General features: G+C 37.5%; 22 protein-coding genes and 3 long non-coding RNA genes across 35 annotated transcripts; 12 read left to right on the top strand and 13 right to left on the bottom strand.

Annotated features, from left to right (window-relative positions):
- The first annotated feature begins 6438 nt into the window (after window positions 1-6438).
- Window positions 6439-24948, top strand: LOC131440291 (4-hydroxybutyrate coenzyme A transferase). Its single transcript, XM_058611424.1, has 4 exons — window positions 6439-6970; window positions 23039-23836; window positions 23898-24164; window positions 24224-24948. The coding sequence occupies exons 1-4, from the start codon at window positions 6802-6804 to the stop codon at window positions 24409-24411; spliced, it is 1422 nt and encodes a 473-aa protein (XP_058467407.1). The 5' UTR covers window positions 6439-6801; the 3' UTR covers window positions 24412-24948.
- A 5647-nt stretch (window positions 24949-30595) lies between these two features.
- Window positions 30596-32862, bottom strand: LOC131440290 (nucleoplasmin-like protein). The gene is made up of 2 exons (XM_058611422.1): window positions 32729-32862; window positions 30596-31810 (listed from the first exon to the last, which is right to left on the bottom strand). The coding sequence occupies exons 1-2, from the start codon at window positions 32748-32750 to the stop codon at window positions 31308-31310; spliced, it is 525 nt and encodes a 174-aa protein (XP_058467405.1). The 5' UTR covers window positions 32751-32862; the 3' UTR covers window positions 30596-31307.
- A 14512-nt stretch (window positions 32863-47374) lies between these two features.
- Window positions 47375-49906, bottom strand: LOC131440289 (uncharacterized). 2 transcript variants are annotated; one of them, XM_058611420.1, is made up of 6 exons: window positions 49557-49906; window positions 49365-49496; window positions 48967-49227; window positions 48550-48885; window positions 48337-48499; window positions 47375-48062 (listed from the first exon to the last, which is right to left on the bottom strand). In XM_058611420.1, the coding sequence occupies exons 1-6, from the start codon at window positions 49869-49871 to the stop codon at window positions 47590-47592; spliced, it is 1680 nt and encodes a 559-aa protein (XP_058467403.1). In that variant the 5' UTR covers window positions 49872-49906; the 3' UTR covers window positions 47375-47589. The 2 variants fall into 2 exon arrangements, with proteins under 2 accessions (XP_058467403.1, XP_058467404.1); XM_058611421.1 differs by lacking the exon at window positions 49557-49906 and having other exon boundaries at window positions 49365-49515.
- Window positions 49907-50219: 313 nt separating this feature from the next.
- LOC131440287 (serine-rich adhesin for platelets) lies at window positions 50220-76155 on the bottom strand. Of its 4 annotated transcripts, none has more exons than XM_058611416.1 (7): window positions 75675-76155; window positions 61452-61741; window positions 61190-61385; window positions 52684-56257; window positions 52412-52529; window positions 52202-52347; window positions 50220-51981 (listed from the first exon to the last, which is right to left on the bottom strand). In XM_058611416.1, exons 2-7 carry the CDS (start codon window positions 61559-61561, stop codon window positions 51809-51811), a joined length of 4317 nt encoding a protein of 1438 aa, XP_058467399.1. In that variant the 5' UTR covers window positions 61562-61741; window positions 75675-76155; the 3' UTR covers window positions 50220-51808. The 4 variants fall into 4 exon arrangements, with proteins under 4 accessions (XP_058467399.1, XP_058467400.1, XP_058467401.1 ...); XM_058611417.1 differs by having other exon boundaries at window positions 75730-76155; XM_058611418.1 differs by lacking the exon at window positions 75675-76155 and adding an exon at window positions 75423-75644.
- A 4118-nt stretch (window positions 76156-80273) lies between these two features.
- On the bottom strand, window positions 80274-81423 carry LOC131437248 (pre-mRNA-splicing factor SPF27). Its single transcript, XM_058606515.1, has 2 exons — window positions 81283-81423; window positions 80274-80875 (listed from the first exon to the last, which is right to left on the bottom strand). Exons 1-2 carry the CDS (start codon window positions 81355-81357, stop codon window positions 80300-80302), a joined length of 651 nt encoding a protein of 216 aa, XP_058462498.1. The 5' UTR covers window positions 81358-81423; the 3' UTR covers window positions 80274-80299.
- Window positions 81424-81526: 103 nt separating this feature from the next.
- LOC131440286 (large ribosomal subunit protein uL4) lies at window positions 81527-83907 on the top strand. Its single transcript, XM_058611415.1, has 3 exons — window positions 81527-81656; window positions 81948-82374; window positions 82911-83907. Exons 1-3 carry the CDS (start codon window positions 81654-81656, stop codon window positions 83774-83776), a joined length of 1296 nt encoding a protein of 431 aa, XP_058467398.1. The 5' UTR covers window positions 81527-81653; the 3' UTR covers window positions 83777-83907.
- A 9369-nt stretch (window positions 83908-93276) lies between these two features.
- LOC131440285 (uncharacterized) lies at window positions 93277-95743 on the bottom strand. Its single transcript, XM_058611414.1, has 3 exons — window positions 95476-95743; window positions 94532-94757; window positions 93277-94463 (listed from the first exon to the last, which is right to left on the bottom strand). The coding sequence occupies exons 1-3, from the start codon at window positions 95495-95497 to the stop codon at window positions 94214-94216; spliced, it is 498 nt and encodes a 165-aa protein (XP_058467397.1). The 5' UTR covers window positions 95498-95743; the 3' UTR covers window positions 93277-94213.
- A 1326-nt stretch (window positions 95744-97069) lies between these two features.
- On the bottom strand, window positions 97070-101194 carry LOC131426054 (uncharacterized). The gene has a single exon (XM_058588477.1). It carries the CDS (start codon window positions 101192-101194, stop codon window positions 97070-97072), a length of 4125 nt encoding a protein of 1374 aa, XP_058444460.1.
- Window positions 101195-103391: 2197 nt separating this feature from the next.
- LOC131440283 (protein tramtrack, alpha isoform-like) lies at window positions 103392-133003 on the bottom strand. Of its 4 annotated transcripts, XM_058611413.1 has the most exons (8): window positions 132532-133002; window positions 131925-132120; window positions 114228-114636; window positions 113913-114164; window positions 113791-113859; window positions 113078-113179; window positions 112072-112687; window positions 103392-104424 (listed from the first exon to the last, which is right to left on the bottom strand). In XM_058611413.1, exons 2-8 carry the CDS (start codon window positions 132000-132002, stop codon window positions 104250-104252), a joined length of 1701 nt encoding a protein of 566 aa, XP_058467396.1. In that variant the 5' UTR covers window positions 132003-132120; window positions 132532-133002; the 3' UTR covers window positions 103392-104249. The 4 variants fall into 4 exon arrangements, with proteins under 4 accessions (XP_058467396.1, XP_058467392.1, XP_058467395.1 ...); XM_058611409.1 differs by having other exon boundaries at window positions 112072-113179; window positions 132532-133003; XM_058611412.1 differs by having other exon boundaries at window positions 112072-113179; window positions 132805-133003.
- Window positions 133004-139525: 6522 nt separating this feature from the next.
- LOC131440282 (crossover junction endonuclease EME1) lies at window positions 139526-140784 on the top strand. Its single transcript, XM_058611408.1, has 2 exons — window positions 139526-139784; window positions 139877-140784. The coding sequence occupies exons 1-2, from the start codon at window positions 139683-139685 to the stop codon at window positions 140720-140722; spliced, it is 948 nt and encodes a 315-aa protein (XP_058467391.1). The 5' UTR covers window positions 139526-139682; the 3' UTR covers window positions 140723-140784.
- Window positions 140756-144013, bottom strand: LOC131440281 (exosome component 10). The gene is made up of 5 exons (XM_058611407.1): window positions 143781-144013; window positions 142741-143721; window positions 141897-142685; window positions 141741-141836; window positions 140756-141675 (listed from the first exon to the last, which is right to left on the bottom strand). Exons 1-5 carry the CDS (start codon window positions 143889-143891, stop codon window positions 140848-140850), a joined length of 2805 nt encoding a protein of 934 aa, XP_058467390.1. The 5' UTR covers window positions 143892-144013; the 3' UTR covers window positions 140756-140847.
- Window positions 144014-148615: 4602 nt separating this feature from the next.
- Window positions 148616-150311, top strand: LOC131426047 (uncharacterized protein K02A2.6-like). Its single transcript, XM_058588464.1, has 4 exons — window positions 148616-148930; window positions 149099-149894; window positions 149940-150256; window positions 150306-150311. Exons 1-4 carry the CDS (start codon window positions 148616-148618, stop codon window positions 150309-150311), a joined length of 1434 nt encoding a protein of 477 aa, XP_058444447.1.
- Window positions 150312-150369: 58 nt separating this feature from the next.
- LOC131426040 (uncharacterized protein K02A2.6-like) lies at window positions 150370-152754 on the top strand. Its single transcript, XM_058588449.1, has one exon. It carries the CDS (start codon window positions 150370-150372, stop codon window positions 152752-152754), a length of 2385 nt encoding a protein of 794 aa, XP_058444432.1.
- Window positions 152755-155055: 2301 nt separating this feature from the next.
- LOC131440279 (thioredoxin domain-containing protein) lies at window positions 155056-160658 on the bottom strand. Its single transcript, XM_058611406.1, has 5 exons — window positions 160365-160658; window positions 155884-156208; window positions 155661-155822; window positions 155481-155606; window positions 155056-155421 (listed from the first exon to the last, which is right to left on the bottom strand). The coding sequence occupies exons 1-5, from the start codon at window positions 160501-160503 to the stop codon at window positions 155208-155210; spliced, it is 966 nt and encodes a 321-aa protein (XP_058467389.1). The 5' UTR covers window positions 160504-160658; the 3' UTR covers window positions 155056-155207.
- An 84-nt stretch (window positions 160659-160742) lies between these two features.
- Window positions 160743-162267, top strand: LOC131440278 (mitochondrial import inner membrane translocase subunit Tim17-A). The gene is made up of 3 exons (XM_058611405.1): window positions 160743-160873; window positions 161165-161349; window positions 161404-162267. Exons 2-3 carry the CDS (start codon window positions 161206-161208, stop codon window positions 161803-161805), a joined length of 546 nt encoding a protein of 181 aa, XP_058467388.1. The 5' UTR covers window positions 160743-160873; window positions 161165-161205; the 3' UTR covers window positions 161806-162267.
- A 3828-nt stretch (window positions 162268-166095) lies between these two features.
- On the top strand, window positions 166096-167414 carry LOC131440277 (uncharacterized). Its single transcript, XR_009231368.1, has 3 exons — window positions 166096-166318; window positions 166371-166467; window positions 166531-167414. It is a non-coding gene; the product is annotated as an uncharacterized LOC131440277 (long non-coding RNA).
- Window positions 167415-173591: 6177 nt separating this feature from the next.
- Window positions 173592-175167, top strand: LOC131437208 (uncharacterized). The gene is made up of 3 exons (XR_009230737.1): window positions 173592-174151; window positions 174204-174301; window positions 174365-175167. It is a non-coding gene; the product is annotated as an uncharacterized LOC131437208 (long non-coding RNA).
- Window positions 175168-176454: 1287 nt separating this feature from the next.
- LOC131440276 (MICOS complex subunit Mic60) lies at window positions 176455-182188 on the top strand. Of its 2 annotated transcripts, XM_058611403.1 has the most exons (7): window positions 176455-176673; window positions 177085-177218; window positions 177279-177478; window positions 177530-178464; window positions 178827-179055; window positions 180973-180993; window positions 181097-182188. In XM_058611403.1, exons 1-7 carry the CDS (start codon window positions 176629-176631, stop codon window positions 181720-181722), a joined length of 2190 nt encoding a protein of 729 aa, XP_058467386.1. In that variant the 5' UTR covers window positions 176455-176628; the 3' UTR covers window positions 181723-182188. The 2 variants fall into 2 exon arrangements, with proteins under 2 accessions (XP_058467386.1, XP_058467387.1); XM_058611404.1 differs by lacking the exon at window positions 180973-180993.
- A 10909-nt stretch (window positions 182189-193097) lies between these two features.
- On the top strand, window positions 193098-194816 carry LOC131440275 (3-hydroxyisobutyryl-CoA hydrolase, mitochondrial). The gene is made up of 2 exons (XM_058611402.1): window positions 193098-193528; window positions 193589-194816. The coding sequence occupies exons 1-2, from the start codon at window positions 193526-193528 to the stop codon at window positions 194705-194707; spliced, it is 1122 nt and encodes a 373-aa protein (XP_058467385.1). The 5' UTR covers window positions 193098-193525; the 3' UTR covers window positions 194708-194816.
- A 201-nt stretch (window positions 194817-195017) lies between these two features.
- LOC131440274 (U4/U6 small nuclear ribonucleoprotein Prp4) lies at window positions 195018-196741 on the bottom strand. The gene has a single exon (XM_058611401.1). It carries the CDS (start codon window positions 196580-196582, stop codon window positions 195062-195064), a length of 1521 nt encoding a protein of 506 aa, XP_058467384.1. The 5' UTR covers window positions 196583-196741; the 3' UTR covers window positions 195018-195061.
- Window positions 196742-202168: 5427 nt separating this feature from the next.
- LOC131440273 (golgin-45) lies at window positions 202169-203833 on the top strand. Of its 2 annotated transcripts, none has more exons than XM_058611398.1 (3): window positions 202169-202214; window positions 202279-202339; window positions 202414-203833. In XM_058611398.1, exons 2-3 carry the CDS (start codon window positions 202330-202332, stop codon window positions 203661-203663), a joined length of 1260 nt encoding a protein of 419 aa, XP_058467381.1. In that variant the 5' UTR covers window positions 202169-202214; window positions 202279-202329; the 3' UTR covers window positions 203664-203833. The 2 variants fall into 2 exon arrangements, with proteins under 2 accessions (XP_058467381.1, XP_058467383.1); XM_058611400.1 differs by having other exon boundaries at window positions 202169-202339; window positions 202414-202743; window positions 202816-203833.
- A 7632-nt stretch (window positions 203834-211465) lies between these two features.
- On the bottom strand, window positions 211466-214202 carry LOC131440272 (GTP-binding protein SAR1). The gene is made up of 6 exons (XM_058611397.1): window positions 213984-214202; window positions 212946-213076; window positions 212757-212876; window positions 212626-212691; window positions 212321-212556; window positions 211466-212238 (listed from the first exon to the last, which is right to left on the bottom strand). The coding sequence occupies exons 2-6, from the start codon at window positions 212986-212988 to the stop codon at window positions 212122-212124; spliced, it is 582 nt and encodes a 193-aa protein (XP_058467380.1). The 5' UTR covers window positions 212989-213076; window positions 213984-214202; the 3' UTR covers window positions 211466-212121.
- A 1613-nt stretch (window positions 214203-215815) lies between these two features.
- On the bottom strand, window positions 215816-224510 carry LOC131440271 (uncharacterized). The gene is made up of 3 exons (XR_009231367.1): window positions 224009-224510; window positions 223538-223816; window positions 215816-216501 (listed from the first exon to the last, which is right to left on the bottom strand). It is a non-coding gene; the product is annotated as an uncharacterized LOC131440271 (long non-coding RNA).
- Window positions 224511-228243: 3733 nt separating this feature from the next.
- Window positions 228244-236043, bottom strand: LOC131440270 (farnesol dehydrogenase). Its single transcript, XM_058611396.1, has 4 exons — window positions 235675-236043; window positions 235347-235609; window positions 235143-235280; window positions 228244-228369 (listed from the first exon to the last, which is right to left on the bottom strand). Exons 1-4 carry the CDS (start codon window positions 235970-235972, stop codon window positions 228310-228312), a joined length of 759 nt encoding a protein of 252 aa, XP_058467379.1. The 5' UTR covers window positions 235973-236043; the 3' UTR covers window positions 228244-228309.
- Window positions 236044-253418: 17375 nt separating this feature from the next.
- LOC131440268 (carcinine transporter-like) lies at window positions 253419-260972 on the top strand. 2 transcript variants are annotated; one of them, XM_058611395.1, is made up of 4 exons: window positions 253419-253729; window positions 253782-254051; window positions 254112-254390; window positions 259701-260972. In XM_058611395.1, exons 2-4 carry the CDS (start codon window positions 253813-253815, stop codon window positions 260887-260889), a joined length of 1707 nt encoding a protein of 568 aa, XP_058467378.1. In that variant the 5' UTR covers window positions 253419-253729; window positions 253782-253812; the 3' UTR covers window positions 260890-260972. The 2 variants fall into 2 exon arrangements, with proteins under 2 accessions (XP_058467378.1, XP_058467377.1); XM_058611394.1 differs by having other exon boundaries at window positions 253420-253729; window positions 253790-254051.
- The last annotated feature ends 27386 nt before the right edge of the window (window positions 260973-288358 follow it).

Genomic DNA, 288358 nt, shown 5'->3' with positions numbered 1-288358 from the left:
GCTTTGTTTTTTATTTATTAAATTATCAGCTTTGTTTTTTATTTATTAAATTGATTTATTAAATTTTCTCTTCGTAGACCAAACATCCAAACCAACCCATCTAATCTTGTCCAACACTTCAATTCCTTCTTCAAATCCATATCATTTATGGAAATCGTCTCTGTTTTCGGAGCTTGCTCTCCACAATCACCCACAATTTTTCTATTGAGCAAAGTCCTGGCGGGTTTGACAGATTCGTCTTCTTCGCCACAAAAATTACAATCTCCGATTATGCTTAATGGAACGATGCCAAATCCGGCCAACACAGAGTCACCTTCGTGGTACCAGCGGAAGGGCTGCCGGTGCTTCTGGAGGCATTCTTCTTTAGATATTTGGCCGTTGATGGTACCGATCGTTGTCGATTTCTTCTTTTAGTGTAACTTGCCTCTCCAGACAGCGGGTTTACTTAATAGCGGCTTCAATGTTCTCTCGTCGAACATTACGATGCATTTTGGTTGCACCAAGAACTCGTGGTACAACTTGGTACAACGGACGCGGGATTTGGCCGTCGTATTATGTTTATCGGTTCGATGAGGCACTTTCCTTACCTTGCAGACATGAAGTTCGGCGCGCCTCTTTGTCTGCGGGGTGAAATAATTGGCCTTCTTCACCACGTCCGGAATCGAAAGCTTCGGATTGCGCTTGAAGTAATCCCTCACCTTCCTTGGGTTCCTAGGGTGGCATTTTTCTTTAGGTTTTCGCTGGCTGCACTCGCCGCTACATTTCAATTTATATTTTTTTGGGGTACAATTATTTTCACAGATACCAAAGTAACGAATATATTTTATCATTGTGAGTGCCATCGATAAGTATGACATTAGACTTTTTTGAAATTATAATAATATAGTATCTGTATGCATGTGTTTTTGTATAATAAATAGTTGTACACAACATAAAAAGATCATAGAAATTATAGAGATATTTACTCTGCGGAAAAAATACATAGAACAAACCTTAAAAAAGGCACACATCACTATTTTGAACTTTGCTGAAGAAAATCACGTTCTAAGTGAATAACTGTCAATTTTTTTCGTTGAATTCAATATGCAAAGTTGTCAATAACTCATCTCATAACATATGGATATAATCAGAGTCAAAGTTCGTTTGTAGCTATTCTTCCGTCAACATTCGTTTCAAGCGATCTAGTTGAACAAGATGCAGTAGTCCTTTGAAAGCAGTTCGTTGTAGACACCATTCTGTAATCACCATATGCATATGCATACATCAGCTTATCACCTACTAAATATTTGCTTTGACATCGATCAGACATACGAAAATGTTTTTTTTTCAGTGCAATGATTCTACAAGCAACCAAAAGTTCCACAATTACTTAAAACACCCACTTTCTTGCTGCTTAAAAGTACACGCGGAACTTTTGAGAACTTGAATGTACAGAACAAGTTCCTCGTGAACTTTCTATAGCTGCTTAAGAAAACACGTGGTAATTTTTGACAGTTCGAAGTACAGAACAAGTTCGCGTGCACCAGTCGGTGTTGAACAGTCGTTCGCACCGCACGCATATAGCTCTTGGCTCCTGGAAAATTATTCTGGCTACCTAGAGTTTCATTGATTCAGGGCTTCAGTCTTTTTCAAGGCTACCTGAATCACTAACAGTCTTTTTAAAGACTAACAATTAGTCAGCCAAGGCTATACAAAGAGTGAGTAAGTGATACAAAGAGTGATATTAGAGTGATTAAGAAATTAATCAGCCTTTTTAAAGGCTAGCTATTCAAAGAACTATTATTCAAAATTCAAAATTCCATTCATTTCAAAAATGCCTGCGTCCAATCGGAAAGGCAACAAGCCTAAGGCTAAAAATAATTCAATACGGAATAAATCACAATCCGTTATTCAACATTTTTCCAATAACATTCACGATCTTATAGAATCTGAATGTAAAAATAAAAGACAACGGACGGATTTCCCTTCCGTTGATCCTATGCCGTCTAACAATATTTACGAGATTCTTCCAGAATACGATTGTAGCGACATAGAAGAAAATTCTTCAAAAATTCCCAAAATGGACGCTTGTCGTTCTGGGAAGAAACAACAATCTATGCCACCAGTGACGGTGATGATTTCCGACTTCAAAGCATTCCGTACTGAGCTTTCTACTTTTCTCCCGGAAGTAAAAGTCTCATTTCAAATCGGACGAAGAGGAGAATGTCGAGTCTTGGTTGATGGATTGGAAGATTACGAACGACTTATTCGATATTTATCCGAGAAACTTCATAAATTTTATTCATATGATTTAAAATCAGACAGACCCTTCAAGGCTGTCTTGAAAGGCTTATCAAATGATCAAAGTATTGATGAAATTAAAAATGAAATCAAAGAATTGCTTGGTTTTGCCCCTTCCCAAGTAATACTTTTAAAAAAAAAAGCGAATGGTACTTCTAATCCACGCTCTGGAATTTCCCATGAACTTTACCTAATACACTTCAATCGAAGTGATGTAAACAATTTGAAAACTTTAGAAAAAGTACGTTTCATTTCCCACATTAAAATTCATTGGGAACATTATAAACGGCATAATCGTATTGCAAACTTAACGCAATGTCGTCGATGCCAAGGCTTCGGTCATGGAACCAAAAATTGTCATATGGATATACGGTGTTTGAATTGTGGTAAATCGCATTCGAAAGACGTTTGTCCAATGAATGAAACCACTGATAAATTTTCATGTTCAAATTGCAATGGAAATCATAAATCCAATTATTTGAAATGTCCTGTCAGGGAAAAAATTTTAAACGCTCGTTCGCTTAGACAACAAGTCAAATCAACGACCTTAAATTTACAGAACATACCTGAAAATCAAAAAACCGTTGCAAATGCCACGCCTAATTCTTCTAAGGCACCTATTTCTTCGAATTTAAAACAAAAAAACAGGTACGCCTGCCAATTCGTCTTCTAACGAAAACAATTTATTGACAGGTAGATCGACCTCGTCATCATCTTCTTCTAATGTCAGTTATGCTGGTATTTTAGGTAGAAATCTACCACCTATTTCTTCTAATGTAAATAATTCTAACGAAAACAATTTATTAATAGGTAGACCGGCCAAATCATCTTCTTCTAACGGCAGTCTACCTACAAATATTCCTTCAAAGCCATTCGCTTCTTTAAATGAAGTCGATTTAGGCGATATAACTGAAAATAAAATGATCTACCTACAAGATCAACTTTTTCAAATGATCATCCAAATGAATTTGACTTCATCACTTTTTGAAGCATTTCAAATCGGATGGCAATTCGCAAATAATATTATAATGAATTTAAAATTTAACAGTGATGTTAAATAATTATTTGAATATTTTAAATTGGAATGCTCGATCTTTGAAATCGAGTGAAGATGAATTTTATAATTTTCTCAAAGTTCACAAAATCCATATTGCCATTGTGACAGAAACTTTTCTTAAACCAAATGTCAAATTGAAAAGTAATCCACATTATGTGGTTCATCGATTTGACAGGTTTACTGGAATGGGTGGTGGAGTTGCCATTTTTGTCCAACGGCAAATTAAACATCGAATTTTACCTTCTTTCAATACTAAAGTTATTGAAAGCTTGGGAATCGAAGTTGAAACCATTCATGGAATTTATTTCATCGCTGGAGCATATTTGCCATTCCAATGCACCGGCGAACAATTAAATTTCTTTAAAGGCGATTTGCAAAAACTCACAATATATCGACCGAAATTTTTCGTAATAGGGGACTTAAATGCTAAGCATGTCCAGTGAAATTGTAGGCAAAATAACAGTAATGGTAAAATACTTCATAATCAACTCTCAGCTGGTTACTTCACAGTTCTTCATCCCAGTAATCCTACTTGTTTCTCTTCCGTGAAAAACCCGTCTACAATTGATCTGGTTCTAACGGATCAAAGTCACATTTGTAGTGAACCGATTACACATGCTGACTTTGACTCAGATCATCTTCCTGTAACATTCAGACTTTCCAACGAAGCTATAATTAATCCAATTAGTTCTATATTCAACTATCATAGAGCTAATTGGTTGGATTACAGATCTCACATTGAAAATCATGTGGATCATGAAACTATTTTAGAAAATTCTGCGGACATCGACACAGCAATTGATAATTTGAATCATTACATTATCGAAGCTAGAAATCTTTCAGTTCCCAAAGCTCCAACTAAATTAAATTCTCCTATCATCGATGACAATCTTCAACTGCTCATTCGGTTGAAGAATGTTCGTCGACGACAATATCAACGTTCTCGTGATCCTGCTATGAAAAACATAGTTAAGGATTTACAAAAAGAAATTAAACATAGATTTACTCTTTTGCGAAATGAAAATTTCGCTAACGAAGTTGAACAAATTAAACCATATTCTAAACCTTTCTGGAAACTTTCTAAGGTTCTTAAGAAACCTCAGAAACCAATTCCTGCTCTCAAGGAAGGAAATCAAATTCTTCTTACAAATGGCGAAAAAGCTCAAAAACTTGCTCAGCAGTTCGAGAGTGTCCACAATTTTAATTTGAACGTTGTGAGTCCTATTGAAAATGAAGTCTCACTGAAATATGAGCATATTTCAACCCAAGTGTTATCACAAGATGACATTATTGAGACGAATTTTGACGAAATTAAATCAATTATTAGGAAACTCAAAAACATGAAGGCTCCTGGTAATGATGGAATTTTTAATATTCATTAGCTTACTTCCCAAAAAGATGGAAAAACGCCAAAGTAATTCCTATTCTGAAACCTGATAAAAATCCAGCAGAAACATCAAGTTATCGACCAATTAGCTTACTTTCTTCTATCAGTGAACTTTTTGAAAAAATTATCTTGTTGAGAATGATGACTCATATAAATGAGAATTCAATTTTTTCACCAGAGCAGTTTGGATTTCGTCATGAACATTCAACTACTCATCAACTTGTCAGAGTAACGAACATGATAAAAGCAAATAAATCTTCTGGGTTATCCACTGGAGTTGCTCTTCTAGACATAGAAAAAGCATTCGACAGTGTTTGGCACAAAGGTTTAATAGCAAAAATGTCTGATTTCCAGTTTCCTATTTATTTGATCAAAATGATTCAAAATTATTTAACTGATCGTACTCTTCAGGTTAGCTATCAGAATTGTAAATCTGAATTGCTACCCGTACGAGCCGGTGTTCCGCAGGGTTCGAGTGTAGCTCCAATCTTGTATAATATTTTCACTTCTGATCTTCCAAATCTACCCGTTGGTTGTCAGAAATCGTTATTCTGTGACGACACAAGTCTGTTAGCCACAGGTAGAAATCTAAGAGTGATCTGCAGTCGCCTACAAAGAAGTTTAAATATTTTCAGTGATTATCTGTCAAAATGGAAAATTAAACCAAATGCAGCAAAAACGCAATTAATTATCTTTCCTCATAAGCCAAGAGCTTCTTTTCTTAAACCAAACAATAATCACATTCTCAAATTGAATGGCTTGGAATTGACATGGTCTGATCAAGCTAAATACTTAGGTTTAACGTATGACAAAAAACTCACTTTCAAGGATCACATTGAAGGAATCCAGGCAAAGTGTATAAATATATTAAATGTTTAGTGTGAACTTTTTCGGTGCATAGAAGCTGAACGATGTATTCTAGAAGCAGCTTAAAAGTTCGTTCGGTTGCCACGGGCGAACTTTCAAGTGTGGATAATCAGTCCCTGTTATACGAACTTTTAGTTAGTTGGGTGGTTTACCCAAAGATTTGTACATTTAGCTTAGATACATTTTCCTTAGTTGAATACATTTACTTTAGTTAGAAACACTGCGAGATTTGGGCAGCACACATATGAAAGCAAACCGTGTTTGGAATATATTTTCTTAAACCATGAGTAACTAATTTCTAGCTGAAAGACGAATTTTTTACCGAATTCTCTAATAAAAACCAAATCATTTCAAAATAAAACCAGATTTTGAAGTTGATCACAAAATTTAATAAAATCCGATCTATCGAACAGACCGTGTAGTTGAAAGCACAGATTACTCATCGTTTTCATAAAACGCACATAAACAAATGTGTGGCGCAAAATGTGAAAGCTCGGAAAGCTCATTTGTTTTCATTCAATGAAGCTCCAGTATAATACGCACACAAATGTATCATGTTAAATCACAAGATATTTGTTGCCATCATCCATCATGTATTTACAATACCTATTACTGCTGTTCGTTTGTCAAATAAAAGTTTCGCGGGTGTTATGATTGGAACTAAAAAACTATACCAAAAGCATTTAATTGTAGTTATCTTTAACCGAAAGTTTTCCATTTCACTGATTCTTTGGATTTTTGAATATCACAGATTTCAAAAGAAGTTCATTGAAACACACTAAATTAAGTTGGCAACACTTATGATTTGTAGTCTGACAGCAAATTACTCTCGCGCTCTTTCTGCTGTTTCGCAGTTGTTTGCGGTACTTGGAGCAGTGGTGTGCTTTTTTGGCACTTTTCGTGGCACATATTATTTCTCTGGTTGCATGTATGCGTAGCTTGTGGTGTGGCCTAAAATTTCCTCCGACCAGTCGTGTTTGTTGCGGTAGTGGTATTTATTGTGGAGACGGAATTATTTGTGCTGAGCACAGGGGCAGTTCACTTCCTGCAGACGTTCCAGTAACAATAAATAAGCTTCTCTGTCAATTGAATTTAATTCAATTCAACCACTTTCGTATTCCCACAAGAAAGTGTCCTCGTGTTCTGTGATAAAAAAGGAATATCGTGATCTGATTGCGGAAGAAGCTGATTTTGCGTAAAATAAGAAATAATGAGTACACTGGCGCTTCGATTTGCTCCCCGGTTCGGGAAATCTGCTGCTATCGTGGCTAGTTCCCAGGCAAACAGTTACTATACTTATTCCAACCAAATATCCCAGCCACTGGATCGAAAGCCGACCTACACTACTGCCGAGGAAGCGGTCAAAGTCATCAAGTCAGGTTAGTAATAAACTAGGAACTGACAACTGGATGTCCCTGAGAGTGCGAGGAATTTGACGTCAGGGTTTACCACCGCGTACAGTAAAATCGTTACGCAATCCTTTTTTCATTCCCGTGCCTATTTTTTATTATCTAGAACCAGACTGTAGGCTCGCTCCAAGTCTATATAGCAAATAAATAAGGTCAATTCCCTTGCTTGCTGATTGCATTCGTGGGCAGTCACGAACCTTTGGAATGGACTTTTCCACTTATCAGTCGAGTTCAATAGTTCATTTGTCGATGCTCTACATTTATTTGGATAGGAATCATGTGAGTACCACGACTTTCATATCACTCGCAACAGTTTCATGTGATGCACCATAAATTGTGGTCCGGCATGAATCTTAAAATAGATCGAGAGCGATATGCGTAAGTTTCGAACCAAGTGTCGAAATGGCGCATCAGGTTCGTGAACTTGATTTCCGGAATAAGTTCAGAGTTACCTTGACCTTGACGAGTAACATGGATATGAGTGTTGATAGAAATCCTACCAAATATAAACCGCGTTATGACAGCGTTCTGTTTAATTAACATGATGTTATACAGTCACACACATGGTTACTGATAATGAAAAGGCTCTAAACTGACGTCCGATAAGAATAACCAGTATGTTTAGTTCAAGTACCTATCATATGTTTACGCATAACAAAAATATGGTACATAATCCAATATGTTCATAATGAGGGAACGCTAAGCGTCAATTACAGCTGATATTATTGGAAACTAGGAATTCCATGCTGTATGCCGTCTTCGTGTTTCATTTTCTTTTCTTAGTTTTACAAGTATTCGTTATCGTTGTGTTTCGAAGTCCACATCGATAATTCAAAATAAACTTCAATACATCACATTACTATAGGGAGAATTCTTATCTCATTTCGAATGCTACTGAATCATTTAGAAGGTTGTTTCTTCTATGTCATCGCGGCAGGTGAATGATGCTATTCACTGCTTTAATGTGTGCATTCTCCTGTTCGTTCCATAGTTACGTAATCCATTTGGTTAGATAACCGATTTTAATTAATTGTTATTAGCACAATAAAGCAATATAGGCTAGTATAATTTGTCAAATGGAATGTGTTTTCTGTTATCGGTTCAAAAACGTTTAATTTTTAATTTTACATTTTTACAGAGAAAATAACCGTCTAGACTGAATCCAATGTCACCGAAAATGTTGTGAAAAATAGCTATTTTTAACAACTTTTCCAAAAAAAGACACTGTTCTTGATATATTTTAAACCAGTTTGTTAAGAAAGAAGTAAACAGTACATTGGAACAATTCTCCCGCATTGACGTTAATAGCTTTAGAAATGTAATGTCAATTAGACTAAGCAATTATGACGATGACATGTAAATTGTCATAATTGGCGGATTGTACTTTTCGCCATCCACGTTTCATTAGGATTAATTTGCATTTATCTAAAGCGTCTATTCTAAGACTGAACCGACGGGCGCTATTACTTCTATTGAAAATGACCAATGGATAATTCAGAACAAACTCTTAGCACATTATTCGCGACCAGAAACTCACGTTAATATCGTTATTGTACTATTAATTAGTAGTACTTAATATTATTGAATCTATGAAGTGGATTTCATTTGCTTAGACAATATGCTCATTATCAATAGCATGTCTGTTATCACTCATGAATAGAGAATGATAAGAAAAATGACACCATGCTTACACGGCCACATGAAATGTAATGACGGCCGATTATCTAAATCTGTGATGATCAACAATAGCTGTATACAAACGTATGGATGTCCCATATGCCTACGCTATGCTTTACAATCGACGAGAAAATTGAATGTAGCAATTTAAGGCAGAATCAGTAGACATGATTTTTTTCATCCCGTCAGTCGGAGAGCAGAGTGTCGTATATCAATCGATTCAGCTCGACGAACTGAGCAAACGACTTCTCTAGGTGTGTGTCTGAAATAAAGAGATAGATCGTGAACGTAACCAAGGATAACCAATTACATAACCGCTGAACCACATGGCTTTTTCAAAGGTCGTTCTACTTCAGCAACTACGTAAAACCATAAATCAAATAAACATAGATTTCAAATAAACATAGATAGTTGAGCAACCCGTGACACCAAAAGCACCGTCTGGTGGAGAATGGGTGCGTAAATGCCCCTAAAATGCATGCAAAAAGTTGCCTGCGCATTTAACACAACCACAGTAGCAAATGGAAAAAAGTACACCCGTTTGTCACTAGAGGTTAGTGTCATTGTACAGTGAGAAATCTATGTTTATTTGATTTATGGTAAAACCCTATACACCGACTTCAGCAAAGTTTTATATAGAATTGACTACCATTTCTGGAATTTAAAAAAATCATGAAAAATATATCAAATAAAACATCGTAGAATTTAAATCCGTTGAAAAAATTGTCGACCAGCAATGAATTCAAAACCAGTTTTCATACGCGCCGGGTGTTTCGAAGCGCGCATTTGTCAACACTCTTGAAATTTTCCAATGCAAATTTGTCAAATTTTCCATTGCAATGTTTCTCCCGATTTTTAAAAGTCCAGAATGTTGAGAAGAATAAATTGTTTTCAAAAATTGTGTAGACAAAAAAATGTAAAAAAAGTTATTTTAATACAATGTACAATTCATTGTATTATATAGGATCTGTGAAAGTTTAATTCAATTATGTTAAAAAATAGTCTTTGTTGAAAATTTGACACAAAATTTTATTTACATCAACTTTCAGAAAAAAGAAATTTCAACGTGTTTTTTCAGAAAGTCAACGTATTTTTTTTCAAAACTGTATAAAATGTTCAAAACGACGTAACATTGAGAGAATCTCTTTGTTTACTTTTTGTTATATTTCTATTAGAGTGACTATAATCAGAGTGGCGACAGCTGTTCGTTTGGAATGACAGCTCCCAGTTCCAAACGAGCAAACGACCTGTCAATTCAATGTAAAGCTAATGGAATGTTTTGAATTGTTGCCAAAATTACGGATGAGATGTCGTCACTCTGGTTATAGGCACTCTAATTTCTATGACATCGTCCACCGCGTATACAGAGATGTCATACTCGACACCAACGTTGCCAGGTTGCCAGATTTGTCTGGCAAATGGCAGATTTTTCTCGCTTCGCCAGACACTCAAACTAATCAGATTTTTTGCCAGATTTTCCAAATTTTTCTAGATTTTGTCAGATCTCGCTAGATCTTTGTGGTTTTGGCCTTTATATGATAGGTGAAGAGACCTTTTTTGCTCACTGAAAATGAAGCCCGGCAATACATTTCCTTATATATAGTAGACCCAGACAAATCCAGATGAGTTTTGACAGATTTTTGAAAAAATAACCTGGAAACTCTGCTCGACACTGTGTACCTCGTTGTTAACTGAAGCGAATGCAATTGGCACATTGTCGCAAAGCTGATTTACCGGTAGCGAAATCAACATTACACTGGTTTCTGTTTAAAAAAATGTTGATCCGAAAAAACCTAACCTTACCCAATTTCACACATTTCTGAAGATTTTCCATGTTTAATCGTAGTTCACACTAAAAAAAGTAGTAGTAATCACTTTGAAATCGGTTTTCTTCTACTCCGAGTGTACTTTTATTGCTGATATCTTTTTGTACTATTGAATAAACGATAAAAAAAGTTGCCAATCACTACTGCCGATATAAAAATTCCCGAAAGAATCCTCCTTTTCTTGGTTTCATTTTTTATTGACAGGTGTCGCTACCGGTAAATCAGCTTTGCGACAATGTGCCAATTGCATCTCTTTCACATTTAAACATAATGTACGCAGAGTTACACGACTTGCTGAATTGAATCTCATTAACATTATGAACTTCTAGATGCATTCGTTCTTTAAGTAACTTTGCAGTGTTTGGAATCAATACACATTGAATTTGGTCTTGTAGGATAAGTTTCACTCTTTTGTGAATTTTAATTTGTACGATCTTGGATGTCTGTTCTCTGTGCCTGTATCCAGAGTTGCCAGGTTATTTTTTCAAAAATCTGTCAAAACTCAAAAATTTATCTGGATTTGTCTGGGTCTACTAGGGTAACAGAGGTATTTTGGCCACTTCATATATTTTGGCCCACCTAACAAACTTTATCGATTTTATCGGATTTAATTGATGTGAAGTAACCCATGGTACATACATTTGAAGGTAAACACATTAAATTACCTATTGCGGAAGGGTTTTTCAAAGATATTACAACATTTGGTGGATATTTATTCGAAGTGGGCCAAAATAAAATCAACCCTAAAGTGGGCCAAAATACCTCTGTTACCCTATATACAAGGAAATTTTTGCCGGGCTTCATTTTCAGTGAGCAAAAAAAAGGTCTCCCCACCTATCGTATAGAGGCCAAAACCGTAAAGATCTAGTAAGATCTGACTAAATCTAGGAAAAAATTAAAAGTCTGGGAAAATTTGGAAAATCTGGCAAAAGATCTGGTTAGTTTGAGTGTCTGGCGAAACGAGGAAAATCTGGCATTTGCCAGACAAATCTGGCATTTGCCAGACAAATCTGGCAACCTGGCAACGCTGCCTGTATCATTCCAGGACGGATTTCGCATAGTGACAAAAAAACCATAACTTAGTTGCAGAGTCGTGGTATCTGATAAATGGTAGGGTAACAGAGGTATTTTGGCCACTTCATATATTTTGGCCCACCTAACAAACTTTATCGATTTCATCGGATTTTATCGATGTTAAGTAACTCATTTTACATCAATTTGAAGCTAATCACATTAAATTACCTATTGCGGAAGGGGTTTTTAAAGATATTACAATATTTGGTGGATATTTTTATAAAGTGGGCCAAAATAAAATCAATCCTGAAGTGGGCCAAAATACCTCTGTTACCCTAGCAACCACTTTCACAGACTTTCTTTCTCGAACACATCTTTGCTAGTGCCGGTAGAAACGAAACTTTTAGATTTTCAACTACAACTACTTATGGTTTACCAAATCAAATTCTTCTTCGGGAATTAGAACACCTTCTTCGTCCGGAATTACTGGTTTTTGCCGAGAAACTGTTAAAAAAACTTCGAGTATGTATGTTTCGTCATTTCTTTGTGGTACAAGAAAAATTTTGCGAAAAAAACGACTATTTCAGTAGAATTTTGCTCGTCATCATGGACACATGTTTTCACTTCTAGGACCGAAAATGCAAAGTGATGAGGGTTGAAAATTTCAAATCGTCATCAGAAGTAACGAATCCTAAAACAGAAAAATCTTCTCCACTTATTTCAAAACTGTTTCAATTTCAAGATCTCGTTAGTTGGTTGTTTAATACTAACTTGGTTTTACCTGTTTCCGGTTTTCGGTTTTGGAAGAAGCGGCCAAAATTCCCTTTCTTAACGTTTACTGTCATGCAAATTCTGTCACACATGTCTAAAACCTTCTAAATGTACATTTCAGCTGTTTTTTCAAAGGACAAAAGTAAACAAATCGAGTTTCTCTCTCCTACCAATAAATGCTTCGAAATCCTACAATTTTGCCTAAAAATTCGGATTCTTCAAAAATCTCAATCGTAGTAATACAAAAAAACTATAAAGGGCAAAACTGTCATTCCATTTGATTAGGTAAATTTCGCCCTCCGTGTTCCACGCCAACAAACAGGGCGATACTTCAATTGCTAGTAAGGAAGGGCGAAGCTATTTTTTGTTTCTTTATTTAAGATAGTTTTCGAACCTTTTACTACTGGAAATAGTAAATGAGACAATAAAATTACCCGCAGATTTGTCTTAGTCGCGAAAACCAGCCAATTTCACAAAAAAATGCACAAAGGCGTACCTTCGAATTCACACAGGAAGCATAAAATTAAACAAATCGAAAAAGAGCGAAACTCGTTATGTTCATTTATTCAGTGGACATAGAAGGAAGGTGGTAAAATTTGCATGCCTTTTGAAAATAAACTAACAATTCATCGACTAATCATAAATTGAATTGAGAATATACTATAATTTCTAAATACGATTTGAAACGTCAAAACATTCATCGTTGTTTTTTTTCCCATTTGTTGTCTATGTTAGATTCGCCTTTCTTTGAAAAACAGCTGATTTATAGAGCAGAGCAATCCACAAGATTGTGACGAAAAACATCTTCTAAATTTGAAGGTCATATTAGTTTTTTTTATTTGAAAGATATTTTAATCAGGCCTATTTGCGTACAAGCTGTCTCCTTGTCCGGTTTATGACATGGCTTACCGTAGTGAACAGCTTTTTGGCAATATTGACATGTGGCGATCTGATTGTCATAGGTAACAAGTGTGTTCGCCCGCTCACGACAGCTTCAGTTGAAAATTGAAAACTTTTCACCATCACAGGAAATTGGGTTGCTGTGATTCGCAAATATTCTGGCAACTAAGGTGGTGACGTTTTCCAGTGACAACGAGATCGCGCCAAATTCACTACAAAAGAGCGCGCAAAAGAGATGACGCCAAGAGTGACGCCGATGAGAAGGCAGAGTGAGTCTAGATATCGCAGAGTGCAGACCTATTTATATCCGCGTGTGAATTAAATTAAAATTAATGTAAAGTTCAAAAAATAAATGAATTAAGGATTGGACTTAAGTGTACATCAATCTTGAGAAAATTTCAGATTGCCTTTCAGGGCAAGAGTGGCCTTTCAGGGCAAACAATATACATAGCCTTTCAGGGCAACCGCAGAATATCAGTAGGGTTGAGCTTGAGACCCTACATTTGGTCCTTCGAACCGGATAGTGCCGGTTAAATTCGGAACTTTCGGAATCGCGAGTGTAAAACAAAAAAGAACTAACAAAAAAGTGTAGTGTAAAAACTCGTATGAAAAAACAAAATGGCGCTCGTGCGCACACCGCTAGTGCAGGTGCTAGAAGACTGCAAAAAGAATAAAGAAGAAGATGAACACCTTCAAACAGAAATAGACAGTGATGATGAAGATGCTGAAAGCAATCCACTAAGTTTGCTAATTTACAAGCGAGGACAAGTGAAGGCGAAATTGACCCGCGTTCGCAGCTCCCTCCGTGAAGATAGGAGTCAGTTGACGCTACCACGACTGCAAGTGATGGAACGGAATCTGCTCACGTATTATGACGAGTATTCAAGGTATCACAACGAGATTTTGGACTACGTCGACAGAAGAGGTAGGAAAGCTCATGAAATTAAATACCAGGAGTTTGAAGATCTCTATACCGAGACGTTAGTTAGTATACAAACTTTGAAGACTATCCCTACAGCCCCTGACTCAATTCCTTTGCTTAATCGTGGGTCAGAGAGAGTCATTATCCAGCAGCAGTCTCTAAAAGCGCCCCTCCCAGTCTTTGACGGACGTTATGAAAACTGGCCCAAGTTCAAGTCCATGTTTACTGACCTCATGAAGCACTCCAATGATTCTGATGCTATAAAATTGTATCATTTGGAGAAGTCGCTTGTAGGGTCAGCAGCAGGGGTAATCGACATCAAGACGATCAATGATAACAACTACCAACGAGCGTGGAGGTTACTCGAAGATCGGTTCGAGAACAAGCGGAGTATTATCGATACTCACATTCGTGGGCTCTTCAAGCTGAAGAAAATGAATAAAGAGTCCCACATTCAACTACGTGACTTAATAGAAGAGTGCTGTCGTCATGTTGACAATCTAGATTTCATGGAGCAAAAGGTAGAGGGAATTTCAGAGCTAATGATTGTCAATCTGTTGTCTGATGCATTGGATACTGGGACGAAAAAACAATGGGAGGCTACATTGGAGTATGGTGAGCTCCCTACGTACAAGGGAACAGTCGAGTTTCTGAAAAAGCGATGTCAGATTCTCGAACGGTGTGTTTCGTCCGAAACAGCAGGATTATCGCAACAAAAAAGCGTCAAACAGTCAAGCAATAGCAAGGGTTCTTTCGATAAGAACTTGGCAAAGGTACATGCGGCCGCCACGCAACCAGAAACAGAAGGATATTCGTGTCATCTGTGCAACAAAACACATCCGACATTTAGATGTGAAGAGTTTCGTGCTTTAACAATAGACGAACGCTTAGCAAAGGTAAAGGAGTTGAGGGTCTGCTTCAACTGCCTTCGCAAGGGCCATCGGCTAACAGAATGCAAATCAAAGAAGAGCTGCATGATCTGCAAATCAAGACACAATACATTGCTTCATCCTGATGATAAAGCAAATCAAAATCTGACGGGAAGCCTATCGCACCCAGAAGTTTCTTTGGATAGAAAAGCAAAGGAGATGCAGTCATCAAAAGAAACTACTGCAACAGGTAGTTCCAACCCGAAAGAATCCACTGTGTGCTCCTCCAGCATACCACAGAGTGCGAGTCAAGTCCTGTTGATGACTTCAGTAGTGCTTGTGGTCGATAAACATCAAAGGGTACATCCATGTCGAGCATTCATCGATCCCGGATCGATGTCACACATGGTGTCACAGCGAATGGCAAAGTTATTAGATCTTCCAACGAAGCCTAGCTTTGTCACAGTAAGCGGAATCAATGGACAAAGGTCTACAGCAAACAAGCGAATGACCGTTGAATTCAAGTCAAGAGTGTCTGAATTCCATACAAAAATCAACTGTCTAGTGCTCCCGAAAGTGACAAGTCCGCTTCCATTAACCAACATTAACATATCATCCTGGGGAATACCACCGAATTTCGAGCTTGCGGATCCAGAATTTCATCGTACGAACGAAGTTGATCTACTAATTGGTTGCGGAATGTTTTGGCAGCTTCTTCTACCAGGAATGTTGAAGCTTGCAGACGAGTTACCAGAGCTTCACAACTCGAAGCTTGGGTGGATCGTGACCGGTGAATATCTCGAAAGGGATAAATATTCGGAAACAGCAGTAGTGCATTCTAATGCAGCAGTTGTATCATCTCTTGATGCTTTAGTTAGACGTTTTTGGGAGATAGAAGAGATTACTGGCGAGTCCTCTGCCACTAAAGCAGAGCAGTTTTGTGAGGATCATTTCCAGATGACCCACCGACGAGATGTCAACGGACGGTACGTAGTTTCACTCCCATTCAAGGAAAATATAAATGAGTTGGGGAATTCGAGAGGTATGGCGATCAAACGATTTTTTATGTTAGAGAAACGGCTAAATAGATGTCAAGACCTACGCAAGCAATATGTTGAGTTTATGGAGGAATATCAGAGACTGGGACACTGCAAAGAGATTGACGAGTCAAAATATTCAAATGATTTGCAGACATACTACCTGCCACATCATGCAGTTTTGAGACCAAACAGCTCAAGCACCAAACTAAGGGTAGTTTTCGACGCTTCCGCAAAATCATCATCTGGAAATTCTCTTAACGATGTTCTGCAAGTCGGTGCAGTGGTGCAGAGTGATCTGTTTAGTATCATATTAAGGTTTCGTAGTCATCAGTTTGTTTTTACAGCCGACATCATCAAGATGCATCGGCAGGTTCGAGTACGCGACGAAGACACCAGATATCAACGAGTGTTTTGGAGGAGTAGTCCAACGGAGCCACTGAAAACTTTGGAACTGACGACGGTAACGTACGGTACCGCATCAGCCCCATACTTAGCAACAAGAGCATTGAAGCAGTTAGCCATCGATGAACGAGATCGATATCCAGATGCAGCAGATATTGTGGAAAACGACTTCTACGTGGATGACGTCTTGTCAGGAGCCGACACCAAGGCAGAAGTTATCTGTAAGCAAATGCAGTTGAAGGAGCTTTTGAGTAGTGGAGGTTTTTCCATCCACAAATGGTCATCGAATTCGTTAGAAGTCATTGAGAATGTTCCTGAAAATGAGAGAGAGAAATTAATAGAAATCGAGAGTATCAGTGCCAATGATATCATCAAAACACTAGGACTTTTATGGAACCCTACGTCTGATGAATTTTTATTTACTGTACCCACATCAGATTCGATTAATCCAGAAATATTGACAAAAAGGTATGTTCTATCTCAGATTGCTAGGTTGTTCGATCCATTGGGTCTGTTATCGCCAGTCATAGTGATAGCAAAGTTACTTATGCAAAAGATGTGGGCTATCAAACTTGGTTGGGATGACCAACTGCCGGAGCCGTTGATTAATGCTTGGATTATATTTAGAGACTCGTTATCTGATATTCCTAAGATGCGAATTCCTCGATACACCATGCTCCCAAATTCGTCTCTTGTTGAATTGCATGGATTTGCAGACGCGTCAGAATTAGCATATGGAGCGTGTGTGTACTTGAGGTGTATCCAGTTTGGTAAGAACGTAAGTAATCATCTATTATGCAGTAAATCCAAGGTTGCGCCGCTTCGAGCTTTAACGATCCCCAAAAAGGAATTATGTGCAGCTTTATTGTTAACACGTCTTATCGTGAAGGTACTTCAAGCTTTGAAGTTTAATTTCGGGAAGGTTAAGTTGTGGAGTGATAGCCAAATTACATTAGCGTGGATTCAAAAACCGCCCAGTCTACTTCCAGTCTTTGTGAGTAACCGTGTAGTCGAGATAAATGAATCTTGTAGTCAGTGGAATGCTACCTGGAGCTACGTGCATACTTCAAATAATCCAGCAGATATAGTTTCCAGAGGACAACTTCCTGGTGCATTACAGGTGAACGATAAGTGGTGGCACGGTCCAGCTTTCTTAAAAAAATGTGATTATGAACCAGATCAAGCAGACCCGTTAACCGACGCTGAGATTCCAGAACTTCGAATAGTCTCAACTGCAGCTGCAGTACCAGCCGTGATTGAGATGCTTCCAGTATTCACTAAATTCAGTTCATTCCGCAAGTTACAACGCGTAATGGGATATGTTCTTCGATTCATCCACAATGCTAGACTGAAGAACAAGGCCGATCGATTGGGAAATCTTGACATCAGTGTTGCAGAGATGAGAGCTTCAATGGACACCATCGTACGTGTTATCCAACAGCGTGAGTTCGCAGATGAAATTTATAAAATTCGATCGGGACAACCGTGTAAAACAATCGCAAACGTAAATCCTATCTACGTGAATGGACTGCTGAGAGTAGGTGGCAGAATTCAAAATTCATTGCTACCGTATCCCGCAAAACATCAGTTGCTCTTACCAGGGAAAAATAAAGTCGTAAAACTATTGCTGCGAGCAATCCATGAGGAGAATCTTCATATTGGACCTTCAGGTTTAATAGCAGCTTTCTTACAGCGTTATTGGATCTCCAGTCTACGTTCCATTGCACGACATATCGTCAGGAGTTGCATGCGGTGCTTCCGAGCCAAACCTCGAGGAGTTGAACAATTGATGGAAAACCTTCCCGCGAATCGTGTCATACCAGCTGCTCCATTTATTCGAACTGGAGTCGATTTTGCAGGACCCGTATATGTGAAGCATGGAATCCGTAAACCAGTGTTAGTTAAGGCTTACATATCGGTCTTCATTTGTATGATGACCAAGGCCATTCATTTGGAGTTGGTATCTGATTTGTCAGCATCAGCATTCATTGCAGCACTGCAGAGATTTGTAAGCCGCCGAGGTGTTCCCGAGCAAATATCTTCTGACAAAGGTTTGAACTTTGTAGGGGCCAACAACGAGCTTCATGAATTGTTCAAGCTTTTTAGAGATCAGCAAACCAAAGGGCTCATCAACGGATTTTGTTAGCCACGAGAAATCGAATGGAAATTTATTCCGCCTCACGCGCCAAACTTCGGAGGCCTTTGGGAATCCAATGTGAAGTGTGTGAAGTCGCATCTGAAAAAAACATTAAGAACAACGTCTTTGAATTTCGAAGAATTTGCCACAGTATTGGCTCAAATTGAAGCGATACTCAATTCTCGCCCACTATTTGGTCAATCCAGCGATCCGAGTGATCCTCCAGTGATTACTCCGGGACACTTCCTCATCACACGTGAATTAACCGCTATACCAGAACCAACATACGAAGACGTCAAGATCAATCGATTGACACGATGGAATTCAATCACTTCAACAGCATTTCTGGAGAAGATGGTCTTCAGAGTATTTGCATCAGCTGCAAGTGCGACAAAAATGGAAATACAACCAGCCGAATCTACGTGAAGGAATGATGGTCATCTTAAGAGAAGATAACCAGCCAACGCAATCTTGGCCGATCGGAAGGATAGTGAAAACTTACCCAGGAAGAGAAGGAAAGGTTAGAGTGATGGACATTCAGACTTCAAAAGGACTTTTCCGTCGTCCCATCTCCAAGGTTTGTCCGCTTCCGATTGAGGACAACGCAGAGGAATCAACGGATCTTCAAAATCGTGAGAATGAAGAAACCTCTTCCGGCGGGGAGAATGTTCGCCCGCTCACGACAGCTTCAGTTGAAAATTGAAAACTTTTCACCATCACAGGAAATTGGGTTGCTGTGATTCGCAAATATTCTGGCAACTAAGGTGGTGACGTTTTCCAGTGACAACGAGATCGCGCCAAATTCACTACAAAAGAGCGCGCAAAAGAGATGACGCCAAGAGTGACGCCGATGAGAAGGCAGAGTGAGTCTAGATATCGCAGAGTGCAGACCTATTTATATCCGCGTGTGAATTAAATTAAAATTAATGTAAAGTTCAAAAAATAAATGAATTAAGGATTGGACTTAAGTGTACATCAATCTTGAGAAAATTTCAGATTGCCTTTCAGGGCAAGAGTGGCCTTTCAGGGCAAACAATATACATAGCCTTTCAGGGCAACCGCATAATATCAGTAGGGTTGAGCTTGAGACCCTACAAAGTGATTTGCACGGTATTCTTGTATCCTGACCGAATGTCACATAAGAAGGTATAGGCCTGCTCAAGCGCATGCGTAACAAACGTACGCCATTTAGAATACCGGGGAAAAAATTCTTCCACTTTTCTTTTTCGATAGAGAGAATCTCTCCGTATTGGGACATAGTTCCATATATACCGGAATGTTGTACTTGATATTTTCATGCTCCACATAGTGCACATTATTATTGTCTTTAGCGAATTGAATTGCATCCAACTCTTTATAAAACTGAATATAAACAACATTATTGGTCTTATTGCATTGAAGTAAAAGCACACGTTTAATGTCAAGATGCATTTGCTCCTTAAGCAAACCTTCAAGTTCTCGTATCGAAGGTCGAATTTTGCACTGTCTGAAGTCAACAATAATTGTATTCTTTCGTACCGACGGTAGCTTTTGTTCGTTTGGTTCACTCATTTTCGAGGTCTATTGTTCACTACACAATACTGTACTTGGTTTCTGCTGTCCCCAACGTAAGCGATTTTGTTTTATCGACTGACTTGGATGAGATGTAAACCCGAACTGTCATATTAGTTGATGATCGTACCAATATCTATGCACGCCAATACTTGCCTTTCTGTTTTAAGGTGGTTCTGCAAAAGTGTACAAGTTCCGAAAAACATGATCTTTCTGACCCATTTAGCCTCCTTTGATACATTCGTGCCCCTTGGAAGAACTCGCGCTGACTTCAATCATAAATTAAATAAACCTAGATTTCACACTAAAAGCAGACACTAGCAGCGCTTCTAGTGAGAAACGTACTTTTTTCCATTAGCTACTGAGGTTGTGTTAAATGCGCAGGCAACTTTATATGTACATGCATTTTAGCAGTTCATAAAATCACTATCCACATTTTTTTCTGTTTCTGATTTCGGGAGGGGCCTGGCTTTGGCCTTGGCAACGACGACATTGCGTTAAATTTGCAATACGATTATGCCGTTTATAATGTTCCCAATGAATTTTAATGTGGGAAATGAAACGTACTTTTTCTAAAGTTTTCAAATTGTTTACATCACTTCGATTGAAGTGTATTAAGTAAAGTTCATGGGAAATTCCAGAGCGTGGTTTAGAAGTACCATTCGCTCTTTTTTTCATAAGTATCACTTGGGAAGGGGCAAAACCAAGCAATTCTTTCAGTTCATTTTTAATTTCATCAATACTTTGATCATTTGATAAACCTTTCAAGACAGCCTTGAAGGGTCTGTCTGATTTTATATCATATGAATAAAATTTATGAAGTTTCTCGGACAAATATCGAACAAGACGTTCGTAATCTTCCAATCCATCAACCAAGACTCGACATTCTCCTCTTCGTCCGATTTGAAATGAGACTTTTACTTCCAGGAGAGAGGTAGAAAGCTCAGTACGGAATGCTTTGAAGTAGGAAATCATCACCGTCACTGGTGGCATAGATTGATGTTTCTTCCCAGAACGACAAGCGTCCATTTTGGGAATTTTTGAAGAATTTTCTTCTATGTCGCTACAATCGGATTCAGGAAGAATCTCGTAAATATTGTTAGACGGCATAGAATCAACGGAAGGGAAATCCGTCCGTTGTCTTTTATTTTTACATTCAGATTCTATAAGATCGTGAATGTTATTAGAAAAATGTTGAGTAACGGATTGTGATTTATTCCGTATTGAATTATTTTTAGCCTTAGGCTTGTTGCCTTTCCGGTTGGACGCATGCATTTTTGAAATGAATGAAATTTTAAATTAAATTAACTAGGCTAAATTAGTCTTCGATTAGACTTCTAGCTAGCCTTAAAAAAGGCTGAATAATTTCTTAGTCACTCTAATATCACTCTTTGTATCACTTAGTCACTCTAATATCACTCTTTGTATAGCCTTGAGAAAGGCTGACTAATTGTTAGTCTTTAAAAAGACTGTTAGTGATTCAGGTAGCATTGAAAAAGACTGAAGCCTTGAATCAATGAAACTCTAAGTAGCCAGAAAAAATTTCCAGGAGCCAAGAGCTATACGCGTGCGGTGCGAACGACTGTTCAACACCGACTTGATCGTTAAAAAGTTAATTTGTTGTAAACCGGAGGCAATCATAGTTTCCACTAATAAATGTTCATGATCTGAAGACGCGTTGTTCGGCAGTAGACACCCAACTTCCTCATTCCAAGCTCCAGCGTAACAACGATAAATTATAGTCGCCTAAGACTACAACCCTATCACGGTCTCCAAATTTATTGTAAAGTTCATTCACACAAAAGACATCAGTATTCGGCGGTAAATAAATAGCACAAATGACAGAAGCAGTGCTCTCGCATGTTACACGGACTGCTATCTTCTGCTCAAGACGGTCAGCTCCTTGAACATACACTGTGCTACTCTCAATGCCCTTTTTTCTTCCAATCGAAACGCCGCCACCACGCAGGTACTGGCTAGTCAAATTATTACGATCACATCGATAAATATTGTACTGGTCGGTGAGCTCTGTATCAAGTATATTAGTTTTGTTAGAGCGAAAAAGTTGAAGCTGATATCAAAGCAAGAATCAAGCTCCGAATGGAATTTAGAATTTTTTATCCGTTATACCAAGCCTTGTATAAAAAGACCTTCTTAGGATTCGTAGTGTGAGCAGAATCGTAGCACCAGCGATGCAATGAATATTGTACACTATGAATCGGCTGCGAAGTCTGTTGATACAGAAGGTCAAAATCCTCAAGAAAAATGTAATACCAAAGCATTGCTTTGAGATCAGAAGGGAGTAGTATACTACGAGCTTCTTGAAACAGACCAAACAGTTAATACCGTCCGATACCATTAATAAATTATCAATTTGAGCAACGAATTGATCGAAAACTAGAATGAGCGCATCGAAGACACGAAAAAATCATTCTGCTGTATGACAACGTTTCTGCACATTGAGCCAAAGTGGTCTATGGAATAATTTCTTCGCTTGGTTGAGAACTCCTAGCATACCCGCCATATTCACCAGACCTAGCCCATTCAGATTATCATTTCTTTTCATCAATGGGACAGACACTGACTGAGCAATATTTTCAAAGTTCCGAGGATGTACGAAAAAAGCTCGATGAGTGGAAATCAATGAAAGGCGAATCTTTCTTCTGGGATGGTATCCATCAAATGCACAAAAGACGGACAAAATGTGTTAAAAGCGAAAGCCAATACTTTGAAGAACACATGGTTTACTATCATTCTTGAATACTCGATTATTATTGACAAAAAAGCCAACCTTTTAAACTTGTGCACCTGGTATTTCTATAATCTTATATCTATAATAATAATAATAATAAATATCAATTTAAAAGTTCTATTAAAAGGGAAGCCTAATTTTTCCTATTATTCTGTTACATTTTTGGTTTTTTCACAGGAAGTACTGTCTTTGCCTCGGGTGCGGCTGCCACTCCGATACACCTGCTCAATGCGATGACAAATCATGGCAAGGAGAACAATCTGCGTGACATCACCGTGGTGCATATGCACACCGAAGGTCCGGCATCCTACTGTGCTCCCGAATGCAAGGACATTTTCCGTTCCAAGTCCACCTTCATGGGTGGAAACGTACGAGCGGCTGTTGCAGAAGGCCGTGGTGATGCCATTCCGATCTTCTTGCACGAAATTCCCATCCTGTTCCGCCGCAAGTTGATCCAACCCGATGTGGCAATTGTTTCAGTTTCGCCTCCAGATGAGCATGGCTATGCCACTCTAGGAACTAGCGTCGATTGTGTGCGGGCGGCACTAGAGAACTCCAAGGTCATAATTGCTCAGGTGAACAAACAAATGCCCCGAACGTTCGGAGATTCGATCATCCACGAGTCGCATTTTGATTTCGCAGTCAACGTGGATATTCCGTTGCCGGAGCATGGAGGCAAAGGTATTTCCGAAGTTGAAAACAAGATCGGCCATTTGATTGCGGAAAATCTAGTCGAGGACGGTGCCACTCTACAAATGGGCATCGGTAACATTCCGGATGCGGTCTTGAATGCGCTGCACAACCACAAGGACCTTGGCATCCATTCTGAAATGTTCGCCGGAGGCGTAGTGGATCTAGTCAATAAGGGTTGCGTCACAAACGACAAAAAAACCTACCACCGAGGACGAATCGTTGGTTCCTTCTTGATCGGCACTAAGAAGTTGTACGATTTCGTCAATAATAATCCATTCATTGGTAAGTGTAGAAGTTAGTTGTAACAGTATGAGCGAACCGTAGTTGATTTTTCACTTTTCAGAAATGTTGGAAATTAACTACGTTAACAACGTGGGCATAATCGCCCGCAATCCAAAGATGACTGCCATAAATTCCGCAATAGAAGTAGATATAACTGGTCAGGTGTGCGCTGATTCGATTGGTACACGAATGTACTCTGGATTCGGCGGACAGGTCGATTTCATTCGCGGCGCTGCTGAAGGTTTCGATGGCAAGGGTAAACCCATTATTGCGTTACCATCGATCACCAATAAAGGACAAAGCAAGATTGTACCCACACTAAAATTGGGTAAGTTCATTGTAGGACCATCTTTGGAATATGATTAAGATGATTGGTTTATTTTCCAGGGGCTGGTGTTGTAACTTCCCGAGCTCACGTTCATTACATCGTCACCGAGCACGGAATCGCAAATCTATTCGGCAAAACTTTGCGCCAGCGAGCCTACGAGTTGATCCATGTTGCCCATCCCGATCATCGTGAGGCTCTGGAGAAAGCTGCATTTGAACGGTTGAAGACAATGCCGACGCCAAACTAAAGAACAATCAAACAGTACTCTACTCTGATTGAACATTTTATTTAACAGAACATTGTTTTATAGGTTTTATGTCGTATTCCACAAGCGCGCATAGCTTGTTATCCTATTCGAAATTTTGTTTATCCCATTCAGACCAGTAGGCTGGTAGAAAACGAAAGGTTAGCAAAACACATTTCGGCTTTGGTTTCATATATGTTTACGTTTGGTTGCAAAGTAAATCTCTCAATGTTAAACCCGTGGCCCACGTCCTGCATTACGACCGACCAGCCTTATTCGAGCCGGATCGCCTTGTAACTTGGATCATTAACTAAACATAAAAGCGCCACAGTAATTGTTCGTAACGTACTAAAATGTAACTTCATTACACAAACAAGAGATTGCGAGAATTACAAACCATCTATCTCCAAATGTGCATTGCGTATTTTTATAAGCTCAGAACTAGAACTAAGTAGTAAGTGCATGATTATCAACAATGTATGCAACGTCTTGAAAGTTAAAATTTCGTGCAAAATAAACTATTGTTAATAAGATCTACAATGAATCATATCGATTGATGCACAAGTAGAAAATCCATTTTACCAAACATACTCATTTTTTTGGCTTTATGAAATTTCATACGAAAGAAAATACATTCTTTTCATCATGACCCCATGAACTATATAGATTTCCATTGGTCCAATTCTCACAGTGATTGCATTCGTTGAATTTTTCATTCGAAAAAAAAACTCAGCTATGCAAATAGTTAATTTAGGCTTCAGTTTATTTAATTCTGAAAACATTTTGAAGTTCACTACAAGGTGAAATGTAAATCGTGCAGAATCTGACACGTGGGGAACATTAGGTGAACGATGAACACGTTTTATTCCACTAACCGCTCAGAAACGTTTTATTCCACTAACCGCTCAAGCCCCAAATCTTTGACCCTGTGAAGTATGTGGAGGATTCATGGTTAATTAAAAATCATCATTACGAAATAGAACCAAATAGTAAAGTTCCTAAGCGCGAAACAAAAAAACGGACAATTTATTTAAAATTAGGAATCTTCAATAAAATTTATTACGTATATTGTCAACGAACTAACTCTCCACTCGCCGCGCTTAACGTTCCAGAATCTAATAATTTTTTAAGTCTCATTCATATTGACGAGGATTCGATTCGGACGGCAATCGCTTGCATGAAGTCGCCTACCTCCTCTGGCCCTGACGGCATACCGGCAGTTATATTGGAAAATTGCTCGACTGGTGTAATTGCTCCCCTTTGTCGACTATTTCGGATGTCACTCTCTAAAGAAGTGTTTTCCAACTTATAAAAATCTTCTTTTATGTTCCCAGTGTATAAGAAAGGTGACAAAAAAGACGTGAACAATTATCGTGGCATCACATCGCTTAGTGCAGTTCCTAAACTGTTTGAAAAGGTTATTCTGGCAACGATTTTCAACCACTGCAAGCAATATATTGTTGACACTCAACATGGTTTTATGTCTAAGCGTCCCACAACCACCAACCTATTGTCATTCAAAAGGTTTACAAACAGACGCTATTTAAACCGATCTCTCTTCTGCCTTTGATATAATAAAACACAATATAACAATTGCTAAATTGGAAAGACTTGGATTCGGCTCTAACATCCTTCGATGGCTGCAGTCATATCTTATAGATCGTCGTTTAGCAGTGAAAATCGGCGATCACGTTTCCAATGAGTTTATCGCTTCGTTCGGAATTCCGCAGGGTAACCATCTCGGGACTTTAATATTTTTACTGTATTTCAACGACGTCAACTTTACTCTAGAGGGCCCTCGTCTATCGTATGCCGATCACGTTAAGATCTACTATTACATTCGAAGCCCAGTAGATGCAGATTTTCTTCAACGACAGTTGTTGAGCTTCGCTTTGGTGTAAAGTAAACCGTATGAAATTGAATCCTGACAAATGCTCGACCATCACGTTCTCGAAGAAGAAAGAGCCATTTCATTTTGATTACTTTCTGGAAGGATCCCCGATAGTCAGAACGACGTGTGTTAAAGACCTTGGTGTTTTTCTCGATGAGCAACTGACATTCAAGCAACACATCAGCTATATCGTTTCTAAAGCTTCTCGCAACCTAGGATTTGTAATGAGGATGGCTAAACATTTTACAGACGTGCACTGTTTAAAATCTTCGTTTTGCTTGCTTGTTCGTTCATCCCTGGAGTACTGTTCTGTCGTTTGGAACCCTCACTACATGAACGGAGCTCATAGAATCGAATCGATACAACGCAGATTCATTCGCTTCGCTCTACGGCGCTTACCGTGGAACAATCCTCAGCAACTACCAAGCTACGAGAATCGCGGGTTATTAATCGGTCTCGATACACTACAAGTTCGTCGAGATGTTGCACGTGCTTTATTGATAGCAGATGTTCTGACCGATAGGGTTGACTGCCCTGCTTTGCTCCACGAAATTAATATCAACGTCCTACCCCGGGCTCTTTGCAACAGTGCATTTCTTCGACTTCCTTTACGACGAACTAACTACGGTGCTAACAATGCTATTATTGGCTTGAAGTGATCATTCAACCGCGTTTCATCAGGATTTGACTTCAATCTATCACGCAGTAGGATACTTGAAATTTGTTTATATATTACTAGAAATTATCATTAGGACCATATTATGTCTGTTGATTTCCTTATAGTTTCCTTATATTACATTTTGGTGGGAAAAGGGTTCCAATCAGCTTTTTACAGCCCTGTCCAAAATGTATTGCCCTCCCCGTTAATTTGTATCAGGCCGAATTAGCGCATGCGCGCCATATAAACGCCTCTTTCAATATGAGGAAATTTTATTATTACCCAACAGTTTTTATTATTTATTTATGTTGGTTTTCTTACCTTTGGTCATAGTTTGCATTCTGTTTTACCTTAATTCTAGTGTTCTATTCAGCTGTGATTCGTAAGTGTTTTTGTTGTCATTTTTCACTCCGTACTTTTGCTGGCATGTTATGTTGTTTCCAATATTCTTTTCTAATTCTTTCAGCTTTTTCGTATTTCTTGTTCCTCATCCAGTCATTCGTTTCCAAAAAAAAAAAAAAAAAATTAGTGTTTCTTTGATCTTTGTAGAGCAGCTCATCATGGTTTGACGGATAAGAACTGAGGACATGCGTTTTTATTTAAATGATATTACCACTTGGGTTTTGTTAGTATTGCTACAGCATGTTCACATTTCGTTATCTTCGGTTGATCCTTGACAGCATTACCGCTCAGACACTTTTGAACATCTGGTGTACACTGACTCACAATCGAAATGCATCACAACCAATTTGATACAACGCACCCGAGGGAACGGTATAATGTATATTGTACACACAAAAAACACATACATACAAACAGGCACACACGCATACACACATGCATACATACCTACATGTATTCCACAAGCATCACAACATTGAGTTACTATTTCTATTCTAATAGATTCTAACTAAAATTTGTGTGCCTTTAGTCATCTCAATAGTAGAGTCACCATGTTATTTTACCGATTACTCGACTTTCAATAAGTTTATTGTGATAAAATCGAATTCGAAATCTTTACCTCGTCTGTAAGAAGCAATGGCGCATAAAAGTAGTTCGGAAATGGTTCAATACTGCTATTTTAACGAAGCAAAATGCTCCAAATTTCATGTTACTCTTGAAATTAATCTATCAAACAGAGATAACAGATCTCACTCTAACTAGTGGTTCTCGTATATGAAATGACTAATGGATTTGAGATGAATGGGGGTACCGTTACCCAATTTCTATCTCTTCTAATGGTCGATCGTTAGTCCTGAGCTGAAACGGTGGCCTTTATTACCATTCTTGCATGCTTACACTTACATGCTTACTCTTACACCACAGACTAACAGACAGGACACTCAAATTAGATTCTTCAATCATTTTAACTGTCATTTCGAATATTCCTTTATTTGGGACAGTACTCACATGTGTCATGATGGCGCCACGTTACCCTATCAAAAACATCCTGTCTGTCATCTAGACTGTGTTTATTTTTTTCATTTACCAACAGAGTTGCCATTTATACAGAATTACCTGTAATGTATTGATATGTATTTGCATTTGTATGCGAATTTCATGCAGGATACAGATTTAATACATATTGCCAAAACTATATACAAAATTGTGCCTACCTCTCATCCTTCAACGCAATACAAAATCGAACCCGTTTAGTGGCAATATTTACTTGCTTCTGATCTGCCGCCACTTAATTTCGGGTGAAAATTACCAACACAATAAAAAATAGTCTAGATGAACAATGTTGAGAAAAATAAATGGTTACCTTCCAACATCGCTAAAAAGTTTAATATATAATTAACGTAATATAATAATTTACTGTGACGATTCATTTCCAAATATTACGATGAAATCAGGCATCCCTGCAAGCAGCTGATCGGTGTTGACAAACGAGGGGGAACCAACTAGTAAATTAACTTTTACATAACACAAGGGGTGTACCGATAGTAAATAGTTCGCGCAGTACAATATAGGTGGAACTAGTGCATCACGAAAAATTATTTTTATAAGAATTTACTCATACTGTCATGTCTGTTAGTCTGTGCTTACACTTCACTCACACATCATCCCACCCATCAGGTCCCAAACGATACATCCTCACAATATAAACTGGATGAACATTTTTTGACAGCTATCAGTGGTTTTCTCATTGGTTCGGTCATTATTATTAGTTCATTCTATTCTACAATATTCTATTTCATTCCACAGTATTCCATGGTACACAAACCACCAATAAACGTCAAAGATGGACTCGATTTACCGTTCATTTATTGTCATCGCGTGAAACCCAATTGGGATACGACTACTCCACTTAATTCTCACTTCTCACTGGTAATAAGGGCCGGTAGTATGAAAATAAAACATAAAAAAGAGCTCAGTTAAGCCCTACCGGCCTCTCCAACCCCGGATGTTGGAGCGTAATGCAATCAACATCTTATTCAAGTCGTTCCATATGTTATTCATTTAATTCAATTATGAAACTAAAAGCTGTAACGCATATCTTTATCAAATTGTAACGCTAATTGATTGTATGTGATGATGTTTGCAATACCGTCAAGCCCACCAACCAATAGGAGGGACCATATTATGTCTGTTGATTATACCTAAATAAATAAATAAATAAACGAAAGTTACTATTTTTATAAAAATAAAACATAGTTTTTTTCTCTTGGAATGGTATATGAAAATCAAATCTGGCCGACATAGGGATGTCTGTGAAGTGCTTTGGCTATTCATATTACAATCCTCAAGCAGCGAGGTGCCTTCGCAATAACGTTGTTTGCATAATTATGTTTAAACATGAATTGCTTATCGAGAAAGACTCCCCAGAAACGGAATGATTGAACACTTCCGGGTTCAATTTTATTCCATTGATTTCCAACCATTCTGAGTTCTCCAGTTGTCGTTGAAGAGAGGCAGCATCCTTACAGTTGCGTATTTTATTATACATATTTTAGAAAATCGGCAAACGATACTCGTGGACCTCCTAGACAAAAATTGAAATCATTTAAGTAAAGTAGGAAAATTAAAGGACCCAGATGACTTCCTTTTGGAGTTCCAGAAGAGGCGAGAAAGTCTTCAGAGACATAATTGTAGACGATGTCCAGATGAAATTTAAACAAAATGAGTTTCGATTATGTATCATTCAAACGTTAATGTCAATTCCAACTAATTCGAGTTAAGGCCTCTTGACATCTAATCGATCAGGTTATGTGCCGGTTCAGTTCATGGACGCCAATACTGGGACGAACATTCACAGTATTTTCACGAATGTGGAAAAAGATTGGCATTCGTGAACGGAATTGTGTCGGCTATGCTTTCGAAATTAGGCTTTAGTATGAAAAATTCGAATTTTGCTTACAAAAGTACCACTCAATCGAATTACAGAACGTAAATTTTTACATTCGATCGAAATACACTGAGGTTTTTTACGCGGGATACCTACTGCGAAACTTGGGAAATCCGCGTAAATAAAATTATGTAACTGGAAATTCGCGTTGAAAAACCGCGTAGAAAGGATCCGCATAAAAAGGCCTGTGTATTCCGATTCGATCGAAGTACAGGATAGGGGCGATAGTACCGTCTCTTTTTTACGTGAAGCGTTCAAGTTTTCGGTTAGCAATACAAACTCACTTAAGTTAATTTTTATTCTTTATTTCTTCACATTTTGTTGTACCTCCTTATCGCTCCGTTACCGCCCTGAGTTGATTTCCTTTTGTAACTTTTCGTCGCAACCTGACTTGCTTAACTGTGCCAAATGTCAGCCAGCCGTAGATTTAGGAATTAGATTTCGGAAAACCATCTAAACAAATATTGAGCAAAACAAAACCGATTTGTTCATTTTCAGTTTAGAAAAAAAAAGTTAATGCTACGTCAAGGCTGTAAATTGTTCTTGAGTTTTATTCCGTTCTGGCATAGTAAACTTATGTTAATGGCTCCTAATTTTTATAAGACTGTCGTTTGGGTAAAGACAAACTTACCCAAACACAGGCAGGCATGAATCGAAAACTATACAAAAGTAATACACAGAGCAGTGTGCGGGCGTCGTGAGTTATCTTACAATCTACAGTTTTACTTTTATGTTATGCATTTTAGTTTCAATCGAAGGAATTGGTTCCTTCATTCCTTCTGTATGACTCTCGGATGGAAAAGGAACGATAGAATATATACTTGAGTGTCTGTGTTATCACATTAACTCGTTTACAATCGTTACTGGTTGCATGTGTTGCTTTAGATGTGTATTTTGTTTATGTGTACTTAAAAAGGAGAGATGCTCGAGGAAAATACAGGAACGAATATAACTCACATACTGCGAATCTTATTCTGTTAGTATCCCAAGGAAGAACCAGTTTATTTCTTTTTGCTATTTTTGGCGCTATTGCTCCCAGCGGGAGCAGCGTTTGGTTTACCCTTGGAATTGTTCGTCAACTTTTGCTTCTTTTTCTGTGGGCCACCTTCCTCATCGTCATCTTCATCATCTTCCTCTTCTTCTGGTACCTCCTCTTCCATTTCTTCCATATCTTCAAACTCTTCAACTAGCGAACCGAGCAGATGCTGTCCGTGGATGTGCACCGGTCCTTTGCCTTCGATCAACGTGAACGTGACAGGTGAATCGGAGAACTCCAAATCCAACCGACACTGTCGTGATTCACCAACCTTCAGCACAGCGATTGGAGTACGCAGCGTGTCCCGGATAGTCATGGTCTCAACCTGTACCACGTTGAACTCGTCAGCTGCTGCCTCGTGGCCGAGAATGCATTGCTTGATGATTAGTTTATGTGTCCTTGGATAACCGTCTGCTTTGTTGTCCGGATCCCAGGTCACCGTCTTGCTGCCCTCTTTCAAGGTAGCTCCTGAAAAAAAAATAAATCTCATTAGTTCCATTCAAAATAAGAGCCATCACAATTTGCATTTATTAAATATCGTTCTCCTAACCAAACTAAGATGTCTAACCATGCAAATGACGAGGCAAATATAATAACGCATTAACCTAGAAATGCACATGTAAAACTGTTTTTATAAAACAAATAATGATAATTGCAAACATATAAACAAATCAACAATGTGAACAGCCGAAACAAAAATTTATGGTTTTAAACATTTACTGCAATCCTTCGCGCTTTTTCCATTAGTAGGTATTTGAAATTCAGATTATAAACAATTTATGCCCCGTTTACACTTCTGCTGGTTGCCAGCATGCTGGTGTCAGTGTACTGCCCTCTTAGGAAAAAAACGTTCAACGGTGGTCCTTCGTTGGTCTAATACTTTGGATCATTGGACCACAGTTGAACGTTTTTTCCTAAGAGGGCAGTACACTGACACCAGCATGCTGGCAGCCAGCAGAAGTGTAAACGGGGCATTAGGGTTTCCCACGCTTGATGCCCTAACATGATTCACAGTTTGCTCAATACAACTATACGATGTTGAAGAGGGTGAGTAGAGGCCGGACCGGCAAAAAAAATGCATAGCGCCAACTCAAAAAAGAACACTCCGACAAGTCGGATGACAGATACCGATCGAACGCAAATTCTTTTTAAAATATGAAATTTCATGCGGTAAAGGAAATTTAGTACTAATAATCGTGTTTAATAAACGTAAAATTGTTTGAGACAGGCATCAGTTTGCTATTCGGCAGCCATTCTAGCCCATTATGAAATGGCAGCGGGAGACGCCGACTTGCAACGTTCCGTTTATCAGTAATATCTCTCGATTTACACCTCACACAGCGATTTCAACTATCGGAAAATTAATAGAAAGTTCTTTTCACTTACCATAGAAGTATTCATCGGCCATTTTCGCGCTTTTCCGGGACAAAAGATGATTTTTCGCAGCAGGCACTTTTACACCACGTTAAGACTAGCAAGAGAATGAACGTACTCGTACATCCGTTTTCTGACTCTTTCTGTCAAACAATGAGGGTGAAAGAGTACAAGCCGCTACGGCGGCTGGAAAACGTCCGCTGTCGTTAATGATGAAAGGAGCTGCCAGACAGTTTTTTTGTGATGAATATTTAGTCCAGAATAGTTACTGCTAATTTCTTTTTGTTGAAGTGTGCAAATTTAATGAAAAACCTTTGAACTACATGTATTTGGAATAATTCTCGATTGATTTTTCATTAGCACGTATAAGCAAGTGACATTTTTTCTTTAATCACTCTCTCTTTTGATTATTGTGATGTGATTAAAAAGATTTTTTTTATTTCACTACTCTGTTTGAAATTTGGGAGTTTCGGGAATCAATTCATGCAAAGAGTTGAGTGATAAACGTGGAAACCGCTTGGTAATTAATAGAAGAGAAAGCAAACAAAGAGAAACTGTCACTTGCTTATACGCCCTAATGAAAAATCAACCGAGAATTGTGAAAGTTTAGCTGAAATGTGCAATATTGTTTCGGTAAAATGTAGTATTCAACATTTTGTGATTGATTATAGACTTTAGTCATAGTGATATAGGAATAATGCGCTTTCAACATTTCTGCTTCAAACTACGATGAAGAAAACTATAAAATAATTACGTCGTTTATCTGAAAATAGTTTTGTTTTCCTTGTTTCAGGAATCTATATCTAAATAAATAATGCGAAAGCATAAAAATTGAACAAAATTAAGGCAGACATCGCTAAACGTTGAACACGATTTGGATCAAATTGAGCCAGACTTTTCGTTTGTGTTTTACTATTTTTCAAGTAAAATTTCATACGTGTATGTTATTCTCTAATTTGAAATATATGAAGGATATCACAAATATCAGGGAATAGTTAACATACATTCAAAATATGCTCCAATTAAAATTTTACATTCCTTTCAATGTTCCAAACTAGGAAAAGTATGAACAGTATGACAATTTCCAGAGTTACTTTACTTTAAGCTGGACTTATACAAATAATTTCTACTATAAATACGAATCTTGCAACAAGAAATGCTTAAATCTTGATACCAAATTGAGTACAAAAAGTAGATGTGTAATGAGCAATAAAAGATTTGGACTAAGGATTCAGAAAAATAACATAAGCTTCAAGCATTTGATATCAAAGCACAGATATGTAGGCTCACCTATGAGCACTGTCTAAAGTTCAGTATGGAGAACACTTGCTAATGCACCAACGTGTTTTACACTTTTTAAAATCGTGTAAAAAGGATTCTAATAGTGGTAATTGAAAACCTTCTGTAATAGCAAAGACATCTATCTCGATTCTGGAATCCGACGGATTTGTGATTCGAACGAATCTACACTTTCGTTCGAGTTTGAATTTTGCATTATTTGTTCCGTTCGACTAGTATCGATCGATTCTCGTTCGGGAACACTTGAAATTTCGAACACTAACCATCAAAGCTGTCAACACTACTTACACGTTCTATATTATTTATATTATTCATTTCTTAGTAAACGAAACCGTCACACTTGTATACACAAATTAGAACAATTCTAAACCGAACAAAAGTAATACGTATGCAAGTCGATCGAGTAATGTTCCAAAATTGAACAACTCGAACGAATGATATTCGAGTTCATACGCAACTCGATCGGAATGCAGAATGGAAATTGCACATTCGATCGGAATATTTCGAATCGATCGACGTACAGAACAGCGGTCATCATATTAACAAGATATCCAGCTTTCACATTTCACGAACAAATAGTGGCAACATTTTTTTTGTGCTAGCAGGGCGCCCTCAGACGAGTACGCATCGAATGTCGTACATAGAAGTAGGAGAGATAAATGTAAAATTCATGCGCGCCAAAATAGCACACAGATAAAAATATTTTGTGAATTTACAAGGCACAATTATGTATATAGTTTTGGCAATATGTATTAAATCTGTATCCTGCATGAAATTCGCATGGAGGTATACAAATCAATACAGTACAGGTAATTCTGTATGAATGGCGACTCGGTTGGTAAATGAAAAAAATAAACACAGTCAAGATGACAGACAGGATGTATTTGATAGGGTAACGTGGCGCCATCATGACATATGCGAGTACTGTCCCAACTAAAGGAATATTCGAAATGACCGTTTATATGGTTAAAAAATCTAATTTGAGTGTCCTGTCTGTTAGTCTGTGATTTTATAATGATATCGTATGGTTTTTAACCACAAGGATATCATATGCGAATGATAAGACCGCCTTATGAAATCATGAAAAATTGTGGTAAAAAGCCTAATGAAATGCATATAAATTTTTTTAGGAACATTGTGCGAAATTTCTATGACAAGCCTAACTTCCACATATACTGTGGAATTTATAAGTTGCTCGTATGAAAACTATAATAGTGATAGATGAGATGTGAGGGTCATAAACATTATAATACTGGTATATTTTTCATATTAATCTTTTGATTTTTTATGCATAATAAGATTTGCCTTATGATTTTCACTACTCATAGAGTAATATTCCGTGACGAACATTAACATGGAAATAATAATTCAACTCGTAATACACTTTCCCTTACAGCCCAATAAACTGGCATCTAATACCTTCAATATAACGGGCGGCTGGAAATTCCAACGAAAAAAAATTAGCGATTCAGCGCTGTACACGACAATTAGGTGGCATCATAAAGCATCATTTATAGCGGCCGATCATTATAAGTGCCATTATTAAGAAGTAGTGTCATTTGTTAATGAGCTGTAAGGGAAGTTATTCTAAATTATCCATACAAATTTGGAATGTCATTACTTCAGTAGTCATTAAAAATTACATTGATAGTTCTCAAGCCAGGATCGCTTAAGATTCGGATCTCTATTGAGCAATTTGACTATTGGCATATTGTCGCAATACTGAAATGTAGAGGCGCTGCTTGTTTAGAGAATATACTTTCAGCAAGAGCTGTCAAATCGGTGGGATAATTTCTAATTACTCCACCTTTTCAACGATTTCTTATGAAAACGGGCAAATTCATTTGAAAAATCATAGTAGAAGTCGAAGAAAAAGTTTTTACTCTGAGGTGGTAATGATGATCTTAGTTCATTGTGCGAAATCTACCGTTTATTCAGAATAGAGCATTAAACTAGGTTTTTCAAATGCCTGGAAATAACAAATGAAGTATCCAAAATAAATAGTACTCGATCGCTATACATTCTAGTACACGAGAAATCAACATTACACTCCTTTCTGTTTAAAAAAATGTTGATCCGAAAAAACCTAACCTTACCCAATTTCACACATTTCTGAAGATTTTCCATGTTTAATCGTAGTTTACACTAAAAGAAGTAGTAGTAATCATTTTGAAATCGATTTTCTTCTACTATGAGTGTACTTTTATTGCTGATATCTATTTGTACTCTTCAATAAACGATAAAAATGTTGCAAATCACTGCTGCCGATATGAAAATTTCCTTTTCCTCCTTTTCTTGGTTCAATTTTTCATTGGCAGGTGTCGCTACCGGTAAATCAGCTTTGCGACAATGTGCCAATTGACAATCTAGCGCAAGACTAATTTTACCTGACGCGTCATCTAACTTTCATTATTTGAACCTTTCTTAGGAAGACGATTGTATTTTACCAAAGACATCATATTATGAAGATTTTAGCTCTCACATTTCACGAACAAATCGCAAGCAACATACTTCTTGTGAGCATGGCGCGCTCGATTCTCGTACATTCAAGTAGGTGATAGAAATATCAAATTGGTTCGCGCGAAAATAGCAGCGCAGCGCACCCGTACAATGCACATATGTTCAATTTTATGTCGTGCGACAGGCTACACAAGCTGCTAACCCAAGTAACAATTCGAATGCCTTATGGTTTTGATTATAATTTATTGGAGTTTTGTAATTGATTTATCAATCACTACCTGTTTTATGACAACTATAATAAGTGTCTCTTTTAACCAGTAATATCATAGTTTTCAAAGCTTCTATAAAACCCTTTACCTACACTAAAAATAAAATAAAAATAAAACAATTTGCACTAGAATAAAACCATGCAAACACTCTTAATATTGCTTAGGTTAAGTGTAATTTGCATTAAAAGAAATTTCATGGCCGCCATTATGATGCTCTATATACCCAAGTAACAATTCGAAAGCCTTATGGTTTTGATTATAATTCATTGGAGTTTTGTAATTGATTTATCAATCACTACCTGTTTTATGACAACTATAATAAGTGTCTCTTTTAACCAGTAATATCATAGTTTTCAAAGCTTCTATAAAACCCTTTACCTACACTAAAAATAAAATAAAAATAAAACAATTTGCACTAGAATAAAACCATGCAAACACTCTTAATATTGCTTAGGTTAAGTGTAATTTGCATTAAAAGAAATTTCATGGCCGCCATTATGATGCTCTATACCGTAGCATTTATTGACATCAAATAAACTTCGAAATGCAAAAACGAGGAAATATGTTGGACTTTCATGATTCATTTACAGATCGTATGCACAAGTTTTATCGCCACAGAATAGTTTTATACAAAAATGACGATGAATCACAAAAAATAATTTTCATAAATCATAGAGACTTTCGCAAAAACCGCATTTATTTCAAGGCGATTAGTTATAATTCTTATTTTTATCCTTACATTCACGATAAAAATAAAAGCGCATGAAGTTTTTACGTTCGGAAAAGGTCTCAAACTCGTAATTAAAATATATATTCTTACTGATTGCATTCAAAGTAGACATGACACACATAGTCAAGAAAAATATCATCAAAACGACAGTTTATTCATAGCGGAATTCATTCCATCCAAAGAAATTTAATGTTGATCGTAAAGCTGGTTTCAAAATTTTCTTGAATTTGGAGTTTTAAAGCAGGTTTATGCTGATTCTTCATTTTGATTTATAAACCTTATGAAGAATGGTCCACTTCGCAGGAACATGCTCTTATAGAGGTTTTCAGTAGGCTTTCATGGAGTTTAAAGTTTTATTGCAAGATTTATTATGTAGCATTGAAGACAGCTACAAGTATTTAATAATATTAAAAATGTTACTTGGGAGGGGAACTCATATACAGGTACTGTACATTTAAACATGTGAGAACATTTTTTTTCTTTTGTTTCGTATAATCTTTTTTGATGTTATGATATGTTGACTAATTTTGATCTGAAATTTGTTTCGGTTGGATTAAGGTAATTTTGAACGTTATAGAAATAAATCAAAAGATGGTAAAAAGCTATTTCTCTTCCTCATATCGCATATTTGATTTGGTTTGCGCATCTGTCGGACCCTTCAAGTGGCATTTCATAATGTAAACAACGAATAAAACCATTTGAAAATGATCTACATTACATTTTCTCACATGTTGAAATTGGAACTAAAAGTGTTCATTATTTCAAACAGAAGCTTTTTTTAATCTAAGGTTGGAAAGGCTATCACTACTGCCTCCTACTTGCCTATTCGTCGCAATCTTTCAAAACTAACTTTCAACTCTACCTATTACAGAAACTTTCCAACTACAACGATTGGAACCCTTCTCACACGATTGCCAAAACAAAAGTTAACTTGTGATTATAATCTACATCAAAACAAAAATTTTGCATGATGTGAATGCAGCACCCAAAACAGTGTCGATAATGGTGACATCTGCAGGTCAGACTGCTCTTTCAAAAATTAACCTATCCCAAGTAACATTTTTAATATTATTAAATACTTGTAGCTGTCTTCAATGCTACATAATAAATCTTGCAATAAAACTTTAAACTCCATGAAAGCCTACTGAAAACCTCTATAAGAGCATGTTCCTGCGAAGTGGACCATTCTTCATAAGGTTTATAAATCAAAATGAAGAATCAGCATAAACCTGCTTTAAAACTCCAAATTCAAGAAAATTTTGAAACCAGCTTTACGATCAACATTAAATTTCATTGGATGGAATGAATTCCGCTATGAATAAACTGTCGTTTTGATGATATTTTTCTTGACTATGTGTGTCATGTCTACTTTGAATGCAATCAGTAAGAATATATATTTTAATTACGAGTTTGAGACCTTTTCCGAACGTAAAAACTTCATGCGCTTTTATTTTTATCGTGAATGTAAGGATAAAAATAAGAATTATAACTAATCGCCTTGAAATAAATGCGGTTTTTGCGAAAGTCTCCATGATTTATGAAAATTATTTTTTGTGATTCATCGTCATTTTTGTATAAAACTATTCTGTGGCGATAAAACTTGTGCATACGATCTGTAAATGAATCATGAAAGTCCAACATATTTCCTCGTTTTTGCATTTCGAAGTTTATTTGATGTCAATAAATGCTACGGTATAGAGCATCATAATGGCGGCCATGAAATTTCTTTTAATGCAAATTACACTTAACCTAAGCAATATTAAGAGTGTTTGCATGGTTTTATTCTAGTGCAAATTGTTTTATTTTTATTTTATTTTTAGTGTAGGTAAAGGGTTTTATAGAACCTTTGAAAACTATGATATTACTGGTTAAAAGAGACACTTATTATAGTTGTCATAAAACAGGTAGTGATTGATAAATCAATTACAAAACTCCAATAAATTATAATCAAAACCATAAGGCATTCGAATTGTTACTTGGATAACAGTCTCTATGCGAGCCTGTATGTTTTCTGTGGATCAGAGATGCCATGCCTGCAGATTTGTCTGTAAATCAGCAGATTTGGGGTATAGTGCTGCGGACATTTTTTGTTGTGCAGACTTTTGAAATTCTCGCAGATTTTTGCAGACTTTTGAATATTGAGACTTTCGTCTATATTTACAGACTTTCCGCGAACTTTTGTTTTTTTTTTTGCTCACCAAGTCAGTTTTGCGTGTCATACTTTATAGAGAAATTGCTGCCAGCAAGACATACTTGCTGACTGCAGATTTTTTTCAGATTTACAGACCCTGTCTGCAGATATTTGAAATTTTTACCTGGCATCTCTGCTGTGGATTAATGTAATGTCGAAATGAAATATGAGAGCGCTACTCGTGTAGAGATGATACTTTTTAATTTCAATTTTTGACCTTTTCTCAATCTCATATTGCATACGAAGATATCGCTAAAGGTACTTGAATTTTCCGGCAGTATGCCAATGATCGGATAGATGCGTCTTGACAGTTCAGAACACGGATTCCAGTATTCCATTTGACGATATGCACGAGCAAAATTTTGACGTATTGCTATTCTTGCTTCGATGCAACAACCGCGAAGCAAATATCAAAATTAAACAGTGGACAGTAATTGAAACGCGATAAATTTAATTAAGACAAAAACTTCTAGGTCTCACATGTAAACTTCAAACAATGTTGCAAATATTCTTCGTGTAACTAATTCATTCATTGATCTTCACCTCGAATATGCTTCTGTTACTTACATTCTTCGCCGCTGGTATGCATCGTGCATTTTCGTTTTATACATTCGTTTAGCATTCGTTCATTTACTTTTCTCTTCTAATTGGTTCGAATAGCGTCACTGCGATTATTGCTGGTTTCCATTCTTCGCGAAGCATTCTAATAAATTCATCATATCTCGTGAGGATGGGAGAATGGGAGAGTGCTGGGATATGGTTCATCACATACACATAAGACTATGGTAATAATGCAGGGGAAAACGTCTTAATTTGCTTGTTTCAAAGACAGCACGAACGATCATCGCGAATTAGGTTTTGACGATGATCGCTGTATGAATATTAGTTCCATATTCGCGTTGAGTCATTCGGGGGTATGTTCAATGCGAATAACAACTGCAAGGAATAGATCTTCGTGCGAGCAACGAAGCAGTGTCGGCTTCGTTCGCACCCGAATATACGGACAAGTCCGAATGCCAGAACGATTATCGAACAAAAGCGAAGGGAACCGAACGATGATCATTGGCGTTCGTTGGCTTTTGATATTCGAGCAACATTGACTTTAAACGCAATAGTCGGAAGTTTGCACCATCTCACTCAATAACACACTAAAGAATTAATAGAATTTTCTCAGAAGAACGTCATTATTCCTGTTTGTTAATATGTGGAGATAATTGTTAATAAAAATATTCAACTATAAGTCCAAACAATAACGAAGTCAAAGTTATTCAATGTTTGCATTTGAGATATTGCAAGTAAGATTATTTACAAATCAAAATTACTTACGATTAGTGGTTTTTCGGATGATGTGAAGTTAGTAGGGAAACCAAAAGGTTGTATGAAAATGTCAGCTTTTTCATCTCACTCCTCTATAAAATTTTTAGAACAACTATTATGCATTTTGGAAAAATACAGTTTAGGCCACACATGCCTAAGCCATAAGCGGCCCTTACACGAATCATTAAAAATGTCATTACTAAAAAATAATATCATTTTAATGAACGTGTAATGGTGCACTAATGACGAGATTTCTAACAAATTTGAAATACATCATTACTTAGTCATCATTTAAAATGACATTCTTAATGCTCGTGTAAGGGCCGCTATACCACAAACGAATTTCCAGACATGACAGTCACGATCTTTTTTTGGCGCACATCTACGGTCCTCCGTGAAACTGGCACCAATGGTGATAAATTGGTTGCACTGCTGAGTTCCCATCAAACATCCATAATGCAAATGTCAAACCGTGAGAACCTTTCGATTCGGTAGCTCATTCGTATATACTGAGATTTTATCACAGACTAACAGACATGACAGTATGAGTAAATTCTTATAAAAATAATTTTTCGTTAAGCACTAGTTCCACCTATATTGTACTGCGCGAACTATTTACTATCGGTACACCCCTTGTGTTACGTAAAAGTTTTTTTACTAGTTGCTTTCCCCTCGTTTGTCAACACCGATCAGCTGCTTGCAGGGTTGCCTGATTTCATCGAAATATTTGAAAATGAATCGTCACAATAAATTTTTGGATTACGTTGATAATATATTTAACTTTTTTAGTGATGTTGGAAGGTAAACGTTTATTTTACTCAACGTTTTTCATCTAGACTATTTTTGATTGTGTTGGTAATTTTCACCCGAAATTAAGTGACGGCAGACCAGAAGCAAGTAAATATTGTAACAGAACGGGTTCGATTTTGTATTGCGTTGTAGGATGAGCAGTAGGCACAATTCTGTATATAGTTTTGGCAATATGTAATTAATCTGTATCCTGCATGAAATTCGCATGGCCGTATACAAATCAATACATTACCGGTAATTCTGTATGAATGGCAACTCTGTTGGTAAATGAAAAAAATAAACACAGTCTAGATGACAGACAGGATGTTTTTGATAGGGTAACGTGGCGCCATCATGACACATGTGAGTACTGTCCCAAATAAAGGAATATTCGAAATGACCGTTTATATGGTTAAAGAATCTAATTTGAGTGTCCTGTCTGTTAGTCTGTGATTTTATGGCACACTTGGTTGAAATGATAACAATGCAATTAACCTCGCGCACCACCAAGCGGTGAGTGCGGTCATTTCAGAAAGTACCGGGAACGAACCACATTTTTTAAAAATATTTATAAGCACGTACATGTCTTTATTATTTATCTTTGGCTATACTTTGCATGATAACACAATCAATGTATACACTGAGAAAAGAACCATAGTAACCGCAACCTGTTTTTCATTGTCATTTCAACTATACGCTAAAATAGTAGCAAAGAGCATGATATATGACTATTCACCATCTGTATTGTATAAATTACTAGACAACAAAGACTACGACTTGACTAAACTATTTGTATTTATGACTTTTCTGGCATGGTCATACTGACAATGATAGTCATCTCAAATATAAGAACAAATAGTTAAACTCACAATTTCTAGTAAGGTGGAATTGCTCTTGAGCCTTGATATATGAGAAGCGAAATAGTTATTGCTACCATGTGAATATGTTCACAGTATAATAATATTACCATAAATAGATACATGGTTTGATAGACGATTATGAAGTTTAAAAACACTATTCATGTAGTCCATATCAACAGAATTTATGTAGTAATCACCTTGTCGTGTATTTTTTGTTTTTTAACCGACTATGTATTTCATTTGTGCTGACTATACAAATTGTCAATAAACGAATGTTCTATGTTATTGTCACATAAAGTTAACATATAACAGAAAATTTCGTACTTGGGTAACACATCAGTGATTGATATGAAAAAAATATTTTATATGATGACTTTGTGTAATTTGGTAGGTCTTGCAGGTGAGTAAAGTTTGTAGCCTTACTAGTTTCCGTCATTGAAATTCAATTTTGCAACCATTTTTCCGGCAACGGCTACGTTTTCCAGTGAAATCAACGTCTCGTATACGATTTATTATTCATTATCGGTCGCTGTAGAAACAACATCCAACATATCGCAGGTGGGTAACGAGGTTTACATCTGGACTTGGCTATTAATTTCTTTCATGCTGCTCAGGAAAAAATCGACCGGACATCAGAGCCTTTGATCAACTGCTGCTACCAAACAATGCTCCTCAGTGTCTACGTTGCTATTCAACATTTCACTAGGCATGTCATCATTTAATATGATGTGAAAATAGAATAAAATTCCATGAAACTATTTTGTTGTTCTTGTTCTAGAATTCAAATTCATAAAAAATTTGAACATTAGCTCATGTTTTGCTGATCTTCAGCATTATTGAATCAACCACTGCCTTTAGTTTCGAAATAACTAGAAGTGAAATGTTAAAAATACCATGGCTCTGGTTATAGCGAAAACTACAATGTAAATAAAGATTCGGTCATGGTTAGCCTAACCACATCAATCGTATTAGTTATTCATACAATATACTGTTCAATATTACTATTCTAGAGCCGATACCATTTATAGTAAACGTGAACTTGACTATTGTTGAAATCATCTGATTTAATAGTCGGCTGAAAACCACTATACTCGCATGGTCAGGTTGGCCCTCTATATAGTAACTGTTACCATAATATTTTTCTTAACTGTTACTATATAGAGGGGGGTCATTTTTCTTACTGTTACCATAATATTTTTTTACATGTACGAAATTTTCTGCCAAATTGTATCTTTATGTGACAATAACAGTACACCCGTTCATTGACAATTTGTATAGTCAGCACAAATGTAATACATAGTAGGTTGAAAAACACTATACGATAATGTGCTTACTACATAAATTCTGTTGATATGGACTATATGAATAGTGTTTTCAAACTTCATAATCGCCTTTAAAACCATGTATCTATTTATGGTAACATTATTATGTTGTGAACATATTTACTAGTAGCAATAACTATTTCGCTTCTCATATATATCAAGGCTCGAGAGCAATTTCACCTTACTAGAAATTGTCATTTTAACTATTTGTTCTTATATTTGAGATGACTACCATTGTCAGGATGACCATGCCAGAAAAGTCATAAATACAAATAGTTTAGTCAAGTCGTAATCTTTGTTGTCTAGTAATTTATACAATACAAATGGTGAATATTATATATCGATATATAGTTATATATCATGATGGTTGACAAGTTTTAAGCGTATAGTTGAAATGACAATAAAAAACAGGTTACGGTTACTATGGTTCTTTTCTTAGTGTAGATTTAGTGTAATACCCAATAGCGGCCCTTACACGAGCATTAAAATGTCATTTTAAATGATGACTAACAAATGATGTAATTCAAATTTGTTAGAAATTTCGTCATTAGTGCACCACTACACGTTCATTAAAATGACATTTTTTTTTACTAATGACATTTTTAATGACTCGTGTAAGGGCCGCTAATGGAAAGCAGACTGGTAAAATAAAAATAGTGAATCAATGCAAAATCTGGCAACACCAGTTTTCAGACAGTTCATAATGGGCAGTAGAAAGAATGATACACGGACGCAAAAAAGCTATTGAAATCTATAAGAAACCCTTATGATATTTCGCTACAAGTTTTCCATATGGAAATCATAAGTCAAACTTATGATCTTCAGAGAAAAAAATTACATTGACCTACTTATGAATTTCATAAATCATACCTATGAAGTTCGTAAGGTAGACTTATGATTAATGTAGAAATGCAGATATGAATGTAATAAGTTGTTTATAAATTTCATAACCCCTACTTATGAAATTCATCGCTACTTTCTTATATTTTTCATGATGATTACTGCTGATTTCCATGGTGAATATGTATGAATATATATACATATATATATATATATATATATATATATATATATATATATATATATATATATATATATATATATATATATATATATATATATATATATATATATATATATATATAACAAAAAAATCTAAAAACTTCGATAACACATTGTTTATTTGTTTACAAAAAAGCACCTTCCTACTATAAAAAATCTTCATTTGGTCTAAATAGATAACGATCCCCTATTTCGTGGATAGCAAATGATGAACCGATAACTTCTACCATATCAATGACACACATTGTATCAAGTCTTTCTGTTGCTTCATATGCTAAAAAATTGTCGTCATACTCTCCTAATTCCCATTTGCTACATACTGCGTACACTTTGTCAACATTTTTAAGAAACTCTTCTATTTCGAGAAGTTTAAATGAGTCTGATTGTTTAAATGTAGTGATAAAATGACCTGTTTTGAATAGAGAACCTTTGAACATAAACGATTGTCTAAACAAAACCATGCTTTCTACTTCGAATGGGTATTCATGAAGAATTTTTGAATAGTAAGGTCGTGACATTAAAAAGCCAACTGTCCATTGTTGTTCATCAATTAAATTAAAAAAACTTTTATTATATAAATCGTGGCTGAATTGCAAACAAGATTTCATGCTTAACGTATATGCAATATTCAAGCGTGAAGACATAACATGAGCATATTCTTTATATCCTTGATGCTTAGCTTCATTCCTAAAACACATCATTTTATCAATTGGTCCACTTTTTGTTATTATATTAGGATAATGAACAAGAAAATGTTGCTTGGGCTTAAGAGTATCTTCGAACAGTATTTGATATAAATAGTGATGAGATTCTATCAGGTTTCTTAGTATTTTTAAGTCGTCGTTTGAAAATGTGTTTTGAAGAATCAAATCAACAGTTTTGATAAGGACTTTGCAAAATGTCCATACGGGATCGTCTCGTGGTACGTATGGTCCTACGATAAAAGTAAAATTTCTACAAAACGCTTTCATTTCTGACGCGGTCATTCTTCCTTTAATTACTCTTTTCTGTTTTTTTGTGTTATATGTCTCTTCAAAATCAGGTATGCGTCGCAAGCTTACATCTGTTGACATCTTTCCTATAAATTTTACTCTGGTGTTCAATATTGATCTGCTGAAAAATTTTTTTTCGTATATAAAATAATTAAGTGCGGAAAGTAAACCGTATTTGCAGATTCCATTACTGAATAAATCATGCATTCCATCAACACTGGGATTATCGATTACATGGAAAGATGTTAGCTGATTGAACGCGGAGTCTCCGACAATACCCGTTTCCGAATGATTTCCAACAGAAACATCCGCTTCATAATTCGCAATATTACGCAAAAAACTCTGATACTCTAAATTATCCTTTTGTAGATCTTTTCTATGTCTACAACAAAAGCGACAATAATAATTGGCGTTAAATCCACTTGACAACAGTAAAAATGTGTGAACTCCCAGGTTATCACCTTGGATTAAACATAAAATGAATCGGACTTTCACAAATTTGGAATTTAATTTAAATATTATTCCGTCTTCTTCTAGTTTTTTAAACGGAACCAGTAATTGTTCTACTAATTTGTTAACACCTGACATATTTATTGCAATTTTTCTTATAAAACCTGCAACTAATATGTTGCAAAGCTTAGATCTAAACGCGTCAGGAATAGTCGGAAAACTGTAGTAAATTCCACATACAGAATCTATTTTGCTATGAGAACTTTGAGCATCGTTGACTTCAAATTCATCAGCGTACAGCCAAATGGGTAAAATATAGTTATTTTCATTTTGTTCATATATTGCTTTTGTTCGCTTCCAAACTTTTGCGTTGACGAAATGGGAGATTTTATTGGATTTTTCCAGATGGTTAGTATGTTGAAGAGTCTCCTTGAGAACCTCAGCGGTTTCAAAAAATGATTTTACTTGAAAACCTATCGGGTTTAAAACCAAACACGAAGTTCTACCGCTCTCGTTACTTGAGACGTTTACCGAATTGTGTTCTAAAACGTAAATAGTTGGCTTTTCAAAAATACTCAATGTTTTCAAATGCGACAAAAATTTAAAATCAGTATCAATAAAGTGAAACGCGTTTTTAAATTGTGCTAGGTACTTATTCAATTCATATTGTGTATCTAGATGATCCATTTTAATGTTATCAAGCTTTTCCGCAAACAGTGCACAAATGTTTTTGGTAGCCTTCTGAATATCTCTCACGTCTTGTCTAGTAAAATTACTTTTTCTATGCATATCTAAAGTAAATCGCACAGCTGATTGTTGAATTGATATCAAATTTTTTTCAAGTGTAATGTCTTTATTAGTGACTGTCTCTAGCTTCAATAATTTGGGTAATACGTCGTTTTCAAATGATTCACTAGTTTCATTTTGCTGTTCTTGCACCACTGTATCAATGATTTCCGAACGAGATGTATGGTTCATAACGTGTCTTTTAAAATTAGGAAATTTCGTAAAAATTTGAATGCAATTAAGCAAAGGACATTTGAAATAGTTATTTTCAGGAAGTTTATGCACATTTTCAGTGTGCTTCAAATGTAAAACTAGCGAACAAGAATTATAATCGCAACCAGGTACGTTACACGGAATTGTTGTTGTTGTCATTTTTCAAGAAATCGGCTAATTTGATTACAGATAAATAGCTACCATGCGGTGGATCTAATCCATACACGAATTTCTCTATGAAATTCCAAACCAATTTGGAAAGGCTCGAGACCGGTAAACCTAGCACTATCTGTAGCTTCAATTGTACGTCAAGCCCACGCTTAATAGTAGGCAACTCATACTCGAGGTTTTTGTAAATAACGTAGCATTGCCCCGTAACGGTTTCCAAAGATTCACCTATTACTACCAATTTTGGAGAAGCAGGTAGCTTTAGATTCTCCAATATTTGCAGTGTATCATGGAGTTTTGTTCGGCCTGAATCTCTGCTATTAGCCAACAGGAAAGTATCCGATTGTGCAACCGATATTGTTGGTTTGAATCCCTTTGATGCCTTAACAGGAATAAGCACTGTACTCAAAGCATGGAGAAGATGAAGCAAACGTATGTCTGTAAAATATAAATGTGGAAGAATACTAGCATTACATAAATTGATGAATATACGAGAAAAAGTAATATATATATATATATATATATATATATATATATATATATATATATATATATATATATATATATATATATATATATATATATATATATATATATATATATATATATACAAATATATATATATATATATATATATATATATATATATATATATATATATATATATATATAAATATTTAACAACATTATATAATTCGTTACAGTTTCTTACCGGAAGAATAACTGGCATCTCTTAAACCTTGCAACAAGCGCTTTGACGATGGATCTTTTGCATTCTTATTCACATACTGTGCAACTGGCTCGAAAATAGTATCCCACTTTTTAAAACATTCACTTGGATCACCCAAACCAAGGTTTCGATAATCAATGTCCAACTAAAAGTAATCGTTTTATTTTTGTAATGATTGTCTTAGATTCTGTTTACCAATTGATATCCGAACTCTTCTTGCAATTGCGGGTATTCGTTGATCAGCTGCTGCACGCGATTAGATTGCTTCAAATATTGCTTCCTCGCTCTGAAACTAATTTCCCACAGTGTGAGTACGGTTGACCAAGGAGAAATGTTTTGGTTGAGCCACTGCACTGCGCTTTCCTCTTCCGTAGTCAACTCTAGAGACTTTGAATCATCTTCAATTATGGAAGCAATATGTGCAGCTTCTTTATTGGCTCTTTGACGTTCGGACTGCTTTATATAATTGATTCGGCTAAACAGCTTCCCACCTGGGTTCGATCGTCCTGCTTTCGGCAAGTAATAGGTTTCCTGGAATTAAAATGTTACTTGATATTTTCATAAATATTTCTTTTCAATTAATAATGAACATGATATTATCATCACGGGTACCTTTGACTCTTTAGGAAATACACAAATAATCACGTCGCTGAGATCATTAATTATTTCTGCTGTTGTTTTGCGTCCTAAGGATAAATGAAATTGTGCAACTGTGTTCACAACTAGTTTTTGGCCAGCATCGGAAAGCTTATGCGTTGTAGCGTGTTTTAATATTTGTTTGCCATAGTCGGTTTGTTCTAAAAGAACGCGCAGATGGGATGGTGACAAAAGGGTAAGCTTTTTTTTTGAGGTTCCGACTCTGTGCTCTATCTTCTGAAAGAATACATTAGAATGCTGTTTTTAGAAATGAACAGTAAAAGATTTAAATATCAGGAATAAGATTTCAAAACTGTGTGATTCTTTAGAAATCATAATACATTTCATAATAGAATTCATTGTATTCTAATTACCTCGATATCAGCATCAATACAATCAATGACCTCTACAGTTCCAAACGAAATATTTAAGTCGTGAGGAGACGAGTCCGGAGATTCCAATTTCTGGATGTTATTTTCCTCAACAAAAGCAATATATTCTAATTGCTGTGTCATGCATAGACAAAGTATTACTATCATTAAATAAAATAATGAATAAAGACTTACATTTCTTTTCCTCCAGTCCGCAATCCAATTCCAAACGATTTGTGGAAGAACGGAATATTTTGAAGCCAACGAATATATTTCTTTTTCTCTGCAGTCGATCAACTCTCTCAATTGTAATTTTGAATTTTTAAAAAGTAATTTGCACGCTTCAGATGGTGCGCTTTCCACAAAGTCTTGAAGCAAAATGTGCTCGTTTAAAACAACGGTGTCTTCGTTTTCCATTTTTACGACTTGACTGCTTTTATAAGGAATAATTATGATATTTTCACAAAGTAGACTGTTATAAATATCATAAGTTGTGTTTGAGGAATGCATATGTCATTGATATGAATTTCATAAGTCATGCTTATGAAGTTCATATGTGTGCTTACTGAATGCATAAGTCTTCAATGAAATCAAAATTGTGCTGGTTCATAAGTCACAACTTATGAAATTATTAAGTTTTTTTTCCTCGGTGTATATCCAAAAAAGTTTGGGAACCACTGGTGTAGATCGACATTCAACATTTTTTTCGGATAATCAAAAGTAGTCATTGTAATTGTTTGCATTGTAATTTATTTAACAAAAATATCAGTAATTATTCAACTAAAAAGCTCAGTAAATCGATGCACTTATCACACTAAACTTAAATTACAAAAATCCAAACAAAATATTTATTGAAAATATTACTACTATTCTGGGTTGACGAAAATTTTTAGTCTATCTTTTTTTTGTGTAAATTATTGTAACTTAAATTTTATAATTATTTAAATTGCACTATCTTTTATGTAGAAGTGCATATAATTTATATTGATTCAAAGCAAAAACTAATGTAAATGTTTTTAAGGTTTAAAAAATCACAGATTTTAATGTATTTTTGTATTTAATCAACACTACTCTACACCGGTCTATATTATACAAGGCAGTTGAAAGAATATCACCCTTATTCTGAATAACAACGTATCGTTTTTTCGATTGTATTTCATTCGTATTCCCAATAACGCTAGCGAAATCAAAGGTAGCTAAGATTCGACCGAACCATATTCGATCGAAAAACCAATACGTCGTTATCGAGAATAAGGGCGTTTATCATTTAAAACAAATCAGATTTGACGATAGCCATTTCATGTTCTAAATAGATTTTCAATGTTTCTGTTAACGATAAATCGAATTCCTAGAGAATGCCTTAGGCAACTACAATAGTCTCATGAATTTTATAAGTTTGATCCACTTAATCCGAGTTGAGCTGAAATTGAACCCATAGTGAAAATTTGCAACAATCCAACCAAATGATGCTTGAGTGGCAGCATATCATTCACACTGTGCATGGCTAACAGATTGCAACGCTTTATATAATGGTCGCTTACGACGGCAACCAGAACCTGAAATTTTGTATGGTTGTCTCAAAACAGCAACCGAATAGATCCGATTATTGTATCATCCATTTTAAACAAACATTCAATTAGTTTCAAATAAATTTTTACATTAGCTGGAAAACAACCATTTCTCCGTTTTAAAATTTATTAACATATCCTGTATTTGTGTTGTAATTGGAATTCCAATGCAAATATAAATAGGATCAACAAATTAACATCAACATATAACGCGTGAATATATCCGGTTTGAACGTCTGAGGCTGAAAACCAAAATGATTTAGAAAAAAATCAAAAATCCAATAAGCATTTTTTTGTGTTCTAAGACAATTTAATAAAAATGTACAAAATATGTTACACCGGTATTTTAACCGAAGCAAATTCCGATACACAATCCAAATTAATTGAATTGAGCAAAAACCCTACATTTTAGTATTACTGGAGTGATCTGGTTTTATCTTTTCAAAGCAGAATACGATTTATTTACATATTTCAATGTAACATACAATAACAACTTAACGACTCGAGAGAGACAGTGTGTTTGCTGTATGTAAAATAATAATGAAGTTCATGAAATTACAAAGCTATCGACAGTTTGTAAATGTAAAGTTTGCTTTCGAAAATTGCTGTAAACGTTAATAAAAAATGGCACATTTGATACAATCGAAATTATTTTTTAAAGATGCATTCTTATTACAGTTGTTTTGGTACCAGTATGGAAGTTTGAAAATTGTGGAAAATGAGCTCAACATAAACAAACTGAACTCCCATCGAATGAAATCAACCTAAGCTTTAAACTGATGTATAGGCGGCTACCTATAATCGCAGAAGAAAGATGGCAGAATCAGAAAAAAACGCAGAACTCGGTTTCAGCAGTGTAACGGAGCCCAACGTATACGGTCATTTCCGTGGTTTTTTCGCTATTATCTCTTTCTTCAACTTATTTAGCATATCCTCGAACGATTCACTTTCGTTCTTACGTGGTAGAACGTTGAGGGGATTTGGCGTCAAAACAAAAGATCCATCGGAGGCGAGGTACGGGACGGGTTCCAAATCATGCGAAAGATCGCCATCTACCATAAAGCGAATAGAAAAAAAATGAAACAAACATTAGTTGATTGTGGATTTCGGGAAATATTGCGAAACCTTTCAAGAGTAGCTTCTTAAGGACTTGATTCCGGAGAGGGACAGGTTTGTGAGAAATGTTTGCTTGATGTTTCCATGCTTGGTGATAAAAAATCGGTTAGGATCCAGTTCTACAAAGAACGGGATGTTTCAGAATTGCTTACTTACCTAAGTCTGCGTATTCTGTTCTGCAGAACGCTCGACGACCTCCAAAGTTAACATCATACCCACAAAGTTTGGGGTCTTTTCCACTGGCGTCGATAGCTTTGTAAGCATCCTGTGGTCTTTCAAATGTCACGAAACCATATTTGGCTCTACAGATGTAAATAACACTTAGTGTCGCTAATTTGATCAGTTTCTTTCAAATAACAGACTTACCCAGACTCTTTATAGTGAAGTGTTACTTGTTTAATTCGTCCAAAGTGCATGAACTTTTGTTTCAGATCATCCCGCTTCAACGAAGCTTCCAAACGACCCACATAAACGATTTTTCGTTCTGTAACGAACACATAAAATTTTAGTAAATGAGCCGATTTTTTGTACGCAATTCAAATGTTCGAGCTGAATATCCGTTCTCTTTAATATTGGGCAGTTACCCGAAGCTCCAACATAGTAAAATGTGATCACCTAAAACAAAATTGGATACTTACCTGGAGAGACAGCTGTCCTACGGATATCGTTGCGGAGCTGGACCCTTGCTCGGGAGGATGATCGTGACGAAGAAGAGCGCGATCTTATTGAACGGGATCTCGATCGAGAATAGGATGAAGAACTAGTATCAGAATGACTTGTAGAATCGCTGCGAGAAGAACGCCTTCTGCTGCTGTTCCTCCGCCCACGTCTTCCGCGAGAACGACTATTTCTATAGCGAACTCGTCGTTCTGAAGAAACACTGATTCGTCTGCGACGAGAGCTACTGGAGGTGCGACGATAGGATCTCGATCGTGAACGTGATCTCCGTCGATAGCTTCTGCACCGACTTCGACTTCGACTTCGTCTATACGACGACCGTTTGCTTCGACTTCGATACGAATCCGCAGATCTATTGCGGACTGTCGGTTCTATCGAGGAGCTTCGACTGTGCCGTTTTCTATACTGCCGACGGGAACGGTCGCGATTTGTATTCGATAACTGGCTACTATGACAACGTGGAGTTGAACCACAACTGGTACACGAAATTGATCTTTCTCTCTTTTTAATAGGAGATAATCTTTTAAGCTCCGGAAACCGATCCAGCGGTAGAGTTTGTACGGCTATTGCGTTAACTTCAGCACGTTGTCGATCCTTGCGTAAATGCATGATGATCTTGTCCTCGCCATGCTCAATTGTCCTATTTGTTTTCCTGGATTGCTTAATTTGTATCTCGTCGTAATCTGTCTGTTCGTATGAACCTCCAGCTTTCTCCGGTTTTCCCGGAGAATACGCAGTGGGTGGAGAAACGCCGATATTCGGCAATATTTGCTGACATGCTTCCCCACCAGCAACTAGCTGTTTGTCGGCATCTACGAATGACAAGTCATTTGTTTCACATGATTTCTTTTTAATCACGGTTTCATGAATGCTAGAAATCAGAGAATTGCTGGAAATAATAGCCGAAGCTGAAGATTGACACCGTTTAATTGTGTCCGTAATGTTAGAGAGTAGTTCGTTTTTGGCCATTTTCTTCTTAGGCAGGTCCGAGGAAGATATTTTGACAATCTCCCGCTTGGATTCCTTAGGATTGATAGATATCTCTGTATTACAACCCATTGAAACAATAACGATTTCTTCATAGTCTTCGTGCAGCTTCAATTCAGCTGCCTTGTTTTCTACCCTTTTATCGTAAGGTACAGGGTTTCCATGTTCATCGAATTTGATGGATGTTATTTCTGCAAGCGGAATCATGGTAGTTACAGTCTTTGGAATGATGTTTGCTTCAGTTGATTTGATGACCGCTTCCTTCTTGAGTTGCTGCATTCGAAGAGCCTTTAGCTTTGCTGCCGAAATCGGATCAAGTAGAGTTTTGCTAATAGTATGCTTTAAAAGGCTGGTTTCGTCTAACAGCAACGAAATCTTTCTTTCCTGCGTGTCCTGTGCCATCGGTAAATCTTCCTTACTAGACGTTACACAGTCGGTGATCAAGTCACTGCTGCTTTTTGATGCCGATATAGACTGCGTAGACTGATCTGTGGGAAGTTCACGCCTTTTTTTATATTCCTGAAGATTAAGTTTCCTTTTAATCTTGACGATAGATTCATTACTTGTGCTGCTGGTAACATCTACTGATTGCATTTCAGGCTTCGGAATCTCACTTAATGCTGTTGTCTCGAGAGTTGGCACTCCAGTGGGTTTATTTTGATTTATTTTCAGTAACGATACTTGCTTAAATGATTGTTGTTTCTGTGATAATGGTAAAATTGAGGCAGCTATAGGTTCGTTTTTTACATCTTTCACTGGAACATCCGTTAAAACGGGAATCGTAGTTGTAACTTCAGGGTTATGATTAATCCTGTCTTGTGTTGAACCATTATTCTTTATATTTTGACTACTTTTCATATCACAGTTGTTACCCGTATTTGAATGCTTATCCAAAACATTCTTCTGTTTTTTCCCGCTTTTCGAAAGTTTTTTCTTTTGTTTAAACTGTTGTTTTGTTGTTGGGAGCAGAAATGGAATTTCTATTGCCTTTCGCTGTGGTCCTAACGACGTAGCTGAGTTTATATTAGGTTTTCTCTTTGGGGAACAATAGTCATGATCAAGTTTAATGTTGGCAGCCGTACGAGGTTTCTCTTTTCTTTGCAGCTTTCCGTTTGTTTCGCATTGACTATTGCCTACTGCATGTTTCTGTTTTGAACGAGGTCTTGATAAATTATTTTTAGACATTAGTGAAAGCATTCTTTGTCGTGCCAATTGCGATCCAGCGCTTGGTAGTTTAGTTTTCCCGTTTGTTGCTTTGGAGCTTTCGCTAGTCTTAATGGGGGCGGATTGTAGTTTTATTTCATCCTTATCAAATTTTACAGGAGTAACCGGTACGATTGTTGTAGCCATTACCGGCGCCTTTTGACTTTGTACTGTTGTTTTGTGCGTAATTTTTACACTGTTACTATTAGGATTCCACGTCGGATCGGCTTTGGTGTCATCATCCTTTCGTTTGATTTTCGATGTCAATTGTTCGACACCGAACATTTTCCCGACAGCTTTACTGTCAGCTTCCGATTCCGATTCCTCCGTCTCAGAATCAGTATTCTCCACAATTCGGCGGGACTTGCTAGTGCAACTTCTGCGCGTTCCTCCAGAGTCGTATGTACTAGACACGGGAGAAATCATCAGTTCACGCAGCATCTGTATTTGCTTACCTCTAGATCTGGGTTGGCTTTTGATAGGTGAAAGTTTTGTCTCACTATTTTTTCTATTCACATTTGTTCCGTTTAGAGATGATTGTTTTGTGTCTGTTGGATCATCCTCCGTAATGTATGAAGTTAGGTCGAAATTATTCCTGGCTAAATCTTCTATCAGTTCATCGTCTGGCATGCATGCACGTACCGTCGTTTTCAACGGACTCAGTTCACTAACAATAGCTGACACATCGAGATCTTCAAAACTGAGACTGGTCGCATCATGTGCCCAGTTATTGCTATCAACAATCGCTACCGGAGACTGCGGCAGCGAGAACGATTTCCGATTAGTACTGTTTCTTCGCTTGGAGCGTTCAATTGCCATCATTTTACGCCTTTCCAACACTCGAGCAACGTTTCCTTTCTGCAGCGCATCTGCACTTTTATGTTCGATGGAAGCCTCGCCGGCCTCAGAACTGCAGGCTGGAGTAGTAGACTCAATATCAGTACTAGACATATGATCATTACTCTCAATGTCACTGCTACTACTATCACTGTCGCTACAACTGCTACTACTACTGGATCTAGTACTACCACTACTGCTAGAGCTACTATCAGAATCAGAACCATCCTCATTTGACGACTCGCAGTGAACATCTCGCGGCACATTCTCAATCATGTCGGTCTCTAAGCCTTTTATCACGTCGGTTTCCATATCCACTATCACGTTGTCATTCTCAATGACGGTTTCGCCTACTACCGACGATGACTGTTCCAATGTATGCTGTATAACGAATGAATCTGTCGTTGGAGTCGGCTCCGCAGTACATCGTATTTCTTCCTCCGAATCATAATCACAGTTTGGGTCGATGGAAATTACTTCAACAGCAGGTGACATCTCTACATCATCCTGGAAGAGTAGAATAAGTGTTCTGTTATACTACAGTAGTAAACGGTAATGCTTGTGTGTGGCCTAGTCTATACGTGTTGATGTTTATGTGCTAATTATTAAACTACATCTTATCAATGAGAAAAGAGGAATATACCACAGTATACGAAACCTACGGAGAGCATTTAAAACATGAGATACTACTCTGGAATATTGTTCAGCTGTTTGGAACCCTCACTACCTCAATGGCGTTAATAGAATCGAGTCGATTCAACGTAGATTCGTTCGATTCGATCTTCGCCGTTTACATTGGACCAATCCTCAACAACTACCGAGTTATGAAAGTCGCGGATTGCTAATCGGTCTAGACACACTGCAAGTAAGACGGAAGCTATCGCGTGCTTTAATGATAGCAGATGTTTTGAATGATAGGATCGACTGCCCCACATTGCTCCGTGAAGTCAACATCAATGTTCGTTCTGGAGCTCTCCGCAACAACGCTTTTCTTCGACTTCCTTTACGCCGCACTAACTACGGGATAAACGGTGCGATTATCGGCTTACAACGGCCATTCAATCGAGTGTCATCTGAGTTCGACTTCAATCTTTCACGGCATAAAACAAAGACCAAATTCTTACATAGTATTAGAATCAATCATTAGGACCACATCGTGTCTGTTGATTTTACAGTAAATAAATGAATAAACAATAAAAGATTTAAATCATAAAATGCCATATACCATGGAAACGCTAAAACCCAACATTTTTCAAACACGTTCTGTATATTTTTTCAAACGTTGAAAGATCAATTCAGACAGTATGTAATCCGATGGATCCACTACCTTTGATCTCATGCCGGTATGGTTGCCCTCGGCATCTTAGAGCTAAAGCAGTGTGCCTTTAAACTAATATAATTAAATTTAAAAAAAAATTGGTTGGTTGCTCAAATTAAGCCTTCCTACTGAACTAAGAATTTTTTCCACTCGGACTCGAACATACGACATCTGGCTTGTTAGATTTATCCATCGTAGTAGAAAAAATCCATAGAATGACATCATTTTGGTCAGCTGGGATTGGTGGATGAAAACATAAGTCGATTCTAACCAATTTTACCATTTCTGCGTCCCTTAGAAGTTTTTTTCAATTGTTCGTGAGGTCGAAAATGACACTCATTACTAAGCTACGGGAAACTCTAGCTACAATGTAACTGATGTGGTGCTTGAATGAATATTATTCATCAAAATGAACACCAAGATCATTAACGTTAGTCGATATTCCAATGAAGAATCCATCTAGAAAGTTTTCGACATGGAATGACGCCCTGCCCTTGGCTTTTCACGTATACGGTCGAGCACTTGTCGGGATTTACTATCAAACAGTTAACTTTACACCACTCTGCGAAGATTAACAGTTGACGCTGGAGAAAGGCTGCGTCTTTTAAGTTGCGGATGATGTGATAGATATTAACATAATCAGCAAACGATAAGCAAGGACATATTCAATATACAACAAGTCCAGAGATGCCAGGCAGGGGTCCACTAGGAGGTTGATAGTAGCTATTATCTTTCTCCGAACAGTACCAACCTAGATGCCGTGTGGAATTCGGCGGAAAAAAACAACCAGGAATAGATCCACTGGGTTCGTGCTTCCATGTCGTAAAAGGCAACAATTGCTGGAGTACCTTTTTCACTTCAGTTATTAGATTTTTTCAACGTTTCACATCTGATTACTCTATTTTACTAAATTATCTCTTCATTCAACTTCACTCAATTTATCAATTTCCGGCTAGCTTATGAGAGGTTTTATTTGGTATTTTTTCTTCTTCCATGTTATTGCTTGTCTTTCATGATTATAAATTGAATGATAAAAATCAACTATTACGAATATCCGTTAATATTACAATGTTAATAACAGAGATAACATAGATACTTTGATAGTCCCACGACAAAAGGGCCTAACTGCAAATGAGAGCCTCTCTCTGTTTACTTTCTCTTTTGATCATAACGAAGTCATTACTGAAATTGATCCAAAGTGTGGTTTTACCTTGAAAGTTAAGCGAGTAAGTAAGGTGTAAGGTGTCAAATATTAAATCAGTGCGGTAAATCGTGAAAGAAAAAGTAAACAAAGAGAAACTGTCATTTGCAGTTAGGCCCTTTTGTCGTGGGACTGTCGATTTGTTTGTGTGATAAATTTAATATTTTTTTTATTGGTAGCCGACTGCCCAGATCAACCAATATAACAAATTAACCATTTTTCGCGGTAAATAATAAAGTGGAAATAATAATCAATCAAGACGCGCGTGAATTTATAGAATATGTCACTGCATAGAATCAACTATTCTACCCTATTTACTCCTTATTTTTGTAGCAGGTAATTTCATTAAAAAAAATAGAGAAGTTTTTATTCTTTACGCGATAGTATTTCAAATTTTTCTTCAGTTTTCACGAATAAGAACTGTGAATCAAGACTTCCCGGGACTTTTTTGTGGGATGTTGTCGAAACGTTCACTTGGGAAGTCAGTGAGTTTAGTGGTGCATCCGAGCATCTTGAAACCGGAACATACTGAACATTTATACTAACAAATATCCTTCTCCCGTGACTCTGGTGGAGTGCGCAATAGTATATACGACCTCTAGTAACAACAAGTGTTGGACTAACATCCCTTCCCATTCCTTAGACGATCTACATCTAGCCGGCGCCGGTACTGACCAATGAATTCTGGGGTTAGAAGATGTACATTGAAGGATTATTTACCAGTCCCAGGTCGGATCAATTCCCTGCACAATTTCAGGTAATCTCGATCAGTAACGGAGTAGCAACCAGGGGTGGTCAGCTCAAGCTCAACAAGTCCAAGGATGCCAGACAGATGGAAAACCGAAAAAAACAATTTTGCTTCTAAGATACGAAAGAAAAAAAGAATCAGAATCAGAGGGATCAGAAAGGTGGTGTGGTGTATCTTGAGCTTCTAAAACCTAGTGAAACTGTTAGTATCGTTAGAGACAACAAATGATCAACTTGAACCATGAATTTATCGAAAAACGACCAAAATGAGCCAAAAGACACGGCAAAGTAATGTTGTTTACACGATAATGCATCTTCACACAAAATAAAATCAAAGCACATTTGTTTGGAAGTATTCACCAGACTTGTGCTCCCTTCCGACTATCGTTTGTTTTCATCAATGGACCACGCATTAGCTGAGCGAACACTTTAATTCTTACGAAAACAATGCCAGAAAGGTGGTCAAGATGTGTTGAAAGCAATAGTCAGTACTTTGAATATTTTTTTAAATCTCCATTCACCTTTCACTTCATACCGGTATACCTGGTAAAAACTATGGTACACTGAGGTGTTTTTTTTATGCGGTTTGTTTTATGCGACTTTTTTTAAGCGAATTTTCAGAGTTATGCGGTTTTTTATGCGAAGTTTCAGAGTTATGCGGTTTTTTATGCGAATTTTCAGAGTTATGCGGTTTCCCTTCTGCTGTTTTTTATGCGAAGTTTCAGAGTTATGCGTTTTTTTTATGCGAATTTTCAGAGTTATGCGGTTTTTTATGCGAATTTTCAGAGTTATGCGGTTTTTTTATGCGGTACGTAAACTCGCATAAAAGACTCCAGTGTAATTGCTTCACAGAACCTATTCAGTCCACCTAGTGGTGTAATGTAGCCTTTCTTATATTACTCATATTTTCATAAATAATACCAAGCGATTCTTCGCAAAACCTTCCATTGAATTTTGACTAAAAACAAGAAAATTTATTTATTCGTAAACTAGCATAACTTTATCAATTAGTTTTGTTATTAGTTTTGAGCCATATTTAGCAAAATATATCTGTTCTGTTTTTTTGCACCGTCGCTCTAAATGGCTGTTTGAAGTTCAAACACTACACATTGTACACTGTTCTGCACTGATGAGTCAAAGACGAAACGTAAAAATAATACACATTGTAGTTCAGGAAACCAGAAGTCGGATCCGGATAATATTCAATAGTCGTAAGATCTTCCATTGGAACCTTATGTGGTAACTCAATTTAATTGAACTGCTGAAGCACAGATGAGCCGAAGGCGAAACGTGCAGAAAAATGAATTGAGTTCCTTATTCTAAATCCATGTAACTTCTGGTTGACTTCACCATGAGACTAGAGCACGATGCATCATCAAAGAAAAAAATGATTATGTTATCCTCAATAAATTTAAGAGATCTTTTATCAAGATTACTGGGGGAAATAACAGTTATAAATTTTGGCCTATGTCAGGAGTCGGCAGACTGCTGCTTTTTGGAAATGAAGCCACGGCAAAGACCAGTTCCAAGTGTAAATTTTTTATTTATGTTAATAAGTTAAGTAAAAATTTTGAATCGACAAGAAAATATTTGTGGCTCTTTAAAAACATTTTAAACTTTATTTTTCCGAGTCCCGACCTTTTGTGGAAATGCTTTCAAAAGGTAAGTGATTTAAACGGTGCCCAAGGACATAGATATTTTGTGATTGCCGTGGGCTGGTTCGTAGAATTCCGATAATAATTTAGAATTGTTTTGTTCGTTTGGATCCTTTCACTGTATTCCCAATTCAATGAATTTTCATTTGTTCTCAACAATTTACAAGTGTTTATTGAAATTATACTAACTAATATGTTCAAAATCAATTAGGGTTATTATGAAACCATAATTATAAGGTGAAAATATGTGCATTCGCTTCGCGAAAGTGTTGCTATAGATACAGTCTCGCATAATTGTTGAAATATTTTTTCTACGGTATTGCTTCTCAGAACTGAAGCGAAGACATTGTATTCTATTTTATCACAATTTGTTGATTGAAAATCGAGTAATCAGCTAAATAATATGCCGACTTTACTATTGAGATGACTATTGGTAAAATAACACTATATACAAACTGATTCTGTTGCCTTTCTCGACGTGCGGGACATTAAAATGAAAAATTACGAAAGATACTTACATCTACTTCCTCTTCATAATAGTACTCCCCATCACTATCATCAACAATGTGTTGGCCAAAGTTAACACGACGGTTGATAGATTCCTCTTCTATATCAGCATCATCTTCTTCTCCCTCTTCTTCACCTTCAGGTGCAAATGCATTACCGTAGTGAAGACTGACAGCCGGAATACTATACGATATACTGCGGATTATCCTTAAAGAATAAAAAAACTGTTATTTAAAAAAGTTCAAACATTTTTTTAATTCACGTCAAACATACCTTTCGTCCGGAAAAGTTTGTAAACTATTACCGCGCCCCATGCTGGTGAAGTGTGTCACCGTCGGTATTGTCCTGACAGCCGACGACACATTAAGTATTTTAAATTCCATGCTTTTCTCTGCAGTACAAGTGAGTAGCTTATAAAAACCAGTTTGAGTTCACTATCACAAAATACGCTAATTGCTACAAGTTGCTAGAGGTGAAAATATCTCGGTTCTGGTAGGTGCGCCAGAACCGAGACCGTCTCCGGGTTGATTTTGGTGATTCCTAGAACCTAGTGCGTTGAGTCACTGAAAAAGTACAATCAAACGAAAGAAACAACATTTTTTAAACGCAATCCATCAACTATATATGCAAGTACTACACATTTGCAAGATTATCTAATCCAAAACATATTACGTATTTCTATACTTTGACGTTACAAACAGAGGAAAAGAGAAGTGAAAATGGAACTGGTCTACGGTGAAACAGCAGTGTTTTGGGATGATGTTCGGGTTTTAATCGCTTATTTTGGGTTGCCCAGTGAAACAAACACTTCGCACACTTGGATCACTGTTAATGCTGAGTGTTCAGTATAGCGACTTCAACAGCTGACTGATCTAAATTTAACACAACGAAAACGCTCGGTCGACCGCCAACTCGCCTGACCAGGAAAAGCCGAGATGCACATGTGTGATCAACGCCGATAGTTGAAGCATCGATCATGTGACTGCTGCCGATTCTCTTCAAGAGGAGCTACACCGATTTGTCCAAAATGTACTTTCGAGGATAATTTATTTATGATATTGTGTCAAAATGGTAATTTAATACAATGTACTGGCATTAGCGGAAGAAGATCCCTTGGCCTGTACCTTTAAATATATTCACTTAACATGAAGAAAATAATTGTGTGAAATTATTTGATGTGACCTTGATTTCGAGTTCTGTTGGACACCATTTCCGGAGTTCCCGAAACTTTGAAATTAAAACCTATTTTGCTAAAGAGCTCGATTTCGGCAAGGCCCATACTCACATTTCAGTCCTACGTGGAAAATCATTATGTTAAGAACAGAACGACTCGCACTTCATTCATCCAAAATTTCGTTTGAGGTTCATTCACTTGAGACAAACCTTCTTTACTTCGGACGACATCGTGTGAACGGAAAGATGATTTTTTGTTACAGTCAGCCTGGAGAGATGCTCAATATGTTCGCAAATTGGAATATTTCGCGAGAATTTTTTTTCTCATACTCAACCTCACATCTACTGATATTCAAAACGGATGTCCCGGAATTCTCGGTTTTTAGAACAGACCCAAATCGTATACGTTCAGTTTTTTCTAATATTCTTTTCATTCGCTTTAAACAGAAAAGGTCTTGTTTCTGTTTCAACATCTCGTATGCAAAAATCCTAAATTTCATTCGGATCTGATTTCCGGTTGTGAAGAGGGTGAAGAGTGCTAACAATTTTATACCGTCATTTAAAATGGAGAAACAAAAACGTAAAAAAACGTTCAAGGTGGCCTCACTCTAATCGGAAGTCATTGTTAGTAGACGGCTAAACAAACTGGCTGTCCAGATTCCCTGTTCCCGTTTTCGGAAGCACTGGAAATAGTGGTCATATATTTCAAAATAGATTTTTTTTATTTAAAAAATATTTTATTCAGGCCTATTTGCATACAAGCTTTACGTGGCCGATTTAGCTGAGTTTTTAGATAAAATTTTTTTTGTATTGGATCTCGTTGTCACCCTTTTTCTAGGGAGAGAGGAGCTTCCATTTTCCTCCTGCGAGGATTGATGGGCAGTTTGTTCGTGGTTCGTCTCGTCATCCATTGCCGTGGTATTGTTGTTGATTTCGTTGCTAGTTGCTGTAGATGCGCCTTGTTGTACATTGTTTGCAGTTGCTGGTTGGTTGGATGGTAAGTTGTTAACTGCAGCTGGTGTACTTTGTTCTATAGGGGATACGTTGGATGGTTTCGTTGAAGGGATGCTTCACTGTTGTTGGTGACTGTCACAGGTGTACTGAGGTTGCTTGGGGTTGGTGTGAAGGAAGCACCGTTGACCTTTGGTGTAGTTGTCTCCTTGTCCAGTTTATCACATGGCTTACCGTAGCTAACAGCTTTTTGGCCATCTGATTGCCATAGGTAACAAGTGATTTGCACGGGATTCTTGTATCCTGACCGAAAGTCACATAAGAAGGTATAGGTATCTTCAAGCGCATGCGTAACAAACGTACGCCATTTAGAATACCGGGGAAAAAATTCTTCCACTTTTCTTTTTCGATAGAGAGAATCTCCCCGTATTGGAACATAGTTTTGCGAATATAAGGATCGATGACGCTTGAGGGAAGATCATGTACACGCACTTCTTTAGCACTATCTTCCATATATACTGGAATGTTATACTTGATATTTTCATGCTCCACATAGTGCACATTATTGTCTCTAGCGAATTGCATCCAACTCTTTATAGAACTGGATATAAACAACATTATTGGTCTTATTGCATTGAAGTAAATGCACACGTTTAATGTCAAGATGCATTTGCTCCTTAAGGAAACCTTCAAGTTCTCGTATCGAAGGTCGAATTTTGCACTGTCTGAAGTCAACAACAATTGTATTTTTTCATGTCGGCGGTAGCTTTTGTTCGTTTGGTTCACTCATTTCGAGGTCGTTCTATTGTTCACTACACAATACTGTACTTGGTTTCTTCTGTCCCGAACGTAAGCGGTTTTGTTTTATCGACTGACTTGGATGAGATGTGAATGCGAACTCATTTCAAAATAGAACTCACTTACTTTTCTCAGAGATTGCTTGACAGATTTTTACAAAAATCAAATGAAGTGTTCTATAAAAAAGTAGTAACTTTTTTCGGATGCGACAAAATTTCACATATGTCAAAATTGTATGAATTTGAATACAAAATAAATGAGTTTCTTCATCGTGTTAGTTGATGGCCAAACGAACCGACTTCGGAGGAGTTAGGATTCTATCAGGTCCAAAAGTTCAAGCTAAATTTAAATCCCCTATCATCGACAATCTTTGACTGCTCTTTCATAGACATCAATATTCATATCCTTGTGATCCGACTATGGAATCCATAGTTGAGGACCTTTAAATTAAAAATTAAACATAGATTCGCTAAACGAATCAAACTATATTTTAAACCTTCCTAATGTCGTTTTCACTTGATACCAAACCTAACCCAGTTTCCACCTTAACTTCTGTCTAACCGTTTGTTTAAAGCTAGTTTCGAACCTAGTTTCAACGTTATTGAACTGAAAATCGAGTCAGTCTCAAGCCTGGTTTTTATATCAGGTTTGCTCAAACCCCCGTTGCTAAGTGCGAACCCAACACAGTTTCGCGAACTACTAGGTGTGCAGAGTTTGGAAAATGTTATCCACGCTGTTTGTGGCTCCCAGAGGTAACAAAGAGAACATTATTCCATTCTCAGTCAAATGTCAGGGAAGACAGAGATATTGAATTAATACACATTGTAATCTAGACACACATACATACCATCAATTATGGAAGATTTGATTAGTGTTTCATTTCTTGCACAGATCAGTGGAAAGTATTCGTCGTGTCATAATCACTGCAATGTGCGAAGGAATATTAGCAGCTTGTTTGTCTTTTGAGCAATATATTGAGCACTTTATAGATCGTAGTTCCATGCTGAAAGTGTTGAAGTTACTGTAAGAAAGAAATAAGGTATTGTGGATTGGGATACTACAAAATATTCTACAATTGACAACATTTCTGTCTGTAACAAGAATTACTTGTATTTCACATAGAAATACTAGGTGTTATTGGATGAAATGGTCCACGTGAACCGCGTATTATTCCAGAAACACACATCTCACACTTTCAGTTAGAAGGTGTAATACAAAAATAATTATAAATTAAAGGCTGACGAAAAGTAAATTAGCACGCCTCTGGTGATGGGAATCGGAGATCTTTGACAGTAGTTTGTTTACATTTCTACAGAGTGCAACTGGTACAAGTCTATTCAAAGTAGTCGATCGCCTTATGAAATAATGTCCAATTGAACTCGGAAGAAGAATAAATATTCAAACTCGGGTTTAAGCAGCTTTCCGGTCAAAAATGTTGCATCGCGAAAGGTTCTAGCAGACCATTTGCAGTTGTGGCCTGAAAACGGAACCATTCGTCACATCCTCGACGATAACATCCCAAGTGTATTGCCGTTGATTCGCAAGCTACAGGCAGTCATCGTTTGGTCCGATTTTGCCAGCTGTCACTACTTCAAGGTGGTTCTGGAGCGCTATGCTGTCAACAAGATCGAGATCTTAGCGATTTGGAGAAATTTAACTTTGAAGTTTCCATAAAAGTACTGTCAATCATTAACGGGGATGGCATGTAGAAAACCCAGTAGACTTTCTACACGATTTCTACGTAGAATATCTACGCTGGTCTCGTGTCTACGTGGATTCGTAGATAACTTCGAAGTAATGAGTTTAATTTAATACACGAGGACAAGTCTCGAGAACGTTGTTGTTAACGATTAAAAATGTGGATTTTAGTGTGAAAGACAAAAAATGCGTAGACCAGCTCAGCAATGTTAAAGATGCCGAGTTTCAACGATTGTTGAACGAAGAAAAACTAAAAAACAAACGGCTGAAAGGTTGAACATTAGTCTAAAAGCTATTTTTGATCGTCTACACGTCATTAGAAATATTCAGAAGATGAAAAGGGAAAATCGGATTTTCATGAGCTATAGACAATAGGGAAAATGAAAAACGTTGAACAAAATTTGACTTTCTCGGCATGAACTAAGGGTTCTCGAGACGGCATTTGAGAATAGCATTTATTTCAAAAATCTCAAGCGCAGGTAATTATTGGTCGACCCTGACCAGAGCTTAAAATTAACACGTATTTGCCACGAAATAATACAATCCAATAGCCTCGTTTTCACGTTTTTACTGTTACACATTCGTAGACGTTCGCATTCAAAACAAATAAAGAGAGATGAAGAATTTTCGTTTTTCACTTCAACAAAAGAGGGTATCAAAGCCATCGTCACTTGTTTCCCTACTACAAGACGAAACCAAGATATTATTTGCATGGAAATTTTCTTTGAATTTCAATTCTCATTATTTCTTCAATATATTGAAAATCGGTGAAGATTGTGTATAGAGTCTAAAATATGATAAATCAAAGTTATTACACACTAGAACTTCTTTGGAAACCAAAACTACAATAAATACGAGCACCAACAGTTAAAAATCATTGTGTATCGTTTTCTGTCATTATCGATTCTCGAAGCTTCGTTTGATAATCCTTTCTGCACAGTATATGATTTTCACTGAAACCCGAAAATAACTGAAAGGTTAAACAAAAGAAAGAACACAATTTTGAAACTACTGTTCCGCTTATGTCGTTGACTAGACATGGATATCCTTATTTCCTTATAGTTTCCTTATATTACATTTTGGTGGGGAAAGGGTTCCAATCAGCTTTTTACAGCCCTATCCAAAACGTATTGCCCTCCCCGTTAATTTGTATCAGGCCGAATTAGCGCATGCGCGCCATATAAACGCCTCTTTCAATATGAGGAAATTATATTATTACCCAACAGTTTCTATTATTTATTCATGTTGGTTTCCTTACCTTTGTTCATAGTTTATATTCTGTTTTACCTTAATTCCAGTGTTCTATTCAGCTGTGATTCGTAAGTGTCTTTTGTTGTCATTTTTCACTCCGTACTTTTGCTGGCATGTTATGTTGTTTCCTTAAATGTAAATGTTAGTTGTATACAGTGGTGTTTATGTTCTTACCCATATTCCTTTCTAATTCTTTCAGCTTTTTCGTATTTCTTGTTCCTCATCCAGTCATCCGTTTCCAAAAAAAAATTAGTGTTTGTTCGATCTTTGAAAAGCATCATCATGGTTTGACGGATAAGAACTGAGGACATGCGTTTTTATTTAAATGATATTAACACTTGGGTTTTATTAGTATTGCTACACCTTGACAGTATTACCATCCGCTCAGGCACTTTTGAACATCTGGTGTACACTGACTCACAATCGAAATGTGTCACAACCAATTTGATACAACGCACCCGAGGGAACGGTATAATGTATGTTGTACACACAAAAACACATACATACACACAGGCACACACGCATACACACATGCATATATACCTACATGTATTCCACAAGCAAGCATCACAACATTGAGTTACTATTTCTATTCTAATAGATTCTAACTAAAATTTGTGTGCCTTTAGTCATCTCATTAGTAGAGTCACCATGTTTTTTTACCGATTACTCGACTTTCAATAAATTTATTGAGATAAAATCGAATACAAAATCTTTGCCTCGTCTGTAAGAAGCAATGGCACATAAAAGTAGTTCGGAAATGATTCAATACTGCTGTTTTAACGGAAAAAAATGCTTCAAATTTCATGTTACTCTTGAAATTAATCTATCAAACAGAGATAACAGATCTCACTCTAACTAATGGTTTTCGTACATGAAATGACTAATGGATTTGAGATGAATGGAGGTACCGTTACCCAATTTCTATCTCTTCTATTGGTCGATCGTTAGTCCTGAGCTGAAACGGTGGCCTTTATTACCGTTCTTGCATGCACTTACTCTTACATTTCATTCATACATCATCTCACCCATCAGGTCCCAAACGATACATCCTCACAATACAAACTGGATGAACATCCTTTGACTGCTATCAGTGGTTTGCTCATTGGTTCGGTCATTATTATTTTTTATATTCTACAATATTCTATTTCATTCCACAGTATTCCATGGTACACAAACCACCAATAAACGTCAAAGATGGACTCGATTTACCGTTCATTTATTGTCATCGTGTGAAACCCAATTGTGATACGTTTACTCTACTTAATTTTCACTTCACACTGGTAATAAGGGCCTGTAGTATGAAAATAAAACATAAAAAAGCGCTCAGTTAAGCCCTACCGGCCTCTCCAACCCCGGATGTTGGAGCGTAATGCAATCGAAATCTTATTAAAGTCGTTCCATATATTATTCATTTAATTCAATTATGAAACTAAAAGCTGTAACGCATATCTTTATCAAATTGTAACGCTAGTTGATTGTACGTGATGATGTTTGCAATACCGTCAAGCCCACCAACCAATGGGAGGGACTAGACATGGATATCGTTTTCAAAATTTGCAAACGGAGCTGAGAGTGACATTTATTCTCGTATAATTTGAGTCAATGAAAATGATTTGTATTAGCTCTGGCCCTGGTTAACCATCGACATCAACTGCAAAATGTAATCGATTCGGAAAAAAACGATGCTGTGCATTTGGTGGGATCAAAAAGGTGTCTTGGGCTACGAGCTTCTCAAACCAGGAAATATTTCAAATACTAATCGCCACCGACGGCTAATGATGAAATTATTTTCCGAGCAATACGAGATTCAACTTCATCCTCTGCTGGCGGTGGGCATGAAAGTCTAATTGCAGAACAACAACGCCCTACAGACACAGCGGAGGCGGTCAAAACATAATTTCTGAACTTACATGGACACTTTCGCCCCACAATACACACTCCCCACACTTGGCCCCTTCCGATTATCATTTGTTTTCAACGATGTCTCACGCACTTGCTGAAGAGCACTTCTTTAGTTATTTATGATGTGGATGAAATGGGTTCACGACTGGCTCGCTTCGAAGGATAAACAGTTCTTTCTAAGAGGTATTCGTGAGTTGATGGAACAATGAAAAAATATGCAGCTTCCGAAGGAAATTACTTTCAACAAATTATCTTGAATGTATTATTTACAAACAACATATATTTTCATTAAGAGATCCCGTATTGTCAACAGGCACGCCTGGTAAAGGATGATAGAAGAGCAGAGCTGCCCTTTTAAAATCTGTATTTCAACTTGAAAAATCTGTGATACTTATTTTCGTTTTAAATCTGTGGAAATCTGTGGAAACTTTTTTAATTTAGCAAAATATTCTTTAAAATCTCTAGAAATCTGTGAGTTTTGAAAAAAATCTGTAATCTGTGAAGCAGAATCTGTTTAGCAAAATAAATGAAAAATCTGTGGTTTTTCAGAAAAATCTGTGAATATGGGAACTCTGTAGAGTAGGAAAATTCTTTTATTCAACAGGTCCTATTAGTTGATGATCACACAAATTCACTTTGGCTATAGAAACCATTGAAGTCCTATTTCCAAAGCACCTGAAATAGTTCCCAAAATACATGAGTATGACGCTTTCATTGATCTCTTAGAGACGGTTGACTCTATTTCTACAATCTTGAGTTTAAATGAAAGATTTTACGGTCCCATAGTGTTATTACTTATTTCAGGATCCAGCTTGCGGTTCCGACAATACTAGATAATGAGTTCTAGGAATTTCAATCCTTCATATAAGTTATGGCACTAAATTTAGATTTCCAAATTTAGAAGCACTAAACTAATGGTAAAATAATCCGAAACAGAACTCTCACCAATTTCTCAGAAATGTTTTCAACGATTTCTACAAACAAATCTAATGAATTCAATCATTTGCTATCGAAATCGAACTGCCGGTACCGGAATTTTAGTTTTAAAAGGTTATCTAATGTCACACAACATATTAGCGTTAAAATACAGGAAGCAGTGGTCAAAAGACTTCAAAATGAAAATTTAATCGATTTGTTACTACACTACTAAGTGGATTAAAACAGGCCTTAGAGCTGCACAAGCGGTAAGTAGACTTAGACTTTAGCTAGCGAATGCTGAAGCTAATACGGACCAACAGTTGGTCTATGAACACTAACTGCTTCCAAAAAGCTGAGGTATGTTTTGTGTACGTGATTAGAGGGTTCCGAATGGTCAAATCTCTAAAGCAAAAATCTGAAGATGATTAGGGAAATTTGCTACCTGAGCCCGGATTGAACGAAGAAGATAATGACTTTTCAAACTATTTACACTACGAATCGCTTGTGATCAAGGCTCAAACATACGATAGCTACCATGTAAAGTACATGGAGTTTCAATCCATAGATGGACCTGTACATGATCTTCCTTTAACCACTACCGGCGTAATTTTTTTCGAAGAACCATGTTGCAGTACGAAGAGATTCTTATCATCGAAATAAAAAGTGAACTTTTTTCCCGGTATCTTCAATAACGTCCGTTTCCTACGCATGCGATTAAAGAAGGTCTATGCCTTCTTATGTGGCTTTCGGTCGGGACACAATAATTCAATGTAAATCTGTTGTCACCCACGATCATCAGTTGCCTTAAGTCGAAATGGTCAGGAAGCTGCTTACTACGGTACGAGAAACTGAACAAGAAGTCATATACACTTAAGGACAACGGTACATCTTCCACACCGGCAACCCCAGAAGCTTCCAACTACTGAAACAGTCATTTACAACAATGGAACACTCTCATCAATGAAACCATTTTCTACAACCAATGTATAACAAGGTACGTTTGGTTCAGCTATAAACAAACCTACACTTAGTTCACTGGATAGTAAAATATGTATAGTGCCAAAGTGTGACACTTATCGCCCTATAATTTCGAAACCGGAAGCCGGATCAGGATAAAATGCACAGTATATTTAAAGACAATGAGAGCTTTAATTTGAATCATTATCCGTGGAAATCGGCTTAACCGTTGCTAAGAAATCGAAGTGAGTTCCGTTTTTGGAGATTTTCTTCACTATTATCGGTGCTTTCGGAAGCGGAAACTGGGGACTAGTAGTCCCAAAGTAGCGTTATATATTCACTAACTAACAAGATATGTCAACTAGATCAATGTATCAGTAAGTTTTATAAAAATGTGCACCTCGTTTCGCCATCGCTTGTGAAAAAATACTCATGAAATTGAATATTTTCTCTAGTCGCACTGTAATACCGAAGCCGGAAGTCGAATCTGGATCAACTTTTCGGGAACTTTCTAAAGAATTTTGAAATCTTTCATTTGCTTCCTAGTTTGCGAAAATCGGTTAAGAAATTTCCGAGAAAATTTGCGCATTTTATCATAAATTTGCACATATTTCCTTGTAATTCCGGAACCGTAAGTCGGATCCAAATGAAATTCAAGAAAATTGCCGTAAGACCTTTCATTTAAATGTAAGTTTGTGAAAATCGGTTCAGCCACTGCTACTAAAGATCTGAAACTAGAATTTGTTGCAAGATAATATTATCAGATAATAACTATTGAACTGTAAAAAAAAACAAGCTATCGAGTAGGTTATTTTTGACAACGGCAAAATAACTGCTCGATTGACAATTATTTTAAATAAATGTAGAAATAATTCGTGAGTTGGTCAACAGCTTTAGTTCTAAAAAAATATAATTAAATGTTGTTTTTGCAGTGATGCAGTAAATGGTAGTAAATATCTCATAAATCTGCGAAACAAAGACCGCATTCTAACGCCATGCGATTCCACGCCAAACCAACCTGTAAACAAAGATCAACGGTTTGAACCAGATTCGTTGGTCATCGTGTCCTCAATGCCAATAACAAGCAAGCAAAAATACACATGCATAGGAACAGATGCACTTCGCTTGCCAGCGAATAACGTTTCCCGTGCGCGTGGCTGACATAAATCCTTCGGATGACCTTTTCGATCGTGGGTTGTCTTCATCTCGACCAACACCACCAAATCCCTTAAATCAATCACGGATCGTTACCTGTTTCGGGTTTTTTTGGCAGAATATAGAGAGCGCTAACAAGTATAATTTATTTCATACATTCGATCGCATTTTATTCATTTTAAACACAAACACTACTGAACTGTGTTTTTGAAGCGTAGATTATTTGCCCACAGACGCTATCGATCACACGACATGTGATTACAATAACATCCGATGATTCGCTTTAAATGTTTGATAAATACATTCAGCGCGCACGAAATTTACGAGCATATCTGACATGAACATTTATTTATTTATTTATTTAGGTATAATCAACAGACACAATATGGTCCTAATGATAATTTCTAGTAATATATAAAAAATTTCCAAGTATCCTACTGCGTGATAGATTGAAGTCAAATCCTGATGAAACGCGGTTGAATGATCTCTGCAAGCCAATAATAGCATTGTTAGCACCGTAGTTAGTTCGTCGTAAAGGAAGTCGAAGAAATGCACTGTTGCGAAGAGCCCGGGGTCGGACGTTGATATTAATTTCGCGGAGCAAAGCAGGGCAGTCAATCCTATCGGTCAGAACATCAGCTATCAATAAAGCACGTACAACATCTCGACGAACTTGAAGTGTATCAAGACCGATTAATAACCCGCGACTTACGTAGCTTGGTAGTTGGTGAGGATTGTTCCACGGTAAGCGCCGTAGGGCGAAGCGAATGAATCTGCGTTGTATCGATTCGATTCTATGAGCTCCGTTTATGTAGTGAGGGTTCCAAACGACAGAACAGTACTCCAAGGATGAACGAACAAGCGAGCAAAACAGAGATTTTAAACAGTGCACGTCTGTAAAATGTTTAGCCATCCTCATTACAAATCCTAGGTTGCGAGAAGCTTTGGACACGATATAGCTAATGTGTTGCATCGAGAAAGACACCAAGGTCTTTAACACACGTCGTTCTGACTATCGGCGATCCTTCCAGAAAGTAATCAAAATGAAATGGCTCTTTCTTCTTCGAGAACGTAATGGTCGAGCATTTGTCAGGATTCAATTTCATACGGTTTATTTTACACCACTCGGCGAAGCTCAACAACTGTCGTTGAAGAAAACCTGCATCTTCTGGGCTTCGAATGTAATAGTAGATCTTAACGTCATCGGCAAACGATAGACGAGGGCCCTCTAGAGTAAAGTTGACGTCGTTGAAGTACAGTAAAAATATTAAAGGCCCGAGATGACTACCCTGCGGAATTCCGGACGAAGCGATAAACTCATTGGAAACGTGATCGTCGATTTTCACTGCTAAACGACGATCTACAAGATATAACTGCAGCCACCGAAGGATGTTAGAGCCGAATCCAAGTCTTTTCAATTTAGCAATTGTTATATTGTGATTTATTATATCAAAGGCAGCAGAGAGATCGGTGTAAATAGCGTCTGTTTGTAAGCCTTTTGACATACCATCAGTCACGTAGCACATGAATGACAATAGGTTCGTGGTTGTGGAGCGCTTGGGCATAAAACCATGTTGAGTGTCAACAATATATTGCTTGCAGTGGTTGAAAATCGGTGCCAGAATAACCTTTTCAAACAGTTTAGGAACTGCACTAAGCGATGTGATGCCACGGTAATTGTTCACGTCGTTTTTGTCACCTTTCTTATACACTGGGAACATAAAAGAAGATTTCCATAAGTTGGGAAAAACTTCTTTAGAGAGTGACATCCGAAATAGTCGACAAAGGGGAACAATTACACCAGTCGAGCAATTTTTCAATATAACTGCCGGTAAGCCGTCAGGGCCAGAGGAGGTAGACGACTTCATGCAAGCGATTGCCGTCCGAATCGAATCCTCGTCAATATGAATGAGATTCAAAGAATTATTAGATTCTGGAACGTTGAGCGCGGCGAGTGTAATTTGTTGCGGGTTTAAGGTTTCGTTTGTAAAGGCACGAGAAAATTTTTCCGAAAAAAGCTGGCAGATTTCCCGCTTACACGAACCAGTAAACTCTCCAAACTTCATTATAGAAGGTAACTCAGACTCCTTCCTTTGCTCGTTCACGTGTTTCCAAAAAGACTTCGGATTGGATTTCAATTTCCGTTGTACATTTTTCAAGTAGTTGACATGACAACGCTTGACAGTTTTCTTATATAATTGATTGATCTGGACATATTGATTACGCAGTGTGTATCCTCCATGTTTTGAATACCGTTTTAGGGCGGCTCTTTTAGTCGTTTTCAGTTGTCTCACTACGGTGGTCTGCCATGGTGGATGCAGGGAAAGCCGTTTGGATCGTTTTGGTACAAAGAAGTCAATCGCGTAGCTCATGACGTTAGAGAACGTTTGTACAGCAGCGTTGACATGTATAGTTTGTAGAATAAAAACGACTACACAGGATATGTTCAAACAAAAATTTATTAAAATTCAAATTGGATTTAACTATTTTAAATACTATAGTAATATAGTATACGTCTCTTCTGTGACTGCATTCTTCAAAGTTCATACCAATTTGAACACATTACAGATTTGGAGTGCATTCACGTTTGTCACAAGTTTCATTTACATACCCAATCCATTGAACAATTATTTATATATTTAACTCTGAGTTTAACCTTGTTGTTCTTTCGCCGGGAAGTAATCAAACAACATTTAGTTAATTTTCTTCATTTAAGACTTTCAGTCGAAAGCTGGTTCGTCTATTTCTAGACAACATTTGCATCGTAATAATTTCAATACATTCAGCAAAAAATCATTTACTTCTCCATATAAAGTGTTTTCAAACAGTTGACGCTGAACATAGGAAATAACGGATCGTATTCAATCTACGAAGTTCAAATGTGCTAAAATCAATTAACATATTCTTGAATACCAACACCCGAATAAACGTAGTTTCGTCCCCTGATATCAGTGATCAAACAAAACATCAAACCTTCCTTTATACACAGTTCGTAGACGTTGAGTGTGACATATTTCAGTTTGCCTCATGTGACTCGGTAAGCAGACTAGATCGAAAGATAATTTTTGCGTAAACAATTCTTTCACATCATAACATTGAAAGTGGTCGTGGACAAAACGAGACTCAAAACACGATCCTATTTAATGGGTTCACAGACTCAAATTGTCGCACGAGGTGAGATTGTATTAAGAGTTGACATTGTAACGACGTATTGAAATATTTGATTTAAATCAAACGAAGGTTCTGCAGACGTTTTCAGACAACTTTACGAATAAGAGTGCGAAATCGCTACGTAAAACGGGAATTGCTTAGGAGTGAGTTGTCTACAAAAATTGTGTAATGTATTCACATGATAGTATCGGTTTGATTCATGGCTCAGCTGGATAATAACACATGACCAATATGTTCAAGTTTTAAAAAAATTCTGACTTCAAATACCTGCATTTGCGTTTATATTTATTTAGTCCATGAAGTTTAAGTTTTCGTTGTAGAATACAGAACCTCATTTTTTTGTTTACAAATCATGAGCACCCCCATTCTATGATCAAAGTTATTGTCCTTTCTTTATGCGAACCCACACATTTTATCAAGCTACTATCAAAAACAACGGAATCGTTGAGGCACAAAATTGTCCGTGTAAAATATAGACAGCTTTGAAGCTGCCAAGGCGCTTCCTTCAGTAGCACTCACCACGTTTTTCAATATGGATAGATAAAAAAAATACTCGTGCTAACATTGCACGTACCATCCACTGAACTTTCTTCAAGATCCTAGACCGCGTCGTCTGCCTTCGGCATTCCGATACAGTAACTCATTTTTCAACACTTGACCTAGACTTATTTTAGTTGTCTCATTGAGCATACGCGATTTTCTATTCAATCTAACACCTTCTGGTCCACACTTTTACTGCCACCACATAACACCGATCAAATTCTTCACTTAACAGATGACGTTTGAATTCACGTGAAAATATTTCCGGCTTCAAAATTTTTCAGCAAGAAATAATGTTTCCTTCTGTCCACTTTTTGCACACACAGAGCAGATCGTTGTTGTTAACAATGGGATATTTAATGTTTACAATTTATATTGATAAATTTGAGATTTCCTCGGATATAATGAGGAACGACAAGACACCGCGTAGCGATCCGCAATAATCACATGGAGAAGTTATCTAATGACAGTACGAAAACGAATACAGCATCGGCACATTCGCGAATAGGGTTGTCAGTAGAGGTGCGTTCGCATGCATGTTTGTGGGTTGGTGGGCTGCTGACTATGAACAGGGTCGTACTCTCTTTGTTGTCATCAATTGCACTGATTAATTGTGCTGCAAGGGTTGTAGAAAAGAATTGAAGACGAACATTAGAAAAGGTTCCCAGTGCAAATGACAGTTTCTCTTTGTTTACTTTCGTTTTAAATTATTACTTTCTTTTTAAATTATTACAGTAATTTCCAATTCTGCAGTGCTTATCGAAAGTTAATGGTTTTTGTTAATTGACACAATAATGTTGAAATGAAATGCAGAGACGCTACTCGTTTAGTGATGTGACTTTCATCAAGAGCTGACAAAGCAATAGGAACATTTCAAATTATTTCCCAAAAAAACAAATAATTTCAATTCAACAATCATCGCAGAAGTGGAAGAAAAGAGTTTTGGTTGGGTGTTTCGGAAATAAAAAGTATCCAAAATAAATGGTACTTGATTGCTAAACATTCTAATACTCGAGACGCCATCACATGGTTTATGTTGAAAAAAGCATATTTTGTTTTAATATGCAATATCTCGTATCGAAACAACTACTTTTTGGTTTAATGTGCAACTAATCATTTTCTTGTTTTGAACAATCGGAATTTTTCTGCATGTACGCTGTACTTCACGCAGAGAAATTGAGCATGTTTAAAATAACAAAACAGTTAGTAGTTTCTAAAATTTAATTCATTTCAAGCTAGAATATGATTGTAACAAACCAATTTCTCCCTTCAACAAAAACAATGATCTTTGTTTGATTTGAATTTTGGTAACCATGTAAATTAGTTTGAAAGAAATCATTTTATTTTTAAAAACAAACAAAAATGTATAATTTCAACAAAGAAAAGCGTTAGTTGAAATAGCTAAATTTAAGGTAATTCATTTCAACTAAAAAGTTTGTGAATTCAAAGCGCAACAACTATATCTAAAGATCGTTCATTCATAACAAATTTTTCAAATTGAATTCACTGTGAAATTGTTTGTCAAGAAATTGACAGGAACGCACAAGTGAAATATTCGTTGCTTTTATCAAAATGTCGTTTGAAACAAGCTAACACACTGAGTAAAATTGATTATCATGTTTTGTAGTTTCAAGCAGCAATATTTTCTATATCAAACCAGATTTTATTTTGTCACTATTTTAACAAAATAAATTGTTGCGTGAAACCTAAATTTGGTTATATTTAAAAAAAATTTTTCTTCGTGTTATATAGAAGTAAGGACATCATATTCTCACGAAAAACCGTTAGCGACATACTTTTTTGTGAACATTGGGCCCTCAGGCGAGTCAGCATCGTATCTTGTACATACAAGTATTGCCTAATTCATGCGTGCCAAAATAGTAGCTCTGCGCACCAATACAATAGCCATGATATGTTCAATGTGATCGCGTGCGAAGGCGTCGCTGAACTGAAGACTTATTTCTCGTTGAGCTGGTAGGGTCTGATAGAAGGCAACGTAATCTTTTTTTAAGAGATTGAAAACTTTTATTGAAAAAGAAGTAATTTCATTCAAATGTAAAAGTTACTCATTACTTCACGATTTTCCAAATTAAGTGTTTTATATTTTCGTATGTTAATCATACGTAGGATAATTCAATAGCTAAACATTCATATCAAATCGAAAAAACATGTTTAAGGGACGGATAGGGTCTAACACTTTTGAAAAATCATTTATTATTTTCTTATAGAAAAACATTTGAAGAATTTTCTATGAAATTTGCAAGCCTATTGGAACGAAACTCTGGAAGTTATGGACCCTAAACAACGGCTATCTCTTTCTACGAAGAAGTAAGAGCTCGGCGCACAGGTCCAAGATATCGATTGACTTCAAAATTTGACAAAACATTCTTGAAATGTTTCGTTATAATAAATATAAAAGAAAAAATGTGATTTTTTTGAAAATGTTAGAGGAGTAAATAATTGTTTTCATTGATTTTATAGACAAAAACCTTTAAACGCGTTTTCCTCGAAAGCAAGTTTTGAAAGCCCGTGTACATCGTCATTCAAAAACTACTGCAACAATTTTTTTCAAATTTTGCCCAAACTTTTTACATATAACAAACCAGACTCCAACGTTTTCCTTTTCGATGTTTGTTACTTTGGGGATGTTTAACAGCTACAAAATGGTGAATTTTTTCGTGAAAATCGTAGTTTTCTCTTTGAACAACCACCAAAAATTCAAAAAATTAAAAAAATAACATCAAACAGAAACGTTGGGGTCTAAGAAACTTCTACTATAATTATGCTGCGTTCATTTGTTCACTTCTGATTAGTCTGCGCTGTGATACAGTGGACAATGCAAATCATGAACGCTGTCTGTTAGTCTGTGGTAAAATCCCACATTTAGAACAAATGTGTTTTTTATCGAAAGCCATCACTATCACGAAGCTTTTTTGAAAAATAGTGTGTTTCACAATTCAGAAACCTCAAAACCAGTTTCGGTGACCTTGCGTCATATTTTTTTTTCGATTATAGAGGTATTAACATTGTTGTCATTCAGCTCTTCTGGCCAGAAAAGTTTTCTGACCCTATGTGCGGGGTTGGGAATCGAACCCAGGTGGACAGCGTGAAAGGCATCGACTTACCCAACACGCTATACCCGTTCCCCAGCCCTTGCGTGCTTGTACAACTTTTGTTAGCCCAAAGAATGGCCGCACCTAGTCTGCATGCAAATTTGCGAGTTCTTTGGAAAATGTTTGTCACTGGTCCCATGCAAATCGAGAATTAAGGTATTCGAGATTCTTCGGTTTATAATAGGATGTCGAAACAGAAACGATGCCATTTGTGCCCACGTGGGTTATATCGCCATAAACCTATGTGCAAGGATCATGTCACGAAGATTTATTGCAACTGCCCAAGTGAACCCGCAGTTAACTAATATTCCAAGATAAAAAGCGGGAAATATTTCTAGACGCCTTAATTTCGAGTATGAGATACGATCTTACAGCACCGAAAACTTTAAACGCGTTTATCTCAGAACCACGTTTTTTGAGCTGGCCGGAAACATAAGTCAAGTAAATCTTGACCAATCGATTCAAAAATGCTAACTGTAATATGAATTTAGAAAATGTTTTGTTTTTTGTTCTAGATAGAAAATTGCGGGAGCTGAATTTCCGGCCGTCAAAATGCAGCACTTTCGCGGAAATGCCGCCAAGCCGTCACATGATCCGATCATTTCGACTTTGATCACCATTTTAGTTTATACCAGTCCCTGGTTTGCCTCATTTTAGTTTATACCAGTCTCGGGTTGGCGGCTCAATGCATAGGGCACTGGTCTTACATAGAGATGGGCAATTCGCTCCTGAGCTGTTCCAGTGAATCGAATCATTGAAGTGAGCTCACAGCTCTTTTCAAAAGAACCGCAGCTCACTCACTTGCTACCCAGTTCACTGCATTATGATGAAGGGAACACGCTACGAGCTGATCGGATCTTCGGCTCTTTAAGAGATTCAATTTAGTCGACATCAATTAAATTAATTAATTCGCATTGCATTCATTGCAAATCAATTATTCAATTTCGATCATGCATATGAAAGAAAACCGGTGCATAAGAAAAACGGCGCACAAAATGAACCTTAAGTTCAAACTAAAAGACCTGATGAGCTGACACACGGAATCGATTCACTTTGGTGAGCTGATCGGTTCGGAGCTGTTCACCAAAATGAGCTGTTTTGTACGCCTCTAGTCTTACAAACCAGTTTTCGTGTGTTCGACCCCGACCTGAAAGGATTCATAGTGTCTGTAGAATCGTAGTACCAGTCATACAATGGTTCTGTACACTCTGGAGTCTGTTGAAACAGAAGGTCAAATTCCACTACAGGAATGTAATACCAAGGCTTTGCTTTTTCAGTTTATACTAGTTATTGCATTGAAAAATTTCAATTTGTTTTTCAATTATTCTCGATCATATATTTGCCATATGTGCGATGTTAGGAGTCGAATGTTAGTAAGCCTGGAAGGCGACGATCTTACTTATAAAATTATGAGCTCCCCCTTCCCTTTGATTTCTTTTTGTCTTTTCCAAGAAGGCTTTAAAAATAAAATTATTCTTTTTATTTAATATTTCATTCGTCATCTACTCCTTGCAATAAACCTTTTTCAAGTTTCTTCAGGTATATCCTTTCCTCCAGTTTAGCACAAGCTTGCTCAATTTCGTAATTTTTCGATACTAGCATGACCCACTGGGCTTCAAGGGATCGTAGTTTCTCGCCTCCCTGGGTTTGTTTTGATTTCCGTTTCCAATTCACGTCTTGAATTTCTTTTTTAATTGCCTCCAGTCTAGTTTGAGCTTTTGCCTGCATCGCCGTAAGCACCTCAAGATAAGATTTCCACATCTCGCATCCATATTCCATCATTAATTCAAGATTCATAGCACGAACGGCTTGATGCTCTAGTTGAGCCATCGAATTGTCTACACTCTCCGACCAGGCCGACACTTCTGACATTTTTCCTGCTGGTGGTGGAGGCAGTTCATAGCGTTTCATACTTAGCGGTTCCATTGGCAGACGTGATTGTATTCTTTCAAACTCAGCCGACATTAATGCCGTTTCAAAACCAATCGTGTTAGGCGTTGGCAGATGTTCAAGATAGTTTTTAGTTGGTCTGTAACGACGACATTCCTCTTCAACCATTGCAATAGCCTGTGAAAATTCCAGAGAAATATATGTATTTCGTTGATCATATCTAACTATATTTCAATGAATGTTTGTTATTTATATCGAATGTATAATTTATTTATAATTAAAATGTTTCTAATTATTTATAATTAAAATGTTTCTTTGTGGTATACTGCAATTATCTTTTTGTTCAAATTGATCGATTCTTGCAAGCGAAGTATGAAAAATTTATGCGTTTCACTTTGTTCGTTATGACGTACGGTCGAAATTTCATTTTTTTTTTGAATTCCCATATATATATATATTATATCCAAGTTGAGTAAGTAAATTATCATTTTTTGTTTGTACTACTGATTTGCCATTATGGAACAATGCAATATCCAAATACACTGTTTATATTAGTCTTATAAATTATACAGTTAAATACATACCGCTTCACGTACTCCAGGATCGTCATACCCTAGATCAATATAAGGAAGAGCGTCAACGAGCACTTCGCCAGCCATGTTATGCTATTTAATATTATTTTCCAAATTTCACAAGCTCCGTACGAATCGAACTATTTTCAATTGATAAACAAAAACACAAGCTACTGACAAAAAAACCCTTGCAGCATCAAGCATTACCAGATTATAAAATCTTTGAACTGAAATTTCCGGTCTTTTGACAGTTCGTGAAATGTCAATTTTGACTGTTTCCGCTTTCGCTATTTCTTTTTCTGTCCTCCGTGGCATGGCGGACGTCTTTTAACGTGAACGAGTTGCAGTTATTTTGAATTTTGCAAGTGCATTTGCGATTGAAAATGGTTAGTATTTAGGAAAATGATACATCATGTCAATGGTTTCGGGAAAGTGTTATTTGATTTTTGTAATAGTAAAAAGAAACCGATAATTATCATGAATTTACACGTGCGTGATTGAGTCTGAAACCGTGTCTTGTGCGTTATGTTGTGTTTGGTTTGAATTAGCTGAAAGTTCTGATGTGATTGTGTATTAACAAACAGTTAATTTTGCTTATAACATCGTTAATTTCGTTAAGATTTTAAAAATTTGTTTTGTTTATTCAAACCAATGTTTTGTTTTGTTTCTAATTTTAGAGTTTATCGGCATCTCGCCCGCTGGTCAGCGTTTACTCTGACAAAAACGAAGTGGTTAAGGGTAAGAATGTCTCGTTACCCTACGTGTTCAAGGCACCGATTCGACCCGATGTAGTTAGCGAAGTTTCGCAGCTAATGCGTCGCAATAGACGTCAGCCGTACGCTGTGAGTGAAGCTGCTGGTCACCAAACCTCAGCAGAATCTTGGGGTACCGGTCGCGCTGTTGCCCGTATTCCGCGTGTTCGCGGGGGCGGTACTCATCGTTCCGGCCAGGGTGCGTTCGGTAACATGTGTCGCGGTGGTCGTATGTTTGCTCCGACCAAAACCTGGCGTCGTTGGCACCGCAAGATTAACATCAACCTGAAGCGTTACGCTCTGGTATCGGCAATCGCTGCTTCTGGTGTACCGGCTTTAGTGCAATCTAGAGGTGAGATATTTTGATTTTAAAGAAACCAATTATCAACCGATGTGGCATTGGAAGAGGAGGGTTTTTATGTGCATTATTGGATTACTGAAATTTTCGTCATCGCATCAAACGTAACTGAGTATATTGAGATTTGCGGTGATATGAGAAAACCCGGCGAAACAGGTTGAAAATTAATACGATTTTATGTTAATGTCCATACAAAGTTAGAGTTAGAATGTAGGTTCTGGATAAGAAAAAAACGTCATTCAAGATTAGATCCACTGTTAACTATTTCCAATCAGTGTGGATCATTGGTTCTTCTAAAGATCTTAGAAAAACAGTCATTGTTTAGATATGTAATGGAAGTTTTACCTACTGTCAGTGGATAATTTTTCGTGAACAAAACTTGAAACTTGTACTTAATTTATCGTTCCTCATCAATGATTAGTTTTCTAATATACTCAGTAGAACCTTCAATTCGGTTGTATTATCTCCAAAGACTAGTACTGATAAAAGTAATAAAACATTCTTATTTCTGATCGTTTTTTTTTTTGTAGGACACGTCATCGATGGTCTTTCGGAATTGCCGCTAGTTGTCTCGGATGATATCCAAAAGTTCCAGAAGACCAAGCAAGCTGTCGTTTTCTTACGCCGTTCCAAAGTCTGGGCTGATGTTCAGAAGGTGTACAAATCGCAGCGTCTCCGTGCCGGCCGCGGTAAAATGCGTAATCGTCGCCGCGTTCAACGTCGCGGCCCCTTGATCATCTATTCCAAGGATGAAGGTCTGCGAAAAGCTTTCCGTAATATTCCCGGTGTTGACACCATGAAAATTAGCAAGCTTAACTTATTGAAACTTGCTCCCGGTGGTCACGTTGGACGACTCTGTGTTTGGACCGAATCGGCATTTGCTCGTTTGAACGATATCTATGGTACATGGAAAACCAAGTCTGTTACTAAGAAGGACTACAATTTGCCTAATCCAATTATGGCAAACACTGACTTGGCCCGTCTTCTTAAGAGCGATGAAATTCGAAAGGTTCTTAAGCCTGCCAAGAAGGCGGTTCACCGTCATGTACGTCGCCTCAATCCGCTGACCAACACAGCTCAATTGGTGAAACTGAATCCCTATGCAGAGGTCACCAAGCGTCGTGCTCTATTGGCCTCAAAGAAACGCAAGTACGAACGAATTATTGCTTCGTTCAAAGCCAGGAATATCAAGATGCGCAAGAACAACACTGCACTTAAATTCCTGGCTTCTGAGAAGAACCGCGAGCAGCAGTTAGCCAAGAACGCAGAAGCACGCACTAAGAAGGTTACTGCTAAGAAGGCCGAAACCTTGAAGAAACATATTGCTAAGCATAAGGCAAAGGAAAATGCTAGAAGGGCACGCAGGGGACTTGCACCACTGAAGGGTAAGAAATAGACAAGTCGGCAGGAAGACGGTAATAATAGGCTGAATGGAAATAAGTCTACAACTTTTTTAATTTCCAAGTTTCCTGTTCAAATATAAATATTAAAATAAACGCTTTGGATTACATTGCTGTGGAACATAAATTGATTTTTTTATTTTATTGACAATATTCATACTCATGAGTTATGGTGCAAATCTTCTCAATGAAGCGATCTCAGCAGTCCAAAAGACAGTAAAAAACCTACATTGAGACAAATATCTCCAAACGTTATTCACTTAATTGTTGTTTCTTACAATCATTTAGTTTTCGCAATCATCCGAAGAAAACGTTTGCAGTAGAGATGGTCGGGTATAGAAATTCTTATACCCGAACCCGACCCGTACCCGAGTGATCAGCAAAAAAATTTACCCGCACCCGATTGAAAATTAAAAAAATTACCCGTACCCGATCAATAATAAAAAAAATTACCGTACCCGAGAAAAAATAAAAAAATTTACCCGTACCCGATTAAAAATTACCTGTACCCGTACCCGACCCGAATGAGTAGTAAAAATTTTACCAAAATTCAGTATGGAAAAAATAAAGTGTATTAGATATCGAGCCGTATCAGGCTCTAGTTGGTAAGAAAAATACATTAAAATGCTTGTTTACTTTTAAACATATAAATACACTGTGAAGCATGAATAATGTAATGTAACTTTTTTCTAAACATGCATAAAAAACAAACGGTTCATCCGAAATAAAAATTTATTTTTTCATATTAAAGTACAATCCTTCCGGGTAATTGTGGAATATAATTTCATTCAAATGGCTGCCTCGGCTGGCCTTGCAGTACGCCATACGGTCGGTCGGTCCAGCTTTTTAATACATTTTCGATTGTATGCAGCTTTATTTCAGCTATGAATGCACGTATGTTATCCTTCAAGGCTTGAATTGTCTCTGGCTTGTCCACATAACACTTATCTTTGACAGCCGCTCAAAGATAATAGTCTAACGGTGTCAAATCACAGCTCCGAGGCGGCCAAACGACATCCGAATTTCGACTGATAATTCGATCTTCGAAGACTGTGCACAGATGATCGATCATAGCGTTGGCTGTGTGGCACGGAGCGCCGTCTTGTTGGAATCAAAAGGTGTCTAAGTCTTCCTCTTCAAGTAACGGGAAGAAACAATCGCTAATGATGACGCGGTACCGCTCGCCATTGACCGTGGCGGCGGCTCCTGCCTCATTTTCTAAGAAAAAAGGCCCAATGATGCCGCCAGACAAAAATCCGCACCAAACCGTCACTCTCTGAGATCGGCTTCTCCATGATGACATGCGGGTTTTCCGTCCCCAGATGCGACAATTTTGCTTATTAACATACCCGCCGAGATGAAAATGTGCCTCATCCGAGAAGATGATTTTTTTGCACACATTCCGCAACATTACCATGATTTTGAAAGTAAAACTGCACTATTTTCACGCGGTCCTCAAGCGTATACACAACCATTTTCGTTCAGCGGAAGGATAAAATTAAGTTTCTGTCAAATCAGAAGTGACATTAAGGTTACCCATGTCGAAATAACCGCTAGTTCAAAAATAAATGTTAGATGGCGGACCCTGTAGATTTCCAATGTCTTTGGTACTTTATTTTCATTTACAAATGTCAACAAAAGCGAGTAATATCTACTCAAATTTTTCGAGAAGCATATTTACCCAATATGTCGTAATACCCGTTGTACTCAATTTTGGGTAGGTATGGTTTTTACGAAACAATGCGACTTTTGATCCAATTCTTTAGAACTATAAGTAAGCGTGCTCATTATCTTGACACACAAATAAAAATTCACATTCGAATCACTTGAAAAATCACGTAAAATAGTTCCAATTTTCAAATTGAATATTATACGTGACGAAAATGAATGTTATGCGAACATCCCCTAAAATGAATAGTGTGTTATCAGTTCGTTTACGTGAATTGACCAAAGAATCAAACAATGTACGTGTATTCCCGGTGTGAATAATTCAATTTTGAACATGGTGAACAGTGAGTCCTTCAAGTGTAAGTAGTTTGAACATTCGTAGGAAATTTTTTTGGTTACAATTTGCTACTACAAAGCAAAATTAATTATGATTTTGATTTAAATTAATCTGTCAACTATGCCCGTTTTGTAAACCTCACAAACCTACACCCACGATGTTATCGGTAGTTGGTGATTTTTACAGCCATTGAACCGGTGGAACCCTCAACGAGTGAACACGGTGAAAATTTGAGTATTTCACGAGAAAAGATTTTCACCCTTACTTTTGCGACTCCACGTTGTCACGCATCGAGATTTTCACTTGTAGTCCAGTGAAAAGAAATGAAAATTAACTAGCAATATAGCCCAACTTGCTGTGCCATCAATCGGTGTCATTTAAAGTGAGGTGACACCACCCAGAAGTGCAGAATAATTAGAATTTCTATGCAGATTTTCTGAAATAAATGTTCATGTTTTTATGGTAAGAATCCCAATGATTTTTATGAAAATTTTTAAAATCTCTAACCAATATTTAAAATAACAGTTTTCTGGTACCTGAATGTGTAATGAGTACTACACTACATTTTATATACTGCCCATACTTGCATATCAGTTCCATATGGGAAATCGGCATGTTGAGAAAAAGACGATCAAAAGTTTATTTCCGAATTTTTTTATTTATTGTGCTCCCTAATGCTGGTCCCGGGTTGGTGGTTCAATGCATAGGACGCTGGTCTTACAAGCCAGCTGTCGTATGTTCGAGCCCCGACCTGGAAAGATTCTTAGTGTCAGTAGGATTCATAGTACTAGCCATGCAATGATTCTGTACGCTAAGAATCGGCTGCGAAGTCTGTTGAAACAGAAAGGCCAAATTCCACGAAAGGAATGTAATGCCAAGACTTTGCTTTGCTCCCTAATGCTAAATCTTGGTATTACTACATGAAATATCGGTAATACACCTTTGCTGTTCCAATATTGCAACAAATGAAATTATTGAAATTTTGCACTGAATGGGACTGATATGCGGGTACTTTAGCATATGGGACACAGAAATGAGTTGATATTTTTTTTATATTTTACTGAACAAACCCTCAACTTTCATTGCAATTTCTGAGAGTATATTGAGGAAAGACTCCATTCCTCAAGCTAACTCAAAATTGGCGAAAATCGATATGAGACTGATATGCGAGTATGGGCAGTATATGTTTGTGCATTAAACAGCTTTAAATGGCAGTCCATTAAAACCTACGTGAAAAGTAGATTTCGACCGCAACATCATAGAGCTAAGGCAGTGTGTCTTATTAAATATGTTATAAACAAAGTAGGGCGGGAAATATTCACATAACTTTTCATAAAGAAAAAAAATGTTTTTTTCTGGAAAAAGATGCCAGTTGACAGGTCTGGTCCTAGGCGCGAATGTCAAAACCCCTTGAATCAAATTGATTATTTTTCGGAAGAACTGTTTTGCAATGAAAAAATCTCGTCAACGTGTAAACATATTTATGTGAAGTACAAATGGTCGGGTAATCGATCCGAAAAAAAAATTTATCCGTACCCGAGTGAGCGGTAATTTTTTTTACCCGTACCCGAGTGAGCAGTAAAATTTTTTACCCGTACCCGACTGAAAATAAAATTTTTTACCCGTACCCGACCAAAAACCCGTCGGGTACGGGTACGGGTCGGGTTTTGGGTAAAATACCCGACCATCTCTAGTTTGCAGTTGTTCACATTTGCTAATTATCGCACTTGCAAGTTCATTGGCGTAAACAGGACTTGGTTAGAAATCTTATTTTAAATACGTATTCAATAAAATTATCGACTGTGTTCAATTGTGGCCCTTATTACCGTTCTCACTTTCACATTCACTTCACTTACATGTCGCTTCACTTGATTTTACCTATTACCAGTATCATGCATAGTGAAGTGATCACTGTTATGAAAAAAACTTTTTTTTTCAATAAAATGTTGGTGGTGTGATGTTCCTAATGACATCAAGTTCATCCAAGTAATTACTTTTGTCTCTGAAGCGACGTCCGTAATAAGGACCTATATTCACTTCACTTGATTTCCACCGTGAAGTGATACCCATAATAAGGGCCTGTATAAAAGTAACTTGAAACACTTATAGTTTCGGTTTTATTTTTTGCGAGAGAAAGAACAAAAACATTTCAGATTAAAGAGTTTTTTTTACGATTCTCAGTCTCCTAAATGGAAAATTAAGACAAGATTTTGTGTGAACGATGTACATGATTGTATTAACATTGTTAGTATTCGGTCCTGGATTGGCGGTTCAATGCATAGGGTGCTGGTCTTAAAAACCAGTTGTCGTATGTTCGAACCCCGACCTGGAAGGATTCGCAGTGTCAGTAGGACCATAGCACCAGCCATGCAATGGTTCTGTACAGTCTGAATCGGCTGCGAAGTTGTTGGAACAGAAGATCAAATTCCACTACAGGAATGTAACCAAGGCTTTACTTTGCTGGTATTTGGTTCTATGATAGAGAAACTCGCATGTTCTCCCACTCAATAATAATTAAGTTATTTCCCAGTTTAATTGCCAAATCTACATTGAATCTTCGATAGGATATGAGGAAGGAATAGCGGTAACATTTTTGTCAACAATGTTTCATAGGTCACAATAAAACAATGGCAACTAATACTTTTTATCATCTTGTAATTAACGATTTTATTATTTTTTAGTTTGACGTAAAGCCGCCATGACTAAGTTCAGTTTTTGCAATGACTGAGCGGAAATATATATTGGAGAAGCCAAGTGAAAGAAAAACTAACAGAAAAGATGAATTTTTTGGAAAAAGATACGCTCAGAGACAGGACTCGAACCTGCGTTCTTATGCATTCTGTGCATACGCGCTACCGCCAGCGACTGGCACCATTAAAGAAGGTGACAAGCGATTATAAATACACTCTCCTACTCAATGCTTGATCGGAGAAATAGGTATAAAGCGAGAGGACTAGTGTTTGATGGACAGAGAAGATGTTTGGATATAAGGTATCGGTCGGGTGACGGCCAGGATGTAGACCATGTTCGATGTACGTTGCTACTATGTCTGTGAGTTTTAGTGTGGCTAAAGCAAGATCAGAGTGGCGAAATGGTAGCGCGTATGCACGGAATGCATAAGAACGCAGGTTCGAGTCCTGTCTCTGAGCGTATCGTTTTCCAAAAAATTCATCTTTTCTGTTAGTTTTTCTTTCACTTGGCTTCTCCAATATATATTTCCGCTCAGTCATTGCAAAAACTGATCTTGTAATTGTTAATCTAGCTTGTTCAAATTAGTAAACGGATCCAAACCGAAATATCAAATTCGAAAGTACCGTCAAGTCTCGAAAATTCTGAAAAAATTCTAAATGTCGTTGGCGAGATGCGCAGAATATGTAAACTTCCGCTATCTCTTATTGCGTTTAAACTTCAAAACACATTTTCATGCGATGCTCGAACGTTTCTGCCTAAAATGAATTCATCGAAATTACTAGCTGACTTTATTGAAATTAGAGTACAAATTTGTTTAGTACGCTATTTTACCCTCAATAAGCATCGTTATTGTCGACCTCAACAAGCATTGTTTGATTTTGATATTTGCTTCTCGGTTGTGCAATGGCATCAATGCAAATTTGGCTTGTGCATCGCGAAAATCCATACTACTCGCTCGCAAAGAGATCGAAATTGATTAATATTGCCAAATTAGCTGTTACTGATGTAATACAAGTATTTTGAGATTGTTCGTCGAAAGCCAGGAAGTCTACATCGGGAGGAAATTAAAAGCCGCATGTCGTTAAACCGTCGGAAGCTGTCATAAGCGGAACCCCAATTAATCCATCCAAGAAATGTCGTCTATAACCGTGCATCGCTACAAATCCAGTAAAACTGTCGACTTACAAGAATGTTCGCATAAAATGCTAATAAAGTTTGATTGCAGAGTACAGGGTGATGAAATCTACATCCAGACTATTAGTTTTCAAACAGCTTTTACTGTTACTGGAAGGAAGATTTTCAAACACATTGAAATCGCGACCGGAATCATCTATCAAAAATTTCTTTTTCCGTCTTCTCAAGCAGAACACGGGCTTTAGTATCTCCTCCAAGACGCCAAATAGAAATATATTGAGACATTGTCAAACGCAAACTTAAAAAAGAGCCAAGAGACTGTTTTCAGTAAGATACATTTCAAGACAAACTGGCGCTCTCTGATAAGGGGGCTGTACAAAACATGATGGAATGAGTTAAACGAAATTCGCATTTGCTTAAACAGAAGCACCAGTGAAATTTTTTTCTGTATTCCGTATGAATTGACTTGATGTAATTTTTTAATAAAACATTTGAACTATTTACACTCATTCTTGTTTGACCAATTTTCGATCGTTACACCCTTTAAATTTCCATCTGCTAACTTTTATTTTCTTTTTTTTTATAAATCTCACAAGAATTGAATGAATCGTTATTCACATCACATTTGTAATAATATGTTTCGTTAAATTTGACGTTGTATGCACGTTTCTTTCGTGATATAAAGTTTTAAAATTTGTTTAGTAAGGGAGAGTGTTCAGTTACCGGCACCCTTTTCTTTTAAGCTTATAACTTCTGACTAAGTGCGCATTATACGACCATATATACATCAATGGAAAGCTCAAGTCCCTAGCTAACAACTGAATAAGAAATCAAGTTGATTCAATCGATTGAAAAAACTTTATTTAGGCCATTTTAAAAAAGGTTTTCGGTTACTGACAACCCCAAGAAAATTTCGCGTGAAAACTGCCATTATTAAAAAAAACGCAATTCGGGAGGCGTTCTGGACAAAAGTCTTCATTGTCTGATGGTGACTTCGTCTTGGCTCTCTTGGCCAATGATTTGGATGGTGGCGCCTTTGGTGTTGATTAGGCCGATCTTCCACCGGCTTCGTGGGTTTGAATACGTTACTGCAGTCGAATTTATTGGCTTCTTATTCACTAAGCAACGTTTAAAGACATTATTCAGTGCATTGAAGGTCATTTTCCTCGTCTTGGACGACGCTAACAGAACCAGAGAACCAAGTTTTTACTAATATGACGGATGTATTGAAGCCGTCAAGTTGTCCACGTGTTGCATATCACCCGAGATACCAGGTAATATGTATGTAATTTCTGAAGAATGTCTGCAAACAATCGAAGTTTCAAAAGTCTGTAAAGAGTCTTTAGACGAAAAAAGGTTTACATGTTAACTAAGAAATTTGGTAATTTACAGACAAATTTGCAAACTTGGTATAGTATGTAAACTTGGTTGGATGCTTTACAAGTTATGATACTATAAAAAAGTCATAAAAAACCTTCGTGTTGATGTTCACGCAATTAAAATTTGTTTTAAGCGCAGCAAAAAGTAGAAGCGTTTGTTTTCTTTGGTATTCGGCACAAAAAGAACGTGCTGCTATTACACACACATGACATTTGTCGGAATAATACTGTCTGCTTTCTGTCAAAAGTTACGGTGGGGTGCCGGCAACCGAACACTACCGGCAACCGAATATCTTTCCCTAAATACGTCTGATTTGGAAACAGTTACTTGTGATTCGTTTTTGTTAGACGTTTTTTAGAATCATTTTTGTGCGGAGTACTAACGCATCGAACTTTTACATGCTCGTAAACCACAGACTAACAGACATGACAGTATGAGTAAATTCTTATAAAAATAAATTTTCGTGATGCACTAGTTCCACCTATATTGTACTGCGCGAACTATTTACTATCTGTACACCCCTTGTGATATATAAAAGTTTTTTTACTAGTTGGTTTCCCCTCGTTTGTCAACACCGATCAGCTGCTTGCAGGGATGCCTGATTTCATCAAAATATTTGAAAATGAATCGTCACAATAAATTATTGGATTACGTTGATAATATATTTAACTTTTTCGTGATGTTGGAAGGTTTATTTGACTCAACGTTGTTCATCTAGACTATTTTTTAGGTGGCGGCAGACCAGAAGCATGTAAATATTGTAACAAAACGGGTTCGATTTTGTATTGCGTTGGAGGATGAGAAGTAGGCACAATTATGTAAATAGTTTTGGCAATATGTATTAAATCTGTATCCTGCATGAAATTCGCATGGACGTATACAAATCAATACACTACAGGTAATTCTGTATGAATGGCAACTCTGTTGGTAAATGAAAAAAATAAACACAGTCTAGATGACAGACAGGATGTTTTTGATTGGGTAACGAGGCGCCATCATGACACATGTGAGTACAGTCCCAAATAAAGGAATATTCGAAATGACCGTTAAAATGATTGAAGAATCTAATTTGATTGTCCTGTCTGTTAGTCTGTGCGTAAACTCCACCAAAATTGATTGGTTATTTACTTTGTACGCGTATCCATTATCGTCGGTGACAGTAGCTTCATCGACTTCGTTAAGTTCTTCGGTTCTTCTTGTATTATTGCAGTTTTTCGTTTCGTCTTCGATTTGCCAGTGCATAACAGTTTATATTGTTATGCCGCCCGCAGTTTAACATAAAGTACGATTTAGACGATCCGGCTCCTTTCGTCACAATGAACCTCCGTCACCGTCACCGTCAACATTAATTACATGCATTCTTATGGAGCCATTCACACGTAACGTCACCGTCACGGATCGTCTTGACGGACGGAGCGTGCGAACGTTCCGATAAAGAAAGTATTTAACTAATTTTGACGGAAGCTGACGTTCCGGTGACGGAAGAAGGCGAACCGTCTGAATCGTACATAAACCGTTAAGCAGACTAGTGGAAGACGAAATGTAAAGAAAATGAATTTGGTTGTTTGCCCTTAGCACAAAACTAGGTTAACCCCTAAATCGGCCAGTAATTCGAAACTCGTTTACGATCGGCACGTAAACAATAAGCTTCGATGTATTTTGAAGAAGTTACATGAGGTAAAGCAAATGCATCTTTAGTATCTAATTTCGGTTGGTTCAGGTCCAGAGCTCAGTTCCAGTATCAAAAATTCAATTCCTGAACATAGTTACAGGTTCGGAATTCAGTTTCAGATACAGAATCAAGCGTTCAGTTTCTAATGGAGGAGGAATATTTTTCTTCTCCTGCATTGTACATTCGAGGGAAATGATATCAATATTGTGGAGCCTCGGAGTGACTTAATAAATCGGATCTTTTGAGAGCCTTCACCATTTTACATAAAAAATTACTACGATATTTTCTTCTTTTGGTATTAACAAATCGTCATTTTGCACATTGGCTTTGCACGCCGTTCACAGTTCACGCAGTACTCGTTTAGTGTGGGAAATATTACGGAAAAATTGATTTCGTACACCGTTCGCAGTGTGAGTTTCACTTCAAACAAGAGCAATTGCATAAGCATGCAAGTGCAGGTCGGTTGCATTGAAGCAAAATACACCAAAAAGTGAACAACGACGGAGAAAATTCTACAAAATAACAATAAGTATTATTCAAATGAAATGTGCAAATCAGACGTGAAAATCATCAGTTATGTATTTCATTCGAAACCATTTATTTGACTATATATACTACAAGTATTCTTACTGTCTATGTTTAAGTATGTATTTTATTTTAAAACTTAGTATTTTACATCCTTTTCGAGAATTGTGCAGAAAATTTAAGTAAATATAAAAATATATAAGATAATTAAATCAATACATATGTTGAAAGTTATTATTGCACATATCATTGATGTAACCTGCTAACAACATAATTTGAATGGCAAGCTTTACTCACCCTCGCCTGTTTTTATGCAATATTGACAAAATCTTTGAATATTCTAACTTAAATTTTGGCTTAGCAGTAAAAAACATATTTGCGCACATGATCGGATTATACAATCTTTATTTAATTCTACCGCATCTGCTGCGTTCATCAGCCTTAACTAAGTTTTTTTCATGTCTCAAAAGAAAATACTGCTGAAAGGTAGAGTCTACTAGCCGTAATGTTCAGGTACACTATCCAAGTCTCGCGGAACACGCCTGAAGATGGGTTTGTATTGATGGAAATAGCAAATTACCACCTTTATTGAAATTTGTTATATGTTGATCATTTTCCAGATGTTGATTCGAATCATTCCAAACTTTTTGAGTGAAATTTATTCTAAGCCAGATGTCTATAATTTGTGAAGGTCTGTACATAAATGGTATGATCGTAAATATTTGTTTTTGTGATAAATAATTCCCATTTCAGTATTCTCAAAAATAAAACTACTTTAACTACTTACTGTATCGATTCAATTTTAACACCCGAAACCACAAAAAGAATATCTATGTATACCAGAAAACTACTTTTTTGAATTACTGTTCCATCCGTTGTACGTGTTCTTTGAAACGCCACCTGAGTGATTTGTTTCATCAATAGTTTTCGAAACCGATGCACCGGTATCATTCCTTCTAGAGTATTCATAGGTGCAAGCAGTGAATTCAAAAGCTATAATACTGTATTACGCGGTCTAGTTTAGTTTTAAACAAGTTTTGGTTTCAGCTCGGGTAGCTTATAGTTGGCGAAATGATAAGGCGGTTCCGTAGGACTTTCCGAACGACTACGATTCTGTACCAGTAACGGCTGCTGACACGTCGTGCTCTGTGAAGTACTGTTGTTGGAGAAACTTATCGAATTCGATATCTGACTGCCACCGGCTATAACATACGGTACAATAGCCGTTCGGCCACGTTTCCGGCGAGGTAGGATCCCTTTCCGAGCCATGTAGAATCTGTGGATTAAAAAAAATGAATCACCAACGACACGTAAATAATAGTAGCATTGGGTATCGATCAGTACCTAATAGTGGAGATCGGAATGTTGAACATATCGCTAACAGTTTGAAAAGTTTCTCCGCGTGAGACACATTCGGCCGCCTGACGCAAGGTAGCTTCCGATCGCCGAACACGTCGGCATGCAGTTACACTGTCCAGTTGTTGCTGGACATTCCCGGACAGGGATAGATTTCCACTGTTGCTGCCGATGCTGTTGTCGTATTCGCATGTCACATTAGCCATTGCAAATCCTATTGATGAAATTGAGTTAAAATGGATTTTGATAATAGTCAGAGTGTTACATTGTTTCTTGATGTCCCTAAAGAAATGTGGTTTAGGTTATATTAGTCTATGTAACTAACTAAGCATCTATTATCCGAAAGGTCAACTATGAATGGGATATGCGCATTGTTTTGCATCAGTAAGCTAATTTTCTTCTTAACAAAAACTGATAGAAAATCTACTGGTTAGTGAAGCCATGTGACTCGGACGGAAACTTTACGTAATTTACTGTATGTGTGTGCGATCCTGTTTATAGAGTTTAAACATTAATCGAATATTTCAATCTTTCTTTTTGAGTTTATTGATAAGGAAGGAAGTGCCTAAATGAAACCAAAGTGTTTAATACTTTATTTAGATAGAACAAATCTAAAACAATCACTTTTAATTCAACATACTTTCGCAAATCACAATGTTTTTATCAATATTAAATCAAAGAATGGTTTAAAAACTGCCACAGATATTTTAGAGTATATTAAATTCTTTTCAGAAAAACCGTCTTTACTGAATGTTAAAACTTTCTTGAATATGCTTCGTAACTCACTTTTTGAAGCATTGCAGTAAAATTTTAACATTGGTTTCCATTATGTAGTCAAGTAGGCATCATTCATTTGTTGTTTGATTGAAAAAAATATACACAGCAAATTCCAATACCGAAATATTGACAATCGAAAATATTTCATTAATTACCTTTTGTAATAAGGTTAATCATATCCCACAAACTAAAAATCGATTCTTGAGCTCGGCATAATAAAATACTGCATAAGGTCGACAAGACGAGATTTTATCGATTGACCCGGAATCCGAATGTTATTTGCCGATATTTATTAAAATAATATTCTAATGTTTGTTTGCGAATGTTCGCGATATCTAATCGATCGAAAATAAAACGACATTAATTCTTCGTTAAACAAGCGTGAGACAAACTATAACAGTGAGGATTTATTTTCTTATTAAAAACGGAAGTGAGTTGTTACTGGTAACAATGAATTCATTTGATTTTTTTCTTGACTGTAGAATTATCTTGTAGATGACGACAAAATTCGCCACGTAGACGAGGAACAGTTCACATATTACGATCCGTAAACACGCTCCCGACCTTGAGGCGCTAGCCTCAATTTCTTGGCAAAACCACTAGCTTGTGTATGGGTCGCTGGTACTCCGTTTGGCCTTTGCTGAGAGTGACATTGCGAACGATGCCATTTCGATCGGGATGGACTGCTATAACTCTGGCGAGCTCCCAATACGCTGGAGGAGTGTTGTCATTTTTAACTATAACCAAATCACCAATCTTCAAGTTTGCTTGCACACCTCTCCATTTACTTCTTGGTTGAAGTGTCGCTAGAAACTCGCCTTTCCATCGATCCCAAAATTCTTCGACATATCGACAAAGCCTTTGATAACGATCAAGACGATTTTCAGTTATATTCAATACGGAAGGTTCAGGTATTAGATTCAGGGCCTGACCAATGGTGAAATGCCCAGGAGTTAATGCTTCACAAGCATCAACCGATGTTGATAGGGCGCAAAGCGGACGTGAATTAAGGCATGCTTCGATTTGAGCCAGAATAGTTGATAAAGCTTCGTACGTGAATATCTCATTTCCAAGGACGACTCGAAGATGTTTCTTCATACTTTTTACAGCTGCTTCCCACAGCCCTCCCATGTGAGGTGCATTGGGTGTGATAAATGTCCATTTGATTCCTAAGTTGTTGAGATACTGGCTAACACTAGCGTCAAAACTCTCAGATTTCAAACTCTCACGAAGTTGCCGATCTGCACCAACAAAATTAGTACCGTTGTCAGAATATGTTTGACATGGCACACCACGACGAGCACAAAAACGCTTCAAGGCACAAATAAATGCATTTGTTGAGAGCTCCGTAACAGCCTCTAAATGGATAGCTTTAGAAGCTAAACATATGAAAACTGCAATATAACCTTTAATAGTTTTAGACGACCTCAAGGAGCTGGCACGAAGAATAAGTGGCCCGGCGTAGTCAATTCCAACATGTTGAAATGCTCTTCCTTCACACGTTCGGACCGAGGGCAAGCTTCCCATGAGTTGTTTAGCTGTTTTAGCTTTCCACCGAATACATTTAACGCAATTATTAACTACAGTAGTAACTGCTGCGTGACAGCCCAAAATCCAAAATCGTTGATTAAGGGATGCGATTAACAATGTAGGGCCTGCGTGAAGATTTTGCACATGTAAATATGAAATCAACAAATGTGTATATCGGTGGGACTTGGGTAAAATTATTGGATGACGCCTATCGTAAGATTATTGCGAATTCTGCAACCGTCCCAGAACTCGGGCTATGCCGTTGCCATCTAAAAATGGGTTAATTGATTTTAGTTGCTTGTCTAAGGGTTCCAATCCCTTATGTATACGATCGAGGTCACCATTGAATTGGTCATGTTGTGCACAACGTATTAACTGGGTGTCCGCTTCCTGAATTTCTACCAACTTCAAATTTCCATTTGATACAGACAATCCTGTCAGCTTCGCTGACGCATTATTCTTGAATCGATTTATCCAAGCCAGGACTCGCTTTATGAACAGCAAAGATGAAGAACGATTCAGAAGGTACTTTTCTACGTTGAAGTTCGACACCTTTAGGGTGGTTGTTGATGAACAAATGACTGTACTATCTTGTTTACATACATTGAACGCTGTAATAACGGATTCTTGATTCCACATTTCATTTTTGTTGTACAAAACTGTTGGGCCGGTCCACCACAGCACATGATCAATTAGATCTGCGGGAAGTAGGCCACGCGAAGCACAATCCGCCGGATTATCTGCAGATGGTATGTGATTCCACGAGCTACGAGGTAACAGATCCAATATCATTGATGTTCGGTTGGCGATGTATGTTTTCCATTTCCTAGGATGGGATGACAACCACTCGAGTACGATCATAGAATCAGTCCAGGCATAAACACGAATCTCCAGATGATCGAAAGCCTCAAGTATTCGTTTTAAAAGCTCAGTTAATAAAACTGCTGCATTTAGTTCTAATCTCGGCAATGATACTTGCCGAATTGGGGCAACCTTAGTTTTGCTTGCTATTAGTGACACGTTTACTATTCCGTTGCTATCAATCGATCTAGCATAAACAACTGCTGCGTACGCAACCTCCGACGCATCAGCAAAACCGTGTAGCTCAATTCGACCATCACGGTTTGCTATCCACCGTGGAATATGTATGCCTTCAATCAGATGGAGGGTAGATTTAATTCTATTCCATTCGTCGTCAATGGCTACTGGTAGAGGATCGTCCCATGACAAGTCAGTGAGCCATAGTGATTGGAATAATATTTTGATTCGAACGATGACGGGTGATATCCATCCTAGAGGATCAAATAATCGGGCTGAGTCCGATAACAACTTACGCTTGGTATTTTGGTTATGGATGTTTAGTTTTAAACGGTAACTAAATGAATCGTCCAATGGAGACCAATGAATACCCAGTGCTTTAACATATTCTGTTTCTGGTGACAATTTAAGAGGTATGGACTGTTCTGGAATTGTATTCGGTTGTGAAATGTTTGATGACCATTTCCGGAGGTTGAAACCTGCAGCCGATGTGATTTTAATGATTTCATTTTGTAACCTAATCGCCTCCTCGAGTGTATTAGCCCCTGACAAAAGGTCATCAACATAGAAGTTTTTCCTTATTCTCTCTGACGCGATGGGCGATTCATTCTGACTGTCTTTAGCTGCTTGTCGTAATGATTCCATAGCAAGGTACGCAGCACAGGAAGTCCCGTAGGTGACGGTTAATAGTCGATAATGCTCGATTGGTTGAGTTGGATCGAATCTCCATACGATTCGCTGGAAATCAGTATCGTCTTTATGTACGTTCACTTGACGATACATTTTTTCTGCATCTGCGGTGAATGCGACGGCATAACTCCGAAACCGAGTGAGTACGACAAAAAGTTCTTCGTTTACGTTAGGTCCGACCAGCAGCTTCTCATTTAGGGAAACACCCGTTGAGGTCCTACATGAGCCGTCGAAAACAACGCGTAGTTTAGATGTGGAGCTATCCTCCTTTAAAACGGCATGATGGGGGAGATAGTATCGTTTGTCTGGCGCGATATTGATTTCATCTGTCGGTACACGTTCCATATGACCGAGCCTCAGGTATTCGGTCATAAATTCACTATATAGGTTTTTGAAGTTTGGATCCGAACTAAACCTTCTCTCCATTGCCTTCAAGCGTTGAATTGCCGCTGACAATGACTCTCCAAGCGTTAATGAAGAATCATTCATTGGTAAGCGAACTGTAAACCTTCCTGCATCATCACGTTGATGTGTTGATTGAAATATTTCGACAGCCTTTTTTTCTTCCACAGTGAGATGCTTAGGTTTCACGATTTCTTCGATCTCCCAAAACTGACGTATAGTGCGGTCAACATCGATGTCGGTGTAAAGATTCATGACAGCAGTACTGCATTGAATAGTAAACGAATTACCGATTTGACCGGCAACCAACCAGCCGAACAGTGAGTTTACCGCTACTGGCATTCCGAAATCATCTTTAACCTTTCCTTCGTCTAGAATTGAAAGAAACACATCAACGCCAAGAATAAGATCGATCTTACTTGGTGTATCATATCCAGGATCAGCTAACGGCAATGATTCCAAGCACTTCAAACTGGTAGTATCGATTTTCTGCTGTGGTAAATTACGAGTGAGCTTGTTCAATACGTAAGCTCTTGTGTTGATAATAGGGTTGAAGTTGAAACGCGAAGAGATTTCTAAGTTCACCACACCTCTTGTGGTCTCCGATGCACAGTTAGTAACGCCAGTGATTAAAATGTTGCCATTGGCTCGATGTAATCCAAGACGTGTAACACAACTTACTGTAATTAACGAAGCTTGCGAACCGCAATCGATCATGGCGCGCATCTCGTAGTATTTATCCTTTCCTTTAATTCGTACAATAGCTGTGGGTAATGTTCCTACAACATACTTTGGACTATTGGTTTTAAGACTGGTCGAGTATGAGTGCATTTGCTGAATATTATTATCTTCTGTTTTTATTTCCATCAGGGACTTTTCACTTTGATTGGATGTTGCGTTTGATTCCATTTGACACAGTAGTGTGTGGTGCCTTTGTTTACAGTCCGGATTTCGACACACTGACTTTGATTGACACGTTTTTGCAAAATGATTCGATCTTAAACAATTGAAGCACAATTTTGCCTTTTGAACTAAATCTCGTCGTTCTTGAACACTTGCTTCCTTGAAGTTATTGCACTGATAAATTGTGTGATCCTCAGTACACATCGGGCATGGAACATTTTGAACCACTGTTAAGCTTCGAACTTCCTTCTTTGGAATCTGACTTACCCGCTCGTCTTTCCATATATCACGCTTCATGTAATCAATACTCTTTGTACCAAAAGCAGCGCAAGTCTCCAATGCATCACATTTTCGCTTGAGGAACCGCAACAATTCGTTGAACGTCGGATAATCATTGTCTACAATGTGCTGAGCCCACTGGGATCGCAGGCTATCGTCAAGTTTCTTGAGTAATAGATGGATGAGCCAAGGGTCTCGTGTTTCGTATTGTTCCCCCATTGCGTGTAACTGGCGTATTACCTCGTCTGATGTAGATACGAGTCTTCGAAGGTTAGCAAGGGTTGGAGTTTTGATCAAAGGTTGATCGCAGAATTCTTGCACAAGTGACGATACGGCGAATTTAGGCTTGTCGTAGTTTTCAACTAGAGTATCCCAAACTTGCTTGTAATTTGCATCAGTAATAGCGTAGTTACTTACAAGGCTCTTCGCTTCACCTTCCAAGTGTGTAATTAAAATTTGCAGTTTTAGCGCGTTTGTAAGATTTTTACGGTCGACACTGGTGGAAAACAAATCTTTGAATGAAGCCCATTGCTTCCTATCACCTCTAAATATCGGTAGAGTATATGACGGCAATTGAGTATCCATTGGTTCGGTTGCGTTTCCTCGGAGCTGGACAGCTAACTCCTCTATGGACGTTGAAGCTGCAGCTTGTCTGGTGAGCAAAGCTGTTTGCGTTTCAAGAAGTACACGGATTGCTTGTTTTAAATCATTACCGGGATCAGCAATTGTTACGTCACTGGCTGCGTCATCTCTTCCCGTCGTCAATAATGCATTGTACAAATTTTTTGTTGCATAAAATAGCCTTTCGAAATCTGTCCTAATATTCAAAGCCGATGACAAATCGTCTGGCAATGATGCTTCTTCGATTTCTGTTTGGATCCTTTCGAAATGTTCCTCCAGGTCTGATAATTTCCGAAGCCGATCATGAATTTCAAACCCGGGTGGTTCCTGTTCACAAAGTTGTTTCGCGCTAGCGTGTTCTCTTCGAAGCCTCTCGAAAGTGATGTTTCTTTTATTTAACAGTACATCCATGATGACGGTTCTTTAGTATCCGGATCAGAAGGACCAATGTTTGTTTGCGAATGTTCGCGATATCTAATCGATCGAAAATAAAACGACATTAATTCTTCGTTAAACAAGCGTGAGACAAACTATAACAGTGAGGATTTATTTTCTTATTAAAAACGGAAGTGAGTTGTTACTGGTAACAATGAATTCATTTGATTTTTTTCTTGACTGTAGAATTATCTTGTAGATGACGACAAAATTCGCCACGTAGACGAGGAACAGTTCACATATTACGATCCGTAAACATCTAATATCTTGGTAATTTGCATATTTTTTGTGATGTGGCATAATAATTTTCCGAATTTGTCCAAAAATAACAAATTTACCAAAATTGCTTTTGGTGCCGAGATTCGGCGAGAACTTGTCATTCCATGTCATTTGTCGATTTTGCAATTTGGACAACTTAGATTCAACTGAAAAATCTTATGATTCCATACATTTATACTTAATTGTATTGTGAATCAATTTCCGTTACCGAAATTACAGAGTGAAAAGTTTAATAAATTTTAATTCGTTATTTGAAGCGGCTCACTCTTTGAAACTTTGCTCAATACTATTACAGTAGGCCTTGTTACTTAATGACCATACATACAAAATCACTTCGAAAATACAGGACTCTAATTTCGGCATCCGGGAGTAGTGACTAAAACTTTACATTGGAAGTCACATTGGCTTCTCAGAAAAAGACTAGGACGATTTTCAAAAACTTTGATTTAAATTAAAGTTAACGACCTGGTCTCAAAACTATTTTAAACTGTAGTTCTTGTAAGCAGATGCCCTTTCTTGCTTTTGTTTGAGAGCCAAAAGCCAAAAAAAACGTATTCTGAGCAATTCGACAGTAATATATACGCTTATAGGAAAGGCATCATTACACCACTACGTGGATTATTTTTTTTTTTCGAATATGATACAAAACTCGATAAATGTCAATTTTTTTCAATGCGAATAGGTTCATACATCTATCAACTCTATCGAAACGTTGATATAATTTGTGCTGTGGAAATTCCACGTGATTATATGAGAATTTTTTGAATATTTTGATTTTAAGTGACACAAAATCGCTTCAACTAATCAAGAGGCTTAAAGAATCAGTATAGCGACACCGTAAATATATTCCTGGATCAGGGTGTCACTATAAAAGTCATTACCCTCGAAAATAAAACTATCGAAAAATATAACCTATATATGCACGGCCGAAAGCAAAAATCGGATAAGTGCAACTTAGTTTGAAAAACCCGTTTAAGTATTTTTGAAGGCAAACATCGGATAAAAACATTGAGAGCAAAAACCGGACATGGATTTTACAACGCAAGAATCGTTTAAAAACATCTTTTTTGCAAAAATCGGACAGAAAAACTTTAAATGCTAGCACCGGACAAAAAGTTAGCCGGTTCTTTCAAAACCAATGCATTTATTTTAATGCATTTATTCTTGTAGAAAGATATTTTAAAACGATTATTGCATTTCATAATCCGTGTCCGGTTTTTCACACTCAATTTTGTTATGCGATACTTAAACGTGGTTTTCAAAGTATTGTGCACTTATCCGATTTTTGCATTTAGCCGTTCGAATTAGCCGAAATAGCAATATAACAAAAAAAAAAAAGAATCGGCAAGATGGACCGTAGTCGATAATAGCCGTTCTTCAAAAAAAAATATGTTCAATGTTATAAATTTGTTAAAATGGCGTTAATGACAATTCGAAAATTTTAACACACTTCACGTTGTAATTCCGGAACTGGAAGTCGGATCCCAATAAAATACGATAGCATAAGACCATAAGGCATTTAATTTGAATATAAGTTTGTGAAAAAAGATTCAGCCGTCTTGAGAAAAATTAGTAAACTAAACCGTCGAAAATGATATCTAAGTTGCAATCATGCTGCTTAAACGTAATGTTTCGCAACTTCATAGAATTACAGTGTCAATATTTTTAATATATTGCTGTATAAGAATAGGTAGTGAATTAAATGATAATAACATAACCCGCCTAAAACAAACCGATGTACTTACCTTGTCTAGATGTTCGATCTTAGCTCTATCATAAACAGAGTAAACCTCAAACAACCGACAATTGTGTGAATTTGTACGAAATTAACCTACCTTCAGCCAACACAACAGTATGGAGTAATGTCAAACAATGTACTGAATTAAACAGTGAGTTTATTTGGATGAAATCACTTTATTGACTTTCACGTATTTGGTGATGATGAAACGACACTAGATTGGTTCAAATAAAATAATTAAATAAAACCTCTTGCTTAATTACACTCTTTTTAAGGTTTCATATTCATAAGTACCTACTACAATAGAAAATATTGGTGCGAGAGGGAAACTAACACTAAGGTATAAAAATTATTCTATGATCACTTAAATACTAACAAAATGGTACATTGCAACCGAGCGTGACTAAAGCTGCTAAACTAGAATCGTATAAAGCCCTTGGGAAAATGTTAGTGATGTTGGGTTTCAACATTTGACTAGAAATAGATCTACTAACCTAAATGAAAGTACGCCAATCGATCGACTGAATGAGTTTAGTGCTACCCAAGAAGTACTGCAGGAACACACACTGAAAGTCATTGACATATATGCCCGAGATCCGAGATTGTTCTAGCTCTAATGCACAGAAAAATTTCAGATGGGGTACTAGGAATATATAATCAATGATGTCAAGTGCCCTGTTCGAAAATTATCAGACCTAAAATTAGGAGATTTTGGTGGCTATTTATTAATATGCTTTCGAAACATAAAAATAATCTTAAAACTACCGAACTAGACTTTGCTTTGAACCGTTTCTTAGGAAAGTATTCCTTTTTCACACACACTTTATGGTACGTCTTAGCTACTAAAACTGAAAATATATATATTTTTAAGGTCTCTCTTTAGCCATATACTCTGACTGATCTTTTTTCTTGTTCTTCTCCCGTTTATAATTGTAGAAAAACGATTATATATATGGTATCTTTTTCCGTTTATTTTTTTTTTGTAAAATCGCACTACGGCGCTAAAAACTACCACTACGGTATTGGCTCGTCGCTGAGGTGCTGTGCCTGCTCAGTCAGTTCTTTGATGATGCGTTTCTTTTCGGCGGCTTCCTTCAGCTGCCGAGGCATCGGATAGGCGGACTTGATGTCCCAACGCTTCATCCAGTTACGAAGCGTCTTGCGAGGAACTTTGTGGATTTGTGAGGCTCTATACGGAGGGGGAAAAACAGAACGCAAAATAAACAAATAGTAAAACGCAATAGAAAATATATGTACTTGAAAAAAGACTAAATAAGCTAAATTTTACAAAGAAAATAGTAAAAAGTGATACGAATAGAATCACACAATCATAGAGACCTGATATATTCTTATTTGAAGACTTGTAGGTTCCCAAATGTGCGTTTCCCCGAAGGAATCTTCGAGAACTATCTATAAAACAACCAAGAACTTATTCATTACACCGACCGAAATTATTAAATGTATCGAAATTACTGCAACAAAAGGTAAATATTTCTTCGATTGCCAATAATCGCAACATCAATCGGTCGAAGATGCTATTTACAATCTTAGAAAAACAGCCATTATTGAAAAATGAAAAGACAGTTTTCTTTTACTAAATAAATCTTCGTCAAATAAGCATTATTCTGTTCATAACAAAGTACTAAATGAACTGATAATAATTTTATGAATTTCCGCTCAACGACAGTGGAGAAAACTATTTTTGCCGTTTTCAACAATGGTGATTTTACTAGGATTGTCTCTTAAGCGGCCCATACACTTTCAGAATAAAAAATTGTCTTCATGTCAGTTTCATCAGTTTTTTCCATGGAGGCACATTCCAAAAACCCGGACGTTTCGCCGGATGGACTCTTCAGTCACTTCGGTTAATCGTTCAGTTCACGAGGAACTGTCCGGAAAACTGAACGTGTATGGGCTGCTTTAGAGCACCAATCAATTTGCTGACTAAAACCTATAAAGTATGAAACAAAACGAAAAAATTAAATTTCTTACATTAGTGTTACTGACGGCATGTTTTGGCATCTATTTAGTATATCACATTTTATATCAGATCGGGCTTGTTTTAGTCATAATATGACATATTTCTTCGGTCCATAAGCTCTATCAGAAGCAACGTACAAGAGATGGTTTCAATGCTGCAAAAGTGATGTTTTTGTTGGACCGTAGAGAAAAATTGAAGGCGCTTATTCGCAGGCATTAGTAGACGAAGATGACACGTAATTTCAAAAACTTAGCAGAGGCATTAAATGTGTCACAATGTTTGCTATCTATTGTGAGCTGGTGAAACCGATTGAAACGCTCAATACTCAACGCTACAAACACCTAATGAGCAATTCCATTAAAACGATCAAAATATGACACCAATCAGTGGAAAGTGATACTCCTTCATGACAATGCTCCGTATCTCATTTCGAAACCGGTCTGGGAGTAGATAGAGACGTTCGGATGGGAAGTGTTATCGCAAGAAGTTTATTCACCAGACCTAGGCCTTCTGATTATAATCTACTTTTGTCAATGGTGAGCAGCACATCGCTAACTTATTTAAAACGAGTTAAATCGGTCTTCGAATCAAAAGAGGTATACTATTTTTGACGAGACATCCACAAAAATACAGAAAGATGAACAATGTATAGTCAGTAATTACTATAATAAAAGTTTTTAAATAAACAATCCTTAAAATTTTCCTTCTCAAACAAGCGCTGATTTTTCGCTTTAATGGCTGAGGCCAATGTGTTTTAGGGCGTTTTAGAGGGCTATTTTCACGCTTCAAATCTGATTTTCTCAGAAACGGGGCGAATATAAAAAAACCCAACTGGCAATCTATTAGAAAATTAGTTTAGATTATTCTGTGAAAATTTCAGAATGATTCATTGACTTTAGCGGAAGTGTTTTTTTCTGAAGGATAGCTGATAGCATAGCTGAAAACGCCGTCTTTCAACTTGTTCATTGAATATCTCGCCTTCAAAAGCATGGATCAAAAATCCATCCTGACAATGTTTAGATAATTTAATTTAGATGCGATTAGTGCATAAAAACATAAATGTTGTCGTGATAAAAATTAAGTGAATGTTATTTTTGTAAAGGTAAGTCCATTTCTATGGCGGTACCATTTTTTTCTGCTCTTGTATCCTGGTAACGTAACGAAACATGAAAGAGAAATAAAATCGGCTCAGCAAGGCTTTAAAACAAGCGGTAGCTTTATTGGATTTTATGTGATGTAGTCAAACTTGTAACCAAAAATATCAAAACTTTCTTGGCCACTCGGCCACATCGAGAGTTATTTTGCACATTTGCGAGAGAGCATTGAGGGAAATGTAATACGCAGAGCGAGCCACGTGGTTATACGCGACCTACTGGCCTCTGCCCTTAAGATAAAAAAAATCGTTTGTCGGTTACGTAACTTATACCATTATGTCTCTAGAGCCGCAAATGACAGCCAATCGATCTTAGAACTTGATTCACAAGCTAAGAATAGCTTTCAAACGAGCTTCAACTAGTTAAAATCAGTTCAGCCATCTCCGAGAAAATTGTGTAGATCGAGTGTCCTTGAATTTGATAGAACATTCCTGGTATGCGTGGTACATTTACTTTCTTTATAGAACACTTATAGTCAGGCTTTGTAGGGGCTGGGGTCCACTAGGAGATTGATAGTACCTATTAGCTTTCTCCGGACAGCACCAGCCTAGATTTTTTTCCGGCGGAAAAAAATGAACCAAGAATAGATCCACTGGGTTCCTGCTTCCATGTCGTAAAAGGCGACAATTGCAGGAGTTTATTTTTCCTTTCAGTTATCACATATTTTTAATGTTTCATTCCTGATTACTCTATTTCACTAAATTATCTCTGCATTCAACCTATAAGTTTTATTTGGAATGTTTTCTTCTTCCATTTTATTTATTGTCTTTCAGGATTATAAATTGAATGATAAAAATCAACTATTGCGCAAATCCGTTGATAATACAAAGTTAAAAACAGAGATAACATATATCGGTATATTTAATACATAGTAAAAAAACACTTGATATTAATATTTTTTTCAGTTTCCTCGAAAAAGAGCTGTGAATCAAGACTTCCCGGGACTTCAATATAGGATATTGTTTAAACGTTCACTCGGGAAGTCAGTAAGTTTAGTGGTGCATCCGAGCATTTTGAAACCGGAACATACTGAGTCGCGAGCGAATAATACCAATACTGAAATGTTTACTAACAAATATCCTTCTCCCGTGACACTTGTGGAGTGCGCAGTAGTATATACGGCCTCTAGTAACAACAAGTGTTGGACTAACATACCTTCCCATTCCTTAGACGATCTACGTTCGGGCCTGGCCGGCACCGGTACTGATCAATGAATATTGGGAGTACCAGAAGATGAACATTGAAGGATGATTTACCAGTCCCAGGTCGAACCATCTAGGAACTCCCTGTACAATCTCAGCTAATCCCGATCAGTAACGGAGTAGCAACCAGGGGTGGTCGCTCAAGCTCAAGCTCATGAACACTTATAGTCAGGCTTTGAATCTTTCGAATACTGTATCTTTGTAAATCTCAATCTGAACAATCGCTAGTGGAATATGTCTCAACAGAAAATAAGCCCTTGCTTTAACCATGGAAGCAAATTATCATAACATTGGGAAACAAATAGCTGTATAAGAAAAAAAGATATCAAAATTGTCATCCTCATTCTCATACGGTCGTAAGTATGTCAAATTCGTAATACCGTTTAATCACTCTTCCAAACATTGTACATACATAAGAACAACGCCAATCCACCAGTTTTGGTACAGACTTAAGTTGAAATGAAAAATGTTTAATATCATTTGTTATATGACCTGTTTTTTACTGATTTCGTATCTTGTTAACGTCCGCATCGACTATTCGACGAACACATACTTTCGAACGAATAAACATTCACTCGAATGTGTACGAACGCGATTCCTGTGTAAAAAAGAATCGGCATCGCAAGGTAGTTTTTTAGGAAGATTCCAAGCATCAAAGAAGTGACGAATACTACATCATAAACAGATATCGTACTGAAGATAAATTTTATTCAAGTCGGTAAATAAAATTTTGAAATCAAACTTCGTGCAAAGTAAACAAAAGCATTGAAAGTAGCAATCCGATCAGTAGTATCTGCAAAAAATATGTTACATATTCTTTGCAATTTAGTCATGTTTTCGATAGTGTACATATTTATTACATTGGTAATGGTAAAAATTGATGCGTAAAAACTTGGAACCGCGTATATAATCGAAAGCTAGCCAGAAAGAAAACAAGCATTTTGTTATGACTGCTATGTTTTCTAAATGTTTTATTAAAAAAAAACAAATTCATCAGAGATTTGCTGGAAATCGGTTAAGCTGTTTTCAATGTTTTCGAACGGTTGATTCGCAACATTGGGCTGACGAATCCAAACCACGGCATTTCGTCTATTCATCTGTAAACGAGAATGGGACTTTCCGTTCGTACGAATGATGTTCGAATACACATATCGTTCGAAACTAAACTGACATACATTCTAGCGTTTCGCATGTGATTAATCACAAGAATTGGAGTGATTTCATCATGGCTCAGCATTTATTTGAAGAAGTTTACTGATATTTAAATATTTTTTGTGACAAACGAGTCGCGTTCGAATTCATTCGAGGGAAAACAAGAATGGTTTATTTGTATTCGTTCGAAAGTATCCGTTCGTCGTTTGTTCGATACGGACGTAAACACGAATGAGGGTGTTTATTTTTTTATGTTGTAATGTAATTTTGGTGTAATAAGGAGTGTATCGAAAATAAGCTATCCACATACATTTATGTTGTACGGAAATTGTATTCGCGTCTTTTGCAGTGTCCGGATGCATACGTTTTTATGGACGATGAGATTTATGTAAAGGAGGACTCAAAAACCCTTCCAGGTACACAATACTTTACTGTCGTTGTTGGGGAGGATGTGATCAACAGGAGTTGGGGAGGATGCGGACAGGTCGATTCAAGTGGAGAAACTCGGTCGAAAGAAACTGGTATGGCAAGCAATATGTTCCTGTGGTTTGAAGTCAACCATGTTTTACATTACTGGAACTATAATTGCAGAAATCTATCGATCTGAGTGTCTCCAAAACCACTCTCAATTGGCTTGCGGAAAAGGGTATAAATTTCGTTGTGAAAAATATCAATCCACCAAATTGCCCTCGGCTTCGACCGATCGAACGTTACTGGGCAATCGTGAAGATGGTCAAAAAGACTGGTAAGGCAGCTGGAAACATGCAGGAGTTCAAAAAAATTTGGGCTCAAGCGTCCAAAAAATGCGATGCAACACTTGGCCGGAACTTAATGAAGAGCGTTCGATTAAAAATTCGATAATTCGTGAAGGAATAACTTAAATATCATACGGTTTTCATTATGTTTAAGTTTAACCTGGTACAATAAAGGATCAATTTTAGTTTGAATAAAATATCGTTTTTTATCATGATTTGAGAGAAAAATTTGTGGATAACTTATTTTCGATACACTCCTTATGATGTTGAAATTTTCAAAGTAAGCAGTAGTTATTTTTTGAAAAAGGGCGGGAGAGGTCGATTTTTGACATAGGACCATATTTTCTTTATAGAGGAGTGAATTCAAAACACGGAAAAAATCGTACAGACAGTGATCAGATTTTAAACACTCACTTTAAAGCTTTGAACAGATTTTCGTTATAATTGCACCTACTGCTTGGAAATATTTTTACCCATCGATTCTAGTATCTTGTTTTTCAAGCCATTATCATGGTTTTCCCTAACAGAAACGACAATTTCGTATAACCTCACGATTTTTATAGCAATTTCACTCTTCAAAGTGTCTGTGTATTGCATTTAAGACCAGATTCCTCCAAAAAATTTTCAAAACTCGAAAATTTTGGTTTTGAATAAATTGCTAGAAAAGACTCCTGCACACTAAACTTCGTTCGGTAATTTTTCCATCTTTCGGCGAGTTTAGTTAGAACAGCCGGTCTACCGAACATATTCATTCTACTGTTATATCAGTACAAATAAACATATGTTGACAGTAGTACCTTAAGGTACCGCTGTGATGAAATGTTATTTTTACTGAAAAAATCAGTTACCGAGGATGGAACAGCTGAGATCGGTAATGCAATTTAAGTGTGTACAATTGAAGAATTAATCCTGAAGGTACACGTTATTGAGAAATTGGTAGAGAAAAGGGAAGAAAGTGCGCACCCAGGCACAAATGCGGCGGTCAAAGCACCCAGGGTGGCTTTGACTCGAAACCACGTTTTTGCTATTGAAAAAAAATCCTAAGGGCATGTTCAGGAGTGTTTTAGTTCTAGATGCATAATTTGTCAGTTACAAAATTTAAATCAGAATTTTATAACAAGAAAAACTGGCAGCCCCAGCAGTGTTTTACTCGTGTTTCAAATATACAAAAAATAGAACGGCATCGTAGACCAGTTTTAAATTTGACAGAAGAACTGGTCGAATAAATAAAACTAGAACGGCTTGCTGGGGATACGTTTGTTTCAGTTTCAGTTATATTATAGACCACCCATATGAATCTCGCAGCTGCTGAATATGCTCTTAGGTAGTTGAAAGTTCAATTATGAAATATTTTTTAAACTTGTTTTTTAGGTACCTGGCCTTAAAAAAAGCCTTCTCACAAGTCAAAAAATCAGATGGTTGATGTGCGCTTCAGCAAGTGAACCTTTTGAGGATTTCTTTTAGGCGCTGTTCATTTCACACGAGTGATATAATCATAGGAATTCTTTTTTTTTTCGAATTCGTGAAAAACGCAGGATGACCTCGATCATGGAGCACTGGATGAATGTGATCAGCACATTTCATCACCATTACCAGCAAACTTTTAGTCATTCGAAATTCTTGAAGAATTATTTTCGATAACATATTTTGCATATGCACAAATAAGTTTAATTTGGAGCACAAAAAACAGCTACCTAAACGTTCACAATAAATTTTAGCAATGATTTTGACAATAAATGACTAATCCTTCGCCAACAGTTCAAAAAATCCCATAGTTTTTTGCGTTTTGAATCTTTCCAGTTTGACTAACACAAAGTTATTATTGGAAATCGACACAGTTAGTATTGATTAGAAGACCGCAATTATTCTCGAAAACTTGTTCTATTCCTCATGCTAGAGCCATAAATCTCTCTAATCACGTATGGCATCCGGTGAAACCCTCAACGAGTGAACTCGTTGTATAGTGTTAGTGCGGTGAACATTTGAGTACTTCGCGAGAAAGAAAGGATTTTAATCCGTACTTTGGCGACTCCACGTTATCACGCCGCGAGGTTTTCACTTGTAGTCAGTGAAAAGAAAGTCCATCGGACTATACACGAAATTTAACTGACAATATAGCCTAAGTTGCCATGCCATCAATCGGCGTCATCTCGAGTGAGGTTACGCCACCCAGAAGTGAAGAAGAACCACGTACGGCGTGCAAAGGGAAACATATCGAAATTCTATATGAAAAGGAAAGGAAAGAAAATTGGTATGATATTCCTTTTGTGGGTTTTACCCTTCTGTTTCAACAGACTTCGCTGCCGATACAAAACGTGCAGAATCCATTGCTTGGTGGTGCAACGATCCTACTGACACTAAAAATTCTTTCAGGTCGTGACTCGAACACGCGAAAACCGGCTTGAAAGATCAATTTCCTATTCATTGAACCGCCAACCTGGTGTGATAAAATTCCAGTTCGCATTAAAGAACTCATTCTAACCAAATCAAACAATATATATCGAAACCAACAATTCATAACAACCAATAAATATTAAGTAAGAAGAAACAAGAAAAACAAAAGAGCGAACAAACAAAACCCAATCAACGTACCTGTATATGCTTTCGCCCGCTTTGACGTCCATCAGGGCAGACCACAGAGCATCCGTGTTGTACGACCGAGGCTGATTACCACGTGGATTTCTCAGCACGAATGCCGACGGAGGAATAGCCACTCCATTGGCCAGTGGTATCTTAACGTCACTGCTCTCCCTGGTTAGGCGACTGAGTAGCCTACTACTGCCACCTCGTCCGCTGGACTGTCGGCCGTACCTCCTAGTGGGAAGTAGGCCCGGTCCACCGTTGGTTCTGGTCCTCCCTTTGGTCGATGGCACACGCGTGATGCTCGTTTCGGAATTACCGAACGGAAGAAGCGGAGGAGGATAGACCAGCTCATCATCTCCACCGCCATCGCTGTCACCATTCGTCATCGAGCTATCATCTGGCAGAATTTGGATGTCGAAATCGTCGTAATCATCATCCTGATAGCTGCCCATCGTACTGCCACCAAGTTGAGGGAAATTGGGCGAGCAGATGATATTCTCGTAGCCATCGGTGGATAGTTCACTTCCAGCTTCCTCGAGCGATATGTCCGGATTGCTAGCCGTGCTGGCGCCCCCGATGCCTCTCTTTGGTTTCACGTATATATCCATTGTGTTTCGATTGTACACTAAAGAAGATGGAAGACCGGATACACCGGAATCAGTCCCATCATCAACACTCATGCTACCACCAACACCACCACCACCACCACCACCATCGTCACCACCGATACCAGCGATAGCGTAAGGCGAAAGAACGTGTTGCCGGCTCGCGGACTTTTTAGGAGTTATGAGCTCTTGGGCTTGCTGTTTATGGTTATCAAAGAGATTTTCATTCGATTTTACCCGGATGGAGCCACGTGTTAGAATCGACAGCAACGATGACGACGACGGCAGAGGCGAGGAAGATGAGGAGGTCACTTGTTTTGTTTGGGACGTTTTGGAATTAGCTTGATTACTACTTCTACTGGTGTCGTCCGTAACGGTGATTGTGAAAACATTATTATTACTAGTATTACTTTCGTGACGCTCTTGCGTTCGCTCGTCGAGCGGTCGGAGGTCTTGATCTACATCTTCGATAAAGTCCTCTATGTCTTCATCCTCGACGGCATCGTCGTCCTCTGGAAAGAGTTTCGTGGACAGACAGAGTGATGTAAGACAATTAGAGAGAAACAGAAAGAAAGTTATGCAGAGTTATACAACTGCGAAATTTGGATTAGGTTTCTGGCAACTAAAGTAAGCACTAACGGACAAGAAATCTTCAACGCCTTCCTACCAGTCGTTCGTCGTCATCGTGACGTGATTTTCTGTGTATACCATGCAATTTAGTACGGGTTTGAGAATCTCTTCGTTATTATTTTACAACCGAGAGTACGTACTACAAGCTGACAACTAGGACTCCTTCTAAGTGTTATACTGTATGTTAGCATTACTCGATATTAAATCAGATTTTAAATCAACGATCGTTTTCGAATTGTTCGGTAAAATTACGCTTTTCTCGGTAACCGTTGCATCGAAAGATAAATGTTAAGAGGCCTATTGTTATCATCAATTAGTTATGCATTTCAGAAAACGATCGTTTGTTAAACTGTTTTATCTTGAACTCAACACACAGTTTCATTGGGTAGAAAAGCATTGACTGAATGCATGGATTAGAATTGTTATAGCGATACTTTTGAAATCTGTTATGATACAGTTACGTAACATGCAGTCGAAAAGGAAAATAACTGACCTGCTTGATTTTTGTCACATCCAACTAGTTCCAGGTCTTCTTCGTCGTCACCTTTTCCAGCATCTTCATCTGATATAGAATCGAATGTTATAAACTAAAAATTAATCAGTACGCATATTCACCTATGATCAGATCTTCCGTCTTAATGCACATCTCATTCCCACTACCGCCGTTGTCGCTGTTCTCGCCGTCATCACCGCTGTGCTGAAAACTATGTGACTTCCGCTCTTGCAGTCGTTGTTGACTAGATGTCTTCGCTGGCGTTGATGAGGCTACCGGTTGAAGGTTGAGGCTGTGCAGCAAGTTTCCACCAATTTTAGTGCCACTGAGCGCACTGTTTTGCTGCATCTTACCGTGCTCTGCACGTTGCGGACCTTAAAGGGAAGAGATAGTTTAGCATTCAAGATTGTCTCCTCTGACGGACGCCGGCTACATACTGCTTTCCCTTTGGCCACTATGATTTGACGTGTCGTTCGGTTGACCCGCACCTGCCAGCGATGTGCTGCCGGTTGCGGTGTTCCTAGCGGGGCTGTTGATGTGATTGAGATTGAGTGCCGCATCCGATCCGCACAAGCCACGAATTTTCAGTATTTCGGCACATTTCATCAGATCTGGCAAACCGGCCTGAGATACGTTCACTTCTCCTTTGTACATGAAATCTACCAATGCTTGTATGGCCCACAATTTGATTTCCCGCGGGAGTATGATGATCGGATGCTTGCACGGGTTCTCGCCCAGCAGGTTCTCGAAGAAGGTCGAACATGCCGCCAGCACCAGCCGGTGACAGTGCACCTGGTGACCCTCGCAGGCAAGTGTCACATCCACGAACCGCTGGCCGGCCAACAGCTGAAATTAAATAGAGAATCATTAGTCCATTGTGCTCAACACCGTCACCGCCAAATACTGTATGTAATCAATTCGGTTATATGGAAAAGAAGATAATATGTATTCTTGAACAAATTGGAAGATTTGAGGAAACGGTATATGCTTTCTTTCGAAGAAGATGCTCAATATTTTGTCAGTAGTTCATTGCGAGCATGCTTACTTAGTAATTAAACACTTCTGTTTTCGTGTTAATCGTATAAACTTCATATTTTTGACTTCTACTAAAACATGTATAGTATTAAGATTGCCAAGCAGTTTAACTTGAAGATTCAGAAATGTAACGGAAAATGAAACTAAATAGTATTTACCCCAAATAGGACGACAGCTTTGAACAAATCACCGAATAGGTTAGAAGGATCAGTCGCAACAGAGACGGATACGATGCTTCCAGTCATTGCGCTCATGAAGAACCCAAATTTTGTTATCATACCAAATCATCTTCTCGGTCAATTTCATAAGGCTCCGTTTGCAAATTTCGCTGCATTCAAATGCGAAAGCGAAAGCTTCTACCAGATATTCAACAGTGCACTGAATGACATCGGTAATGTTTCTCAAACAGGAACGTTTCATTTGAATCAACGCCTAAAAAGTTACTTAATCCGAGAAAATCATTTGCGGCCTATTGCAATCTTGGACCTTCTCAACTCAGTTCAGACGTTGTGTTTTTGTAAGCGTCGCCTGTTCGTGTTGAGCCAGACATTAACTCTTTTTTAGAGAAATTTATCCTCAGCTTCACTCAGGCGCAGAGTAAGTTTACTCCTAAACATCTGCACTTTCAATTTATTGAGTTTTCTGACCAACAGGACAGTTTTCAAATTTATTTGTTTTTTTTTGCCTTTCTCATGTAGCAAGGTTATGCAATCGCTTGAAAAAGCGACTAGTAAGCGAATCAGTTCGTCGAGCTGAGTAATGTCTGTGAGTGTATGTGACAAATAATCAGAATACAAAATATGTTTCTGCGGATGCATTGCATAAAACGATTCTTTGTTTATAATTATGAAACACAATAGTGAAAGAAGATAGCAGTGCAAAAAATTTTCACGTTTTATTTTCCCTAAGTTACCATATAGCAACTCTTTCTTAGGGAGTGCATTTTAAAGACTGTCCCAGAAAGTATGGACGCACTTTGATTTCGCAGTAAATAATAAACAAGTGTTAGATATTCAAATTTTATCCGATATACTGATAATATTAGACTATAACAACAGAATATTATTCTCAACATTTGCTACTTAGCCATTGTAGAATAGCTGGCGCACCTTCTTGCGAACGTTCCTCATTAAATTCCGTACAGACTTCTTGCCGACAAGTTTTGACACTTTTTTCCAATCTTTTTCGAACTGTTGAATGGTTTCGGCTGCCGAGACATGTTTCCTAAGATGTGCCTTCGTTATTGCCCAAAATTCCTCAATTGGTCGAAGTTGTGGTCAATTTGGTGGATTCATGACTTTTGGGACGAAAGTGACATTTTTGGTAGTACACCATTCTATTGATTTCGAGTAGTGGCAAGAAGCAAGATCTCGCCAGAAGACAACAGGATCCTTGTGGCTTCGAATCATGTGTAGAAATCGTTTTTGTAAACATTCCTTGATGTATATTTCGCTGTTCATTGAAGTGGTGATGAAGGGTTTCGAAATCTTACCGCAGCTACAAATTGCTTACCAGACCATAGCTTTCTTACCAAATTTTTCGACTTCAATCGATGTCTCGGACTGGTTTAACATTTGCCCTTCTCGCACCGTATAATATTGTGGTCCCGGCAAGGATTTGTAATCGAGTTTCACGTAGGTTCCGTCGTCCATGATTATGCAGTTCAAATTTCAAGCAAGAATCGTATTGTACAGCTTTCGAACCCTCGGCCTGATCGATGCTTCTTGTTTCGGACTACGTTTTGGTTGTTTCTGCTTCTTATAGGTTCGAAGATTCAAACGTTATTTAGCACGAAGAACATTTGACTTCGAAGTGCCCACTATTTTGGCCACATCCCGAACTGAAACCTCCTTCTTTTGCTCGAACGCCTTCAGTATACGTTTATCCAACTGAGGGTTAGCAGGACCTTTTTTCGACCCGTTTTCGGTTTATCCTCAAAGGTGTTATCCTCACCGAACTTCTTGATTGCATTTCGCACGTCTTTTTCACTTACTCCTTCCATTTTTGCTATCTTTCTCAGTGACAGTCCGCGTTCTGTGCACCATTTGTGCACAATTTTTCGACGTTGTTCTGCTGAAAGTCCACGTATTTCGAAACAAACTGATGAAAACGAATAAACAACTGCACAAGTGGTTGAGAAGAGTGTAAACAACAGGACGCAGCCATAAAAACTGACAGATTCTGAACCATTGCGAAATGGCAGCGGTTTTTGGTTGCGTCCATACTTTCTGGGACAGTCTTTACTCCTTATTTCCCCATTGCTATGATCGACATTTCTGTAACGACGTTCAAAACGACGAATGTAACAATGAGAGATTCTTTTTGTTTACTTTCTCTTTCGATTGTTACGGTACTATTAGCAATGCTTCTCTTCAGATATTTACAGATAATAATAACTAAAGCTATCATCTTTCAATCTGCATTGAAGAAATTCCCGAAAAAAGCAGGAATATTTCGCAATAATCGGAAGAGAAAGTAAACAAAGAGAATCTCTCATTATTACATTCGTCGTTTTGAACATTTTATACAGATTTTAGGTACACAGAAGAATCTGTATATCACAGATTCTGAATATTTAAAAACTGAACAGGTTTTCACAGATTTAAATTATTCTGCACAGATTATCGCAGATTTATCCAAATATATATTAATGATTTGTTTCACTTTGTGAGGTATGACATACAGTTGTCATGAACACAGTATGTTAGCTTTTTCACGTGTACCCAACGAAGAGATAGATTGGAAACTGATGAAATGAAAATAGCGAGAATTGGAAGTTTTTGGAAAATAATCAAACTCTAAACGACGCTATTACAGCATTTTAGTTTCTTATTGAAAAATGAGAAAGAATAATTGCCAGCGTCACGAAAGACAAGACGAAACCAAACTAATGTCTTCAGGGAGCATCAGCAGAATTTCAATTCTCATTCTTCCATTGATGTATTGAAAATCTGTGATGCTTGGCTATACAGAATGAGCTAAAATATGACAAATCGAAGTAATAATAATATGACATCCCAGAACATCTTTGGAAACCAAAACTACTACACCAACAGGTAAAAGTCATTGTAAGACCTTTTTCTGTCATTTTCGATTCTCAAAGCTTCAGTTGAATACCGACACTGCATACTATGGGATTTTCACCGAGAACCGCAAATTACTGAAAGGGCAAATGAAAGAAAGAACGCATTATTGAAAGTCTTGTCCCGCTTATGCCATTGACTGGACATGGATTTTGTTGTCATAGTTTGCAAACGAAGCTGAGAGTGACATAATGAGTGACATCCTCAATCTTTAATTTTCACTTACAACGAACTGTTACATCTGCTATCATATCACATAAGCAGTGCACAACTAGTCAATTTTGTCACGAGACACCACTGTCGAATTCCGATAAAAACAAATGATGACCATCAGATACAAGGATTACTAATGTATTCCATAAGTCTGTCTTATGACACAGGAAATTGTTCAACACTTCTACTTCAGATATTCTTAAAATAATTTTCTGAAAATCACAAAAATATTTGAATGAATTTCATTGTTCAGGTTTTATGTTAGTCATTATATAAGTATCGTAAATTGATTTCATAACTTGTTTTTTAAACATTTTATGAACTAACTGAATTTAACTAACATTTTGATGATAGTACATATATTTGGCTCTGTAATTTAATTCCGACCTTTTTTATACATTTTATGAACCAACTGTTAAAAACATTTTTAGGATAATTTCAGTATGGATTATACTGAAAACTAATCACATCACGTATATTTGCAATTTTGATGACTCGTGGCTCCCATGACTAGAGAAAACAAACAAAGTTTTTTGCCACATCCTAAACCATCTCGTGAGTTAGTTTAACTTTAATTTTTTTTTAAATAGATTCAAAAATGCTCGACGAATTTGTTTCAAATTAATGAAAATTTGAAACAATAGAACACTGTTTTTAATTTCTTGCGTGATTATGTAACGATATCTGACAGTCGAAATGTCAAAGCCTCGAATTACATTTCAGAAATTGTCAATATAAACTGTAAATGTAACTCTAGCTCACTATCATCCAGAAATAGGGATGTCGGAATTTCAGAATTACTCGAGTATTTAATAATCGAGTATAATTTTGAAACTAATCGATTGAGATTTATTGGATTATTTGGGTTATTAATCGATTACTCGATTATTCATTCGATTATTACTATGGGATTTTTTAAATTATTCGATTAGCTCAATAATCGAATATTAGTTTTTAGCTACTCGATTAAATATTACTCGATTATTTAAGTTATTAATCGATTACTCGATTAATCGATCGATTTTACGACATCCCTATCCAGAAATCCTTCAAGATGTGTCGTGGCATAAAATCATATAGATTTCAAAATCATCATCACAGTAAATGTAAGTCTAGTACAAGTGTTATGCCATAACAAAGCACGCTACCCATTTTTATCGATCAACTCAAAGTTTGAGTAGATAACGACCTAATTTTAGGTAGTTTATAGAAGAGCTCGACAATGAGTGATTCCTCCTCCAAAAATAGGGAAAAATGATTTTCACTAAATGTCCTACGCATTGAACCGCCAACCCGGGCGATCTTTTGAGATCCACAAATTTCGTTGTTACTATAAAGTTTATTTTGATGATATTGTGAAGTTAACTATGCTTAGAATTGTTTTTAGAGGGAACAAGGGAAAATAATTTAGTTCGTATATGGTTTGATGTTCACCTATAATATCCGTCTATAAAATGTGCCATTGACGTTTAGCAGTACAAATACGTATTTGTATTGCTAAACGTCAAACCAGTCATTTTTGCTAACGATCTCAAAAAACCTTGAGTGCTTGAACTCTTACCAAACTTGTTCGTAATATAATCCAAAAATGGACGCCTTGAGTCAGGAGAATCTCTCAGAATTGCTTATTCTACATGGTAAAATTTAATTAAACACTTTAATTCGCTTCATTGATATACAAGAAAATTACATTTAGGTTGATTCCTCGATACAGTTCGATCCGGAACCGATCGGTCATTTCACGTACGCTTCAGCGTATCCCATCAGCATCAGCCTTAGGGAAGTGTGTTAATTGAAAACGAGGACAAAACAGGAACTTGTAAGATTTCATAACTCGTGCTAATAAGACAAACTCGAATCCCTTCCCCCTTCGGCTGAAATGCACGACGCCTGTATCAATGTTAACATTTTCGGAAAGACACGCTTCGACATTGACAAACCGATATGTCACGTATTGCCTTTACCCCCTCGTAGCTAGTAGCATAAAGGTCTATCCTTTTTGAAACCCACTATCATCTCCCCCTCGCTATCAGGTCTGCTGTACGGCTTGTCGTGGGCCGCGGCCGTGAAGTGCGCATGTAGTGTGCATTATTCGACTCGAAAACGTGTCTAAGAAGCGACCCTAGCTCATCATTATCAGTCAATACGATACTCACAAACACTGACCCATTTTTGTCTGTATACCAACATGATATACAATCGTTTTTTTTTTCAACTTCAACACAAACTCACCAGCTTGTCCCTCAACGCCCTCAAAGTGAACCCATCATTATCATAGTTGTCATCGTGCTCGTATGCCAATGGATGACCCTCAGCTTCCAACTCATCTAAATACGTAAAAAAAACGCTACTGATGCTAAATGCTAATAACTGCTAGCGCTGCAACCCGTGCTCTTCCGCTACCCCTATTCGATTCGATGATGCGCTGTGTGGAGGGCAAATCTTACTCTCGCGTACGCTCCCGTCGCCGCTTTGGTTTTACCTTGTGATTACGATATGGCACACGCATATACCCACATTGTGGTCCATAGATTTAAAATGCTTCTGCGACAGTGTTGCCGCATTTTTATCTGTACAGGAAAATGGATCGTTTTTTTTTGCGACAGTCTCAAATGCGAGAATAAATCTGTTTCACCGCTGTTGATTTTCTGTTTTTTGTTGTGGTATAAAGTTTTTAAGACCATTATTACTTTATCTTTATGCCTTCCTCATGAAGAAAGACTATAGAATCACTGGGAAAACCGACTTTTGGCAAACTGGTGTGTGTATGGGATTAAGATAAGCACTCATTTTCCATCGATTTGGTCAATTTCACAGGTCCACTATTCCAATTTGTAGGCCATGTTAGTTACCGGAAGTAATTATTAAAAACTTCAAAATGAAAATCGTTGTTTTAAAAAACTTTAAATTCAAATCAAGGCCTTACGGTTGATCTGGAGACAAATTCCAGTTTAGGAGGATAATAACAGATGATGAGTGTTTTGAATTTCAAACCGCCATTCACGCACTGAAAACGTGTAAGGTCAAACAACCAAATTACCAGGTGATGAATGTTAATTTTAAAGTTTAAAGTCTGGGTTAAATAAATCGCATAATTGTTATACGCACAGTATTTTTACGAAACTTACATGGATGAAATCCGTTGCTGCTGTCATGATTAATAGAAAACCATGAAGCCAATCATTTTAACTTCTCATAAAACCAGGAACAATAAGTCTCCTCCCATGAAAATTAATCATGGTCCGAAAATGCTTTACTTGAGGAATGTATTTCTTTCAAAGCTCGGAACTTCAATTTTCTACCCGGATAACGCTATGCCTGTCAGGGGTTCCCAAAGTGGTCGATATAGACCCCTTGGGGTCGATATCCTTTTTGCGGGGGTCGACGTAAACGAAAACTGACTATGGGGGTCGAAGAGGTCTAGAAATCGACTCCCTATTGTTTGATATAAGTTGTTATTTGAAATATTTACGCTAAAAAGTTTTGTTTATTTGACCATCCGCAGAAATTGCTAAGTATATTACATCAATATTAAAAAAGCAAGAAATTGAATTTCCAAAAAAATTTGTTGATGGGGGTCTGGGGCCTAAGTTTATTTTAGTAAAGGGGTCCATGACCCAAAATAGTTTGGGAACCCCTGCCTTAAGTGATGTGATGGATTGTTAAATTGATTAATGGTAAGACAAAAAAGCAGACATCGAAAAACAAGAACTACTGAAAATGTTTATTTGATCCTGAGGCATATTCATTTCATAATTGTTTTGTTTTACCCACCGGTTGACAGAAAATTGACAAAATAAAGATAATGAACCGAAAATTGACATAACAAGGGACTAAGCACGGCTACGCTTTTCATTTGGCAAACATCAACGTTACATTTTGTATGAATATATCTGAATGTATTCTTACATATTTAATGTTGTTAGAATAATATTCCGAGAGGAAGCGTAAATCGAAAAATTAATTCGACTTTGAATTTGAAACACCATCTTACGAAAATCAGAAATTTTTTTGTTCAACCACTATGATTATGTTTGATTTGTTTCATAGATATAACCACACAAGAACCTAAATATTTTATATAAGACAATTTTGCAAAAGATTTTTCGAAAAAAAGGAAAAATCGTTCCGCGGTATTCGCAAGAATTCGACATAAATGTTTGTTTTTAATAGGTTTGATTCACACGGGTTTTTCATGCAGTTTGTTTAAGTATTTAAATTCCAAAACACAATATCAATATATTTTTTCAAAAACATATGTTAATATTTTAATTATTAATGATTCAAATCAAAAGAAATTTGTCGTGCTTTTCACTGTTTTGCTGTTGAAATGTATATCATTTGAGACATTAGTGAAAATCATGTAAAAATACGTTCATCTAACCATCCCATTTAATATCTATTTGAAATATTCATGTACGTTCATGCCCATGTACGGTAAACGGATTGAAACAGGGTTTCAACAGTAATAGAAAAGTCAAATGAATAGTAACCAAAAATAATAGAATTATAACATCTTTGGGAAGTACAACTGCGATGATTAATAAAGGGTGTACGGAATCGAATTGCATCACACAACATTTTTCGGCAAAATTCTTCCAATCTACCGATCGTTTCTAAACTTTTAGGGAATCAAATCAAAAATATCAAACCAAATTAATTACTATATCTAAATGCACGAGCTTGCATCTCCAAACACTACTCATGAAGTCTAGTATAATGTTTTGATCAGCATTTTTTGGCGTGAAAATCATTTTTTTTATATCATTCTCTGATTTTACTTTCGTCGGATGTTTCCGATGCGCCTGCTTCATGATGGCCCTGTACTTCTCAATTGGTCATAGCTCCGGCGCGTTCGGGAGATTGAAGCCCTTAGGCACGAAGTTGACCTCATAAGCCTTAACCCAGGCGGAAACCCTATTTCTAGTAGTGGCACGAGGCTATATCCGAGTGGAAAATCGTAGAACCATTGTGAGGTCCTAGAAGTGAAAATTGACGCTTACGAAGGCCTTCCTTTATGTGTATCTTCCGGTTGTCATTAAAAGAGTGCTCCGCTTTCCACATGAGCGAAATGCTTGCCATATGATGTATTTGTTTCGGCTAACTTTGATATCTTTTACGTCTTCTGGGATTCAAATTTGTGATGAGTAGTCAAAAACAGAAGTCCCGAAAGCTGCCGGAAGTTTGCTTCTGCGTACAATCGTGTATCCACAATGAAACAATGCGGTTTTGTCAACATCTGGGTGTAGAACTTCCGTGCACGAGATTTCTCACAGTATTCTGCCGTTAATGGCGATTCGGTTTTTTTAACTTTATCCGCACTCTTAGAAAAGTTTACATCTTTATAGATGCACATAAAAGGAGCGTCGCGATTCACTTACATTCACAATTCAAAGCATGTGAAAATACGTCATATCATTAACTTCACAGTTAATTGAACTGAAGCTTACATCGATGCAAACGCAAAAATTGTTTTTACATGTTAGTAGATGTAATATTGTGTCATCACAGTAGAAATTACGGTATATCTGAATTTACGTCGAGCGTAAATTTCATTTTTTCTATGAGTGCGTATGTAGTCCTTCGCCGTATTTCGCGCCTTGCACGGAAGTTTTTGTGGATTTCTGTTGAAAGCTTGATTTACTTATCATTGTTTTCGTCACACGGAGATCCATTTGGCAACTTTTATTTGTTTATTTGGAGCAGGAAATAGCCCGGTGGAGTTAGTTCCTGTCAAACTTGCTCTCCGACAGGCATAAAACCTCCTCATCTTTTGCATCAACATATTACAATCATCCAAATGATACATTTCCCTTAAACATAGTATTTCTAAACTAACTAAAACTAATTAGATAGTAACCCTAGGAACAATTTCTTGACAGCGTTTCGTGATAGATTAAAGTCGAGAGTAGCACATGCTGGCACAAGGCTCGTTATACCCATAATTAGTTCTAACATACGGAATCCTAAAAAAAGAATAGTTTCGAAGATTACAGCGAAGTACAAAACAAGTTCCGCGTGAACTTTCTCGCTGTTTAAGAGTTCACGTGGTACTTTTGGCAACTGTAAAGTACAGAAAAAGTTCCGTGTGAACATTCTCGCTGCATAGAAGCTGAACCATGTATTCTAGAAGCAGCATAGACGTTCGTTCGGTTGCGTCGCGCAAACTTTTATGTGGGGTTACTTAAAGAATGGACTACTTAGAATGCTATTGATAAACTTTGAAAGCTGCTTAAGCCATATCAGTCCCTTTAACCGAACTTTTGGTTAGTTGGGATCTGCCACAAAAGTAGCCTTACTGACATCGGGACGGTCAGATAACAAATCAAGATCAATCAGTTTGCATCTGGCATGGTAACTTGGAATGTTCCAATGGTTTCTCCAAGGAAGCCGGGGCAGAGACGCAATATAATGCTTTTAAGCAATGTACATCATCGAATTCTTTAGTAACGCGAAAAATGAATCCTAGCAGCTTGGAGGCTTCGAAGATAGTAAACTCAACGTGCTCCTTGAAATTTAACTTAGAGTCCAGGAGGACACCAAGATCCTTCACAGACGATGTACATCACAGAACAATGTGTGAAATATTATAGTCGAAACTGACTACCGACTGTTTGCGACTCAAAGAGATGACGGAGCATTTGGAGGCGTTCAAAACCATTCTGTTGATATTGCACCAATTAGTCAAATTATTCAACTGCTCTTGTAGGAACTCTGCGTTAGATGTGGATTTGATCGGCGAACGATAGTTTCATGCACTTGATCGAAAAATTTAGATCGTTGAGATAAAGTAAAAATATAAACGGTCCAAAGTGACTTTCTTGATGTGCTCCAGAGGTTACAGCGAGGTATCCTTCCGATTAATAGATCAACGTTCGTTGCACCAATTTTAAACACAAAATTTTTCAGTGTAGGTTTACAGAAATCATTTTTAAACATAATGTTTTCACTCCAAGAACAAATTTGATCACATTTCAAAAATATTTCAAACATTGTATAGCATAAATTTTGCATTCGAGCCCATTTTCAAAACGATCAATTTGTTTTTTTTTTGGAGTTTACACTGTGTATAAATCTTAAAAATCTTTAAATTATTATTCATCAGAAATAAAAGTTGTGAATCTAGTTTTCTCGTAGGGATCTTCAATATGACAACCATTCAGTTCGCTTCCACATCTCATCCAAGTCAGTCGATAAAAATAAAACCGCTAACGTTCGGGACGGAAGAAACCAAGTACAGTATTGTGTAGTGAACAATAGAACGATCTCGAAATGAGTGAACCAAACGAACAAAAGCTACCGCCGCTAAGAAAGAATACAATTATTGTTGACTTCAGGCGGTGCACAATTCGACCTAACAATGTACAAAAGACAATAACAATGTGCACTATGTGGAGCACGAAAACATTATGTACAACATTCCAGTATATATGGAAAATAGTGCTATAGAAGTGCGTGTGCACAATCTTCCTCAAGCGTCATCGATTCTTATATTCGCAAAACTATGTCCCAATACGGACAACGCATCCAACACCTGGACAAATGAAAGTAACACCACTAATGATTCCAACAACAACAGTGACACCGAACCAATGGATGGGAGCGAGAAAAGCGATCCACTGCTCCCCTTTAAATTGCTGGATGGCAATGAAAACGCCTCTCCTCCTAGGAAAAAGATGACATCTAGATCCAGCCATAAGAAACAATATTTTTTAATGTTAAACGACCAAGTCAAGCTTAAGTGCATGAGCCCAAATAAAAAAATTGGATGAAAAAAAAATGACAACCATTCATCAAATGCTAACCTCATGAAGCATAGTCATCAGCTGGCACACATCTTCATGAACTAATGAGCGAACGAAGCAGCTCTTCTTGCTTGAGTTGCGCTGTGAATTCTACCCGACATACGAATGTGTGTGAATAGCACAGAAGGTGAAACGCTTCAATTTGCAAGCCCTGATGATGAGAGAGAATTTTCAAGGCACGTGCGCGCCAAATTATTTTACGTCGCTGCAGTTTTTAGCATTCCATCATCGCAACGATTGCAAAACTACTACTGCCACTTACACACTGTTTGGTCCAGAATTATAAATACCCAATGGATGAAAAGTTGCAACCATTTTAAAGGTGTTTAGTTTTGCAACATTCTAAACGTTTCGGCATCAGAAACTTGATTTCGCACACAAAATTTAATGGAACTTCTTTGCTGAATAATTTCACTTATTGAAAAAATCCCCGATTGCTCTTCACTACTTCAGAAAGACAGACGTATACTAAGCACTAATGAATATTTTGACGTGGCACCAATGTCACTGACAGTCATACCAACGTAGAAAAAAAAATTTCGATGAATAAGGGTTTCGTGCGAAATACAATTCTTTTTTTTTACCCACAGTAGTAAATTGCATTTAATTCCACAATATTAATTTCAATCTGTGTTCATGATTTCGAAAAAAATACACTCAACCTTGTTGTACAGTGAAAAACCTCAACAATTCGGTTCTCTTAAGGATCAATTAACGGATCTCAAAGAAAATATTTGATGAGAATAAAACGCACTTTATTATATGTGTACTTTTTCAAATTTTGGAAGTAGCGAAGTGGAAGCTTCGTATTAACGTCACCCAGTAATATCTCTGACATTACCCACCCGTCTTCTTTCACAGTTTGGAACTAGTAAAATATTTGATGTATTCAGGTATCCCAATTAATGCAAAAATTTGTCAAAGAATGGATCGATTGTACAAACAAGCTCGTAAGGGTTATATTGATTATTAAATTCTATACTCGTCAAGTGATTTCTTCCGGGACATCAGATTAGACATTGCGCGTCGGCAAAACTGTTTTAATGTAATATTCAAATCAGAGTGTACTAAACATCTGCTTAGCGGTTTTAGCAAAACAAATCAGTCTCCCTAGCAGTTCCAAATAAATTGCTAATGCATTGTTGAGTACAAGACGAAACGCCAAAAGAAAATATTGGATTCGGTTCACTTAGTTCCGCGGAATAACTTCAGGTTGCATTGCTTTGACAACTTTACACATACTCTGTTGATGAAAAAAGGTATGTTTACATGTCCCGCCCTGTTCAGTAGCAGTTGTTGCAGTATCGCATTAGGATGATAATTAGCAAATTGCACTCAACCACGCACTGGTACGGGTAGTATAAAACTGACAAAATAAATACATCTCAATTACATATTCATACATCATTTCTGTTAAACCGGTTTTTATTCATAAACAATACATATAATCAACGATGCGTTCATGGAAGGACAAACACTATGTTGAAATACTCAGCGAATATCGTTTGTTAGAATTTTGTGAAGTTGAAAGCGATCGGTGTCAATTTCAGCATATTTGGTTCAATGGACTTTGGCTTACGAACAAGTCCAGAAATGGACAGCACTTCATCAGACTTCACATACTCCGATTTGGATGAAACGTTATACTAGTTCTGTATGACAAACCATGGCTTTTTCCGCGAATGTAGGGATCAATTCGAGTTGACTGATTTTTTAAAAGAGCGAATGTTTTTCGCCCGAGTACTGATACCTTTTTTCCAAGAATTAAAAATTTATCAAAAACTAAAATTTAAAAGAAGCGCATCTTAATTCTTACTCGAGAATTTCTTATTTCAAACTGGTTATTAAAACCAGAAGTTTGATGATTGACTTTTTAAAATGAAGAATTATAGCTAAGGCATTTGAAAATATTCAATTTCTTACGAAAAATAATCATTTAAATACTCAATTGTGAGATGAATTCAGGGGTTTCGGTACCTCAAGGGTACTAGTTTCTGCTAAGCGTATATGACTTCTTTCATGTTTGTTTCATCTGCGACACATCAGTGCGCTAGCAGTTTATGTTATAATACACAATAAACTGCACTGTTGAATCGAAGTCGTAACGTTAAATACACTGAAGCCTTTTTATGCGAGTATACGTAGTGCATAACTCTGAAACTTCGCATAAAAGAAAACCGCAAAACTCTGAAAATACGCATAAAAAAACTGCATAACTCTGAAACTTCGCATAGAGAAAACCGCATAACTCAGAATATTCGCATAAAAAAATCACATAAAAAACCGCATCAAAAAAGACAAAGCAGCTTCAAATGTTTAAGTTTAAAGCAATGTATTTGTTCATAGAAACCCTTCTTCTAGAAGTAACCGTTTTTGAGATATTTAAACATGAAAATCGAACAACTAAGGATTTCGTTAAATTGCACCGTTTTAAAAAATCTACTCTCACAAGAACAGTTATTATAATTGTGATTTGGTATTACCTGTTACTTGCTAAAACTGCTCAATTCAACAAAAATCTGAATACTTTGAATTTCACTTGGAAATATTTCGATACACTGTTTTAATTCAAAATATTCGACTAGTTTTCTAGTTCTTGAGAAAAAATAAAATAAAATTTCCAGTGTATATTTTTAAAGTTTTTGATGGATACAATCATATTAGGTTTTACACGATGACGACACAAATGAACTGCCGATGAATCAAGTCCATCTTTGACAGCTGCCGTGTGTTTGTTTTGTTTTGCGACTGCAAATTAAAAATTGAAAAATGACGAAAAAGTGTTCCACAGTGAAAAGAACTAAAAAGATTGCCCTGTATGTGTTTCCAGCATCAAGGAGCGATATTTGTATTAGGTTTTTTATCGTGACGACACAAATGAACAAGTATTCATCCTTGACAGTTCAGCGGTACTATTTACAAACAAGCTTAAACAAAAATCGAAGAGCACATCTAAAACAATCATCTTTACACTTTGCAACTAGTCACTTTTATTTAATAAATATCAAAAACGAACCGTATTCAATCGTGAACAAATGTTTTAAAACTTTATTTAGGCGATACGGACCGTAAATGGTCTGATCCAATTTGTCAATAAACAAACAAAAGAAATTTCTGTTTACAAACAGTACTGCTGAACTGTCAAAATGTGTTCATCCGATTGAGGATAGCAGTGACGGTAAAAAACCTAATAAATCTGTTTAGTGTGGGGCGACTTGCAATGTTTAAATTCAAATGATGAACCTCTGATGAACTTTTAAACTGTAAACAAATACACGGCGGCTGTCAAAAAAAGTTCATTCTGTTAATTTTATGAGGTTATGTCAGCAATTTTTCAAATAACGGTGAATCTAACATTGACGGCAAATGAAGAAAAACATCGATAAATGTTTCGACTTTGGTTTCAAATCGTATTTAGAAATTATCGTATATTCTCAAATTAATTTATGATTAGTCGATTATCATTTACATTCAAAACGCATGCAAATTTTACCACTTTTCTTCTATATCCATTGAATAAATCAACATAAAAAGACTTTCGCCCTTCTTCGATTTATTTACTTTGTTCTAATTTTATCGTCTCATTTACTATTTTTTCGGAAACCATAAAAAATAAAGAAAACAAATAGTTTCGCCCTCCCTAACTATCAATTTAAGTATCGCCATGTTTGTTGACATAGAACACGGTGGGTGAAACTTACGTAAACAAATGGAACGACAGTGTCGCCCTTACTTTGTATGACTAAGATTGATATTTCTCGGTTGATTTTTCATTAGGGCGTATAAGCAAGTGACAGTTTATCTTTGTTTACTTTCTCTTCTATTAATTACCAAGCGTTTTCCACGTTTATCACTCAACTATTTGCATAAAATGATACCCGAAACTTTCGACTTTCAAACAGAGTAGTGAGATCAAAGAAAATCTTTTTAATCACATCCAGTGCGGTAAAATTTCATTTTCAATCGAATAATATGAGATGAAAATGAAATTTATGGCCACTGACCGTCAGCATATCCCTTCTAATTCATTTGACTTATGCTGCCAATTCCAAGTGAAGCTCCCAGCATTCATCGTCAGTTGAATAATCATACCTAGTCATTCGAAGTTTTGCTTGCTCAGTTTCAAGTGCAAAGTAGTCTAGCTGCTTCATAGTCTTCGCTCTTGGTAGTAAGCAATTTCGAACGAATAGAATTAGAAATGGGGTAAAGTGTTAAAAATGAAAACTTAAGGAGGAAACAATTAATTTATGTGTATTCTGTGATTGATATTTCAGCTATCTGATTAGTCTTTCATCTATTATCTTGAACCAATTCGAATGTTTACATGAACCTCATTTGAAGGCCGCTCTCACACTATTGAAAGAGATATTTTGTGACTTCAAGAGTTCATTCAACTGACGGTGGTTAAACTAAGCCTCGATTGAAGAGAAACGAGTGATGACTGAATGCTGCCCGTTCGGGCCGTCAGCAAACATTGTGTGTGTCAGAGAGTGAAGTTTACTGCAATAGAGAGATCGTCAATGTGTTCCACATTCAGTTTCAATTGAATTGAATGAAGTTTTACAGCACTGATCACATCACAATAATCGAAAGAGAGAGTGATTAAAGAGAAACTGTCACTTGATTATACACCCTAATGAAAAATCAACCGAGATTCTTGTAGAATCCGAATTTTTAGGCAAAATTGTAGGATTTTGAACCATTTATTGGTAGGAGAGAGAAACACGATTTGTATATTTTTGTAAGATTCGTCCTTCTTTGAAAAACAGCTGATGTTATGTTCGTGTAAAACCTAATTGCTGGAATTGACTTCTTGTTGTCAACGTTGACAGACTTCAGAAGTCATAACATGCTATCTGTAATACTGGAAGAGAAAAATCTTAATCCTTCGATTTTCTTACTGTACTCTAGCGATGTTAATTTTTCTGTTTTTCGATGTTTTGAATTTTCTTTACGTTTCGTCTTTGACACGTCAATGCAGAGCAGTTCAAATTGAACTGCCTAATGCAAAACTCGGCAGTTCAATTTGAGAACTTCACGTCTGCTTAGCGGTTCAAATTGAACTGCAGAGTTTTGGTAGTTCAACTTGAACTGCTCTGCACTGACGAGTTAAAGACGAAACGCAAAGAAAATTCAATTAATGTTGTTGTTATTTCTAAAAGGCACACTGCTTTAGCTCGAGAGATTATAACATTCAATTTTCATTTAAACTGTAAAAGAAAGTATTTTGATTTTCCCTAAATTCATTTTCACACGTGGTGAATTTATTTTGATGTTCATGCTGTCATTGTCAACTACAAAGCAAAATTTTGGTCTTGATTTTTTTTCAACGCTGCTTTTAACCCGATAATCTATCATTGTGCACTGGAAAATAATTCAATTCTAAAAAATATAAATGAGAAGCATTTTGAATATAAGTTCAATTAGCATTTTCGAAAAGATGTGTTTCAGCAGCCTGTCTCTGATGATTTATTTATTATTACGCCAAAAATTCAAAACTCTCTTTTTCATTAAAGAAACATTCAACAAAGCATAAATTTAAAAAAAAAATGCAGGTCTTTTTCACAATTCTCACCGCCGAAATTAAAGGGTTGAAATTTAATCGCCATGTTTCTACATCTGGCAGCACAGGTTTCATCATCGTTTGCGATCCCTTTTTCTATTCAGAATGCAAACAGCAGCAGTCTACTCGAACTGCTAAAAATGTACCGTATACGAAAGGTCTAGTTCGCTATAGGCATATTGTGCGTACGCTACATTAAATGGCTAGAGAGGGTATTTAAACGGGGAATGTTTAGGACCCTTCTGTTGTTCGTTTCCACCGTCCGGTAATACAATATGGTTGCACCACACCAGCGCATAATACCCACACCAATGCACTATGATTACTACCGTTTTTTTGCCTACACATTTGCTGATAAGGGGTGTAGAACGCGTACAGCAGTGTTCTTATATGTTTTTATTTCCCGACCCAAGAGATATTGTTTGAACAACTTACCTGAGGAAACGCTGCTCCGATGCTTCCTAAGTGGCTATTCCATCGTACACAAAATTGTTGGGACTGTCCGGAACTCATCGTCAAGTGTCTTCCTAAACACTAATATGCTTTCCAAAAGCGAACTACCTTGAGCTACTTGAGACTCTTGAAGGACAACTGTGACTCGTGCTGTATACTTCGCTCACTCACATCGACACTAAAAATACAGAGGCAAGCGCACAACACGGGTTCGGATTAGTCACGAGGGCTCTCCTCGGTTGTGGTCAACGATTTAATAGCAAGCGAACAAAAAAAATCGATATCATCCCACCCCCTTGCTAGTTTCTAGATCTTTTTCCTACACACTGGGGTGAAACGATAGACCCTACATGCGCTCCCCGCTTCCTTTGCTTCAATAGAACCGTACAGTTTCATCTACCACATTCACTGCTATCGTCGCTGCCTTGGCATGAGGTCAAAAGAGCACCCGAAAGTTCAAAGATCCCTTGGCACATCGCCCTCTGCAGTAGCGCGAGTGCTGCTTTCCGAAGACGATTGCGAAACGAGCGCAAGAAATTATCGATTTTTGTTTGCCTTCGACATGTACTTTTCCGGAAATAAAACTCACTTTGTCACCAGACACTTCCAGAATAGATTGTCCGTTCGATTATGGTGCATCGAAACAGTCTCTAATGTAGCTCGTCTTCGAACGATTGGAGACTCCGATAAGCAACGACGGTAGAGGAACCAGAACCCAGCGGACGCCGCGACGCCATTTTTGTGTTAGACACGACAGTACATCGATTTTCCTCCCATCAGCATCAAAGCGACGACGTCGTATTCTTCGAAAGGACTAGATTGGCTATTTGAGGTCACAACTTTTCCACATCAATTCACTCACGGTCGGACGATGAAGATTCTGATCCTGTTACGAAACCGAGGTGATTTTTAAACGCGGCTCGCAACTTTTTTTTATGGAAGGGACTAGATTGTGACTTTTTTGAGTAAACAATCAACACACTCAACGCGCAGCACGCAATAATGAACGTTTCCACCGAACCGACCACCCCTGCTTCTATTCTGCTACTAGTGTTGCTGTTAGTCTTATTGAGCACGAGAACTATACGATGAGTGTGAAATATGAATGATGTGAACTTTTCTCACGTGTGTTGTGTTGACCCTACTATCATCTCACGTATTTTTGTCATGAATGAACGTGCACTCTACCACAAATGTAGTAAACTTTTATATCAATCTGTGCAGTTTCCAATGAACAGAAAATACGATTTTGTGAAAAATGTGGTGTTTCATAAGTATATTGCATCACGCAGAAAAAATATTATAAAAATGAATAAATCCCGGATAGTACTAATGATTTTTTTTGTTGATATAATGACAATAAACAATAAACAACCAACGTTTGTTTGGGGCAACCATATTCTAGTTAAAAACAAGCATATTATATTTATCCAGGCGTTGGGTACGTTGTTAGCTGTAGCTGGCGTACCTAGTTCTACATACGGTACAACTGGTTCCGATGAGGATGTTTCATTGTTGTTAATAGCTGTCACATATGTACTGGTGTTATTTGGGTACTGGTGTTATTTGGGTCACATCTGTACTGGTGTTATTTGGGTGTATTTGGGTAGAGGAAGAACCGTTGTCCTTTGGTGTAGATGTCTTCTTGCCCTGTTTATCACATGGCTTACCATAGTGAACAACTTTTTAGTAATATTGACATGTAGCCATCTTCAATGCGTATGCGTGACAAATGTAAGCCATTTAGAATACCGGGGATAAAGTTCTCCCAAACATCCTTTTCGATGAAAAAAATCTCTATGAACAGGGACATAGTTTTGCGAAAATAATGATCAGGGACGCATGAAGGTCTTCTTCCATATACACTGGTATGTTGTAATTTATGTTTTCATGCTCCACATAGTGCACAGTGTTATCACAGACTAACAGACATTACAGTATGAGTAAATTCTTATAAAAATAATTTTTCGTGATGCACTAGTTCCACCTATATTGTACTGCGCGAACTATTTACTATCTGTACACCCCTTGTGTTATGTAAAAGTTTTTTTACAAGCTGGTTTCCCCTCGTTTGTAAACACCGATCAGCTGCTTGCAGGGATGCCTGATTTCATCAAAATATTTGAATATGAATCGTCACAATAAACTATTGGATTACGTTGATAATATATTTAACTTTTTCGCGATGTTGAAAAGTAACCATTTATTTGACTCAACGTTGTTCATCTAGACTATTTTTTATTGTGTTGGTAGTGTTCACCCGAAATTAAGTGGCGGCAGACCAGAAGCAAGTAAATATTGTAATAAAATGGGTTCGATTTTGTATTGCGTTGGAGGATGAGAAGTAGGCACAATTATGTATATAGTTTTGGCAATATGTATTAAATCTGTATCCTGCATGAAATTCGCATGGACGTATACAAATCAATACATTACAGGTAATTCGGTATGAATGGCAACTATGTTGGTAAATGAAAAAAATAAACACAGTCTAGATGACAGACAGGATGTTTTTGATTCTGTCTTGTTGCACTGAAGTCAATGCACACGTTTAATATCAAAATGCATGCGCTCGTTAAGTAAACCTACCAAGCAAATAGCAAATGTAACTTATTGAAATTTCAAGATGTTCCACAATTGTTCTTGAACTGTTGGTTATGTTAGATATGCTTAGCAAGATATTTAAATATAATCAAATCAATTGCGCAACTTATAACCGTTAAGTTTCACTTAGAGCATATCTTTCTGAATTATTCACATATTCATATTTCCTGTTATTTGGATTATATAAATTAATCTGTTGCGTGAGCCATTTTCTATTCAACACACTGTTACCATCGATGCCATATTGGAAAATATCGAAAAACATTTTTTAGGATTTTACAGGGTTATTTAAATTTCAATAAAAGTAAAATAATCCGAAAATTTTTCCGATTGTTTATATAATTTTCTAATGCATATTTTGAACACCATTCCAATGGTTATCATTAAAAATATTATTTTCTGTTATTTTTACAGATGTTGGAGCACAATCATCAAAACATATCGATTCGAAGGCACTTGAAAATTTCAGGTGTACAAATATATATTTCGCCATAAAAATGCAGTTCGTTGTCGATTTTCTTATCACAAAAACACAAACGATCAATTTTACAATTCTTTATGTTCAGAATATTAAAAAAAAAATCCATGTTTGTGTTATGAGCAGTCGTATTGTTGATTCTCAATAAATAAAACTTATTTATTAGAAATTATGTTTGGTGTTTTTGTAAACATCAATTCAATTCTTGTTTACATTACGTTGTAGGTTCTACGAGTTTCACAATTGTCATTCCGCTGATTTGATTGAAAAAAAAAAAAATATATATATATATATATATATATATATATATATATATATATATATATATATATATATATATATATATATATATATATATATATATATATATATATATATATATATATATATATAACACACGTATTCTTCAGCATGCTTTTACACTGTGTAGTTCGATTTGGTGTAAACTTGGCGATACTATATCTTCTTTCCACATGTTTTACAAACGCAAAATGGATGATAAAAATAAAATATTCAGTTTTTTCAGTACTTCGATTTACTCGATACACGCAGAAAAATCCCTGTTATTCAAAACAACAAAACGATTAGTTGTCCTTCAAATCCAAAAAAATAGTTCCGTGTAAGAAAAAAAACGTCTACCAAAAGTCCTCCGTTGGTCCAATATGTTGAGCCGATGAATGTCCAATAAATCGTCCAACGGGAGGCCGATTCGTTGCTTTCGTTTGTCGATTTTGAAACAGACCATTGAACCGTGCTCCATTTTGCTTAACAAACTTGGCCATTTTTAATATGAGGAGTTGGAGCCCCGTTAAACTAGTTTTACTGGAGAATTTTGGAAGTTTCTTACTACCTATTTTATAAAAAAAACACTTCATCTGGGCCCATCTGGGATCGATTCCCAACTCCGCTCATAGGGTCATAAAGTTTTTCTGGTCCGAAATGACAAAATTTTCTGGCGAATGACCTTAAGGTTTAAACACAGACTAACAGACATGACAGTATGAGTAAATTCTTATAAAAATAATTTTTCGTGATGCACTAGTTCCACCTATATTGTACTGCGCGAACTATTTACTATCGGTACACCCCTTGTGTTACGTAAAAGTTGTTTTACTAGTTGGTTTCCCCTCGTTTGTCAACACGGATCAGCTGCTTGCAGGGATGCCTGATTTCATCAAAATTTTTGAAAATGAATCGTCACAATAAATTTTTTAATTACGTTGATAATTAGAGTGCCTATAACCAGAGTGACGACATCTCATCCGTAATGCTGGCAACAATTAAAAACATTCCATTAGCTTTACATTGAATTGACAGGCCGTTTGCTCGTTTGGAACTGGTAGCTGTCATTCCAAACGAACAGCTGTCGCCACTCTGATTATAGTAACTCTATTGATAATATATTTAACTTTTTCGCGATGTTGGAAGGTAACCATTTATTTGACTCAACGTTGTTCATCTAGACTATTTTTTATTGTGTTGGTAGTTTTCACCCGAAATTAAGTGGCGGCAGACCAGAAGCAAGTAAATATTGTAACAAAACGGGTTCGATTTTGCATTGCGTTGGAGGATGAGAAGTAGGCATAATTCTGTATATAGTTTTGGCAATATGTATTAAATTTGTATCCTGCATGAAATTCGCATGGACGTATACAAATCAATACATTACAGGTAATTCTGCATGAATGGCAACTCTGTTGGTAAATGAAAAAAAAACACAGTATAGCTGACAGACAGGATGTTTTTGATAGGGCAACGTGGCGCCATCATGATACATGTGAGTACTGTCCCAAATAAAGGAATATTCGAAATGACCGTTAAAATGATTGAAGAATCTAATTTGAGTGTCCTGTCTGTTAGTCTGTGGTTTAAACTTCTATATTCGAAACAAAAAAAAAACACAACATTTCCTGTAGATTACTTCTACTTCACTTAGAAAAACGTGTACTAACTGTACGAGTATTTCGTTCAGTATTTCTTTCAGCAAACGCACAACTGTTTTCTCAGTAGGTTACTTCAAACCGAAATATCAAAGATTCAAACAAAATATGCTTGTTTGCTTGTTTCAAACTGTTGGTTGTTTAAAAAAAAAACAACATCCAAAACAGAATATTTATATTCACAGTACACTCATAAAAATATGATGGTAACAGTTACCATATGGGAGGTTACTATAACCATACGAGTATAGTGGTTTTCAGCACACAATAAAAACGGATGATGTTAACAATATGCAAGCTCACTTTTACTATGAATGGTTTTGGCTCTAGAATAGTAATATTGAACTGTAGATTGTATGAATAACTACTACAGTTGAAATGTTTAGCATAACCATGATAGCATCTTATTTTTAAATTGTACCTATTGTTTTAACTAGTGCCATGGTATTTTTGATATTTCGCTTTTGGTGCTTTCGAAACACGGATTATGGTGAATTTAATAATGGTGAAAATCACTCAAACATGCGATAATGCTCTAAAGCTATATTAATTAAAATTTCGATACAAGAATAACACAGAAAACATTAAAACGTGCTTTATTTTACTAATACATTCTTACACTGATTCAGCATTTTATATATATATATATATATATATATATATATATATATATATATATATATATATATATATATATATATATATATATATATATATATATATATATATATATATATATATATATATATATATATATATATATATATATATATATATATATATATATATATATATATAAATTATCTAGAAATTAAAAAAAAATATTTATAGTATTTCGTCAGCCTGTTGAAAACCCTGAATCTGAGTCAACTTTTTTCAGTAATGAAACAAGCGACCTGTAGCAATTGATTTTGATTTTTGTTACTTCCAATTGTTCATTGATGATAAATTTATCATTATTTTTTTAATACAGTATCCCAAACCTGTTCACAAATCTCGATAGGAAGATGAATGAGCCGTTGCTATGATGTATTTGGCTTGCTTTCATATTGCTCTGAACAATTATAGATGCAACACCTAGCTTGTGCAAATAGAGTGATTTTATCGCCGGAAACTAATTTTTGCCGCATGCATTTTTGCATGTTTGTGTCCTGTCTATTTGGATACCGTGAATATGTTCACCAACGCGCGGTCTTCAAGTATTTTCAAATAACAAAAGTTTACACCTCGTTCTGTCAGAAATGTTTGTTATCTATAGAGAAATTGACACATTTTTAATACATGGAAATAGCTATCATACCAAAGACATCATATTAACAAGATATCCAGCTCTCACATTTCCCGAACAAATCATTGGCAACATCCATTTTTGCGAGCATGTCGCCTCAGGTGAGTCCGCATCGAATCTTATACATAGAAGTAGGGGAGAGAAATGTCAAATTCGTGCGCGCCAAAATAGCAGGGCTGCGCACCCATACAATTGACATGATATGTTGAATGGGATACCGTGCGATGGCGTTGTTGAACTGAAGATTGATTTCGCTCCAAGCTGACAGGGTCTGCTATTACTAAAGTTGATTTCAACTAACGAATCATAATTGAATAGATTACCGGGAAAGTTGAAACTTCTCCAAAATTGTCTGTTTCCGATCTGTATCTTCATCATCTTCTGAAAGCGATATATAAGGACTTGCAATATTAAACTGTACAATAAAAAAGTTCTTTACCGTTCAAATATTGAGGATAAGCAAGATAATCGTCAATGATTATTTCAACCTCAATTTTTCCTTTCATTAATGTAGGCAGTACTTATATACAAAAATCGTTTGAAGTTTAGTCACCTGCAGTACCAAAGCTGGAATGTGAAATCTGCCGCTGTAATGAAGCTTTATGTGACACTAAAAAAAAGCAGACGCGGTAATTGACAATTTGTATAGCCGCGTTAAGAAAATACATAGTCGGTTTAAAAACACCATACGACGATGTTCTTTCTACATAAATTATGTTGATATGAAAAATATGTATAGTGCTTTCAAACTTGACAATCGCTATCCAACTATATGTTTATTCATGGTAACATTATTATATTCTGAAGAACTTACTCACACAGTAGTCATAACTATATCACTTCTCAACTTTATGGTGAACGAAAGCTCAATTTCACCTTACTTGTAATTGTCATTGGGACTTTTTCGTTTTTATTTTAATAATTGTCAGCATTAGCACGCCAGAAAAGCCATAAAGACAAATAGTATATAGTCAAGTAGTAGAGTTTTTGTTTTAGTGCTTATTACAATACAGATAGTGAATAATCTGATATCATGGTCGTTACTATTATTTGAGTGCATAGTTCAAATGACACAGGAACAGGTTGCGGTTACTGTAATATTTTTCTGAGTGTATCAACAAAAATCATTGTAATTACCCAAAAATAATAGATTTTTGCATTGTTTTATGTGTACTTAATATGAACACTTTTCCGGTAGCGTGTAACACGTATCGTTTTTGAACTTATCGATCTACCGTAGCGCTATCTGAAGTTTCGACTCGAAAAAAGGATTTGTATAAATCTGATAAGCCATAATTCGTGATTTGTAAATAGTGCGTACACTTGCATTGCTTGGCGTTGTAGCATTTTCAGCTGTGCCTGTTGTCTACTACAAATAGAGTGAGAAGAAGAAGATACTTGCATTGCTAAAACGTTTGGTGGCAATTAATATGGCAAAAACAACGAATGTTTATGAAAATCCGGTTGAACGGTTGCAACAGCTGAACTACTATGACCAACAGCGAAACATAAAGCCTGGCACATGCAACAAGGTACGTAAGATGTGTGTTATTGTAGAAAAACAACATTTATTGATTATAATTGATAATGAATCATACAAAGATATCTTCAAATACCTTTCCAGTTTCTACACGCCATCATTGATCCTGAATTTCTCCAGGAAAGCCACGGTACCAATGTGTTATCCAAACTGAACGAGTTGAACCTCAAGTATGACATTAAGCAACAATTAGTGCCCTGTACAATCACCTATTATCGCACCAATCAGCAAATTCTCACACAACAAGGAACCATGACCGATAAAACTATTGATCAAAAGTTTATGATTCACCTTTTGCAAGGCGAAGATGCGGTAAGGCAGATCAAAGAAAGGACTTTACTTTCGTACATCGAAAAACTTCAGGAGCTCTATCCGGGCAAAACCGTGTGCTTGCTAGTTTTCGGATTAGTCAGTTACTGTCGGAACAACCGCGGTTGTATAGGCCGCCGAGAAACGGAAATGGCATTAACGGAATTACAAATGTTTACTGGTTCGTCTCATCAGCTATTAGAAACGGCTGAAGAAGTAGGCGACTTTGTGGCTCAACTGGGCAAAAGTTTAGCGGAGCTTCCCTTTAAACAGCAGCAGAACGAAAAGTTTTGCCAGGAGCAATTGTACCTGGGTAACGAGAAAAAAGGCTGCGTGAGAGTCGAGGGGAAAGCGGGTTTGCATCAGCTGTATCAGAACCAGTTAATCAAAATACCATCGGTTACGTTGGAAATAGCTGAAGCAATCATAAATGTGTATCCAAGTTTGCGACAACTGATAGATGCGTTCTTGTTTGCTACCGATGGCCCTAATCTGCTGGCAGACATCCCGATTCGCCGAGCGGGAGGACCGATCACTTCCTCCATTCGGCGCATTGGACCCGAACTCAGTAAGAAAATATATTTACTTTACAGTAGTATAGACCCGAAGGTTGGAATTTGATATTATTGAGAGAATATAACCAAGTTTTTTCCGTATAAATGTACAATAGATATTTGAATTAATTTCTCTTGTTTATACACACAAAATTAGTTACATAGTTCTAGTGCAATAGTTGAAAAAACTATTCATTTCTTCTTCAACATGTTACTGCTGAAGTTGAACATTTTCTGAGTTCTCTTAATGCTCTTAGCTAACCTACTATCTGGATGAAGCGTTTTTTTCATAGGAGTACCACTAGATCCTTCTGTGGGACCAGACTCTTCATTCTGAGCAGGTCCTCGAACAAATTTACCCCTTTTGCCTTTATGTTGCTGCATTGGTTTGGATCCTCCTTGAAACCGTGAAAAATCTACCTTATCGTAATCGAAAGCAATCGGTTTGTTGGAACTTTGTCGGAAATCCTTGTTGTTGACTTTGTTTGGCTTTTTAAATTTTTTCTTTCTATTTTTTCCTTTATGGTTACCTCCGAAGTTGCCCGTTGTGTTGTGACCGCTGTTTGTCTGACTTCGATCAATATCTTCATTGTCTTCGCTGACCCCATTATCTTCGCTTCTGGTTGTCTCCGAAGTCGACTTAATCTGCATCGGGTATTCGCTTTTGGAGTGTTGATCTGCTTTTGCTTTCTTTTTAGGTGGTTCATAATCATTGAATTTAATTTTATCTAGCGATTCTGTCGCCTGTTCGCGTTCCCTTTTTGCTTTTTTGTCCTCCTTCCGTTTCATTGCCCTCAAAGACAGGTGCTCGGTCTTAGACGGGTTTGATTCCTCTTTGATAACCGTATTAGTTTCGTTGTCGTCTTTTTCCTGTTTTATAGGCTGTTGCACTGCAACCAATTCTGGTTCATTCTCTTCTTGATTTCGGCACGTTTCCAGGTGACGTTCGTAGGGTGTGTTGAATTTGCGATTTTTGTAAGATGGAATTTTCTCGTTCGTCGTTGGATCTTCAGCAGATTTCTGTTGAAAGAAGTAAAACAAACCATTCTGGAAATTGTAGACAAATTTAAGCGGGAATATCTTACGTTTCTCTGATAGTGTGACTCGATGAATTGAATGATTTTAGCATCTTCTTTTGTTGTGTTACACAGCAGGAATCTACCCTTTTCGTCAAATTTTCTCTGAAAAAATAGTCTTAAAATATCCAACCACAAATTACAACACTATAATATTGTACTTACAGTTTTTGAATTTCCAAACACAGAAGCTTCAGGTCGATCCTTGAGTAAGTCTACAACAACTTTTTCATCCATCCAATTCTTCCCAGGCGAACCTAACAGAGTGGGTAGGTTTATTTCCAAGTTTTCCCCGTGACTGTTGTCGTGCGGACAGAAAAGTGGATTGTTAATATCGAAAGTCGATTGAATTTTGTGCCGAGTGTCCATCTGTCGCTCAATGTTCTGAGGAACGGATTTGTTCAGAGGAATCTCCCTCGCCTTCAATATGATCTGGTGGATAGTATGTAAATGCTGCCGTACTAGGGAAGGCACCGGTGTACAGCAGGCAATTATGCCTTGCATTTCACGCGGCAGCTTTGACGCTATATCCAGAGCCATATGTTGCGGAAGGACGTACCCAGATGATTCGTCTTCTTGGCGCGCGGTTTTATCTCTCCAGTATAGAATCTCCCGGAAGGCAAACATCTGACGCTGATCGAATACATGCCGCGACCGACGATAGATATTCATAATAGCATCCTCATTGAAGATAGGTTTCACATACCGTTGCTTACATAGAAAGATAGATTTGTTGTAAACGGTTTGCAGAAAACTGGCCCCCTTCGTAATCAGTTCGTTACGCATGCAATCATAGATGTACAACAGATAGTGAGTATCCTTACGGGCGTACTCAATAAAATTTTCTGGCAGTGGTCGAATGCGCCAGTCTGCAAGCTGATAAGCTTTGTCCGTTTCAATGTTGCAATAATGTTTAAGTAGAAATTGTAATCCTACTCTCGAGAATTCCAACACCTGCAAAACAAAAGCTAAATGATTGTACAAATTTTGCGTTTCGAAATTCACTTACCTTTGCGGCTTCTGCAGTATCAAACATGTTAACGATATACAGACCCAAATCTCGTTGCAACCATTCGATATCACTGATCGAACCGTGCAGAACTTTCACCACTTTCGAATCCGTAAAAACTTCATTCAGAATTTGCAATTCATCCCGAAGCGCGAGGGTATCGATGATATAATCCTTGCTTCGCGTAGATATCTGCATCAAACAGGTGAAACCTTGAAATGTACGATAGGAATGATGCTCCAAATCGATGGCCAATTCTTTGGCTAACTTCAGCTCATCTAGAATATTTGGCACTTGTGCCCTTTTATCAATGAAAATGAGTGGTGTGTTTTCGAGTACTAACGGATCTTGCGATTGAACTGGCTTTAGAGCTACTTTTGAGGGTTCAAACCGGTCCAGTTCATATTCGTACGGATGAAGATAGCTGACTATATTGCCTGCATCGTCATACTCGGATAAGACGGCCAAAGGCTTCAATGAGTTCGGTTTTTCCTTAATCTTCGGCACGAATGGATTTAAAGCTGAATTATCTATCGGGTATCTGAAATTAACTTGCGGTCGAGCTATATTTGTTGCAGTAATCAAAGTAGCTTTAACGGACGTTGATGGTGTCGCTGGATTATTCCATGAACCGCTTAACCGATATCTTGGTTCAGTTGGTAGTTGAATTTCACTATGAACCAATACGGTTTCGTGTTTTTTCTTAATTCCTGCTATTTCGTCTAGATTTGAATTGATTCGCTCAAGTATTGTGTCGTTGAATTCCTGCATCAGTTCAAATTTTTCTTCGCGGTCACGCACCACAATATTTCCTTTAATTTCGTGCATCTTCAAAACGTCCGAAATGGTATGAAGTAACTTGTCGGCATGATGATCCATTATCCGAACAAATGACGGATGCGTGGAATACAAGTCGCGCGAGTTTCCAGCAGGCATCGAGAGTACAGCTTTCATTGCATTCAGTATTATCTTCTGACCATTCTACGAAAATACAGAAAAAGTTTATTTTATAAAGATTGATTGATTTCAGATTATCTTACGTCCGTGTATTTCCGAATGGGACTAGAATCAATCGGCGGAGCTGAACGATTTTTGGACACTTCACTGCCATTTGGAGTTTTATCTGCAATGCTTTTATTGCCGTGCTTCATTTTCTTTTCACGTTACTGTGATAATAATTTTTTCTCGGGTTTTTCTTGCAGAAATATACAACAAAATATCGTCAGTAGCAAAGCATACGTGATCTAGTCGAATGTTAAAAAACAAAAGCACGCTTCGACAATAAGGACTGTCAAGTTTTGTCGACTTTTACTTGACTGTGAAAGCCCATGCAGCCAAAGATCGCCTATTTTCAGCAGCGATGCCATTTTTGCTGATTTACCTGTATTATACAACTTTTTGCTTGCGCATGCGATTTTTGAACAGTTATCAAAAATTAATTACATTTTTATATAAATTACACGAAGAAGTAAATCGAAAGTTGTTTAACATCTTTGCAATTATGTTCGGAATGTTTCGTATTTAATCGATATTATATCCCAGAATATGTTGTTTTCATGTCATTTATTAATCATTTCTGTATAAAATGTTCAAAACGACGAATGTAACAATGAGAGATTCTCTTTGTTTACTTTCTCTTTCGATTATTACGGTACTATTAGCAATCCTCCTCTCCAGGTATTTACAGATAATAATAACTAAAGCTATCATCTTTCAATCTGCATTGAAGAAATTCCCGAAAAAAGCAGGAATATTTCGCAATAATCGAAAGAGAAAGTAAACAAAGAGAATCTCTCATTGTTACATTCGTCGTTTTGAACATTTTATACAGATTCATTAAGATTATTTCAGTCGAACTTTCATTGAAATTTCTTTCATACAAATCATCTGCTCTTACAGTCATTTAAAAAATCAACCGAAAAACAAATGCAGAGCATCATGTCGAAACAATAAATTCCATACTATTCATAACATGAGCCCTATTTGATAACAAACCAATTCAAATCATGCGTGTGCTACACTGCGCTAAATTCTCATTTTTACATTATATGGTATTCTAATATATTTGCACTATTGGAAATTTCAATGAAAATTACATGGTGTATCAATATCATGTCAAACATATAAGATAATCATATAAAACATAAAACTTTTCTTAAAGTTATTTTCATAAGAATTTCATATAGCGAATGGAATTTCTAGACTCAATAAAATTTATTAGCACCCTCTATAACAACTATTAGATATTCACACAACATATATTGGGACAATTGTAAAGTGCATATTCTATTCAATCAGAATTTATATGGATAGATATTTATATATATATATATATATATATATATATATATATATATATATATATATATATATATATATATATATATATATATATATATATATATATATATTTATCGGTTTAATTTTTTGGGCATGAAAAATTATATATGCTTTACATACAAGGAAAAGTTCAAAAATTGTTAGTTCATACTTGCTTATTCAGATTTGTTCGAATACGTCTCTGGCAATATTAGGTCAGTAATCGATGAAAATGTAAAAGAGGATACTTCCAGAATGTGGAATACATTCCAGAATACAAGCCCTATTTGATTCAGAGTAATGCCAATTGGGATTACGAGGTGCATAGAATAAATAATTTGTATTTACGCTTAAGCGTCATAGTATTTTTGCCTTATTTTTAATTTTTTAATCATAAATAGTCTCTATGCATAGATTTTAAAAATGGTAAAGCTACTTTATAGAAAATTAATAAAATATCACATATTGTTCATTGTCAGTATCAGTAATTCTTATTGGTATAACACGTAAAATGTTTTACAAATCTCAATAACATTGTTTAGCATTCTATCCATATAATATATGTCTTCGTTCCAGCAAATTTGTGTTTGTTTCCAGTGCGTATGATCATAATCATCTTTCGGTCATTTAGTTGATTCGCACGAAAATGGTTTGTCGTTTTTCAAAATGTTCCCCTAGAGGATCAATACACTTTTGTATACGCTTGAACCAATTTTCATAACATTTTTTCTACTCTTCTTGAGGTACTCCCAAAACATGGTTTTTGAACGCATAAACAGTTTCTTCAGGACTATAGAATCGCTCTCCACGTAGTTTATTTTCCACGGAAGGAAACAAATAGAAGTCGTTAGGTGCCATATAAGGACTATACGGCGGGTGGCCCATCAATTCGATGTTTGGGTGCTCAAATATTCGGTTCTTTGAGCCGATGTGTGAGAGCTTGCATTATCATGATGAAGAATGATTTTGAGTCTTGCGTTTGTTTTCCGAAAAACTTCTGGCATATAAATGGTTGTGTACCAATCAGAATTGACGGTCTTAATATCCTCTGAAGCAACGGTAGCGATAGTTCCATTTATACCGAAAAAAGACACTATTTTCTTTGAAGTGTTTCGAAAGTGAACAACTTTTTTTGGATTTGGTTCTTCTTGGAATACCCATACAGTCGATTGCTGTTTAGTTTCGGTCTCATATGAGTAAATCCACGTTTCGTCATATGTGTGTAATACACCAAATTTAAAGCATCGCATATCTTTGCACCAATCGATACGAGTCTTTTTTGAGAACTTGTCAAATTATGTGGGATCCATTCATCGGCAGGCAGTCATGTCCATCTCCTCTGTGTGACGAAGACCAGGTAAAATTTCTCCCCCCGCACTGACAACTTCAACGAGAGCTCTTCTCTTTCACATATATACACAACTGTTGTATAAAGTATGCACGCATCATGAGTGCGTTTGTTTATTTCCTTTTACCTCTTCCACTGAATCGCACCAAAGTGATAGAGCATTAGCTAATAAATTCTCGGAGGTGGATGCAGATACTTTCACAGAGGTGTACACGCCGGTGAGCACTCTGCAAAAAAATCTGCAGCAAAATAAAACAATTTATCGTAAAATTTTCGGTTTCCCTTGCAATTTTTTTATAGCAAAGCCAGATCTACTCTCTATTGATTGAAGTTCACAGAAGTGTTCGCTCACCATCACGCGCCAGTGGTCACTTGGGTGTTTTTAGACGAGAGCGCGTGTGAGCGATTCATGCGAAGAGAATGTGTTTCACTCGCGCCAGCTGCTTTAACCACAAGCACACACTCAAATGCTGTCTATTCGACACTGAGAAGAAGTGCGCTTTCCTCTTTGTGCGATGCTTCGTTTTTTGCATCCTCGGTGTGGACAAGAATCTGACGCCAGCGTGTATCACTCTGGTGAAATGCCATCTCTGTCGGCAGGTGAACTACGGCAGCGATTGAATTTGTTATACCAGTTTTTACAGTCGTACAGGATGGTGCTACACTGCCAAAAGTCGAACTAAGTTGATTGAAGCACTTTTGTCTTGATAATCCACGACGAAAATCGTAATAAATCATTGCACGAAAACGCACACGATTCCATTGTTTTTTTTGCTGAGGTAAAATTTGCAACTCACTATAAACAAAACCAATAGCGCTCAAATGACAGAATGATCTGAATATGGTTATGATAAAAAATGCCAAACTTTATGATGGAAACGTCAAATCCACCTACCGTCAATATACCTACGTATTAAAATCTGAAGTCATATTCAAACTCAAAACTCATACATTTGTACATGGATGAGCGCATATATATATATATATATATATATATATATATATATATATATATATATATATATATATATATATATATATATATATATATATATATATATATATATATATATATACATATATATATATATATATATATATATATATATATATATATATATATATATATATATATATATATATATATATATATATATATATATATATATGTATATATAAATATATATATATATATATATATATATATATATATATATATATATATATATATATATATATATATATATATATATATAATTAAACCGGCTGTGTAATGAAACGACGATGAACCGATCGCGATATATGAATATTATTGAAAAAATATTAAAACTTAAAAAAAAAAATTCTGTATACACACACGCTATTATAAAATAAATTATAAGCCTCAAGCATTTTTTATTATGCTCGTAAGCCTTTAATGATCACAAAAAATCTTGATTCGAGTACAAACATTTAGTATCTCAATATTGTTTAATATCAATTTCCTGCAGGTTCCCTGATTTGGATCGTAGCAATACAAGGCTCGATAAATCGTTCAACACGGTACCAGTACTGAAATATAATTGAATATTATTGTATCAACATTTAGTACTTTCATACCAACGGTTACATATTTCTTTCCTTGCAAAATGATAGTAATTAAACAGCAACACTGGAATACTCAATTTTGTACCGCTCCAATTATTCTCACTTTCCTTCTCTCACATTGATTATTACCGTGATATACCAAACTTGCTATGTTCTCCCTTCGTTCTATCTTTTCTTTATTGAACAATCCAATCAGCGTGGTCACCACGAGATAGCGTTATGGTGATTGTTTTGACATATCCCATGTATTTAGAAAAAATTTTGACGAATGTTGGCAGGACTCCACATTATCGACTTCACCATCTTCGCTCGTCAACTGACAGGCGTCAGTATGACAGATGCAGGCTTTAGTATTGGTGACCGGACATGAGATCAGACTAGTTCAGTTCTTCTTGATAGTCAGAGAGATGATATACATACTCGTGCACCTCCAGTGCTCTATATTTTATAATGTATAATTAGCACATAAGCTTTTAATTCGTTCTAATAAACAGTATTGTAACAAATATCGTAACAGTGGCGACGAGTCGGTCGTAAAATTCGTGCCGGGAAAAAAATTTGTGTGCGGACATCCCGCTAAAAACGTATTCTGCGGATCAGCAAACAGTGAAAATTGTGCACATGGCAACTAATCCAGTAGTAAACCCTGCAGCAGGTGCCGGGAATCAGCAATCGCAACCGAACATTCTCACGGAAGCGGTTGTAAGCATCCTCACCAATCAGCAGGCTCTGATGAGACAAATGTCACAGCAGTTGGCCGCTACACAGGCAGCCTTAAAGAGTTTGTCCCGAGATGAGGTTATACTCGATTCGCTTTCAAGCGACATGGCGGAATTCGTGTATGACAAAGAAAATGGGCACACATTCGACGCATGGTTTTCGCGATATGCAGATCTTTTTGATAAGGATGCGGGAAAGTTAGATGACGCCGCAAAGGTACGTTTTTTACTTAGAAAAATGAGCCCACAAGACCACGAGCGTTACAACAGTTTTATTCTTCCAAAACTTGCTCGTGAGTACACGTTTTGTGAAACAGTCGAAAAACTAAAAGCGCTGTTCGGAGCCACAGTTTCAACATTTCGACGGCGTTATAATTGTCTTCAGACTATTAAGGAGGACGAGGAAGACTACCTTGCCTACTCATGCAAAGTCAACAAATCCTGTGTCGATTTCAAGCTTTCGCAGCTGACAGAGGAACAGTTCAAATGTCTAATTTACGTTTGCGGTCTTAGGTCAAGCAAAGACGCAGAAATTAGAATGCGGTTAATTAACAAGCTCAATGAAGCAGCAGACATTACCCTTCAGCAAATCGTTGAGCAATGCAACAGTTTAGTGAATCTGAAGCAGGATACCGTACTAGTGGAGAAACTGTCATCAGTTAATTACGTGGCACACAACAAACGTTTGCCGAATCCAACACGTCAAGCAAGTGGATGTGGTAACGATCGTGAGCAGCCACGAACACCCTGCTGGTCCTGTGGTGGAATGCACTTCAGCAAGGACTGTCGATTTCGTGACCACAAATGTCGTGATTGTGGCAAGCAAGGTCACCGTGAAGGTTATTGTTCCTGTTTTAGATCAAAATTGGCGGCCAACACGTCAACCAAAAAGTTGCTGATGAAAAAAAGGAAGCAGCGTGAGCATTTAACAAAAACCGTAGCAGTGAAAAATGTTGCACAAGGTCGGAAATTCGTTGCTGTTTTATTAAATAATGTCCCACTTCGTCTGCAATTGGACACTGGGTCGGATATATCCATTATCTCGCATCGCTCGTGGATCCGGATTGGTCGTCCGCAAGTAAAACCAGCATTATGTCGTGCTAAAACAGCATCTGGGGAGCCGCTAAAACTCGTCTCGGAGTTGCATTGTACTGTTACCCTCAATGACGTCACCAAAGAGGGTAAGTGTTTTGTCGCTGCTCCTAATGTAAATCTCGATATTTTAGACATCGACATGATAGATTTATTTGGTTTGTGGAATCATCCAATTACGTCATTCTGCAACCATGTCATCACTTGGAAATCCAAAGGCACAGCAGAGTTACAAGCACAATTCCCTGACGTATTCACTGACAAGATGGGCCTATGCAACAAAACGGCAGTGAAACTCGTTCTCAAGGGTACACCAAAACCGGTATATCGTCCAAAACGTCCGGTAGCATACAGTATGGAAAACGTAGTAGAAGATGAACTCCTTCGGTTGGAATGCAACGGTATTCTGAAAAAAGTTGATTTTTCCGACTGGGCAGCGCCTATTGTTGTTGTACGAAAACCAAATGGAACTGTTCGAATCTGTGCAGATTTTTCCACAGGCCTAAACGCTGTATTGGAGTCAAATAACTATCCACTGCCTTACCAGAGGATATTTTCGCGAAAATGGCCAATTGTCGGATTTTCAGTCACATTGACTTATCCGATGCTTATCTGCAAGTACCAGTGGATGAAGCCAGCCAACCGTTTCTCACCATCAATACCCATAAAGGCCTTTTCCAGTTCACGCGACTATCGCCCGGTATCAAAGCAGCTCCGGGAGCCTTTCAGCAGTTGATGCATTCAATGCTTGCTGGTCTCAAACGCACCACTGGTTACCTGGATGACATTTTGGTCGGAGGAAGCACAGAAGAGGAACATCAACACAACCTGCAGATGGTTCTTCATCGTTTACGTGATTACGGTTTTACCGTACGCATAAACAAATGCAATTTCTACATGCATCAGGTGAAGTACCTGGGCCAAATTATTGATGCTGATGGAATACGACCGGATCCAGACAAAATAGCTCCAATCGTAAACATGCCGCCTCCACATGATATTTCAACTTTACGATCATATCTCGGCGCGTTAAATTATTATGGGAAATACGTGAAAGATATGCGTACTCTTCGACAGCCTATGGATCAGCTTCTTAAGGAAGGCATAAAATTTGTGTGGTCACCAGAGTGCCAAGAATCGTTCAACAAATTTCGGAATCTCTTACAATCACCGTTACTGTTGACGCACTACAATCCAAGGTTGGAAATTATAGTATCTGCAGATGCATCAAACGTCGGACTGGGTGCTCGAATCGCTCATAAGTTCCCTGACGGATCAGTAAAAGCTATTTGCCACGTGTCTCGCAGCTTAACCGCAGCTGAAAGTAACTATAGTCAGGTTGAAAAAGAAGGACTGGCACTGATATTCGCTGTGACACGATTCCATCGAATGATTTTTGGTCGTCGGTTTACTCTCGAAACCGATCATAAACCGCTGTTAGCAATATTTGGATCAAAGAAAGGCATTCCCGTCTACACAGCTAACCGGTTACAGCGATGGGCACTAACGCTACTCCTCTACGATTTTAATATCTGTTATGTATCCACAGACAATTTTGGCCATGCTGACGTTCTCTCGCGGCTAATGAATCGTCACGTTCGACCCGATGAAGAATTCGTAATCGCTCATCTCGAACTAGAACATAGTATTCGTAGCATCGTCTACCAGTCAATACAAGCTTTACCACTTTCGTTCAAGCAAGTCAGAGATAGAACCACATCCGATCATGATCTGCAACAAGTCATGCGGTTCGTCAACGATGGGTGGCCCTCAAAGAAAGCAAGTATAACCGATGCACAAGTTCAACAGTTTTACTTACGGCGTGATGGACTGTCCGTCGTAAATGGATGTCTTCTTTATGGTGAGAGATTGGTGGTGCCATCCTGTTCCAGAAAACGAGTGCTACAGCAGTTACATACTGGGCATCCGGGAGTTGAACGCATGCGATCAATAGCCCGACAGTATGTGTATTGGCCAAACATCGACGAAGATGTTTCGAAGCTCGTTCGATCCTGCGGGGAATGTGCAAGTGTCGCTAAAACCGACAGGAAGACAAACCTTGAGTCTTGGCCGGTTCCTGAAAAGCTGTGGCAAAGGTTGCATCTAGATTTCGCAGGTCCAATGGATGGACAATACTACCTCATTCTAGTCGATTCCTACTCAAAATATCCAGAAGTTGTGCGAACTAAGGACATCACGACAAAAACAACCTTGCACATACTTCGTGGAATCTTCGCCAGATATGGACAACCTGAAACGTTAGTTACAGATAACGGGCCTCAACTAACTAGCGAGCAGTTTGAAGCTTTTTGTGATACTAACGCTATCATGCATCTGAAAACTGCACCGTTTCATCCGCAATCAAACGGATTAGCAGAAAGGTTTGTTGATACGTTCAAAAGATCACTCAAAAAAATCACTTCAGGGGGAGAAACACTCGATGAAGCAATCGATACCTTTCTTCTCTGCTATCGTTCAACACAGTGTCGCAATGCACCAGATGGGAAGTCTCCTGCTGAACTCATTTTTGGCAGGCCAATACGAACATCGCTTGAATTACTACGTCCACCTACTCCTGCGCACAAGTTTCATAATTCTAAGCAAGAGAGGCAGTTCAACCGGAAGCATGGAACGAAGGACCGGAACTACAATCCCAAAAACTTCGTGTGGACTAAAGTGTACCGAAACAACAAATGGAGTTGGCAAGAAGGAACCGTAATTGAGCGTATAGGAAAAGTTATGTACAACGTGTGGCTTCCTTCAAAACGAGCCCTTATTCGATCCCATTGCAACCAATTGCGAAGCCGATACGAAACGGAGCAGCAGAGAACAGAAACGGAATCAGTGGAAGATTCGCCTGTACCACTTACAATTCTGTTGGACAGTTGTGGTCTGAATACAGGCACATCGGAACCGGAAGCCGAAACATCCTTCGTCTTACCAGCCTAACTAAATGAGAACCTGCAGCGTCAGAGACAACATCGACGTACACGTACACCACAAAACAATCAGCACCGGGAATCGGTTCACTTACGCCAGTCTTCTAGGCTACGAAGACCACCCGTGAGGTATGAACCCTTTATTAAAGAGGGAGGTGTTGGCAGGACTCCACATTATCGACTTCACCATCTTCGCTCGTCAACTGACAGGCGTCAGTATGACAGATGCAGGCTTTAGTATTGGTGACCGGACATGAGATCAGACTAGTTCAGTTCTTCTTGATAGTCAGAGAGATGATGTACATACTCGTGCACCTCCAGTGCTCTATATTTTATAATGTATAATTAGCACATAAGCTTTTAATTCGTTCTAATAAACAGTATTGTAACAAATATCGTAACAACGAATTTTTCAAGTTACTTGAATTTGAAAGAATGCAGATGGCAAAACCTTACAAATATTGGTAAGAAAAATGATTATTCACGTGTTGTCATCAAACATATGGGCCCTCATTACCGTTCTCACTTCCACTTTCACATTCACTTCACTTACATGTCACTTCACTTGATTTTTCCTATTACCAGTATCACGCATAGTGAAGTGATCACTGTAGTGGAAAAAACTAATATTTTCGACAAAATGTTGGTGGCGTGATGTTCATAATGACATTAAATTCATCCAAATAATTACTTTTGTCTTTGAAGCGACTTCCGTGCTAAAGACCTAAATTCACTTTTCTCGATTTTCACCGTGAAGTGATACCGATAATAAGGGTCACAATCACTTCACTTGGTTTTCACCGTGTAGTGATACCGGTAATAAGGGCCATGATTTCAAATTGTCAAATACTCTTGACAATCTCGGATGAAATTTGAAATTTTCAGTTCACATACAGATTTGATTTAAATGATAAAACATGAGTAAATAGACTAGTCATAAAACTTTTGATCATAATTTACCAATTAATCTCAAAATCCAACCCAAAAAACAAGGAATGTCCCAGATATGAAAACAGTACCCAACCTCACTTCTTCGAATTTGGCATTTCATGTTACGATTTCTCCATAAATATCAATCAAACATACCACGGAAAGTTACTGAATCATTAATGATCGATTTTGTTACCAAATTTTCACACGTTTTTGTATGTTAGTATTCGATTCATATGGAAAAAAATAAAAACCCTGCATTTTGTTCGAATCTTCAAGCAAAATCTGGAAATTATCACCATCGCTTAGTTCAAAGCACGCCACTCGGGCAGCGCATCGATCGCGGAAGAGTTGCTTGGATTCTTCAATAGGGGACCTTACACGAGAACCACAAATGTCATTTTTAATGAACGTGTAAGGGTAGCTATGACGAATACTTTTTACAAGTTGGAATGTCATTATCTAGTCGATCATTAAAAATAGCATTAGTTGTCCTCGTGTAAGGTTTCCTTACCACTGTTTCATCCGTACCTGAAATGTGCCCGGTGTACGTACACGATAATTCGAGCCAACGTACGAACTGTGTTCGGAATTAATTTGAACATGGGCTCGCAGTAAGTTTGAGGTGTGTGTTTGAGGATATGTGCTTGAGGTTTCGTACACAGGCACAATCGTGCCAATGTTCATGGGAAGACTGGCTAAAACATATTATATTGCCTTACTCTAAGGTTTTGTTTTGGCAGACCCTGTCAGCTTAGAGTGAAATCAATCTTCAGTTCAGCAACGCCGTCGCACGGCATCACATTCAACATATCATCATAAATCAAATAAACATAGATTTCCGACTGTACGGTGACACTAACAGCACCTCTAGTGAGAAACGGGTGTACTTTTTTCCATTAGCTACTGTGGTTTTGTTAAATGCGCAGGCAACTTTATGCATGCATTTTAGGAGCATTTACGCACCCATTCTCCACCAGACGGTGCTTTTGCTGTCACGGGTTTCTCAACTACATTAGTATTGCACTGGGAAATCTATGTTTATTTAATTTATGATATCATGTCAATTGTATGGGTGCGCAGTGCTGCTATTTTGGCGCGCACGAATTTAACATTTCTCTCCCCTACTTCTATGTACGAGATTCGATGCGGACTCGTCTGAGGGCGCCATGCTCGCAAAAAATGATGTTGCCAATGATTTGTTCGGGAAATGTGAGAGCTGGATATCTTGTTACTATGATGTCTTTGGTTTTGGATAACAGAGCAATATAATCTTTCCGTCTAGTCGGCGATAGGGATAGCACAAGGAAGTTATCTTGGACTCATATTCCTGATTTACATCAACGTCATCAATACTTGATATAGAAACATCAGAAAAAAATTCTTACTACACGTTTTAAACGTTTTTTTTTATTCTAAAACTCTAACGCAAAGCGTTCGTTTTTTTCTTTTGACGGTCTTCCAACACAAATTATTACCTTTTCTAATAGTACAATTATAAACTTGTTTTTCGTTCGGGTCATGTTCTATCAATTATTTTGCTTTCTTTGCCTTTGTTTTCTTACTTTTAGCGGCAGCTTTGCAGCGTGTAATAATTGCGAGGACGATGGCTGCTGTAAATCCAAGTACTACAAATCCGAAAATGCCAATCACACAGTAAAATAATGCTGTATATTCATTGTGCAGCGTTACGATTATTACGGGAATATATTTGAGATATTGTACAATTTCTCCAATAAGTGCATCGCTGAAAAAATAATCACACGAATAGTAATTTTTTTATTGAATCTAGTCAGGACTACTAACAATGGCGATGTTGGAATCGGAACATTTTCCGGAGTAGTGTTTTTGTACCAATCTTGGGCGAATTTTACGAATGATTTGATGTCATATTTGCCTATCTCGTATCTATAGAATTTACCTTGACGCAAGCTGAAAATACATTACTAAGAATAATGACAAAGCTATATATGCCATTTCGCTTACAATATAAATGAAGGAACGACTTTTACACCAAATCTCTCCGCTGTTGCGCTTCCCTTTCCATCTTTCTCAATCAAGGCCACATTCATTCGTGTCTTAAGATCAGCGGCAACCGCTTCCCAAACGGCAGTCAGACGTTGACAGTCGACACAATTCGATGTGTAGCTGTAGTACGGCACGGAATATTAGTCAAGACGACGCTAAACATGACTTCCGTTATACTTACAACATAATAAACCAATCGCCCGTTGTTGCTCCACTTGACGCTTGAGTAAGATGCTCAAAATTTTCATCCGACAGTTCTTTCACATTCGGATCCTTATTCTGCACTAGCTTTCCAATGAGAGAATCTTCATTAGCTGGCCCGTCGTACAGCAGCGGCACGCCATGGCGGAAAAACACTATCGCTGGTTCTTTTGTGGGACTGTACAATCGTACCAGTTGACTATTAGTGGCCTTAACGATTTCTGCTTCTAAATTGTCCCTGACTTCCTGGTCAAGCTTTTTCAGTATGTTCTCCAATTTATCACATTCGTTGCAGTTTTGCTTTGCTAAGTGGATAAAGTTTAAATGAACAGCAATAGATTGAATGAAAAATTATTTTGAGGTAACACTAAATCTCGACGTTTCATGCAATTTGAAGATTTTTGGCTTCGAAAAAAATTTTCTATTTCGGAAATCTCATGTACTCCCCCTTATGGTAATTTTCCAAGATCGAATATTTTCAAACCTTAACCGCTGGGTAGAACCCCTTACCTATGTCCGATTTAGCTCAAATTTTGCATGAGAACTTTTTTCGAGGTGCTTTTGCACTTTTGAACAATAGCGCTTAACGAAATTAGAGGTGATCCCAAAATATTGGCACTCATATACATTAGAGCAATAAAAAGCCACGTGTTTTGTCGGTTACGTCACTTATACCATTATATCTCCGGAACCAAATGTCACAGCCATTTGATATTCAAACGTGATCAATGGCCCAATAGTAACTTTGAAACGAGTCTAAGCTTGTGAAAATCGGTTAATTCATCTCCGAGAATCTTGCGCGGCAAAAAATCAACGCGTTTTGTCGGTTACGTCACTTATACCATCATATCTTCGGAACCCAAAGTAGCAAACATTTGATCTTTGAACTTGATCAATGGCCTAAACACTTGGATTCGGCTCTAGCATCTTTCGATGGCTGCAGTCATATCTTATAGATCGTAGCCATCTCGGGCCTTTAATATTTTTACTGTATTTCAACGACGTCAACTTTACTCTAGAGGGCCCTCGTCTATCGTTTGCCGATGACGTTAAGATCTACTATTACATTCGAAGCCCAGTAGATGCAGGTTTTCTTTAACGACAGTTGTTGAGCTTCGCCAAGTGGTGTAAAGTAAACCGTATGAAATTGAATCCTGACAAATGCTCGACCATCACGTTCTCGAAGATGAAAGAGCCATTTCATTTTGATTACTTTCTGGAAGGATCCTCGATAGTCAGAACGACGTGTGTTAAAGACCTGTGTGTGTGTCTTTCCGTGTGTCTTTCTCGATGAGCAACTGACATTCAAGCAACACATCAGCTATATCGTTTCATAAGATTGACTGTTTTGCTCCGCGAAATTAATATTAACGTCCGACCCCGTGCTCTTCGCAACAGTGCATTTCTTCGACTTCCTTTACGACGAACTAACTTCGGAGCTAACAATTATATTGTTGACGTGCAGAGATCATTCAATCGCGTTTCATTAGGATTTGACTTCAATCTATCACGCAGTAGGATACTTGGAATTTTTTTTTGCTAGAAATTATCATTAGGACCATAATGTGTCCGTTGATTATACCTAAATAAATAAATAAATAAATAGTAGCTTTCAAACGAGCCTAAGCTTGTTGAAATCGGTTCAGCCATCTCCGTGAAACTTGCGCGGTAAAAAAACAACACGTTTTTTCGGTTACGTCATCTATACCATCATATCTCCGGAACCAAAAGTAACAGCCATTTGATCTTCGAACTTGATCAATGGCCTGACAGTAGCTCTCAAACGAGCCTAAGTTTATTAAAATCGGTTCAGCCATTTCTGAGAAAATCGAGCGGTAAAAATATCTTCGAAAAGTGCACACTCAGACATTTTCCGATCTCGTCGAACTGAGTGGTATATAACACTATGGGTCTCCGAGGCTCCGTTCAAAAGTCGGTTTCTCCAGCAATTCGAATACCTTTCTATAGAGAGAGGCAAAAACTACCAAAATAATAATTAATTTTCTAATCGTATCCATTTCTTTTATTAAAACTAAACTTGGGCAGTGCTTCGGTATCATGTAGATTATTTTTCGAACAATCGAACAATTCTTGTAATCGATAATTATAAACGCGATTTATCGGATCAATCGATTCGTAAAAAAAAAGGATTGATTGATTAGACGGAAATTTTAGAAAAAGACTTTAACATCCGGTTTGTCTACTTTTACTGACAAGGCGCGTTACAAAATGCATTATTACTGAACAGGATATACGTTGTACACAGAGGAAAAACTACACGTAGAGAAATGTGTTATGTAACGCCTCTTGAGCATGTTTAAAATATATTTTGTTACTTTAGTAGATTTATGATTTGATTTATGTTAATTTCAAGCTAGATTATGATTGTTTTGAACCAACTTCTCCTTCAAACATCAACAATGATCTCTGTTTGATTTCAATGAAATTTTGATCTAACCAAATGAAAAATTTATTTGTTCCGGCTGAGTTTCGTGTTGAAATAAACTAACTGTTTGTTACATGTCAACCAATGTTGAATTGATATTATGATGTCCATGTTGATTAAAGTGAGAGGGTAATGTCTGAGACATAACTGGATGACGTGAATACGAATAAAACTGACATGCTTTTTCACATATTCGTATATCGTAAATCACACGCACTAGCAGTTAGCTTGTGTGGATTTCGCTAACTTTAAATACCTCACTTGCATAATTGTAACGGTACACACGAAACTTCATTCGGTATTTTTCCATCTTTTGACGAAATTGGAACAGTCGAACTACCGAACATTCTCATTCTACTGATACGTTGCTTATCAACCGAAATGTATTATTACTTTACTTTTGAAATCAGATATTTTCCTGGTTTAAGTTAAGGTCGTGCTGACAGGCCCGTACCCAGGATTTCGTTTCGGGAGGGGCCCAAAGATAAAAAAATAATGTTACTGTAGATTGCTTATGTACCTAATTCTCGGTGTGCCTCTTCCGGGTGTTTTTAACAGACACTTCAAACTTTTCCACTAGATCTGTTATTGTATTACATTTCTTCACGTTTACTGTCTTGTTATTTCTGCAATACATGCCTCAGATCTTCTAAATAATTATATATCTGTTTTTGATTTCGGGAGGGGCCCGGGCCCCTCGGGCCCCCCCTTTGGGTACGTGACTGTGTGCTGAGTTAATATTTATTGTCGATGTTTTTGTGAGGTTTGAAATCTGGGTTACTGGACTCGTATGGAAACGTGTATGCCTTTTTGTTGGAACATGTAATTAGATTTAATGATAAGAAAGTTAATTTTTGTTCTAGGATTCTTACGGGTTTTCCTTGACAAGTATTTCTCGAGAGTTTTGTCAAGTGCGTGTAGTCTGCGTTTTGTGGGAAAGTAAATGTTGGATTTGATTACTTGAGAAAGTAAGTGGAAATGTTGTATGGATATTCATATCACAGACTGTTGACAATATCGATGATGAAATAAGAAATGAATATACAAGCTTCGAACCAAGTCTTCGTTCAATGAATATAAAAACTTTTTGTCTGCTGAGAAAAAATGAGAACACCATTGGTTTAACATTTTCTTTGCATAGAACAATTGGTCTGCCGCAAATGAGCTTGAGAAACTATTACTTTGCAATTCTTCAATCTCATCCAAAAACATAAAAACTGATATGCAATAAAATTAAAAAAAAAATGAACATAGAACTCAATATTTAGGGTAACAGAGGTATTTTGGCCACTTCATATATTTTGGCCCACCTAACAAACTATATGGATTTAATCGATGTTAAGTAACCCATGTTGCATCAATTTGAAGCTAATCACATTGAAATTGTGGAAGGATTTTTCAAAGATATTCGAACATTTGGTAGACATTTTTACAAAGTGGGCCAAAATAAAATCAATCCTAAAGTGGGCCAAAATACCTCTGTTACCCTACATGTGCTTGAAATTGAAATTCCACATCGTAGAAGTTACGCGTTTTTCGCGCGGTGCGTATCCCCCGCGTAAAAAGAGACCTTAGTGTAGTTAACATTTTAAAATATATGAAATTGAAATTATATTTTGGTGATTCCGAAGGCTAATCAAATATTACAAACATATAACAAATATATTGCATTGAATATGAATATTGAACGTTCGTTGAATTTCTCATTCTAAAAACTTATAATGTTAGAATAACATTCTCTCAACATGATTTAATTACAAAAAAAATCGATTTAGAAAAGAATACAGATAAAAAAATTCTTTCAGGATAATTTATATGAAAATATCTGGCATCTCTGCTCTCTTCTCTATTTTTATAATGATATTGTATAGAAAGCTTTACACCTTCTTCGATATTTCTTGGGATTGATGAAAATTAAAAAAATCTACATGCCATAAGCAGTAATCAGCTTATAATTAACATTGTGTTTACATCAATTTTAAATGATGAAAAGACATGTCACATTTCTTACTTACAAAACAATACGATCAGGTTGGAATGACTGTGGAATAACTTGACGAGATCATCATCACTGACGGTAGCAAGGTCAGTGTCGGCTTTTGTTTCTCGCAAACCAAGTGCCACTAAAACGATAACCACAAAACAATATTTCATGGCGCGCAATTGGACGGATTACGTTTTTTTTTAAAGAAGACGCAAATTTTTATCACAACGTAAAATAGTTCACTGTACTTCTTCAGAGATCATGAAAAACAATTACAATGTTACTGACGTTGCCGGGAAGTAATTACTAAATAATAGATCGTTCAGTGATGCCATACTATTGAAATAAAAGTGAATTTCTTTTTGTTGCGTGGGCTATTTGTCGACATATCCGAATGACAATTAGCAATGACCACCCCTTTCATCATTAACCTACGAATGACAGATAAAAAGCACAAGGAAAAAAGATTGGAAAAGTTGATGTAATAAACGTGATCGAATTATTTAAGCTAATAAAACGAACGAATTGCTGTAAATCACGGTAATATTTGAGAATATATAACATATTTAAGTTAAACCCATCGCATGCTTAAGAATTTTTGCGTTTTGTTCAAAGCGTTAGCTCGTACAGAAGTTTGACGTCTTAAACAGTTCTGGATCCTTGAAAAAAAAAATTACGTTTGATTCAGAATTTGCTTTTAGTTGATAAGGTCCATTTGGCATGCGAATCGTTTATTTTTGTTATATAATTCATGATAACAAAGGAAAAGATTTATTTAGATTTAGAAAGCCACTTAAAGGATCGATATACAACCTATTTTGTTTAATTTAGATATCTACTCGACTAGCGAAATAAAGTAAAAATTAGATTAGATGGAGGAATATGCTCGAGAGCCATGTCCTTACCGAATTGTGGATGATTGCGGAGGTGCTTTTGCCATGGGGTGCATAGGTGGTGGCGTATTCCAAGCGATAAAAGGATTTCGAAATGCCCCCTCTGGCTTCAACAGGCGATTGGTAATTTTCTGTTTATTGTTATACTGAATCAAACTAACACAAATTGGTTTTTAGATTGGCAGTTTAACAGCTATCAAAGCCCGCTCCCCAATTATTGCTGGAAACTTTGCCGTTTGGGGTGGAATGTTTAGCACAATCGATTGCACTTTGGTACATTTCCGGAAGAAGGAAGATCCCTGGAACTCGATAATTAGTGGCGCTGCGACAGGAGGGATATTGGCAGCTCGTAATGGCGTTGGAGCTATGGCCGGAAGTGCCATCATAGGAGGGGTACTACTGGCATTGATTGAGGGTGTGGGGATTATGTTTACGAGGCTGTCAGCAGAACAATTCCGTTCACAACCAATCGCGGAAGATCCGTCAGCATTAGGAGATCCAACACAGAACGCTTCCTCGTCAGGGTCGACATCGTCCATGCCATTCGGTTTTGGTCAGTCAGGTCAAAATTATCAATAGGATTGGTTATCCTTTTTTGTAAGGTTTAGCTCGTACTGTTAAATTTAGAACCACGTGTGAAAAATCTGAATGATTGCTGTAGATCTGCTGTGTACTTGTGCTAGATTAAATGAATGGAATGTATCACACAAAATAGGCAGTCGTGATTATATGCCAGTGGGATCATTGCGAAACATTGCGTGACGAAAGGGACAATCTTTCCAGTCTAATCCAAAAAGTCACTGTTTACTTCCTGTGATTATTGTCTGAAAGTGACTTCCTCTTTTCACCTATGGATAGGGAACAGAGGATCGACTAGAAAGGAAACATAACCCTTTTATTAGAATACAATAGTTTGTGGGACGTTCGTGTGTGTATAGGTCTATTATAAAGGATTCAGAAGGCTAACAAATTCTCAATAAACAATTCTGAGAGTCTTTCGCTTTAAAAATGAATCTGAAAATACACCTCTTTGTTGTAAAATTTGTTTTATTTTTCTTTAGAAGCATTAGAAACCCATTTACATGATGATTTTATTTATGACACGGCTTGTTACAAGCCAGGTGTGATATGTTCGGGTCAAGGTCCCTAGTATCAGTAGGATCGCAACAATGGTTCTGTACGCCATGATTCTGATGAGAAGTCTGTTGAAACAAGGTTAAATTCCAAAAAAAGGAATTTATAGGGTTGTTACGGTCACGCGGATTTGGCGCGGTTTCTGCTAAGATTTTGATGCTATGACGCGGGTTTCGCGCGAATTTCAAAAAACATCATTCTACCAAATTCTTTGCAAATTTTTGAAACTTGTGAGTTTTATGAAACCCTAAAAAATTAAAGATGGGCGAACGTTTCAGCAATTGGTCGAGATGGCCGAATTTTCCCTTGATAAAACTAAAATTTACTAGAAGGCGGTTCTAGCCAATGTTTTCTTCAGTGGACAAAATTTCGATTTTATGCTTTTCGATTTCGAGTGATACAAGTTGCTATTTCAACATTTTGCACTCAAGGATATTGATGTCAGATGAAAGATATCGTCTCCAACATTTTCAATTGTTCTTTGCGTTCTGGAATTTTTCCTGAAATATGGAAGAAATCATATGTGAACAAGGGTTTAGTATCCAACTACCTTGGAATTGTTGCTTTGTGCGCTGTATCGAAGGTGTTTGAAATTATAGTTCTGGATTTTATAACACATAGTTGCTCTGACTACATATCAGAGACTCAGCTTGGATCCATGTCAAAGCTTTCAACTTCCCCTGCTGCGTTCGACGAAATAAATCATCACATAACGATCTCCAAGTTAAGTAGACTGGGATTAAATTGATCATTTTTTAATTGGCTTCGATCATATCTAACTGGTAACGAAATGATAGTGAAAAAAGGAACATGTACAACTTCACCAAGTGCTGTTACATCTGGAGTTTCTCAAGGAAGTCACCTTGGACCGTTCATAATTTTATTGTATCTCAACGATCTAAATTTTTCGATCAAGTGTATAAAACTATCGTTCGCTGATGACTTTCGTATTTCATATTTCAAAATGGTTTAAACGCCACTAAATGCTCCGTCGTCTCTTTTTGTAGCAAAAAGTCTGTATTAATTAAGGATCAAGAATAAACCAAGTTAACTTGTGTATTACGTACAATTTATTCAGTAGGTATGTTATAAATTATTATATGCAGTGCAACGAGTTTATTAAAGTGACTTGCAGGATTGAGTTTAAAACAATCTTTTTTAACAATAATTTATTCTCAAATGAATGTTAAGCCTGACATTTTGTATGATATATCAGTTTTGAACAATTTTTCACCAACGTTTGAAGGAAAATTGCCTACATTTTATGAATATAGATTTTAATTCCCTAATTTAAAAAAGTTGGCAACACTGCTTCAAATCATTTGTATTAGATTGCGCTACACAAAATAAGCAAAACTAAATATTTTCTGTTACAAAAGTAGTTTTCCGGAAAAAATAAATAGTTTTACGACAACATGCCATTTCCATTGCCTTTCGCATGTTTAATTAAAGGTATGGAAAAAAATTCTGCAAGAGGAAATCCATATAGGAATGTGTTTGTTGCTAATCAAATGTGTCAGTGGAAGTAAGCTGAAACTGAGATAATTTTTCTCGAGCAGTTTTAAGGAAAACCGAAGAGTTCTAGACTAAGACACTTTTCTTGAATTACAATTTTAAGCAGAATGAACTGATTGGTTTAGTTTTCAACCATATGGAAGATTTATTGATTAAAATCAGTAAAAGAAGCGCCGGAGTTTGTTTTTACGCACATATTGTTGACATCACTCGTACGCTTGCAAAATGTCTTGCTCCTTAACTAAGGGCATCGAAAAAGATGAAGAATAAAAATGAAATCGTTTTCATTGGGTTTCTCGAAGTGACGTGCTGTATGCGGACTTATTTATTGTGTTCATATGAGGAGCTTACGATCGCTTCACTCGAATATCGCGCGTTTTAGTTTTCAACTTCGCGCGTTTTAGTGTTCGACTTCGCACGGATTTCGCGCGTTTTGATTTTGAAATTTTTCGTAACAACCCTGAATGTAATACCAAGGTTTTGCGCTGTTATACTGTCAGTTTTAGTTTCAATTAAATACCTACTAGAGCTTCGCTACACCAAACAACCACGCCACAGGAAAAAATCCTTCGTCGTCACTTGTAAATTCTCCATAATTGAAGCGACAAGCGTCTGCTATATCTAAAACAATCACTCAATTCTTAGATGTATGACGTTATCATTTGGTAATATACCGCATTCTTGCCTCAACTATGGGCTTATAACAACAAACACATAGTTCATGCATTTAAGGGTTAATGGCATGCATGGCATTTTTGGCTACCTTGGCAGCCGTGGGTACCAAATGGCTACCAGGACCGATTCAATGACGGCTGTCAAAGCCAAAATGACATAAAACATTCGCTTGTCATCTAGTCGCATTTCCACCGATTGATTTAGCTACTTATTATGATTTTTTACAGGATACAGGTTAGTTGATCAATAATCCCAATAAGCAAAAAAAAGAATGTTAGGTAATAATTGAAAATTTTTTTCGATTCAAAATAAATTTCCCGAACATAAAAAAAAATATAAATGAAAAAATAATAAGAAGAACGCTCATTTTCACATGCGGTTCTGGTGAATTTGGCTGTCAACAGTATGGCAAACAAATGGCAGCTACGCCTCTCTCAGAACCGTAGAAGTGAAATCCTGGTGTATACGGCAGAGATGTCCATCTCATCTGTGTGACGAAGAGCAAGTATAATTTCTCCCCTCGCACTGACACCATCAACGAGACCTCTTCTCTTTCACACATATACACCACTGTTATATAAATTGTGCACGCATCATGTGAGCGCATTCAACTCTAGTACTGGATCACACAAAATTGCTAGAGCAGAGCTCTGAAATTCTCTGAGGTGTATGAAGATTCTGTCGCTGCAGCTGAGGTCTGAAAAACACAACCAGCGATAATCGTTTTTATCACGTTCATTGGCCAATCCATAACGTCGCTACTAGTGCATCACTACATGAATTATGCGCGGTACTTGCGACATCATATATTCCACGTAGAACGTGATAATAATTATTGTCGCTGGAAGTATTTTCCAGTTTTCAACTACATCGAGAATATTTTCTCTGAAGTGTGCACGCCGGTGAGGATTCTGGTGTACGGTTCGCGTAAGAGAAGCATGGGGCACGCATATTCAGCAAAAGCGCAATTTTTCAATAAAATTTAGTTTTTCCTTGCTGCGAAAAAGATTGTCATAGCAAGGCCATCGTTACCTTCTATATATTTAAAAATTAAATCACAGAAGCGTTCGCTCTCTAACACGCACCACTTGGGTGTATTTAGACGAGAGCGCGTGAGAGCGATTCATGCGAAGAGAATGTGTTTCATTCGCGCCAGCTGCTCACTCCAATTCGCTCACTCAAATTCTGTCTGTTCGACACTGAGAAGAAGTGCGCTTTCCTTTTTGTGTGTTACCCGCAGATTTGTCTCAGTCGCGAAAACCAGCCAATTTCACGAAAAATGCGCAAGGGCGTACCTTTACAATTCACACAGGAGACATAAAAGTAAACAAATCGAAAAAGGGCGAAACTCTTTTTTTGTTGATTTATTCAGTGGATATAGAAGGAAAGTGGTGAAATTTGCATGCCTTTTGAAGACAAACTAACAATTCATAGACTCAATTGTGTAGCGTTTGAATTATTTTTGTGAATATACGATAAGCATGCACTGAAAAAACATTTAAATTAGAAGGATAGTTGAAAAAACAAATCAGCAGTACTGGCCTCACTGCACAGCTACGAACCACTCCCTTGGCAGACGCAGCTCGAACCAACGGATACCTTCTTCCGGATAACTGTCAAAAGCACAAAATAAGAGAGAAGGAATTGGAACAGTCTTTCTGACTTGAGCATCCGTGTAAGAAACACGCATGCGGGAACACCCGCAGCTGCACAGCAGAACTGCAGAGACTTAGTGTGTCGTCAGCAAATCGGAACGACGAAACAAAAGGTATGTGCAAACTTTGGTCATCTTAAGCCCAAAGTGACGCTAGTCTTTATAGCCGGATCGAGAAGTTCCCCGCCACGGAGCACACGGACCCGAACATACAAAGTGCGGAAGAGAAAGACGCCAGACACATTCATTGGAAACCCCAAAAGGTGAGACAAAATTAAGCAAATTAAAAGGCACGCAGGCAGAACTCATCTGGTTCGCCATTCCAGGGTTTTTGTTTTTCCTTTTCATCCTATTCTGCGGAATCAGTCATCGACGACTGACTCGATCTTGGTCCAACCATCTTCAACGTGGACGGTTCCCTTCTACTTGGAGGTTAAGCGCGACTACACGGCAGAACACGAGGAGGAACCGAAATTATTACACTGTGGTTCTGGAAGCCGGATTGATTAGCCGAGATCGTGAGTCACACACCGACATCGATCGTATTTCCGACGGAGGCGTTTGGACTAGTGGCCTCGTGCGAGACACAGGAGTTTTGATTGGTGCGATGAGATTGGGTGCGAGCGTGACGTCATCGCACTGATAGTGAGTGATTTGCTGATCGCAAGCCGGAGAGTAATTGGTCTTCGTCGCGGATCGATCTCCGACCAGACAGGCGCTTGCGGCTTAATTACCGTTGCGTTGCGCGCAGAATATTGGAGTAAGAGCCGTAGCGGGATTGTGGACTGAGCGATTTCGAGCTTCGGACGATAGTTGTTGGCAGTGCTGACAATGACATCGGTCGGATAAGGACGATGGGGATTCGATCGTCCAGTGAGCAAGGCTTCGGTACCGTGAGTAAAAGATTTGTTGTGAGTTTATGGAAGATGATAGCGTAGGAAAATGATAATCAGGGTAATAGAAATGTGTAGAGCTGGATAGCGAAAGAAGTGCTTTAGGTTTAGAGAAAGAAAGTGAGGAGGCGGAAAAGTAGATTGGAGTACATGCTCGAAAATATATAAGCAATATGAAACGATACACAAAATGATTTTATTTGGGCTAGTTGGCTTTCCGTCGCCGAAGGAAGAAATTCCTATATTTTACATTGGCGCCCAACTGAAAACCCCATCTATTTAAAAAATTTATATTAGAATTTGAGTTTTGTGATTTGGGTTATAGTTTGTTTTAAGCACATTTTGATTTGTGAATTCAGTTCGATCTTTTAAGTATGGATTATACACACTTAATCGATGAAGAAATTGATTATGAGTTGGCGTTGAGACATGTAGTCAATATAACCGCAAAAACTCACCGCAATAGAGTGCAGCTTTTACTTAAAGCAATCCGCGAAGATGAATCGCGAAACATAGTACGAAGAAGCGTTGATCACGCTATAACCCCTTCGGAAAATTTAGAGTCATGTCGAATTCAGATTTATGAACTTCAAAAACTGGTTGAAGTTGCTCTTAGAAATATAAACATTGAAATGCTTGTTCAATTACGGTCGCGTATCGCACATTATCGGTCTCGTTTATCACTAATAAATCCGCCGAGTGATCGTTTAGAGATGCACAGTTCATTGTGTGCTCTAGTTAAAGTGATGGGAAGTGATGTTAGAAGTGTATTAAATAAAGCAGTGACTCGTGTGGTGCAAGGCAGCAGCATAGCACCAGCACAACAGAATAACACAGCAGTCGATAGCAATGCGACAACGGTAACCGCAGATGGGCAGCATAGATTGGAACCACCCTCCACCTCCCCTCAAGCTGCAGGACAAGCAAGCAGTTCATCATGGTCGAACGTTACCGGTAGGAGATTTGATGGAAGTTCACATTACTCTCCACTTCCATTAGGAAATCAAAGAAACTTGGTGAGCAATACCAATACGAGAGGGATGGATAGCGTGCTCCAAGATAACTCGCATCTGAATCAAACGGGAGCTTCGAATGAATATTGGCCCCCACCACCGAGAAGACAGCAAGAAGAGAACCCAACTGGCAATTGGAATCGAAACAATGTTTGTCGCAATGCATGGGAAGAATACAACGAATTACGAGATGATTTGCTTCGACATCTGCTACGACGAGAATCAAGACCAACGCAAGAAAGAGGCGAAGACAGACGCATGCTAAAGGCAGTACATAACTGGCCTTTCAAATTTCGAGGAGAAAAGGATACAACATCGTTGAACATATTTCTGGATCGGGTTGAGACATTTGCCAGATCGGAAGGCATGAATGACGACACTTTGTTGTCATCAATTAAGCATTTACTGCAAGAAGATGCGCTTGATTGGTACGCTCGAGCCATGGCGCAGAACAGATTAAGCTCCTGGGAAGCATTCAAGCAGGAGATACGCAAGGAATTTCTACCAGCAGGATATGCACAGATACTACGTTTGGAAGCTTGCTTTCGCTTTCAAGGGCAAAATGAAACTTTTGCGAAATACTACCGAGACATCGCAGCTCTGTTTCGATTTGTGACACCACCAATGGAGCAAGAAGAACAGTTCTTTATCGTCAAGAAAAACATGAACGCAGACTACGCAGCGATCGTCACCGCAGCAAGGCCTCATTCACTGCAGGAGATGGTCGAGATTTGCACGAGCTATGATGAAACCAGATTGCTTTTGAGTAGACAGAGACGACTTCCAGTACCACACAGCGCATTGTTGGAACCTAGTTTCGCAACTCCAACGGCTACAGTAAAATCACCGCAGACAACGCAGTATCATCAACGTTTCGCTAGAGTTCACGCGGTACAATCAGAAGAGAATGCTGCAGAAGAATATGGTTCCGTTGAGGGCTTAGAACCAATCTCCGAGACTGCTCAATCACAGGATGAAAACAATCACTGGTCTTGGAAACTTGATCAACTGATGGAGCAAGTGTGCGAGTTAAAACTGCAATGGTCAACAAGACTCCCCAGAACGTCGAATTCCCAGAAGACGGAACAACCAATGCAGCAACATAGAGACGCGCGGCAACTGGCACGGCCGCCAACAACCGTTCAAACGAATACGCTGCAAAATCAACGGCGATTTCCAATAGCCGTAAAGCAAGAAAGGAGGACGGAAGCTAGACAGGAACAGCATCCATCACTGATACAACAGGAAGACATTTCGGATTATCGGCGACTAGTATTGATTTGCTGGAATTGTGATGAAGAAGGACATCGTTTTATGGATTGTCCAAAACCACAAGCAATCCTGTTTTGTTACAGATGTGGAAGAAAAGGATACTCCTTACGCAGCTGCTTTACTTGCAGAACAGACACGGGAAACGAAGAAGCGGAGAACCGACAGTAGAGGGAGACGATTTTCCGCAGCAGTTCGAGAATCCCTCAGCAGTTCCTGAATTTAAAAACATTAGTTCGATCATCATCAATCTCGGACAAGACAACCGGCCGCATGCAGTCATCAGTGTGCTAGGCAGAAACATAACAGCCTTATTAGACAGCGGCGCTAACTGTTCGTTGTTAGGAGGAAGCTACGTGAAGTTGGTAGAAGAACTCCAGTTACGAGAAGGCATTGTAAACGGTGGCATCCAAACAGCTGATGGAACTCAGCACAAGATAAACAGCTTCACTCGATTGCCTATCGTATACAACAATCGGAATGAAACGTTACCGGTACTCTTGGTTCCCACCATTCCAGATTGTGTGATTTTAGGAATGAATTTTTGGGAGAAATTCGGAGTAAAGGCGATTTGCTGTACACTTGAAGCCGATTTCCAGAAAACGAAGTCTACAGAAGAAGAGTCGATGAAAGTCCTGACAGATGAGCAGTATCATAGACTTCAGCAAGTGATAAAACACTTCCCGAAAGCAACCGGTGACAAGTTAGGAAGAACCTCCATGTATGAGCATCGGATCGACGTCGGACAGGCAGTTCCGCATAAGCAGCGCTACTATCCAATGTCTCCATACGTTCTAGAAGAGGTAAACCGTGAAATAGACAGAATGATAGCATTAGACGTGGTTGAAGACGCACTTTATTCACCTTGGAACAACCCTTTGGTAGCGGTAAAAAAGAAAACAGGCCAATACCGCGTCTGTTTAGATGCTAGACACCTAAACTCCGTCATGGTCAACGAAGGATATCCAATACCGCAGATATCATCGATCTTGAACAACCTCGGTGGATGAGCTTACATATCGTCGCTTGATCTGAAGGACGCATTTTGGCAACTACCGTTGCATCCAGATTCGAGACCTCTAACAGCTTTCACAGTCCCGTCCAGAGGACACTTCCAATTCAAAGTGGTTCCATTCGGATTATGCACGGCAAGTCAAGCATTGGCACGAGTAATGACACAACTGTTTGCAGATATGGAGCCGCAAGTATTCCATTATTTGGACGACATAGTTATCTGTTCTAAGACGTTTGAGGAACACTTGAAAACCTTGGAGGAGGTAGCAAGGCGATTGGAGCATGCGGGATTGACAATATCAACAGAAAAGTCTAAGTTTTGTCGTCGCGAAATCAAATATCTCGGGTACATTCTCAACGAGAGCGGATGGAAAGTTGACGAGGACAAGATAGCAAGCATCGTTAAGTTTCCGATTCCATCAAGCAGAAAGGAAGTTCAACGATTCCTCGGTCTCTGTAATTGGTATCGTCGGTTCATCGGAGATTTTTCAAAACTGGCCGCGCCAATCACAGAACTCACGAAGACAAAAGCGAAATTTCAATGGAATCCACAAGCAGAGCAGGCGTTCCTGAAGCTGAAAGCAGCGTTGGTATCAGCACCAGTATTAGCAATGCCAGATTACACAAAGCCATTTGATATTGCATGCGATGCTAGTGATGTGGCGATAGGAGCAGTGTTATCACAGAACATAGATGGAGAAGAACATCCCATTTGCTACTTTTCACAAAAACTCTCATCTTCGGAAAGGAAATACTCAGTGACAGAGCGAGAATGTTTGGCTGTAATTCGTGCTATTGAGAAGTTTCGAGGATACGTCGAAGGCACCAGATTTACAGTATACTGTGATCATGCAGCATTGAGTTATCTGAGATCCATGAAGAACCCAACAGCGCTCATGAGTCGATGGTTGTTGAGGCTTAATGCATACAATTTCGACATCAAGTATCGGAAAGGTAGCATCAACGTCGTTCCGGACGCATTATCGAGAATTGTTTCTAGCATGGTGTTTGTGGTTGATGAGGTTGAAGACGATTGGTACAAACGCCTGAGAAAGCGAGTGATGAACAACGGGGACAGCTTTCCTGACTTTCGATTGATAAGAGATGAACTGTACAAAAACTGTCTCTGCAAGGATGAGCTTGGAAACACAAGTCACAAATGGAAGAAGGTCGCTCCAAAAGAAGAGCGAACCGATATCATCAGGCGATATCACGATTCACCAACAGCCGCACATCTAGGTTTCTTCAAAACATGGCAGAAAATTCAGTCTCATTTCTACTGGCCAAAAATGCAGCTAGAGATTGGCAAGTACGTGAGGGAGTGTAGTACACGTACGCAAGGCGAGCAAAGCTCCGAACACTCGAATGCTTCCTACAATGGGCAAGCTAAAACCGGCTAGACTGCCGTGGGAACTGATTTCGATGGATTTTGTGGGCCCGTTGACAAGATCAAAGCGAGGAAACACCGTTATGCTGGTAATTGTTGATTGGATTACGAAGTATGTCATCGTGCATCCCATGCGATCGGCAGATGCGACAAAAATGGTAGAATTCTTAGAGAAGGAAGTGTTTCTGAAATTCTCTCGTCCAAGAATAGTACTGAGCGACAACGGAAAGCAGTTTGAATCCATGGCATTCAAATCTTTGCTAGCACGGCACAACATCGTTCACATGAAAACGGCGTTCTACTGTCCAATGGTTAACAACACGGAGAGGGTCAACCGAGTTCTCGTGACATGTATACGTTCACTGTTAGAAGGGGATCATCGTGAATGGGATGAACAGCTTCCGGCGATAACGGCGGCCATCAACAGTGCCAAAAACGAAGTAACCGGAGTCAGTCCACACTCAGCGAACTTCGGCAGAGATCTCATTCTTCACACGGACCTGTACAAACAAGTAAGTTGCTGTCGAGACGTCAGGGACGGGATCGGACTTCCTCCCAGAAAAGACTGAGGATGTCCACACGTTACCGTTCGGCGAGAAAACGGATTCAAGCTAGACCATAGCTTGAGTTATGTCGACAACCAACAGAGAATCACTTGAAGCACCACGAAAATAACTTTCTTCAGGCAATCCGTTAGCGTACCGAGAGAAAACGCACCCAAGGACGAAGATAATAGCCTTCTTCAGGCAATCCGTTTGCGTATCGAGAGAAAACGCACCCAAGTACGAAGATAATAGCCTTCTTCAGGCAGTCCGTTAGCGTACCGAGAGAAAACGCACCCAAGTTAATGCAGCTTTGAGGGAACCATCAGGAGGATACGTCGATTACGGAAAATGAGAACTCAAGAACCAGATAACAGTACAAACAACACAGGACAATAGCGATAGCGCAGCTAGTTGGCACAGAATGGAATCGCACTGGGACAAAAACTCGCGCACAATGATAACTGCAAATGGACGAAGCAAAGCGCCCACCACTTTCGTAAACCGCGAACCTTGGTTCAAAATACTAATGTATGACCGTAGAAGAAAGATACCGTGAGAACATCGAAGCCTTCGCAGGCTAGCCGTTTGGTCAGATCGGGAGAAACTGACAGTCGTTGAACAAGCTATGAGCAACACCAGTTACCAGTTAGTGTTACGATAAAAGGCACTCAGTAAAAATACGTTTTGCGGAATCACATTACAATTCCTGGATTGGTGTCGAAAATTTTCTCAGATCCAGTGTCCAGATAATCCATAAGATCGTAAAAGAAACAGTCGCATCAGGGGTCGTCATGACAAATCGTCAGAAGTAACGCGATTCTGGGCGCGGTAAAACCCTTGCTATGGACTCATGACGTTCTAGGGACTAAATACCCCTTCACCTGTGCAATTGTCTACCTGAAATTTGTACATATCTATCACCTAATTTTGTAACTTCTCGTAAATTAAGAATAATCTTACTAGTTTAGTTTTATAATAAATTAGTATTGATTTGTGCCTGTTGAGCTAAAGTGGAAGGGTACAGAGAAGTGAGGATAAAAACTCAGTCGGAGACATTTTGCACATATTTTGTGGTGTTTGTGATCGCCAAATTTTCCAGGATTTGCTGGTATATGATTTTGAAGTTTAGTTTAGTTATATCAAGGAATTTTGTGGTGTTTGTGATCGCTACTTTTGCCAGAAATCGCTGGTATATGATTTTGAAATTCAGTTTAGTTATGTCAAGAAATTTTGTAGTATTTGTGATCGCTGATTTTGCCAGAACTCGCTGGTATATGATTTTGCAGTTTAGTTTAGTTATGTCATGAAATTTGGTGAGCATAAGCTTGCGTATTATGATTAGTGTATTTTGGTCATTTGTCTAATGTTTATTAGAGCAAATTTCCGTCTGAGCGATCCACAGTCTCTGACCGACTTTTTGTATAGAAAAGTTTTAGTTTTAGAATTTTTCATGCATCATTTGCAACGGTGCATGAAAAATTCATCCGTTTTGGTAAAGTTGTGTAGCGTTTGAATTATTTTTGTGAATATACGATAAGCATGCACTGAAAAAACATTTAAATTAGAAGGATAGTTGAAAACACAAATCAGCAGTACTGGCCTCACTGCACAGCTACGAACCACTCCCTTGGCAGACGCAGCTCGAACCAACGGATACCTTCTTCCGGATAACTGTCAAAAGCACAAAATAAGAGAGAAGGAATTGGAACAGTCTTTCTGACTTGAGCATCCGTGTAAGAAACACGCATGCGGGAACACCCGCAGCTGCACAGCAGAACTGCAGAGACTTAGTGTGTCGTCAGCAAATCGGAACGACGAAACAAAAGGTATGTGCAAACTTTGGTCATCTTAAGCCCAAAGTGACGCTAGTCTTTATAGCCGGATCGAGAAGTTCCCCGCCACGGAGCACACGGACCCGAACATACAAAGTGCGGAAGAGAAAGACGCCAGACACATTCATTGGAAACCCCAAAAGGGTGAGACAAAATTAAGCAAATTAAAAGGCACGCAGGCAGAACTCATCTGGTTCGCCATTCCAGGGTTTTTGTTTTTCCTTTTCATCCTATTCTGCGGAATCAGTCATCGACGACTGACTCGATCTTGGTCCAACCATCTTCAACGTGGACGGTTCCCTTCTACTTGGAGGTTAAGCGCGACTACACGGCAGAACACGAGGAGGAACCGAAATTATTACACTGTGGTTCTGGAAGCCGGATTGATTAGCCGAGATCGTGAGTCACACACCGACATCGATCGTATTTCCGACGGAGGCGTTTGGAATAGTGGCCTCGTGCGAGACACAGGAGTTTTGATTGGTGCGATGAGATTGGGTGCGAGCGTGACGTCATCGCACTGATAGTGAGTGATTTGCTGATCGCAAGCCGGAGAGTAATTGGTCTTCGTCGCGGATCGATCTCCGACCAGACAGGCGCTTGCGGCTTAATTACCGTTGCGTTGCGCGCAGAATATTGGAGTAAGAGCCGTAGCGGGATTGTGGACTGAGCGATTTCGAGCTTCGGACGATAGTTGTTGGCAGTGCTGACAATGACATCGGTCGGATAAGGACGATGGGGATTCGATCGTCCAGTGAGCAAGGCTTCGGTACCGTGAGTAAAAGATTTGTTGTGAGTTTATGGAAGATGATAGCGTAGGAAAATGATAATCAGGGTAATAGAAATGTGTAGAGCTGGATAGCGAAAGAAGTGCTTTAGGTTTAGAGAAAGAAAGTGAGGAGGCGGAAAAGTAGATTGGAGTACATGCTCGAAAATATATAAGCAATATGAAACGATACACAAAATGATTTTATTTGGGCTAGTTGGCTTTCCGTCGCCGAAGGAAGAAATTCCTATATATTATAATTGATCTGAGAATATACGATAATTTCTAAACACGATTTGAAACCAAAGTCGTAACATTCATCATTTTTTTTTAATTTGCTGTCAATGTTAGATCCGCCTTTCTTCGAAAAACAGAAAATTCCAAGTAAAATTAAGATGAAAATGAAATATATTTGTATTCAAAGCACAATATATTTGAATTAAATGTTTCTTTTATTTATTTTTAATAATAATATGCTTTGATGTAAATATCAAATGTATTTGAATAAAAGGAAAATGAAAATAAGCGCTGATTGAAAATAAAAAAATTTAGAATAAATTTTTCTGCGTGATAAACGTGGATACCGTAATTAATAGAAGAGAAAGTAAACAAAGCGTAACTGTCACTTGCTCTTACAGCCGAGATTTCGATAAGTCGATTCAAGATAGGTCATAATAGAATTATTCCTACATCAAATTACGAATTGTTGCCCTTTCGAACTTGTTACAAAAACCGAAGAAACAATCAGATTAGCTGTTTTTCAAAAATGGGCGAATCTTACAAAGGTAAACAAATTGAGTTTCTCTCACCTACCAATAAAAGCTTCAAAATCCTGCAATTTTGCCTAAAAGTTCGGATTCTGCAAAAATCTCAATCTTTGTAATACAAAAAACTATAAAGGACGAAACTGTCATTCCATTTGTTTACGTAAGTTTCGCTCTCTGTGTTCCATGACAACAAACGGGGCGATACATCAATTGCTAGTAAGGAAGGGCGAAACTTTTTTTTTCTTTAATTCAGATGGTTTCCGAGCCTTTTACCAATGGAAATAGTAAATGGGACGATAAAATTACTCGCAGATTTGTCGTGGTCGCGAAAACCAGCCAATTTCATGAAAATGCGCAAGGGCGTATCTTTATAATTTACACATAAAGCATAAAAGTAAACAAATCGAAAAAGGGCGAAACTCTTTTTATGTTGATTTATTCAGTGGATATAGATAGAAAGTTGTAAAATTTGCATCGCTTTTGAAGATAAACTAACAATTCATCGACTAATCATAAATTGATCTGAGAATATACGATAATTTCTAAATACGATTTGAAACCAAAATCGAAACATTCATCAATGTTTTCCTCCGTTTGCTGTCAATGTTAGATTCGTCGTTCTTTGAAAAACAGCTGAGATATGTAATGTTATATAAAAAAAATTTCAGTGCTTTTTTCATTTTTTAGTTTCGTGTATTAAACATTTTTTCGGCCTTATGCCAATTTCGATCTAAAAAGTCGTTACCATTTTCATGCGGTGAAACGTCAAAATTTTTTAACTCAACACATCGAAAGAAAATTTTTCGTTTGCTTTTCGTCGTCGGATTCGGTTACTCGGGCCCGTCGTATCTAGAGTCGCCTGCGGTCAGGTGCGTGTGTCGTGAAGTGCTGATAACCCGCAAAATACCGTGGAAAAAGAGCCGTGAAAAGGAACCACCATGTATCGATTGTTAGTGCAGAGAACTTGCTTCAGCGGATCAAAGGTAGGAGATTCAGAAAATTGCAGCACGACGGGATCCCGATAAAAAGCGAACAAGAAAAGTGTTATGTCACGACATGCACACAAATTTAAGCGATTTACTACCAAATGTCATTATCAATGCCAATACCTGTGCAAGCTAAATCTTGCTATTCTCGTAAAGGCGATGGATCTAATATTGTCTGATGATTTCATGTACTGATGCACATATCAATAGAAAGAAGATTATGTATAATTATGCGTCGACCGGATAAAATTTATCCCTAAATAATTGTTTCTAAAATTTACGCGGGAGCCTTTAGCCAGATTCTATGCTTTCTGTCTATTAAGTGGGGTTTGGCTTTGATTATTTTTCTGTACAAAACAGTCAAATGTTTGATTGAATTAATTTTTTGATTTCTCTTCGATTACGCAGAGACAAAGTGCTCAGCTGCTTCGGAGCATCAACACTAAAGGATCACTGCCACAGTTCCGGGAAGCTGGTTTCGGTAAGGTTTTGGTCATTCTATCTCCATTCCTTGTTGGAGGCGGTGTTGTAGCATATGCAAAGTATGTAAATGCCCTAGTTGCAATAGAATCCAAATAACATTATTCAATTGTACTACACAGATACGATGATGAGTTTCGAAAGACTCTAGTTACTAGTGTGCCAGCATTGGATCCGGTTTTGAAGGCTCTTCTCCAGGAAGAAAACCCTCTAGAGGAAGTGACAAAAAAATTGGATGATATTTCCAGCACCATTAGCGGATATACTTCTAGTGTCACCGGATTTTTCACAGGTGGAAAAGAGGAGAAGAAACCTGAAAAGTGTAAGTAATTAGCAATTATACTTCCATAGATCTAATACCATTGTTTTGCAGCTGTTGACCTGCCGCCAATAACTCGTTCCAAATCGGTACACGTACCTGTCCCATCGCCTCCACTTTCAAAACCGGAACCGTTAGTTGAGAAAGTTACTCCAGCCCCTGCCGTTAAAACATCTGCTCCAAGTCCAGCGATAAAACCTGCACCTACCAAAACGGTTGTACCTGCCCCTTCGGTAGCCACCTCGAAACCAACACCAGTAGCCAGTCTAGCGGAAGAGGTCCCGAAATCGATTAGTGATTTGGAACGTCAAATCGATGTTGCAGCTGCTACAGCTATCAAGGAATACGGAAAAGCAGTGCAGGTACTGAAGACTTATACGGATGACGTGAAGAAAGTGGTGGACGAATCCGTCGACAAGTTGGACAACTCTAGCTGGACTTTGCTGCGTAATCGTACCAGTGCGAGGGACACCGCTCTGAAAGAAGCGGAGAATGCAGCCGAAAATGCACGAGAGAAAATAGAAAAGTTGCAACATCTATTGGACGGCAGAGAGTTGAAGTGTTCCGATGAGTTGAAGAATAAGGCTCGTGAAAATATTGCTGCCTACTTGGAACATTTGAAGAAGGCAAAAGAAGATGTGTTCAAGGCACGAGATCTGGCCCACCTGGGGGAAAAATATTGGAAGAAGGTTGAAACCGCAAGAAACTACTTCATCGATGAAATTGAGCTTCTGTTCCCCGGATTGAACTTGAGCGAGAAGAAGCTCAACATATCGAAGGACGACTTGGATTTATTCATCGTACATGCCTTCACTCAAGTAGTTGCCCATCAGAAGGAACTGCAAAAGCTACAGATCGAAGGAGACCAACAGCTTAAGCGGGCATTGGAAGCGGTGCGAGGAACCGATCAGAGCGATGCCGTCAAGGCTCAGCTGGAGTACGAGATCGCAAAAGAAAGGCGGGAGCTAAATTTGCAGAACCAAAAGAAGGTATCATTTTGTTCGGTGGGATGTGAAAAAAAATGTAATTCTTACGTTTTGTCTTCGACTCATCGATGCACTAGCAGTTTATGCTACAAAACACTTTTTGCACCGAAGTGCCATGTCTTTACTGAAATGCCGAAAGAACGAAACTTAGTGACGGCTTTCCGACCTTCAACAGATCAGTTATATTAGGTTTTGATCAAAACCGTTGGGTGGCGTTAGCATTTCAACAAAACTGCTAATGCGTTGATAATTCGAAGACGAAACGTAAAAATTAGGAAATAGTTGTGTATTTAGCACAAACCAATATCCATGCGGAATCAAAATCGCTAAATAATTATAACGAACTTAATTTGTTTTTTCGATAGCTTCTAACCATTCGCGCTGATCTGGAACGCGACCTGCGTAACCAGATGAAACGTCAATCGGAGGCTCATTCCGATCACCTGGCAGATGCGCTCACTCAAAAAGAGCAGGAAATGAAGCGCAAATTTCAGCGTGAGCTGGATGAAAAAATTTCTACCGAACAGGCCTCCTACAAACTCCAACTGGCCGCAATGCTTGGCAAGCTGAAGGGCATGGATACCGCACTGAAGGGTAATTCTATGAAAATGTTAATATAATTTTTCCACTCGCTGTATTCGGAATCGATCCGAATGCAAGAAGTATGGAGTTTTCTCATTTCATTATGTGTTGTACAAACTTAATGTATCAATAATATTAAGATTTTAGCAAAAAATCAATTATTTTTAGTTATGTAAACACGTCGCTAAAAAAAACCCGGTCTGACAAGGAAAACAAAACTTTTTTTCCAAATTTCGATTTTTTCAGGAATATTTTTTCTGCCAACACCACTTTTATATCACGTGGTCTCCTCAGTCTGAAAAACGTCTCTGTTTCAGTGATGATTTCATCACTCAATAAAAGTAGACGCTGCGGGCTAAATCTGTCTAATATGTTGGATGTGGATGCAATTCAATTTTCAATTCAAGGAATTTAGCCATCGTAACGATCGGCTTGTGACACGATACATTTGATCATCTATGATAAAACGCAACACCCATTTTGCAAACAATTTTTGCATATTGAAGTGCTCATGCAAAATTATGAATACCTTACCTTTCATCAGACCCTGTCAGCTTAGAGAGCAATCAGTCTTCAGTTCAGCTACGGAATCACATTGAACGTAGCATGTCAATTGGCGCTGGATATCTTGATAATTTGATGCCTTTACTGTCAGTCTAGTCTTGTGGTATTCTTTACTGTATCTAGCAAACGTCTCCATGTTGCTCGATCCATGGTCACACTTCGTCAGACCATTAACGCACGGATACTTCGTGAATCACCCTCTACTTGTTCGCTGAGCCCCTCTTTTTCTTGTGCCTGCCGGATCAGTTACCAGAACCAAGTCAGCTTCGTCTTCCATCTGCATTCCACCATAGATGGTTTGCTGTTCCTTTCTTTCTAAAACACTAAGAGTGGTTGATTCTCTGCCAGCAAATTCCAGGTCTCGTTGCCATAGAAAACAACCGGTCTAATAGGTGTTTTTAAGACCAGTGGCATACTTTACCCTTTCGAATTCTTCAAAGTGTGCACGATTTGTTACTAAAATGTGTATTTCTCTGCTGGTATTATTGTCCCGGAGGTTTTTAGAGACTCGTACTCTCATATATTTCGTTTTCTACGCATTTATAATCAATCCCATATGATGTATGTTTCCAACATCTTCTCAAAGTTACGTGTTATAATATCAACGTCGAAGCTAAAAAACTGTACAGACTTTCGAAAGATCGTACCACTCGTGTCGATCTTGGCTCTTCGAGTGACATTCTCCAAAGTAATACTAAGCAAGAGTCAAAAGAGTCCACCACATTTCCGGGGCTCTCTTCGAGATTCGAGTGCTTGCATTTATACGTCAGCATACCAGTCAATAATAGTTGATTCGGTTGAACCAGAACCTGGATAAAACCATATATTTGCTTGTACAGTATTTTTTCTCATCAGGAAACAGTGTTCTTTTTTCTCCATTACTTCAAATTTTTCAAAAGTAGCGTCACTGAAAGAACAATCACTAACACACTAATGAACCGCATTCAATGTTGATAGATGACATCTGAAGAATGTCTTTATTAAATGCTAGTTATTTTTAATTTTGAATTAATTGTACAACTAGTGACGCCATCTGTTTGTCAGACTGGGTACTTATTGACCGACGTGTTACGCTGCCTGTTTGTTCAAGTTTTAGCGTTATTTTTCCCACATTCTAGTTTCCGAATTTCGATCAAGCAGACAAATCATTTTTCTTCAACTGATTTTATCTGAACATGAACAGAAATGTTTGATCGAAATATCGGAAACGAATTTATTCCGGATTGTTATCTGTGATGTAATGTGTGTCTTTGTTTTTATATTCTGTGTGTTTCATTGTTTTTTTTTCTAAACAAACTACCAAATCATCACAACTACTACATTTCCATCTGTTGTTTTCCATCATGTATGCTAACACAAAATCAGAGATCGACGATGATTTGAAAGGTATATAACTTACTTTTAGCTTCACGCTATATATGTGTGTGCGATATTATTTACTATCCGTTATCGGAGACTTTAACTAACGATTTCTTTCATGTCCAAACAGATCGAGCCGATGCCGAACGAAGTGCCCATCAGGCACAAGCCCTGTGGGGTGCATGCCAATCATTGTGGGCTTCGATTCGATCCGGTCAACCAGGCAAGTCGTGGCGCGATCAACTTCGACCCTTGGAAGATGAAATCAGTGCCGTTCGCCGTGCTGCTGAGGGTGACGAGTTAGTCAGTGTTGTACTTAAGGGGGTCCCCGAAGAGGCTAGGAAGCGCGGTGTGTACCCGGAGGATGCACTACGGGAGCGATTTATTAAAGTTGAAGAAATTTCCCGTCGTTTGGCTCTTATTCCTGCTGAAGGTGCCCGCCTGCCGATGTATTTCCTTTCGTTCTTGCAAGCAGCACTCATAATTCGCCCCAGTATTTCCATTTCCAAGGACGAGTTGGAGGACAAACCATTCGATTTCAACAAATTGGATACCTACGACATTCTGAATCGTGCTCGTTATTGGCTTGACCGGGGTGATTTGGTCCGTACGGTGCAGTACATGAATTTGCTACAAGGAGCGTCGAGGAAAGCTGCCATTGATTGGTTGAATGAGGCACGTTTGCTGCTGGAAACCCAACAAGCTGCCACCACTCTGATGGCCCATGCGGCATCTAGTGGCATTCGGTTCCTGTAAACAGTGTTTGGCGCCATTTGTTGTGTTGTTTTAAGTGTACCTCCTTCCCCAAGAGACTCGATTCCAGATATCACGTACCTACACATCCAACAATAAGATAAAAGTCTCAATGCGAAACCGATCTAGACGAGAAACTGTGAAACCAACGATCGTGTTTTAATTTATACAAAGTTTATCGAAATTAAAAACGACATTGCGAGATGGAAGGATTTAAATTCAAGTATTGTTCCGTGTTTGGGGAGAGCAATTGTATAGTTTTTTTTCATCCAACAGCAAAAATTCACAATTGGTACAAGTGTAGCAGAATCGGTGTCGCTGTTACCGTCGATATTCTTGGACAACGATATAAGAAAAAAACAGTACAGATTATAAAGGCTTCAATTTGTTGGCGTGCTAATTTGCTGAAATTATAAATAGTGATTTAGGGCAGATCAATTCAATAAAGGAGAGAAGCTATTCCTACAAACCCGGATTATTTTTAATTACCATCACACAATCCAATACCATAGATCCGAATATGTGAGTGCATAGTTCGACTTAATGTGAGTCTCTGAAAGAAAGCAGCACATTCATTTTCAGTGGATATGCTCGATCAATGTCGTTGAAGGTTGAGTAGGGCATTTGTTCCAGTTTCAAGAAAAGCTGTCATTGAAATTGAAAGAAAAGACTGCAAATTACAGTACCATTGTTATGAGGTACTCCATACTCGGTTTGCGATACCGTGAAAGTAGTTCATGCCACTGTAGTTTAAACGAATATTGACTGGTAATATAAGGATAACACGAATAAAATAAAATATCAGTAATAAATGTAGGTTCAAACATTAAGAAAAATAATCTTTCAAGTAAGATAATTTTCAATTATAATTTCTTGGTTAGTCTGGCCAAGGGTGGGAGTGTCCAGATTCTACATTCCGGGGCCGGACAAACTAGGTTGCGTTGCCCAAATGAACAGCAGTAAAGCTGGTGGAAACCTAGGCCGTCGTCGAAATGATAGGTTCTTTCCAGTATCCTGTTGTTCTACACCCGAGTGTCCCATATTCCAAAATAGATAACTGAGATAAATGCGATTAAAGAGTCGAACTAAGATTTCTATACGGAGAAAAATGATGCAAATAAAAAAATCTTTTCTGTCAAAAACTATACTTAGAACCAACACTTTTATTTTTGACTGTCGATGTTTTTGTTTGTAAATTGAATTTTTGCTATTTTCCATGATGGGACATTTATGAATGGAAATGTACCAAATATAGTGTCTATAACCAGAGTGACGACTTCTCATCCGTAATGTTGGCAACAATTCGAATCGTTTAATCCAGCCTCCTGCTATGACGTCATGAAACTGTGGTCAGCATCATTCTGCAAAAACCAAAACAATGAAGAATGATTAACAAAAAATTTGATATACAAACTACTTGTTTATTCAGTACCCTTTACCGCACTTCCCCGCAAATTATCGATCAAAATATCATCACTACGAGAAGGAAATTAAGATTTTACTCGATTTGAAATGCTCGAATGTTTGTTTACCATACTCTGAGCGCTCTGATTACCCACCAAATGCCCCAGATGTTGGCTACGATAGCACTTGCTGGAGCGCCCTATCCTTGCCACCGGCCTGGTTTAATCCGAAATGTTGGTACCCAGTAAATCCGAACATCGGGCGCATCGTGCAAGAAAGCTTTTGATTGCGTTTCGAGCTTGCATAGTGTATCGGTAGAACAAAAGAGTGAAGATATACCAAAGCAGAGAGCGGATGTCTGATTACTCAGGTGATGAGATATATCGGGGTTGGATTTCCAACCTCGAACATAGGGTCAGAGTTTTTCTGGCCCTAAGAGGCGAATGACCTAAAGGTTAAAGCCTCTATGATCGAAACAAAAAAATGTTTAACACTCTTTCACACCCTATCGGGGAGACGTCGGCTCGAAAATGCCTTGTTTGATATTCCTTCGCTCTGTTTCTCTAGCGATGCATAATGTAAACATAAAGCTTTTTTTTTATGTCGACGCGGTTGATGCAAATGGTGCAGAATTGTCCGATGACGGGCCGATTGAAGCGCTACGATCGGCCCTATATCGTGCTCAATCGGTCCGATAATCGGACCGATGATCGGACTTATGCGGGTATACAAATTTCACTGGGTAGTGTCGTTACCCAGTGAAATTTGTCGACCCGCATAAGTCCGATCATCGGTCCGATTATCGGACCGATTGAGCACGATATGGGGCCAATCGTAGCGCTTCGATCGGTCCGTCATCGGACAATTCTGCACCATTTGCATCAACCGCGTCGACCTAACAAAGTTTTATGTTTACATTATGTATCGTTATAGGAACAGAGCGAAGGGACATCAAGGCATTTTCGAGCCGACGTCTTCCCGATAGGATGTAAAATACATTCTTTTGTTTCGATCATAAAGGCTTTAACCTTAAGGTCATTCGCCTCTTAGGGCCAGAAAAACTCTGGCCCTACGTTCGGTGTTGTAAATCCAACCCCGATATATCCCATCCCCTGAATTTCAGACATCCGCTTTCTGCTTTGGTATTTCTCCACTCTTTTGTTCTAGCGATACACTCTGTAAGCTTGAAATGCAATCAAAAGCTTTTTTGCTCGATGCGTCCGATGTTCGGATTTACTGGGTATATTTACACTGTAATTGACAGGTCGTTAGCTCGTTTGAGACTGGAATCTGTCATTCCAAACGAACAGATGTCGTCACTCCCCAGTGAAATTTGTCGACCCGTATAAGACCGATCATCGGACCGATTGAGCACGATATGGGGCCGATCGTAGCGCTTCGATCGGCCCGTCATCGGACAATTCTGCACCATTTGCATCAACCGCGTCGATCTAAAAAAGCTTTATGTTTACATTATGTATCGCTAGAGAAACAGAGCGAAGGAATATCAAACAAGGCATTTTCGAGCCAACGTCTCGCCGATAGGATGTGAAAGAGTGTTAAACATTCTTTGTTTCGATAATAGAGGCTTTAACCTTGAGGTCATTCGCCTCTTAGGGCCAGAAAAACTCTGATCCTATGTTCGGGGTTGGAAATCCAGCCCCGATATATCCCATCCCCTGAGTATCAGAAATCCGCTCTCTGCTTAGGTATATCTTCACTCTTTTGTAACTAGACCCAGTAAATCCGAACATCGGACGCATCGTGCAAGAAAGCTTTTGATTGCGTTTCGAGCTTGCATAGTGTATCGGTAGAACAAAAGAGTGAAGATATACCAAAGCAGAGAGCGAATGTCTTAGGACTTAGGAGACATGCGATATATCGGGGTTTGGATTTCCAACCCCGAACATAGGGCAAGAGTTTTTCTGGCCCTAAGAGGCGAATGACCTTAACGGTAAAGCCTCTATGATCAAAACAAAACAACGTTTAACACTCCTTCACACACAATCGGGGAGACGGCGGCCCGAAAATGCCTAGTTTGATTTTCCTTCGCTCTGTCTCTCTAGCGATACATAATGTAAAAATAAAGCTTTCTTAGGTCGACGCGGTTGATGCAAATGGTGCAGAATTGTCCGATGACGGGCCGATAGAAGCGCTACGATCGGCCCCATATCGTGCTCAATCGGTCCGATAATCGGGCCGATGATCGGACCGATACGGGTCTACAAATTTCACTGGGTATAGGCACTCTGCACTGGTAAAAATTTGTACGATCGATTCATATGTAAATTGCACTTCAATTAAATGTGCTTTTTCATTTCAATACATAATCAACGCGATTTGTTTTAAGAATTCATGTGCAAACTCACTAAGATTCATGATCAGATTATTTTTCACTTAGCATTGTAATTTGACCCATTTTAGGATTGAAAAACCTTACACAATAGGTAATTTAATGTGATTTGCTTCAAATTGATGCAACATCGATTAAATCCATAAAGTTTGTTAGGTGGGCTAAAATACATGAAGTGACCAAAATACCTCTGTCACCCTAGTACAGAAATATAATTTATCGAAACATTACTGATTCTCGAAAAGGAACTCAATATCACACAATGTGTAGCAGATATTCAAGAAACAGTAACACACGTGATTATATTAAGAACCACATTCTGTATTTTGGACCAACAGTATCACACTACCCAAAAAAACATGAACGAACAATTCCTGACTACACATAATTCCGTAGTGAGCTACTCGTTGTATTCTCGCGTATTAAATTTTTTACTTTTTTTTTAAACTTAGTCATGAAGAATGTGAGTTGTGTGTGGTTTCTGAGGAGCATTAGAAGATGTCAAATTTCACGTCTGCTCAGCGGATTATGTTGACGTAGTATTAGCAGATCAACATAATCTGCTAGTTGCACTGATGAGCCGAAGGGGAAACGTAAAATTTGAATTTAGTCGCGTTTACTTGTGCACAAACCGGTACCCATGCGGTACCAAAACCCATAAATGAAACTGGCTCGTTTGAAAGCTACTATTGCGCCATTGGTCAAGTTCGAAGATCAAATGGATGTTATTTCTGGTTTTGGAGATATTTTAAAGATATAAGTGACGAAACCGTCAAAATTCGTTTTTTTCTCGCTCAATTTTCTCGAAGATGACTGAACCGACTTCAATAAACTGAGACGGAAGTATAGTCGGTGCTACACTACGAGTTCCCATATAGTTGCTTTTTACGGTTTACCTGCTTGGTGGACTTATACTACCGATACTGCTGCGCCGTAATGTTATTCTTAGGCTGTGAACCATTTCGCAATTAATTTTAACTTTTGGTTAAAATCTGACACTCGAGTGGTTAATTTGATGTTGTCAAAATAACCCTGCTCGAGAGCATGGTTATTTTCCGACGCTGAAAAAAATCTTGCAATGGAAATTCTAATATTAATTCTTTAGTTGAAATTATTTCCAGTGGAAAATAAGCCCAAATAAATTTCCGTCCGTCAAATTTTGAAATGGGCCGCAGTTTTAGTTAAATTTAACTACTCGACACAAAATAACCGCTCAAGTGTCAGATTTCAACCAAAAGTTCAAATTAACCACGAAATGGTTCACAGCCTTAGTCAGTTGGAAACCGCGACAGACATTTCACGGTTAACTTCAATTGGTGGCCGAGCAGCCCGTCAAAGTAAATACCCCAACAAAAAAATTCAATAGATTATCAAGCAAAGTAAGTTTTTCTAGACATTCTTACGTTCTCTGTATTGCAATTGCAATTAAACTACTCGATAAATAATAACTGCTCGACTGTCAAATTTCAGCTCAAAGTTAACATAATTTGCGGGATGGTTCACGATCTGAGTAACCTCGAGTGAGCGTGTATACAAGTCAACGTTTTCTGCACAGCTATAGATACCCACTTAGAAAAAAACGTTCAACGGTGGTCCTTCATTGGTCCAATACGTTGGATCATTGGTCCAATGAAAGTCCAATCAATCGTTCAACGGGAGGCCAACACGGAACCTTCGTTTGCCGATTTTGAAACAGACCGTTGAACCGAATGCCATTTTTTTCGTTCAACAAACCCGGCAGACAGAGGTCCATTGTTGAGCCATTTTTAACATGAGGAGTTGGAGCCCCGTTGGACTAGTTTTACTGCAGAATTTCAGAAGTTTTTTCCACTTATTTGTTTAAACTAACAATACATACCTGTACAATACTTCTACTTCACGTAGAATAACAACAAATTTTCTTTCTATGGAAAGGTAACACTTAATTTTCACACTATTTTTTCAAGAGAAAAAACAACAACAAACCGTTCCAGCAAATTGAACGAATATTTCGTGCAATATATCGTTCAACAAGCGCTCAAAAATCAACAAAATTGAACGGCCTGCTGAGAGGGTAGCGCAACTATAATAATGATAACAATGTCGAGTCTTGTCACCTTACGTTATGATAAAGAACTTAGCCGAGTCGGTAAAAATTGAAACAGTTATCCTGGCTTCCTGGTTTCGGTTGTAAAAATTGTTATTGCCATTATTTTTGGATATCGATAGTAAAAAAAATCGAGACGTGTCTGGCTTCGTTTCGTGTGAAAATTATTTTGCAAACTTGGTAAAACCATAAGTGATTAGTCGCGGAGATTACTGCAGCGCAAAATAGAAATTGTCCGGATAAAAATCTGAACATCGCATTTTCCACGTGTAAAAGTGATTCTCCATATGCGTGTAAGGCTTTTGTAAGCAAAACAAGGAATTCCATTAAAACAAGCTGGCAAAAAGTAAACCGAGCAGGAGCTACGGTGCATGTTTTTGTAGAACGAAAATATAGGCTTAAAATACGCGATCAAATGGAAAATAAAACAATGAACAAGACATCACAAATCCAGACAAGGAAACAATACCAAAAAACGGTAGCAAACCTAAATACTAAGAAAAAAATCATGCAAACTAATCAAACAGGAGACAGTACGGCAACAACGAAGAAAAATACTGCTAAAGAAACTCCGCTAAGCTGGACGGATGATACCGTCTATCTAGAGCCCGTCAATTTAGAACAACCAACGCAGCAACATCCTATAGATGTTGGAAAATGCCTCAACACAAAAAATATAAAATTCCTAGAAATACAACGGATTGGGAAATTTCGTTATAAAGTTAAGTTTGAGACGGTGCAAGAAGCGTGCAAGTTAATAACAACACCTCTGCAGGAATACAACCTGAAATGCTTCGTACCAATAAGTTTAAAACAAACCATCGGCATAATCAAAGGCGTTCCACTGAAATATGAAGACGCGGAGATAAAGGAACACCTGAAATCGGAAATACAAATCACAAAAGTAGAAAGATTGCAAAAAATGGACAAAGAACGGAAATTAACAAAAACAAAAAATGTAAAACTGACGTTCAACGGTAAAAAGATGGCAGAAAACGTAGCGATGTATGGTTGCAGATTCCGAGTAGAACTCTATTTATTCCCGATCAAGCAATGTCAAAACTGCTGGGGCTACGGACACAAAACAAGCAATTGCAAACGAACGAAAAAATGCAACTCATGTGGAGAGAGCCACGATACAAACGAACAGAAACAATGTCACATAAAATGCATTAATTGTCAAGGGAATCACACAGCTAATAGTACAGAGTGCCCAGAAAAACGAAAACAAAGACAGATAACAAATAAAATGCAGCAAGACAAACTCACATACTACGAGGCCAAAAATTGCTTCCGTCAAAACAGATTTCAATTACTCGAAAATTACGAGGAAGAATTTCCCAAACTGGACGATGAGGTAAGATCAGAAGCTGGGTCCAGATACACCGAGACGAGAAACCATGGGAAACACAAACAAGAACAACGAAGAACGTATAGAAGAGAAAAAAGAGATGGAAAAGATTTTAATAAAGGAGAACAAGGAAAGAACGAACACAAAACAAATAAGACGACAGCAACAGAAAATCACAAATATAACGATATTGAAAACATGAGGAGAGAAATAAGGACTTTTTGGAAAAATGTAAGTTTAATCGGAAAACTTAAGCAATTGCAAGAAGCTATCAAAGAAGAAATATACAACAATCAAACAGAAATTAGCTATGAAGAAATAATAATTAAAACCAGTACTGCGCTTGGAGATATAATCACAGAAATGATAAACTATATGGCTACAAACGAAGAAAAAATTTTTATAACAGAAGAAGAGAACAACAATTATAATGACGAACCAGAAAATTAGAATTCTACAGCACAATATTCAGTCAATAAGACTAGTAGAAACGAGGGAAGAGCTCCTCCTGTTTCTACATAGAGAAAAAATCACAGTAGCCAGCATTCAAGAAACATGGATTAAACCAAAAGAAAAATACACAATAGAAGGATACAAATTTTTGATGAAATGCAGAGAAGAGGGCTTTGGAGGAGTAGGCCTACTTATCGAAGAAAGCATAACTTATGAAGAAGTCAAGATAGATAATTTAAACCCACTGGAAACGATAGCTATAAAAACAAAAAACTTAGAACACAATTTCACTATCCTGTCAGTATATGTGCCCCCAGACAGGAGACACACAAAGCAAACGGTGGAAAAAATTAAAACACTATTCAAGGAAATGGAAAACACAAGAGGAGAAATCATACTCACAGGTGACTTTAACGCCAGGCACCCCTTGTGGGACGAGTTCTCGCGTTCCTGTGAAAGAGGAAAAACGATAGCAAACGAACTAGAAAACTCAAAATTAATCCTACTGAACGATGGTCACCCGACAACAATCCCGCGAATAAACAGTGCACCTACAGCAATCGATTTATCCTTCGCGACCCGGAGACTCGCCTCGAAAATTGAATGGAAGGTAAAGGAAAAAGAATTCGGTAGCGTGCACATGTGCATCGTAATGGAAATTCAAACAAAAACAACAATTCTCGAAAGGAAAACGGAAAAGGTGAATATTAAAAAAGCGATCGACGGACTAAACAGCATACAGCCACAATTCCTATATAACCCAGAAGAAATGCAGGAAGTTTTCGAAGAAAAAATTAAAGAAGCTAGCTATATAATTGCGAATAAAAAAACAAATTTCCTAAAAAAATGGTAGAACGACGAGATACAACAACTATACAATGCGAAACGAGAAAAACTAAAATACTTCAACAAACACAAATCACTTAAAGCACAGATAGAGCTACAGAAAACCAGAGCATTATTTAAAAGGACAGTAAGAAGAGAAAAACGAAACTACGAAAGAGATCTTAAGGAAAAAATAAATGAACAAACACCTCCCACGCAATTATGGAGTATTATACGAGGAGTAAACGCAGCTTTAGATGGAAAACAACGTGGAGCGGACCACCACCCGATTCAAAACGTAGCAGAAAAGTTCATCGAAAAATATTACCAAAAAAAATCAAAAGAATTGTATTTCAACCCATCCAAAACCCAGTCAGCCAACGACAGCGAACAGGATATAATAAATTTCGAAGAATTCTGGAAAATATTGAAAAATAAAAAAGATCATTCGTCCCCCGGAATAGATAACATTTCGTACAAAATCCTAAAAAACTTGAGACTGGACATTTTAGGCGAAGTATGCAGCCAACTGAACAAAGTATGGATAACCAAACAAATACCAAAAAAGTGGAGAACAAGTAAACTGATTCTAATACAAAAACCAAACAAAAACCCGGACGACATAGACTCGAAGAGAGGTATCGTACTAATGAATGCATTTCTAAAAATAATCAACACATGGGTGAAGGAGCGTTTGTACAATTATGCCGAAGAACAAAACCTCTTGCCGGAACTATCGTTCGGATTTAGAAAGCACTATTCAGCAATAAGCAACGTCAATTATATTGTAAATACTGTTAAGGAAGCTAAAGCAAACAAGGAATCGTGCGTAGCCATTTTCCTGGACATAAACAAAGCATTCGACGAGGTAGACGGCCAAAAGCTAATAGACGCACTCCAAGACATGAAAATCCCAGAAGACACGAGAAGGTGGATATTCGAGTACTTAAAAGAAAGGAAAATAGTGATAAAGGCATCAGAAACACCAGTGCAAGTGGTCACAAACAAAGGAATTCCTCAAGGATGCCCGCTATCGCCACTCCTTTTCAATCTGTTCACGGCAGACCTACACCACATAAAAGAAGCAGGAGTGATACTGATGCAATACGCAGACGATTTCACGGTGTTGGTAACCGGAGAAGGATTCGAGGTTATAGGAAGAGCGAACCGATTCCTGGAAAAACTTACTAACAAAATGAACAACAAAGGCCTGCATATCAACCCAGCAAAATGTGCCGCGATAAACTTTAGCCGTCTCCCAGATGAAAGAATGGAGCTGAAAATAAAAGGGGAAAAAATGAACTACAGAATATACATAAACACCTAGGTTACACAATCGACCGAAATCTATCCCACAGAAGGCATATTGAAAGGATCAGAACTAACGCAGAAAAAAACATAAACATGCTAAAACTGATAGCAGGCAAAACAAGCCCCTCCGACCCCGAAACATTGATAAAAATCGGGAACGCTATGGTCAGATCCAAACTCGAATATGGAGCACAAATCTACGGAACAGCAGCGCAATCCCACAAAAGAAAACTAGAAACTGCACTAAACGCATACACAAGAATTGCCATGAGATACATCAAAAGCACCCCAGTGAACGTCATGTTAGCGGACAGCGGACTCACACCAATGGCCGAAAGAGCTGAATGGCTCACCCTAAAAGAAATCATCAAATTACAACACAGCAAAAACCCAAACAGGAAATTCCTGGAACACGCCATAAGTAATAAGAAAGATAACGGCACATACATCACACAACTTGCGATAGAGCATGAAGACATTTTAAAGCAACTAGAAAACCGAACGGATGGGCAAACAGAAATAATCAGAGCATGGAAAAACAACATAATACTGGACACGATACCAGAAATAAACAGCAAAAAGACAAACGTCAACGCACCAACGTGGCGACAAGCAGTAGCAGATGTAATGAACACACGATACGCAAACAGCAAAAAGATATACACAGACGCAGCAAAAAACAAAGTAGGCACAGCAATAGCCGCCCTAGATACAAATACCGGAAAACACGTTGCAATGAAAATTAACCCAAACATAAGCATTTCAAACGCGGAACTTATAGCAATTAGAACAGCAATGGAAATCAGTCAAATGAATGACTACGCAGAAACAGTCATAGTAACGGACTCAAGAAGCGCATGTCAAATGCTGAAGAATAAAGAACACATAAAAACAAACCACATTATAATGGAAATAAATAAACAAATTAATCAAGCGGTAGAAAGGAACAACAAAATAAGAATCCAATGGGTGCCAAGTCACATGGGTTTAAAATGGAACGAAGCAGTTGATAAATTAGCGGTGGAAGCAACAAAAGAGTTACAGCATAATTTTGAAACACTAACAATAGAAGATACAATAATCTTGGCAAAACGAGTAAACCGCGAAAAATGGAAAAATAAATATAAAGAAATCTCAGCAACCAAAGGAAAACAACACTTCTAATTCATGAAAGAACCGGGAGAGAAAATCTGGAGCAAAAACATGAAACTCACTACCCAAGAGAAGATAATTTTAAACAGAGTACGCTCGAACCACTGTATGACAAAGGATAGACAAGGCAGCTGGGGATGGATAACAGACACCGCCTGCGACACATGTCAAAAAGAGGAAAACCTAGAACACATCCCATATTGGTGCGCCAAATGGACCACAATAAGATCAAAATACAAGGCACTCGAAATACAAAAACCTCTAAAAGAAATATTCAAAAGCGAAAACGAAACTGAAATAAAAAGCATCGCAAGATTTCTGATTGAAACGAAAGTAGAAATCTAGACGACCAAACAAAAATAAACACCCGAATAACAAGACAAAATCAAAACACAAGACGGACGAGATGGACCAACCATGGTCTTAGTCCACAATGAAACGTACAAAAAAAAAAAAAGAACTTAGCCTTCTGTTTCGACAGGATTGTACAAGATAGTAGATTTTAATTATACCAACAATAAATTCTAATCGATACACGATTTCTTGAAAAAATATACTTTGATCTTTAGTTGTGTGAATTGAATGTCATTCTTCTAGTTATTAACTTAGTTAACTCAACAGAATAACGAAAATAGGATCATTACTTTTGCCGGTCATAAAATTTCGGAATTATACAGTGGATCCTAATAATCGGGTTAATACTTTGGTTCCTCCTGGTCTTTTTTGGTTTCATTTTAATAAATTAAACTTCAGTCTTCGAAGTGGTGTAATAGTTTATGTGGTTTCGGAATTATTATACCTCGGGTTGCATAACACGTCAGACAAATTGTCATTATATCTGATCAGTAATTAAGTCAACAGTAACGAGAAAATGGTACTTATTACCTTGATCCCACAATCTGGCACTAAAACTAATATCTTTTTTGCATTGTAGCTGCTTTGCCCATCTCAACGTTATATATCGCTAGTATTTCGAACCATGTCATCCGTAGCAGAACGCACCGTGATCTGCGAGGAATTTGGTAAGGATAAGGCAGTCATAACGTTGAACCGACAGAAGGCTCTCAATGCAATCAATCTGGATATGGTGAGACAGATTTATGCAGCAATGAAAAAATGGCAAGACAACAAAAGTCTGGTTATCATCAAGGGCGCCGGTGAAAAGTCGTTCTGCGCAGGTGGAGATGTGCGAGCGATTGTGGAGAATGGACCGGTTGACTCCTCCAGAAATTTCTTCCGTGAAGAGTACCGGTTGAACGAACTGATTGGTTCGTATAAACCAGATTACGTCGCAATTATTGATGGTATTACTATGGGTGGTGGGGTCGGTTTATCCGTTCATGGTAAATATCGGGTGGCAACCGAACGGACCATGTTTGCCATGCCCGAAACAGCAATTGGATTGTTTCCAGATGTCGGTGGTGGATACTTTTTGCCTCGTTTACCAGGAAAGCTGGGACTGTTCCTTGGATTGACTGGGTATAGGTTGAAAGGAAAAGATGTGCAGAAGGCTGGAATTGCTACACATTACGTGGAAAGCAAAAATGTTGAGGCTCTAGAGAGAGAGCTCATTACTGCCAGCAACAGCTCGGACATCGTGGATACTCTCAACAAGTTTAATGTCAAGGATAATTCAGATTTCATATTGGCTAATGAGTTAAAACAAATTAATGACTGTTTTGATGCATCAACTGTGGAAACTATTTTTGCTAATCTGGAAAAGGATGGGAGCCAATGGGCTATTAATACCTTGAATTCTTTGAAAAAAATGTCTCCTACGTCACTGAAGGTAACCAAGAAGCAGTTGGACCTTGGACGTCAGCGTGATTTACGTAATTGTTTGAAGGTAGAGTATCGCATGGCTGTTCACAGTGTTATCGATAGTGATTTTAAGGAAGGTGTGCGAGCAGTACTAATTGATCGAGATCAGAATCCGACGTGGAATCCTTCAACGTTGAGCGAAGTTACTGATTCACAGGTTGACCGATTTTTTGGTCCCCTTCCTGACGGAGACGAATTGGTTTTTGACGACGAAGTTAAGTCGAATCTTTAAATAACCTATTTGCCGCAAAGCGGCTACATCAAGTGCATTTAATAAAACTAAGAACGTTTTTTATCATTTATACGCATAGCGTTGAAAATAAAATATTTGAATAGAATAATTGTTTTCTTTTCGCACATCTTCTCAAACCGTTTATATTCATGGTGGTGAGTAAACCGATTGATTTTCACGTTCTATCTAAATTCGATTCCAAACGCAAATAAAAAAAGAAGCTAGATGACCACATGGTTGAAGATTTGGCAAAACTAACCAAAAAATTCAAATAATGAGGATAGTCATCTATGAAAAATGTCGGCATAAATTTACAAAAAGACAAACATTTATTGAATTGGCACATACCGAATCTTATTCCGGACTCCACAACTTAAAGGTACGGTCGTATGAAGTGGTTGCGATGTGTTGCGAATCTGGCGAAATATCCACACTCATGATCCGGCTGTCGTGACCAGAAAGTGTCTTCAGCGGTTGCCAGGTTTTGTTGGACCAAATTTTGGCCGTGTTGTCATAGCTGGCTGTCACCAGAAAGTGGCCACCATTCTTCTGGTACTTCACATCAGAAACCAAGTTTCGGTGAGCGGGTATTGTATAAACAGGGTGTCGCCGCCTCAAGTCCCAAATCTTACAAGAATTGTCCTGTGATCCCGTTACAATATGATATCCATTAGGCGAAAAATCCACACCATAGATGGCGCTAAGATGCCCTTCAAGAAACATGATACACCGACCGGTACGAAGATCCCAGACTCGACCGAAGGCATCCAAGCCGCCAGTGACACATACACTTCCGTCGATTTGAAAAGCTATACAATGAACCGCTTTTGCGTGTCCTTCTTGATGCAGCACTTCTTGTTTCTGTTCCAAGTCCCATAAGCGCCACGAGGCATCATAGCAAGCGGTTCCTAAGAAACGACCTGATGGATGGAAGGCCAAGCGCGAAACACGATGAGGTATGTGGCCGTTTATGTCCGCTATGGCCTCTTCGCTATCGAATGACCAAAGCTTGACCGTTCCATCATAGCAACCAGAAGCCATGGCTACCTCACCTTTGCTATCAACTGGGATTCCGGGTCTAAAGGCAATTGCGCTAACATAGAACTGATGACCTCTCAGCGTTTGTATAAGATTACAATCCGGCACAGACCAAACTTTACACATAGAACTAAAGCTTGATGTCAGGAGTAAACTAGAATCGTAGTTAAATGAACAGTTAGTAACTGGACGAACATCACCAACTTGACTGCACTGTGGTGCCAAAGATTGAATTCGTTTTTGAAGTTCCACCATTCGTCCAGCTTTTGTAGCGCTCGGTAGTTTTAACAATTCAATAGCTTGATTCAACCTTTCCTTTGCCCGTGGTAGTGAATAATTAGCCAACCAGATTCGGGCAATTCGCAACGACTCCGGTCCTTCGTGGTACCACGTAGACTCCTGCTCCTTTTGCATTTGTTTTTTGTCGTCATCCCTAGTACTCTTTTGCGGAATCGCGCTTTCGCCGAGTGCCGATAAAAGCTCCTTTAAGCGAATTCGTCGCTCAGCTGGTCCTTCGCCAAAATAACATATTGGTTCATTCAGCGCTCTAAGATTTTTCTTTACCTCTGTATCATCGGTGCTCACGTGAATTTGCCTAGCCTTTTTCTTCCTTTCGAATTCCTCCAAAAGTGCTGCTTTGTCTTTAGATACTTCTGCTTCCAAATCAAAATAATCATTGGAAGTGTAAACCTGACCACTTTCCCCAGAACCGCCAGCTGGCCCATATAAATCCGAAACAGCATCCTTCATCTGACGCATTCGTTCGGAGTCCTCCAAAGATCCATAGTGAATCGTCTTCTGGCGTTTAACAAAGACCAGATCTTCTTCATCCGACATTTTAGTTCTGAAATTATGAAGACACTGTTTACTTGCTCAATTATATCAGCGACGTTTTCAAAATGATTGCAATTAACGCGGTTTTATGTTTTAAAACATAAACATAAACAATAAGCAAAAAAGAAGAATCAGTTCAACTCGTTACACGGCTAAAATAAGGTAACGATTTATGTGGATTTTTCAACCAATTTCCAAAAAACTGGAAAACTCAGCTGTTTTTCAAAGAACGGCGAATCTAATGCAACATTCTGACGGTGTTTCATTGCGATTTCTGCTCGAAAGTGCAAAACCAGAGCAATCCACGCCACCAGTGTTTTCAATGAAAAATGCCATAACATAGACAGCAAATGGAGAAAAACATCGATGAATGTTTCGACTTTGGTTTCGAATTGTATTTAGAAATCATCGTATATTCTTCGATCAATTTTTTATTAGTCGATGATCTGTTCGTTTATCTTTAAAAGGTATGCAAATTTACAACTTTCCTTCTATATCTACTGAATAAATCAACATAAAAACAGTTTCGCCCTTTTTCGATTTGTTTACTTTTATCACAGACTAACAGACAGGATACTCAAATTGAGTTCTTTAACCATATAAACGGTCATTTTGAATATTTCTTTAGTTGGGACTGTACTCGCATACGTAATGATGGCTCCACGTTACCCTATCAAAAACATCCTGTCTGTCATCTAGACTGTGTTTATTTTTTTCATTCATACAGAATTACCTGTAATGTATTGATTTGTATACCTCCATGCGAATTTCATGCAGGATACAGATTTAATACATATCGCCAAAACTATATATAGAATTGTGCCTACTTCTCATCCTCCAACGCAATACAAAATCGATCCCGTTTTGTTACAATATTTACTTGCTTCTGGTCTGCCGCCAACCAAAAAAAAACTTGATTTGTTTACTTTTGTAAGATTCGTCCTTCTTTGAAAAAAAGCTGAAATCATTTAGGTTGCTTAGGTTGTTCGCAACGCTATTTTAAGGCGTATGGATTGATCTATTTTAGATCTACGACAAAACCATGTCAATCGCAACGCTGAGATCTAGTTCTATTTTTCGAGCACAAATTTGAAACAGATTTAAAACTGCTCGACGAATTTGTTTCAAATTAATGAATATTTGAAACACGAATAAAACAGTATTTAAAAACAGACAGACGGAAAAGTCAAAGCGTCGAATGACATTTCAGAAATCATCAATGTTAGTTGTAAATGTTTTGCATTGAAGTTTCATTTAGAAACACTTCAACTCACTATCATCCAGAAATTATTTAAAAAGTTTCTTCCAAAAATTAATATTGTTTTCGAAATCATTCATTCTGTTTGTTTGTTTCCAATTTGTAACATCACAGTGAATAGACACAACACCAATACATTATTTTAATTATTTTTAAATTATACGACAACCTGTGATTTTAGAACATATATCAATCACTGTGTTACGAATTGAACAATCCAATCAGCGTGGTCACCACGAGATAGCTTTATGGTGATTGTTTTGACATATCCCAGGTATTTAGAAAAAATTTTGACGAATTTTTCAATTTACTGGAGTTTGAAAGAATGCAGATGGCAAAACCTTACAAATATGGGTAAGAAAAACGATTATTCACGTGTTGTCATCAAACATACGATTTCAAATTGACCTATACTCTTGACAATCTAGGATTAAATTTGAAATTTTCAGTTCACATACAGATTTGATTTAGATGATAAAACATGAGTAAATAGACTAGTCATACAACCAAATACAAATTATAATACGGAGTACTCCGACAAATTTTCAAGGACTCATTTTGCATCGTGCGGTACATTGTCATGATACACTGTCAGAGTGACAATGTACTATAACGAATTTCCTATAAAACTAGCAACACTGAAGGGTAAGAACAAGTTCACTATAGTTACTGTTTATTATAGTGAAAAATATGTAAACATATTACTTACATATTTTGATCCTTAGGAAAACTATGGAGCGAAATTTCGGACGACCCTATTCGTGTGTCACATCCCTCTACTAAACAACTTCTCACCATTTCGGAAGCTTCTCGGTTTATTAGCCGGCGATATTTAGCCTGATTGTTGCTGTTTAATACAGCAACGATAAACAAACAAGTTTGTTTTGCACCGTAGCAACTAGCATGAAGCGTTGCCAGAAACGATCTCCTTTCACATTTTCAGACTATCGCAACGAAAGGGAGATATTTGCTAGGCTTACTTGTTCATGCTGTGAACCAAACATTGGCGATTCGTTTATATGGGACTTAGGGGTATTATTATTTGTATTTGATACAACTTTTGATCATAATTTATCAATTAATCTCAAAATCCAACCCAAAAAACAAAGAATGTCCCAGATATGAAAACAGTACCCAACCTCACTCACTTCTTCGAATTTGGTATTTCATGTTACGTTGTCTCCATAAATATCACTCAAACATATCACGGAAAGTTACTGAGTCATTAATGATCGATTTTTTTACCAAATTTTCACACGTTTTTGTATGTTAGTATTCGATTCATAAGAAAAAATAATAAAAACCCTGCATTTTGTTCGAGTCTTCAAACAAAATCTGAAAATTATCACCATCACTTAGTTCAAAGCTCGCCACTTGGGCAGCGCAGCGATCGCAAAGAGTTGGTTGGATTCATTAATAGCCTTATAACAGACCCTGTCAGCTTGGAGCGATCTTAATCTTCAGTTCAGCAACGCCATCGCACGGCGTCTCATTCAACATGTCATGTCAATTGTATGGGTGCGCAGTGCTGCTATTTTGGCGCGTACGAATTTGACATTTCTCTCCCCTACTTCTATGTACGTGATTCGATGCGGACTCGCCTGAGGGCGCCATGGTCGCAAAAAAGGATGTTGCCAAAGATTTGTTCGGGAAATGTGAGAGCTTGTTAATATGTTGTCTTTGCTTATAATATCAAGATTTTAATTTTAAAACTGACTTAAATTATTCATCTAGAAATAGAATACAACTGAATATGCCCTCATAACGGGAAATTGTTGCAAATATTGTTTGGTTTATTATCCAGTTTTTTTATGAGAGAACGAACCGAAAATGGGTAAAGGCAAAGACATCATATTAACAAGATATAACATCCTTTTTTGCGAGCATGTCGCCCTCAGGTGAGTCCGCATCGAATCTTATACAGTAGGGGAGAGAAATGTCAAATTCGTGCGCGCCAAAATAGCAGGGCTGCGCACCCATACAATTGACATGATATGTTGAATGTGATGCCGTGCGATGGCGTTGCTGAACTGAAGATTGATTTCGCTCACAGCTGACATGGTCTGGTAAAGGGAAATTACCCATTTTAAATTGACTCAGAAATAAAAAACTTAGGAAAAGTAAAATGAAAGAAAGTTATTTAAAAAATGTATAAATGTTTACGTATATAAAGCCTTTAATGATATTATAAGTACAAGCAAGGGGCAAATCACTCTAAACTCTAGACAATCTCATACTAATAAACTCATGTCATTGCAAAACAATTTTCTCTAATCTCTTTTAATCCCAACTAGTCTAGATAAATTTGGGTAATCTAAAACTAATCCAACCTAGTTTTGCCTAATCTTGTTTGAAGTGTATCTGTCATTCGAGCTCCCACGCAGAGATGCCATTTATACAGATTTATCTGTATTATACAGATTTTTACATGCGCATACAGATTTAATACAGAGTACAGATTTTATACAAATTTCTCAAATTAAATACAGATTTATACAGATACCACAAAACGTAAGAAAGAAATAATAAAACTTTTCCGTCTGAGCGTTTTTGATTACCCATATTCAAATGAAAATTTTTTGGTGCAGCGTCATGAAACTTTATTGTCAGACTGAAAAGTTGTATGACCTGACTTGACGTTGCGTAATGGGCGTTTGAATTCCATGTTTGAATTCCAAGCCATCATTTTCAAACGAAAAAAGTATATGGATTTACAATTCAATTGTGGTTGATAACAAAAACAAATAAATTTCGTCGTTGATTGTTCATGTCCGTGCGGCAAGGACTTACGATATAAAGGAATGCTCTTTGCATCTGCCATTCTATAACAATAATCTAATGGAATAACATCTTCAAACATAATTTTATTTCCGAAATTTCCTTTCTGAATACAGATAAATACAGATTTTTTATACAAAACAATACAGGTTTTCTATGAAAAATGTCTGGCATCTCTGCTCCCACGTTCACAGCTTCTTATGTCAAAATAATGCTTTTCCAGATCTCGGCTAAACTTCTCTAATCCCATTCTAATCCAGCGAGATCCCTGCTAAACTTTTTTACTCCCGGTAAAACTTGTTTAAATTCAGACAAAGTTTAGAGTGATTTGCCCCTTGAGTACAAGTAAATGCTAAATGTGATTAAATTAAAGAGGCCAACTCGTCTTTGTGTGCTCCTTAAACTAGAAGCAAACATTGCAATACCTAACATAGGGAGTGGCTGCAAAAACGACTGCCAGCGGACAAAATATGGCTGGCACACATTCCAGTGTTCGGTTATTCTCACCGCTGTCAGGTATACACCTCAGCCCACATTGGCTCCCAGGACGAGGTCGTAATAAATTCTTACTCGATTGCTTGTTTTTGAGTGCTCAATCAATTTGATTTGAGTGGTTGTGTACCATCTCACGACTTACTTTAACTTTTAGTTAATATTTCTCCTACACGCTTACTTGTGGCTACCCATAATTGAGTCACTAGTAATTAGGTAATTTTGCTTCAATGATAGTTTTAAATTCTACTCAGTTTTTGACGCCTTTTCATAGCAGCCGAAAATGAGTACTTTTGATTCACTACTGAGTAGCCACAAGTAAGCATGTATAGAACACTTTTAAACAGGCTCTTATTGTAACAAAAACAGTCCTCCAGTTCTGCAGATTGGCCATCAGCAAAGATGCCACATATTTTCATAGAAAATCTGTATTGCTATGTATAAAAAATCGGTATTCACTAATAAAATGAAATTCTTACAACAAAATGATGCCAAAGATGTTATTCCAATAGATTGTGGTTGTAGGTAGGTAGATTCAATCAGTCATTGCTGCGTTCACAAGAATATTCAACGACGAAATTTCAAAGTTTTTTATTTCTATTTTTTATCCACAACAATTGAATTGTAATTCCATATATTTATCTAGTAAAATTTCATGATGCCATTACTTCCTTGAATATCAGTTCAAATTGGTTTCAAATTATAATATAAAGGGATTTCACAACAGATTTCCATATTAATTTGTGATTTGTCCGTTGATTGAAAGACTTTTGTTTTATCACTGGAATCAAATACTAAAACATAGCTTAGACAGAAAAGTTTAATTTTTTCTTTCTTACTTTTGTGATCTGTATAAATTTTTATTAAATTGAGGAAATCTGTATAAAATCTGTACTCTGTATTAAATCTGTATGAGCATGTGAAAATCTGTATAATACTGATAAATCTGTATAAATGGCATCTCTGGCCATCAGAGAAAAAACCTTTTTGAAAAGGTTACATAAATGCTTTTCTGGTTGCGTGCATATCAGCTGTTTGCCAACTTTGTTTTCATTGTTGGCCTATAATTCCGTCTGACATGGTCACTTGCAGACTATCCTCAAAAAAGTGATTAATTTCATGAAATTATTTGATCAAAATTTCAACTCTCTTGTTTAATTTTCTTCTTTAGTATTTACACTTGTTTCGTGTTCATTTTCTGTAGAGATTAAAAGCTACTACTATGGACTCAGGTAATGTCAATAATAAACAGTAATATTAAACTTTCACTTTCTCATCTTTGAAAATCAAATGTTCATAATTTAAGCTCGGACACGGGGCGATGGAATGGAAAATGAAGTTTTAGCTACACCTGGTGTAGTGCAGCCTCCTAGAAAAATATCCAACACTAGTTTAACCGGTGTTAACGAACTTAAGCTGCCAATCGATTTTGATCTGCAACGTTTACTACCTCATTCTGGATCCAATCTTATATATCGTCCAACGGAACTTGTCACGACTGCAAGTGCTTCACTGACACCGACCGTACCGAGAGGAACTATTTTTGCACTAATTCCCAAATTAGTGCCAACCAATAAAGCTGGTCATAGCTTGAAAGGAAAGGAGCCCCGTTTTGTTCCGTTTGAACCGTATAAAGGTGCAGTCAATCCAATTATACCATATAAAAATAACGAAAATCGAGTTAGAATTATCGATCGCAACAATCTAGATTTAAACGTCCTGGTTTCGCAAATGTCGACAATCACTAATAAAGAGCTAAAAGGAAATTCAACGGCGAATAAAGAATCGAACTGTTTCAAGCAAGAATACGAGAAGCAGATTGAAGAACTTAGGAAGGAACGCGACTACTATCAAAGTCAATTGAAATTTCAGGCACAGGTTAATTCAGAGCTCAAAAATCTGCTTGTGGCTGCTGTCGGGGAAGATCTCCAGACAAAGGTAAACGTTTTGACTGAGGATAAATTACATTTGGCCAGAAAATTACTCAATTCAGCTGAGAATTTGTCATCTCACACAGAACAAATTGAGTTCCTGGCTGGTCAAAGTGAGGTCTGGCGCAGCAAATTTCTGGCCAGTAGTCTTATGGTGGAAGAATTAGCTCGTTGGAAAACTAGTCTGTTGCAAAAGAACGCTCTGCTTCTTTCTTCCAACAAGGAATTGTTAGAAGTCACCTCCAAACTACGTGAGATGCAAATCGATATGCTTAAAAATCTGAATTTTCTTTCAAACCAAAAAGAAATTTCGCTCAAATCAAGCAGCGCTTTGGATCTGACAGCTGAATGCCTCAACATTTCCCAGCAATTGGTTCTTGGACATGCAGCGCTTGGTATGCCAGAACCGCTAGACTTATCTCAGCTCGATCCAATGTGTTCCGCAGAAAAACTGGCCGTTCAGGCTCTACAACATTCTAATGAACCTCTAATGAGTACCGATGAAGCATTTCGAGCGATTGTGGGACAAGCATTTCCATCAATTAATTTGATGAAGCAACACATGGAACAGTCGACGAGTGATTTTGAACTGGTGGAGAAACCTTCAGATAACAGCGGAGTCTAGTAGATCAGACTCTACTGCTAGGTATCAGAGCATGAATTTAGAGATAAGATGCTTCTGTAGATAGTAGTTTGTGCATTTTATACATTGAAATTATTGCAGTCTTTGAAATCATTGGCATGTTCAATAAATGTGTAAGCAATATAACGTAGGCAAATATAAGTTTTTAATCTACTAGTTATACTCTTATTTTTCTCAGCTAGCCGTTGAACTCTCGACGTCAACCATCCAGAGCATTGAAACTAATTGAACCGTCCACTGGTTGATCAATCTAGTTTGCCGCGTTTTCGTTTCCTTGGTATTGCATAATCAGTTTCACCATAAATCAAATAAACTTATGTCGTTTTCGCTTGAGAACACTGAAACTGACCCAGGGTAGTTTCTTCAAACAAACACTTTTCACGAAACTGTGTTGTTTTCGCGCTTAGCAACGGCGGTTTGAGCAAACCTGATATAACAACCAGGTTCGAAACTGACTCGATTTTCAGTTCAACAACGTTAAAACTAGGTTCGAAACTAGCTTCAAACAAACGGTTTGACAGCAGTTAGGGTGGAAACTGGGTTAGGTTTGGTATCAAGCGAAAACGACAATAGATTTCCGACTGTACGGTGACACTAACAGCACCTCTGGTGAGAAACGGGTGTACTTTTTTCCATTAGCTACTGTGGTTTTGTTAAATGCGCAGGCAACTTTATGCATGCATTTTAGGAGCATTTACGCACCCATTCTCCACCAGACGGTGCTTTTGCTGTCACGGGTTGCTCAACTACATTAGTATTACACTGGGAAATCTATGTTTATTTGATTTATGGTTTCACGTATTACCTTCGCTAGACTATCGGTCGACATCTCCATGAGACCTCACTTTCATCGAGGTGGGCCCTCGTGAGGGCTACTATATCGTATATATTGTTCGACTTGATGGGCAGATTAACTAGTTAAAGGTTATACTCGATAAAAGTGAAATGAATGAGGAGAATCATTCTTCGATTGTTTGCACAGGACCAGCACGTCAAACGAATACTGGTTTCAATGGTTCGATTGTGGTGAAGAAATCAAATATGATTTTATAATGTTTTTTGCATCCCTCTAAATTACCAGGTTTTCTCCTTGATAGTTTATTTTTCTAATAAGTTCTTTCAAACAGTTTTTATCGTGAGTCAAACATGTCGGCGTACGAACCAAATATCGAGCATATGCGTCAGGCATTGCTATGTTCTGTTATGGGGATGAAATGTCCCATAAGCCATTGTGTGCTTGTAGAAGTTTATGGCGATCGTGGTATAACACTTTAAACTTATGAAAAGGGATTTTGAAAATACATTGAGGGAAATTTCTACTTTAACGACGCCTCACGCTTTCGCTAGCGAATATTGTATGATGTAACCAAACTACAAGCATTAGTCGATGACATTGCAATTGTAAACATTATCGGATAGTAACGACAACTTGCAAAAGTGCGGGGAGATCAACAAGCAATTTCTAAACGTCTTCGAGCTATGGGCAAAATTAGGAAGTGGGTATCACATAAACTGACGAGAGACAGACGGAGAACTGAAGAGCGACGTGTGAAATGCTACTTCAACTGCACAACAGAAAGTCTCTCCCAGATTATTTTGCTGCACGATAATGCACCATCGCACAAGTCGTAAAGCGTTCGCAAGACGCTGGCATGTCGCCAGTGGTTAGTTATGCGGCTTACTCGTCAATCCTGACCCAATCAGACTACCATCTCTCTGTCTTGTTGGACAACCCGCTTGTTGGGCAGCGTTTCGATTCTTACAAAAATTTGTAAACGGCTCACCCAGGGGTTCAACACCAAAGACTAAGGATAGTGCACTGGTGTACACAAGAAATGTGCGAAAAAGGCCTCTCGGTTTGTTTCAAGTGTAATTTTTACTCAGCACCAAATAGCAATCGCAGCACTTAACGTTTTCGAATCTAATGAATTATTAGCTTCACTAATATTGACGAACACTCAATACTGACGGCAATTCTTGGAATGAAGGCCACAATTTCTTCAGGCTGGCAGTTATTATTAAAAAATGTTCGTGCTGTGTGATCGCTCCTCTTTGTAAATTACCACAGGAAAGTCATTTCGACCCATTAAAATTTTTACTGTACTTCAATGATGTCAATTTCGCTCGGTAAGGTTCGCTTATCTTTTGCTGATGATGTCAAGATCCACCACAGAGTGATTTAAAGTTAACCGTATGATAGTAAACCTCGACAATTACTATGCCATTAAGTGGAAGACCCTATTCACGATTGCCAAGTAACTTTCGATGGGTCGAAGCTGAAGGCAATTCGGTTGATTGATATTTTTCTCAACGAAATTTATACCCTCTTCCGCAAGCCAATTGAGAGTGGTTTTGGCATAACGAGCCGACGCTAAATCCGGCCAAAACAGTGGAGGTGTATATGCTTCTCATATAAAGGCAGCGATCTCTTCTGGAGACACTCAGATTTATAATTCCGTTAGTGTAAAAAATGGTTGACTTCAAACCACAGGAACATATTGCTTGCCGTACCAGTACGACCTGTCCGCAATCGCTCACATCCTCTCCAAAGACGACATTAAAGTATTGTGGACCTGGAGGGGTTTTTGAGTCCTCCTCTACATAAGTCTAATCGTCCATCAAAATCCGCATGCATCCGGACTCTGCAAAAGACGCGAATACAATTTCCGGGCTCTTGTTGCTGCTCGCTTCTTCTATTCTACACTTTGTTTCGAGATTTTCTGCTTCTTGTAGGTCTTCAGGTGATTTCGCCTCTTGATACGCTGGATTATTCCGACACTCGTTCCTGCTTTTCTTTTGCCAAATAACGTATTGACATTGATTTGTTCTTCATGATTAAAGATACCACTTTCTGGTCCAGTTTCTGGTTGGAAGAACCGTGTTTTCTGACTATTCCTGGTAGCTAATCCAAAGAATAGTGTTCCCCAAACTTATTAATGATGGTTTTAACACTGGCATGATGAATTCCAAACCGCTTCGCCCATTTTCGCATAGTAATACCCTTCTCACTTAGCCATGTGTCCAGAACCTTAATTTTCACTTCCTTTTCAATACGTGACATTTTGAAAACGCAGAATTTCAACCGCACAAACAAGTAAACAAACGAAAGCTGACAGACGAACGCACAGCATGCTGTGATCTGAGCATAAAAAACCATCACAAATACATGCGTACAACACAAATGTATGTGGATAGCTTATTTTCGATACACTCCTTATACGTTAAAATTTCTGAATATTATTAGGACGAAATGTGTCCGTTTATCGATTGCAAGTAAATAAACTGAATATGAAGATAAAACTTTTTTTTTGTTTCGATTATAGAGGTTTTAACCTTAAGGTCATTCGCCTCTTCGGGCCAGAAAAATTTTCTGACCCTATGTGCGGGGTTGGGAATCGAACCCAGGTGGGCTGCGTGACAGGGCATCGACTTACCCATCACGCTATACCCGTCCCGAGATAAAACGTTTATTTACACTTATTCAACTGTAATGGTCTTCTAGAGCTTGAACTTGGGCGGCGATCACTGATTGCTACTCCGTTACTGATCGGGATCAGCTGATGTTGCATAGAGAACTTCTGGAAGATCAAACCTGGAAATGACAAATCAACCTTTATTGTGCAACTTCTGATAACCCCAGAGTTCATTGATGTGTCTAAGGAGCCCGGATCAACATGATAATTTTAATTAGTAATTACGATAGTTAATAGTTAAACATGCAAATAGTGTGTAATACTTCGCCATATGAAAATAGGAAGGCTTCGTTTGCGATCGTTAGAATCAATAACAAAAATTAATAATTGTTAGTTTTGAGAATGAAGCCACAAAGGTCAGTTTTTATCCTGACCGCCTACATCCCAAACAGTAAAGTAAATATTCTTATTCTCCACTGTTTCCACATTGAAACCGATCGACACGACTTCGCCAAGCTTTAGTTTATACAGGATTGTCGTTTTCCCAGCCACATCTAATCCATTCCCAATCCCGCACTTAGGGTCAGCATGTTTTTCTGGCCCGAAGAGGCGAATGACCTATAGGTTAAAACCTCTATAATTGAAACAACAAAAATAATGATGACATTACTGTATCCTATTTGAGTGTAAAATTAAAAAATTATTTAAATTCTCATGTTTTTGCCTTTCTCATATAGAAAGGTTATGCAATCACTTGAAAAACCGACTAGTGAAAATTGGCCCGGAGGGCCAAGTGTCATATACCATTCGACTCAGTTCATCGAGCTGAGCAATGTCTGTGTGTGTGTATGTATGTGTGTGTGTATGTGTCAAATAATCTCACTAGGTTTTCTCGGAGATGGCTGAACCGATTTTGACAAACTAGGATTCAAATGAAAGGTCTCGTGGTCCCATACGGAATTCCTGAATTTCATCCGGATCCGACTTCCGGTTCCGGAATTATAGGGTAAAGTGTGTTCAATATGGTACACCGTCACTTAAACCGGCGAAGCAAAAAACGTAAAAAAATTTCTAAGCTGGTCTCAAAACTACACAAATCGATAGTCATTATCAGTAGGCAACTAATCAAACCAATTCCGGCTATCCTGGTTCCCGGTATCTGGTTCCGGAAGTACCAGAAATAGTGGTCATATATACCAAAATGGTTCTCACTCACTTTTCTCAGCGATGGTTCGACCGATTTTCAGAAACTTAGATTCAAATGAAAGGTCTTCCGGTCCCATACGGAATTCCTGAATTTCATCCAGACCCGACTTCCGGTTCCGGAATTATAGGGTAATGTGTGTTCAATATTGTACACCGTCACTTAAACCGGCGAAACAAAACACGTAAAAAATTTTCTAAGCTGGTCTCAAAACTACACAAATCGATAGTCATTATCAGTAGGCAACTAATCAAACCAATTTCGGCTATCCTGGTTCCCGGTATCCGATTCCGGAAGCACCGGAAATAGTGGTCATATATACCAAAATGGATCTCACTCACTTTTCTCAGCGATGGTTTGACCGATTTCCACAAACTAATATTCAAATGAAAGGTCTTCCGGTCCCATACGGAATTCCTGAATTTCATCCGGACCCGACTTCCGGTTCCGGAATTATAGGGTAAAGTGTGTTCAATATTGTACACCGTCACTTAAACCGGCGAAACAAAACACGTAAAAAAATTTCTAAACTGGTCTCAAAACTACACAAATCGATAGTCATTATCAGTAGGCAACAAAACAAACCGATTCCGGCTATCCTGGTTCCCGGTATCCGATTCCGGAAGCACCGGAAATAGTGGTCATTTATACCAAAATGGATCTCACTCACTTTTCTCAGCGATGGTTTGACCGATTTCCACAAACTAATATTCAAATGAAAGGTCTCCCGGTCCCATACGGAATTCCTGAATTTCATCCGGATCCGACTTCCGAATCCGGAGTTATAGAGTGCGTACTAGAAGAGTTTGTGTGTCATGTTAGTTGGTGGCCGTACGAACCGACTTTGACTATACCGGTTCTCGGGTTCCGGTGCCGGAAGTGCATATAATAGTGAACCCATTTCGTTCTCTTATGGCTTACGCAATCAAAGCACTGTTTTATTCTCTATGTTATGCATAAACAATCACTTGGTTTCTTTCAAAAATCGAAGAGAAAATTTTTGAATAGAATACCACAATATTATATGTATATGAGAAAGGCATCATTACACCACTAGGTGGATTAAGACAGGTTTTTTTTCGAAGTCTGGCTAATACACTATAAATTGTAAGACCCAGTCTGAAAAATTTCAAAATTCTCCCCGTCAAATTATCACCCTCATTCTTGTTTACGGCCGTATGCGATACGTTCGAAAGTATAGCAAATTCGTATTCCCGTTTACGTTCGAATCAATCACACTTTTAAACATCGTACATGCATAAAAACAACGCCCATCCAACTTTAAACTATCAGTTCTGGTACAGATTTGAGTTGTAAATAAAAATCTTTGACATCATTTGTTATTTGACTTGTTTTTTTCACTGATTTTGTATCATATACGACGAACACATGCTTTCGAACGAATGCGAACAAGCCATTCTTGTTTTCACTCGAACGTGTACGTACGCGATTCCTGTGCAAAAGAAGGATCGGTAGCGCAGGTAGTTTTTTAAGGAAGATTGCAAGCATCAAGGAAGTGACGAATGCTACATAATAAATAAATATCATACTCAGGACCAATTTTATTCAAGTCGGTAAATGAAATTTTCAAATTAAACTTCGTGCAAAGTAAAAAAGAGCATTTGAAATAGCAGTCCGATCAGTAGTATCTGCGAAAAATATGTTGCATTTTTCTTGCAATTTTGTCATGTTTTCGATAGCCTAAATATTTATTTCATTGGTGAAATCATGCATTTAATATAAAATAAAGCATGTTTACCCATGGCGTATTTTCCATAAAGTACTTAATAGATGCAAAATTGATGCATAAAAACTTTGAATCTCGCATATATTCAAAGGCTCCCCAGAAAAAACAGCATTTTACTATACTGCTTTGCTTTCTAAATGATTTATGCAAAACACAAATTTATGATTTGATTAAAAATCACCTTTAGATTCGAAAATAATTTTGTTAGAGATCGGTTAAACTTTTTTCAATGCGTTCGAACGGTTGATTCGCAACATTAAACTGACGAATCGAAACCACGACATTTCGTCTATTCGTCCGTAAACGGGAATGGGACATTTCGTTCGTACGAATGATGTTCGAATACACGTTTCGTTTGAAACTAAAATGGCATACATTCTAGCGTTTCGCATATGGTTAATCACATGAATTGGACTGATTACATTAAGGCTTAGCATTTATTTTAAAAAGTTTACTGATATTTGAATATTTTGTGGCAAACGAGTCGCGTTCGAATTCATTCGAGTGAAAACAAGAATCACCCCTATTCTGTACGTCGATCGATTCGAAATATTCCGATCGAATGTGCAATTTCCATTCTGCATTCCGTTCGAGTTGGGTATGAACTCGAATATCATTCGTTCGAGTTGTTTAATTTTCGAACATTACTCGATCGACTTGCGTATTCACCCCGATTCTGTATTTCGTTCAAATCGGATTGTTTCGATCGAATACGAAATTTGGCATTCTGTAGCTCGATCGAGTTCGACACCCTTATTCTGTACGTCGATCGATTCGAAATATTTCGATCGAATGTGCAATTTCCATGCTATATTCCATTCGAGTTGGGCATGAACTCGAATATCATTCGTTCGAGTTGTTAAATTTTCGAACATTACTCGATCGACTTGCGTACGTATTACTTATGTTCGGTTTAGAATCGTTCTAATTTGTTTATACAAGTGTGACGGTTTCGTTTACTAAGAAATGAATAATATAAATAATATAGAACGTGTAAATAGTGTTGATAGCTTTGATGGTTAGTGTTCGAGATTTCCGGGAGATTTGATGGTTAGTGTTCGAGTGTTCCCGAACGAGAGTCGATCGAATCATACAAGTCGAACGGAATAAAGAATGCAAAATTCGAACTCGATCGTAAGTGTAGGTTCATTCGAATCACAAATCCGTCGGATTGCAGAATCGGGGTGAATGGCTTATTCGTATTCGTTCGAAAGTACCCGTTCGTCGTATTGCGGATACGGACGTAAACAAGAATGAGGGTGTATATAAGATGACATGCAAAATGCTAATTTATGAATTGCCATTTGCGTTAATGAGAAAATGAGAGGGTAAAAATTGATTAGTGTGAAGTGCCGTATAAAAATGTTTATAATCGCTGAATCAATAAAAAAAACATTTCGGATTAGTACTGAAAAAACTGTTTTATATCTAAAAATTTCGAAGTTTTATTTTTTATTATTATTGATTGGTAGATGTTTGTATGGTCTGTCTGTTTTTGTTTACTTTCAAGTTTCTGTAGATTTCACTAATGCACACGCTCATTCAACTGCGAGATTTTCTATGTCTTTTCTGTATGAAGGGTTTGCCTATTGGTTTGGAAGTGAATAAAATGCCCAGTTTGCAGCGAACATTTATAAAAATATATAATGCACTATTAAAGAAAAAAAATACCGTGAACAATAAGACCAACGAAGCTGTAATAGCAAAGAGTAAAAGAGTTCTCTATCGTATGGTTTATGGATAATTGTAAACTGTTGTCCATCATTTAAAGTCAAGTACAACGTCCGAGAATGCGATAATCGACATGGCTAATTCGTGGGCATGTAGTTGATGTAAAAGTAGTCACTGCGCTAGATGCTCAATTGGTTTTTAACTATTTTTCTTGTTTTTTTTTTTATTAAATATCACGCATCCCTAAATACTTTCTAATCCCGTCGCCCGAAAACTCTGTTATTCGTTCGTCCTAAACACTGAGGGTGTAGCACATGCTGCTGTTGTTGCTGCACCATTTACGCTGTTGCCTTTGTTCTATCGTTTTCGTCTCAGCCTAGCGCAAGCATTACTCGCACTCCATCATTAGTCAATGTACTGAGCGAGCCAACGGAAACCTTCTCCATAACCTTGTCGTTTTAACACGGAACACATGAACAGCTCAAGAGGACGACCGGGCAGTTCGTTACGTGCTACTTTACCCTGTTTTCGTGTCGGGAAGATAAAACAAACAATCCGAAATGACTTCTTGCTTCCGAATTAAAACCTAAAGCGAATTACTTACCTTGCCAGTGGTCAGTTGGTACAGGGCGAAGTGATTCCTCAGTTCGTCTTCACTGGCCGCTCCGGGTTTGTCGATCTTATTGCCCAGAATCAGCACGGGACAGTTTGATAGAGCTTCGTCGGTCAACAGGGAGTCCAGCTCGTTCTTGCTCTCAGTGAAACGACTGCGATCCCATGCGTCAATCAAGAATACGATCGCATCCACTGCAGGGAAGTAATCCTTCCAAACACGACGGGCTGTATTTGAATGGACATTTGTAATTCAGATAAGTGTTCCACTGTCAGCAAAGCCACAATTAAACTTACCTTGCGTATGTCCACCCAAATCAAACGTAGTGAATCGCATATTGCCAATGGATAGCTCCTCAGATGCTGCGAAAAAGAAGTAAGCTTTCAATAGTTTGACAAAGGGAATAGGTAGCAAGCGACTGCCTTACTGGGATGTAACGTTGGTACGTGTTGCGCCAATCTGTCATCCTTGAGCATGTGCAGTAGTGTCGTCTTGCCAGCGTTATCTAACCCGAGGAACAACAGTTTGCCCGATTTTTTCCAGAGACCTACAGTACATAAAAACAATAGGAACTATTAGCAACTGTTTCAAGAACTCTGTATTCTATAATACTCACCCAAATAACCGAGCACACCAGTAAACCAATCCCAGATAAACATATTTACGTTTGTTATTCGGTTTTACTGTATGGAAGTGAGAACAGGTGGCAGAACGTGACACAGGCTGGTGAAGGGGTGTGTGTTGTATCTATTTAAAAAACAGTAACACAACTGAAATTTAATTCTGTGTAATTCAAAAATAGTAATTTCATAGTTTTGCGTCGCTTACTTAACTGGTATTTAGATAGAGGTTTCAACAATTAGAAGCTTTACTAATTAACGGCTGATCGAAAGTATCTCTTCGTATCAATACAAGGAAAGGTTAGTTAACTTCTCGTAAATAACACTATTTCATAAAAGTGAAAGTGCTGCAGTTATTTCCGCTTATACATTTATTTTTCCACTCAGATTCACCGCTATTATTTTCAAACTGTTGTTTAGCAAATTCCACGCAAGAAAAATACTACCAGTCCCTTGAATGCGTTTCCCCAACACCCTCAAATTGTTATACATTTTATAACTAATTGTTTACAAATTAATTCTGATTGTGTAAACCAAAGCAATTATGTTGAACATTCGAGGTAATCGTCCGGTTTTTAGTCGTGATTTGATTTTACACTTTATTACATCGCTTGCGAGTATTTTTTTTTTCAAACAAATCAATCTAGCTCGTAAAAAGTTAAAAACTCTTCCACAATCAAAAACGCAACTCATCATTTGGTCTTGACTCGTCATAATTAAACGGTTTGCTTTTGATAAGCACATCGTTAGTGTATGGATTTAGAGACAGCAGCTCAACGTACACCTATGACGCTCGGTGCGTCCTTGGTTCGGACGGATGCTTCACGGTGGACATTTTGTCGAAATTGGTCCACTCGTTGGAGCATGGTGAACAATCAAAATTACCATCAAAAACACCACGTAATATATCGAATTTTACGCGAAGCGATCACCACCACCGAATACGCGACGGGATCAAACTGAACACCCTCTTTGTAGTTCATTATTTTCTCATTTTAAACATCAGAAACCTCGATCAGAAAACCATTACTTACCTAGCGTAAACTGTAGTCCACAGTTTCGGGGACCAGCCGGAAGTGGAATATTGTTGCTGGAACGCTAGATAAACACGGAATTTTGCAGAATTATTTCGTAGTCGCGGAAAATTGCTTTGCAACGATTGAGATGGACACTTTTCTTTGCTCTTTTCGATAGCTGGCTGATTGGTTGGCCGTCGTCGTCAGTTTCCTTGCTCTTTCTCGTGTAGTTTGACATGTTTGCGAGAGGAATTCGATACACGCGCGTGAGAAAGTTTGACGTGGAACTCGCATAGAATGTAGCGCCGTCAGTGGTCGGTTAATTGAACTGAAGTCGACAAGGGGTTTGGTGATTGAAAAGGGGATTTTTAAAACGACTGTTAGTATCAAGTTGGCGTTGACTCTTTCGTGTCATTTTCGATGTTTTGTTCCCACAAAAAATATATTTAAAATAAACAGAACAGAACAAACTGCATCGAATATGATTCATATTTCTTTTGAACAACCTTCTATAAGCAGATGAAAAAAATACTTGTTGATGATAATTTAAAGAAGAAAAAAGTACGGGTGTGTAATGTCAGAGACATAACTGGATGTCGTGAATACGAATAAAACTGATACGAATTCCTTACACTTTCGAATTCAAATTGATAGTTGATCGATTGTGTGAATTGCGAAACTTTCCCCCTTTTCTTTACTAAAATTTTAAACGATTTTTGGCGTCGATTATCTCATTTCGGATTTGCATATTTCATTGAAAGGAACTATCAAGATGCTGTACAGGATTCATTTCCACCTTTTAGAAGGACCAAATTGTGGATAACTCTACACGGGCAAAATTCCGATTCTTGAAATGAGCACAACGAGTCATGATTTGGGGAAAATAATATATTTTCATGTTATGATAATACACCATGATTAAAATTCCTCGGATCATGATCCATTCGGACTGATTTCTATAAAATTTAAACGTAGCGCACTTGACGGTGTTGAGTATAACTTCAGGCGTGTTTCTGCTACGATTGTAATTTTTCCAACATAACAGGCGTTATGTGTGATTTTTGCAACGATGGTCATTTTTGCAATATAAATTCAGTGAAAAGCACGACGAACTTCTTTTAAAATGAAAATATTCTGTTTTTGAAAAACGACGGCGCAAGCGATAACGTGTTTACTTACGTTCATTACTTCAGTTTTGATTTTGTGTTTCAGAATTTAAACACTTAAACGAACTGCATGAAGAAAACACGAGTGAATCAAACCTCTTAAAAAAAACTCTATGTCGAATTCTTGCAAAAAAAATCGTCTTATTCATAGTATTTAGGCGCATCAATACAGCTTGTGTTGTTATACCTATGAAACAAATTAATCAAATTCAATTCTTCTGATTTTCGTTAGATGGTGTTTCAAATTCACAATCGAATTAAACGCTAGCTCTCAAAATATTATTCTAGCAACAACGGTCACATCAAATATGTAAGAATACATTCAAACAAAATGTAACATTGATGTTTGTCAAATGAAAAGTGTAGCTGTACTTAGTCTTTTATGATGTCAATTTTCGGTTCATTATCTTTATGCTGTCAATTCTCTATCAGCCGGTGGGTAAAATAACACGATTATTAAATAACATGCTTCAGGATCAAGTAAACATTTTCAGTAGGTCTTACTTTTCAATGTCTGCTTTTTGCTTTACCGTTAATCTATTAATCTATCACATCACTTGAGGCAGAGGGTAGAAAATTAGAGTTACGAGCTTTGAAGGAAATGCATTCTTCATGTAACGCATTTTCGAACTGAAACTTATTAATTTTACTTTTGATTGAACGGAGCGAATCGAAAAGACGGTGTTAACTGTTAGCTAGTCGGTTCTAAAAAGAACGAACGATTTTATTTTTCGATCTAGCAAACCTTCTATTTACACAGTTTACAATGTTGACGTTTTGTATATAAGGTGGAATCAATCTTCTACGCCCACCTTGATTTAACCTACTATGTACACAGTAAATACAGTTCAGTGAATAACTTAGTTCATTACAATACCTTTCCCTTTAAGCAATTCGAACAGTCTACTAAACTTCTAAGTAATTCTTGTTTCTTACAATATTATTACTTTTCAGAATGGAAACTATCTTCCTATTAATTTAACTTCTCGACTGAATATCTCAATTCAAACAAAGCAATCATATTATTTAAAATACAAATAATTCCCATCAAACTTCTTTTTTCTTGCTCGTGTTGATCTTCGCAAGCGATTTCTCGTTGTACCATTTGGATTGATTTCATGATTCGATCCCGCAGGGTCTTTTTCTCGCAAAACATCTGGATGTGCCTCGCTTCTAGCCGGAGGCGGTACCACGGAGAATCCCCGGAATGGTTCGTCGTCTTCGGAGTCCTCGTATTGTCTCTTTTTGCCTTGATTAGGCCTAGATGTGTATCCCTCCATCTGAAGCGCCACATTGCGCCTGTGTTCTGTTTTGTCAGCGATTCTAATCTGCCCCCTGTGGGCCGAGATCAATGCTGAGCCGATCGCGATCTGGAAAACATTCATAGAAATTCTTTTAATATATTTGGCTTCTAACCATTTTTGTGTTTCATTAATTTTATGATTTCTATAGAAAACCTTGTCTCCTGCAACAAGCTTAGAAAAAGGATCCATCATTTCCTTTTCAAATTTGATTGACTCATATTGTTCATTTACGTTTCTATATAAAATTTGCTTTTTATAGTTATTTTTGGGATTAGTTAAATCCAGCAATGTTTTTGGTTTATAGCTTAAAACTCTCTCTGAAGGAAAATCCCCTCCATCTGTCAAACAGCTGTTGCGGTAGTTGAAAAGAAAGTAATCTATCCTATCTTGAAGGCTCAAATGTTTCATTTCAGGATCAATGAAAAATTTCTTTAGAACATCTTTAACCACCCGAACTAAGCGCTCAGCCTGTCCATTACTTTGCGGGTGATATGGGGGGCTCTTCATTATTATTATTCCTTGCCTCTCAAGAAAAGTTATGAAACATTGAGAACTAAAAGGTGGACCATTGTCCGTAACAATTACGTCTGGAAGACCAAATCGTGCGAAAAAACTTTGAAACTGTTTTAATACTTTTTCAGCGTCTGTACCAAACTTCATCCAAATCACCTCAAGCCACTTCGAAAAACTGTCAACAATTAGTAAGAAAACGTGCCTTTCAAAATAAAAGAAGTCGGCATGTATCCTACTGAAAGGACGGGTTGTTTGCGCCCATTCATATGTTATGTTTTTTCCTGGAATAATTGCCATTTTGCAACAAACGTCACATTTATTTGCATAGGAATTAATATCAACATTCATTCCGAACCAGTAAAAATGGCGTCTGGCCAGCTGCTTCATTTTAATAACTTCAATATGATTAGCATGAAGTAGTTTTAAAATTTTGCGTTGCAGAGAAAACGGTATCACAACTCGATTCTGAAACAGAAGACTTCCATCCACTTCTTCCAAGTCTTGATGTTGAGAATATATATTTTTAAAACTTTTATCCAATCTTTTAGGCCAACCATGTTTCATAAAAGATAAAATTTGTTGTAGGAACGGATCCTGTTTAGTTTCTCGTGCAATTTCCTGAACATCTAGAGGAAATTCATTGGAAAAGTTTAAACTATTTACATTTTGTCTTTCTAAATCTTTTGGCACTTCAAAGTTGAGCGGAAATCTTGAGCAAAAATCTGCATTGCCCATTTTATCCGATGGCCTATAAAGAATTTCAAAATCATATATAGATAACTCCATTATGTAGCGTTGTAGTCTCGTCACGTATATTGAATTTCGCCCAGTTTTTCCCAGGATGCCTAGAAGTGGTTTATGATCCGTATAAATTGTGAATTTTTGTCCATATAGGTATTTATGGAATTTTTTTACGGTCGAAACGATTGCTAGCGCTTCTAAGTGTAGGATTGGATACGATTTTTGCGCTGCGTTTAGAGAAAAAGAAGTGAAATATATAGGTTTTTCTGTTCCATTTATGATGTGTGCAATAACTCCTCCCAAACCGTAGGATGAAGCATCGGCACACACGACGATCGGTTTCTTAGCATCATATAATACTAACATGTTTGCTTTCAATATTTGCTGTTTGCTAAAATTAAATGCTTTGTCACATTCAACATTCCACAGAAATTTAGTATTTTTGACCAACAATTTATACAATGGATTTAAAGTCGAAGACAAGTTAGGCAGAAATTTGCCGTAATAATTTATGAGGCCTAAATTGAACAATCCAATCAGCGTGGTCACCACGAGATAGCGTTATGGTGATTGTTTTGACATATCCCATGTATTTAGAAAAATTTTCGACGAATTTTTCAATTTACTTGAGTTTGAAAGCATGCAGATGGCAAAACCTTACAAATATGGGTAAGAAAAACGATTATTCACGTGTTGTCATCAAACATATTATTTCAAATTGTCCTATACTCTTGACAATCTCGGATGAAATTTGAAATTTTCAGTTCACATACAGATTTGATTTAGATGATAAAACATGAGTAAATAGACTAGTCATAAAGCTTTTGATCATAATTTATCAATTAATCTCAAAATCCAACCCAAAAAACAAAGAATATCCCAGATATGAAAACAGTGCCCAACCTCACTTCTTCGAATTATGTATTTCATGTAACGATTTCTCCATAAATATCAATCAAGCATACCACGGAAAGTTACTGAATCATTAATGATCGACTTTTTTACCAAATTTTCACACGTTTTAGTATGTGAGTATTCGATTCATAAGAAAAAAAAATAAAAACCCGACATTTTGTTCGAATCTTCAACAAAATCTGAAAATTATCACCATCGCTTAGTTCAAAGCTCGCCACTCGGGCAGCGCAGCGATCGCAAAAGATTTGGTTGGATTCTTCAATATGCTTTTAATTGTGTTACATTCTGTGGTATTTTCGCTTGCTGAATTGTTGCCACCTTGTCTGGGTTTGGTTTAAGACCATTTTCAGATATAATGTGTCCTAAATAAGGTAATTCACTCACAAAAAATTTACATTTATCAAAGTTTACCTTGATATTAGCTTTATGCAGGCGGTCCAATACTAAAAGTAATTTTTTATTGCAATCTTCGATATTTTTTCCAGCTATTAACACGTCGTCAAGATAGCAGTAGACAAAGTCCAGTCCATTTAGAATCGTGTCCATAATTTGCTGAAATATGGCAGCACTTGAAGATGCGCCTTGAGGAAGTCTATTGTAAGTGAAAAGACCTCGCATTGTGTTTATCACAACAAATTTTCTAGATTTATCCGATAAATTTAACTGTGTATACGCATTAGATAAATCTAAGGAACAGAAAATTTTGCAATCAGCCAAAGATGCGAACAAATCCTGGGCTGTCGGTAGGGGATAAGTGTTAGGAATCAATACTTTATTGATTGAGACTTTGCAGTCTATTACAAGCCTGATGGTGTCGTTTTTCTTCATAACAACCACAACCGGAGAAGCCCATAAGCTCGTTTTGATTGGTGAAATTATTCCATCTTTTTCTAACATTATCAATTAATTATTTACTTTTTCTTTCAGGCGGTAAGGAACATCATACGCTTTTTTGAAAATTGGTTTGTCTTCACGTAGCACTAAATCAGCCTCAAAGCCCGCAATTGGCGATGAAATGCTTTTGTCAAAAATGTTTTTATACTTTGATTTTATTTCATCCAAAATATGTCTCGTAGAATGCTGCTGGACTAGAGAATTAACTGTAAAAGCATTGAAAAGTTTCCATCTCCAACCTTCGAAAAATATATCAAGCCAATCGCGACCCATCAAAGGAATAAAATAATGATCACAGTTCAATACAATTAACTCTAAGTAAATCTTTTCGTCATTTAATAAAACCATCACGCGAAGTGATCCCAGAATTTGCAAAGATGAACCATTCACTACAACTAGTTTTCGGTTAGTAATGTTCAACAACAGATTTTTAAAATATTTCATGTAATCAATTTTACTAATCACAGACACCGCTGATCCACTATCAATCTCCATTTTTATCATCTTGCCCTTTATACTAGCATTGAGGAAACAAGGTTCACTAATCTTATTCACCGACTTAATCATAAGACAATTATAGTCACCTGACGATTCACTCTCGCTGTTATAGTCAACCCGAAGTCTTTTGAAATAGTCATGAACCTCGTCTGCCTTCTCGGAATTGTCCTCGATGAACTTAACCGAATGTTTTTGCTGATTTTTAAAACGATAGCAACTTTTTTGAATATGGCCTTTTTGTTTGCAAAAATTGCAAACAAAATTAGCATATCTTCCTCGGCTAGAAGACCTATGCCCTGACCGCGATCTTCCTCTACTTGAGTAATGATTAAATCTGCTCTCTCGGCCATTCCTACTTCTCGATCTACCTCGTCTCCAATTATCGTTATCTCTAGTTTCAAATCTACAGGGTTGTTACGGTCGCGCGAATTTCGCGGTTTTCGCGAATTTCGCGATTTTCGCGGATTTAGCGCGGTTTCTGCTAAGATTTTGATGCCATGGCGCGGATTTCGTGCGAATTTCAAAAAACATCATTCCACATTTGTGAATCATTTGTTCGAATAAAAAAAGTTCTTTGCAAATTTTCGAAGCTTGTGAGTTTTATGAAACCCTAAAAAATTAAAGATGGGCGAACGTTTCAGCTGACCGAATTGGTGAATTTTCACCTTGATAAAACCAAAATTTACTAGAAGATGGTTCTAGAAAATGTTCAGTGGACAAAATTTAGATTTTATGCTCTTCGATCTCGAGTAATACAAATTGCTATTTCAACTTACCAGAAATTACAAATTTTTTTCGATATATGTGATTGCGTTTTCCCGTTCTAATGCAGAAATCGAAAGATTTTCGCACTCAAGGATATTGATGTCTGATGGAAGATATCGTCTCAGTGAAAACACATTCAATAATGCAGAGAACGTAATAAATGAAATGCTATTCTTCAATAATATGGTCACAAATGTTGAGTATGATAAAAATCGCATTCTTAAAGCAAAATTTGCCCGACAGGCTTACGAAGAGAAAAAAAGAAGAAGTTCTGGGATTCCATCCGCGGTGATAAGAAATTGTTCTAACAGTTTGTTGGTTCCACTATCCAACATTTTCAATTGTTCTTTGCGTTCTAGAATTTTTACTACATATCAGCATGTATACATGCCAAAGCCTTCAACTTCCCCAAATTTAGTAACCTACACTTCCTTGATCATACGTTCTTTACAAGCACGACTACAAGTATATTCTACATACACCGATTTCGCTGTTTCGTTAGACAAAATCAATCATCACAAACGATCTCCAAGTTAAGTAGACTGGGATTAAACGGATTATTTTTGGATTGGCTTCGATCATATCTAACTGGTCATGGAATGAAATTGAAAATAGGAGCTTGTACAACCTCACATTTGCTGTTATTTCTGGAGTTCCTCAAGGAAGTCACCTTGGACAGTTATTAATTTTATTGTATCTCAACGATCTAAACTTTTCGATCAAGTGTATGAAACTATCGTTTACCGATGCCTTTCATGTTTCATATTTCAAAATAGTTTTAAATGCTACTAAATGCTCCGTCATCTCTTTTAGTAACAAAAAGTCTGTATTCAAGTCCGACTATAATATTTCACAAACTGTTCTCGAACGCGCATCGTTTGTTAAGGACCTGGGTGTTCTTCTGGAATCAAGTTAAATTTTAAAGAGCACATAGAGCTTACTATGTTCTGAACCTCGTTATTCGCGTTACTAAAAAAAATCTCTGATGTACATTGCTTGTAAGCTCCGTATTGCGCTTTAGTTCACTCAAGTGGAATATGCTGCGGTTATCTGGTCACCTTATTACTAAAACCAACGTATTGAAGCGATTCAACGCAAATTTGTCCGATTAGCTCTCCGACGTCTTCCATGGAGATATCATTTAAACTTACCGAGTTACCATGACCGCTGCAAACTGATTGGTCTCGATTTATTATTTGTCCATCGAGATGTTTGTAAGGCTAGTTTTGTTTCAGACCTACTTCAGTCGCAGATCGATTGCTCCGAGTGATTGCAATTGTTACAATTTATCATTCGAGGTCGTAATCTTCGATTCTATTTTTTTCTTCGGATTCCCTATGTTGGAACTAATTATGGATATAACGAGCACATTGCTAGCATTCTTTCGACTTTCATTTATCAAGTAATTTTATCAAGAAACCGTTTCTTATATTACTGTCACATAAGATTTAGTTGCTATAGAAGGACTAGATTTAAGGAAATGTATCATTTGGATGATTTTAATATATTAATGCAAAAGATGAGGAGGTTTTATGCCTGCTGGAGAACAAGTTTGACAGATACTAATTCCAGTGGGCTTTTCCCTGATCCAAATAAAAGAGCAAAAGATGAGGAGGAACAGAAAGACATTCAGAGTAAAATCTGACAACAGGAGAAGGCTCTATTATAATTGAAACTGAAAAAAAAAGATGTAGACCTTAAAATTCTTCTTACCAAGAAGGAAATGCTGGCCGAGCAAGATGTTGAAGCAAAAAAAAATGTCTTCGCTGAAATCTGTTTTCAATATCACAATTGTAAGCATTTTTATTTTTTATTAATTAACTAAGAACATCGAAAAAGCTGTAGAATAAAAATGCAATCATTTTCATGGGATTCTCGAAGTGACGTGTTGTATGCGGACTTATTTATTGCGTTCATATGACAAACTTATGTAGATTTTTAAATTATATTTAAGTGAATTTTCATGTTCTGCGGAAATTATCATCTGCATAAGAATAGTTGTCTATCGCTTCACTCTAATATCGCGCGCTTCAGTTTTCAATTTCGCGCGGATTTGGCGCGTTTTAGTTTTTGACCTCGCGCGGATTTCGCGCGTTTTGATTTTGAATTTTTTCGTAACAACCCTGAATCTATTACCTCGCCTTCCCAAACGATTTTTTATTGAGTTTATATTGTCATCCGCATTTAAAAGCTGCGCTCTCGATGTGGCAAGCTCACGGTTTTTTATTATTTTTTCTGCCGTACGCACACTCAACTCTTCTTCATCTAAAAGGCGCTGTTGTAGTTTTTTATCATAAACGCCGAAAATCAATTGATCCTTAATTGCCATATCGCGGAATTCCCCAAAGTCGCACTGTTCAGCTAAAAGTTTTACTGCCAAAATGAAATTTTCGCCTGACTCTGTCGGACCCTGCTTCCGGCAGCGGAACTTGAATCTTAAAACAGTGTCAGACTCTACTTTGTCGAATCTTTCTTTGAGCTTCTTGGTAATGGTCTCGTAGCTCAACGTCTTTAAATCTGTGCCTGGGTAAAGCAACTTCAATTCTTCGAAAATTTGCATTCCGGAGAAGCTCATAAAAATATCTTTTTTTCGTTCATTAGCGATTTCATTACAAGAAAAGAAATATTCTAAACGCTCAACGTAATTTGAGAAAGACGTGCCTATGACATAAGGGTCGATACTGCCAATCAACGCCATGCCTGCACCAAACCAAAATCAGCAAAATGACACAACAAAAATAATGAAGTGAAATAAAATAAAATAAGCTTCACGTACCTTCAGTACCGGAATACGCCAAATAATCCGTAAACTTGCACAACGGCCAAGGGTTTCTAAATCACGTTCCTGCTCTATAAAACTGCTTTCGTCCGGATGACAATAACCGCCGCAATAGGCATGGAACACTTGCCAGATCAACACGCTTGCCAATAGATTCAAGATTCAAGCGACTCGCTTGCGGTTTCCGGATGGCTTCAATTTGCCACGAAATTTCCTCACGCCACAATTTGGCCGATGATTTTTCTTTTTTTTTTTTTTAACGTCACTCACGACCGGCTAAAACACCATAAAAAAAAAGATTAGTGGAACAATCAGAACACAATAGCTCTTCAAAATAAATTTCAATAAATTCAATAGCTCAATATTTTATTTCAATAGCCCAATATCTCATTTCAATAGCTCAATATTTCATTTCAATAGTTCAAATATACAATTGCATTGATAAGCAACAATAGCTTTTGTACTCACCGCTGGATTTTTGTCCAAATTGCGAAACCACGCGGTACCAAAAAATGGTCACCTTGCCGGATCCAAGCAGATCGAGAAAATCCTCCGGAACCTGCACCAGATGATGTCGCTGATAATATTGCCTGTACGCTCCAGCGCAGCAAAAAAATACCTTTCTTAACACTCGCGGACAGCTACCACACGCGAAAAAAAAACCCAATTAATCCTCGTCGCCACTGAAACTTATTAATTTTACTTTTGATTGAACGGAGCGAATCGAAAAGACGGTGTTAACTGTTAGCTAGTCGGTTCTAAAAAGAACGAACGATTTTATTTTTCGATCTAGCAAACCTTCTATTTACACAGTTTACAATGTTGACGTTTTGTATATAAGGTGGAATCAATCTTCTACGCCCACCTTGATTTAACCTACTATGTACACAGTAAATACAGTTCAGTGAATAACTTAGTTCATTACACGAACCATGATTAATTTTCATGGGAGAAGAGTTTGTGCTCATGATTTCATAAGTTAAAATGATTGGTTTCATGATTTTCTAATCATAACAGTAGTAACGGATTTCTTTCCGTGTACGATATTTAGCACAGTTCGGACCATTTATCTCGAATGATTTTTGCACAGCGAAAAGTGCACGAAGCAAATCAAATTATTTCGGATTTTCACTAAACTGATGATTTCTACCTTCGATTTGCAAAGAAGTAATCTCAATAGTTCTTTAGATAACATTTAGAGCCATTAGAAAGGCTGATTTTAAATAATGTTGTCCACTTTTCGTTTCTTGTTTTCTTTCTCTGCAATGCAAACCACCAGCAGCTGATGCAATCGTTCTTGCTTAAATTGAAAAAAGCTTTGCGTACAAACCGCAACACATCGGCTCGCAGTGCCAAATGATGCGAAACTGGTTTAATGCGTCTTCTCATCTTGACGACCGGAAGGCAAATGAGAACTACGACCTGAGCGTTTGAGGTTTTTTAACCACGCAGAAGGTGCGCTCTCCGATGCCGCTGTTTGAATACAACTTCTCGTCCCGACGTCTGCTTCCATCCAACACACAAGAAGAAATGATCGATTTTCGACCACGGTTCCCCTTTTATAACGTTCAGTGAAGATATGTGCCTAACTACCTCAAAATCGTCGTCCTTGCGCGAAAAACCCAAGCGAAAGTAAAGAGTTTTCCGCGTTGTTTTCAAATTTTCAGAAAATTTAATTTTTAAGTTGTTTGTGGTTATCTCACACTGTTCAAAATATTATCCTGAATTCCTGATCATATTTTTGATGAAATAGTGAAAGAATAAACAAGTGGAAAGTGAACATTACTAACTATAAAGTCATCCAACATTGAATAGTGGTGTAATTATGTGAAACAGTGATCATGTTTTGAGACGAATCGATTAGTAAATATTCAGAAACATGATGAATTGTGAAACTTCAGACGAAAGTGGTTCCTAAATCAAAAAGTGAGTTTATTTTAAATGAAAAAAGCGATCGTTGAAGGTTTTTTAACTATTTTTTCAATTGGAAAGTGTGGCAAAACCTAGAATAAATGTTTTAAAACGTTCCACAGTTTTGTTCAGGTACTTTCAAAGATTTGATTAATGTTCAAAGTTATGAGGTGAAGGAATGAGATGGAAATAGGAGCTGAGATGAAATAGGGTGCCCTTACCCTATTAAGATTGAATCACATGTACCTGTATAGACAAAAGAACTTTTTTATTGTTCTGGTGCGAAGTGGAACGTTTTGTAAGATCGTGTCGAACAGTCATTAGGTGGCAGTAATGACCCACATTATCAGGTCCGAATCGATTCCGAATCGGCGAGAAATTTTCATTCGGAATTCCATGAGGAAATCATGTGGAATTCCGAATCAATTCCAACTCCAGTGCTACAATCGATTCCGAATGAATTTCGCCTACAACCGGTTGATTCGGAAATCTGTCGGAATTGAGTGAGAAGATGCGGACTGAATTGTCAATTTGTCTTCTTCTTCTTCTTTCCCGATTTTGCACGTTTTCGTGCTGATGTTCAGTTTATTTTTAAATGAAAACTTTACATAACTGAATATACACATTTCATGTTTTTAGGATATACAGAACTAGTAAAAAACCAGTTCTTCTTAGAATTCCAACATAAACTGTTGAAATTCGCTGGAAATTAATAAAACGGCCTTCCTTAGTCAGCATCAGCTGGAGTGTAGTGAAATGGCTTGAGTGGCCTAAATTTTACTCTAACACATTCATAAAACGAGCGAATATCCAGTGACATTTATAATGTCACTGTCAATCGGGTTGATCGAGCAGCCAATTCAGGCGAAAATTCTAGCACTGAACCGAACGAGCACTGAAAAATCATGCAGTCGAGTAAGAATTCATTGCGCATTCCGTCATTTCGATAATGTGGGGAGGAGCTCATTTCATTTTAGTACACTGATAAAAATCGACACCTTGAACAGAAGCGTTTTATCTCGGTTGTATGACATACCTTGCAAATAATTCCAAATTAATTTTTTCTAAAATATATTAGAAGGTTATGTATCGGCTTTCCAGTCTTATATAAATTAAGAACTCCTTTATTTTCTCTTCTTCCGACGTTTCGGTCCTTATTGGACCTTTTCCATAGAATCTATAATGTTTATTGTGTCAATTACATTCATAATTACAATCTATATAAACATTTTAACATTTACCGACAATTATGGTGTTTTTTTGTCTGTTAGTTCTAGTTGAACATATAGTGGTCATTCTTTATATACAACTATAGTGAAAATGAATTATTTTAAACTGTTGTGAAAATATCTTGTACAATTTTATCGTGCACCTGCTGTAATTTGCGAAATAATAAATTATAACGTTTATTTTAGATCCTAAAAACAACACTATCGGCGTCACTCCACACTTTAATCAAAATGTCCCTTTTATCATACTATCTGTTGAAACGTTATTTGGTGTTACTCTACTGTGTGTGTATGTGTCTGATTTTGACAAAATTATTTATAATTTATTATTTCGCAAATTACAGTAGGTGCACGATAAAATTGTACAAGATATTTTCACAACAGTTTAAAATAATTCATTTTCACTATAGTTGTAGATAAAGTATGACCACTATATGTTCAACTAGAACTAACAGACAAAAAAACACCATAATTGTCGGTAAATGTTAAAATGTTTATATGGATTGTAATTATGAATGTAATTGACACAATAAACGTTACAGATTCCTTGAAAAAGGTCCAATAAGGACCGAAACGTAGGAAGAAGAGAAAATAAATGAGTTCTTAATTTATATAAGACTGAAAAGCCGATACACAACCTTCAAATAACCGTAACAGTTGTTAACAATATAAAATAAAATATATTACATCAACGAGTATCATAGAGAAAAACCCATGACGCGTATTGGTAGGGTAACAGAGGTATTTTGGCCCAGCTAACAAACTTAATGGATTTAACCGATGTCAAGTAACCCATGTTGCATCAATTTGAAGCTAATCACATTGAATTACCTATTACGAAAGGGGATTTTTCAAAGATATTACAACATTTGTTGGGTGTATTTACAAAGTGGGCCAAAATCCCACTGTGACGATCATGACATAACCTCATAAAATGAACAGAATTAACTTTGTTTTGACAGTCGACGTGTATTTGTTTACAGTTTAAAAGTTCATCAGAGGCTCATCGTTTGGATGTAAAAATTGCAAGTCGCCTCACACTAAACAGATTTATACAAATATCGCTCCTTGGCATACATGGCAATCTGTTTAGTTCTTTTCACAGTGGAACACGTTTTTAACAGGCACTCTTTCGTCATTTTTCAATTTTTAATTTGCAGTCGCAAAACAAAACAAACACACGGCAACTGTCAAAAATAAATTTGATTCATCGACAGTTCATTTGTGTCGTCTTCGTGCAAAACCTAATTGTATCAATAGTCATCTCATTAGTAGAGTCGCCATATTATTTTTCCGATTCCTCTTCGAATATGATAATATCTTTGCTTCGGCTTTAAGAAACTATAGCGCAGAAAAAAATTAGTTCGAAAATGGTTCAATACTGCAGTTGTAATGATGTGCAAATTTAAAGGGAATGCACCTATTTTTATCTTACCCTTGAAGTCATTCTATTAAATAGAGAAAGCTATATATCGTATATGAGATTACTGCATCTGTCATCATGCAGTTTTCGGATAGCGAAAAAATAGATAAAAATCAATGAATAAAAAGTGCAGATTAGCGTATTTTTAGTATAGATTTTTTATTTGTAAATATATGAGAATCAAACATTATAAGTTGAGTAAAATATTAGAACTCACTGTGTGACATCAAAGGAACCATTGCCGGCATGATTGTCAGCTCATCAATCTGGTATGGAAAGAGATAAAAGCACATTAGTACACATTAGATATCGGTATAATTGATAAATTTTTGTTTTGTAACTTGTAATCTACCAGCTACTAGCTGAAAACGACCAGTTTGCCGTAAACTAGTTCGGGATATCATCAGTAAAGTCATTCTGCTTCGGTACGACTTAAATTGTATCTTCACTAAGGTTAACTTTACTTCTGATTAGCAGTTTATGTTGAACTGCTGAGTGACTTGGCGGTTCAACATAAGTCAAAGATGAAACGTAATAAACTAAACATTAAAAACTAAACTAAACGTTTGTGCAAAGTACCTTACCGAAAACCGGTTACTTGTAACCAAAACCCGTAGATGAAAATTCTCGGTTTATTTTTCATTAGAGCGTATAAGCAAGTGACAGTTTCTCTTTGTTTACTTTCACTTCTATCAATTACCAAGCGGTTTCCACGTTTATCACTCAACTCTTTGCATAAAATGATACAGGAAACTTTCAACTTTCAAACAGAGCAGTGAAATTAAATAAAATCTTTTTATTCACATCACAATAATCGAAAAAGAGAATGATTAGAGAGAAACTGTCACTTGTTTATACGCCCTAATGAAAAATCAACCGAATTCTCGAAGGAAAACTTGCGGTAAACATGATGACATTGCTTGAACACTACTTTCACATTGCTACATATTGGCTGAATGAACACGAAAAATTTGCAAATAACGGTAATCTGTAATAATTTATTTTTTTGTTCCGATTAAAAAGACTTCAACCGCATGATTGGCTTTCTGACCCTACGTGCATGATTAAAAATTGAACCCGTGAGAAAGACAATGATCTAATCCATAATACGTTTAATCAATTAATCAATTAATAGCTCCTTCATCTTATTTCATATTACAAATTAAAACTATTAGAGAGAAATGTTTCATTTTTGTAATTCATTGGCACGTTAGATGAGATGAAAATTTTTTTGCTCGTTTTAACATTGCCTGGTAGTGGTGTGCTATTAATACATTTCCGGTTTTTTTTGGAAATAAAACATATTAATTGCAAAGGAATCAGAAGAATCGATTGCCTTTGGTGTTGAAACCAGTGCAGTAAAACTTCATTCAATTCAATTGAAACTGAATATGGAACACATTGACGATCTCTCTAATGCAGTACACTTCACTCTCTGACACACACAATGTTTGCTGACGGTCCCAACGGGCAGCATTCAGTTTATCACTCGTTTCTCTTCAATCGAGGCTCAGTTTACCCGCCGTCAGTTGATCTATTGAAGTAACAAAATATCTCTTTCAATAGTCTTCAAATGAGGTTCATGTAAACATTCGAATCGGTTCAAGATAATAGATGAAAGACAAACCAGATAGCTGAAATATCAATCACAGAATACACGTAAATTAATTGTTTCCTCCTTCAGTTTTCATTTTTAGTACTTTAATCCATTTATAATTCTATTCGTTCGAACTTGCTTACTATCAAGAGCGAAGACAATGAAGCAGCTATACTACTTGGCACTCGAAACTGAGCAAGCAAAACTTCAAATGACTAGGTACGATTATTCAACTGACGATGAATCCATAAATTTCATTTTCATCTTATATTATTCGATTGAAAGTGAAATTTTACCGCACTGGTTGAAACACTCGATAAGCCATTTTTGCGAATTTTCGAAAGATTCGAAGCGCTACTGCGAAAGTGTGTGGTCTAACGAGGCAAAAAGATGATAGTCGCATGGGGCCAGGTCTGGTGAGTAGACCGTATGGTCGACTACTTCCCACAATAGTTTAGTTTTTGAAGCTGTATACGTTACGAAATTTTTTGAGGCCTATCTGAGTCAACGCCTGAGTAAATGTACTATGGATTTTGTCGTGCATACTTACTTTACTATGGGCGCCTTTTCAAAATTTACCTGGTACGAGAATGGGCAGAACTTCATTGCGAATATCTCTTGATGTACTTAATCCAAGAACATAATATTTTCTACAAGCTATCGGAAATATGATCAGGAATTTGCAATTAAATTTTCAACAGCGTGAGATAACCATAAATAACTGAAAAACAAAGTTTTCCAAAGCTTTAGGAAATATTGAAAAAAATTCATCACGCTTGCTTGCTTTTTGCGCAACCGGACGACGTTTCGAGGTAGTTAGGCACACATCAGTTCCGATTATCTACTGGACGAGTATGAAAGGTAAACTTTGAAAATCGTTCATTTCTTCCAGTGCTACAAACTAAGTATAAAGCGTGAAACGCTCAGGTCGTGCTCTTATTTGAACTTCGGTCGTCAGGAGGAGCAGTCAGCATTGAAAGCAGATCTTTGGCGTGGTTTAAAGCCTTAAACGCTCAGATCGTGCTTTCGTTTGAACCCCGATCGTCGGGAAGAAAATTTAGTTTCAAAATTATGTTCCAGGAACTTAGTTCCAGAATACAGGCTTAGAATTCAGAACCCGCATGTTGGAACTGAATTCAGTTTCGAAACTAGTTCATAAACTAAATTGCAATTGAATTCTGAGTCTGTTCTAACTTCTGAATTTATCTCTTGAATTCAGGTCTAGTCCTCGTGAATTTTTCGATTTGTTTATTTTAGAACCATTAACATATTCCCAAAGAACTATGCAAAATTTTGCTTTATTGTACTATATACGGCCCTTTTTCAACCAGTTGGAGTTTGTAGTTGTTTTAGGAACTTTATGCTGATTTGCTATATACAATGCATAGCACCGACTCAGTTTAGGTGCATCGTTTCAAATTCTAGTAGTGAAGAAGGGGAAGCTGGCACAATTAATACAAGTGATCAACTAATTGATATTCGAAAGTAAGAAGAAAGCGTTTTAGTTATAGGTTTGTATTCACGACATCCAGTTATGTCTGTGACATTACACACCGGTAGCTTTTTTCTAATTATAGAGGTTTTAACTTTAAGTTCATTCGCCTCTTCGGGCTAGGAAAACTTTCTATCCCTAGGTGCGGAGTTGGCAATCGTACCCTGGTGGGTTGCCTGAAAGGCATCGACTTACTCGTCACGCTATACCCGTCCCCAATATGAAAAAATGTTCCATTTGACGAAGCGTTTCACTTGATAGTATCGTGAGATGGGGAACGTTACGTTAAGTTAAAGAAGCTAGAAATCGTTGCATACGACAATTTTCATAAATTTAGGGTTACAAATTATATGAGTTGTTTTTTGGAAATTATGAATGTTAAAAACCGTTATGAGGGTTAGATTCTTGCGTTAAACGAGTGACGATGCGTTACTTTTAAGGAAGTGTTATATACGTCGTTCTTTTGTAAGTTATAGGTGTTACGAAGCATTACATGCGTTACGTTGTTGTAAGTTCTAGGCGTTACGAAGTATCGAATGCAGTTATAGGTACTACGAAGAGGCGTTACGAAGCGTTACTTTTCTGTAAGTTATAGGCGTAACGAAGCGTTACATGCATTACTTTTTGTAAAGTATAGACGTTACTTACTTTGCGTTACTTTTCAGTAACTTATAGTTTTTACGAAGCGTTACCTCTTGTAAGTAACAGGCGTAATGGAGCGTTACGTTACTTTTTGTAAGTTACAGGCGCTACGAAACGTGACATGTGTTATTTTGTATTAGTTCCTGGCGTTACATGTGTTAGTTTTTTTGTGAGTTATAGGCGTTACGTGCACTACGCTTTTGTGAATTACAGGTGTCAGGAAGTGTTACATGCGTTAATTTTTCTGTAAGTTAGAGGCGTTAAAATAAATGAATAAATAAACTGTTTTTGTATGTTTTAGGAGTTACGAAATATTACATGTGTTACATTTTTAAAAGGTACAAGCGTTACAAGGCGTTACATCCGTTACTATTTTACAAGTTTTGTGTGTTGCGAAGCGTTATATGTGTTACTTTTTGTAAGTTATAGCTGTTAAAAAGCGTTACAAGAGTTTTGGCGTTTCAATTTCAACATATTGAAAAGTCATTTATTGGCAAAATCAACTGGAAATGTCAAAATTATGAAAAGATTAGAAGTGATCCTACAACGCCATGGTATACACTGATCAAAATAAGCACGATGACATATCGTATCGAATGGTAAACTTTCAAGTGAATTAATTGTTCTATTCTAACTATGAAAGAATCATTAATTCTTTTCTTGATACGAGAGTATTCAGTAAACTGAAATGTTGTCACATGATTAAACGATTTCAATATTCCAAATGTTACCGATAGCCACGTAGCACGGAGCGGCAGGTTCTACGAAGCAGAACAGAGTCAAAACCACACACAATTGAGGATGCAACCGGGGTAAAATAAATGGCAATAATAATAAGACATAAAATTGTACTGGATGACCGGAAAGAGAAAGACTGCAGATTAGTAAGATATTCTGCCGCAGAATCCCACACATACTTATTTAGGGCTAAAAAGCCGAACGCAAGCGCACTTCGAGTACATGTTCGGCTAAACCCATTATTATACACCAGAGAACAGAACGATTACCCGACAATAGACTGAAATCAGCACGAGTGTTTCGAAGCGATACGAATGCCTCGAGGGCGTTTCAATGGGACGAGAAGATCACAATGTCGGGTTTCGGGGATCGGTAGAAAAAAGCCAGAATTAGCGTGCATTAATGAAGCGATTGAAGACCGAAATCGCTGTGAAATGGCCTTACATGAAGCACATGAACATCATAACCATGGTTAAAATCAACGGTTTAGGTTTCAATTACTTGGGCATCACCCTCGTTTACCTGATTTAGAATCCTCGTACTTTCTTCTGTGCAAAAAAAAATAGATTTGCTTAATTTAAATTGTCAGTGTACATTCAACAGCGTTACAATTAATTATCAAACATCGTCGTTTTCTTTTCCTTCCACCACCTTTTTAGTCACTAATTAGATCTACATGCCGATTCTAACATCGTCGTTAGTCCACGCTCCTTTACCACCTCCTCCACCAACCCTGGTACTCCATTCGCCTACCCACTTTTTTCTTCTCTCTCACCTTTTAAAAAAGAGCACTATTACTGCCATCCAATGCTTGGTGTCATCAACTAGTTATAGGATTATAGATTAAGTTTTCATTGTTAGTTTTAATTGTTAGTTTTTATTGTTAGTTCTAATTGTTAGTGTTAAGTCCAAATGTATCTGTTGGATCATTGTAATCTGTTGATACTGATGAGGAGGTTTTATGCCTGCTGGAGAGAGAGATTGCTAAATTTCACCTCCATCGGGCTTTTCCCTGCTCCCAAATAAATAAATAAATAAATAAATAAATAAATAAATCAATACTCTAGCAATCCTATGCTGGAGCTTGTATAATAACTCGTAGAATATCACGTGTGGAAATTTGAGGACGATTTCAAATTCCATTTTTTTCAAATTTTCAGAAGATATTTCTTCTAATTGTATGCCTGTACTTCATTGCACGGAGAACCCTTCGATCATAAAATTGCGATATCGCAGTTTTTGATTTTTGCGATAGTTGATTTAACTAATTTCTTTTTGATTCAACCAATATGGTTTTTGATTTGCATATATTCAAGTAGTTGAAAAATATGTTGTTTTGAATGCTGTCAAATGCCGGAGACAGTTGAAAGCAAAACAATATTCGCAATGCAAAATCAACAACTTTTTTAGTTGAAATCTGTTCGCGTCGCTTCAAAATGTCAATGAAAACAACATAGATGGTTAAAGCGTTTGGTGAAATTGTGTTTATTCGATTTGAGAAGTTTATGATAACAAGTGTTTATTTAACAGCGGTGTTTGTGATAAAGTTAACTTTGTTTTAGATGAAAAAGATTTGGTGACAAATTAGAAAATGTTAATGAATGATCATCTCGTAATCTTTCAGGTATGCGCAAAAATTTTATGCTTCAAATTCGATCATTGATTTACTTCCAGCTGTCTGATACTGACGATGATGTTCATGCATTAGCATGACATGAATTTAATTCATAAAAGTAACAGGAGCGAAGGGTTTCAAACACACAGAACGCGCTGCGATTGAATGGCGCGTTTGAATTGCCGTCGCAAAATTCCAATTCCCAGCGGTTGATGCACCCAAGCTCATATAAATTGACTAAAATTATCAGTGCATAACTTTAGTTCAACTGTTTGAATTCATCATCTTTCTATACCCATTTTAGGTAAATTTAATAATTTCGCTAATTTACTCGCCCCTCCGATCAGTTCAGATCAGATCAGTTCTGATTTCGTAATGATAATTTATTCCTTGGTTAAGATCACTTGAAATCAGAGGTGATCGGTGGTTCACCCAGCCCTAATGGTATTACATGTCAATATAAAATACTATTTATATTTTAACAACGATATTTATTTCATGAATCTCAACATACCGAACTTATTTCAAATAGATCATGACGTGTATCAGTAAGTATATTTTGATTATTTTCGCAAATCAATAACATTGTTCGAGTTGATTCAACTATTTGCAATGTCTAAAACAAATAAAACTGATTTATTTTTCAACCAGCAGAATTTTGTTTCAATAACAACACCAGTTATTTCAACTAAAATATTTGTTGAAATTGAAAGGTATGTGTCCTCACTAATTGACAGCATTTTTTTTTCAAACAGTTAAATTAGTTGTTTCAACCATCGTTTCTGCTAATCGAAAAACAAAAATGACAGTTTAGATAAAACAACAATCGATTAGTTGTACCAAATTTTAACCAATCGAATTCAGAAAATCAACTAATATTCTGGTTGAAAATGGATCGCGGGTGGTTCCGTGTGGAAACAATGCGGATATAAATATATAACTTGTTAACACTTACATGTACATCCAATGATGTTTGCAGACAATACAGAATATTTGCTGTAATATCACTCACTTGCAGCTTCGGCAAACGTTGGGCTAGAGCGGAATCGAACACCTTAATCATATCGGTTTGAACCATACCAGGATGAATACTCTACAAAAAGTATACAAAAACTCATCAATACACTTAGGTGAATATCGGTGACTAGGAAAAACTTACGGTTAGTCTAATTGGTAGTTTAAAGTATAAAAGTTCCTTCCGAACTACTTCCGCTAGTCCACATAAAGCAAACTTTGAGGCCGGATATGGGCCAAACATGGGAAATGATACATCAGGAATCCGTTTTCCCAGAATACTATTGATTATGAAAATGTGTCCGGGCACAGCTCGCTCTTTCATATTTTTCACAACTTCCCGGATACAGATGCAGGTTGCCACAACATTCACATTGAAAGTATCACGGTAGTCTGAAGATTCACATTCTAGGGAAAAAACGACACTTCTGACATGAATACTTTACAATTTTATAACTAATTGCTTAACTTACGTGTAATAAAGTTGCATCGGAAGATACCGGCGTTGCAAACCAGCACATCAACTCCACAGAGTACGGTTCGAATCCAACTGAACACCTCCATCAGTTCCGACTCATTAGCAACATCACATTTTCTTGCGTAAATTTTACCACTGCCGGTAACTTTATTCGCTAGCTCTTCAATTAATTCGACGCGTCTAGCCAATCCTACGACCACCATGCCAGCATTAGCTAGAGCCAGCGCAGTATCACTTCCGATTCCTGAACTGGCTCCTGTCACCAGGGCTACTTTTCCGATCCACCTGTCCATGGTTACAGTCGAACGATGGTACGATGTTTGCGTATCGGAGACTGATTCCGAACTGAATTAAGAGATGGGGATTTCAAATGGATTGATTTAAATTACCGCTCGCTTGCTCTACATCCTATCTGATGGTGAAGGCTAACCAGTATCCCACAGGCTATCGCATTTCATTCAAGTCGAGATTGATGGTGATGCAACAGCAGACGTTGCCCCACAACCTGTCCCATGTATGTCAATGTCTACCAAGTGAAATAATTGTTTCTTTGCTGTTTTAAACTATTTTGATCTTAGAATAGTAATGTTATTTTCAGCATATGAACATTGATCAATTTATACTTACAAAAAACTTGAGTTTATAATTTAACTGTATTTCGTGTTACACTGAAGTCTTTTTTTATGCGAGTTTACGTACCGCATAAAAAAACCGCATAACACTGAAAATTCGCATAAAAAACCGCATAACTCTGAAACTTCGCATAAAAAAACCGCCTAACTCTGAAACTTCTCTTAAACAAACCGCATAACACTGAAAATTCGCATAAAAAACCGCCTAACTCTGAAACTTCGCTTAAAAAAAACCGCAGAAGGGAAACCGCATAACTCTGAAAATTAGCATAAAAAAACCGCATAACTCTGAAACTTCGCATAAAAAAAACCGCAGAAGGGAAACCGCGTAACTTTGAAAATTCGCATAAAAAAGTCGCATAAAAACCGCATAAAAAAAGAAATCAGTGTATTTAGATATTAAGTAAGTATCAGATGAATAAGGGAAATTTCAAAATTAAACAACTAAATTTCAAGAGAAATAGTAATATATCCTTTGAGTTTGACATCGAACTCGAACAAAATTTTTGGGAACAATTTCTTTCTGTCTCTGTCTTGCTTTCTCGAATGTATTGTTCTCTGTATAAAGCGTGTAATTAAAATCAATTTAAACCAATTTTACTGCATCTTGTTGTCCTCTTAATAAAGATAGACATGTTCTCACGATCCTACAATGATGATTTACCGTATGCGTGATAATGTTTCACCTGTGCATTCAATATCTTGGTTTGCTGTGCAAGATTATAAAGTAAGATTGCGGGATATAGTCGAGAGCATGGAACAAAAACTCGCATGATTACCAATGTCCGATTCGAACGATGAAAGAAATTCTTGAATTTCTTCAACACAGTTCGAAAAAATCTTGTGATTACATATCTTATAAGGTGCACATGAATGGAGCGTTGTATTTCACACAAATTTATATTCAAGAATATGTAAAATTGTGTGATTTAAAAAATGTATGGCATAAAATCTAATGAAATAAAAAACAAAAGATCCACAGAAGCACATAAATTTGTACATATAAACCCATTCAGTGGTACTGGCCGAGTTACACTAATGGAATATTGCATCTTTTGACAAGTTAAGTAGTTATGAATTGTATCGTTTGTAGAATTAGGTCACCTGTAAAATTCATATTTTTTCTGAGAAGCGAAAAAATTCAGGAATCCTGTCCACCGACGATTCCGTACCATATTCTAGAAACGAAAGCTAGTAGTTTTCTTCGGATAAAAGAAGTGGCCGACTAGCATAGAAAAGTGTATCTGACCAAGCATCCTGCTAGTGTCATGGTGTTTGGATTGATGACTTCTGATAGACAAAAAAATGACCCGGCGTTCATTGCAGAAGGTTTGTATTGCACAGTAAACACGGTCTACGGTCCGAAGCCAAATGTTATATTTCAACTAGTTGAAGCTCTGCTCCACACCTCGAACCGCACTCTGAAGGAGCATCTTCTGTTCTAGCCGAAGGATATGTGGCCGCCATCCAGCTCCGATCTTAAACCGCAGGATCGGTGTTGCGCGGCATGAAGTCCAAGGCCTGTTCTAAATGCCACTTTCTACGGTGAGCTTCTGAAATACAGTGAATTTAGACAACATTATTGAGACAGGACAAGGAAACTTGACCGATAATGAATACAATTTAAGACTCTGATAGATGGTGGCGATATCGAGGTGGTTGATGAGTTCGTGTATTTGGGCTCACTGGTGATAATGATACCAGCAGATAAACTCAAAGGCGTATTTTGGCACGAAATCGTTCGTAATTTGGACTCAGAAAACCCCTTCGATCGAATGAAGTATGCCACCGCACGAAATTAACCATCCACAAAACGCTCATTAGACCGGTTGTTATCTATGGCCACGAGACCATTAGGACTATGTTGACAGAAGATCAACGCGCTTTTAGTATTTGCGAAAAGAAGGTGCTGCGGACCATCTATGGAGGAGTGTCGATGGAAGACGGAACGTGGAGACGGCGTATGAACCACGAATTGCAACAGATGCTAGGAGAATCGCCCATCGGACGGCTACGATGGGCTGGTCATGTCATTAGGATGCCGGACGATAGTCTTTTGAAAATGATTCTAGAATCCGATCCGACTGGGACAAGAAGAAGGAAAGCACAGCGAGCATGGTGGATCGATCAAGTGGAGGGTGATCTACAAAGTATCCGTGCCTTGAGTGGCTGGCGACGAGCAACCGTGGATCGAACTAGATGGAGATGTATGCTTGATACAGCAAAGGACACCCCAGGACTATGGCTGCAAGGTAAGAATTATCCCCCATTTATTTTTAATAAATAATAAATCGGAACCAAAATATTGAAATTTGAGATTCGTCAATTGAACAATCCAATCAGCGTGGTCACCACGAGATAGCGTTATGGTGATTGTTTTGACATATCCCATGTATTTAGAAAAATTTTTGACGATTTTTTCAATTTACTTGAGTTTGAACGAATGCAGATGCAAAACCTTACAAATATGGGTAAGAAAAACGATTATTCACGTGTTGTCATCAAACATATGATTTCAAATTGTCCTATACTCTTGACAATCTCGGATGAAATTTGAAATTTTCCATTCACATACAGATTTGATTTAGATGATAAAACATGAGTAAATAGACTAGTCATAAAACTTTTGATCATAATTTACCAATTAATCTCAAAATCCAACCAAAAAAACAAAGAATATCCCAGATATGAAAACAGTACCCAACCTCACTTCTTCGAATTTGGTATTTCATGCTACGATTTCTCCATAAATATCAATCAAACATACCACGGAAAGTTACTGAATCATTAATGATCGATTTTTTTTACCAAATTTTCACACGTTTTTGTATGATAGTATTCGATTCATAAGAAAAAATAATAAAAACCCTGCATTTTGTTCGAATCTTTAAGCAAAATCTGAAAATTATCACCATCGCTTAGTTCAAAGCTCGCCACTCGGGCAGCGCAGCGATCACAAAAGAGTTGGTTGGATTCTTCAATTGTATAAACATGACCACACATACGGTGACCTTACCCATTCAAAATTCGTGTCTTCGAGCATGACTACATCACTGTGACATTGTGTTAAGCTTTGGAAACAGTTTTGCTAGGCTTCTTATATGTTACTGTTGCGAGTTTATTCATACTTTGGACTCAAATGTTGACTGAATAACCAATTAAAAATTTTGCTTTTTCGAGTTTTGCAACCTATGATTCAAGATGGAGTAGGTGTATTTCTTTGGAAGTGACGAATACAAATATTATTTGTGTTTGGTGAAAGGTGTTCACAAAAAGAATTCACGGAGATTTTTTTTCATGTTTTTAGAAAGCTTCCATACAACAATTTGCCTAATATTCACACAAAAATAATTCTTTTATCGTAGCATTGATCTGATCACGAAATTGAATCTGTTTTATTTATGATTTAGATTACGAAAACTTGAAAATTGGACCTAAGAATAAATTTGAAAATAATCAATTCTGATTCGATCAGTATTGATTATTGTAGCAAATAATTTTCAACAGTGATAAAGTAAGGCTGCATATACACGAATAAAAATCTATCGCCGATTATTAAGAAATTATGAAAATCATGGAACGTGTCTTCTCAAGGGATCATACCTATTATTAATGATACTATGAGCAAAATGATTCAAATCATGAACATTTTGATGGGATTTGCTCACAAAATTATCTGTAATGTTTCACGATTTTCATGATTTCTTATTCATGGTACCGGCAATGGATTTGTATCCGTGTAGGAATGTTAGAATGAGTGAAAGTTATAAATTTCGCATTATACGACCGAAAAATTCACTGCTTTACCAGTTGTGTTAAAAGAGATGATTGTAGAGTTATCCGAACTAAGAACAAATTAGTAGGGTAAGGGCTCCCTATTTCATCTCATTTGTAAGGACGTCGCCTTCAAACCCCGATTTAGCCACTAAAATCACTATAACTATTTCATATTACTGCTTCATTCGCCTTGCTCCACGTTGAGAATTGATTCACATTGCTTGAAAATTTAACTAATATTCATAAAACAGCTAAAAACACTTATGATGTGTTCACTACTCTGCTCCTAATTCCATCTCAATGGATTTTTATCCATCCTATCGTTGATCCTTTATTCATCCTATAAATTAGCAATGGCGACAGCAATCAAAACAAAATATTCCACTATTACACTCTCACCCATGCGTATGCGGCTGCCAGATGGCTGACTAAACGCCGCCAGCTGGAAAAATATGGCTTGCAGACATTCTGGTGACCGACTGCCTTACCGCTGCCACATATACAACTCAAACGATACAACCGTACCCACCAGGATTTTTCCACATTATTATTATTGGTAAAAAATTTACTCGATGAATTATTTAATTAATGGGGCATCTTTTAACATCATTTTATTAGTGAAAACAAATAGAACAGATATAGACTTTATATGCAAAGTAATACATATTTTCTATGAAAACATCTGGCATCTTTGTGCACAGCCGATGAAACACTCACACACACTTCACAGCGTTATGTTGGCGTATAGCGGAATAAAACCAGTGCTACTAGATTTGCCACAATGGTTATTTCATTAGTATTTAACACGCTCTTTCTGGTAATATTCGAAGCCAAAACAGTTTTATTTAAATATTAATATCAATAATACAATTAAACTAATGTCACGGATACCAAAAACATACTTTTTGATAATAATTTGAAGAAGAAAAACAATTTATTTTTTTTAACAATATGAGATAACTTGGCAACTTTGCAAAACCAAATAAGATGAAAACAAAGCGCAATCAAGTGAACTAAGTGAAAAACTTTCATCTCATATTTTAAAAGACTTTTATTGTTTGTCGGGTAGTTTTTGAAGTTTTAAATCGTTAATTAAACAAGTGGCAAGTGATCATTACTAATTATGAAGTCATCCAGCATTCAATGGTAGTGTAATTGTGCGAAAAAGTGATCATGTTTTGAGACGAATCGATTAGTAGATAATCAGAAACATGACGAACTGTAAATCTTTAGACGAAAATGTGTCCTAAATTGAAAAGTGAGTTTATTTTTAATGAAAAAAACGATAAACGAAGAATTTGAAACCATTTCTTTCAATGGGAAAGTGGGACAATAGCTTTTATAATCATTTTAAAACATTTCAATGTTTGGTTCAGGTAGGTTGTAAAATATTATTCATGTTCAAAGTAATGTGGTGAAGGGATGAGATGGAAATAGGAGCTCAGATGAAATAGGGAGCCGTTACCCTACATTTAGTTTTATCAAACTGAAACACGAAACTATTTCATTGGTTGGCATAATGGATACCTCGCTCTTCGCCATGAGCAATTATTCGTCCAGTTTTTAAAATCACGATACGCTATTGTCTAATTATTTCTTCACTCATTACAGTAGGTCCATGGACTCTCAATGTTTTTCAGCAGCTGAAGCGCACAAAAATTTCATTACAGTGCGAACTTTACAGCTGGTGGAAGCAACGATTGTCGCGGACATTGTTTTCTGTATGCACAGATAAGCAAATGATTACTAAATTGTACAAGTTTAAATGTGATACGACTTGTCGATTTTGTTAAGCAAACTATTGGTCCTTTTTTTTGCCTTACTCATAGGTATAGAAAGGCTATTCAATCACTATGAAAACCGAGTTTTGAACCGAGGAATCAGGAATCAGAACAAATTGGCTCAAATGGCACGTTCCCCTTGATATTTGGAGATTTGTGCCTTGCCATCAATTTGTTTTTATCATCATTTTCCCGATATATAAGAGGGAAGGATTGAAAGGAAATGGTAAGGGTTGGACTAGGAGGATGGGAAAAATTGACGACACAAAAACACATAAAAGCAGAAGTAAATTCTGCACCCCTAAGGGATGCCGAACAATCTGCTGAGGATCACATTTAGTGGACGCAGAAGTAAATTCTGAACCTCTACGAGGTCCCGAACAGTCTTCTGTTAATAAAACCTCCAACCCCCGAGAGGATTTAGAGATCTTACAAAAGCGACACCATTCTGAACTCCCGGAAGAATGCAGAACGATTCGCAGTATGTACGAGCAGAAGTAAATTCGGCACCCCCTAAAGGATGCCAAACAATCTGCTAAACCCTATTTAAGGTGAATACAGAAGGGATTCATTCACTCCAGGAAGAACGATGAACCCTTCTGACTATAGCTCCTTACCACATTGGGTGAGAAACGAGAGAATATCCTTCAATTTTAACTCCGCATACACAGACTCAACCATGTATGGAGAACCAAAAACCCGGATACGTAGCTGCGTCAATGCGGGACAGTTACATATCAGATGATATGAAGTACCATAATCGCATTCACACAAATCACACGAATAATACTCAGCACGTTGAATAGTAGCCATGTGATAATTGAGTTTGCAATGTCCAGTCAGAGCTCTGACCAGAATACTGCAATGTTGCTTGGAGAAATGCAGTAGACACTTTGACATTTTCAGATTTAAATCTGGTAGAAATGCTTTTGTCTGAGCGCAAGTTTGCAAGCTGCGCCAGTAGCTGGCATGTTTGGATGCAGCCCAAGAACGAATCTTGTGCTTTATCCAACTAGTTGAAAGTGGTAAAGCTGGTTCAGGACCAACGAAATCATTCGTTGCACCAGCTCTAGCCAACTCATCAGCCCATTCATTTCCAGTAATACCAGAATGGCCGGGTACCCATAAGAAGTAAACAGCATTTGAAATGCTGAGGTCTTCAATTTGAGTTCGACATGCGATCACTAGATTCGACCGTGAGTCATTCGAACTGAGTGCTTTTAAGGCTGCCTGACTGTCGGAACAAAAATAAATTCGTTTACCACAGATCCTCTGCTGAAGTGCCGATTGTACTCCACACAGAATCGCGTAGATTTCTGCTTGGAACACAGTACAGTATCTACCAAGTGAATGAGACTGCTCCAGCCTCATTTCACGACAGTAGACACCAGCATCAGCACGACCATTCAACAGAGAACCGTCCGTATAACAAACTATGTGTTCATCAAGTTGTCGTTCCAGACAACCAGACAACCATTCCTCACGAAGAGGATAGCTCACATGGAATGTTTTGAAAGGAAAACTGCATATCTTGTGCATACCGTCTTAAGGTTACAGGGCTTTGGAACAGTAACCCATTAGATTATGCTACCAGCCACACTCGCTTGTGGTCTCAAATGGTTACATGGGATGAGTATTTACTCGCTCCTAGTGACCTAACTCACTAGGAGCGAGTAAATACTCATCCCATGTAACCATTTGAGACCACAAGCGAGTGTGGCTGGTAGCATAATCTAATGGGTTACTGTTCCAAAGCCCTGTAACCTTAAGACGGTATGCACAAGATAATGCTTCTTGTTTTAGGAACACATGTAGTGGTTTAATGCACAGTAGCGCCTCTAGAGCAGCAGTAGGAGTTGTCGTGAATGCTCCTGTCATCGCCATTAGGACCATCCTTTGGAGATGATTTAGCTTTGACTGAACTGTCGCGACTTCTCCTTTCTGCCACCATACAAGACAACCATATGCTAAAATTGGTCTAACAATAGTTGTGTAGATCCAATGAATATATCTGGGTTTGAGTCCCCATGATTTTCCAAAAGCTCGTCTGCATTGGCCGAAAGCCATACAAGCTCTCTTAATCCTGAAGTCAATGTGAGCAGACCAATTCAGTTTTGAGTCAAGAATAACCCCGACGTATTTAACTTGATCGACCACAGTGACCTCTGAACCGAAGAACTGTAACGGACGAGCTCCTGTGATTATCCTACGATGAGTGAAAAGCACCATTGATGTTTTGCCCGGATTTACAGACAATCCAACCTGACAACACCATTGTTCAACAGATCGCAGGGCTTGCTGCATTAAATCAAAGAGAGTGTTAATGCTTATACCGGTCATCAATATATGATAATCGTCGGCAAAACCATAAGTCGGAAATCCAAGGTTATTAAGTTTCCTTAACAAACCATCAGCGACTAGGTTCCATAAAAGTGGGGATAGTACACCACCTTGAGGACACCCACAGACACTCAGCTTTCTAATCTCTGCTTGCCGAAGCGATGAACAAAGAAGTCGATTGCTAAGCATTGCGTGTATCCAATTTGTGATACTTGAAGGTATGCCATGACCACGGGCTGCTTCCAGAATTGAATTGAAAGACACGTTATCAAAGGCACCTTCAATATCTAGGAAAACTCCCAAGCAAGATTGCTTTTGTGAGAAAGCTTTTTCAATGTTGTACACAACATCATGTAACAGGGTTGTAGTGGACTTTCCACGCTGGTAAGCATGTTGCATTCCATGTAAAGGTTGCGCGCCCAGACTAACATTCCTGATATAGTGATCGACTATGCGTTCCACTGTTTTAAGAAGAAATGAGCTAAGACTGATAGGCCTGAAACTCTTCGCTTCCTCATAAGTGTCGCGACCGCCTTTGGGAATAAATTTGACAATTATTTCCTGCCAGGCTCTTGGAATATATCCTGTCGCAAGACTAAAAGTAAGTATTTTCTTCAAAACATGTTTGAAATGTTCATACCCTTTCTGCAGTAACACTGGGAAAACTCCATCCTTTCCAGGAGATTTGTATGGAGCAAAACTCTCAACTGCCCATTTGACCGATTCAATCGTCACAACGCTTCGAGCAAGGGCCCAAGAATCGTAACTACCTGAAAAAGTCTCGGGAAGAGCTGTCGGTGATGAATCCATACATCCTGGAAAGTGAGTGTTAAAAAGGCAGTGAAGTACATCACTTTCATCAGACAAGTGTTCACCATCTGAAGTTCTTAAGAAACTGACATTAAAGTCCTTAGACTTCGAAAGTAACTTATTTAATCTGCTAGCCTCGTTGAGACTAGAGACATTTGTGCAGAGGCTTTTCCAACCACTTCGCTCAGACGATCGAAGAGCATTTTTGTAAGCCCTTCGAGCCAACACGAATGCCTCCGACTCATCTCTGCGTCGGTGGTTCCAAGCTCTTCTGCATAGTTTCCTTAGTCTAGCAAGTTCAGCATTCCACCAAGGAGTTCCTCTAGTAGCTCGCACAATCCGAAGTGGACAAGCCTCTTCATATGCTGCAACTATGAGTGAATTTGTCTCGTCGACAACATTTTCCAAATCAATTGGGGTTTCAATTGTTGGTTGGTACCCGTAAAATCTAGTCGCCAAGCCCTCTTCATAGAGGTCCCAGTTTGTAGATTTGGGATTACGATATGTGACAATATCAAATTTAACGTTTGAATGATCAAAGAATATGTACTTATGATCAGACAACGAAGGTTCGAGCTCATCGGAGACGAGCCAATTCACCAACTCATGCGCAATTCTATCAGAGCAGAGAGTTACGTCCAAAACCTCCTCTCTTCCAGATCTCGCAAAAGTTGGGCGGTTTCCTGCATTGACTATGTGCAGGTTTGTACTGCTCACGAATTCCATCATATCAGAGCCTCTCGAATTTATATCTGTGCTGCCCCAAATGATATGGTGAGCATTTATGTCACTGTCGATTACAAGCGGTATATCACTCTTGCAGCAGTATGATACAACCTTTTTGAAGTCATCGCTTGGCGAAGGTTGGTTATGCGGTAAATATGCCGAACAATAGACATATTTCCTGTCTATGCCATCAACAGTCATACCAACTGTGACAGCACAAATATCCCGAGTGGTGAGCTCCGATATGAGAGAAACATCGAGAGCACTATTTGCAAGTATGCATGCTCGAGGCATTTCACATGGATTAGTCATACCGATCTTGTTGAAGGCAACAAAGACTGGGTTTAACAATTTTCCAACGTAGAAGTTTCCCTTTTGGAAATATGGTTCTTGAACCAAAGCTATAGAAGCTTTATCTTCTTGAAGAAGTCTGGATAGATTCATAGTTGCTGTACGTTTATGCTGAAGATTGATTTGTGCCACTCTAACCATTATAAATTAGAGTAACGAACATTCCACCTCCAGCACCAACCGTACAACAACTACAAGAAACCAAATATATTGGCTTATAATCGCCTATAGCGAACCATGTAAGGATTTTTTTAAATGTTATTATCATTTAAATCCCACGAGTTGCGAAGAAAGAAGTTGTCCACTGTGCCAGAGCTTCGCTTAACACAGTAAGGGAACACCCCAAGATATTCCGTTCACGACTGCATTGTTTAACCTCCTGCAGCCATTCAGCCATCGGCACGGAAATACACCTTGGCTTAGGAGTTCCTATTTTTGTGGCCTTTTACGACATGGAACAGGAAACCAGTGGATCAATTCTTGGTAAAAAAATAATTCCGCCGGATGCCACACGGCTTACCTGTTTGGTGGACTTATACCACCGGTACAGGTGGACCGTAGCGTTATTCTTAGCCAGTTGGGAAACCGCTACCGACACTACACGGCTATCTAGGCTGCTCAGAGAGGGAAGTTGACATTGATGGTCAACTTCCATGGATGGCCGAGCAGCCATCAGTGCGAACTTTACAGCTGGTGGAAGCAACGATTGTCGCGGACATTGTTTTCTGTATGCACAGATAAGCAAATGATTACTAAATTGTACAAGTTTAAATGTGATACGACTTGTCGATTTTGTTAAGCAAACTATTGGTCCTTTTTTTTGCCTTACTCATAGGTATAGAAAGGCTATTCAATCACTATGAAAACCGAGTTTTGAACCGAGGACTGGAGGGTCAAGTTTTTATACCATTCCACTCAGTTCGTCGAGATCGAAAAATATGTGTATGTATTTGTGTGTGTTTGAATGTAATAAAAATATGCACTAACTTTTCTCGGCGATGAGTGAACCGAGTTTCTAAAAGGTTCTAATAAAAGGTCTAATAGTCACATAGGCTTCTATTAAGTTTTATCCGCATCTGACTTCCGGTTCCGGAGATACTGGGTGAAAATGTAAAAAATTGTAAACGTAGAGTGACGATGAAAAAATATGGAAAAAAAGTTTCAATTTGTAGGTTGTATTAGTAGCTGGTCAAATGAACTGATTTGAGCTATACCGGCTTTTAGTTCCCGGTTCCGGAAGTACCGGAACTAGTGATTAAAAACTGTAAAAAGGATCTTACTTCATTTTCTCAGAGATGCCCTAATCGGTTTTTACAAACTTACACAGCCAAAAATTATGAAATTTACAGATGACGCAAATCTATATATGACACAATTCATGGAAAGTAATCCGTGAAACGACTCAATTTTACAGGAATGATATAAATATACGCCCGTATTTCAAGCAAACGTGTAAATTTACATGTTTTAGCACTATGTCAAAATGAATTAAATCTCGGTTAATTTTTCAATAGGGCGTATAAGCAAGTGACAGTTTCTCTTTGTTTACTTTCTCTTCTATTAATTACCAAGCGGTTTCCACGTTTATCACTCAACTCTTTGCATGAAATGATACCCGAAACTTTCGACTTTCAAACAGAATAGTGATATCAAAGAAAATCTTTTTAATCACATCACAATAATCGAAAGAGAGAGAGTGATTAAAGAGAAACTGTCACTTGCTTATATGCCCTATTGAAAAATCTTCTGAGAAATAAAAGTTATATTTACTGTAAAATTGAATTATTTTTGACACTCATACATGTCGGTCTCAGAAGACGTAAATTTACACGATTTTTTTCTAGGTGTGTAGGGTCAAATGTCATATGATCTCAAAAGTTATTATGAAATTTTGTCCGAATCCGACTTCTGATTCCGGAACTACATGATGATGCAGAAAATGAAAAAGTTAATCTAAATTTGGCTTAAAACTGTTTACAATTTGAAAAGGTTATGCTAGTTTATGTTCGAATATACTTTCTTGTTGTTATTCAAGTTTCGATGAGAGGTTTTCTGAATAATCTCTTAGGAATGTCTATGACAATATGAGTAATATGAGAATTGCATAATCACACCACTACTCATAATAAAACATGTTTTTATATGTTTCGTATATGATAGAAAAAAAATTCATAGTGCACTGCTTTTGAAAATTGAGACCATTATTCCGGTAAAAAGTGACAAATATTATTCAACATATGATGGATGCACAATTAAATTAAAAAAGCTACTCATTCAACTTATTCAATGTTCGTTCTGAAAGGTGTAAAATAAAAAAAAATGCCTAACATTTGCATAAAAAAAGAACTTTTTTTCTGATGGCGATAAAAAAGCTAAGATTACCATTTCATTTGAATAAATAAAAAACCGAACCAAAATTTTTGAGAATATTTTGAAAATCGACATTGTTCAATTGTGTAAACATTATTACGCATACGGTAAACCTAACCCGTTCAGAATTCGTTCCATGGGAGGTAATTTGGTAAGCTTATTTGCGAAAAAACTCTACGCTCTTGCGTGCGGTATCCTGGTAGTTAACCGGAACATTCGCCATGGCGGACGAAAATGTTTTTGAGGTTTGAGGTTCGTTTTATTGATCAATTCCTCCTCAGTTTTCGCGACAAAATTGTTGGAGTAGATTTTACGCTTCAGCTGGCCCAAAAATTCTCGATGGGCATTCTTGATGAACAATGCAACTTCCTGTAGACATTTCGTACACGGAACGACCGAAATTAGCTCTGCGCCTAATTCGTATTACTGTTTTTGAATTAGTTGATTCTAACAACAAAATTTCCAAAATAACTATAAAATTAGTTAAAATGTAGAATTTACTGTGCTGAAAAACACTCTTATTTTTAGAGAATGTGTTTAGTTGGCGAATATTCTGGACACAAACCAGCAATAATTCAATCCAACACGAAATTCTCATTGACAACTAATTTCGTTATTAAAATCAGAAACTTTGATTCTATTTATCTATCACCGTCATTACTGAAGGACAGCAGTGTCAAAGCAAAACAATCCATTAAAAAACTAAAAGGGACAGTCTTGTTGAAACTGCTCGCAAATTGTTTAGATGTTTTTCGCATGTGTTACGATATATCCCTATATAATTTTCTAAACCGATATGTAAAAATGACGTAAACTGTTAGTAGAAAGTGTATTTATTCAGAATTTGTGCGCACTTGAAGCGATTGTGAGTAATAATGTTTTTACGCGGAACAGTGATGTGAATTTCGAATGTTTCACTCTAATTGTGATGAAGGTTTTTTGTATCTTCAAACCTTCCGAGCTGCGCCGTCCGGTGTACTACTTGTATTCGGTTTTTGTTTTCCGAGTGCTCAAAGTTTTCACTGAGAATGAAGAAACAGTGATTTAGAAGAAAAAAAATTCAAAAAGATGTTTACGTTTCGTTTATGTCTTTTTCTCCAACACAACATCGTATTTATACCTGCCAATATAGAAAAGACAACCGCGTCTGAATTTTTTTCGGCAGTAGTGTGCCATCTAGTGGCTAGTAGTCATACGGTGTTACCGTTTCGGTGACAGGGCGCCATATAGCTGCAGATTGCAGAAGCCAATTCAACCATTCATATTGGTTGAAAACAACATTATATTTCTTTAATTCAACTAAAAAATTAGTTGACTGGATATGAAGTGTGCCTTAGCTAAGAAATGACAGTACGTTTAATTTGTGAATTCAACTAAAAAAAATAGTCATTTCAACAAATATTTTATTATTATTAAGGGAATGAGAATAAAAAATCTAAATCAGCAAAAGTAAGATTTTTTTAGTTGTCTCAAAAAATAACTAACTAAAATCAGCAAATCAACTAAATTTTTCGCGAAAATGCTGATTTCGGTCGTTCCGTGTACTATCAATTTCCACGTTCATGACGGCTTTTACATCCTCTTTTCACTGATAGTCAACCACTGCAGCACTTTCTTGGGAAACTTGGTGTGTGGAATGAACTTCACCTCGAAGCTCACTTCCTTCGTGGGGGAAGTACAATACGAAGTGCCCTGCCAGTCGTTGTTATCTCGGTCTCGTCGTCTATTACCACCGCCACTGTTTGTTCATGTTCACCAGGTACTTTTTCACTGTTTGGCCGGTTGCACCGACCTCCCGGCCAAGCGCACGCAGCGTTGTAGCCACGTTTCCTTCGGTCTTCCTTTTTAAGCTTCCTTTGGAGTTTCTTGTCACCCAGAATCGTCGGTCGTCCGGAACCGGGTATATCTGGTGTCAACAATGTGCCGCACGATGTCCGTTTTCGACGCGGTGGGGTACCGTTCTTTGAACGCGCACACTTCTGAACGGAGTTGCTTTACTGTTTTGGCCATCACGGCTAGAATTAGATTGATAGAGCTGTTAAATTTTGTCTGCTGACTCACGGGTTACTATGCTGGTGCTGCATGGGTAGTTTCGTCAGTGCGGGTGAAGGTAAGCCATTTATGTCCATTTATTTAAATGCAAACTATGACTTACTGTATGATTTTTACATTTTCTACTAAGTTGTGAAAATTTACAACAAATGAAAAAGAGCAACGCGTCAAAATATTATTCACACAGTAATAGTGTTCGAAGAACGTTTATGAATAGCCAAGAATAAAACTAAATCAGGGTGAAGCTCAAAACCGGAGACCGCCAAAAAGTCATAGCCACTCTATCTGTTTCAAGCGGAACTCCATCCTTTTCATCTGACATATTGCAAGTTTGCTGGAACCGCACATGGAGATAAAAAACGAGCCGGATTGTCGTTTTACAAGACCGAACCGCACATGGAGATAAAAAACGAGCCGGATTGTCGTTTTACAAGACGACGAGGAAAGTAACTAATAAAGCTGTACAAAATTTTATGGAAAAAGTCAAACAAAAGAAGGGAAATTCACATTCGTAAAAAACATCTATAGGCTATCTGCGCAGCTCCGGAAGCGCCACCATGTGGCGCATAGCGTCTCCAGCGCGGTGCGCTGCATCGAGCGTATGAAATGTCCAACAAAGTGTGATAGCTTACAAAGTTTACAATGGTCTCTATTTTCTTCATTTACATGAACGCAACTGGAATTTTGAACACTTCTGTTCGCGTTATCTGCAAAAACCAGATTTTTTTGGTGAGTTTTCCCAATATTTTTGTAAATATAAAAAATTAGGTATAGGATTTGCTCGAATTTTTGGGAAAATTACTCGATGCCCGGAAGGTCAACCGATTCAGCTCGACGAACTGAGCAAATGACCGTGTGTGTGTGTGGTTAGTTATGTGTTGTTCACAAAGAGGTCACGAGATGGCGAGACTAGTCGCAAATGAAAGGTCTTCTCGTCCGCCAGTACGCAACTGATTGGTTTTGCGATTTGATGTTTACTTTTTAAGTTATACATAGTTAGATGTCAAAATTTTCAGTTTTTTTGTAATTGCAATAATTGGATTGCATAGTTTCAAGCCATAGATTGTAAAAATCCATTCACTTTTAACAGAGTGCTCAGTGGTCCCAACCACATCAAAATACGTTTTCTGTTTGAGTTTCAGAGGTTGATTTTGGGGTTTCATTGCATTCAGAAAAACTTTTGTTTGGAACTGTCTTCTTCTTTGAATAAAATCAAAGTTTTCATTAATCCACTTGTTATAAGTGAGTTATAAGTTTTAATTTGCATACATCGCGTGGTAGCGAATTCAAGCCTTTGAAGAATTATAGAACATGTTACTACAAGAAAATATGCCGAACACATGGGCCCTTTAAAATGCATCAGTGTCGATATATAGAGCATAATTGATATGAGGCTCCCAAAATGTAGTTTTTCCATCATAACTTTCTTAAACACACAGATGTAAAAGGGAATTGAGCGAACCACGTGGTCGATTTACAATTTATACGCGACCCACTTTGCTCAGGCCTTAAATAAATATGAAAATACACTTTTAGAAATGAGTGTCTTAAGATTCGTTACTAAACGTAGCACTCTAATATGCGTTAGTTTTTCCTTAGTTGTTCCCAAAACCTGTTGGGAGGTGTGAAAATGCTCCTTCATTATTTTTATCTGAAACAAATGATAACGAACCAGTCTAAAATAAAACAATCACTGGTAGATAGAAACTGACTCGTCGCTTACGTATCTTATATCATCATATCTCTGGAACTGGTAAGGATAGCCACTTGATCTTCAAACTTCACCAATAACTCAATAGTAGCTTTCAAACGAATCTAAGTTTGTTTCAATTGGTTCAGCCTTCTACACACGCAAACACACATACACACACAGAGAAACATTTTCCGATCTCGTCGAGCTGGTCGTCTGATCGAGCTCGATCAAAAGTCGTTTTTGCAGCAATTCTATTACCCTTTATAGAAGAAGGCAGAAACATTGATGCAAGAATATTCAAATGTATGTAGTGAGATTAAATGTGGTTAATCGTTTTTGTACGCGAGTTTCCTTAATCGACAAGAAATAAAAATACCTAAAAAACGGGATAATACAAATTTTCGCGTTTCAGCGAGCTATTGGTGCGCAAAACAGTTCCTTGGAGAAACCCATTGTCATTTCGTTCTTCCTTATTTTATTCGCTTCCTCAACGATTTATGACGAAAACTAGAAAATTTTATGGTTTGAAAGAGATTTTCAATAACCGTGCTCATACTTCATCTGATTATGCAAATAATATTAATTAAAATAGTCGAGTTTAGCTTGTAAAACCATGGCTAAGGATATTAAAGAGTACCGCGCTGACGACGCCAGCCCTCACAAGGTGTCGCTTTAATCGCTATTTCGAGATATGCAGTTAGCCTATTGTATTCGGTTAGAATTGAACATGAACACGATTTGATTTTTTAATAGAAAGATTGACCGATTTTCACACGTTCTTGTTTATCCTATTTTTGATCGTAGCACCCTAGGGTAAATTCTAAAGATCATCAAAAGATGAGTAAGTATCTATTACAAATGATTCTACTAATAGCAAAACTCATTTCTCATCACATTTACAACGTACTGCCATAGAGAACAGACCAATCAATGTAAAGATTTCAATGTATGTAAGAAATTTAACAAGTAATCATCAAATACAAATTCGTCTCTTGCATTCGAGCTTGCATACAATACAGTAAACGGATCATGCGTAAACAATCGTACGCATCGGTGATTTCAAACGAGTTTTCACTAGCTTTGGATGTCTGTTATCTGTGGTACTGCGTCTAGTGTTCAACTGTTTCACGGTTATGATGATTATATTTTTTTTTAATTCCGGCACCGCTGAAGTTACCGCAGATCGGATCACTCTCACACACAGTTTTGAAACGTGCACGAAGAAATTCAGTATCGTGAAATCAACTGCTCGTCACTGGCTGTTTGTGTGCTACGACTTAGCTTCGTCAAATACATATAACTGTACGTTTGTTGAATTTTCATTCATAATTGTCATTGGCTCGTTCAGGTCAGATGAAACGAAATGATGAAGCTTAGTTTGCAGAGTGATAGAAATTTGACTAACTATTCAAAGCGTGAAGTGTTGGTGATAACATTTAATACTTAGCAGTGATAACGCTTATAAAAGAACCGATAAAATGATTCGTTTGTAGAAATTATTCAACGTAGATTGAATCAGTAAGTAGTAGCTAGTATGTGGGTCAGTATGATAAACTGCAAGCTAATATAGATATTTAGTTGAGTAGCGCGACTAGTGGAGAATGGCTGCACCTGACAACGACGCCGCATTTGATCGGATTATGGAATCCATCGGAGACGATGGGCCATTTCAGAAGCGGTACAATCTGTTTTTCAATGTAACAGCTGTTATGTTTGTGTCCATGACCGTGGTGAATATTTTGATTATATTGACGGTGCCGGAGCACAATTGTGACGTTCCAGGGAAAGAATTGTACGGAGTGACGTCGACTGATGAATGGAAGAATTTAACTCTTCCAAGGTAGGACGCAGGTTTGTTAGAAAATATTTTCATTGATTTTGATTGTGGATTTATTTTCAGAATACTCAACAGTCGAGGAGAACTTGATTATAGTGCGTGCACAATGTACAATCTCTCGTTATACCCAGTAGGTACCAGCTCGGATCGATTGGTTTTTAATGAAAACGAAACCTCTGAGTGCATATATGGATATGAGTTCGACCGACGGTACTTCGATCGAATCCCCATAACTGAGCAAAATTGGGTTTGTGATAAGGAGCTGTACGCCACCAACATTTTTGCATTCGTGAGAATTGCTGAAGTTAGTGGGACTTTTATTTTGGGACAGCTGGGAGATCGGTATGTGTGTTAAACTTACGCAAAAGCTCAAATTATGATTTATTTCGTGCATGTCACAAGTATTACATGGATAACGCGATAAAGCGTTTTTTAATCTTCTTTGTTTGAAAATGGGATAGTATCTTCAACTGTTTTATCAGCTTTCTGATTAATTTTTGAACTTTTTTCAAAAATTAATCATAGAAAGTTTTCACACATCGAAAATATAATTCTACATGATACTAGTGCCTGATAATTGCTTTCAGACTGTTAGGTGTGGGATGAGTTCAGTATAAGTCACCACTATCGTTAGCCTTGAGTAATTGGAGCGGTCGTAAACAAGCTAGACCTAGATAATAGTTTTCTAATAAAGGGAGGTTTGAAAAGTACAAGTACAGTACAATTAATGCGCAAACTGAGACACCTTTAGATTTTATGACGTTCGAATAAAACCGTTCGAATTTATCGATTTATTTAATCGTTTATTAACTTGTCCTAATGATTGATTGCTGATTATATTTGGGTTTAAAAAGTTTCTCTTTCAAAAATTCATCCACATCGACAGCTGATGTGTATTGTTCTAAGTTAGTTGGAGGAATGCAAAACGAATCTGCATTTTTTTGAATTAAAAGACAAGTATTTTAATTTTTTCGAATTAAAAGACAAGTATGTCTCTGAGCTGTCGGTAGTTCAACATTTGTAGAGCATAACATAACGAAATACTCGTTCAGTTTGTGGAAAGTCCGCGTGTCCGAGCGGCGTGCGGGACTGGAGAGGTGTTTCTTTTTGGTACTATGGTCGAAAAAATGAAAACTAAGGATTTACTCTCCACACATACATTTTATTCATTGGCACTGTTTTCAATTTGTTTCTCTTTTTCGTAATTGTGGAACTTTTCTTATATGGAAAATGATTTTGCTGTACACTAAGCTGCACGGTTCTAGTTTCAAGCTTTTCTTTCCTTCTACACTATGGCAGCAAACTTGATTACACATTCAAATCCACTTCTTTTGCTTCGCATATTATTTTTACTTTGACTACACGACTATATGGTTACTAGATCTATGTCGTTTTCGGTTTCAAACTGCACTACACCGGTGCAGTGCTACACCGACGACACGACCTGCCACTCGTCTATTAAAACTGTATCACAAATTTAATTACCCCTCAGTAACTCGTAATGTCAAAATGAAGTCGTTCGAAAAATATATGTTACTGGCAACCAAGACTAAACTGTTGTTTTCGAATAACAGTTACCTTCACCGTGGCTACCGGTTTCGGTAATAAAAACAAATAAATTTCGTATAAATTTGTAGAATACAATTTGTGAGAAAAAACACGGTTTTTTCTGTATGTAAACCAATAAAATGAGAAGATTGTGTAAATATCGATCTGCTCATGATGTTTCATGAAATGTGGAATTCTTCTAATACATACATTCACCACGAGCCAGTATTTTGATCGAATCAGAAATCAGAGTGAATATATGTATTAAAAAAATACATTGCATGGAAAATAATTTACAGATCGTTATTGTATGTCTGATAATCATCTTCCGTTTATTAAAGAACCGTTCCAGAAAATTTATTGTTAAGGAGTTTGTGTCCATATCTCAATTACTGCACATATTTGTTGGTTTTATCAAAAACAATTTTGTATGAAACATTTATAACAGTAATAACAGTATTTTAATTCAATATCTTAATTTATATCATTAATCTTCATCCAATATTATTTAAATGTGATATCATGTTGTCAAGAGAAAAGCTCTCGTCTCATATGAAAAATCGGTATTAGACGAATATCCATTTCGAACTGATATGTGGGAATTCTTGAAGAGCAACAATCAGTATTTAATTTTGCCATCTTTTTAATTGATCCTTTAAAGCTTATTTTGCGAAAAAAAATAACGCAAACCAGATAATTTGGATTACTTTAAAATCCGAGATTCATCTGAAGTTGCCTAGAAAGTTTTAAAAAGAAATTATACGTTTGAATAATGTTGATGTTTGAAGCTTTTACCTTCGGGTAATTGAAGTACCGTTTTTTGGTTTTTTGGATGTAACGCACGTCCCCGAAAGGTCCGTTAATGGAATATCACTATAGTCACCGATGGGATCGAAACTGCTAATTTGTTGAGTTATCCGACTGGATGACGATCCCTATCGAATTTTAATCTTCCTCAATAGAGGAAGCAGTCGGTTGAATTTGAATGAAAATTGAAAAATTCTTCTCGTTACTTGTTTAAGTTGTTTATGTTTATTTGAACTTTTGAAGAGCCTTGGTAACAAGCTCGTAGCAACCAGAGCAGTGTTGCTCCAGAAGATTATTTTTATCATAACCAAGGGGTTGCTCAATTTATGGTAACTGAAGGTGAATTGTTACCAGACACTTTTAATACTGATTTTTCTTTGGAGTGTCTGGTCGTGTCGTCGGCTACACCATGGCATGAATAAACGAACAAAAATGATGAAAACATAAACAGTAACCCTTGACTACAATAAACGATTCCATTGCACAAAGCTACACCAAACTTCTGATGGTATCGGTGCAGAAAAAGTGTAGCACTGGTGTAGTGCAATTTGTAAAAACGAACGGTTTTTGTGCAGCTTTCGCTACACCGCCTTCTTAGAAAAAAAAGTTCAACGGTGGTCTTTCATTGGTCCAATACGTTGGATCATTGGTCCAATGAAAGTCCAACCAATCGTTCAACGGGAGACCAACACGGGACCTTCGTTTGCCGGTTTTGAAACAGACCGTTGAACCGAATGCCATTTTTTTCGTTCAACAAACCCGGCAGACAGAGGTCCATTGTTGAGCCATTTTTAACATGAGGAGTTAGAGCCCCGTTTGACTAGTTTTACTGCAGAATTTCCTAAGTTTTTTCCACTTATTTGTTTAAACTAACACTACGTACATGCACAATTCTTCTACTTCATGTAGAATAACAACATATTTTCTTTCTATGTAAAGGTAACACTTAATTTTCACACTATTTTTGCGAGAGAAAAAACAACAACAAACCGTTCCAGCAAATTGAACGAATATTTCGTGCAATATGCCGTTCAACATGCGCTCAAATACCAACAAACCGGTCGACGCCCGAGATTTCAGGCTATTTTCCTCGAACTATCTGAAACTGACTAACCACTTTCCACTATGGGTTTTTAACCTCCTAACTTTTACTTCGGGTGAAGCCCGAAATTTTTGGTACAAACTGAGCTCGCGATTTTAAGTCGAAAGTTCATCCGATTTTCTCCCGAAGTTCTGCCAAAAAACCGGGACCACTGTCATTATGCCAGTGGCAGTGACCTGTGCCCGTGAAAATTACTTTGTTTCTACAACATCGTCCCGGTTATACTGATGTGTTTCTGATGGTGATGTGAGGGTTCGCTTGAAGGATGGTGAGTTGGTGGGGGCACTGACTTCGTTGTTATTTTTTCCTTACAAAAATAGTAGGAAAATTTGGTGTTTTTATTCTACGGTGTTGTTATTCTGCGCGAAGTAAAAGTGTTCTACGTATATGCAGTGTTATGGAAAAATTTATTTAAAACAAAAATAGGCCGATAAGATCTTCAAAAAATCTTCAGTAAAATTAGGTCTAAATCCTCGTATTGAAAATGGCTCAACGATGGACCTTTATTTGCCGAGTTTGTTGAACTAAAAAATGCGCGCAACCAATGATCTGTTTCGAAATCGACAAATGAAAGTCCTGAATTCGTTGGACGATTTATTGGCCAATAATATTTAACCAAAGGAGGACCATTTTGCAGTCGCAAAACAAAACAAACACACGGCAACTGTCAAAAATGAATTTGATTCATCGACAGTTCATTTGTGTCGTCATCGTGCAAAACCTAATAGATATACGGAATATTTTTAGTGGTTGAGTGCAGTGGGTTTACGACATGTTTTGTTCGCTACTAAAACAGACACGAACTATGTGTGGTTATACACCATGAGTAAATTTAATTGGCTTACATGTGGGAGACACATTTGTGCATGTTGTATAAGACGATCAAATTAGGCATTCAAATCAGAACCAAAACGCTTCTATAATTAAATTTCTCGCCTATTTCGAAATTGTTCATTCTATTTCACAGATCAAAATCTGATGACAATACTTTACCAAGTTGATTTCAACTATGTATCATTTTATCAATTGATTCACTGTTCACTTGTTCACTAAAAATATCAAGTTTGTGGAGTACATATCATAATAGTGAATAGGTGAATAATACTTTAACTTTAAGTTGTAAACAACACTTGTCAATAGATGCTGAAGATTGGTTTTGGGATGGTATTTATCAAATACCCAAGAGATGGACAAAATATATAGAAAGCGAGTGCCAATACTTTGATTACAAAATATTTCGACATCGGTTTAGAATGCTCGATTATTTTCATTTTAAACTTGCGCACCTGGTGTATTGTTGTGTTATTTGTCTTAAAACCTGCAACTTCCCACTTAATGTAATTTCAATTACTTACCTAACCTATTAGCCTAGTCCTGTGATGTTCTTTATTGTATCTAGCAAACGTCTTCATTAGTTTGATTCATGACAGGATACTTCGTAAATTCCCCTCGACTTCATCGAGCCCTGTGCCTTTTTTTGTGTCTACTGGATCAGATTCAAGAACCATTTGCACTGGGTTACCGTTTGAACTCTACTGGTTCTGCAAGCAACTGTTGCTATTCGTGGTTCAAACGCCGTCTCCACGTTCCGTCTTCCATCTACACTCCGACATAGATGCTGGTTCGCAGCACCTTAGGGCTCGTTGGTCCTCTGCCAACATAGTCCAAGTCTCGTGGTCGTTGATAACAACCGGTTAAATGAGCGTTTTGTAGACGGTCAATTTCGTGCGGTAGAGTACTTCACTCGATTGAAGAGTTTTTCTGAGTCGAAAGTACGCACGATTTCGTAAAAATATACGCCTCTGAATTTCTCTGTTGGTATCATTGATGAGCCCAAATACACGAGCTCGGTAATCACCTGGATATCGTCACCGTTTATTAATATTTGTGGAGCGAGCTGTAGTGTTTCTTCTTTAGAGCCTCTTCTTCTCATGTATTTTGCTTACGACAATTCAATTAACATTTCAGAGCATTTCGCCATTTGATCAATTTTCATATATTACGAGAGTTGTAGATTGATGGTCTGTAGCTAGTATTCAGTCTCAAAAAGGGAATCTAAGAAATTGTGTTCTTTTGTATTTGGAACAATTCAAAATAACTGGAAAAGTTTTCAATTTCAATATAAATTTCGCAAACATTCATCATCAATTTCATAATTTTCAAAGTTTCTCTATTCTTATTTCTCCCTTCTCAAGAATAGGCCGCCTACCAGTGTACATGGCCAGCATTGCAACAATCACAGTTGGACGCACGTTGGCAGTGTTCGCCGCTCCACACTATTGGCTATTCGCGGCGCTAGCGTTTCTTGGAAGTTTTTCATCTAACACCGGGTTCCAGTCTCCGCTAATCATTGCAATGGAGATATCGAAAGATGAAAATCGAGCAGCCCTTTCGATGTGGCAGCTGTTCGGTTGGACCATCGGCATTTGTCTGGCACCATTGATTCTTTGGTGGCTCCGGGACTGGTATTGGTTCATGCTGATCACTTCGGTGCCCTGTCTGATGGTTTATTGTTTACCGCAGTACAACATTGAATCGCCACGATGGTTGGCTAGTCAGGGACGTTACCGAGATTGTATTCGAGAGTTGACGAAGATTGCACGAATAAACGGTAAGGAGTTCACGAGCACTGAGGATGAACTGCGGCAGCAGGTTCCACAGAAGGAGGTCGAGAAGACGTATGGCATAGCGTCGCTTTTTAGCGGTTATCATATGGCCAAGCTGACCGGTTTGCTATTAATCGGGTGGATTTGCAACACCATTCCAACATTCACGTTATTCCTGCTTAGTATGCAGATGGGAGGTAATCCATTTTTGAATTTCTTCTGGCAGGGCGCCATCGAGTTGCCAGCGTACTTTTGCGGTCAGTTACTAAGCGATCGGCTTGGGCGGCGACTCACTAACAGTGGAGCATTCCTGGGAGTCGCACTGTCCTGCATTCCTGTTATTTTCATAATTCATCACAGTGGAACCGAATTTTACACAACGATTCTAGCAGTCATAATTAAGTTCTTCGTTTGCATAACATACTTCACACTGTACTTGCAATCGTTTGAACTGTACCCGACTTCGTTGAGACAGACGGGAACCTCGTTTGGTATCATAATCGCGAATGTGTTTGGAACCCTGGGACCTTACATAGTGTTTCTCGGAACCAATTACGATTTACGTCTACCTTTCATTGTGATGGGTTTGATGGGATTTCAGGGACTAGTGGCGTCACTTTATTTACCGGAAACTTTATACCAGAAGTTACCGGAGACAATGGAAGAAGGGCGCCGTTTCGGAAAGGATCAACGATTCTGGAGTTTGCCGAGGAAGCCTCGTAACGGAAACCGACGAAAGACTGATGATTTGGACGAAGAAGCAAGCCTTAACCGGTGAGAATGGGCCGATGAATCTCAAGGCTTTGGTGTACAGGGAACATAAAAAAGAGTAGAAATAAAAATAGTATTCAATTGAAATAATATATTTTATTATTATTTGAAATAATGAGAAAGGGCATCGGGAAGTACGTCCAATTTTATATGAACTCGCTTAAATGTTTTTATAATTGTGTTGAATACACTTCAGCAATACGACGATTACGCTCTTTCAGTTGAGTTACAAAACACATACGCACACATACTGACCAATTCGGTCCCTCTCATTCTGCTACTAACGCAGAAGACAATAGCGATGTCGATCAGTCAACCAAATGTCCTAATTGACACTTGGGGAGACAGAAGATAGGAACCTGAGAGAATTCAGTTATCTACCCTTTGACTACAATCCCAATCATGAAAAAGTTGTGACCCAAAAACACGTAGACGCAAACAATCGAAAAGTATTTCTCTGCAACAATTCACCGGTTTCATTCCCCACCGGAGAATGAACAATTTACACCTGACACAAGTCCCTGCGACATTTTTGCACATGGAAATCTGCCAGGGCAATGTAAAATAAACGACTGCTACGTTTGGTTGTACCCAAGGGAATAAGTTCCACTATTCGGCTGCTGAGAGAATGTCCACCGTTATACCGTGAAAGTTTACCATAACTCACGTTGTGACACGAGCTGAGGGGTGTTCGCACCAGAAAGAATAAATATTTTATAAATACATTCTGTAATCATTTTAAACTGCATTCAGCGACGTGGCGAAAGTTCACAACCGGCATGGCAAACAGAATGCCTTCGGATTTGCAGGAACCAATAGACGAAGTGCAGAGAATGAAAAGATAGAAAGAGAGAGAATGCTTTTCAAGTTTGCATAATTTAAATTCCAGGCGAAGGAAAAATTTTTGCTTTCAACCCTCATCTTCGCCTTTGCTCGAGGAAAAATCCTAGTAACCATATAGTTGACGTACGTTGCCTGAATTATAGGTTTCTGGTGGAAATTCAGTTTGCTGTGCACATGTCAGAGACAGTGAGTATAAATATAGAGAGATAACATTTGATTGCAAAAAACCAACTGCATGAGAAACTGGAACGATTCTAACCTGAACTAAATTTGTCGGTCCGTTGGTGGGTGGCGCATCCTTCGCTAACAATTGGCAGATAGTTATGATAAGTTAATTATTTATTAGTATACCTACATTGTTAATATGTTGAATTGTGTGTGTATGTTCTCACCAGAAAACAATGAGTAAATGTTTTCGATTCGAAGTTATCTGCTCCTAAAAACTTTTGCTTGTTTATCTTGTTAATCGTAGCCCGGATGGATCTACAGTCTTTTGAGTTACTTCATGGAAATTGAAATCCTAAAGAACTTTATTCTGTACGTAGAATGGGTGCTCAAACAATACTATATTTTGAACAGAATCAATCACAACGAAACTTGATCGTCACTCATAAGCGAAGTTGATATAAATTAGTTTTCGATGCATGTTACCAATCACATGTCATAGCCAGGGAATCATTAATGACGAATCTACAAAGCAGGTACCCTGGGGCGAGCCACATGTGTCATGATGATAGAAACACTCAAATACATACGCACATGAAGCCACATTTACAACACTCCATTAGGATGCTAGAAGGCTCTTCAATCTCTGGTTCCCCAGTGGTGTTACTAATTTTTCTCATTATTTCTTTTCTCCAAATAAGGAGAAGAAAATTGCTTCCGCCACTGGGACAGCAGAACAATTCGTGTAATAAGTCGTACTGGTGTAATTTACACCCATGCCGAGCGAAGATGAGGTGTCACATAATTCTATCAAGTAGGGGAACGTGGTTCGAAATGTATCACCGGGTTACAAACGGTGTGTACTGTAAAAAGCATCAACAAAGATCTAATTCTACACGTTGTCAGAATTCTAGAATATATCGAAGATTCTAGTAAAATTAAGTTTGACGAGTGCGGTATTCAAACGAAGTTACGATCTTAGCACGGAGAAAAAACTCGTCATGTTGAAACAACAATAATCGCTTTTGAACGGCTGAAAGCAACAATCGAATGACAATTTTTGAATGCAAAAACCACATAAAAAATTTGAGGGCAAAAACCGGACAATATTCCAAACACATGAATTGAACAAATCAGCGCACTAATCATATCGAACAAAACCGATATACCTTATGATCAAAAAAGAAACTTTTATTCTCTCAACGTTGGCAACACTTTTATACACATTCTGTCAAATTTTGACGCATATCGTACGATTAGTTTTTGTTTGGCGTCTATACAAAGAAGTTGAAAAATTTTCGTGTGGCGATTTTTATAATGGAGCTTGAAATTGTCACGCATTCTCAATGAAAGAAACCATTCCAACAACCTCATTTTCAATATTATACTGTCTCGTTCGTAAATGACCGACACCAGAACAAACGTAGAACTCATTGAAAAAATGAGAGAGAATAATTACCAACGTCACTGACAAGACGAAACAAACTAACATCAGGAAGCATAAGCAGAATTTCAATTCTTATTCTTTCATCGATGTATTGAAAATCTGTGAAAAGAGTGACTAAAATGTGACAAATCGAAGTAATTACATCTCAGAGCCTCTTTCCGAGTAAAGTCTAACATCAAAATGAGAACAAATTGAAATCTGATTATGATAGCAACATCAGATTGAAATCCTTATATGATATCGACTCACCAAATTTTCAATTAATATCACATTATGTTATCATTTTGCTGTTTAAAGACAAAAATGGCAACAACTTAGTGAATTCATTGAAATTGAGCAAATTTAAAATGGCAACACAAAAATACAAAGTTAAGTTTCAATGGAAAAATTATTCCTTCAATCATATGTTGCCGAGATCCTGAAGTTGACCGCAACCATAACCGCTAAGAAACGATTTTTTCAACTTTTACGCAAATAATGCTCCTTCTGTTTAACCACGAGAATATTGGTGTCAAACCAAACGTCTGGGAGGCATTACATAAATTGGCGATCATCGGTACCACGTTTGTCTGAAGCAGATCAATCTGCATAGTGGCTTTGGCATTCCCATCTCGCTGATCGTCTGCCGTAGAAGGAGCTTATTTCAGAATTTGATATGAGAAATATATTTGACGTCATCGATTTCTTTCTAGATACGTTAAGTATCCGATCCTGTAACACTTTTTGTGTTCCGTTTAAAAAAATGTTTCCATATTTGTAATCATACGAAGTCGCGAAGTCCATTCCAAAGTTTTTAGACCATTATTTTCAGTGCATCCAGATATCGGGGACCTGGATGGCGAAAATAATTTACTCGCCAAACCCGTTCTGAAAATACCCATAACTTTATATCCAACAGTATGAAAAAATTCATTGTTTAAAGACTGTCCTAGAAAGTATGGAAGCAACCAAAAACCGCTGCCATTTCGCAATGGTTCAGAATCTGTCAAATTTTATGGCTGCGTCCTGTTGTTTACACTCTTCTCTAACCACTTTCGTTTTCATTAGTTTGTTTCGAAATGCGTGGACTTTCAGGAGAACAACGTCGAAAAATTGTGTACAAATGGTGCACAGAACGCGGACTGTCACTGAGAAAGATAGCACGAGTGGAAGGAATAAGTGAAAAAACCCTGCGAAATGCAATCAGGAAGTTCGGTGCGGATAACACCTTTGAGGATAAACCGAAATCGGGTCGAAAAAAGGTTCTGCTAACCCTCAGTTGGATAAACGTATACTGAAGGCGCTCGAGCAAAAGAAGGAGGTTACAGTTCGGAATGTGGCCAAAAAAGTGGGCACTTCGAAGTCAAATGTTCTTCGTGCTAAAGAACGTTTGAATCTTCGAACCTATAAGAAGCAGAAACAACCAAAACGTAGTCCGAAATAAGAAGCATCGATCAGGCCGAGGGTTCGAAAGCTGTACAATACGATTCTTGCTGGAAATTTGAACTGCATAATCATGGACGACGAAACCTACGCGAAACTCGATTACAAATCCTTTCCGGGACCACAATATTATACACTGAGCTAAATTTTCTTTTTCACATTATATGATATTCTAATGATTTTGCACTATTAGCATTTCCAATAATAGTTACAAGATGTGTTCAACATCATGTCAAACATATGAGATAATCTTATGAAACATAAAACTCTTCTTAACGTTATTTTTACAGGATTTCCATATAACGAATGAAATTTCCAGTCTGAGTCAAACTGATTGGCGCGTCTTATAACCATTACTAGATATCCGCACAACATACATTGTAACAATTTATGAAGCGCATATAATATTCACTTCGATTTTATTTAGATAGGTTCATATATACCATATGACTAGTTTAAAAATATATATATATATATATATATATATATATATATATATATATATATATATATATATATATATATATATATATATATATATATATATATATATATATATATATAACTTTCAATAGAGCTCATACGAATAGCAGATAATCGCCAACTACTACTTTTCTTTGAGGATTCAAGCTTTACTAGTATTCCGTTTGGTAAGGGAGCACCTCATGATATTTGCGAAAAAGAAGTGAGATCCCGAGACTGAAAATAAAAATGAATCTTACTAGACAGATAGAGTAATGAAATGTACCGGATATATATTTCATGGTCCGTTAACGCATATCCTTGAACGAAGTTGGATGAGCTGTCTTGTCAGCGATTTAAAATTACATTGAGATGCGGAACTTCCTGAAAAAAAATGGTCTGGAGCAGTTGATGAATATCTGAGACACAACTATTTCTTCAGCTTCAAGCAGTACGATTCACGATTTCCATCGGATTTCCATATAAATTATATGGGATATTTTTATAATTTCATTATGATAACGTCCATTTAGATTTGACGTACACATTAAATAAAGATTATAAGTTCCCATATAATTTCTATGAATTATATTCTGCATATGATTCGTATGACAAATCTAATGAATATAAATAAGATTTTCATTTCAGTGTACGGTGCGAGAAGGGCAAGTGTTAAACCAGTACGAGACATCGATTGAGGTCGAAAAAATTGGTAAGAAAGCTATGGTCTGGCAATCAATTTGTAGCTGCGGTAAGATTTCGAAACCCTTCATCACCACTGCTTCAATGAACAGCGAAATATACATCAAGGAATGTTTACAAAAACGACTTCCACCCATGATTCGAAGCCAAAAAGGTCCTGTTGCTTCTGCTAAGATCTTGCTTCTTGCCACTACTCGAAATCAACGGTAGAATGGTATACTACCAAAAATGTCACTTCCGTCCCAAAAGATATGAATCCACCAAATTGCCCACAAATTCGACCAATTGAAGAATTTTGGGCATTAACGAAAGGACATCTTAGGAAACATGTCTCGGCAGCCGAAACCATTCAACAGTTCGAAAAAGATTGGAAAAAGTGTCAAAACTTGTCGTCAAAAAGTGTGTACGGAATTTAATAAGGAACGTTCGCAAGAAGGTGCGCCAGCTAGTCTACAATGGCTAAGTAGCAAATGTTGAGAGTAATATTCTGTTGCAGTCTAATATTATCAGTATATCGAAACACAAGAACTAAAAATTTACTGAAGAGATTCTGGATCTATCTGTGATTAGAAGCGAGATAATCGTTCACACAATTTTTTACCGAATTTTCAACAGCTGAACGTTCGGTAATCAGTTCGGTAATTGAATTGATTACCAATCGTTCGGTAATTGCTGAACTGTCAAACAACTACCGTAAACTGTAAACCAAATGGATCTAACTGATTGTTCGGTAATTTTTTTGTTTGTTTTCCTTTGGTTAAAATTCTGGATTTTCGGATTTCAAAAAGCAACACAAATTTACAAAAACGAATGAAGAAAATTCCAACCTGTTGTGGTTATGGTTTTATTCCACGAAAAACAGGGTTAAATGTTCCGGCTGACCGGAGTTATGAGCGCTTTCAAAAAACATTGCACAATTCGTCGAGTTCACCAGAAATTACCTTCGAACGATTTGTGTAGGCAGCAAGTGGACAAGTGATACAAAATCAAAAATATACAATATCAGGATGTTTAATAAATAAATAAATGCTTCAAAAAACTATTTAGTATATGAATAAATCGTAATTCGCCTCAACGGGAGATATCAATTGAAGTAAAAGTAATAAGTATAACCTCAGTTTTTGCAATGACTGAGCGGAAACATATATTGGAGAAGCTAAATGAATGAAAAACTAACAGAAAAGATGAATTTTTGGAAAAAGATACGCTCAGAGACAGGACTCGAACCTGCGTCCTTATGCATTCCGTGCATACGCGCTACCATTTCGCCACTTTGAATCTTGTTTTAGTCACTCTAAAACGCCAGTCAGACACAATAGCGCGTACATCGAACATGGTCTACATCCTGGCCGTCACCCGACCGATACTTTATATCCAAACATCTTCTCTGTGCATCAAATACTAATCTTCTCGCTTTATACCTATCCCAAGTAACAATTTTTGTTACGCTAGCTTGTTTGTGACTAGTTTGCAACCAGATATTTGAGTGATTGTTACTAACATCTAACCACTTGCATGACTCAAAAAGCGCAGTTTCTACTAGTTGTTAATTCAGCTAAAAATAAGTTGTCGTTACGTTGTAATGCCATACTAGAATAACTTATCTTTTCATAACTTGAAAATAACTTGTTTCCAAGTAAACTAGTTGAAACTTAGTCACCATCGACATTATAAACATTGAATGAATCCAGAATACTTTTCTATCTTCAATAAAAAAGCAGGAGAGTGCTTTAAATCACAAACTTGATACAAGGTACAAATTTCACAACGATTTTAAAACTGTCGAGCGGAATTCAATTTTACTTAACTGTTTTTCATGCGCCTTCAATCAGAATCTGTTTATAAAGATATGAAAAATAAACAACAAAATAACGCTGTGTTCAGAATGCTCAAATTAGAGTGATTTCTTATCATTTTAAATTCATATATCATGAGAGTTATAATATTATCACAATCGATGCTCAATCCCTATATTATTTTCTTCGTATTTATGACAGTGCATAGAACAAAAATGATTATTCTGCCTTTCACTATTTTCGGCAAAAAGTAGTTTGGAAAAAAGTAATCTCCTGGTTTTATTTACGTTTCATACACTTCTTGAGACTCCATATTGTATTCGCCATATTCAAGCCAACAAAGGTTGTTTTGTTTGCATTTTCGTTATCATAACGTTGGGAAAACCTACCGATAACTATCTGAATCAATGAAGAATTTTATGTTATAATCTCATAATATCTAAGTTATTACTACATCAATTCACATAGTAACGATTTACATATACGCTTACGTATTTATAATGGTTTCGCAACCTTTTTTCAACTTGTAGCTAAAACTAAAACTGTGATTAAAGATATGTTAGAATCAAGTAACGATAATTTACTAATGATAGCTAGTTCAATGTTTATGTTATAAAGAAACACTGCCGTCACCTTGTTTTAACCATAACATAAAAAAACATGTTCGTGTTCTTGTTGCAACATAGTTGGGCTAAGTGGTATCAGAACTAGTTACGGGTTGCCAATATTGGAGTCTAATAAACTTATTTTCAACTAGTAGCTAGTAATAAAGTTGCGATTAAAGATATGTTTGGATTAAGTTACGATAGCTTATAATTTATTATTAATTCAATATGACAAAAAGATGTGGTGATTTGAAACCTAAATAACTATTTCGTAACTGGTTAGGTTATGAAGAAACATTGCTGTCACCTTGTTTTAGCCAGTATAACATAAAAAACATATTCGTGCTCTTGTTGCAACATAGTTTGGACTTAGTCGCATCAGAACTAGTTGCGGATTGCTACTTGGGATTTCTCCGATCAAGCATTGAGTAGGAGAGTGTATTTATAATCGCTTGTCACCTTCTTTAATGGTGCCAGAATTAAAAAAAAATGGTGCCGAAAATTCGTTGGTACTAAGTAGAACATTCGAGTAAAGAAGGGCTGGTAACATCACTCGTAGGCACCGTTACAACGAATGAAGCTTTAGAAAAAGTTCTCCAGAGGCTCCAGAGACTAGTTCTTCAATTAAAATTAAGATCTTTTTTTTCTTATAAAGTCATGCGTTAATAGGTTATCTGTTCAATATGATACAAAATCATCAACTGGTTTTGTTAAAATTCCTAGATGGAATAATAAATGCTAATAGCTACTAATAGATGCAAGTAGTTATCCATTGTTTAAAAGAGATCTCATTTACAATTTTCTCCTCAAGCTCTTCTAAAAAACTTTCCTCAATAATTTTTCCAAAGGCGCTTTACAATAAATTTGAAAGGAATACTGTTTGAGGCTGCATTAAGCCTTAAGTCAACATTTTCATGAATTGTACAAACACATACAGTGTGACAGCCTGAAGTATTGGGAGTTTACAATGGTTTGCTCTTAACGTCGCAAATGTACTGAATTATACTTGATGTTTACTGACCTCTTCGAATCGTTGAAAAGTTTTTCTAAGACTTGAAAGCAAAAGCCGTTTCTTTCTGGTTCACGCCCACTATTAGTTTTGATAGACACGTAATCTCGTTGTCCTGACATAGTTCTACTTATATCTTCGTCGTTGAAGAACTGCAGTACTTCACGTTTAATATCGGGATCCAAAGTACGGGTACATTTTTTGTTAGGAATAGCCAATACTCCTGTCTCTTTGATGAATTCCTTTGCCAGTGAAACCGTGTGTCACCATCATTGGAACAGACCACGAGTTAGATTAAATTGAAAGTATCCATATGTTCACTAAATTTCTGTTTGAGCTGTTAGTAGAAATTCCATAATTTATCATCTCTTGAGCAATCTGGTTAGGTAAATTTCGCCTTCAATTTAGTAATGATTTCGTCGAATGCTGCAGCCTTAGCTTTCACTGTCTAAACTTCTTCAGATGCATTTTGTGGTGGATGGTCGAATAGTTGTTTCCTGATGCCTTCGACGATTTTGGAATACTTTACTTGACGATAATTTTTTTTTTTTTTCATAAATACGTTTATTTCTTAAGGCAGTTTACATAAGTTTTTCTTCGCCGTAGCATCACTTTTACATAATATTCTCATCCTAATTTAATTCTAACATAGTCACAACGTTTTGCATTTATTAAAACATATTCTCTTATTACTTAAATATCATCTTAGGTAACTCGTCATTAATTATGAAATATTATTTGAACCAAACGATTAACTTCTATAAATTATAAAATAAGCTGTTATTTTCAGACATTTTGTTAATAATTTCATAAACTGTTTCGAGTTTGTTTGTATCATTACATTATTTTTATTCTAATTTAGCTATTGGTTGAACTCATGGACGCAGCTGGGATCAGAACTAAGTCTTGAAAGGGGCCTTTATTAAATTGAAACTCCAGTTTTCTTTATGAAATGATAAATAAGTTTCATGTATGAAAGGTCACGACAAGCAAGAATGTCTCGAACTGGGATATTGGATAGTCTACCTTGGGTACGCAAAGAATTTATTAGTTGAGATCTGACATCACGATACTCCACGCATGTCCAAACGACATGATCAATATCCCGATAACCTTCTCCGCAAGCACAATGATTAGTCTCGGAGAGCCCAATTCGAAGGAGATGTGCATCTAACGTGTAGTGATTAGACATGAGTCTGGACATCACACGAATGAAATCTCTACTCACATCCAGTCCCCTGAACCATGCCTTTGTCGATATTTTCGGAATAATTGAGTGCATCCACCGACCCAGATCATCTTTATCCCAAGAAGCTTGCCAGCTGGCAAGTGTTCTTTGGCGAGACGAGCTATAGAATTCGTTGAAAGCAATTGGTCTCTCATAAATTTCACCCTCAATAGCACCACGTTTGGCTAAAATATCGGCTCTTTCATTGCCAGGAATGGAGCAATGAGCCGGGACCCAGACTATAGTGATTAGATAATTATTGTTCAATATGTCGTTCAGGCACTGTTTTATTTTGCCCAGGAAAAACGGTTCAGTCTTGCCAGTCATGTTTGAGCGAATGGCTTCAATTGCACTCAGACTATCTGTGAAGAGAAAATAATGGTTTGGAGATAATGTGACGATTACACTCAAACTATAATGAACTGCTGCTAACTCTGCTATATAAACAGATGCAGGTTCTTGAAGCCTAAATGAGGCCGAAACATTATTGTTGAACATACCAAACCCTGTCGCTTCTTCAATTCGCGATCCGTCCGTGTAAAACATTTTCTCAGAGTCAATATGCCTGAACTTACTTGAAAATATTTTTGGGATTTCCGTCGAACGTAGATGATCCGGGATTCCACGCACTTCGCGCTGCATGGATGTATCGAAAAATAAAGTTGAGTCAGGGACATTTAGGAGGCTGACACGGATAGGAATATATCTTGAAGGGTTGATTTCCTGTGACATATGGTTAAAATATACTGTCATGAATTTTGTTTGAGATCGAAGCTCGACTAGTCGTTCGAAATTATTAATTACCATGGGATTCAGCACCTCACATCTTATTAGCAGGCGTGATGAAAGCTCCCAAAATCGATCTTTTAATGGAAGAACTCCCGCCAGAACTTCAAGACTCATTGTATGTGTCGAATGCATGCACCCTAAAGCAATTCGCAAACAACGATACTGAATTCGCTCCAGTTTGATAATATGAGAGTTTGCAGCGGAACGAAAGCAAACGCATCCATATTCCATCACTGAAAGTATCGTTGTCTGATACAATTTTATTAGATCTTCCGGATGAGCACCCCACCAAGATCCTGTTATTGTTCGAAGAAAATTTACTCTTTGTTGGCATTTTGTTATCAGAACCCGAATGTGTCCTCCCCACGTGCATTTGGAATCGAACCACACCCCGAGGTATTTAAAAGTTAAAACCTGTTGGATCATTCTTCCCATCATATGGAGCTGAAGCTGCGCGGGATCATGCTTTCTTGAAAAGACGACTAACTCTGTTTTCTCCGCAGAGAATTCGATACCAAGATGAACAGCCCAATCGGACAAGTTATCTAAGGTATCTTGCAATGGTTTATGCAGATCAATAGCTTTGGGTCCAGTAACTGAAACCACGCCATCATCTGCCAATTGTCTTAGTGTACATGGGGTTACTAGACAGCTGTCAATGTCATTTACGTAAAAATTATAGAGGAGCGGACTGAGGCATGAGCCTTGCGGGAGACCCATGTAACTATTTCTGAGTGTTGCCAAATCGCCATGTGAAAAATGCATGTGTTTCTCTGACAAAAGGTTGTGCAAATAATTATTTATAACCGCTGGGAGTCCATTTTGGTGAAGCTTGTCTGAAAGAACATCAATGGAAACTGAATCAAATGCTCCTTTAATGTCTAAAAATACAGATGCCATTTGTTGCTTTTGAGCGAAGGCAATTTGGATGTCAGACGAAAGTAATGCAAGGCAATCATTCGTCCCTTTATTTCTACGGAAGCCAAACTGAGTATCTGACAACAAACCGTTCGTCTCGACCCAAGTGTCGAGACGTCGTAGAATAATTTTTTCGAACAATTTTCTGATGCAGGACAACATCGCAATGGGTCTATATGAGTTGTGATTGGAAGCTGGTTTCCCCGGTTTTTGAATGGCGATAACTTTCACTTGTCTCCAGTCAGGTGGAACAATATTTTGCTCAAGAAACTTGTTGAACAATTCCAACAAACGTCTTTTTGCGAGGTTGGGCAGATTCTTCACCAAGTTGAATTTAATTCTGTCCAACCCTGGAGCGTTATTGTTACAAGACAAGAGTGCTATAGAAAATTCCATCATTGAAAATGGGTTATTAATAAAACCATTATTTGGAGGAGATTCCCGTATAATGCTCTGCGTAGGAACAGAATCTGGGCAAACCTTCCTAGCAAAGTCAAATATCCATCGGTTCGAGTATTCATCACTCTCATTGCCCACGTTACGATTCCTCATTCGTCTGGCCGTGTTCCAAAGAGTGCTCATTGAGGTATCTCTTGACAAACCTTCGACAAAATGTCTCCAATAGCTACATTTTTTGGCTCGAAGTATGCTCTTGTACTTGGTTTCTAAAACCATAAGTTTTTCAAAATTCTGAGGAGTTCCTCCTCCCCGTTTTAGAAACGTCTTGCAAGCATTTTGTTTTGCGAGTTTAGCCTCTGAGCACTCTTTGTCCCACCAGGGGTTGGGAGGCCTTCTGTTAGTCGTTGGCCCAGGAAAGCGTTTAGTTTGGGATTGTTCTGCTGCCTCCAGAATCGAACAAATGAGGAAGTCATATTCTTCAAGTGGAGGGAGCTCTTCCATTGAATTCAAAATACTAGAGATACTACTTTGGTATTTAATCCAGTCGATATTTTTTGTCAAATCATATGGAATACTAGCGGAAGTAGCAATGCAATTGCTACTGCTAATTGAGATGATGATTGGTAAATGATCGCTACCGTGTAAATCAGGCAGTATTTTCCAGGTGCAATCTAGTCGAATTGATGTTGAGCAAAGAGATAGATCTAATGCACTTGGGCGTGCCGGAGGTCTTGGGATCCGTGTCATGCTACCCATATTTAATACCGTCATGCTAAAATTGTCACAAATGTTTTGTATTAAAGATGATCTGCTATCATTGTAAACGGAACCCCACATAATACCGTGCGAATTTAAATCCCCCAGAATCAATCGTGGTGCAGGAAGGGCTTCAACCATTTCATTAAGCTGTTGCTGTCCAACATGTGCTTTTGGAGGAATATAAACCGAAGCTATGCAAATATCTTTGCCTTTAATGTTTATTTGGCAAGCAACAACTTCTATACTAGAAGTTGAAGGGATGTTTAATCTATAAAAGGAATAGCATTTCTTAATTCCCAAAAGCACTCCACCATACGGAGAGTCTCTATCGAGACGTATAATGTTAAAATCATTAAAATTTAAAGCTATGTTTGAAGTAAGCCATGTTTCGCATAAAGCAAATACATCACATTTTTGACTATGCAATAATATTTTAAATGAATCAAGTTTTGGCATGATGCTTCGACAATTCCACTGCAGGACAGTGATTGTATCATTTGCGACGGGTGATAAATTATCCATCAAAAGATACAAAACCTGAGACAATTGGCCATTGAGCTGATAACTGCTTCAAAAAGGTTCTAGCTATTGGAAGGAATGCCATTATGAGGGTCTTTAAGGGTTCAGATATATTGAATGCTGAGAAAATCCATTCAACAATTTCCGAAAACTTCAGTAATCCTGTTGGTGGCTGTGAAATGGAGCCCACTGGATTATTATCTTTTTCTGTACTAGATCCTGGATTGGTTTGTGAATTTGACAAACCAGGAGGCACAGTCTTTGGTTTTGACTTTTTTTGTTTAACACGGGGATCTTTTTTTTGAAGATGAAATTTTAGGTGTCTTTTTTGGTAATTTGGAGGAAGACTTCTTTCTCTTAACTGACCCTTGGGTAGTGATAAACGAATTACCTTCACTATTTTCGTCAGAGTCAGAGTCCTCTGGTTCCTCTAGATTTGAAAACCCGTTTTCGGTTTCCAAAGGGGGGACATCAATGACCGTTTTAAGCATTTCTGCATATGTGCGCTTAGACCGTGCTTTTAAAGGAAGCTTAATTTTGTCTTTGTGCACTTTAAATGCAGTGCATACTGAAATATCATCATGAGGACTATTCCCACAATAAATACATTTTTCAATTTCCTTGTTGCAATCATTATCTTTATGAGGCCCTTCACACTTAATACATTTTGGTTTATTACTACAGTAAGTAGCTGTGTGTCCGAATTTTTTGCAGTTCGTACAATTCATTACATTTGGAACAAAAAGCCGAACAGGGAGGCGAATTTTATCGACATAGACATGGGACGGCAACGCAGATCCGGCAAATGTCACTCGAAACGAGTCTGATGGGCGATAAACTTTTTTTCCCTCTTCATAAACTACTGAGTACAGTTGTTTGCACTCCAGTATTTTCACACCCTCAAGCATAGAGTTCTTGAAACGACCAACACCATGCTTGAGTAAATCATCTACCGAAAGACTCGCTTCGGTAACAACACCGTCAATTTCGACATCTTTGGAGGGTATGTAAACTTTATACTCTTTATTGAAATGTTCCGAAGAGACAATATCATTCGCGTGTTTCAAATTATTTACCACAACACGAATTTTATCGTTATTTACTTTTATGATCTCTTTGATTGAAGAGTATCGTGATGTCAAACCTTTATTAATTTGAAAAATGTTTAATGGCTTTGATATACGTCTAAAAAAGACTATCCAAGGCCCAGAAGAGCTCTCCTGATATTTTTTCGTTCGTGGGGGTATCGGATTCATGCTAGGATTTACGTCCATGGATTCATCCATTACATTAAAATTTTTAACTAAACTTTAAAATAAAATTTGAAACCAACACTACACAGTACTCAATCAAAAGGAAAAGAAAAAACTTCTACCTTGAAATTGTTGTCTATCTCCGTTGCACTGCCGTGTAGATCCTCGTTGCTCTAGATGTTCTTGTTGGATGTATCTGGACGTTGATACAATGCTGAAGCTCACTGTAGCGATAGAATATGATGTGATGCTACTGCTACCTGACATCCAGCACCACTCGAATTCCGATTTGCTTTCGTCTTCGCCAGCTGTAACCAGCGCAGGTCACCGGTGTATACCTGCGTGTTGTATGGCAGTGGAAAGACCGAGTTGTCTTGTCTCCTTCTTCCTAGTGCTCCGCACCGATATGCTTCTGCACCGAAGTGCCTTCGCACCGGTGTGCCTTTGCACTCTCCTGCTTCTATGTGCCTTTGCACTCTTCCTCTTCGATGTGCCTTTGCACTCTCCTGCTCAGCACTTGTGGCTGTATATTGCGGCCTGGGTAGAGTTTGGGAAACGCCCTTTGTTGTTTCCTTCACCAGCTTGGCCCAGCACTAGGGCTCTCTTATGCAGCACGACTATACGTTTTAACGGCTGCTGCCAACAGGTCTCTACCTGTAGTTCAACCGTTGTCGTATTTAACGCGTGTAAACCAACCAGCGTTATTAAACTGTACGCTTCTATACACAACCTTCTCGGTTGAACGGCTATTACTGAATTACTTGACGATAATTGTCAGACCTGAGTTCTCTAACTGCTATAGGAGATACATTAATTCCAAAAATACTTTTATTGAATACCTCAATAGTTTGATTCGACAACCCATCCGCTAGATCACTATGCTTGAAGGATGCTGAGACGAGTGAAGCCGCTGATGGTATTTCTTCTAAATCATATCTCGATGTAGCTAGCGGTATTTCTTCTAAATTATTTCCTGATGTTACTGGATAAGTTGTCGTATAATCTGGCATCTCGTTGTTTTTGGAAGCTAATTGCTGTGCATTTTTAACAGACACAGATCGATATGAATATAATCGACATGAGTTGCAAATATGCAATGTAGTATTCACAGGAATTGCACACTGCTTGGAAGCAAAGTGTTTAACCATACTATATGTTACTTCACGATGCTTAGACGAACAAGGTTTTCATGAAAAGGCCTACACCAATGATATTTTCCAATTAATGAAGTCATTAGTTTACTTGCAACTTGACTTGCCCTGGAGTCCTGGTGTTTTGGTTGATCACTAACATCACAGATCAGTTATCTTATTAACTGAATCATTCTCACATATGCTTGACTTCAAGAATAACATGCTGACTACTGTAGGTGTTGATTCATTTATTAATGCAGTGAGTTTTTCGTAAGGTATTCTCAAGAGTAAACGTTTTACCCAGCCATCGCTTAATTGTTCGTACAGATACACTTCCCATGGGATTACTCATTCGCAAGATTTCCTTATACACTACTCTTTCCTATACATCCTCCATGCATCAGCGATGATATCCAACTGCGAAAACAAGGATCTTCATCACACTTTTTTAAATACTTCTGTATGGAGAGTGTGTAGTGAGATGCACTATTCTCGGTCCTGGTCGTTCGTATGTGCCCAGTGGCGGCAAGTGGCAAGTCGGTATTTACGACATGGGAAAATATATCAAACACTAGCGAAATTTAACCACAGTCTCCATTCAAATGGTGACACGAAATTCCACACATTGACAGAGCCTGTGTAATTCGAGTACCCAAGTGTCTCCACCATTCCGTGTGCCGGTCCATTCAGCCCTCCCCCGTTGCTATGTGGTCGGTTGACGGCAGGAAAAAAATCTCATAATAAGGACGAAACTGTCTCAAGTGGTCGGTGATTACGTGCCGTTCCTTCTTTTAATATCCCCATCTGCATGGGTGGAGAGCATAGATCGGTGCAGTTTCTGGGGGAGGGGGGGGGGGGTGGGTGGGTGTAACCGCCTACCATAGCAGCACCGAATGTTCGGGTACAATACCACGCCATATATATTACCTTTGAGAATCCAGCCAAAATTGGTGAGGTGCTCATCACTTGATGATACCACCATTAGACCGAACTAGATGAGTTCTCAACGAAAGGGGTTTCCTTTTTTTCGAAGGTAAAAATTTCAACCATCTTTCGAGTGTGGCGCATTGAAGTTGGCTAATGACTTCTGGTTGCGGAAAATTACAAGCGAAGGACATAGGAATGTTCCAGCCAATGGAACGTTTGCAAAAGTGTTCCAATTTTGGTTTCTTCATGGAGCAGAAGTAGTCGTTTGAAGAAAGAAATTTTTGGTGGAAATGGGTTCTATGACATTTTCTGTACTATTTGTGTTTCACCTGTATTTTATGGAGTGTTGTTTAACATTTCATTTAGCTATGATATAAAAAGACTTTTTTTTTATCAACTCTATGATTTTTCAAACTAATTGTGAGCACTTCTATGGTGAAACTCATGTTTGATGTGCGGCCAAATTTTGTCAAGTGTTTCTAGAGGAAGCATTCTGCAACCATTCCTTTGGTAACTGTTCGTGAACAGCTTTGGAATTGGAAAAAAATATATTATTTACGACAAATATATTTCAAATATATTGTAGCTTCAAATTACTTGTTATGGTAACGAAAATCGAAATATTTAAAGTGGGTTTCCGCTCAATCATTTTAAAAACTGAACTTAGTAGTGCCGGCTTTACGTCAAACCAACTAGAAATTGATAAATTGCGCAAAAATATCAACAAATTACAACTTGACTCAAACGCAACGAAAAACTTGTTTGTAACACTCGGAAAGTCGCGCAAGCTCAACCTCCTAAGTTTTTTTGGGTTACATATCAGTTATAATTCCAGTTCCTGTCATCAGTATGTGATAACGTATGTTACTTCAGACAGTATCGCTCAAAAGTCTTCTGCAGGTACTTGATTTTGTGCATTTTCTGAGAAATGTCGCACTTAATCGATTTCTTGTCTTTCATTGAAGTTAGAAAGTATATAATAGTTCGGATTTTCATTTATTTTCACTAAATATCTGTAAAGTAAAGGAAACACTTAAATCTTTTTTTTTTCGGCGAACGACTATAGCTAGGTTGAAGCTATAAATATAAATAAACGACAAAAATTAAATAAAATATTTTGTTTTGCGAAATAGCGAGCAAGGTGGAACGAACAAGTGGAGGGAGATCTACGAATCGGTACCACAGCAACACTTTTCGAGTGTAATGGCAAAATGATAGATATAATTAAAACAAATTTGTGCTTCCTCATGAATGGTAAGAGATTCTTAAGGTGACCGTGGGTAGGAACCAGGGAAAATAAATGTAAAAGTATTAGTGAAGCAATACTTTTTCATACCGTAATAATATTTGTGACTAGAGAAGGACAAAGTAATGATATTTGAAGACAAACACGAAAAAAGGTCCTAAGTGCAAATGAGAGTTTCTCTTTGTTTACTTTCTCTTTCGAGTATCACGGCTCAATTAGCAATCCTTCCTTCTAATACTTCACATAGGATAATAGCAAAAACCATAAACTTTCTATAGAAGCTGTAGAATTGCTTGGAAATTACTGGAATTTACCGCAATAATTGAAAGAGAAAGTTAACCAAGAGTACTTTCATTTGCATTTGGGACCTTTTCTAATGTTTATCGAGATTTGTGGGCAGAAAGGAATACAGTTGCAAGAACAAAATGTAAACATTTAAACTATTCAAATCACCTATCAGAATAGAGTTGACTTATCTCATCTGCATGAATTTCATTTTTTTCTTTGTGATTTTTCGTTTCTATAGTTTTGGAGAGATACCCGATCAGATGGTAATAACAGAATTATAACAACTGGAGTAATTTATTTCAGAAATGTTTTGTAACAAATTTTGAAATATTTTTGACTGGTAAGCTGTTAAAATAACAAAAATCATAACAAACAAGACTGTAGCGGGAACAAAATCGTAACAGATTTTGAAACGTTTGTATCACAATTATTATTGAATTTGATATAACTACAGAAGTTAGAAAGCAGAAATTTATAACAATAATTGTAATAAATTAGATAGCAAATTTAACACAGAAAAACTATATAACAGCTAACTTTAAGCATCGCTTCAATCCAAAATTGTTGAATGATATTTTTATTAAATGAATAACTTATTTAGTGATCTATTTTTTTTGTTTTTGAAATTCTGATCATTACATTTCGATATAAAGCAACGGAAAAATTCATTTTTTTAATTAATGAACTTTGTCATGAGTCTTGCAGATGAAAATAAAACTTCATAACTGATTTTGTTATTATATTGTTATCATAAGTTTTAACTTTCGACTGTTTCCATTTGTTAAAAATCTCAAAATAACACAAAGTGTTATACATATCAACTGTAGATATACTTGTGTTATGATTCTGTTATGTGCATCTGATCGGGTATCGCTTTATTCGAGCTTGTTAATGCTGTGTCGATATGAAGAAGTATATTTCAATAAAAAGTACTTCCAAAATTGCATCCTTATTAAAAAAATACAAACCAACAAATTCTACACTTTCGATTTTGTCGACAAACTTATCGTGTTCGGGTAGGAAGGTAACCTCATCCAGAGACTCACGCGAAAGAAGAGAAAGAGATTTTCGCGAATAAGCCCTGCTTTCCTCTTCTTAGATGGACGAAGCTGCCTGTTTATTTATTTGCGACAGTTAATAAGAAAACAGAGTTGCGGATAACTTGGAGGGGAATCAATGTTTGAAATGAAAATAAGTGAAATGTTATTGTTATTTAAAAAAATATTGATGTTTTAGATGGTGATGGACGAAAGTAGTTTTGATCCGTAAATTTAACTATATCAATGTGTGACTAATAGAAAATAAATCCATTTTTAGTGCATTGAAAGGTTCGTTTTGTATGGAATCACTGCCAATATAAAGAAAAGGGGGCGGGTATAGCGTGATGGGATAGTCGATGCCCTTCACGCAGCCCACCTGGGTTCGATTCAAAAACCCCGCACATAGGATCAGTAAAATTTTTCTGGCCCGAACTGGCGAATGATCTTAAGGCTTTAATACCTTTATAATTGAAAAAATAAAAAATACTGAAGCTGCCGGCGTGCTTTATGTCGTGGATTTTTGGAAAATTTCAAAATCACAATTATGAGTTATCCAAAGGTTTTTTTTTTTAGATCAGAGGGTAAGTTCAGCAGTAAGGAGAACTCCAACGTTGTTTCATAAAGCTTACTTATGCCATAGAGTTAAAAAAAGCAGTTGAAATCTTGAAAAGAGTGAAATATAATAACATTCTAAGATGAAACTTCCAATAAAGATCCGTAAAATTTTTGCACAAATCTTTCTTCAGAGTTGAAAAGGAGTGTATCGAAAATAAGCTATCCACAAATTTTTCTTTCAAATTGGGATAAAAAACGATATTTTATTCAAACTAAAAATTGATCCTTTATTGTACGAGGTTAAACTTGAGCATAAAGAAAACCGGATGAAATTCAAGTTATTCCTCCACGAGTTTTCGAACTTTTGATCGAACGCTCTTCATCAAGTTCCGGACAAGTGTTGCATCGCATTTTTTGGACGCTTGAGCTCAAATTTTTTTGAACTCCTGCATGTTCCCAGCTGTCTAACCAGTCTTCTTGAAGACCCTCTTCACGATTGCCCAGTAACGTTCGATGGGTCGAAGCTGAGGCCAATTTAGTGGATTGATATTTTTGTCGTGAATACGACTTACTTTACTATGGGGCGCCTTTTCAAAATTTACCCTCTGAGAGAGTGATAAGTTTTTGATCGTGAATATCTCCTGTTATATCTAACGAATCAACATAATTCTTGCTACATGCCATCGGAAATATGATCACAATTTTATGCTAAAACTTTCAGTTGTGTGACATATTCTTAAATAGTTCACAATTAAACTTTTCTGAAATGTTTGGTATAAACGAGTATCAAAGAGGATAATTCATATGGCGCGTTTGCCTTTCTCGTATTTTGAAAGCTCATAGCTCAGTGATCTGTAGAAGGATTTATATAATCTAACTACCAATAGAATCGAAAATATTCAACTTGAACGTGTATTACAACAATATTGAAGTTTTTCAATAGTACACTATTGAAAAACCTGTTTGATTTAACCCATGACAGCACCAGCCAATCAGAACGCGAGATGTCTGTATCTATACAAGAGCATCCATATAAAAGTTGAATGGTTCACTTTTCCTATCATTTGCTGAGCAACTCTCCCCGAAACAAGACACACGACAGCAACATCGAGGACCTGTCGTCTCATTGTTTCCCGATATGAATGCACGAGACACCGTCAGCACAATGAAACCGAAAAAGGCAGCCAAAAAGTCCAGCAAGGCCCATTGCCGAAACAAGACACACACGAGAACCATCTCAGATCTCAATATTTCCTACCAAAAGATTCATCAAGATGGGAGTTAAAATAATTTGCACCGTCACTAACACATTCAATTACGAACGGCAATGCGAAAGCGAAAGTGGTGATTTTGAACACATCTTTATACTAGTTTACAAATATGCCGTGTGAAACAGAGTTGCCACAGATCAATATGTATTTTTGTCGCGAGTACTTTAGTATGCGGCCGAAAACAAAAATTGTTAGAACAAATGTTTCCACTTGATTTGCGCATTCTACTTTCCAGGCGTATCAGAACTGGCTAAACTTAAAGCAATTCTAAATATTTCTTTATCACAGTGATGTGGTCATCCTGAAAAGGACGGGGTTTTCAACGGATGGCCAGCTGCAGATGACGAGGGAAGATTTTCGTTTTCGTTGTCATGGGCAGCGTTACCGGTCAACTCCAACACTTCGGCAACCAAGTACTCCATCACTGCCGCCAGATAGACCGATGCACCAGCACTGACACGCTCGGCGTAGTTCCCCTTCCGAGGCAAACGATGGATTCTGCCGCCAACTGGGCACTTCAGACCAGCACGGTTTGAGCGAGACTTTGCCTTGCCCTTAATTGTTCCTCCACAGCTCGACGACCCATTCAGTATTACTGGCTGCCGCTCTGCTAACTCTCTCTTTTATATCGTTTCACTGTTTCCCGTTCTGCGTATAGGAAAGGAATTCTAACAAAGGGGACGTCCTACCGTGCTACCACTAGCACGTATAAAAGGAAATGTGATGTGAGAAATAGCGTCATTTAAGTTAAAGCAGCTACTCTGTACGTACGAGACACCGTCAGAACGATGGCTCCGAAGACAGGTAGAAAAGCAGATTTGTACCGTCACTAACACATTCAATTACGAACGGCAATGCGAAAGCGAAAATGATGATGTTGAACACATCTTTATACTAGTATGGGGTCGTGTGAAAATATGCCTTGCGAAACAGGGTTGCCATATATACAGATTAATCTGTATTATCATTATTATTATTATTATTATTATTATTATTATTATTATTATTATTATTATTATTATTATTATTATTATCATTATTATTATTATTATTAGAATCACTCTTGCATACCGAAGATCGTAGATACATTTCAGACCAGGCCATTGCAATTGTCTCGTACTGAAATTTCGAGAAGAATCAGTTATCTTCGAACTTCATAGCTTCAATAAAAATAAACTACAAATTTGTCGTACCTAGCTTCCTATATTAACAAATTAAAAAGGAATTGTTTCAAGTTTGGAATATATAGTTGTATAATAGTAGCTGTTTAATGTAACTAAACTGTACTTTAATGTAGGTGTATCGCTTCAAATTCTATTAGTGAAAAAGAGGAAAGCTTGCACAATTCATACAATCAATCAACTAACTGATATTCGGAAAAGTGATGGGAGCGTGTCAGTTTTTTCGTATTCACGACATCCAGTTATGTCTCTGACATTACTCACCCGCCTTTTCTCAACGAAATGTATACCCTTTTCCGCAAGCCAATTGAGAATGGTTTTGGCATAAGGAGCCGACCCCAAATCCAGCCAAAACAGTGGAGGTGTACAATATATCTTATATAAAGGCAGCAATCTCTTCTGGAAACCCTCAGATCGATAGATTTCTGCATTTATAGTTCCGGTAGTGTAAAAAATGGTTGACTTCAAACCACAGGAACATATTGCTTGCCATACCAGTACCTTTCGACCGAGTTTCTCCACTTGAATCGACCTGTCCGCATCGCTCACATCCTCCCCAACGACAACAGTAAAGTATTGTGGACCTGGAAGGGTTTTTGAGTCCTCTTTTACATAAGTCTCATCGTCCATCAAAACGTATTCATCCGGACCCTGCAAAAGACGCGAATACAATTTCCGGGCCCTTGTTGCTGCTTGCTTCTTCTGTTTTACACTTTGTTCCGAGATTTTCTGCTTCTTGTAGGTCTTTAGGTGATTTCGCCTCTTGATACGCTGGACCACGCAAAATCACGTATTGTTATTGATTTGTTCTTCATGATTAGAGATACAACTTTCTGGTCCAGTTTCGGGTTGGGAGAACCGGGTTTTCTGCCTCTTCCTGGTAGCTCATCCTAAGAATAATGTTCCCCAAACTTATTAATTATGTTTTTAACACTGGCATGATGAATTCCAAACCGCTTCGTCAATTTTCGCATAGTAACACATGGATCAATAAGTCCCGAGACTAACAATGGAAACAACATTTTTTTTGCAAAATTTTTTTTATTCATCAACATAATCACCTTTTAGGGTGATACAATGGTTCCAACGTTTTTTATTTCGATAAACTGCTTTCTGAATCATCGACTCGTTGCTGTTTTTGTTCCATCGAAAGCAATCGCGGCACCCACTTGGAAAAAACCTTTTTCATGCTCAATTTTTCATGAAGGATAGTAAATACCAGTCACGTACCCAGAGGGGGGGCCCAAGGGGCCCGGGCCCCTCCCGAAATCAAAAACAGATATATAATTATTTAGAAGGTCTCAGACAATAATGTAATACAATAACAGTTCCAGTGGAAAAGTTTAAAGTGTCTGTTAAAAACACCCGTAAATGGCACACCGAAAATTAGCTACATAAGCAGTCTTCAGTAACATTATTTTTTCATCTTTGGGCCCCTCCCGAAACGAAATCCTGGGTACGGGCCTGGTAAATACACTTCCATATGATATCTGTGTCATCTCAGCAATCTCACGGAGCTTCACTTTACGATCTTTCATTATAATTTTTGTCACTTCACTTACATTTTCCGGTGTAACGGCTTCCACAGGTCTACCCGAGCGTTCCGCGTCATTTGTGTCGGTACGACCACGTTGAAACTCGGCGAACCACCGACAAATCGTTGCTTTTGATGGACAAGAGTCCGGATAACATTTTTCAATCCATTGTTTCGCTTGCACGGTGTTTTTACCCATTGAAAAACAATGTTTTATCAAAACACGAAACTCGGTTTTTTCCATTTTTTAAACAAACTACAAAACGACTTTACTCCAACCTCGATAACTCAGCTGTTTCTGGTCGGATCGACTTAAAATTTTGACCCGTTTCAAGCAAAGGTTGGTACTCTAGAAAGACGTGGTTACTGGTTTACTACGAGCGCCATCTCTGCTTTAGTCTCGGGACTTATTGATCCATGTGTTAATACCCTTCTCACTTAGCCATGGGTCCAGAACTTTAATTTCCACTTCCTTTTCAATACGTGACATTTTTAAAACGCAGAATTTCAACCGCACAAACAAGTAAAGAATCGAAAGCTGACAACCAAACGCACAGCATGCTGCGATCTGAGCATAAAACAAACACAAATACATGCGTACAACACAAATGTATTTGGATAGCTTATTTTCGATACACTCCTTAGTTTATCGTGAACATATGTCAATACAACAAATGATTATGTCACAAAATTCCAGTAGCTATTCCATGGAACATATTTACGCGTAGAAAAAAAAATGTGTTTAATGCTTTGTTTGCATCAAGAGCAGGTAACAATAACGGTTTGTGGAGTGGGAGGGTAGGCATGGTTACCTTAAGGCACTATTCCGTGTAAATCGTATCGCTGATTGTTTCGGAAGTGATGTCAAGAGCGCGTTTTTCATCACATCCTTAGATTATTTGCAAATTTCGATAATTTCTTCTTCCGACGAATCTGCGTCATATCGAACTTAGACTTGGCAATTGATTATATAAGTTCCGTCATCCATCACGATGCTATACTATGCTGCTATGCTCCGTGTAAAGTTTCCGAGCACGGGTTTTCACAGTGCTTTTTGCAACTTGGAAACATGTAATTCTTCATGGTAAAAAACACGCTTATGGTAATGGTAACAATCACAAGCTATGGGTTTCTGCACAAAACTGATAAAACAACAAACTGACCCCTTGATCGTTTTAGAAACGTCTTAGATAGACATGTTTGGACGGCTCATAAACTGTTGCCCTACATTTCTGGTCATTTGGACCACTTTTACGATCACCTCCTTCGAGAACCGTGTCATTTTCAAACAATGATAACCTCACTATCTTAAATAAGCACGTAGTTATTGAGCTTGAGCGACCACCCCTGGTTGCTACTCCGTTACTGATCGGGATTAGCTGAAATTGTACAGGGGATTTCTAAATGATCCAACCTGGGACTGGTAAATCATCCTTCAATGTACATCTTCTGGTAACCCCAGAATTCATTGATCAGTACCGGCACCGACCAGGCCCGAACGTAGATCGTCTAAGGAATGGGAAGGGATGTTAGTCCAACACTTGTTGTTACTAGAGGCCGTATATACTACTGCGCACTCCCAAGTGTCACGGGAGAAGGATACTTGTTAGTAAAAATTTCAGTATTGGTATTATTCGCGCGCGACTCAGCATGTTCCGGTTTCAAGATGCTCGGATGCACCACTAAAGCTTGCTTCAGATAGAATTGGAACAAAGACAATTGCCTGTATTTCAGTTATTTTTAGAAGCGCAATGGAGAATAAACAATGCGCCGAGTGTAAAAGAGATGTAAACGACATCGAACCAATGCGTTGTGGTTTCTGTGAGGCCTACATCCATATTAGCCAAACTTGTTGCGGCATAAATTCTAGAGGCCTAAGAGAAGCCTTCACCAATGGCAAACTCATGCTTTTCTGCACTGCTTGCAGAGAGGTTCTGGACCGTCGAAGCATTTGTGCTTAAGTTGATGAGACACAACAAGTGTCGACAACAGCGCCTGACCCGCAAAATTCGACTGACTTACCATCGCAAGTTCAGCAACTTTCGAAAGCCGTTATTGCTCTAAATAAAAAAAATAGAGGATATGTCAGCTACCCAGTCCAACTGGCTTATGCCAGCTTGGCCTAGAGGCTTAAACGTCACCGGACTGGAGAAACACCCACAGTTCAAGTTCCGACTGATCGCGGAACCAATCAAATCGCTTTGAGTGACCTGTCCGTGCGATCTATTATCACCGATAATACAGAAAAGTTTTGGCTATATCTATCTGGCCTTAATCCGTTGGTGTCGGACGATGACGTACAAAAAATTATATCCCGCTGCCTTAGTGTAACTGAACCAATTGATCTGAAACGGCTCGTACCAAAAGGGAAGGATGTAACTGGCATGTCGTTCATTTCGTACAAAATTGGATTGGACCCTTGCTTGAAAACCAAAGCGCTAGACCCAGGCCCGTGCGCAGGAATCATCCATGGGGGGGGGTTTCAAGGGGAGAGGGGGGTGTCCAAAAATGTAAAACGAATTCTGACAGGATCGTGCGGGGGGGTTTCAAATTATGTCAGTTTATAAATTGATAAAAAATTGATAAAAAAATATGAATTGTCAAGTTATTTGCACTTTAATAAAATAAGTAATCCATTGTTCATGAAACTTAATTTTAAAAAAATTCTTCATGGGGGGGGTTAAAACCCCCAACCCCCCCCCCCCCCCCTTCGCGCACGGGCCTGGCTAGACCCATCATCTTGGCCCGTCGGATTGTTATTCCGAGAGTTTGTGGATCTGCCAAAAAACTCAAATCGTCGTTTGCTTCTCCCTCGCTCGGAGAGCTAAAAAATAATCCTACTTCCGTGCGCTGTTTCGTGGCCGGTGGGAACCCGGAGGCGAGTATTTTTGTATTAAATCAACTATCGCTTCACTAAATGATCCCGTGTTGCAGAGTGATGAACGAGATGAATATAGAATATGGGTATACTACCAGAACGACCAAAATCAACGAGCTTTTCCTGGCAATGTGTGACTGCAACTACGATATCATCATTCTTACCGAGACCGGGCTCGACGATCGGATCAATTCCCAACAGTTATTTGGAAATGCATTCAACGTCGAAGGATTTCTAGAATATTTCCTGCAACACGGCTCATTAGGCGGCGCACACCTTCCACCAGGTCGTCATCTGATTGATGTCTTTGACAACCTTTCCCTTTGCCTTGAGTCTCCTCTTCATGATTGCCCAGCATTTCTCAATAGGGCGGAACTGGGGGCAGTTGGGTTGGTTAAGGTTTTTCGGAACAAACTGGACCCCTTTCTCTGCATACCATTCTTGAACGACTTTGCTGTAATGACAGCTTGCCAAATCTGGCCAAAACATTACTGGATGGTCGTGGGATCGAATGAACGGCAAAATTCGTTTTTGGAGACACTCTTTTTGGTTTAGTTCCGATGTCATTGTCTTATTTGTAACGAAGACTTTCGTTTTTTTGCCACAGCTGCAAATCATAAATTTTCTTGCAAATTTGTCGGCAAAAAAAATTTAAATTTAGCTAGAACATCCCCCCGAGCCGTTGCCAAGTAAAATTTTTTACCTGGGATTTGCCCGCCTTGACATAGGTTTCATCGTCCATCAGAAGACACCCGTCGAACTAGGTCAGCACCTGGTCATATAGTTTCCGAGCAAGAATTTTGACCACACTTCTGTTTTATGGTCCGATGTGGTTGTTTGCTAGCTCGATACGACTTGATTCCTTCCCGGAGTCGAGTTCTCCTCACGGTACTATGGGCAGCATCGAATTTCCTGGCCAAATCACGGTCCGACCGATTAGAATTCCTCTTAATCGTCTTCAAAATCTTACCACGCAGTTTCCGGTCGACAGTTCCACTCCGACGATTGGCTTGAGCATTCCGAATCGTCGTCAATGTTTCCTTATACCGTTTGGATATCGCGCCATACGATATTTCTGAGCAACTTCAGCTGTTTAGCTAGCCTAGA

The sequence above is a fragment of the Malaya genurostris genome, chromosome 1, assembly GCF_030247185.1.
Source record: "Malaya genurostris strain Urasoe2022 chromosome 1, Malgen_1.1, whole genome shotgun sequence".
Taxonomy (NCBI): domain Eukaryota; kingdom Metazoa; phylum Arthropoda; class Insecta; order Diptera; family Culicidae; genus Malaya; species Malaya genurostris.
Note: the sequence above shows the minus strand (reverse complement) of the source record. Positions and strands in the feature narration are given on the sequence as shown.

Excerpts from the sequence above, each read along its gene's own strand:
- LOC131440290 (XM_058611422.1), bottom strand. The coding sequence starts at position 32,750 with ATGGCCGATGAATACTTCTATG. Across the intron at positions 31,811-32,728 it reads GGCCGATGAATACTTCTATG|GAGCTACCTTGAAAGAGGGC; the intron begins GTAAGTGAAAAG and ends TTTTTTTTTCAG.
- LOC131440276 (XM_058611403.1), top strand. The coding sequence starts at position 176,629 with ATGTATCGATTGTTAGTGCAGAGAACTTGCTTCAGCGGATCAAAG. Across the intron at positions 176,674-177,084 it reads CTTGCTTCAGCGGATCAAAG|AGACAAAGTGCTCAGCTGCT; the intron begins GTAGGAGATTCA and ends TCGATTACGCAG. Across the intron at positions 177,479-177,529 it reads GGAGAAGAAACCTGAAAAGT|CTGTTGACCTGCCGCCAATA; the intron begins GTAAGTAATTAG and ends ATTGTTTTGCAG.
- LOC131440283 (XM_058611411.1), bottom strand. The coding sequence starts at position 132,002 with ATGAGTTCCGGACAGTCCCAACAATTTTGTGTACGATGGAATAGCCAC. Across the intron at positions 114,165-114,227 it reads TAGTGGCCAAAGGGAAAGCA|GTCCGCAACGTGCAGAGCAC; the intron begins GTATGTAGCCGG and ends CTTCCCTTTAAG. Across the intron at positions 113,860-113,912 it reads GACGGAAGATCTGATCATAG|ATGAAGATGCTGGAAAAGGT; the intron begins GTGAATATGCGT and ends ATTCTATATCAG.
- LOC131440270 (XM_058611396.1), bottom strand. The coding sequence starts at position 235,972 with ATGGACAGGTGGATCGGAAAAGTAGCCCTGGTGACAGGAGCCAGTTCA. Across the intron at positions 235,610-235,674 it reads CCGATGCAACTTTATTACAC|AATGTGAATCTTCAGACTAC; the intron begins GTAAGTTAAGCA and ends TTTTTTCCCTAG. Across the intron at positions 228,370-235,142 it reads AAACATCATTGGATGTACAT|ATTGATGAGCTGACAATCAT; the intron begins GTAAGTGTTAAC and ends TTTCCATACCAG.
- LOC131437248 (XM_058606515.1), bottom strand. The coding sequence starts at position 81,357 with ATGGCTGGCGAAGTGCTCGTTGACGCTCTTCCTTATATTGATCTAGGG. Across the intron at positions 80,876-81,282 it reads ATCCTGGAGTACGTGAAGCG|GCTATTGCAATGGTTGAAGA; the intron begins GTATGTATTTAA and ends GAATTTTCACAG.
- LOC131426054 (XM_058588477.1), bottom strand. The coding sequence starts at position 101,194 with ATGGATGTACTGTTAAATAAAAGAAACATCACTTTCGAGAGGCTTCGA.
- LOC131426047 (XM_058588464.1), top strand. The coding sequence starts at position 148,616 with ATGGCAACTAATCCAGTAGTAAACCCTGCAGCAGGTGCCGGGAATCAG. Across the intron at positions 148,931-149,098 it reads AGTTAGATGACGCCGCAAAG|ACTATTAAGGAGGACGAGGA; the intron begins GTACGTTTTTTA and ends AATTGTCTTCAG. Across the intron at positions 149,895-149,939 it reads CAATGACGTCACCAAAGAGG|ACATCGACATGATAGATTTA; the intron begins GTAAGTGTTTTG and ends TCGATATTTTAG.
- LOC131440279 (XM_058611406.1), bottom strand. The coding sequence starts at position 160,503 with ATGAAATATTGTTTTGTGGTTATCGTTTTAGTGGCACTTGGTTTGCGA. Across the intron at positions 155,823-155,883 it reads GGCGATTGGTTTATTATGTT|CTACACATCGAATTGTGTCG; the intron begins GTAAGTATAACG and ends GCCGTACTACAG. Across the intron at positions 155,422-155,480 it reads CCGATTCCAACATCGCCATT|CGATGCACTTATTGGAGAAA; the intron begins GTTAGTAGTCCT and ends TTATTTTTTCAG.
- LOC131440289 (XM_058611420.1), bottom strand. The coding sequence starts at position 49,871 with ATGCATTCCTCAAACACAACTTATGATATTTATAACAGTCTACTTTGT. Across the intron at positions 48,886-48,966 it reads TATTTCCTAAAGAGTCAAAG|GAAACCTATTACTTGCCGAA; the intron begins GTACCCGTGATG and ends TTTTAATTCCAG. Across the intron at positions 48,500-48,549 it reads AAGAGTTCGGATATCAATTG|TTGGACATTGATTATCGAAA; the intron begins GTAAACAGAATC and ends GATTACTTTTAG.
- LOC131440282 (XM_058611408.1), top strand. The coding sequence starts at position 139,683 with ATGGCAAAAACAACGAATGTTTATGAAAATCCGGTTGAACGGTTGCAA. Across the intron at positions 139,785-139,876 it reads AGCCTGGCACATGCAACAAG|TTTCTACACGCCATCATTGA; the intron begins GTACGTAAGATG and ends ATACCTTTCCAG.
- LOC131440286 (XM_058611415.1), top strand. Across the intron at positions 82,375-82,910 it reads GGCTTTAGTGCAATCTAGAG|GACACGTCATCGATGGTCTT; the intron begins GTGAGATATTTT and ends TTTTTTTTGTAG.
- LOC131440278 (XM_058611405.1), top strand. The coding sequence starts at position 161,206 with ATGGAGGAATATGCTCGAGAGCCATGTCCTTACCGAATTGTGGATGAT. Across the intron at positions 161,350-161,403 it reads CTGGCTTCAACAGGCGATTG|ATTGGCAGTTTAACAGCTAT; the intron begins GTAATTTTCTGT and ends ATTGGTTTTTAG.
- LOC131440287 (XM_058611416.1), bottom strand. The coding sequence starts at position 61,561 with ATGGAATTTAAAATACTTAATGTGTCGTCGGCTGTCAGGACAATACCG. Across the intron at positions 52,348-52,411 it reads CTTCACTATAAAGAGTCTGG|AGCCAAATATGGTTTCGTGA; the intron begins GTAAGTCTGTTA and ends TTACATCTGTAG. Across the intron at positions 51,982-52,201 it reads AACAGAATACGCAGACTTAG|ATGGCGATCTTTCGCATGAT; the intron begins GTAAGTAAGCAA and ends GCTTTATGGTAG.
- LOC131440274 (XM_058611401.1), bottom strand. The coding sequence starts at position 196,582 with ATGTCGGATGAAGAAGATCTGGTCTTTGTTAAACGCCAGAAGACGATT.
- LOC131440281 (XM_058611407.1), bottom strand. The coding sequence starts at position 143,891 with ATGAAGCACGGCAATAAAAGCATTGCAGATAAAACTCCAAATGGCAGT. Across the intron at positions 143,722-143,780 it reads CCATTCGGAAATACACGGAC|AATGGTCAGAAGATAATACT; the intron begins GTAAGATAATCT and ends GTATTTTCGTAG. Across the intron at positions 141,676-141,740 it reads AGTCACACTATCAGAGAAAC|AAATCTGCTGAAGATCCAAC; the intron begins GTAAGATATTCC and ends TTCTTTCAACAG.
- LOC131440268 (XM_058611395.1), top strand. The coding sequence starts at position 253,813 with ATGGCTGCACCTGACAACGACGCCGCATTTGATCGGATTATGGAATCC. Across the intron at positions 254,052-254,111 it reads AAGAATTTAACTCTTCCAAG|AATACTCAACAGTCGAGGAG; the intron begins GTAGGACGCAGG and ends ATTTATTTTCAG. Across the intron at positions 254,391-259,700 it reads TTGGGACAGCTGGGAGATCG|AATAGGCCGCCTACCAGTGT; the intron begins GTATGTGTGTTA and ends TCCCTTCTCAAG.
- LOC131440272 (XM_058611397.1), bottom strand. The coding sequence starts at position 212,988 with ATGTTTATCTGGGATTGGTTTACTGGTGTGCTCGGTTATTTGG. Across the intron at positions 212,692-212,756 it reads CGTACCAACGTTACATCCCA|CATCTGAGGAGCTATCCATT; the intron begins GTAAGGCAGTCG and ends TCTTTTTCGCAG. Across the intron at positions 212,557-212,625 it reads TTTGGGTGGACATACGCAAG|CCCGTCGTGTTTGGAAGGAT; the intron begins GTAAGTTTAATT and ends ATTCAAATACAG.
- LOC131426040 (XM_058588449.1), top strand. The coding sequence starts at position 150,370 with ATGGCCAATTGTCGGATTTTCAGTCACATTGACTTATCCGATGCTTAT.
- LOC131440285 (XM_058611414.1), bottom strand. The coding sequence starts at position 95,497 with ATGATTAACCTTATTACAAAAG. Across the intron at positions 94,758-95,475 it reads GATTAACCTTATTACAAAAG|GATTTGCAATGGCTAATGTG; the intron begins GTAATTAATGAA and ends TTTCATCAATAG. Across the intron at positions 94,464-94,531 it reads ATTCCGATCTCCACTATTAG|ATTCTACATGGCTCGGAAAG; the intron begins GTACTGATCGAT and ends TTTAATCCACAG.
- LOC131440291 (XM_058611424.1), top strand. The coding sequence starts at position 6,802 with ATGAGTACACTGGCGCTTCGATTTGCTCCCCGGTTCGGGAAATCTGCT. Across the intron at positions 23,837-23,897 it reads CAATAATAATCCATTCATTG|AAATGTTGGAAATTAACTAC; the intron begins GTAAGTGTAGAA and ends TTCACTTTTCAG. Across the intron at positions 24,165-24,223 it reads TGTACCCACACTAAAATTGG|GGGCTGGTGTTGTAACTTCC; the intron begins GTAAGTTCATTG and ends TTTATTTTCCAG.